Consider the following 288,358-nt stretch of genomic DNA (forward strand, 5'->3'; position numbering starts at 1 on the left):
ATTCTAAACTTGAAATGTTGAAGCGAACAGATTATGTTAACATGTAAAATTCTCTTCACATTAAAATAACACAGTTTTGTAATTATTTCTGCAACATATTATGCAACAAGAAGTAAACGGAACTTAAGGACAAATTACACTAAATAAAGCTTAGCAATGATAAGCAATAAAGTTATAATATAATATTCCACTGAGCTCCATACACTAAAATAGAAAACCCGAACAAACATTACGGCCTGGTCTAGATCGAAAAGGCATTGACTGTGCCGTATTTCGCATTTTTGTGAAAAGCTATGTAAACTGAAATGTTCGTTATCGATTGTAATGATTGTAAATGTCTAAAGTACAATAATTTGAATAATAAATGGGACAAGGAGACGTTTGTAGTACTATAAATTGTAAGAAAAATAGGTTAGAGTTATCCTTCTTCCGAAAAATCCAGGAAGGTGAGTTTATAGAATACAAAAATTATATTTTATGAAAATAATACATAAACCTTATGTATTTCATATTTCAATAGTGGAAGGAAGGTGTTAATTTTTTCAAAAGAACACGATATCGAAAGTACAATACATTTTATCGTCTGCTAGGGAAAGATTCTGTGATGAGGCGATAGTAGCGATCCTGGTGGTGAGCAACTATCTATGGATGCATTTTTCAACTGTCTATGTTTGCATATTTAGTAAGTATTGAACTTCGTGACTGTATATAGTAGACTGTGCTAGTACCATGGAATGTTAATAATTACAATACAATACAAGCATTGATGCAGTCTCGTTCCATTCAAAGACGGGAAGCGAAGTTTGAAGAAGGGATGCAATATTCAGTTTCTTATTGTTAGATTAACTTTAATTTTATTATCTTTTGTATTTTAATAGGGAGTTACAATTTAATAAAGTTTTATGATTTTCAGGTTTATATATAAATAATTTTTTTTTACATTTCCTTTGTCAATAATTTGATTTACTTCCTGAAATAAAGTTAAGCCCTAAGCAGCATATAATTTGCAGTCTTCGTGGTGTGACAGAGGCGCGTGTTAAAAATAATTCAAGTTGCTGACTTCAGGATTGTCTGCGCAAGACATGCATGACAAACACAGTAATATACCAAATTTAGAACCCAGTGTACAAGTCTTGATGGATGGTCATGAGTATTTGTAAATTTCCATGCATTTTCCAGCAGGAAAATGTAGATATATTATGTCAAGTAAATGTATGAATTATTATTTCTTAAAGGGCACGATCTAGATTACTATGTTAAACTGATGTCAGGTAAAATTAATGTCCATACAGTGCATGTCATTATTAGCTGGAGAGCATATTTAATGTATGAATATTTCAAGGAGAATAGCAATGGCAAAGGAACCTTTTAATATAAAAAGGAGCATCTTCTGCGGACCTCTGGAGAAATAACTAGAGCAGGCTCCGCCAGGTCGAGTCAAGTTCGCGAGAGGGCATACAGGCCTGCTTACGGCTTCCACTGCGGGCAGTACACTTGTACACTGCAGTCTATCAGTGGTGGAACCTATCGAGGTCGCTTGGGGGCACCGGTGCACTGCATTTTGCACCAGGAATATTTGTGCTAAAAACATGAACCTTAGCAATGTAATGGATGTTGTCGTGCGAACAATTAATTTCATAAGGTCTAAAGGACTTAATCACATGGAGTTCAGGGCACTACTTGATGATATTAACAGTGAGTATGGGGATTTACTCTTCCACACCGAGGTAAGGTGGTTAAGTCGAGGAAAAGTTCTGGAACGTTTTCTCCCACTTAGGAATGAAATTGCGTTATTTATGGATGTTCATGGGAAACTTGTTAGAAGCCTTGAAAGAATATATTAAGAATAATGCAACAATTGTGCGAAGACTTCGAACGTAGATATCAGGAAATTAAAGAACTTGAACAACAATTTCAGATATTTACAACACCTTTTTCAGTGAGTGTCCTGAAAATTCCTGCTGAACCACAATTAGAAATATTTGATTTAGAAAGCGATATTGAGCTAAAGGATAAGTATCAAAACAGAAAAGTATTAACCATTTCTATACTTGTTTTCCACGAGAAAGGTTTCCTAAACTGCACAATCTTGTGCATGTTCGGGACAACCTACGTATGCGAAACACTGTTTTCTTTAATGAAGTTTACAAAGTCACGTCACAGAAGCCAACTAAGTGATGAACACTGAAAGCATGTTTGCGATTGGCTGGTACTAAAACAAAAGCTCCACAAATTGAAAAGCTGCTTACTAACAAAAAACTGCAAAAATCGCCGCGGATCTCTGATACATAAGAAAAAGTACTAATATTACAGAATTGTATTTGAATAATAACGTTTGTACTGTTGTTTTATTTTGTTAATTGAATTTTATAGCAATGAGAAAGAGACAAACAGTGAACAGTTTTATTTCGTAGTGTGTTAATCTGTATAAAAGTGTATATTTTGTTTTGTTTCATTATTATGCAAACATGCAAAAATTTATTTCGTGTATAGTTAACTGTGCCAAATTATGTAGAGTAGTGTTTTGAGGATAGTGCAATTAACAGTGAAAGTATACTTCAATTAAAAACTGAAGTTAATTTATATTCTTATCACAAATTTGCTTCACATACAGTACAAGTTCTTAGCTCCGCCACTGTGGAAGCAGCTTCCCTTGCCCGCAGCCGTACGTCAGGGCTTGAGGGTTTGTACGCACGCCCGAGAGTGTAGTCACTTGACGCCCCCTGGACTAGAGACTAGTGAAATGCAAGTGAAGAGAAGCGATTAGAAACATTTTAAATATCGATATGGAGAAGGATGGAGCGTGTGAAATGGACAGACAGAATAAGAAATGAAGCTGTGTTGGAAAGAGTGGGTGAAGAAAGAATAATGCTCAAACTGACCAGAAGAGAAAAAAGAATTGGTTGGATCACAGACTGAGAAGAAACTGCGTACCGAAGGATGCACTGGAAGGAGTGGTGAACGGGACAAGAGTTCGGGGCAGAAGAAGATATCAGATGATAGACGACATTAAGATATATGGTTCATATGCGGAGACAGAAAATAGGAAAGACTGAAGAATGCTGGGTTTGCAGTGAAACACCTGCCCTTGGGCAGGACACTATGAATTAATGAATAAACAAAATACATAACTGAAGTTGGCAAGTTAATAAATTCTGTGGAAGAGAATAAAACTAAGGAAATGAGAATGATTTGATTTTTAGGATGAAGATAATGGTTTTACTTCTAAAAGTATAACATTAATTGCTATAAATACGAGTTACAAAATATGTGTGTATATTGTGCAATCAATAGATCACTCTTCTTTATATTTCTTGTGTTTTTGTATCATCATAATATTTTATATGAAACAAGTATCGACTATAATATTTTGTTATATTTAATCTCTATGGAAATAGAGGCTCGACCATGCCGAAAGGTAGTAATTATACACCTGGTAGCAGACCTTTAATGCATGTCATTAAAGTGCACCTACTCATTAAAGGTCAGGTCTTTCAGCCAATGACGACTCAGGTTACAACTGTTCAGCCAATGACAGGTCAGCTTTCTACCGTTATAAAACGGCAAGTATCGATTATTCTCGGATATGCAATCGAAAGAGAATTAGCGAAAAGTCACGGAGGCTGGAAATCCAATACTGTCGCAGAAGGTTATGTTCTGTTACTATAATAATTAGCGTTAATTGTAAATAATATTCAAATAAATTCAATTTGTCATCTCGTTTTTCAATGTCTAATTTAATTTCAATATTATCTCTGTAGGTTCTCATGGCCTAGCAAGGTCAATGTGGACATCTGTTCCTCGGAAAAAATCAATACTTTCGCGTCTGCGCACATCTCACAACATACGGGACATTGGTCAAGGTCAGTTACAAAGAAAATTAATAATATCAAGTTAGAAATATAGTCGAGCATAAAAAGTCGTATGAAACTCGCCTATAATGGTAATTAAGAAGCTCGTATGAAAATTACTTCTTAATTACCTTCATTATAGGCTCGTTGCATAATGTACTATTATATAAAAACCTATTATAATTATAGTTACTGTGATATTCACAGTTGGTTTACATTAAGAAAATGCAACTATTAAGAAAAAGCAGAATGACTGGATGTAAAACACGTTCATAAAACAGTTCATTTTCTCTCCTGAAAAATTTGGTTACCAGTAGTTTGATTCCTTTTGTTTTCATGATTCAATTGTATCAGCTTCTTTTGTTTCTGAGTGGAAGAGAATGCCTAATGGCCTTAACTTCGTCAGAAAAAAATAAATAGATATTATTATTATTATTATTATTATTATTATTATTATTATTATTATTATTATTATTATTATTATTATTATCAGCTTCTTGTCTATGCGGATGACGTGAATATGTTAGGAGAAAATATACAAACGATTAGGGAAAACACGGAAATTTTACTTGAAGCAAGTAAAGCGATCGGTTTGGAAGTAAATCCCGAAAAGACAAAGTATATGATTATGTCTCGTGACCAGAATATTGTACGAAATGGAAATATAAAAATTGGAGATTTATCCTTCGAAGAGGTGGAAAAATGCAAATATCTTGGAGCAACAGTAACAAATATAAATGACCCTCGGGAGGAAATTAAACGCAGAATAAATATGGGAAATGCCTGTTATTATTCGGTTGAGAAGCTCTTATCATCCAGTCTGCTGTCCAAAAATCTGAAAGTTAGAATTTATAAAACAGTTATATTACCGGTTCTTCTATATGGTTGTGAAACTTGGACTCTCACTCTGAGAGAGGAACATAGGTTAAGGGTGTTTGAGAATAAGGTGCTTAGGAAAATATTTGGGGCTAAGCGGGATGAAGTTACAGGAGAATGGAGAAAGTTACACAACACAGAACTGCACGCATTGTATTCTTCACCTGACATAATTAGGAACTTAAAATCCAGACGTTTGAGATGGGCAGGGCATGTAGCACGTATGGGCGAATCCAGAAATGCATATAGAGTGTTAGTTGGGAGACCAGAGGAAAAAAAGACCTTTAGGAAGGCCGAGACGTAGATGGGAAGATAATATTAAAATGGATTTGAGGGAGGTGGGGTATGATGATAGAGACTGGATTAATCTTGCACAGGATAGGGACCGCTGGCGGGCTTATGTGAGGGCGGCAATGAACCTTCGGGTTCCTTAAAAGCCATTTCTAAGTAAGTATTATTATTATTATTATTATTATTATTATTATTATTATTATTATTATTATTATTATTATTATTATTATTATGGAAATTGTGTGGTTTCCTTCTGTCAAAAAGGAAGTTTGAGAATGACAGAGCATCGAGTAAATTTTCACACACGTTAAAATCCGGATAATTGTTAGCTGCCTATGTAGTCACGTAGTCGCCGCTTTTGTGCTTGAAGCGCTAGCCCAATTCTCGCCCTAGTAGTGGTAGGCAAAGCAGACATTGCAGGTACTCCCGTTCCCCCTATCTTTTTACCAACACACTCCACCCCCTCTTATCTCATCTACCTGTGTTTATAATGAAGGTTATACACGTGTTACATACAACGCTTTATGCAATTCTAGCATTAAAATATGTAAAAAGAACTATTATAAACAATTAATAAAGAAATAACATCAGATTTGTAATGATGGGTAATTTCATATCATGGTCTATGAAGAAAGAGGTTGCTATGACGACAATGATGTATTAAATATTATAGCACGGCAAATCGTTTCGTAATGTTAACTGTATGGCACAACATTGTTATCTTTCTTTTGGAGTGTTGTCATGGGATAACATCTCCACCCTTGTCATATTATGTTATACTAGCCGTACCCGTGCGCTCCGCTGCACCCGTTAGAAATAAATATAAAGTAATTACATAATTAAAATAGGACATTTAATTCAGAGAACATTCGTGTTTGATAGAAGGATAAATCGTTTAATATGTTACTTAATTTAAATTGCATCCAAATATTAAAATGCGATCATTTTGGTCCAGAGACACTCATTTGGTGCAATGCCAATTCCTTTAACATGTTTCTTAATTTTTATTACATGCAACCATAGTTTAATGAAGATTGACATCATTTAGATTCAATGTGTATATTTTATTTTACTTGTTATAGGTTTCCATTGAATTATGGTAATAACTTAATTTTAACCTTGTTTTCTACGTATTCAGTAAATGGCGCTTGGCCCACTATGGTTCTGAACCCTTCAAATAATTTATATTATATTATATTATATTATATTATATTATATTATATTATATTATATTATATTATATTATATTATATTATATTATATTATATTATATTATATTATATCAGAAGTTACTGTAATAACATTATAGCATTATGTCCATCTAGAGAAACTACACTTTCCAATGGTGAAATAATAATTAATTATACAAATCGGTTAATTTAGCTTCCAATATTACTTTATACAAACACAGAAACATTCTCTGTATGCTATCTTTCATAGCTTTCGATTGTTGCTGTCCAAAGCCCCTTATAGACGAAGTCATTTGTTTTTTAATTCATTACACGTCCTTAGATGGCAGTTGTTTTAAATTTAAAACTCATTTATCTCATTAAATATCAGTCCTATCAAATTTTTCAAGGAATAAAACTTATCGAAAATTATTTTTAAAGAAACTTTTGTTATGTAACATTTTTCACAAAAATCAATAAGCGAGATATTTCGATTTATTTAATTCAGGCCCCCTTATAACCCCCCTTTTAAATAATGTATTTTGAATGGCATATAGCCTAAAATCTAAGTTACAATGAACATAATTTATATTCCAATTTTCATTGAAATTCGTTCAGCCATTATCGCGTGAAAAGGTAACAAACATACAGACAGACAGACATACAAACAAAAATTTCAAAAAAGCGATTTTCGGTTTCAGGGTGGTTAATTATATATGTTAGGACCAATTATTTTTGGAAAATCGAAAATTACCAGGCAAATTTCGGCTACAGATTTATTATTAGTATAGATTTACTTATTGTCTATTGTAGACAGATTGTAAATGTGGCATAAGTGGGGAAGAAAGAACTTCATGGCCCAAGTTATGCCGTCATGATAGAAGTTATGATGTTTTGGCTGGCATGAAAATATTATTATTCTTACGGTTCTGGTACATTAATGTGGCATATTATGCACGATTTTCACCAATGTTAAAGACAGTATAAAATGCTAGTATTGCATAAAACGTATTTTATACGACGACCTTCATTATATTTTAGTATTGTTATTTTGACTTCATACAAGTCTTATTTTTCAAACCAAAAGAGAGTCATTAGTCATGAACAATAATTCAAATATACAGTAAGTTACTGCTGTACATATTTTACATTAAAACATGTTTTGGAGTCCTGTGCTTATGATACATTGCTAGATTATAATTTCTAAAATTTTAAATATACTCTCCACTACTTATATGTGAAGAGGTCTTTGTCCAGTCGCTCATGGCAACCTAAACAATGACTTTAATGCAAGGGTGGATAAAATTTGATATTTTATTTACTTTCAGAAATGCATTTAAAATGTAAAACAATTACTAAACTAAACACACAATAAAACCAACTGGACCACAAGCAAGAGCCCTTATATTTTTTTAATTTTTCTCTAAGGTTTGCCAATTTGATTTCTTCATTAACGCTTTTCACGTTCGTACTTTCTCGCCACTCACAAAAAACTTATATTCTTTCTGATAAATAGATGCTGATTTCTGCGGAACTAACGTAGACACAACTGTTTTGGCGACATCAAGGACTTCATCCGGTAAAAAAACTTCCTTACACGATTTTTGCTTCCGAAGAACAAAAATTTTAAATTGATTTATTCTGTATCCAAGGCGACTGACATTGTTGCCTTTTTTTGTACATAATATTTAGTTGAACTAACCATGGACAACAGTTGGCTTTGAATCAATAACAAATGAGCCTAATATTTAATTTCAATTAAAATTATTTTCACAGAGATAAATTACTAAATTACTTTTCATATTAGTAGTGGAAAAAAATATTGTATGCAACACGAGACTTGATAGATTTTATTTATGAGTTAAAAGTTATTTCCTGAGGCAAAGGAGATAAACTTTCCACTCATGAATAAAATCTAAAGTCTCTTGTCACGTAATAGTAATATACGTTACAAGAACGGTATGTTGACGTTTTATGTTCGAGGAAAAGATTGAAAAAGCGAAACGTAGTTGAGCTTTTTTAATTTCCGAGAACATGAAAACAAACATACCGCTCGTGTATCGTACATTATTTTGTGCGAAGATCGTTTATTACATACCTGAAAGACGAATTTCTAATTAGTTGCAATGAAATCTCCATCTTGGTTTCTGTTTAATGACGGCAACTTTAGAAAACAAAAATATCTATACTCCAGCAGCCGTGATATACGTCTGTCTTTTTTCCCCCCAGTCTATAAATGCGAACTTAAAACAAACGGTAAGGTTATGTAATGATTTATTTTTCATTTTAATATTTTAACAATATTATTTATATAACATATTGCAGTAATAACATCGGCATCTGGAGTCTTGTTGATTTTTTCACGGCTTCCTTAATGTTACTTGTATCAGGAATACAATAGTTTTCGTGGAGTAGTAGACTTTACTTAATTTTTGCAAATATTTAAAAACAATAATTATTAACAGTGCAATTTAGGTGAAATTGCAGTGGTAAGTTTCCAATTTATAATTATTACTATGTTAAACGTCTCTAAAAATAATATGTTAAAAGCCTAAAGCAGTAAAATGAATGTCGCGCTTAAGCGGTAAGAAGAGGGAAATTGTTATGTGTGTTACGTTGGGAATACTGAATGTGGTATTTCACACTTACCGCGTATTGGTTCTGTGCGGAAAACAAGCAAATACGCACGATCTCGCACAAATTACTATTTTTTCATTTTCCTTAGCAGTATGATAACAATTTTTGTAACTGTCCTCATATATTCATCTATATACATTTTGTAATCCTTTTTTTTTTTTTTTTTTTTTTTTTAAGAAAATGCATAACATATTTCATCATTTAATTTATATGATCTCAAACACACATTGTTATTGTTTTCACATTACGAAAATATAGTTACATATTTATTTAGACTTTCTTGTATTAAATTCTGTCTTTTATTGGATTTTTTTTTTTTTTTTTTTTAACAATAATATACCCCCAAAATATATTCAGTGATCATATTATCAGTCAAACAACAACAATTATTGCACTGATAAAGAAAATGAAACCTTTCCTACATACTACAATTTTATGAATTGATATTTTTATTACATTAGTTCCATATAAATGTGTGGACATTGCTTTAACATTTTAATCCAATATTGTTTCCATACAAAGTGCTAATCGCTTCACAATAGCTGCCTGTGTTGTCTTGGGTTTATAATAAAAACTTGGCTTGAGTATAAAGTTTAAATCTATGTATGTTACAGGGATATGCGCGATGTCACTAATATCCTGAATTGTAGTTTCCCAATATTGTTTACTCCTCGGGCACTCAAGAAAGCGATGTTGAAGATTGTCCTCTTCTTGACAATAGGGGCAGAGTGATGTCCGGGCTAATTTGATATGGTATAATTTACTGTTAGTTGGAAAAATATCATTGACCACTCGAAACCATAGGTCTTGCTGTTTAAAGGTCAAAACACTGTTTCGTATATTCTTCCAGATCCGTTTCCAATTATACACAGGAAAACGGCACACAATTTTAGGAGCTGGCAAACTTCTATTCATATACTTATAAATATGTTTGGCCGTGACAGAATTTAGGATATTTTGTGGTATGTAACTGATTTCCTGTTTGAAAGTGCGTATTTGTGGTGCATGACTTGGCAGACCTCGTAAATCCGGTGGATTCTCTAACTTGGTTATGGAGACCCATTTAGAGAAGAATGTGAAGGAGAAGTCATCTCCCTGTCCTTGGACGTGAAGAAGATTCCGGTAGACGAACAGACTGAGTGCTTTAGTGTAAGGGTCAAAAACTCCTAAGCCTCCTTGACATTTTGCCAGGGTTAACTGATCTCTTGGTACTCGCAAGATCTGTCGGTTCCACAAAAACCACCCTGTAGCAGAACGCAATTTCTTACCAATTAGACTTGGAATGGGTAAAATTTGCGCCATATACCAAGCTTTCGACAGCGCATATGTATTGATATATTGCGCTCTCTTCACCAAGTCGGCGAATCGAAATTTTTGTGCAGACAAGACGCGACGAACAGCATTAGTGACCGAGTTCCAGTTATATCGTATTGTTTGACTCAGATCGTTGAAGAAAGTGACGCCTAGGATTTTAATGGACGAATAAATGCTGAGCCAACTAGGAAGTGGAATCTTGTCTTCTTTTCCGATGTACATAGCCTTCGTTTTCTTTTCGTTTAATTGAGCTCCCGTTTCTCGACTATACTGTTGTATACATTGATACATTCTTGGCAATATGGTAGCATCAACTGTAACTATAGTGACATCATCGGCATAAGCTCGAATAATAGTGTCTGTATTCATAGGGTAAATACAAGAAATATTCTGTAACAGAGGATCCAAAGTGAGAGCAAAGAGATGCATAGACAGAGGGCAACCTTGCCGCACTGATCTTTCCACAGGGAAGGCTTGTGTAAGATGTCCGTTTACTAACAGTTTTGAATTACTAACAGCCATTATATTGCGTAGGCAAGCTATAAAAGCTGGGTCTATGTTTAACTCCATCATTCGTTGTAGTAGATAATTATGACGTACTCTATCAAATGCATGGTCAAAATCAAGGGAAATAAGCATATGACTTTGTTTATTTTGTTTTGCGACACTAATGCTATCACGAATTGCACATGTAGCATTGAGAATATTTCGGCCAGCCACTAAACATTGCTGATGAGGTCCTATTATATGTGGAAAAATTGTACTCAAACGTGTCTTCATACACCTCATAAATATCTTGTAATCGCTGTTCAGGAGAGTAATGGGACGGTAGTCTAGAGCTGTCTTCGGGCAAGCAATCTTGGGTATAAGTACCATTATTCCCAAACAAATATCACTGGGAATAGCAGGTGATGTCATAAGGGCATTCATTATTTCTACCATTTCCCGCTCGATTATACTCCAAAACGCAATGTAGAACTCGACTGGAATTCCATCCGCTCCTGGTGACTTATTCAATGGACTAGCTTTAATAGCTGCCAATATATTTTGTGTTGTTAAAGGCGTTGTGAGTGTAGCTGATGGCGGGTTATTCTGACTGGCTTGTATATTGATACTTGGCGCAGCAACTGGTTCGGTACATAGATTCTTGTAATACTCGTACAAAACAGAACGTATTGATGGTTGTGCTGTGTGTATTACTCCATCAGCAGTAGTAATCATGTTAATATATTTTCTTTTCCCCCTCTTCGTCTCTCGAATGACATCATACATGGAAGTTGACTCCCCTGACATACTGTTGGACCGGGCTCGTATTTGTGTGCCTCTATCTCGATCATGTTGAATTTTGAGGATACTTGCTTTAACTTTTTTCAGTAAAGTGGTTAATCGAGGTTCTGTTGAAGACGATGCATATATGTCCCTCAGTAATCCATACAAATATTCTTCTTGTCCTTTTATTTCCTGTTGTCGAAGAATGCTATAGTATTTCATCCATTTTCCTAATTTTTGTTTCGTATTGACCCACCATTCTAAAATATTTGGATACCTCGACTTCTGGCGTTGATATATTCTCCACTTGTGTTCCAAATCCTCTTTGAAATCCTCTTCCTTCAATATGCTTGTGTTAAGCTTCCATATTCCTCTGCCAAATGGAGTGGGTAGACGTGGAATTCGTAGGGTTATTATATAACCACAATGATCAGAGAAAGCGACCGGGCATATGTCTGTACCTCGAAGATTGGACTTCAGGTTCTGTGTCATATATATTCTATCTAACCTTGAAGCGCAATTATGACTTTTATATGTGTAAAGGGAATTTCGGCGTGTCTGTAATTTCCATGAATCCAATAGTTTTAGACCATCGATTATATTTTGGAGTTCCGGGCAAGGATGATATTCTCCGGAAGTGTCGGAGGCGTGCAAAACACAGTTGAAATCTCCTCCTAATACTAATTGTTCATTTTTACGTGTTAAAAGCGGTGTTATATCAGTCGTAAAAAACTTCTGACGTTCACGTCGTTTCTGAGAGCCTGACGGGGCATACACATTCACAATATGGATATTATCTACTCGGAGTGCTATTCCCCTTCCATCGGGAAGTTTAATTACGTCTGTATATGGAATGTGATCTTGAATCACTATAGCTGTTCCTCTCTCATCGGGTAGAACGTTGGATTCTATATTATAACCAAATATGCTGTGAAGGTCCGAAGTCCCGACCTCCTGCAGTAAGCCAATCTGGATGTCCATATTGCGAAGACACTGTGATAATAACTTAATTTTACGGGGAGAGGAGATATTATTGACATTTAAGGTAAGAATATTAATGACATCCGTCATGAACGAGAAATATATATAGAAAGGGATTAAAGAAAGGAAAAATATGTTTAATAATCCAAAGGAGTGAGCTTTCTTAAACCAGAATGGATTGAAATGAGACATGATTAAATGTGTCAAACTGAATAAGCATTTATCTTAGGTATGTCAATATAATAACAAGTGGAAGATATTAATCTGTTACTCGCAGAGGAGGAAACCCCAACTTGCTGCCTTCATGCCTATATGGGTGTAACCTACCCGCTCTGTTGCCTCCTTTGCTTGTCTTCTGCGCGGCTATGTCCTTGTGTTGAGTAGCAGAAGTTGACCTGTGGCTGGTGTCGTCTGCGTCCATCATCTCATTCCATGTCTGGTCCGCTTCAAGTTGTGTAGGTATATGTGTACTAGATTGCTTCTCCAATGAAGATGATGTACTACCGCCTTGTAAGTCATTCTTAACAGTTGACGTGTTACTTGATGTCTTACGTTTGTTATCGCACACAGAAGTCAGCTCAGATTGAAGACGCGCGCCGTCTCCTGACTTTTGTTGATCGGAATCTACACGGGTTCCCTCAATTTCATCTGCAGAATCAGTTTCAGAATTCACCGGAAGAGGTGTCGTCCCCGGATTTTGCTCTGCCTCTTCATGGTCACGAGTACTATGTTCCCGATGTTGTTCAGTCGTTGACCCATTAACTCCGTCCCCTCTAGACTGCTTGTGTTTGTCAAATTGGTGTTCCGTCTCCATAATGTCCGATGGACGTGATGTGACGTCATCATTCTCATTAAGGTTATCGGAAGCTTCACTCTCCTTTTGTTGACTAGAATGACTTCTGGGTGCAACTGTTGATCTCGACGTCGATTCGGCATTTTTAAACAAATCACTCATAGTGAAGACAGTTCTAGGGGCAACAGTGACTTTCGCTTTTAAGTTTCTGTTAGGACATGTATTCCGCAGATGGGATAATCCGCCACAGATGAAGCATGATTGTTCCTGGCCTGGATACGTCACATACGCCTCGTATGTAGCTACTACAATGGTGGATGGGATCGGTTTATCAATGACTATATTAACTAGCCTTATTCCGGTATCTACATGAAATCGATATCGCGACGACCATTTTTCACTATCTATTTGTTTTACTTTCCCATAATTTTGGAAAACGTTATGTAATCGTTCATTGGGCACCTCGGGGGGGATATTTAACACTCTTACGACAGTACTTTCTTCTTCCGCTGGGGAAAGCGTAACGTCAACTCTGTCTCCACTCTGTAAGGTTAAGGTTGATGACCCTTCGTAACGTTGCAGGTAATTCTCATACACTGTAGACGTTTTAAATTTCAAATAAACAGCATGTTGTTTACTTACAAGTTGAATTGTTTGTAGATCGTCTTCTTGTACATTTAACTCGTCTGCTATCCATTGATGAATTTCCATAGCACTCGGACGTTGCTGATCCTTGTTAAATGTTGCTTTGATTGTATGCTGCCGAATAACTTTTGTTGCCATGTTAACTTATTATGCGTATATGAACACACACAGAAATAAACAACAAACACTCAATGTTAGCTGCTTGCCTGCTCAGACCCAACGCGCTGCTGGACACGTCCTACTGCGACGGCTGTCAGAGCTAGACTGTCCTTTCATTAACTCCTCACTTCAATGTGTGGAATAGTAATGACCAAGTGCTGTGATGTCAAAGCAAGCGCATTTTTCTATTTGACGTCGTGCGCGGACATCAAGCGCTAGGTAAGGAAGGAGGAATAACTAGCCTGTTGGACTAAGAAAACAGTGGTGCACAAAACTTCAAACAGAATATGAAATTTTATGTCGTTATTTTTATATGACTTCTTTCTGTTTGATATTATCTATATTTTCTGTAAAACAAAAGTACTATAGTCGCGACGCTGTTATTCCCGGCGTGACTCCTCCACTTTGCTTACATCTTAGGAAGTGAAGGCTCTATAAAGACAAGGTACGTAGTATCGTTCGCCATTTTTGCTCTTTCGTTGCCGAACTACCATATGAGGAATCTATTTGCCACACCGTTAAACATTATCATGTCGTAGCTCCTATGATAATAAATCAAACGCACTGTAATTCAGCAAATAATTGAGCGGCAAATAACGTCTTCGTGTGCTTTCTGCGAACGCCAACGAAAGAGCCAAAATGGCGGGCGATTATATTAAGTATTTATCGAGCCTTAAGAAATGAATAACGTCTTCCTCGGCGAATCACAAGACGCACACGTTTAAATGTAGCCGACCTGCAACGCGATTGGCTGCCGGAAATTAGAGCGACGGGACTTTACTAACACAAATTTCTTAATATTTCAGTTATGTTTTAAACGTTAATAACATAATAAAGAGTTAAGAAGGAAAATTCCATAGTAGTACAACTATACTGTACTAAGTGCATGAAACATATCATTCATTAAGAAAGTGAGTATTTTAAACGCACACATATTCTGTAAATTACTAAAGGTATTGTTATATTTACTACAGTCGAGCCATTCTTATTTCCGGCAGCAAATCACACGACAGCTTCTGGTCAGCTGACACGCTGCTTCACTGGCAGTGGTTGTCGTCAAGGTTACGCAGACGACATACCGCTTCCCGCTCACGGTGGATGTTACTGCGTTGTCAAGTCTACCCTTGTACTCTTAACGAAGTTTTAGCACATGTCTAATCTTATGCTACCTCCACACCAAGAGGGCTTGTTATTTGAAGGCCTCTTGCTCCACACTCTCGCCGAGTCGACCCGAGTGCCACTCGGCGAGGCACTCGGGGAGCACAAACCGTGTTGTTGCAAGCGATGTACCTCTCCACACTCTCGCCGAGCCGAGGCGTTCAGTTGTGACGTGTACACGATGGAAGCTACCGAAATTGCAGCTGCATCAGCTCTATGTGCTCTTAGTTATTACAACTATTGGTAACATATCACACCAAAAAAGTCGGAAGCCTCGGAAAAAAAGGATGGTGGATTAAGCTATACACAAAAATCCGACGAGATGAATTTGCTGATATTACATTATTTCTCATTTAGTGTAATGTAACTTGTCTATGAACATTTCCAACGTGGCAACGATTTTATTATTACACAATATATCGACTCTAATGTTATCACAATATCTTAATAGGAATTTATAAATGATTAATAAAAATATGACTATTCATTTGTTTGCCAAGTTAATTAAAGCCATTTAAAACTAAATATTAATTTCTATTGCAGAGACATGATAGAAAATATCTTTAACGAGGAATTTTTGTGAACCATCAGGAGAATTTGATAACTTCTGTATCGCCAATTATTTCGAGGAAAGACACAACTGAGAAAAGCGATACCAGACAAATTGCGGCTCGCCATATTGGCAGCTAGAATAATTGAAATATATTGAACAGACAGTCGCGGAAATTTGATAAGTGATGGTCCTCCAGCTTGGGGTTTGGGCGAAGCGACTAACAACCCATCACAGTAAAAAAGAGCTTGTTACAAAACCTCAATATAAAATTGATCTTTTGAAAAAGTGGAAAAATTCAAGTACATTGGAGCAACAGTAACAAATATAAGTGACACTCGAGGGGAAATTAAACGTAGAATAAATATGGGAAATTCCTGTTATTATTCGGTTGAGAAACTTTTATCATCCAGTTTGCTCCCGAAAATGCTGAAAGTTAGATTAAAAAAACAGTTACTATATTACCGATTGTTCTGTATGGTTGTGAAACTTGGACTCTCACTTTGAGAAACAGAGGTTAAGGGTCTTCGAGAATAAGGTGCTTAGTAAAATATTTGGGGCTAAGAGGGATGAAGTTACAGGAGAATGGAGAAAGTTAAACAACACAGAATTGCACGCATTCTATTCTTCATCTAACATAATTAGGAATACTAAATCCAGACGTTTGAGATGGGCAGGGCATGTAGCAAGTATGGATGAATCCAGAAAAGCATATAGAGTGTTAGTTGGAAGACCTGAGGGGAAAAGATCTTTGGGGAGGCAAAGGATTCCCTAAAAGTCATTTGTAAGTAAGTAATTAAGTGAGTACAAGAGTCTACACCAATGGTATTATCTAGAAATTAAAGGAGAGCCGAAAGTGGAAAATAGGAACTTGCCGAGAGCCACAATGCATTTTACAGTATTGAAGCTTAACAAAATGCGCGGATTTTTAATTATATAATTTGGTCTGTTAGTATTATTGCTATTATTATCATCAGCATCATCGTGATCATTATGTAATATGTATACTGTATATTACTGGTATTTTCAAGTTAAAGGGCGGACTCTGCTATCCTTATGCAACTCATACGATACGAGCAGGTTGATTTGATGTTTTATTTCACCTGTAATGTGTTTTGAATGAGTTTCGAAATTTAGAATATAAAGTGTCACATACAGCTAGAAAACACTCCTTAACAATCACCGAATCTATAAATAGCTTAATGTTTGCTACGTGACACGATCCTTTTGTTGTCAATTGATTTTTATGTACAGGGAATACATTACTTTCTGTACAGATATTACGGAATTTTTAACATGTTCAGTTTCTCTATCTCTGATTGAGAATCTTTTGAGTACCTGTTACAAAAATTTGAATGCACGCTATGTCTATTAAGATAAAAACATTTATAACCCAGTATTATATCAAGACATAGTAAGACATGAGACATGACACTGCTGTACCTTTTAAAAATGAAAACAAATACGCGTCGTTGTTGAACACCTTCACTGGCAGTAAGGATGCAGGGTAACCAGAGTTTTCTCCAGTTGCATATTATTACAGAAATTAAAAAGAAACGGTAAAAAATAGTAATAGCAGGCCTAATATTAGTTCAATAGTCGCGATAAATCACATTAAGTCGTATGCGACCCGCGGGCCGCGTAGTGAGAACCACTGGTCTACACTTTTTGTTATTGTATCTTGGGACGTGGTGACGCTCGGGTTCCTTTGACTCGGACACCAAAAACCGACACGGAGCGGAGCGCAGGCGAGTGCGAGTCTAGGCGAGGCGAGGCGAGCGCACCGTCCACACTCTCGCGCTCGCCAAGACTCGCCTAGACTCGGCGAGAGTGTGGAGCTAGCATTAAACATCGAACGAAAAATTATTTCCTACGATAAATAATTAGTAATATTTGAATACATAATATTATATATTATTGTTATTGTTGATCCTAGCATCCCAGGACACAGAAGACTTACCATGTTGTGCTATAATTGGTTTTTCCGACCATTTGAAGTAACGATTTTCGTAAATACAGAAACAATATTAGAAATTACTCAAATGGGAGAAAGCTGTAAAATATAATAAATAAACATTTTTTATGTGAATGAATAACTAAAACCACACAACCTGTAAATTAAGTAAAATATGTTAGTATTAAAAATTTTGTCATGATAAGTCATTGCTACATAAAAAAAATTACACGAAGAACCTTGCCTAACGGTATTGTTCAATTTAGAGGCGCTACGCCTAGATCGCTACAATCATTGTTAGTACCTGCCGCCGCCATAGTTCTCAGTTTTTCTTCTTTGCCGGATTGTCCGTACTTCTCTGTCGTTATTTGAGAAACCGTGAACTTGTTCACATCACACGCATCAGCTGTTCTTTGCACCACTTGCATTAAAGGCAATAAACTACTCTTATTTTACGTTCATTTTCGAAATAATCTCTAACGCTAAGAATCATTTCTCTGCTTTGCGAATTGATGGTCTTCCGACTCCTCTGCGGCATTATGATGCTGAAAACTCAGCGATAACACAGCACTAACAACAATACCGACTGATTGTTCGACAATCAGCTATTAGAACTGCGTCCGTTCACTATTGGCTTGACAGAGATTTAGCAACACCGCTATTGCCTACCTTCTTCGCGCCAAAAGTCGAGAAGGCGTGGCCACGCCGGAAATAAGAACGGCTCGACTGTAATTTACAGAATATATGTGCGTATAAAATATTAGCATTACTTAGTATTTAATAGGGAACGGATTTTTAGGTACCAGAATGATATTGCCCAAATAATAAGCACAAGTCGAGCATTTATGTTGTAGTTTATCATTTGTTCATAACTACTACCAACATTAACAACCCGAAAACCTGGTTCTAAGGAATTAATAACCTAAATATTAACTGGATTAAAATTTCAATTGAAACTAAAATGTAGTATGGTTCTATTTTCACATAATTATAATAGGCTAGTATTATGTGGAAAGCCCCAGTAGCATAAAACTTAAAATAAGAAGATAAAATCACGTTTGCTTCATATTCTTGTAGGTCCAAAACATATTAGAGTATTAAATAAAATGTTCAAAACTACTCTAAAGACTAAGAATTAAGTTATATCGTCTTATAGGCATAAAAGTATAATCAATATGAAATATTATATCTTACTTCCCTCAAAGCAACAAAAAGGTGTAAAAAAATTGTCAACACGCCTCCTCTTACATTTTGTTGCAGATTATGATTTAGTTTTATTGCTAAATTTTGCGTTGATTCCTTAGAAAATCGAAATATTCGCCTGAAATTATCGTCGTTATATAGTTATAGTCTCTCATCACTCTAATCCTTGGATTTAATACCGTAGAGACAAATTATCCAGCTGATCTACTCCTCCATCTTGTATACATGAAGTCGTGGTTTTAAACCTACCCCAGCCGTGGTCTCTGCTTCAGACCATGGTTTCGAGCCATGGCTGAGAAAAATGAAAAAGACCTCGTTTTATAAATCCAAACGTGGTTTAAAGCCATGGCCGTGGTTTAGACCCCGTTTTATAAATCGACCCTGTGTGTTCGATATAAGTGTACTGAAAATCAAGAACTGAATCGTAAAAGTGGCAATTTTTAAGTTGTTAGGTTTAAAGGTGGGAATACTGATCAATTTAAATGGGGTCGAAAGTTAAATTATAAGAGCGTCTACAAAAGGTATATCTGTAATGAATGTAATTGTGGCACCGGATACAAAAATTGTTAGGTCCACATTACATGGATGTAAATGTTGACATCAAATATATATCATATCATATCATATCATATCATATCATATCATATCATATCATATCATATCATATCATATATCATATCATATCATATCACAGGGGTCGTCAGCACAGAGCACGCTGGGGCTAGAGTCTCCTACCCGCGGAAAACGCAGTGCTCTCTACTGTTCTCCAACAAAGAGATCAACCGTGAAAGGAATGTGCTTACTATTGCGTCATCTATTGGAACGAAGTAGATAGATAATATTACCGTTATAACGTCAGTTTAAAAACCATGTACTCTCTTGCATATGTTATTTCCTGTATGGAGAGATTAAAAGACCAGGAGATTAACAGTGATCTAATTTTGTAACTAGGGTAGTATAAACATGTGTGTATCAATGTTATTGTTTGTGCTGTGAGAGCTAGCCAATACAGATACGAGTACCCACGTGTGTGACCTTATGACAACTTATGACATCAACATTCATTCACAGCATTACCCCGCTTCGTCTCATTCCCCAAAGACTTTCTCGTGGTTGGAGTACAGTATCTCTCCCTGTTGCGCGACGGTGCACACCGGACAGCACCGCGTACCCTTTGCACATTTCAGCGAGTGCTGACCACTGTCATATCATATATCATATCATATCATATCATATCATATCATATCATATCATATCATATCATATCATATCATATCATATCATATCATATATTATATATCATATATTATATATCATATCATATATTATATATCATATATCATATCATATATCATATCATATATTATATCATATCATATATATCATATCATATATTATATCATATCATATATCATATCATATAACATATCATATCATATATCATATCATATAACATATCATATATCATATCATATTATATCATATCATATCATATATCATATCATATATCATATCATATATTATATCATATCATATATCATATCATATAACATATCATATCATATATCATATCATATAACATATCATATATCATATCATATTATATCATATCATATCATATATCATATCATATATCATATCATATAACATATCATATCATATATCATATCATATCATATTATATCATATCATATCATATCATATCTGAATCCTCGTTTGAACTCATTTTAACAATATTTATTTCTCCTAGTACTGCTGTTCTTTTGTTATAAACAAAAACCTATCGTATTCAAAACTAATAAAACATAAACGAATCGCCTCTCGCAGGAATAAACTAATAATTAGACCGCGGAATTTCATGCTATTGCATTTTTTTTATTGATTTGGCACATTGGAAAAGTAATAATGAATCCCCGCCGATCATGGTTTTTACGTTCAAATGAAGCCAAGTTTATTTTCCATAAATGAATATTTTGAGGGTTTTCCCTTTTAAATGTATATGTATTTTTATTTTGCATATTTAAATACATCTATTGTATTAACATCGCTTCTTGTTTTGCCCGATTTATTATCTAATTTCAAAATTTCTCTGATAAAAATGAGAATAATTCCCAAGTTATATAACATTTATGTGAAAAAAGAACCTCCGGAAACGAGCTCTCTTATATGGCTGCTAACTTCATCATACAGAACAGCATCACCACGCTGAAAAACGTGGCTACTCTCTTGCAGCTGTGCAAAAGGTAAAATACTCACTGGAAACAGTTCCTGGATCACAAGGTAAAACAGTGGCTGCAAAATTTGAGCGTGTGTTAGAGCATGATCCTGGCTACAAAGAAATGCTCCATATTGCTGACATTCTCAGTGGAAAATGTGAAACAGACACTGATATTCGGAAGATTTCTGCTTACAAGTATGTACAGACCCAGAAAAAAAATTTGGGCCACCTGAATTTTCTAAGTTCCAGTTATAACGTACTGCGCATGCTTCATAAACCATTACTTCCTCCTAACTTCAAATAAATTTTGACCAAACGCATTGCTCATATGTGTCAGATATTCTGTGTAGCACGAAGTTATACATAAGGCAAAGTAAAAAATTGTGTTATAACAAAGTAAACAAAGGAGATTAAAGAACAAAATGGTAGTAGACTTATTAGAGATAAAAAAGAAAGAAAATGGAGTAAGAAAGATAGAAAGAGAGAAAAAATAACTAGTTCAGGATTTGATAGGTTAAAAGACGAAAATGCCGTTTGCAATTATTTTTGAATTCGAGTTTTTCGTCACTGAGTAATAGTCCACAAACATGCATTAGCTCTAGACTATTTATCATACTTACGTCAACAGCATCAATTTAATGCTTATGCCATACAATTTCGGCTGTAGTCAGTCATCTGTCTCCAATCTCCAGCACGTGTCACAGTCAACAAATATGATGCAATATAACTCACTCAAGTCTGTATATCTTCTTAATTCGAGGGAGAAATTGCACGCATACATAATCAGAATTTTGCAATATAAAATATTTATAATTTACTGTATCATTGAAATCTAAAATTATTATGCCCTGTTCATATCTATACTAATAATAAATCTGTAGCCAAAATTGTTCTGGTAATTTTCGATTTTCCAAAAATAATTGGTGTTAACATGTATGATTAACCATTCTGAAACCGAAAATCGCTTTTTTGAAATTTTTGTTTGTACAGTATTTCTGACTGTCTGAATGTTTGTTACCTTTTCACGCTGATATTAATGGCTGAACCGATTTATATGAAAATTTGAAAATAAATTAAGTTCGTTGTAACTTAGATTTTAGGCTATATGGTATTCAAAATACTTTATTTAAAAGGGGGGTTATAAGGGGGCTTGAATTATATAAATCGAAATATCTCCCTTATTATTAATTTTCTTGAAAAATGTTAAATAACAAAAGTTTCTTTAAAAATAATTTCCGATAAGTTTTATTCTATACAAAATTTTGATAGGACTGATATTTAATGAGATAAATGAGTTTCAAAATTACAATAACAACACCATCTAAGGTGCTGTACTGAAATAAAAAACATGACTTCGTCTATAAGGGGCCTTGGACAACAACAATCGATAGCTATTAAACATAGCCTACAGAGAATGTTTCTGTGTTTGTATGAAGTAATATGGGAAGCTAATTAATTGTTTAATTATTATTTCACCATTGGAAAGTGTAGTTTCTCTAGAATGGACATAATTCTACAATGTTATTACAGTAACTTCTGAAACATATAGCAAGTAATATAAAGTATACACATTAAAACTAAATGATATGTCAATCTTCATTAAACTATGGTTGCATGTAATAAAAATTAAGAAACATGTTAAAGGAATTATCATTGCACCAAATGATTTCTCTCTGGACCAAAATGACAGCATTGTAATTATTTAAATTTAAATTAAGTAACATATTAAACGATTTATTCTTCTATCAAACACGAATGTTCCCTGGATCAAACGTCCTATTTTAATTATGTAATTACTTTATATGTATTTCTAACAAGTGCAGCGGAGCGCACGGATACGGCTAGTAAGTTATAATTTTGTTTCAATTTATTTTTCTTCTTTTGTATATACAGTAAAATACAAAATTCTAGGGACCTTTGAAATGATTTGTTGTAGTGAAATTTCGTTATATCATTTTTTAAATCATGCCGGTTCATTTACCTCCGCTTACGCCATGAATCCTGCATATTTTGTGTATAGGTCTGGAATATATTGGATCTGTGAAGGAACCTTTAAAATTTCACCAAAAATAACTATGCAATTAATACAGTATAGGCCTACACTGCATGGTACAAGATTCATTTTTCCCAGTTGCTTTTGCTTTGACGAAAAGAAGGGATAAAGATACGTTTTTGGCGACGTATTTCGTGTTATCAAGTAAGAGGTTTCAGACAAGCTAGAGACAAGTCTCCATTCTGAGTAAATATCAACTGACTTCAAAATTTCTGCCATAGCTGCAGTGAATGATTCTTTCCATAACTCGCAAATTGCTGGATGTCTTTTTCATTTCTCACAGAGTATGTGCTGAAGGTTTGATGGCTCAGTTCATGGACGAAGAAAATGTTGAAATTCGGGCACAGTTTAATTCTATCATTGCCTCAGTCTGCACAGCAAGCTCTTGAGTTACTGAGAGAAGAAATTTGTGAAGACCTACAATTTGTGATGTTCTTGAAGTGAATTGTGTTCTTGGTAGACGTCATAGTAGGTGCTATAGAAGACCAATGTTCCCACCTAGCACATGGAATTGTTACAAACGAGTCCTTCTTCAACTTCCGCTTACAACCAATACGTGTAAGGCCTGGCACAATAGAATAAAAATGGTTGGCCGGCATCATTCTTCACTTTGCCATCTGGTAGAACACTTCCAGAATGGGACCTTGGAGATAACTCGCGATGTTGCAAGGCTTAAAAGTGGCCATTCACCCATGAAGAAAGCAAAAATACTCAGATCTCGACAAAAGGATCGAACGAGTCGTGGCAAGATGCCAGGAATACAGAGACGAGAACCTGCGGGCACTCGGGCACAATTTTGCTGGTGAATACCAGTGGCGTAGCGTCAATGTAAGCTAAAAAGCTAAGCTTCCCCAGTTAATAATAATTTCATAATAAACCTGCAGTTTATGAACAAAATTATTTATTAATTTTAATAGAATTTACATTTATGCGTTAAATATTGTGATGCGGCAGGTTAAGATGATTCGTGATGCAGTAGTGGACAAGAAGCCTGCACACACCAGCTTCCAAGTAGACTGGTTTCTTTCACTCATTCTTCTGTGTAACCCACCCCGCAGATTTCCATCCCTTTCTAACTAAACTACCCTGGTCGCAAGGCTCGCAAGAAGCTAGCTATGACATTGAAAATAATTTAGTATCCGAGTTATCCCTTTCGTGAGTTGTGTTCAGTTGAAGTGTTAGTGTGCATTGTGGCTGATATAATAAATAATGAGTGAAATAACAGTTTGTGACACCAATTTACTTCAATTTTAGGACAATTCTATTATCAAGACTGACTTACGAACAAAAGTGCGAGTTAATAAACAAATGACCGTGTCTATTTGTTAAGAGATACGTGTAAACCATGAAATCATATTTTACTACGTATAATTTGAGGTCATGCCTTATTGGTGTTACTTACGAGATTCCAACCAATCTTCGGACTACTGACTTGACATTGACTACTATTTATTTTAAGACTATATTTTTGTAATACGTTTTCTCATATGTACATGAAAAACAACTTGAGTTAGCTTCCCCTGCTCAAAATTTCATGCTACGCCACTGGTGAATACTGAACAACAGCATACAGCTTCATTTCTCCGTAACATAGTATCACAGCCACCGGCGTAGCTCTATCGGTTAAGACGCTTGCCTACCGATCCGGAGTTGCGCTCGGGTGCTGGTTCGATTCCCGCTTGGGCTGATTACCTGGTTGGGTTTATTCCGAGGTTTTCCCCAACCGTAAGGCAAATGTCAGGTAATTTGACGAATCCTTGGCCTCATCTCGCCAAATATCATCTCACTATCACCAATCTCATCGACGATAAATAACCTTGTAGTTGATACAGCGTCGTTAAATAACCAAATAAAAAAGACATTGTATTCAATATTCCACATATTCTATATTCACACTTACCTGTACCAAATATAAAATATTTTTCTCTACTCAAACCATCGTGTTATATTATTTTCGCGACTGATGACGAAATGTACTGCGTGGAATTTTCGCCCTTGTGACATAAAGTCTGCAGTGACAAAACACCCATGTGACGAAAAGTCTGTGACCAGAAGTCCGTGGTATGTGTGACTGTGACAAAAAGTCCGGTAATCCTCTTTTCGTCTTCTTACTTCCCTGTACAGACCCGGAAATACAATTTGGGCCACCTGAATTTTCCAAGTTCCAGTTATAACATAGTGCGCATCCTTAGTGCTTATAACTGGAAGTTGCGGCCCAAATTTTGTTTCTGGATCTGTACATATTTGCTGCTGAGTGCAGGTGGGATGACATCAGAGTTGGACATTTGTGAAGGTGATCCAATTCTTCACTACACAAAATACATTTCGGTGATGCATTTATGGAAATTCTATGCAGATATGTTGGTTTTCTTAATTAAAAACTAGTAATGAAATAGACTGCTATCAGAAAGATAATTATGGTGTATTGATGATGATGATGATGAGAATAATAATAATAATAATAATAATAATAATAATAATAATAATTCATTCAGTTTTCTATCCAATGCCAGATCTTTCACAGCAAACCCAGCATTCTTCCATCTGTCCTATTTTCTGCCTTCCTCATACAAGTCTCCGCATATGATCCATATTAATAATAATAATAATAATAATAATAATAATAATAATAATAATAATAATAATAATAATAAAAATATAAAGCATTATAATATAAAAATATTCCATGGTACATAGGTTGGATAAAAAGTAATGGCAACAGTTCGATATTTCTGACATGGCTTTATTCACAGGGGTACAACATTTACGTACCTTCTATATAGTCGCCCCCCTTATTTATTACCTTTTGCCAAATGTTTGGAAGGCGTCGTACACCATCAGCGCGTCTATCTTTGTTGATATTCCGTATTGACCGCCCTAAAGCACGGATAAGTTCATGTCTTGTATTGTACCGGGTCCCTCGCAGTGGTTCTTTCACTTTGGTGAAAAGATCGTAATCGCATGGATCATATCGGGTGAGTACGGTGGATGTTCCAGTAGTCCGCGTTTTCCGTCTGCCTTGGAGGTACAGCGTGGTGCAGTATTACCCCATCAATGTCATACGCCACAATGAACATCTCCTTCACAGCACTTGTGTAGGCCGCACTTTCTTTGGACGAGGAGAACCGGGATGCTTCCATTCATTTGACTGGCGTTTCAAGTTTGGTTCATACGAGCGAGTCCAGGTTTCGTCCATAGCGACGATTCGTCCAAGAAAGTCGTCACCTTCCCTTTGGTACCGGTGCAACAAGGCCTTCCCGGAACGCTTTAACCCATCGTGCAACTGTGCGATATGGCAACGCTGCATCGCCATATGCTTCACGCAGTCCCTGAAAACATTCTTGTGCACTATGACCTCGTGCCATTTCAATTTTGATCCAGGAACGTTGCTCTAGTTTTGTAAGGATGGTCTTAGGGCGCTCGCACTATCCCTATGAAAGTCAACGTTCTACACACTGCAGTAGATTGATGGAGTGCTTTCGCCGCTGGCTGCACTAACTCATCTAACAGTCCTTGTTCATGTCCACACAGCTGACAGCTCTCGAATTTTGCACCATCGTCACGTGACAGCAGTGTTGCCATTACTTTTTATCCAACCTATGTATATTGAATCTATCCGCTCCTCCCTCTCTCGGGAGGAAAATAGCTCTTTGTACAAATGCTCATACCTCAGGAATGGAAATCTCCATTGCCATATTCTTAGTGTACAGAAGTTCAACATCAATCTCTGATATGAAAAATTCTGTAGTGCCCGGGAAAAGTGGCACAAGTCAAAAATGTTACTTTTACAGGAGAAGGAAAAAAACTGTCTTCACACTAGTTTATGTCGATTTGATTTTCTTCTGTATGAATTATTGGAATAGGAGAAATACTTATGTCTCTTTTCTCAAGCGAGCAGATGTTCCTTAAGTTGTCAATAAATTAATAAAAAATGTTTGTGGAAACTGACTTATGCCACTTTTCCCAAGCATTGCAGAATTAATTATATAGATTTTCAGGTAGCCTACAGTAATCGGATAATGATTCAAACAGTTTCATTAATGCTAGACAATACAAAATAACACCAGTCATTGTTAAAGAAGGACAATAAATATACAGACTTTATCTTTTTTTTTTCAATATAATTTCTCCATGTTTTGTCCTTCTTAACCACCTCCATCAGCAAATACTGTCAACTTCTGGGCCTCAGCAGTGCCGTATATGGCTGCGGGGCTATGACAATCCCGGGCACCGGGTCCTCACTGGGGAGCTCCTTGCCCGGCGCGGGCAGCACCTCGAACTGGTGCAAGATCCCGGCGAAGAACAGGAACGTGCAGCTCCTTGCAAGCGCCTCGCCGAGGCAGCGTCTCTTACCTGCAACACAGAGTAGAGGCATGGATAAATATATAATAGGATGCGAAACTGCGGTCTGCACCATCTGGCGGCGGGGGGCTGAAATAAGATGATCAGCGCCCAACGTCGTAGGTGGTGAACATTAGAACTACGTGTTGGGTACATTACCCAGAGTTCCATTCGAGATATTGTTCGAGTAGACAAAATGGCAGACAGAAACTTATTAATAAGTGAACATAAAGTGATACTACTTGTGAGTATAAACAGTGATGTTTATGGACCTTGTAAAATAGTGTTGTTGAATGTATTGTAAAGTAATAGTAATATAATAAATTGAACTATCTAAGTAGTTCTTGCAGACTTTTCCATTGCGCTGTACAATAAAAACCCAAAGAATACAATCTCAATTATCTAATCTTTTGCTTTATTTTTTGTCTCTGGTTATATTTTAATTGTGTAGTGTAAAATAGATCGTCTCTTTTATCTTCCTGTTGGCTCCGGTAAGAATTTTCAGTAGAAGATGCTGTGAGAAATAAAAATGTAAATGTTTTATTTTAAATTGGGTTAGTTTTGAATATCGATGAGGGTGGGAGGGAATACTTTCTGCACAGTTTAACATTTTCGTCACCAGGTGCGCTGCTAAATGCATGGAGTAATTAGTTACTTCTTTCGCTACTTGGTGCGCTGCTAGATGTAATAACGCCCCTCCTCCCAACAGGTGGCAGCAAGAATAATATCTACAACAGCGCCTCTAGTATGTGTTACGGGAAACTTTCGCATCCTATTATATATTCATCCATGGTAGAGGCCTCATTGCTAGCAGGCCTGGCTACTTCACCGAAACGGCGAATCGCAAGCAAATCTCTGGGCTAGACATTATCCCCTGTATGATATAAAACATTGTTCTTATGCAAATATAGAAGGAACACTTTCATCTGTCTTTTGCTTTAAGATTCAAGACACACTTGGAGACCTAAAATATGGTGGTGCACAATATAGATTTCCTTGTAAAATATCAGTTTTAGATAACGCAGTATCAGTGGCGAATATTCACAGCATGCCCTGTTGTTTTTAAAAACATACTCTCTATAGTTCAAATTATTATTGTTATTACTATTTTATTTTTATTTACTTTTCTCGTTTTATTTTCCGCGCAAATGTTACATAGCCCTAAACTGTTGTACTTAATTTAAATCTAACCAGGTTAGACTGACTTACTTACTTACTGGCTTCTTTAAGGAACCTGGAGGTTCATTGCCGCCCTCACATAAGCCCGCCATCGGTCCCTATCCTCAGCAAGATCAATCCAGTCTCTACCATCATATTCCACCTCTCTCAAATCCATTTATATTATCTTCCCATCTACATCTCGGCCTCCCCAAAGATCTTTTTCCCTCCGGCCTCCCAACTAACACTCTATATGCATTTCTGGATTCGCCCATACGTGCTACATGCCCTGCCCATCTCAAACGTCTGGATTTAATGTTCCTAATTATGTCAGGTGAAGAATACAATGCGTGCAGTTCTGCGTTGTGTAACTTTCTCCATTCTCCTGTAACCTCATCCCTTTAAGCCCCAAATATTTTCCTAAGAACCTTATTCTCAAACACCCTTAATCTCTGTTCCTCTCTCAAAGTGAGAGTCCAAGTTTCACAGCTATACAGAACAACCGGTAATATAACTGTTTTATAAATTCTGACTTTCAGATTTTTTGACAGCAGACTGGATGACAAAAGCTTCTCAACCGAATAATAACAGGCATTTCCCATATTTATTCTGTGTTTAATTTCCTCCCGAGTGTCATTTATATTTGTTACTGTTGCTCCAAGATATTTGAACTTCTCCACCTCTTCGAAGAATGAATCTCCAATTTTTTAGTTCCATTTCGTACAATATACATACAATTATATGCTCTATGCAGCGTTCAACGAAGCCTCGGGATGTATTAGTGTTCACAGATCTCAGAAAAGCGCCGAGCAGAGAAAGGGTGTGTTAGGGTGAAATACCAGTCAGTTTGGGTGCCATAAAAACAGAGAGTAACGTTGCATTCTGTACAACAGTAGCGGACTGACAAAAATTTTTCTGCCAGCTTGAGCGTTTATTTTTATTTATTTATTTATTTATTTATTTTATTGGGTTATTTTACGACGCTGTATCAACATCTAGGTTATTTAGCGTCTGAATGAAATGAAGGTGATAATGCCGGTGAAATGAGTCCGGGGTCCAGCACCGAAAGTTACCTAGCATTTGCTCTTATTGGGTTGAGGAAAAACCCCGGAAAAAACCTCAACCAGGTAACTTGCCCCGACCGGGATTCGAACCCGGGCCACCTGGTTTCGCGGGCAGACGCGCTGACCGTTACTCCACAGGTGTGGACGCGTTTATTTTTTATGGTTATTTCGACAATGATACTTTTCATCACAACAGCAAAATCGACATTGTTATTCACCATTCGAAGATCCGTGCCTTTCATAATTTAGCTTTCAGTGTAGCATGATTTCGTGACACGTGAAGTGCTTAAGTTTCGTTCAATTCAGTGAGAAGATAAAGTTGTATTTTGATGTTTTATTTAATGTGAAACTTGGGAAGCTACGATAGATAGCGAAATCCGGTTGTGAATGCCAGCTATAATGGCTGGGGAGATCATCGTGCTGACCACACGATACCTCCATTCTGGTTGGATGATCGTCCATCTCTGCTTCGGAATGTGGGCGTGAGACCAGAGCCGGCTGGTCAGTCTAGGCCCTTCACGGGCTGTAACACCATGGATTATTATTATTATTATTATTATTATTATTATTATTATTATTATTATTATTATTATTATTATTATTTAATGTGAAAATGGGTGACTGTAACGAGGTGTGTTATTATGATTTTGATCAAGTTAAATTAAAACCTTTCCGACATACTTTGAGGAAGAGCAAATTATATTTTTTCGGGACAGACTAATGCCTATAATTCCACAGAATTATATTTTGGAAATTAATATTTGAGGAGAAAAATTCGCTCCGGCGCCGTGGATCGAACCCGGGTTCTTGGTTCTACGTGCCAAGCGCTCTGACCACTGAGCTACGCCGAATTCAATCCACAGCACCGGACCGAATACTCATCCTTCAACGTTTCCCGTAGCTCAGTGGTCAGAGCGCTTGGTACGTAGAACCAAGGACCCGGGTCCGATCCACGGCGCCGGAGCGAATTTTTCTCCTCAAATATTAATTGTCAATATCACAGATATTATTCTGTAGGAAAAATTAATAAAATAATTCTATAATATATTTTGGAAGTTAAAGAATAGAACCTTATTCTGTATAATAATAATAATAATAATAATAATAATAATAATAATAATAATAATAATAATAATAATAATAATAATAATACGAGGGAGAGTCAAAGAGAGTAATCTTAATAATTTTTTTATTAATCGAACATGTACAATAAGACTACAAACACTTCATCACTTTTCAACATAGCCCCAACTACGTTCAATGCAAGTGTTCCTGTTATACTATGTTAAAAGTGATGAAGTGTTTGTAGTTTTAATGTACATATTCATTTAATAAAACAGTTATTAAGGCTATTTTTACTCTCCCTCGTAATAATAATAATAATAATAATAATAATAATAATAATAATAATAATAATAATAATAATGTTTAATGTTATGTTTTATTTAACGATGCTCGCAACTGCAGAGGTTATATCAGCGTCGCCGGATGTGCCGGAATTTTGTCCGCAGGAGTTCTTTTACATGCCAGTAAATCTACTGACATGAGCCTGTCGCATTTAAGCACACTTAAATGCCATCGACCTGGCCCGGGATCGAACCCCAACCTTGGGCATAGAAGGCCAGCGCTATACCAACTCGCCAACCAGGTCGACTATAATAATAATAATAATAATAATAATAATAATAATAATAATAATAATAATAATAATAATGTTTAATGTTATGTTTTATTTAACGATGCTCGCAACTGCAGAGGTTATATCAGCGTCGCCGGATGTGCCGGAATTTTGTCCGCAGGAGTTCTTTTACATGCCAGTAAATCTACTGACATGAGCCTGTCGCATTTAAGCACACTTAAATGCCATCGACCTGGCCCGGGATCGAACCCCAACTTGGGCATAGAAGGCCAGCGCTATACCAACTCGCCAACCAGGTCGCCTATAATAATAATAATAATAATAATAATAATAATAATAATAATAATAATAATGTTTAATGTTATGTTTTATTTAACGATGCTCGCAACTGCAGAGGTAATATCAGCGTCGCCAGATGTGCCGGAATTTTGTCCGCAGGAGTTCTTTTACATGCCAGTAAATCTACTGACATGAGCCTGCCGCATTTAAGCACACTTAAATGCCATCAACCTGGCCCGGGATCGAACCACAACCTTGGGCATAGAAGCCCAGCGCTATACCAACTCGCCAACCAGGTCGACTATAACAATAATAATAATAATAATAATAATAATAATAATAATAATAATAACTGTTGTTGGCTGTTAGTGGTTGTTTTGTCACTCACCCAGACCAAAGGGCATAAGCCACTCGTCAACCACTACATCGCCCCTCTCATCCAAATGTCGTTCAGGCCGGAATACCTCAGGGTCGCCCCAGTGCTGTGTGTCGTGATGGACGGACCATAGGCTCAGCAGCACCGTCGTATTCTGTGACAGGGATAGTTTGTCAACTTTTGCCATGTATTGCAATTTCTTTGCATGACATGCATATTCAGGTTTTCACGATGAATGTAATCACTAGAACTAGAACCCGTTGTTTGGGCATTCATAATACTTAAAATAGGCAGGCAAAAAAGAACAATTAAAACATGAAAATGGGCACTGTAAAGGCTCATTCACAATTAAAATTAAACATAACGTAAGCGTTAACTTAAAAATGTAAACGTTACGGTAAAATCAAGAACATTCACGATGGGAACATAAACATAACCGCAAAGGTACTTGGTAACCATGGAAACATAACAACGACGCCATTTTCTCAATTCTGTCGCATACATCAGCGCTCCACGATTGTGTTCCGTTTGCAAATCATGTAAGCATAAGCATGAAAGTTTGTAGTTCGCAAACTCTGATGTTAACGTCTAACGGCAATGTTAATGTCAATGTTTATGTGAATCATTGTGAATGATCCCATTTGGTAACCTGGCCGCAAATTTCTGTGTTTATGTTACGGTTATGTTTAATTTTCATTGTGAATGGGCCTTAAATCTAGAAAAGGCACAATAAGCAAGTAAAAGAGACAATTAAAAACAAAACAGACATTGCAATTTTAAGAAAAGACATAATTAATTTATTTGATATTCATGCAACACACCTTGTTATCCGTTGCATGTTAGGTATCACAAGGTACATAATTATTTAGATTTTCTGACGTTAAAGTCTGTCTTCTGTTATATAGAATAGTTTTCATCATAGAAAAATTTGTTCTACTTCGAGTGGCGTGTCCACAGCTGTGGAGTAACGGTTAGCACGTCTGACCCTGAAACGAGCGGGCTCGGGTTCAAATCCTGGTTGGGATAAGTTATCTAGTTGAGATTCTTTCCGGGTCTTTCCCTCAACCCATTAAGAACAAATTCTCAGTGACGTTTGGGCTGGACCCTGCACTCATTTCGCTGGCACTGTTACCTCACTTAGACGCTAGACAACCACAGCAGTTGATAAAGCGTTGTAAAATAAACAAATAAAAGATCAACTGATGTACCTGGAGCATGTCAGAAGCAAGCTAGGGTAGATCGATTCTTATCCTCCACAGCTGTAGTATTACCTTTCATTCTTTGGCAGATTTTCACTAATCGCATTTGGGTGGGCGGGATATGATTTTATTTATTTATTTATTTATTTATTTATTTATTTATTTATTTATTTACTTATTTATTCCTTCGTTCGTTGGTTTATTTATTTGTTTTATTTATTTATTTGTTTATTTATTTGCTTACTTGCTTATTTGCTTATCTATTTATTTACCTATTTATGCGTCCATTTACTCATCCATGTATTCATCCATTTATTTATTTATTCATTTATTTACTTATTTATTTATTTCTTTTTATTTACTTGCTTATCTGTTTATCTATTTATTCATCCATTTATTTATTTATTTATTTATTTATTTACTTATTTATTTGTTTGTTTATTTACTTGCTTACTTGCTTATCTGTTTATCTATTTATTCATCCATTTATTTATTTATTTACTTACTTATTTATTTGTTTATTTATTTACTTGCTTACTTGCTTATATGTTTATCTATTTATTCATCCATTTATTTATTTATTTACTTATTTATTTGTTTATTTATTTACTTGCTTACTTGCTTATCTGTTTATCTATTTATTCATCCATTTATTTATTTAATTATTTATTTATTTATTTACTTATTTATTTGTTTATTTATTTACTTGCTTATCTGTTTATCTATTTATTCATCCATTTATTTATTTACTTATTTATTTGTTTATTTATTTACTTGCTTACTTGCTTATCTGTTTATCTATTTATTCATTTATTTATTTATTTGTTTATTTATTTACTTGCTTACTTGCTTATCTGTTTATCTATTTGTTCATCCATTTATTTATTTATTTATTTATTTATTTATTTACTTATTTATTCCTTCGTTCGTTGGTTTATTTATTTGTTTTATTTATTTATTTGTTTATTTATTTACTTGCTTATCTGTTTATCTATTTATTCATCCATTTATTTATTTACTTATTTATTTGTTTATTTATTTACTTGCTTACTTGCTTATCTGTTTATCTATTTATTCATTTATTTATTTATTTGTTTATTTATTTACTTGCTTACTTGCTTATCTGTTTATCTATTTGTTCATCCATTTATTTATTTATTTATTTATTTATTTATTTACTTATTTATTCCTTCGTTCGTTGGTTTATTTATTTGTTTTATTTATTTATTTGTTTATTTATTTGCTTACTTGCTTATTTGCTTATCTATTTATTTACCTATTTATGCGTCCATTTACTCATCCATGTATTCATCCATTTATTTATTTATTCATTTATTTACTTATTTATTTATTTCTTTTTATTTACTTGCTTATCTGTTTATCTATTTATTCATCCATTTATTTATTTATTTATTTATTTATTTACTTATTTATTTGTTTGTTTATTTACTTGCTTACTTGCTTATCTGTTTATCTATTTATTCATCCATTTATTTATTTATTTACTTACTTATTTATTTGTTTATTTATTTACTTGCTTACTTGCTTATATGTTTATCTATTTATTCATCCATTTATTTATTTATTTACTTATTTATTTGTTTATTTATTTACTTGCTTACTTGCTTATCTGTTTATCTATTTATTCATCCATTTATTTATTTAATTATTTATTTATTTATTTACTTATTTATTTGTTTATTTATTTACTTGCTTATCTGTTTATCTATTTATTCATCCATTTATTTATTTACTTATTTATTTGTTTATTTATTTACTTGCTTACTTGCTTATCTGTTTATCTATTTATTCATTTATTTATTTATTTGTTTATTTATTTACTTGCTTACTTGCTTATCTGTTTATCTATTTGTTCATCCATTTATTTATTTATTTATTTACTTATTTATTTGTTTATTTATTTACTTGCTTACTTGCTTATCTGTTTATCTATTTGTTCATCCATTTATTTATTTATTTATTTATTTACTTATTTATTTGTTTATTTATTTACTTGCTTACTTGCTTATCTGTTTAGCTATTCATTCATCCATTTATTGATTTATTTACTTATTTATTTATTTACTTATTTATTTGTTTATTTATTTACTTGCTTACTTGCTTATCTGTTTATCTACTTATTCATCCATTTATTTATTTATTTACTTATTTATTTGTTTATTTATTTACTTGCTTACTTGCTTATCTGTTTATCTATTTATTCATCCATTTATTTATTTACTTATTTATTTGTTTATTTATTTACTTGCTTACTTGCTTATCTGTTTATCTATTTGTTCATTCATTTATTCATTTATTTATTTATTTACTTATTTATTTGTTTATTTATTTACTTGCTTACTTGCTTATCTGTTTATCTATTTGTTCATCCATTTATTTATTTATTTACTTATGTATTTGTTTATTTATTTACTTGCTTACTTGCTTATCTGTTTATCTATTTGTTCATCCATTTATTTATTTATTTACTTATTTATTTGTTTATTTATTTACTTGCTTACTTGCTTATCTGTTTATCTATTTGTTCATCCATTTATTTATTTATTTACTTATTTATTTGTTTATTTATTTACTTGCTTACTTGCTTATCTGTTTATCTATTTATTCATCCATTTATTTATTTACTTATTTATTTGTTTATTTATTTACTTGCTTATCTGTTTATCTATTTATTCATCCATTTATTTATTTACTTATTTATTTGTTTATTTATTTACTTGCTTACTTGCTTATCTGTTTATCTATTTGTTCATCCATTTATTTATTTATTTATTTACTTATTTATTTGTTTATTTATTTACTTGCTTACTTGCTTATCTGTTTATCTATTTATCCATCCATTTATTTATTTACTTATTTATTTGTTTATTTATTTACTTGCTTATCTGTTTATCTATTTATTCATCCATTTATTTATTTACTTATTTATTTGTTTATTTATTTACTTGCTTACTTGCTTATCTGTTTATCTATTTATTCATCCATTTATTTATTTATTTACTTATTTATTTGTTTATTTATTTACTTGCTTACTTGCTTATCTGTTTATCTATTTATTCATCCATTTATTTATTTATTTACTTATTTATTTGTTTATTTATTTACTTGCTTACTTGCTTATCTGTTTATCTATTTGTTCATCCATTTATTTATTTATTTATCTATTTATTTATTTATCTATTTATTTATTTATTCTGGTAAAGTTAAGGCCATGGACCTTCTCTTCCACACTACCAGAAGTGAAATACACAGTGAAATAAGAGAAAAATAGAAAGGGGGAGGCTGAACTGAATTTTGGTAATTTATAAACTATAAAAGATATATAAATTATTTTTGGCATACTAGTTCTGGGCATTACTTGGTACATACATGCAAAATTGCAAAGCAGTGGTGTAAGTAATATCAGCATTATTAATTATTCTTAATAATTTTATGTTAATATTTTGATATCTATATAATTGCTATCTTGTGCTACAATTTCAAAAACTTCTTAATAATTGTTCTTCTCAATGTAGCTTATGGCATGGTGAAACAAAATTTCCATTTAATTTTCTCAAGCCCTAATTATGTTTTGAATTAAAAATTATTAAATTTAATCACTTCAAAATTTAAAAAAAAAAATTACGCATATTAGGGAATTAAACATTTTTAGACACAATCATACTTCACACTACACAAAGTTGAATGCTAATTACCAACTATTGAAATGCACTGAAACAGAAGAAAACATTTCAGAACAATATTTCAATAAATGTGGGAGTAGATAGATTTTGAAGAAGTGAATGTGTAGAAAAAATTTAACCGAGAAAACAGACACCAAAGTTTAAATGCATTCTACATACATCCTGAAACTCTATCAGTTGGACACATATGTACTATCTGAAACGGACTCTCTGTCTCAAGGTGCAAACAATCAGTTAGAAATTTGTTAGGAAAACCAGTAATTTTGAAATAAGGAGAGGAGAAACCTTGCAGAGAAAATAGGCGTGATCCATCGTGGCATTAAATAGGTAGTGTACGACTTCAAAAATGGCGGGAGAAACGTCTGTTAGAGGAGGAATATGAAAATAAAACTTGGTAAAATGATTCACAACAACATTTAGAATTCTGTAATGTAAAAATCTAAAAATCGTATTTTTAGGCCACATGTACTGTACCTATTTTTCAGTTCAAGCTCTCTCAATTAATATCACTCAATAAAAGAATTGTATTCCAATGGATACCATCCCATTGTGGAATCCTGGGAAACGAGAATGCGGATGCTTTAGCAAAGAAGGGCAGCACTGCTACTTACAGACCTGTTACTAAATCTACGTATTACTCTGTGAAGAGATTTATTAAATCTACATACTTAGACTTCAACAAACAAAATTTGATAACACAATCTCAAGGGAAAAAATGGAACTCTCTGCATCATAATCCACAGTTAATTCCCGATTTACCACGAAAATCGTCTGTAGCTGCGTTTAGATTGGCAACAGGCCATGATTGTTTGGGCAAACACCTGCATAGAATTGGAATATATCAATCCCCTAACTGCCCATTGTGCAACTCAAACCAAGAAATGGATTCTGAACACCTCAAAATCTGTGCTTCAGTGGCTGACCATGATAATATCTTTGAAAAATATTGGAGTGCAAGAGGTCAAATGACTTTATTGTCAAACTTCTGGCATTAGAAAACAACAACAACATTTTTCAGTTTAGTCGCCCTTAAGCGTACTTGTAATTCCTTTTGAAAAATAAAACAAGTCTTATAAGTTGTTACAACTGTGGGATAGTCAAGATTAAACTTGCACATAAGAAGGGTAGATTGCAGGCAGTAAAATGTTTGTCTTCAGTGCACAAGTAGAGCCCGGACGAGAAGTTATGGCACCGGCGCGAAGGACGCATTTTAGTTCGTTTGCTTGGACTCGCCCTCACACTCAACTGGAGGGGTGTTGGGTCAGTTGGTTACTAGCATTCCGAGTGTTCAGATCGCTCTGCTACTACCGTTATTGCTAATACTGAAAACATTGTCCTTCTGAGTGCCCTCATTATGGCATTGTCTAAGGTGTGAAATCATAGAGTAGTTCATAGTCAAGGACATGAAATAGCATACAATGTATGGAACTTCATGTCAGAAGAGGCTGTAAACGGAATACAAATTCCATTGAAAAGCGTGTGTGCAAGGGTACTGGCTGCCACTGGTATTTCAAAGCGAACCTTGGCAAGAATCAGGAAAGAAGGGAAAAATATTGAGGCAGGAACAGCAGATCTTTCTCCAGTCCGAAAAAATCACAACCCAAGAAGAAGATTGTTGCAGCTGCAGACAGTTTTGATGAGGAAGTCATAAGAAGACTCATTTATAATTTCTACGTTACGCATAAGCAGAGGCCGACTCTGCAATCGCTTCTTCCAAGAATGGATATCGGTTTATGATTATGTGAAGAAAGTAGAGAACAATTACATTGAAAGTGAGCACGTGATGGACAGTATTTTGGAGAACATTTCCATAAACTTAGGGATATCTGATTCCAGCACAGATCAGTCGTCTGATTCGGACGGAGAATAAGAATATAAAGATGGAATAGCGGGCGTAATTCCATTAGGTAACTTCGGACTCTTGAGTAGGAAAGTGGTGATACTAAGGTAAGACGAATGTTTTTGGAAAGAGATGAAACGGATATGCCTGCCGCTCTGAGCTTGAGAATCGTAACCCAAACAACCCCCACTCCTCTACCCTGCTGGCCGGCAATTTGAAACTTCGCGCATGTTGGTGCCATAACATCTCGTCTCGGCTTACCTTAGGGATGTCGTACCCGTAGAGCGTTGTGTTCTTGGTCACTCGTCGGGGCCCGATGATTGGCGTCACCAGGTACAGACGCTGCACCTCCAAGAGGACGGCCTCCACGTACGGCAGACTGCACACGAACGCATTGTTGCAATTTATTGAAAACGATTCGTACGAACTACGCATTTTTAACAAATTTACACAAAACTTACTACTGTGTAATACCGGGACATCACTTTATTTTTACTTGCATTTTTATTGTACCTGCAATTCTGAATGTGCTTGACTCCCACCCCTTTCACTAATGTTCTTGCTCCCGTCAGCCACACAAACTTACGGCCGCTGTTGCATTAGAAGTCTGCTAGCAGTGAAGTATACAGTACAGAGTATAGTGTGTTTCAGAAATATGGTTGCGTTTTCCATAGGAGGAAGAGCCTATATTATTGAAGCTTATTTCCAGGGGCAGGTATTTATGGAGATTAATTTTATCATTTGTGTTTTTTTAATATTGGTGTCGGCGGAAATTGTTGGAGATTGATTTGTACTCTTGTTGGATATTAATGGAAATTTTGGAAAATACAATTATTTCGAAATTGGAGTATTAACTCAGTATGAATATTAGTTTCCAAATAATTAACATTAAAGATTCATTGGATTCTGGTAAAGGTGCGGTATGGCCAATAGACAATATTTGTTGGATTGAGACTGTATTTAACACACATTCATTAAAAACGAAAAAAAAAAAAAAAAACTTGCAGCCCTCAAATTAATACTTTCAAATTATTAGTGAACTGTTGAATTCTCCATCTTTTGAGTTCACTAATGTAATCAGAACACCTGGAATACCATGTAATGTAGCCTACTTGGATATACAAATTCAAATGAAGAAATGTCCGAAAAAAGAACTCAGAATATGAAATTCGCTATGAAAAGACACAATAATAATAATTCACGAATGTTCATATTTCGCTATTAGAACTCTATTTCGCGATTTGTCGTGATTGTTTTGTCTGCATATTATTAATCAGAATCACTTAATTCGTAAAGATTAGTAAAAATCTATTGTATATCTATTATGTCGTGATTTTCGCGATCTCCGTAAATACCCGCCCCTGCTTATTTCGCACAGGTACGGTGTGTAGCGTGACTGAATAATTTTATCTGTGTGGACTGAGCAGAACTGAAGATTAGAATTACCGAAAGTACGGTAATATTCTGAATAAAGTAGCCAATATATTGTGACAGAGCTGGGATACGATCTCACGACCGGCAGAAGGATTACAAGGTCGGCCGTGGTTCGGCGCAATTTGCGCGCGCATCTGCTTCCTGTGGCATGTACTATGGCGTAGAGAGGAGAGAGTAGAGGAGAGAGAGCGACCGCGGCAGAGAGGAGAGAATTCGAGAGTGCCATCTCTGGACATCCTTGGAAATGTCTAGCATCGAACATTCTCGTAGCTATGGTTTGGTTTAAATTACGACACGCGAGTGAACTAGAGCAGTGTTGTTGTAATCGTTGGACAGCAAGCCAGCCAGTCTTGTGTAGCAGTGAAGCCAGCTTCGAGACCGGAGTTCGACTTGACTTGTGTCCGTAACTGTGGGAGCCGGAAGTCCTGAGTTTGAGTGCAGTGGACCGCAGTTGGGGGATCTGAGTTCGAAGTTCAGCGGATTGTCTCTGAAGGTCTGGGGTTCGAGATACTGTGAATTGAGTGACTGAGCTAGAAGAGCTAGCCAAGGCAAACGAACTGTGAACTGAGAACTGACAGTTCTGATTTGTAAATAGTGCTTTGTGAACATTAGTTAAGATTAACGGTTCACTGTTGTTCTCAACAATTCAAGTAAATTGTCATTGTCGTCTGTGGAGTGCAATAACGAATACTGTGTTATTGTCACTGCCATCGTGATCTAATACAGGCCGTAAGGCAGACCACGTGACTCGCTTAACAGCTGATCGCGAAAGGCGGTCTTTCAACCATATGAATTAGTTGCAGTGCATGAAGAATAACATATATTTCTCTGAAATGCAGTGTAATTGCGTCAGTAAAATTTTAAACAGTGATTGTGAGACACTTGTGACACAATTTACTTGCAATTTAAGGTATAATATTATTTCTGGTGTGAAAATTACGTTGTTGCAGGCAAGGTTCGTATATGTAATACCTGCCTTTATTTCGATTAAATGTTGCGCCCTTATGTGGTTAAGTGAAATTTTGGTCTTATAAACAATAGGCTAAATATGTGTAATAATATATACGTGAAAGTGAAACATTGACTGGCATGTGAAGTAAGTTGTGATTAGGCCTAAGTGCAGCGTTACCGATGTTACTCTTGTCTAATCCATTATTGCTAGTTTACCGTATTTGTCTTATTAAATTTAAATTATTGCGCCCTTTTTATTTGTGAATAACCTACATTATACGAGTAAATAATACGACGTTTGATAATATACACAATTTGAACTAAAAACGAGATACATATAGTATATTACGAAAAATTATACCCTATAGTTTTCATTACTGTTACAGTATCTAGAATTGTAATTAGTTGAAATAAAGCACTCATGCTTCATTACGAAATTCTTGCACATTCATTTATGCACGTTTCAACAATTTTCAGTTGCATCGCACGCATATTTTAATGTGTTGAAGTTATAGGTTATGTTTATTCTATCAGTACTTGCCTTATTTCCATATTCGCAATTGTGCATTATAATTAAGCATAACGCTACGTATAACTTATAAATGCAATTTGTCTACACTTCAATTGTATTTATTCGTTCCAGACGGTACTCCAGTCTGAAGTCTGATTAGTTTAATATGTTACTAGGGCTAAACTAGCGCTGAGGTAGTTCCCTTCGTATTCATACATCTTGCATATACAAATTAGTTCGGTTCGTTCAGGATCTTAATATGCCTTGCTTATAGGATCAAATGCATCTCCACAAAAAATAAATTCAACTGTTTTCAGTTCAGAAATTACCGGAACTATACCTCAGCGCTACTAAGTAATATAACGTATGTACATTTCATAGGAGGGACTGTGGCGAATTTTCTACCTATAAGTAAGGACGTAACCGTGTTCTGAAGTTTATCCTAAAAATATTTTCTTCGTTATTAAATCTCAAAACCGTTTTCGTTCTCAACTTAAGCCTAAAATGTTGACGCAAATAGCTTATGTTAACATGGTAAATTCTCTTCTCATAAAAATAACACAGTTTTATTTATTATTCCTGCCACATTATGCAACACACAAATGGAACTTATGCACATATTACATTGAATAAAAATTTAATTGTATTATGTATTTGTTCCCTACTATACTGGGTTGTAATGAATTGTATTTATCTAACCTACCAGATTAACACACAACTGTACATACACTAATTTCATAGGAGGGACTGTGGTAAATTTTGTACCTACAAGTAAGGAAGGTAGATGTGCTAAATTAAAATCACAATATAGATAATTCTTCTTTATTAAATCTCAAAATAGCTTCCATTCCAAACTTAAAATGTTGATGCAACCAGGTTATGTTACCATATAAAACTCCGTTCACATTAAAATAACACAGTTTTGTAATTATTTCTGCAACATATTATGCAATAAGAAGTGTGAAGGGGTCTTATACACACATTACACTAAATAAAATTGAGCGCCGACACGCTATAAAGTAATATATTTCACTCAGCTCCGTATACTCAAATAGAAAAGCCCGACTCATCGAGTGACGTCACACAACCTGCATTACGGCCTGGTCTAGATCACGATGGCAGTGGTTATTGTGTGGAGTGCAAATCCCATTGTTGACGAGAGCATTTAAACTAAATTGTAGAAAGTGATTATTATTATCGTAACACTAAAGTTACATTCTTGTTTTGTAATAAAGTTACAATGTAATGAATAAAACCGCCTGAAGAGTTGAGTTTGTGAAAAAAATGTTACTACTCTACTGTATTTTGATAAAATACCGTAAACGTAGTGATGAAACTGAAAATCCTAATATCGTATTTGCCTGTAACATAAATGGACACATTACTTTTCTCTCCTCCTATAGCTAGTAAAATGATTTGTTTACATATTGCACTAGTAACACCAAACTCCTGTAATGGAAGGGGGTAACAGTGTTTCCGAATATAGCCAGGTTAGTGTTAAAATTGTTGGTAAAAATAAAGTGATATCCCTGTATATTATCTATGACGCTTTCAAGTCTGAATGGAACAAAGAATCTTGGGATCACACTTTCTAATTAGTACGTACTTGGGTCTGTCGCTGAAGTCGGGCAGTCTGTCCCTGCCCACCACTGAGTCCAACTCCGCCTGCACACGGCGCTGGGCGTCGGGGTGCCGTAGCATCGTGGCGAACAGGAAATCCAGCGTCGTACTTGTGGTCAGTACGCCCGCGATGAAGAAGTCCATGCACACCATCACCAACTGATCCACTGAAATTAGGTTGCAGTGTTGTAGAATCCTCGGAAATAAACTTCTAATAGTACATTATGCAACGAGCCTATAATGATAGTAATTTAGACGCGAGTTTCATAATTTTCATACGAGCGTCTTAATTACCATTATAGTCAAGTTTCATACGACTTTTTATGCTCGACCATATTTATAACTTGAAATTATTCATAAGTATTCATGTTATTCTTATCTGACTGAGGAGCGGAACTGACCTCGTGCAATACCTCGTGAATTGTGAGATGTGCGCAGACGCGAAAGTATTGATTTTTTTCCGAGAAACAAATGTCGACATTGATATAATCTAGAGAGTCTAGTCTTTCGATTGCATATCCGAGAATAATCGATACTTGCGCTTTCATATTGCTACAATGGTATTTTCTGATTGGTGGAACACCTGAACTTTAATGAATAGGTATACTTTAATGAGGTCCATTAAAGGGCTGCTACCAGGTGTATAATTACTACATTTCGGCATGGTCGAGCATAATAAATAGTAATATACGTTACAAGAGCGGTATGTTGACGTTTTCATGTTCGAGGAAAAGATTGAAAAAGCGAAACGTAGTTGAGCTCTTTTAATTTCCGAGAACATGAAAACAAACATACCGCTCGTGTATCGTACATTATTTTGTGCGAAGATCGTTTATTACATACCTGAAAGACGAATTTCTAATTAGTTCCAATGAAATCTCCATCTTGGTTTCTGTTTAATGACGGCAACTTCGGAAAGCCAAAACATCTTTCTTCAACATTGTTGCTATAAAATGTTTTCTGTGTTTACTATACTCCAGCAGGCCGTGATATACGTCTGTCTTTTTTTTCCCCCAGTCTATAAATGGGAACTTAAAACAAACGGTAAGGTTATGTAATGATTTATTTTTCATTTTAATATTTTAACAATATTATTTATACAACATATTGCAGTAATAACATCGGCATCTGGAATCTTGTTGATTTTTTCACGGCTTCCTTAATGTTACTTGTCTCAGGAATGCAATAAGTTTCGTGGAGTAGTAGACTTTACTTAATTTTTGCAAATATTTAAAAACAATAATTAACATTGCAATTTAGGTGAAATTGCAGCGGTAAGTTTCCAATTTATAATTATTACTCTGTTAAACGTCTCTAAAAATAATATGTTAAGAGCCTAAAGCAGTAAAATGAATGTCGCGCTTAAGCGGTAAGAAGAGGGAAATTGTTATGTGTGTTATGTTGGGAATACTGAATGTGGTATTTCACACTTACCGCGTATTGGTTCTGTGCGGAAAACAAGCAAATACGCACGATCTCGCACAAAAAAACTTATCTAACTCGGGAATATATCAGAGTATAATCTTCAATAATTTCAGTAGTTGAGCTTTGATGTGTCATACGAAAAAGGAAGTTAATAAAATATTACAAAATTCACACAAATATTATCAATACAGAGCAACAGTTCTGACGAGAAACTCCTCCACATCATCAGGTCGAAACTCCCTTTGAAATTTGAGGTACAATGAATCAAAATCCATTTAGTCCAAACATAGGTAAACATAGGTAAAATGCTTTTTAGAAGAGAGTAATTCCTTCCTCCTTCCTATCAGAGATTGTCGGAAGCTGTCAAAATTGAAAAAGAAATTGAAAATTCATCCATTAAACAAGCAAACACTTCACTATTATTAAATGTATAACAAGATTTGTCAAATTATATTTTTATACCCCTACTGTTTGTGTGTAATCGGTCCGATACATTGACCGAAATTTCATGAGAAAGTTTCTTCTCCCACGAAGGTTCGAAACAGCGTTCATTCCGTATCTCTGGAACAAAACAAAACGCCTTACACCGCGCGGTGGTCAAACTGAACTCAGGAAGGTCTGATTCGTGGTTTATAATTAACTCCGACAATATTTCTATTACTGGATTTGAGGTAGGTGGGGTATGATGATAGAGACTGGATTAATCTTGCACAGGATAGGGACCGATGGCGGGCTTATGTGAGGGCGGCAATGAACCTTCGGGTTCCTTAAAAGCCATTTGTAAGTAAGTAATATTTCTATTACATTTCTTGCACCATGCTGATCACATGACAAATAGGTCCAGCTATTATTGAATTTTTAATGTTGGTTACCATTTTCATACCAATAAGAACGGAATGGGAAGATATATAGAGACGCTGACAATATTTCTTAAATAATAATATTATTAAACATTATTTAAATGTACTTGTCTTTAAAAGATGCAAACGATATTTGGATTTTTAAATAGGCTATACAGGGTGGAAGTGAAATAGTCTTGCAGATTTCCAGAGCGAATACGTGGGAAGTTCATTTTTTTTTTTTCAGAAAAAATGTTTTTCCCAAATGTTTAACACACTCTTATTCGGTAACTATTGCGAGTAGGATCGTGATTTTTGTCCATATCGATTGGAAATTTAATAAAGATTTATCCGTCTGGAATATTTCAATAGCATGCGCGGTTTTCGTGTAAATTTAATTTCAAAATCCTCTAAATTCAAGCCACTGCACATGCGAGCAAGTAGCAACGTCTTGGCAGAGAACAGCTCACCCGCCGAAATACACCGAGTTCATTGAACTCTTACATCTGTATCACGAGAAGAGTGTGTTAGCGGCGATGTTGCCGGACTACTGAAACTTCAAGCTTATTTTCTAATTAACCGTGCATTTAATCACATAACGTAATATAGGTTTTCTATTCATTTCAGTGTACCCTACCGTCCTTTTCAATCTGCAGGATTATTTCACTTCCACCCTGTATATCTGTAGTGCTCGGGAAAATTGGCACAAGTAAAAAATGTTAATTTTACAGAAGAAGGAAAAAACTGTCTTCACACTGGTTTATGTCGATTTGATTTTCTTCTGTATGAATTATTGTAAGGGAGAAATACTTATGTCTCTTTTCCCAAGTGAGCAGATGTTCCGTAAGTTGTCAATAAATTAATAAAAAATGGAAACTCACTTATGCAACTTTTCGCAAGCACTGCAGATATATAATTATCATGAAATATCTACAATATGCAATAAAGTAAATAGTATTTCTTTACTCAAAGCTAAATTTTCTTGGTGCGAGATTATTCGGTATGAATCCGTGTCAGAGTTGCAGAAATATTCACGTTTTGCAGGTGCATATCGGTCCCAACATCAGGAAAGGTAGGGACAAGATGGATAGCTTATCGATAACTGTTGTTAAACCGAGAAAACGTCGGGAACTCGGGAAGATCAAGAGTAGGTCTTTAGTGAGATTTCATAGGAACAGGACATGTACTATAAACTTACAGAAGTACGGTAATTACAAGGATCGACGCATTTCTTTCGTTCACTCCAAGTACTAAAGTCTGTGTGATGAATCTTGTCTCACTGTAAAAAGAGAGAGAAAGGAGGTATGTCTTACCTCGTCTGTGTTGTTATTGCGATGGGGGGAGTGAAGCGATGCCAGTGGCGGAAGGGACTAGTTGATACATTCTGTAGCGCAAAATAAAGTAACATAATATCTCTCTTCGTACTGTATAGTTCCTTCACTGAGCTTGTCTTTCAAGAAATTGAGTTCCGGTAGCCTGTACAATAACAAGATTTTGAAAGGAATCCTGAAAATTTACAACCCTCCTATAACCTCCACCCTCATTTGAAGGGACTTGGTTTTATTGCTACTGAGACAAGATAAACATTACCAGGTATAATAAATTGTAAAAATAGTAAGAAAGAACATCACTCTGAAATTTCTGATAACACAAATTGTGTCTAAAAGAAGAAGCACAAACAAATAGTGTTGTCTAGAAAATTAAATTATGGTTTATTTAAAGATGCTCGCAACTGCCGAGGTTATATCAGCGTCGCCGGTGTGCCGGAATTTTGTCCCGCAGGAATTCTTTTACATGCTAGTAAATCTACTGACATGGGCCTGTCGCATTTAAGCACACTTAAATGCTATCGACCTGGGCCGGGATCGAACCCGCAAACTCGAGCATAGAAAGCCAGCGCTATACTGACTACGCTACCCAGACTGACGTGTTGTCTAGATATTGCTACAACTTTTATTAAAGAAAATCTCTAAAAGAAATAATAATAATACCAAACAATAAGTTAATGAAATTCGTTAACGGTTAAGGGATAGTTTCGGGGGCGCCATCCTTCATTGGAAATAATTTAAACTTTGTTCAGGAATGCTTTCCGGCGACTATCATTCAATTTCTAGAGCTGCGATAATTGTATGCATCGCATATCCATGTCCTTTTAGGTGCAACAAGAAAGACGCAATGCTAAGGTGGACTTGGTCGACTTCAGCTACTCTACTTAACATGTTGTAGCCGTGACAACGCGCACTTTCACCGTCCCCCATCATTGGCGCTGTAGGCGTAAGGCCAGGAGTAATCTCCGAGAAGTCCACTTGACAGATATGGAGTGTCAGTCCACTCTACGGATATGAATGGAGTACCAGTTCAGATAATAAGTAAATTACGCGCAAGTTCAGGGTTACGTATGATTTTCCACTCTAAAATTCAACTTTTCATTTGGAATTGTTATTTTTCATACTGAAGTATTTCCATGACTAAGGAATAGCCACTCCGTGTATGGCATTCAACCTACCTGTGAAAGACGTCTTGCCTTTCCTGAGCTCCATCTCATGAAGAAATGCGTCGATCAGATCGTCAGTTTTATCCTGGCTGTATAGTTTCTGGTGCTCCTTGATTGTTGTCTGTAAAAAGTCAGAGTTTAAGACATAATCAGTGGTCAAACGAAACATGAGCTGCAAAGTATGACTTAAGACATTCACGCTGTTAAACTTTCTGCGTGGATTTAGGTTTTTGCACCATATCATAGTCTCAAATACAGGGGCGGCTCGTCCGTAAGAGCTGCGGAGCTGCAGCACTCCCTGCTTTGACAGGATAATAAAAATAATATTTATTTTAATTTGTAGAAGAATTGTTACAGCTTTTATTGGTAAATTGCTTTATATTTCATCTGGCCGGGAATGTGTACTATTATCTTATGCATAATCTTTTTGCGCGTCGACTGTATTGGAATTGACACTGCATTCAAAGTCGTCCTGGGATCTGCAGGGTGGTCAGCTCATAGAGAGTGTGTCTTGCTTGGTCAGGAGGTAGAGAGGTGAAGGGAAGTAGAGGGAAACTGCCGCTGTTTAAAACCCATATCTCGCTGCAGTGGCTTGCAGAGCCAGACCACAAGGGATCTTTCCTCTCCTCCCACACCGCTATTGAAATGCTGCGTCAAATGGATTCTCTATTCCCTTGAAACTTAATGACAAAATTTTTATTTTCTCTTCACATACTTATTGTTGTAGAATCTTATCGAGTTAATATAACGAAATTAATATTCTCTTTTGCCTTATTATTGCGTATATATCCAGCAGAACCTAATATTTGCCTTAACTCAAAATGATTGCACGATTAGAATCCTTTTGATATAGCACGTAAAATACAAAAGAGACTTCTTTTCCAGTTTTAGAAAATTATTGACCATCAGTATATCTGAGTGTTGCTTTGGTGTGACGTCTTAGTACCGTAACTTAATCAGTGCAAATTTGCAAGCATGAGTGTGTGTGAATTACAGAATATTAATTTTATTTTTCTCAACTTTCCCTCGCGGAGAAGATTGATGTAATGAAGTGAAATTATAGGGTCGTCCGTTACCCGACTTAGGCTAAATCTTACTCAAGCTTCATCCAGCCGAAATAGTGCATATATGTAAGGAAGTATAAGAATGAAATTTACGCTAAGCATTTGTGGTTACGTGGATGTGAACAAAAAAAAAATCTGTATTTTGTTTTCCTTGCCTCCTCTTCGGTAGTGATGCTGCATGGACTAGGAGTGGTGTGACATATTTAGGACATTTGCCCCTAAAAAGCAAAATGCACGAATCTTCGCAGCCTCACCTGAAAAATGTTGTTTCATTGGCTATGTTAGGTAAAACTAATATTGCTGTGCAATTAAGTGAAACGAACAGAACAAACATTCTCAAACATAATCAAGAAGTGAGAAAAAGTCGTGAAATTATTTTTTAAAAATATTGATTGTATCAAATTTTGTGGCCAATGTGAACTTCCCCTTAGGGGACATGATGAAAAAATGACTCGAAGAACTCTGGTGTATTTCGTGGGTTGCTACAGTTCGCGAGTAATCTAAATGAGCCTCTCAAAAATCATTTGGAACATGCCACTGTTTAAAGGTAATTCTAAGACAATTCAGAATGCTCTGATAGATTGCAATTTGAGTGTCTGCCGATCTGAAATTCAGACTGAAATCGATGGTATTAGTTTTTTTTAGCGATTAGCAAATGATGCCACAGACATCTCCCAACTAAGTCAGGAAGTTTTGGTTTTTCGATATGTAGTGCATTTATTTTTGTCCTATACTTATTAGTAATGGTATCAAGAAGTGAAATTTGTATGTACCAAAATCTACTGCAGCTCTCCCAATCCACAAGTTCACGAGCCGCCACTGCTCAAATAAAAGGTATGGTTGTGTGATACATCAAACACATGTTCGGTATTTTCCGGACGTCTGGTAAACCTGCACATGGAGTACCAGCATGAAAGTGGCGTTGTAACGTTTACAGGGTGATCCATTCCGACACTATGGCCCGTATGCACAGTCGCGTTTAAGACCGGTCTTGAGATTGTCTCGAGACAGCGACATAGAATTCATATGCATAGTCTAGTTTTCAAGACGGGCTTGAGATTTTCTTAGGATATCGTTGAGACTGGGCCAAGACTGCCAATGACCGGTCTTGGGATGATCTCAGGCAACTGTGAGGACAAAAATGGCGGCTATTTTACAGCTGATGACGATTTCGTCGAGTTTCTGAGGATTGGAAATTAAGATACCATTGAACATGAACCACGGTTGCCAAGAAAATATTTGATAAACAATGAAAATTCGTTAGATTTTTACTGTGATGAGCAGTTTTAAAAACGCTACAGATTCACAAATGACACCGTCGTCGTAAATGGTACCGTATTTATGTTACCGGTACTATTGCTGACTGAAGAATCAAGGACAGGTTGTGATCTTCCTATTACTGAAATTCGATAATAAATAACTATGTAAGAACAAAACTAAACGAAATTTAACTTACTTTCGTAACATTTGCTTCTTGGTTGTATGCATTGCATACGTCCTCCCAGGTTTTTTTTTCTTTTTGGATAAAGAAATTGTGTCTGTCCTTTTATCTTCTAATATTTTATGCTTACCCACTAAATCAATTAATAATAATTTCTCCTCTGCTGTATATAATTTGTGTTCGACCGACATTTTTTATGTTTACAATCGCACACAATGCTAATTTCCGGAGACTGATCACGTGATCAGCAATGACGACATAAATGTATGAAAACATTCTGTTTCAAAGCGAATATTCTCAGCACGGTCTGAGGATTGTCTCATGACCAAGACAGGATGGAGAAGGCGACTGTGAATACGAAAATTCAGACTGGTCTTGACCTGTTCTTGGTTTTGGGACAGTCTTGAGATTAGCTTGGCGTTGACAGTGCATACGGGCCTATTACTTCCTGACTGTTGGCAACCCTGACTTCGACAATCATCCCATAATAAGGAGGTTGGCAAAATGAGCCTCAGTCTTCGAGCCTTGTCAGAAAGTAAACAAAAATGTTTAGATAAGGAGTGGAGTATATAAAATTTGTGGCATCAGTTACCATGAAGATGTGTTTGAGGTCGGCGTTGATGCGTCGGATGAGGTTGTAGCCGCTCCACTCCGGGGCGAGGAAGCGCAGCCAGGGGCACAGGTCGAGGGTGCCGCCCGCCATGTCGAAGGCGGAGGAGCGCGCCTTGAAGGCGGAGAGCAGGCGGCGCAGCAGAGGGTCTTCGCGCGAGAACCCGGCGCCCGCCACCAGCACCCACAGCGCGCTGAGCACCCCGGGGGCGCAGGCCTCCCCCACGCGCGCCTCGCCGCCGTCCGCCAGCAGCTGGAGCAGGCCCCGCAGCTCCGCCGTCACCAGCGCCTCCATGGGGCCTCGCCCCAGCCCCAGCTGCTTCAAGTGCCGCAGTGCGAAGCTGCGCTGCTCGTGCCACAGCCCCCCGTCCGTGAAGGTGATGCCTGCAAGCAGCGCACAGGTCAACTTCTGGGGAAGTAGGATCTTTAAAATCAGACATATACCCGCCAGCAGCGACGATTGCACGCTAGGACTGTGTCTTGTACGTCGATCCTTTTTCAGCAGATGTACGAATAATGCGGTTAGCTCACAGATTTACAATGTGAAGTTAAATGAAAGCTAGATATAAGGACTTGACAAATGTTGAACTTTTCAAATCTTTACCAAAAAATAAATATCCGAAGTTTCGTTCTTTCGCTTGCTCTGTTGAAGCCATGTTCGCTACAACTTACGTTTGTGAAAAATTATTTTCAACAATGAAAATAGTAAAAACCAAATTTAGATTACGACTGACAGACAAATATTTTCGTGATCAACTACGACTGGCAGTAAGTGACATAATTCCTGATTTTGAAACTCTATCGCAGAGACATTGTGAAGACAGTTAATTTTAGGTTGTGATAATGTGTCCTATGTTTTCTTATTCATTTTTTTCTTCGTTACATGTACTAAGCATTAGTTTGTAACCTTATACTGTATAAAATTATATTTAAGTGCTTGACGTAAGGAAAATGAAAATCCATTCATAAGTCAGACAGTTGCTTCACTTCCCCTTCGGGTGTCCGCCTCCCTCCATAGGTGCTATGCACGTTGCAGGTTACACACAGTGGCTCGACGCACGATCACATATTCGCCACGGCTGGACTAATCTATCCACACATCATAATCTGTCTACAGGTCACGACACGACACTCTATTGTCAGTCCCTATCCACATAACTTCTGCGTATTCTTCGTCCGTTCTTGGAATTAATTTCCTACAGATGTTATGGCTGCCCTATCTTAAACGCTTTCAAGCCCAAAGTGAAACATCTTATTTTAGAAAGCACAGCGTCCCAGAATATACATTAAAATTCACAATTGTATCTACTTTATAAAGTAATCATATAATTTAATTTGCCATCTAGTTTAAGACGTTTAAGTAGGTATTTAATTTCGAAAATCTTCTGGCTTATGCATACTTACCTGTCGTCTCGCTTGACTTACCTTTCTTCCCACCATAATCTGAACACACGCTCTCGTCATGAAACAATACTAACAATACCATCCCATCGCACCTCCTCGTACTCATTCTCTTTCACAATAGCCCTGCCAAGACTCTGGAATTCGCTACCTGCTAGCATCAGGGACTGTCGAAATAAAATTGAATTCAAACGCAAACTTACTAGGCACTTGGTCAGTAATTGAGACTCGTTCAGACATGGTTTCTTGTAAATAGTTCTCTTAATCTATCACAAAATATTTCAATATCCGGTAATTTCATCACTATAGAATTTTGTTATTGTAGGTTTAATTTGTAATTCAGTAAATACAAAATATTCTTTGTTCTTAACTTCCATGATAAAATGTCTAGCTTTCATTAATCAGGTAATCTTGTCGTACTTTGATTTTTATTGTAATTGTAAATTTAATATTAATTGTAATTTTATTGTTCATATTATAGTTGTAATCCCCTGGTAGAGGGGCAGAGAAGGCCTGACGGCCTTATCTCTACCAGGTTAAATAAATAAATACTACTACCACTACTACTTTTTCTGTTTAGATCTTGTCTTAGGTATATCTTTAACTGTCTGTTGTACTAACATTATATTACCATGTATTTCCTTTTTATCCTCTGGTTGAGTGGAAGAGAAGGCCTCACGGCCTTAACTCTGCCAGAAAAAAATAAAGCATTACTATTATTTTTTCTTAATATATTTGTATTATATTTCTCTTCTTTGAAGAACAGCAGACCCTGAGCAGATGGCGAAAATACGTCGATTTCCGTTTAGTCCTTTCAAAGAATGTAAACAGGAACAGTAGCTACAGTTCTGATATAGTTCCTTTGGGTTGTCACTCACCTCTGCGTCCCCCCATGGCACGCAGGCGGATGAAAAAGGAGTCGGGGCGTCCGTCGAACTCCTCACGCGTGAGCACGTGGCGCACGAGGTCGTGGCCGAACACCACGACGGTGGGCGCGGACAGCCGGAGCCCCAGCACGGGCGTCTCGTGCCGCCCCGCCAGCGCGCCCAGCGCCGCGTGCAGGTGTCTGTGCTCACTACACGCCCGCCGCAGATCAGGGAAGCTGCCCACCAGCGGCAGCCATGGCGGACCTGTGCGAAGATAAAATGCTTACAAGGGAACTCGTGTCGAAACCTCCCCTCTAACTGCGCGCGCACATCTCCACAGCTGATACACAAATACAAAGCGTTTGTCAGGGAACAGATTCCGCTCGGTAAATGCCATCGGGTCCACACCTGTGGAGTAATGGTCAGCGCGTCTGGCTGCGAAACCAGGTGGCCCAGGTTCGAATCCCGGTCGGGGCAAGTTATCTGGTTGAGGTTTTTTCCGGGGTTTTCCCTCAAATCAATACGAGCAAATGCTGCTTAACTTTCGGTGCTGGACCCCGGACTCATTTCACCGGCATTATCACCTTCATATCATTCAGACGCTAAATAACCTAGATGTTGATACAGCGTCGTAAAATAACCAATAAAATAAAATAAATAATAAATGCCATCGGCCTTACTGGTGACAGACTACAGTACTAATCGCGATTAGCACTTATTACGATCAGGTCCGATCGCGATTACCGAAAATGTGGTGACACACTAGGTCCCGTCTGGTCAACAGCTGAATTACCATAGAGGAAACAATTTTCTCTATGTACATACGTATATGTTTGTTTCCCTCCTGGACAACACCTAGAGTTCATACTTTCTTTCCATGTTTGTTCATTGTTTCTTTCTTTTTTTTTTTTTTTTTGTGTTGTTTCTTGCTGCTTGATATGGGAATTTATTTGTTAAAATTGTTATATGCTTTACAATGTAAACTGATACAATTTATATCATTACTATTTATATTATTTTGAAAAGAGATTTTATAACTTATAAAATTTGTATCATCATGCCAAAAATTTATATTATTTTGTAATAAAACATATTTTATGCTCGACCATGCCGAAATGTAGTAATTATACACCTGGTAGCAGACCTTTAATATATATCATTAAAGTACACCTCCTCATTAAAGGTCAGGTCTTTCAGCCAATGACGACTCAGGTTACAACTGTTCAGCCAATGACAGGTCAGCTTTCTACCGTTATAAAACCGCAAGTATCGATTATTCTCGGATATGCAATCGAAAGAGAATTAGCGAAAAGTCACGGAGGCTGGAAATCCAATACTGTCGCAGAAGGTTATGTTCTGTTACTACAATAATTAGCGTTAATTGTAAATAATATTCAAATAAATTCAATTTGTCAGCTCGTTTTTCAATGTCTAATTTTATTTCAATGTTATCTCTGTAGATTCTTATGGTCTAGCAAGGTCAATGTGGACATCTGTTCCTCGGAAAAAATCAATACTTTCGCGTCTGCGCATATCTCACAACATACAGGATATTGCTCCAGGTCAGATACAATAAAATTAATAATATCAAATGCGCTCGTTTCATAAATATCCATACTCACTTCTTAATTACCTTCATTATAGGCTCGTTGCATAATGTACTATTATAGTTTACTGTGTAGGTATAAACTACACCTAGAATGACAATCAGAAGAGAGAGAGAAAAAAAAAGTAAAATTTAAGGAATTTCAATGCATATATAAATTTTATTCAAAACAGAAAATGCTAACTTATTTTCATAAACTTTCATTGTAACTATATTATGAGACCTCACTACAATTAAAATAATACTTTCCGTGAAAATACTTGAAATGAGTACTCACTTTAGCCTAAATGTCATAATAATTATTTACAATAGAAGTAAAACAAGTTAAGTTCCATCTTGTGAGGATGGCGAGCTCCCGGGCCGAATGTAGCATATCTGCGAGAAAAATAAAACTATTTTTAACACGTCGTGTGTCGTACTCTATCCATCGCACTTGTTTATTACGAACACACTGTACGCGATTAAAAAATGCGCATGCTTCTACGTAGCAATAAATATAACGTGCGAAGATTTTATTTGGACTGGATCATCATTGCGTATTTTTCATTTTAAATAAAGATCTATGATTATTTTACTAAAAATTATTATATTTAATGTACATCATTCCGGGATAAAATTAGTCGTAGATGCTGAATAGTTCCGACCAAAGCTTCGAAGAATCACTGTTCATACAGCGGCATAATCAAACCACTTGTATAATATGAGAACTGTACTGAATACTTTTAGCATTTCTATGAAAATGTCGAAATCCATTTTTTTTTTCAGAATCACAATACTATCTATTCATAGCCTACTTTGTGTAATAAGAAAGTAAACACTAATATTCAGCACTCCTAAGCGTCTGTATATTTCAAGTGTTGGTGTGAAGTCCAAGGAGTCTCACTGTTTGTCTTGTGTGACGTATTGCACGCAAAATTTGAATTTTGATTGATGCAGCGATTGTGAAGTGATAGTAGAGGAATTAAAGATATGCCAAGAAAATTATTACTAACAACGAATTTCATTGACTAAATTTCCACGTCCTGTCTCCAAAACCGCGTAATTACCTGCCCGTACAACACTAAAAATGGTTTTGGTGGTAGTGGTAGGCCTACTTAGATTAGTGATAATGACATGATGCTGGTGGCGGTAAGAATAGTAGTGTATAAAATATGCAATAGCAATAAAACATATTTAAGCTCACATCGCCTTAATCTGGCTTCATAGATCCAAGTTCTCCATATCTCGATTTCGCCTTCTTTCGATAAATTATTGTGGCTCAGGTTAAATGGGAGGAGAAAGTTACATTCCCTTTCTCTCTTACACCGAATTTTGCACACCTCTACTCCCTCTTACTTATCTGTCCGATTCCACAGCTTTTCTCGGTATCATAACTTAAATACTCGGTCACAATATGATAACACGCTAGAAATACCACTGCACACATCATCTTTTTATTCTTCGTCTTTCACTGTTGATACTTCTCGTCACTGAAATTCTCTGCCGCCTGAAGTCAAGGGCTGCCGAACTTTAATTTCCTTTAAATGTAAATTAGAAAAATATCTTATGGTGAGTTGCCAGACCTAACGCGTTGCAAATATTTAATGGAATGTGTTCCATTGTATTTATTTTTATTTATTTATTTATTTATTTATGTTTTTTTTGTTTCTTATTTTTATTATCTAAATCGTATTTATTTATTACTTAACGCCAATATGTATCCCACTATGTTGTCTTTTATTATTAATATATTTTTGTGTACATTTTATTCAATTGTCGGTTTCTGGTTTAATTATGTAAATCCTGCTTAATTGTAATCTAATACTAATATGTATACTAATGTCTTTATTTTTATTTTTACTGTGTACATTTTTTATTGAATTATTGGCTTCTGTTTGTATGTGATTCGTATTTGATTCTAACAACATTAATATGTACTATGTTTACTTTTACTTTATGAGGTAAATTTTTATGGAACTACCTCTTTTGATCTCATTATGTACCTAAATTGTATCAGTATGTAATTACTTAATTCCGATCCAGTTTTATGTTCAACTATGTAAGCAAGTTTTAATCCTGGTTGAATGTAAGAGAAGGCCTTACGGCCTTAACTCTGCCAGGTTAAAAAAGCCATTATTATTATTATTATTATTATTATTATTATTATTATTATTATTATTATTATTATCAAAATGTTCAGTAGAGCATCCTCTATTTCGTGTTTCATTTTTACATCTTTTTAACTGAATAATCCTGTATAAGACTATATAATGATGCAAGAATAGAGTATTTTGCCGTATATTGTGATTTGACATGCAAGTATGTATTTTCTTTGAACAATGCCCCTTACTGACATTCTGAAAACTTGGCAACTCTGGATAAGAAGCACATACTTTCAGTAATTCAAAGTCTTCAGAAAAAGTCATTTGCAATCTATAGAATTTCTGTAGAATACACTAGAAGACGCCGCATATTTTCTCACTACCACGAACAGGTTTTTATACAAAAAAATAAGTCACGTGCCCGCCGGCGATTCCTACGCCCCATGCTCTTACCTGGCGGGAAATTGCTCGGTCTGGAGTACTTCCTGAGGAGCAGAGCGGTTGAGAGCAGGATGACGGTCGTGACGAGCAGGATAGCCAGCATTTCGAAGTGAATCAGCTCACCAGATTCCTCGTCTAATCTTACGACTCACTGAACTTTGTTCTGAGGAGGTCAAAGGCGAACACTCTCCGCTCGTGCTTCTTTTGTCTTCAGCGTCACGCGGTTCCCTTCGTACGTAGCTTCAGGCCATTTCTGACTAACCGTACGTCCTACCTGAGCAATAGTTCCGTTTTCTTCCGTCTCATATACAAATTTAAGCATCTGATTACTACAGTCCCGATTTTGATCTAATTGCATATTTTTTCTTTAGTATGCATGTGTCTGAAAACTAAATATATTGGTGGATTAGGCTTTAATTTTAATACTACATATTTTTACATATTCCACATAATACTACATATTTTTAAGATAATTGCATATCTATACTAATAATAAATCTGTAGCCGAAATTTTTCTGGTAATTTTAGATTTTCCAAAAATAATTGGTCCTAACATATATAATTAATCACCCTGAAACCGAAAATCGCTTTTTTGAAATTTTTGTTTGTATGTCTGTCTGTCTGTCTGTCTGTATGTTTGTTACCTTTTCACGCGATAATGGCTGAACGGATTTCGATGAAAATTGGAATATAAATTAAGTTCGTTGTAACTTAGATTTTAGGCTATACGGCATTCAAAATACATTATTTAAAAGGGGGGTTATAAGGGAGCCTGAATTAAATAAATCGAAATATCTCGCTTATTATTGATTTTTGTGAAAAATGTTACATAACAAAAGTTTCTTTAAAAATAATTTCCGATAAGTTTTATTCCATGCAAAATTTTGATAGGACTGATATTTAATGACATACATGAGTTTTAAAATTAAAATAACTGCCATCTAAGGCCGTGTAATGAATTAAAAAACAAATGACTTCGTCTATAAGGGGCCTTGGACAGCAACAATCGAAAGCTATGAAAGATAGCCTACAGATAATGTTTCTGCGTTTTTATGAAGTAATATCGGAAGCTAAATTAACCGATTTGTATAATTAATTATTAATTCACCGTTGGAAAGTGTAGTTTCTCTAGATGGACAATGCTATAATGTTATTACAGTAATTTCTGAGTGAATCGAGGACAGGTAAGATTAAAATAGCTTCTTATGCACATGAAACGTGATAGGCTATTCTGTACATTCGTTTCCTGTATTTCCTAAAATAATTTTTATGACCAAATGAGTGGTCTCTGGATCAAAATGATCGCATTTTAATAATGCAAATACAATTTAAATTAAGTAACATAATAAACGATTTATCCTTATATCAAACACGAATGTTCCCTGGATCAAATGTTCTATTTTAATTATGTAAGTACTTTATATTTATTTCTAACAGGTGCAGCGGAGCGCACGGGTACGGCTAGTTTTTACATAAAATTAACATCAGCCAAATTGTCGTTTAATTGTCTTGTAAAGAAAATTAATAAATATTTCAGCATAAACTAAATCAATCAATCTTTTTAATGTATCCAGCTGTTTGCTGACAACATAAAGTCCACTATAGTCCACTGTAATCTATTCAGTTGTTGTTTTTCACGAGAAATGAGGGGTATTTTGATCGGTGTTCATTATAGATTCCTGTTGCTAGTAGCCAGAGGTGGGGTGTAGTCAATATATACTGCAGGGTTGTGTCTTCTGCAACTGGTACGGATGATTTTAATTTACTTCTTTTGTGGCTTATGGATGGACAGTATAGAAGAATGTGTTCCAGATCTTCATCATGATTATTACACCACAGACAAGTAGGATTATCAGAAATGTGAAATCGGTGTAGGTACAATTGAGTGACAATGTGACCTGTTCTGGCTCTTGTTAAAAAGTTTGAACATGTCTGGGCAAGTTTTTGTACATTTCCAGGTCATTTGGTTTCTTTTGTACAGACTGTAAAATTTTTCCTTTGTCAGAAGAGAGCTTATTGTTGATCCATAGGTTTGTAAAATGAGACTTTACTGAAGCAAAAGCATTGGATAGAGATATCACTTGAAGAGGTCTTGGTTGCAAATATGTTGCTTGTTTTGCAATATTATCGACTTTCTCGTTTCCAGGTATACCACAATGACTAGGTATAATTTTATATCCATTGAAATGTTATTTCCTTTTGGAGTTCTTTTAGTTTACTCAGTTGTTTCTGAATTGGAATAATTCTATGTGCATATAGGTTTTCAGCATAAACTAAAACGAAATTATAAAAATATTTATACAATTTTAAACTCAATGTCTGTACATAATGAGTGATACATATTTCAGCATTCAAGACAAGACAACCACTTACGTAGTCGTGAAAAAATTCGAAGCAGTCCTTGAAAGAAAAAGGGGTTACGTCAGTTTATTTACTGTTATCCAGATCTTCATAGGAAAAACATGGAACCCTCTAGAACAGTGGTTTCCAAACTTCTTTGATCGCGGATCCCTTTGGGTTCGAAAAAAAAGTTCACGGATCCTCAAATTAAATTAAATTAATTTAATTTAATCGCCAGATTAATACAGATATAAATTTAATATGCCTCCATATTTATATTCTGTACGTATTTAATATCGACAATATGTCTACAACTACATTAATTACCATACACAGCCATGAGTTCATAAACATGAGTAGTATTTATAAACTGCTTGTATTTCAATAATTACATACATAATAAATTATAAAATAAGTCCTGCATATGTAAATCTAAGAGCCAACATGATTCATTATATTTTCTTTTTTGGTGGATTCACCCGTTTTTAAGCACACGCGCGGGGTATTTCTTACCCGGTCTTGATATATACATGTGTAAACTTCTGCAGCCACAAGAAAACTAACTCAATCATACGTACAACAATGCACAAAGATCCGAAAGAAAGATATTGAAAACGCGGGATTAATTTAAATTGATGGATAGTGTTGCCAACAAATAAAATAACGCCTGGGTATTTTTTACCCCAGCTCATGTGCTTACGGGTTAAATTGGCAGCGCTGCTGTGTGATACATGACAAGGCGATCGACTGGTTTCTGAATTTGTATAACTGTCATTTTTATTGTCTTTTATTAGCCACCGATCCGTTGAGACGACACTGTATAATATGAAAATTAAAATAATTCATAATATTGAATTAATATTATTATTTTCGGAATCAAATACACGTGGTCATTAACACACAGTTTAACACGAACACCTCGCATAAGCCTGCTCATACTGAATGAATAAAAACTGACTTTACAATAATAAAAGCAAATACAGTACCTTACTATAATAATACAGAACAGCTAGCAGTTTTACATGCGAACGACGATGGTGCTGCTACCTACCTGCCGGGATGGAGATACTCGCGAAACAAGCTGTAATCAACTGCAATGTATATTGTTGCTGGGCTAGTTAATTTGTTAATAGTTATATGAATTAGCACTAGTGTTAAAATATCAGGGTGTATATGTGCTGTTTATAATTGTGACAATTGCAGCATTACAAATTGCTCCAAATCGTACTTTCGATTTCCGACAGTTCATAAAATGTAAGTCAACAACATTCTTTAGTAGGCCTAATTCCTTCGTCTTTGTGTTGATAGAAAAATACACATTAGTTTTTTTATTTAGACCTAATAAATAAATAGAAGTTAAAATGTATTGGATTTTAAGGTTTTATCAAATTAAGTTTTATTGTTGTCCACATGCCTTTACTAATATATTATTACAAGTATCAGATTACCATCAATTTTATCTTTGCAATTGTCAGCAATGCGTATATAAAACATTACTGTAAATTCATTCCTAATATACATAGGACCTATACATAATTATGTAGGTTGTGTTGTAAAATTAGGTATTTTATTTTATGTTTTATTATTATTGTGTTAAATTGTATTGTGTATTCTTATTGTATTGTGTATAAAATTGTATATGTGTTGTAAATTGTATTGTGTATTGTAGATTTTATTGTGTATTGCTTATCATTTTATTGTGTATTGTTAATATTGTATATACCACTGCCACCGGGTGCTTGCCCACTTGCAGTGTAAATAAATACATTCATACATACATACATACATACATACATACATACATACATACATACATACATACATACATACATACATACATACATACATATAAGATTGATTTTGTCTCGGTAAACCAAAGAAAAAATATGTAACAATTAATTACGGAAAGTAATATGAAGTATGCAATATTTCTCATAATATGCAGCTTTGATAGAAGATAATAATTTTACATTAAATATTATTCAACATTTCTTAAGTGTTTCATATATAATTCCACATTAGTAACTCACGTTTTAAATAATAGTCCGAATCTCGCTATGTTAATATTTGTATATGTGGACGTAATTCCATTCCTCTGTGCTAGATGTCAGGTCCGCGATTTTTCGCCACAGATCACTGTTTTTCGCACTCACGCCAATGCTGCTAGTATACAGCTGTCCGGTATTATTATAGTAAGGTATTTGATAAAAGCAGCAGAAACAGAACGCGTGCACAATGGATGAAATTCGTTTCTTTTTAAAAATACCTCTCAAAATTTATTTCTGACTAAATAACATTGTCAATCAAATTCATTTTACAATTAAGACAGCAAGTCTCCGAGTACATTTACAAAAACTTATTCTTACACTGTTAGCCTCGAGAGGAAAAATTACAAACATTCACACATACCAAGCAGATGAGAAGTGACTAACTAATAACTCGTCACTCTCGCCAAGCAGACAAAAATTTTCAATAGAATTGGCTGCCTTAACTGAAAAAAGTAATGTTTTTTACAACAGCTCGAAGGCCAGCTCACGCACGGGTGAGATCTGGTCATCTACCCTTGCCGATATACTAACTTTCACAAGTATAGCCGCGTAAGATAGTGTTGAAATGATACTCCAAGGGACGCAAATAATATATCTTACGAGCTGAATGAGAGCCTTTTGTTTGACCAGGTGATAAAATTTAATTTTTTTCCTAACCACACAACAAAGAGGAAAGATATGATTTCACACAAAATCTCGGTAAACTTTTATCATAGTTGTTTTCCGTGGCACAGTACTTAGAACTGCTGAAAATTGTAGAATTTTATTTCTCTGTACCTGGATATAATGCCAACATCCAAAGAGCATTTTCTTTGATGAATGCTTAGTGAATAGAAGAAAGGAACAGATTATCACTTAAACGCATTTCTGCAGGTAGAGGTATAATAGGTTATGATAAATGTAAATTTCAATTAATTTCGCAAAGTCATCTACAAACGAACAAAGTTCCTTTCTTCCGTTCACAGTTCTGAAAGTATGAGTGGTTCTGTGTTGGTTATATACAGACCTGAATGGGGTGATATTAAAGTAAATGGTAATAATGTAAATCCCATATGAAATAAGAAGGTGCTAGATAAGATAAAGTGTATTACTGAAGTGGCCAACCTCGTCCATATTAAATAAATAACTGACATTGATGTACAGTACTCTTGTGTATAGAATATGATATTTAAAGTTTCTTAGGAATTCATACATTTCCTCTTGTCGATCAAATTGACTTGTGAATCGTGTTCTGGTTTTTTTGTTTCTTCATTATGGCAATCCTAGTTCTAACCAAGTTTCTACTATTATTAGGATATGACATTCATAATGAGAAATAAGGTCAATTAGTCATTATTTTCATTTAACCCTCCCCCCTGGCATTCCACTGAATGATATGTAGCGTGAAAGTTCCTTTAAGCTTGAAATTTCCAAGATAGTAGTTTATTCTAATATTATACAGTAATTAAATACCAATCCTAGGGAGAACATCGATTTCAGTAACGACTTAATTATATCCCTTGTTTTGTTGTTGTTTAGTCAACTGTCCGAAGACAGGTCTAAACCTCACAAGTGATATCAACAAGGCATCACATATGAGGCAATTAAGCCAGGAGATAATGTGGTAAAAGGGCTAATTATATCCCTTAATTGTTATAATTTTTTACAAAATAATTCATTAGCTGTTTCTTTCCAGAATTCATCAAAATTGTTGAAGGATATATTTTCCACAATTGGATCCTAATTTTACACAATAGAATCAGAATCTAATTTATGAGATTTATATTTGAAACATTGTTCCTCTCCAATGACGTGTTGCTATGAGACTGTATTGCATTGTACAAGTATTGGAAACATAACTTTTCGGCATGGTATTACTACAGTCTAGTATATACAGTCACGAAGCTCAATACGTAGTAAATATGCATCCATAGATAGTTGCTAACCACTAGGATCGCTATCGCCTCATTACAGACAATGCGAAATAGTACCGGCACAGTCTATTGTTTCTAGCACCCTCACAACTCAAGCTTCGTGACTGTATATACTAGACTGTGGTATTATTGCCTTATGTGGAATTCTTCTGATTTTTATTGTCTATTGCAGGTAGACTACAACATCTTTGGAGATAGATGACATAGAATATGCTGACGAATGAACATTTTCATATCAATGTTTGGCCTCATAAAATGGTAATAATAATAATAATAATAATAATAATAATAATAATAATAATAATAATAATAATAATAATAGTTTTATTTTCCCTGGCAGAATTAAGGTCAACAGGCCTTCTCTTCCACTCGACCAGGATCAAATCACATACTGAAAAACACATACCGGTATACAAACAATAATAAACATAATAAAGTAAAAAAGAAAGATTGAATACATATACACAATCAGTATTAACTTTAAAATAATAATAATAATAATAATAATAATAATAATAATAATAATAATAATAATAATAATAATAATAATAATAATAATAATAATAAAGAGACTGAATACATAATCACAAACAGGAAAATATATTCTAGTATACAAATGGTAGGCTAGATTATGTTGTGTCACAATATGCCTGGAAATCAGGATACATTTTGTCATTAGAATTAGTATGGTTTTTCTTTTTTTGTTCGCAATACTTCATTTTGGTTAGTACGTACAATAATCATAATCCCTTTCGCACAGCATGTAAATTAATTTTTGCCAATTATTTAACCTTTCAAATGTTTACTGAATGTTCCTTAGGGAATAGAGTGCACAAGCAGTAGGAATTAATAAAATAATTAGCACAGCATTTTAACACGAAAGTCTGTATTTTTCGGCTTTTAGTGTTGCTTTCTAATTTGTTGGTTGCTACCCTCTCTCCAGCGTCACAACCACAACTATCCATCAATACGAAAACTGTAACACCACTGCCACCTGGCGAGTGAAATTGTAACTACTTACCCAAGTGGAAACATAACCTATTCAAATTCAATTTGTAAAATCATATTTTCGTAAAAGGCAAGGGTCCAAGAGACCTGGTACTTTTAATAAACACATCTAAAAAAAAAAAAGCTGTTGATGGCTTATAAAAGAGCGGATAAACTCCAGAATATGGATCTACAGCTTGTGTTGCTGGGAAGATTTAACATAATTTTTATGGTTTTCTTTTTAAATTGAAATATTCTGGAACTTTGGTTAGATTTTCCCCAACAAATTATACCGTATGATGACAAGGAATTAAAGTAAGCAAAATATGAAATTCTAAGTAGCGGTGTATCAATTTTCACGGATGATCTGAAGATGTAAATTACAAAGCATATCTGACAGAGTCTTTTTGAACGCCACTGTCCATTCATTTCATCACTAATATTATTTAGTGATGATAGTAATAATAAGCTCTGAATTTATACCATCCACTAATTAAGAGAGAATATAATATACTTATTTTTAAGAAATATATGACAATTTTAATTTGTGGGACATTTTACAAAATGGGACAATTAGGGCTATTTCTTGGGACTTATACGTTGGAAAGTTTGGCGACCCTGACTTTGTCATGGTTGCGGACGCTAATATTTTACCGGTTTTTGTACGCATGGCAAGCAATTGGGTTAATGAACATGGAAAGGGTATAGAATATATTGTTTGCTAATTACAACTTATAGCTCGAAACGATGAAATCGTGATATTTGTAATGAGTGCTTTCAGTTGATTCATGTTCTTCGCAGAAGCCTTACAATGATTTACTGTGTTCGTCATGGTCGTGTGTAAGTTTAATGGTAGCGAGATAAGATATTTTGTTGTTAGTGTTATCACATCCTTGGGCTTTGAACGGAAATTCCTAAGATTGTTTGGGGAAACTAACGCTGAAGTGGTTCTCTTCGTACTCTGCTAATGTCTTCCAGGTACGAATCTGTGACAGATTAGATTTGGTTAGTTCAGGCTTTTGTTTTGCCTTGCATATACGATCAATTGCATCTCCACAAAAAATCCCTTGTAAATTCAACACGGGTTGAAAGAGGTTGAAAAAAAAATGGTAGGAGTTGTTTAGGTGTACCTATCATCTGAGTCCCCTAGTTCGTTTCCCCCAATTCCACAGTGAGGGAATTCACTGGAAGTAGGGTTATCATCTGTCCGGCAAAAGGAGGACATGTCCTCTTTTTTAATCATTTTATCCTGTCCGGCAGGCATTTAAAAAAAATTGAATTGTCTGGGATTTCGCATTTCAACTAGAATTAATATTAAAATGTGCGATATTATGCATAGAATATCTAAACAAATGGTGAAAACCTATGAAAGAATTTAACTGCTTTCAATGGTTGAAACTGGAGCACATGCTATTGACATGCATTGAATTTTTACACTCTAAAAAGTCACTATTCATTATTCTAAGTCATTTTATCAATTTTATTCTGCATTGTACAAAAAATATGCCAATCAAGTTAATTTGAACAAAGATTTAAGTTTAGATAAACAATGGTGCAAATTCTTCAATTCCAGTAGTTCTGCGAGCACTGAAACTTTCTCAGAACTCTTAAAAATATGTGAATTCTATTTATTTATCCCAAGTCACAATGGAAGTGCTGAGAGAGTATTTTATCTGCTCAATGGACAAAAGAAAGAAATCGCATGCTAACGGAGACAGTCAGAGGTATCATCATGGTGAAATATAATTTCAAGGACATGTCCTGTGAACAGTTCCATAGTTATTTGTTACAAGATATAAGTTGGTCCCTTCAGGCTCTTGTGCACAAAGTGGGCTCCACGGATAAGTAGGGTACAGATGTAATACTGATCCAGCAACTAGTGAGAAAACTGACTAAGGTGAGCCATTGTTTTTATCTTTAATTTTGTTCATACCAATTTTTAAAAAGTTCTTTTTTCAGCAATGCCCTCTTATTTTAGATTCCATGTCCTACAGGATTTCTTCTCATGGTAACCTTAACTGGAAGTGTATATTCTCATTCATACTATCGTACTTTCAGGAGAAAGACAACTTCTTGAGAACTGCTTTTTTTTTTTTTTTTTTTTTTTTTTTTTTTTTTTTTTTTTGTAAAACATTTTAATCAAAATCTCATGCAACTTAAAAATGATAATAATAATAATAATAGAAAGCATACAAATGTGCGTGAAATACATATCAGTAGATTTTCTTCACAGTACAGTCTAAAAACAGTTAGAATAAAATTAAAAACTGAAATTACATTGCACTGACAAGGGAAGGGTTTTCGGCTCAAACAGGAATTTTTGGTTAAAAATTTGTACAGACGCTTACCTCATAATGGTGATGAAGACCGTAAAAGCATTCATTTGTGTAACTCTCTGTTTCGTTGGTATTGGTCAATACACTTTTTTAAAAATGTACATGAGGATTCTCTATAAAATGCATGAAACAGCATGGAGCAGGGCAATAAGCACAACACGCAGAAGCAACACCTGAACAATCTTCTGAAAAATCAAATGCCACCTGAATTACATTTTTGAAGTCCGAGACTTGTTCACGATTCACGTAACCAGCCAGGAACACTGAAGCATAGGACGGTATAATGGAGGAGACAACTGGTTATGAATAACAGAGTGCATTTTCATTACAAACACTCAATTTCCCAAGTTAAGTTCTGGATTCTCAGCAAGAGTCCTTATGTAATCTCTTATCCTCCGAGCATATATTTTGTATTGTCTAAGGAAACAGATATTCAGAGGCTGGATATATTTAGTTGTTTTAGGTGGAATGATCATACATTCCATGTCCTAGCCTTAGAATGATTCATTTATTAAGGTTGCGTCCTTGTGCGCATTTAATGACTCACACAACAGTATCTATACTTTTGATTACCTGCAATATTTTCAGACAGAACGTTGGAGAAAAATGTTCTTTAACGGGCTTTAGACATTTTACCACTCGCACTAGCTTCTAGGCTAGGCTAGGCTTATGGGTAAGGTGTCCCATCCCCTTAACTTGTGCACAAATTTCTCTCTTGTTATAGCAATAAGCCCCTTAGAAAGTAGCTTGGCTTCTTCAAAGGGAACCTTTAAAGACAGATTATTGCATAATTATAAACTTTTTCAACTACGGTATCTACGATATTATACATATAATCTTTTCGCTGTAAGAAAAATCCTAATGTAAACAATAGCACGTGACTGAAGTGAGGCTTCATTGGCCACTGTTTGGCGCCATAGATTCTCAGTACGTGTTCCCGCCTACTGTTGTACATTCTGTTTCATGTTAAACATTTCCCGTTACTCGTCAAGTAGGCCTAACCTCACTACTATGCAGTTGTTTGCTTAGGAAACGTTTATTTTATAATTACTGCAATTAAATTATCACATAACTTATTATATACCTTTGTTTTTCCGCTTTTGAGAGGGTTTCCACTCTTATGATTAATAACCACACACACCGAGGATACAGAAGCCATACTATGACAACTACGAGCTCAAGTGACGCCAGCTTGTTACAAGAACAGACTACCGCGGTGTTACTGTTGGTATTCATCCGCATTCATTGTATATAATAATATATAAAAATAGTTTTTATTTTACATAGCATTTTACATATGAGTGAAGTTATATGTTTCATCGTATTTAACAACTAGTATTCAATTTTTTATTTTCAAATAATACAAGATTATGGTTTCCAAATACGAACTATATTTTCCTGTGTCATGTGAGTGTTTCGACTAGGAGCCAATCACGGGTATGACAGCAACGTGCTTATGTTTATATTAGGATTTTTCTTACAGCAAAAACAGTATAGTTACAGTTTCAATGTAGCCTCCAGAATTCAATTTTATTATTTTAAAGCGTGTGTACTTCTTTGTGAAAAGAAATTCCTGACCCTCTAAGCCACGTGTTAATGCACTTATACACCGCACAGGAAAGTACCATTTTATACTATTTACACAATTAACACGAGTAAGATCGCCACCCCTCAAATTGTACAGTGCTCTAACAGACAAACCACACATTACGCAAACGAATGCTTTTGGGAGCTTTACAGAGATGTAAAGATGGGCCTGTATACAAATTTTGGATGCGAAATTCCTGTTCGAGCCGAAACCCTTCCCTTGTGAGTGGGAGATAGCCCCTCAAAATCCAACCTCTGTGGTCCTCGTCCTGAGGGGTGGGCAACGGCAAGTACGGGGTAGCCTGCTGGGATGGGTGAGACTCTCCAGTAGCTGTAAAGACCCAGCAGGAACCCAGAAAGCCGGCGAAAGAGGCTCTGGTCCTCCAGGATGGGGGTTGTGTGGCAGGCTGTCCTGCCCACGCAAAATTACCCAAGCCAAGGTGTTACGCTACCGTGCCGAGGGCTGGATGGCAGCAGGGTGTGCTGTCTTGCACGGTGCCTCCTGGATACCAGGCGCCCTCCAGGAGTATTTAGCCTTCCACTTACAAAGGGGGCGCTGTAAGTGGCGACTGTTTTTCCCCTACACTCGTGGGACCAAAATTTCAAGCTTACAAGAAAAACAAACCTCTTTGGGGGACTCTGTAAAAGAGCCCCTTTCTCAACTTCCACAGAGTGGCTCCTCTTCAGTGCCACCTGTTGAAAACTATGATGTGGACTCGAGTCTGGTGTCTGCTTCATCTTCTACACAGGGTGGCTCCTCTATGGAATCCCCTTCGTCGACTCCACAGGGTGAATCCTCTATGGAACCCCTTTCATCGACTCCACAGGGTGGATCCTCTATGGAACTCCCTTCGTCGACTCCACAGGGTGGATCCTCTATGGAACCCCCATCGTTGACTCCACAGGGTGGATCCGCTATAGAACCCCCTTCTACTTCACAGGGTGGATCCTCTATGGAACCCCCTTCGTCGACTCCACAGGATGGCTCCTCTATGGAACCCCCTAAATCATCTCCACAGGATGGCTCCACTGCATTGCCCCCTTCTCCCTCAACAACAGAGGCTGGGGCAACTGGGGACTCAAATGAAACTGAAGCCAAAACTGCAACTGATGGGGCTGCTACCGTGAGGCCTAAGAAACCGAACTTGAGTGGAGCTCAAAGGAAACGGAGGAAACGGGAGAGGAGGCAGAGAGAGGCAGAAGCTCTGGCTTTAGCTGCTAGAGAAGCAGCTGGCCTCCTCCCCACTGGAGAACTGGTTGGTAATGCAGAAATGACTCAGAAGAGGCAAGACGGCGACGCAACAGGCAGACAAAATCAATTATCACCAACATCTGACCATCCAAGTAAACGGCCACGTATCGAAGTGACGAGACCAAGCTGGCACACTAAACTGGATAATGAGCTCGAGCCTCTGCAAGTAGCTATATTTAAGGACAGCGGATGGTACGGCTTCACCCAGGAAGAACTCCTTGAATTTGTAGATGCGGTGGGGGAACTAATTTCTGCTACAGAGCATGGAAGCCCTCCACGGTTCGAGTCAACGAGATCTTATAAAAGATCTCTTGTGGTTACTGCAGCAGACGAACAGTCAAAGGAGTGGCTCGTTAAGCATCTCCCTCTGATTAAGCCTTGGCCTAATGTGACTCTGACTTTGGCCTCGCCACCTGAGAAGTTGCAGAACGCCAAGATATGGATCCCAGGAAAGAAGCACATGTCAAATGAGGACACTTTAATTGCCCTGAACAAACAGAACCCCGGCATCGAAGCATCCTCTTGGCGCATATTGGAAAGGAAGGAGGAGCGACATGGACTGCGATTAGTAATAGGATTGGATGCAAAATCAATATCTTTTTTGGAAACTATTAACTTTCAACCCTATATTAAAGCTATGAGAGCCACGGTGACTTTACAGGGTGTTCGTAAGAAAGAAGAGAAAGCCAACGCACCAGTCTTCATGCAGAATGAGCCCAACCTTCCTGCTGGATTCTCTGGACAAAGGAATTGGGATATGCCTATGCAAGGGAAACAGGTAAGCAATGTAATTCTGTGCATATATACCAATACTTCCTGAATGAAGCTTTCAACCCATTTACTTAGGCCTATTTATTTATTATCTGTATATTTATTTATCCATATATGGATTTTGAATTAAAGTTTATTATCTTGCAGATAAATTAATTTACATAATAAAAACAGAAAGTTATCTTTCCACGAATTGTATTTAACATCTGATGTGTAAGTCTAAATAATTCACTCAGTGGGATTTCTCTACAGTCTGATATACCTGTACTAACAATTAAGTATTCTTTATTGTCGTAAACTACTGATTGATTTTTAATGATATTGATATTCTAACAACAGAGATAATATTATATCGTACCTTTCAGTGGCAGCTTCTCAACGGGGTTGCACGTTTGTACACCCCCCAGTAATGTTCCTAATCTCCCGGGTTTGTTACTATTAAAAATATAATTTTATTTTACAATTTTCATTCATGACTGTCTGCAGCTGGCATCTTGTTTTGTACGTCTGCAGGAGCCTTCAAGCCTCTTGGTTTGCAAAGATGTTGAAAACCTAGGGAAGGTAGTTTATAGAGATGTTCGGTTGTGCAGGGACAGGGGGGTTAGAGACGTAGTCTACTGCTTTCCTCATTGAGAACGGTTTTTCGCACTCCCTGACATGGACACCAACGTCAGTCCAGAAGAAACTAAATTCACTGGGAAAGTATCTGTTTCAACTAGACATTTGTCCGAAGTAATAAGCATGAAAAATGTATTCATTCGGCTTGTGCAACGAACAGTCGCATAATTCGCATATTACTTTCTCAATCTACATGCACACAAACAGTATAATACATAAAGGAGCTTGTATTTTGCTTTAAAGTTCTAAGAGTTGTTATTCTGACAATAAGTGCTGCTATCTCCCGACAGCCTACGAAAGCTGCATTTGTATTTTAGGAACGAAAATGTTGCACTTGGTACTTGGTAGCATTCTGATGACGATTCTGTGCTCAAATGTTTTTCATGAGGGTAAATTGCAATAAAGAGAGCTCCGCTTACGACCTCTTCCACTTTTGGACTTTCTGTATAAATAGGTATGCTTGTATTTAGTCATTTTACTTATTAATTGCATATAAATTAGCTTTATATGTAGGCCCTATACGCCCTCAGGTATACACGGTTTTAAACTTTAAAGTAAAGTATGTTTAACTCCTCTTCGATATCCATTGTGCACCACCATATTTTCAAACCACCAGCCGCCACTGGTACCTTTTGCAAATGGCTTGGAAAATTAAACAGGGATGGTACATCGTCTTTCAAAATTCTCTTGCCATTACTTTCCCAAATATCTGTATCTTTAAAATGAGACCAACACAATTTTACATAATGTGAAGGCACAAATTTCTCTCTTATTATAGCAACAAGCCCCTTAGAAAGTAGCTCGGCTTCTTCAAAGGGAATCTTTAAAGACAGATTGTTGCATAATTATAAACTTTTTCAACTATAGTATCTAAGATATTATACATAGTTACAGTTTCAATGTAGCTTCCAGAATTCTATTTTATTATTTTAAAGCGTGTGTACTTCCTTGTGAAAAGAAATTCCTGACCCTCTAAGCCACGTGTTATTGCACTTATACACCGCACAGGAAAGCCCATTTTACACTATTTACACAATTAACACGAGTAAGATCACCATTTAATCAATTATTTACTTTCAACAGTGTTTTGTCTTTGAGAAAATCAAGACTTGCATGTCAATCACGATAAACAAGTAACTGAGAAATTTATCAGAAGTAAAATAATTCTTTGTGCCTTTGAATTTCAGATCTGTTTGTTGAATCTCTGTCACTGTGATGTTCACTTCTTTTGTAATCCATGAATGGTAGTCATAGACATTTACATATGGCGGATGAGTGGAAAAAATGCATTAACCCTTAAGTACTATGGACAGTTATTGCCATGTAACTACAATGGAGGGGTCTATTAGATCTCTGTTTATTTTATGTACTAGCCATACCCGTGCACTCTTCTGCACCCGTTAGAAATAAATATAAAGTAATTACATAATTAAAATAGGACGTTTGATCCAGGGAACATTCGTGTTTGATAGAAGGATAAATCGTTTAATATGTTACATAATTTAAATTCTGTTTAAATAATTAAAATGCGATCATTTTGGTTCAGAGAGCAATCATTTGGTGCAATGACAATTCCTTTAACATGTCTCCTATTTGTTATTACATGCAACCATAGTTTAATGAAGATCGACATATCATTTATTTTTAATGTGTAAACTTTATATTACTTGCTATATGTTTCCATTGAATTACGGTAATAACTTAATTTTAACCATTGTTTTCTACGTCTTCAGTAAATGGCACTTGGCCCACTATGGTCCTGAACCCTTCAAATAACTTAGTGATACAGCATATATAGTGGTATTTAATTATATTTCTTTCTTTCGAAAATGTAAGAATTCACGATCTCCTATGTACCATTGCCATGGAATGAATAAATATGTTTTTTTCTTCCTACTCATAAATTTTATATTTTGCACATAGGAGTTACTGCAGGGACAACAACGCTATTATCTGAGGTGGCAGTGAAAATGTATTATATTGTTATTTTAAAAGTCTTGTATATCCTTAAATATCAGTCCTATCAAAATTTTTCATAGAATAAAACTTATTGGAAATCATTTTTAAAGAAACTTTTGTTATGTAACATTTTTCACAGAAATCAATAATAGCGAGATATTTCGACTTATTTAATTCAGGCCCCCTTATAACCCCCTTTTTAAATAACGTATTTTGAATGCCATATGGCCTAAAATCTAAGTTACAACGAACTTAATTTATATTCCAATTTTCACCGAAATCCTTCAACCATTATCGCGTGAAAAGGTAACAAACATCCAGACAGACAGACATACAAACAAAAATTTCAAAAAAGTGATTTTCGGTTTCAGGATGGTTAATTATACATGTTAACACCAATTATTTTTAGAAAATCGAAAATTTCCAGAAACATTTTGGCTACAGATTTATTATTAGTATAGATTTATAAAATAATTTATTATGTACAACATCTGCAGCTTGCTGACCATTGAACACGACTACAGGATATTATAATACAGTATGTAAATTTGAAAAATTTAAATAGTCTAAACAAAACAGTTACAAGCAAAAGAAATAACAAATAAAATGCAGTAATGATTTGCTGCATTTCCCAACATTTTCATTTTCAAACTTATTAAACGATTGTCATGTTTTTATATTAAAATAATGAGAATTCAGAATATAATGCTAATATTTACTACATTTTAACATGTCAGCGAAATATGTTGTTCAATTATAATTCAATTTTCTGGAATGGAAAATGTTTACTGTATAAAAAAACATAGGCTATTTTTCACTCTGTAGTTTTTAAAAATATTAAAGAGCACAACACTTTTTATAACACTGCACTCCTTCGTAGATAGGACCACACAATCTTTGTGCAAACACCTCACACAAATTTTTCTGGCGCACTCCAAGCAAATAGGAACTCAACATCGAGAGCATGGTCGACCTGGTTGGCAAGTTGGTATAGCGCTGGCCTTCTATACCCAAGGTTGCGGGTTCGATCCCGGGCCAGGTCAATGGTATTTAAGTGTGCTTAAATGCGACAGGCCTCATGTCAGTAGATTTACTAGTATGTAAAAACTCCTGCGGGACAAAATTCCGGCACATCTGGCGACGCTGATATAACCTCTGCAGTGCGAACGTCGTTAAATAAAACATAACATCGAGAGCATGGATATTTGTTTTTTCTCTTCAAATGTGGAAACTACCACCACGTTTTCTAGAAGGTCCTGTTTTTCTGCCATGTTTACATGTAGAGATGACAGTTATACCACACAACAATCCGAAAAATTAAAATAAATGACGAAAAAATGTATGTGAAAAACACGCACACAACTAGTATAGTACGTCTGTGAGACCCCGTCAAACAAACTGAACTGAAATCACTTGAGAAGGTATTGAGATAATCTGCGCAGCCTTCTTGTGATGCAGGTCTCTGAAAGGTAGACAAAGCAATGGAGAAATTGGATTCAAGATAAGAGAAGGGGGAAAACAGGGAGCGGTCTAGTACTTAAGGGTTAATACCAATTTTTCACAGCATTCTCTCACATTTAAATTAATTTAGATTCTTAAATAAAAATTGACTTTCAGATATTTTTTTAAAAAGTTAACAACACTGTATGAAACACTATAAGAGAATCAGAAAGTAAAAATACACAAATGAGGATTTTAAGAAACTTTTTAAACTTTAAAAATCATTTTTCTCGTAAACAACTTTTATGGAGTTAACACACTTTTTCCACCTACCTACCATATGTCAGCCAGGAGAAAGCCTGAGAAGGAATATTGGCCTTCAAGTACAGGAAGATATGATGTAAATGCAGTATTAGTCACTCTAAAAACATGCTTACAAAGAAATGTACCTCTAATGTTTGTATTGTACACTCTTAGACAAAAAATGACCGGACTCTTGAAGCGTAAATTTGTCTAAGTTCCGTTCGGCTGTGCGCCTGATACACAAGACTTAAGATCAGAGTAGTAAGGACGAAACCAGCGAGATCCAAGAACATACTCTTATATTGGCAAACAACGATTTGAATTGTGTGTGTGTCTTAGCTCCGTGGTAAAACTCTGAATTCACACGCAGAAAACCCGGGTTCGTATCCACCTTCGTATATGTATTTGTTTCGTTTTATTTTTTCCCTAGCTAGAACCAAATGATACATTTATTAACGTGTACAGGAGTTTGGATTAGTTCAAAAATTAAACAAAAACATTAAGTAATATCGGAGACTTCTTCCTAATTACTTTTGAATTAAAATAGATGCTCAGTTCTTGGATCTTCTCCCTTCTCCATAAGGAGTATTGACCAGTTACTGTAATTTGTATTAGTAGTAGTAGTAGTAGTAGTAGCTATAATAATAATAATAATAATAATAATAATAATAATGCAACAACCAGAATAATAACAATAATAATATTCATAATATTACAAACACAATAATAATAATAATAATCATAATATTAACAGTATTGCAGAAACGAGATGAATAATGTTAAAGACAAAACCAATGTGTTCCAGATATTGGCTACACTCGTAAATAATGCCCTTACATATCTGCTTTGTAATAGCTCCATGGTAACAGTCTAGCTTCTTGTGTAGGCGATTCAAGGTCGTGTACCCCGTAGGATGCAGGCGGTTATAGATGCGGAGGGATTACATACACAGTATTGAATTATTTGTCTATTTTGATTTTTGTTTATTGGTCTCCGAGATGTATATCTTTATTTTGTTTAATACAAAAAAAAAAAGATGATGCTTGTTTATTCCTATCCGAGAAGGATTTCTTTTACTTAAGGTTTATTTTTGTTTATTTCTATCCGAGAAGATTTCGTTTAGTCTCTTTAAATACAAGATACAAGGGAAAGGATTGCTATTATGTATCTAACTTGCCCTTTGTAAAATTAACTTTCTGTTAAATATTTCACAATATTGGTTATTATCAGTATACAAGAAGTAAAAAATTAGAATTGAAAAAATAAAGTATAGACTGAGATTCGAACTCGAAACTTTTCGGATACAAGACCACAATGCTACCGACTACGCTATGCGAGAGAGACGATGACTCTTTAAGAAGCATGTTATATAATCATCATATAGTGGTGGCAGTGGAGTGTTGGAAACATTTACGACAGAAGAAATTCGTCCGCGTGTGTATCATGCTCTGACGAATGCACCCGAAGTCTTCCGAATCGGACATAGAATCTGGAGCCCGGTCATTTTTTTTGTCTAAGAGTGTACAGTAGTGGCAAAAAAAACCGAACCGACCCTTGCAGCTGATTTCAGAGCCTTGTTCACTCTAGAGCACGATAGACGGGTAACTAAGACTTTCGTGGTTCGAATCCTGCCTATGAAGGAAACTTTTTTGTTTCTTATTCAAATTTATTCCCAATACTTTTCAATTACTGGTAAAATTCATATTCTGGGAATAATAAGTTAATTAAGTAGTAAAATATCGGAAATTTTACAGTGGAAACAAAAAAATCTGAATATAAACTAACTCTGACGTCACCACCTGTGCTTTGGATTTGGTCCTAAAGTTTCAGAGTTAATTTATACTCAGTTTTTCCTCCCCCCCCCTCCCCCTCCTGTAAAATTTACTTTTTGTTGTTTAGCAGGTTTACTCTCTAAGCCGACGAAATACATTTTATCTGTGATTTCTTCTTTAGTATTAATACAATAATCATTATATTTACAGTTACAACAAGCATAGAACTGTTGTGCATCCATTATTAGAACTGTGATGAAATCTTACATTTGATCATATATACACTCAGGGACAAAAAAAAAACCGGACACTTTTATATTTGCTTGTATTTTGTTGCCAATTATTTCAAAATGAAATAAAACCCATTTAAACAAAATAATGTTCCATTTAGCACCTTATACGACAACTTTTGAAAAAAAAAAATCTCTGATGAGAAAATTTGCAAAAAATTACAAAGGGCGTATAAATATGGCATCGTTTGGTCTGTTTTTTTCATTTTATGGTGCCTTAAACATTAAAAACTCTCTTTAGTAACGGGTATTACCCCCCCTCTAGCTTGAATAACTGCATCCATACGTCTTGGCATGCTCTCCATTTGGTTAGCAATGTCTTCTTGAGGAATAAGTTCCCATTCTTCGCCAAGTGCTCGCCTCAACTCTTGTAATGATTCTGGTCTCGGTCGTCTATTCTTAACATGCCGTCCCGGCATGCCCCACACGTGTTCAGTTGGGTTCATGTCTGGTCTCCTTGCTGGCCATGGAAGAACATGGATTCCCACTTCTTGGAGATAATCTCCGACCGCATGGGCAATATGCGGCCGTGCATTATCATGCATTAAAACAAAATTATCGCCTACAAATTGGCCAAATGGCACAACATGATCAGCCAAACATTCATTTATATACCTATCAGCTGTTAGTCTTCCATTTTCAACAAAAACCAACTCTGTACGAGCATCCTTACACACTCCTGCCCAAACCATCACTCCACCACCTCCATACGGCACATTTTCGGAAATGCAACACTGTGAAAATCGTTCTCCCCTCCTTCTCCAAACTCTTTCACGTCCATCAGGTGAGCACAGATTGAAACAGGACTCATCGGTGAACAGGACACAGCTCCACTGTCCATTTCTCCAATCCCTGTGATCATTTGCAAAACGCAGTCGTTCAATTTGATGCATCCCGAGAAGTCTGGGACCAGTTGCAGGTCTACTTGATATCAGTCTACTTGCTTTCAACCTCCTTCTAACTGTTTTGGCCGAAATTGGGCGTCCATGCATGTTAACAAATTGCTGGGCTACACTAGTAGCTGGCAGGTTGCGCTCCCTAAGAACTCTCAACACCATATACCTGTCTTCATTTGGATTTGTAGCTCTTGGACGACCCGAACCTGGTCTTCTGGTATATTCTAGGGTCTCTCTATACCGTTTTATGGCATCATGGGTTGTGCTTCTAGCCATATTCATAACATTTGCAATGAAACGTACACTGCGTCCATCATCGTAAAGGGCTCCAGCTCGAGCCACATCTTCAGGTCGCATCTTGTTTTAAGACAAATGTTACAACCCCACTTAAACTCAGAAAATGTAAAAATAAAGAAATAATGAATGATAACGATAATGAAGCACAAAATGGTTGAGACAAAATGTTATAGCTGAGACTCCGAAAGCTAAATTGGAATATTTGGTTGTAATGGCTTGTTTATAAAACAAAAAACAATCAACAATGTATACACGTCTCCATAACAACAGGTGGCTACCATAATATTGTATGAGAAGATAATGTTTTGCAAAATACCAGCAAATATTAAAGTGTCCGGTTTTTTTTGTCCCTGAGTGTATTTGATAAAAAATTTTATCACATTCTGTGACACAGAAATTTGATAGTGTAATATAGGCCTAAGTGGTGGTAGAAATGGAATGCAAAGAATCTATTTAGTGTAGCATTATCTAAAGCAAATCCACCTCATACTCATTGTAATCGATACCTAAATATGGGATAGCTTAGTTTTTATCGCATTGCTTTTCAGAACTATCAGGACTACGGTGGATATTGGCAGCAGTTCCCTTTCTACTGAATAAAAGCCAGAAGAGAGATGCTGTCCACCAAAACAAAGGAATACAAAATGTTATCAACACATGCAAGGATAATTGCTACACTTCAAAGCAGAAACACATCAAATTTGCTGTACAAAAGTGTGAAACGGTGAAGATTCTCATTGCTGACTCTCATCATCTTCTTTCATCAGTCACCAAGAAGGATTATATCACTCCAGAAATTGGCTGCATAGAAGACACAGCTCTCCATCGGTGAAGTAACAGGTAAATGTTATTTCCTTACTGAATATTAAACAAGATATAACACAGTTCTGGAAATTGTTTTTGGGAGAGTCTGTCAAATAATATGAAGTTTGTACAAAATAATAAAACAGGAATGTAAAGAAGTTATGTAAACATGTTACCAAATCTAACAATTTTAGCATATTTTTATATATCAGTATATGAAAGCTATAAAATAAAGAAAGGGAACCCACTGGCATTGAGATTAAGGCATTGCACTGCAAGTCAGAAGGTCGTGGGTTTGATTCCCAGTGGGGTTATAGATCTAATCTTTCCAGCTGCACTATGGTCCTCGGGTTCATTCAGTTTAACAGAAATTAGTACCATCAGTGGCGGTTCCTCGGAGGAGGGAAGGGAGGAACGTCCTCCTCACATTTTTCTTCTTTTGAAAGTAAATACCAAATGAAATATATGCCTTGAAATTCGAGGAAGATTCGATAATTTTTAAGTTCACAGCTATAAGAAAACCTCGGTTGATCGAGTTTTAAACCACACACGCTCATGTGCTGCTAGAAAACTGTGAGAAGGATGCGAGATTGTTTGTGTAGAGGACAGTCAATCCATTCCTCCTTTACTGCAGTTAACACACATAGACAACAGCGCACTAGCGGCCAGAGAAAGAAGCAGAGTTTTAAAGCAAGTAAATGAACGGAGAGGGAGGAGATCCTCCTCTGAATCAGCGCATGGGCGGGAAATAGAAACCGACTAGTCGTGCAGCAAGCTCGCTACCGCTGCCACCTAACGATGCTGCATTCAACCAGACTATAACAAGTCATCTAGGAGGAGACACAATAAAAATAGTTTTAACGTAAAGCTATGAAAGACATCATATAAACTTTTTTTTAAAATTATAAATCAAAATATATTCATTGCACTTTATATAAGCTATGTTCATGGTTTGAAACTTTCGAGGATATCTGAAAGTTGAAATTGGATTTATATAAAACAAGGAGGAAGTAGTTCTGAGTTAGTATTGCAGATCTTTTTCCATGAAATTTACTTCCATTCATTGTCTACTAGACAGGACAACAGCCAAGTTGTCAGTTTTGTACAAATATATTTGAAATTGAAGGTACTGCAAGCTACATTATTTTTAACATAAAAAAATTAATCGGCCATCGGCAGCTTTGAACAATAATGTTAGTATGATTTTACAAGAACTGATATTCTTCAAAAGCATTTAATACTGAACTTGTAAAATGTACATGTGGCAACACAGACCACGTGGGTGGGTGCAGTGTTCTCGCTTTCCTAACAGATTATTTCTCATTCCCATTTCCGTAAAACGATTCCGGTTACGTGTTAGTAGCTGGCCTCTTCCAACACGTGTGATGCTGTAGTGTGCGTGAAAAATGCTGCAAGGTTGTGAATTTCTTTGTAATTGTTATTTTGTGCAATTATTCAACAATGAATGGAAGTGAAAACATATTATATTTTGGACAATTTAGGAAACTCAGTTTACAAAAACAGATTATTGCTATACAAAAGGGAAGGCCAACCCTGACACTACCTGGTCTTACATGTATGCATATAAGCTAATTTGTAGCATGTTTCTCTCAAGAAGGTGTCATTTTGGGCTGTTAACTTCTTTCCTCCTCTTAAGAAATATGCAGGAGCCGCCACTGAGTACCATGGATATTTTCTTGGGAGTAAAGATGGCAAGCACATTGGACTGACATCCTTACTGTTACTAATGCTGATTGTCTCTAAAAGTGGAAGCCTTAACCTCCTGCTACGGGATAATTTTGCCTTCATAATATGAAAAAATAGAAATACTACATGCTTTCGGCTGTATCAATTAAATGGGCTTTACGCATTCTGAAGGATTTTGCATGGATGAATTTCAACAATTAAAAAATTAGAATAATATATTTAAGATACATTAAAATTGCAGAGAACATGATCAATATGAATTCAACATGTTTCATCACCTCCCAAGACATTTCTCCAGAGACTGGGCTGGTGATAGATGAAATGGTTGTGTTGCTGTAATCAAGGGTTTTGTGTAGCAGTTGTTTGATAGCTTGCTGTTGTACTTAAAATCACTCACATGAAATAATTTTTACACCATTTAGGGCCACTTTCATCAAACAGTTGTGTTAACATTCATTCATGGATTTCAGTTTCACCAGAGATTTCCAGTTGGATGTTAACTAAAATTTTTTAATTCTCGCGAAAATTGGAAATAGTGTGAATCAGGGAAGCCATGTCAGAACCTAATCTTTTCTGAATGCATTTCACCTGCTTTACTAGTATTTGTAGAGAAAGCCTGTGTAATATTACAATCTCTTTGACAATTATTATTTGTTATTGAAAATGAAGTGCAAAAGTGATGGTGTGAAGAGAAATAAAAGACCCAATTTTACTGAAATAGAAAAATCTTCGATAAATAAATAAGAAGAAAGTTTGGAGTGCAAGAAAACAGATGGTATGAAAATCAAAGCCAAAGATGATGAATGGGTGCAGATTGCTAATGTATTTGATTGCAATGGGGAGGTTATTGCAAGACCTAACCAACTTAAAATTTTGCGGTCACTCTTTGGTTGATAGAAATGTTATATACTGTATTTCATCTCATTCTCACTGTAACATTAGAAATGTAATACATGTAGCATGGGAGAGAGAGGCATATTTCCTTTGTGTATTGTAAATTCTCGCGAATTTCGTCTCCTTTCTTCCTGATAGCTGTTTTCTAGAGTCTATATCTCGGTAAAAATTCGTCCTGGGGTAGTTTTTGGAAATAATTAATCATACAACTCTCTTCCAATGACGTACAGCATAAAGTCAGACAACAATTCTGCATCTACAGTGTAATTTACACCAGCCATATTTCAGATTTTGACACAGGAAATTCTCTTGTTAACTTAAACAGTTCAACAAAATTGTTAATTTTAACAACTCTTTATGAAACAGTTTTTGTGTATTGTTAAATCATTATAAGAATTTGTTAAATTTTAACATGTTGATGAAACCAACCCTAAATGCAGTAATGTCTGACATGCTGAGAAAAATTATTTTGTATTCTACCAGTTACCTTACAATTATTTGTACGAGACCTGCAGACAGATCATATTAAACTGAACTGCAGAATACTAGGACCCCAGGAACTAATTTAATTTTAAAAAAATCTATTTTTCTTTTTTGTTTTAAAAAATCGAGAAAAGTCTAATTTATATGCATATTTGCGTGGTTATTTTTTCATTTTTGAGCGTTTAGATGTTAAAAAAAACTTGGGATTTAAATATGGCGGCTTTTCAGCTCCACGTCCCCTCCGACAAAGAGTAAGAGATATCCTCTTTGCTGTGGTTATATATGTGCGGAGGAGTGTTTGGTAAATTTTATGTTGCAAATTGGCTCTCCTGCAAGCTTCCAGGGTTGCAACTGCATCAACTGGAAACCGTGTGCATGTGTTTTGGCGGAGTTACACAAGTTCTTTGTTTATAGTGGCTTTGGTTGTGAAAATTTGTGTTTAGCGTTTACATAAAGTTATGTTTCTCTCATAAAATGTGTAAATAATGTGCCGTAATCGTGCCTTGTGCTAAAAAGTTCAACGGATCATTATCACATACGAAATTCGAGTGTGAAGCAACCTAATCTTTTTTTCGGAAAGTGACTAAATACCGAGTGCATCTAGAATAAAGTTAGTTTCATGTAAATCTCAGGACGATGAGGATTCTATGAATAATGCAGCTTAGGAGGCATGCCTGTTTTATTTCCTTACCACTAGAAGACACTTTTACTGCCTGCAGTGGTGCTATCCATCTTGTGGTTTGCAAGATATCACAAAAGAACCTCTTGGAGAAGTCACTCATTATTACCATTAAATTTATTGTTTAATCCAGTGGCAGAAAGATTACTATGCTTTAATTCTTTTTGCTGTCACTTCAGCATTGTCCTTAGTGCATCATAGGAGGCAAACTATATAGCACTACATGATGATGGTCAGTGGAGCAATGTTGGAATGCTGGTAGGGGAAACGAGTAATCCACGAAAATCTACCGCCAAGCACTGTCTTTGCCCATCACTAACTTCACTGGATTCGGGATTTGAACCTGGATTACCAGTGTGAAAAGCCGATGCTCAAGCCATTCTGTTAACAGTGATCCCTGTTACGACTAATTGTATAGTTTTGTTTCAAACGTTTTACCATGAAGTCTTGTCTCTTTTAAGATTTTCTGGGTCCAAACACGTGCCTCCTACGCTTATGTTTATTAGCCTATATTTACAATCTCTAAACATATTCTGTCAAAATTATGCACTTTAGGACAACTAAGAAATTTGACAGCTTGAAAATTCTCTGCGAACCTTTTTTGTACTTGTTGGACACACTTAATAAGTGATAAACATAAACGCTCTCAGTTATATTATAAATCGGGAAACATTTGTTCAAATCACATGACCATAAAAGAAATCCTCACTTGATTGACCTACCTTGCCTAGCAGGAAACTTAATGTCCTTCCATAGGCATATTGTCTTACGTTTGGCCTTGATGTAGCAAGTGTCTTCAGTATGAAGAAAACCTGTAATATATGTGTGGAACTGCCACTTAGAGTAAGGAAATAAAACAAAGGCACTGTATTAATCATATTAGTTCGGGATGTTTACATTCACAGTTTTTTTAATGAATTGCAAGAAATTAGCGTAGAGACGAGATAAAGCAAGATGCTGTATAACAATTTATCCAGTTACATCTTACTAATAAAAACTCTTATACACACGTTTAACTGTCTTATACTTACATAATGAATAGCTCGTTTATAAGTCGTGTAAATTCCTGACTAATAATCACTATATACGTCGTGTATAACAGTACAACTATTACACAGCTACGTCATAGTTTCGTTATTCCTTACGAAAGGTAATAGAATATCTGAGGTTCTCAATTACATCCGATAGTATGTGCTAGTGTGCCGCGCTAAGTATCGATAGTACAACTGGGCCTGTTCAATTACCACACTATATTTTGATCAAAGGATACAGCTACAACAATATAATTCTAATTATTCTGTGCTCTTTTGTTTGTTCTTCTGTGGTTACAAGGTAACCATCATCATAAAATGACAATCGATACGAACAGCTGTTAGAAGGTTGGCCATTTTGTTCTCTATATACAACTCTTAAACAAGGGGTTTCATGTATATAACTACTGCAAAGCAATTCCCATTGTATAGTTACAGGCTGTTTATACATTCATCGCTTATGCATGGTTTATTAGTAACGTTTTCTGTCCCAACTCTGCTTACGTAAGACCATTAGGCAATTGGACAAGAACTTGTTTAACTATTATAAGTTGCCATGAATTTGTCAACTGTCTTTTTAAAGCATACCTGTTCTTGGTGCGAGATGGAAGTGGTACTGGATGTTCTACTTGGGGTTGACAATATAGCAATAACTAAGGAATTTCTTTCTTTTATTTTGGCATATTACAATGCTACAGTGAAGATAAGTTATGATTTTTCATACAGTTTAGGGTAAAGAAATCACACAGAAGCAGCATTGTGCAGATTTAATGTAAATATTTAACGTACATCAGAATCACTTCACAACCAAGTTTTGAAATATCCTTGTGAAAATTAGCTTTCTTGAAATTAATTTGTATTGACAGATTCACTCACCAATAAAAACATAATTCTGTTTTTTTCTGGCTAAATACTCGTAATGTTGGATTTTTTAAGAAAGTAGATTGAAACTTCGATATCCTCCCTCCACCACATCTGGAATTGATGTCTCATTTGTGTTCCGTTATTTCATGATGGAATGAAAGTGTGAGATGGAATAACTCTACAGATATTATATATGCGGCACATATAAGTATTAATTATTCTGTGAAAACATTACTTACAGTATATATTTGTTTCTATGTTTCTCGAAGTAATGTTTATGTATTATGTAAATTTGCATGTACGTAAACAATGATGCACAATGTGGCCAACACAAAAAATTATCTTTGTTCACAATCTATGCTATAATCACATCGGTTCGAAGTGATTTGTTAAGGAATGAGACAAATTTAGAAACATGATAATGAATTATTCTTGCACAAAAGCAAATGCTCCCTGGACCAAATGATCGTGTTTTAATTATTTATATACAGTAGCAGTATTAAGAAAAATGCTAAAGAAATTATCCTTCAACGAGAATTATATTTTAATTATTTAAATACAATTAAGAAACATGTTAAAACGAATTGTTCTTGCACAAAAAATGGATACTCCCTGTGCCAAATGATTGTTATTTTATTATTTAATTACTTCATAGATTTATGAGGTTACTATGACTGCGATATCAATTGTTAATTTTTTTTTTTTTGTTTTGTTTACAACAGCAGGCCATGACTGACTGAGTATAGAAGGACTCGCACTCAGAGAGATAGATGTTGGGATTTGAGATGCCCCACAAGCCAGGAGCCAACGCCATGCTAAAGATGTTGCTTAGCTAATTATCCAGCATGAAATGTTATGTACTATATGGAACTGTAATCTATTAAATATACAACTTTCACAGTGGTCACATTGTGTCTCTAAATGGTGTGTTACAATTTTGAGGTTATTTTAATGATTTGAGAATTTTTTATCTCCTGTGTATGGTATGGCAGGATATCGAAGTTTCACCGAAAGTAGAGCTTAAGATAAAATCCCAGTAATTTGAATCATAGTAAACTGAAATTCTGGATACTCCGAATAAGAAAGACGGAAAAGACAATTAAGCTGAATTCTTATTTATTTTTATTATTATTATTATTTTTTATTTTTTTTTTTTTTTGAGTGAAATTTAATAGTTGCAGCTACATTTTTACAATTTTATACCCCATTACCTACTTAATATTTTCACAGTTTTACAATTTTACGCCTGATTAGCGCCTTTTGATGTGTAGTAATTTATTGTGAGGAGACTAATATCTCGCTAGTATTTCATTAACATGCTGTCAGTTGATCTTACCTTGCTGTGATGATTAGCATGGGGAAATGACTTTTTCCAAGACTGTAGCTCATGTGGTTTGATCAAAGCTTGTGTTGGCATGGAAAGTGATAGCAAAAGCTTATACCTTCATGAGAAAATTGTATCTGAAACTGCAAATTTTGTATTGTTACTTGTATTAAAACTTTTGATGATAGTGTTGACTTATTTTTCAAATTTAAGTTTAATAATTCAAAATTTACTACCGCAAAACCTTGAATACACTAATGGCGGCTGATTGACTGAGGCAAGTGAGGCTGGGCCTCAGTTATTTATTTATTTAACCTGGTAGAGATAAGGCCATCAGGCTTTCTCTTCCCCTCTACCAGGGGATTACAACTACAATATTAAGAATACAATTACAATTATAATTACAATTAATATTAAATTTACAAATACAATAAAAATCAAAGTGCTAAAAGATTAACTGATTAATAAAGCTACACAGTTTATTGTAAAAGTTAAGAAGAGAGAAGCATTTCTTTTATTGATTAAGTAAAAATGAAACCTACTCTACGCAGTAAGGAAATGCTTAATAAGCTTGCTTTTGAACGCTACTAAATTCCGACAGTCTCTGATGCCACTGGGTAGGATATTCCACAAGTGCGAGAGCGAGATTGCGTATGATGATGAATACGATGATGTCTTATGTGTTGGTATGGCTAGTATGCGGCTATTTTGCGTACGAGTGAAGAGATTATGATATGATGACAGGTAACTGAAACGGGAGGCAAGATAGGTAGGTGTAGAAGTGTGAAGAACTTGGAAAAGGAGAACGAAAGAATGAAAATTTCTACGTTCGTTAAGCTGTAGCCAGTTTAGAGTTTGGAAGGATGGGGTAATGTAGTCAGCGCGACGGACATCGCAGACGAAGCGAACACAAGAATTATGAACATGTTGTAATTTTTGCGACTGGTTGACATTGAGGTCAGTCAGTAGAAAATCACAATAATCGAAGTAGGGCATTACTAGTGTTTCCACTAGTATTTTCTTGAGTGATAGCGGAAGGAATTTTCGAATGCTGTTTAAGGAATGTAGTATGGAAAGCACTTTTTGGTAATATGGGTTACTTGGTTATTCCAGTTTAAATGCGTATCAAAGTTCCAAGGTTTTTAACACAGGAAGCAAAAGGGATTATTGTGTCATTTAACTTGACTGGAAGAGCAGGAGTAATATTGCATAATAGACGTTGATGTCCCAATAGGATTGCTTGTGATTTTCTTGCATTGAGAGTCAAACCAAACTTTCTAGCCCATGCAGATATAGATTCGAGGTACCGTTAAGATTTTGTATTGCGTCATTGAGTGAGTCAGGGGTTGTATGGATATAGATTTGCAAATCGTCTGCGTAGAGGTGATGCTTACAGTGCTGTAGAGTCGAGGGGATGTCATTTACGTAAATAGTGTATAGTAGTGGTGATAGAACAGATCCCTGTGGGATTCCAGAATCAATGATACGCCATGAGGAAGTTCGACTTCCAATGCAAACTTACTGCTGATGTTCGCTGAGATAAGAGGAGAACCAAGAAACTGTGCTTTCTGATAGTTGGAGTGATCGTAATTTTCTTGTCAATAAGTCGATATTTACAGTGTCAAACGCTTTACTGAAGTCTAGTAGTGTCAGTATTGTAACTTTACGTTCGTCCATAGCTTTTATTTGGGTTTTTTAAAATCAAATTTCTTGTTTTAGTCGGATATAACATAAGATATTAGTTATTTGAATGAAGCATGTAGTCTTATAGAAGTATTAGGAAACTTAGTGATGTACATAAATCTGTCGTGCAGGAAAATTTGTTTCTGAGGCCTAAAATGTTCTGGCTGGATCTGGCTTCTGAATTTAGCATGTTTCTGCTGGTTTTGAGGCTGCACTTAGAAAGCTACAACTGAGCCACATTTCTCGTGGCTTAGCACAGACCATTCCAACACAGCGTTTGAGGGCAGATCGTCTCTGTCGCTGAGGCTGTGATGATGTACGAATGCATATGATCATCAACTCTTCCCCTCGTCTGTTCGATGATATTCTTCAGGCAATGCTGGATTATGCATTTCATCAGTCATTCATTCATCCATATGGTTTACTGTCGTTTGTGCTTAACTGTTGTGAACATGAATGAAGAGAAGTATGTGGACAGTCGATTCAGGATTTAAGGGGAGAGGATGGTATTTCTTGGTGAAAAATGAGTAAATTCTTTAAAATACTCTGTGATACGTGTGGAATGCATAGTATAACATTTTGTGGGTATTTGTGCCCTTATTGGCTGTTGAGTCGCCATTTTTAAACTTCCTGCGTTATGGATTTTTAAATCACTCACCCACTTTTATTGTTTCCGGTAAATTAAATTTAAAAAAAAATTTTGTTTCTTTAAAATACCCTTTGATATGTGTGGAATGCATAGCATAACATTTTGTGGGTATTTGTGCCCTTATCGGATGTTGAGACGTCATTTTTAAATTTCCTGCGCTATGGATTTTTAAATCACGCGCTCGCTTTTATCGGTTTCCAGTAACTTTTTTTTTTTTTTTTTGCCAGACAAAAATGGATATAATTTCTGAACTATTAAAGATACATGCATGAAATTTAGAACACACATTCTTTAGACTATTAGGAAACTTTTCTCTGTAACAGAATTTTGTTAATTGATTTCATTTTAAAAATACGTCCGTTTGTTTGCAAGAAAGGAAATCAGAAAATTATTATTCAATTTAATTGTTTATTTTACAAACGTAGGGACTAACACAAAAATTCTGTTACAAACAGTTTGTAGAACATGCTTTTGCAAATACATTGCAAAAAACTGTTTGAATCTATCTTTAAAAACGGTTTAGATATATCGGTTTTAGTACAATCCTGCATTGGTTTTTTTTTTCTTTCAAAATTTGGGCCCCCAAATATATATATATATATATATATATATATATATATATATATATATATATATATTTTTTTTTTCAAAATATTTTTATTTGGTTGAGTTGCCACAGCTATGAGCTCTCTACATACAAAAAATTAATATTTTACATCAAAAAGGAAAAAAAGTTTTAAAAAATACCATCCTCTCCCCTTAACCCCTCTTGGGAAGGCCTGAATCTTGTCTAATCTGACGACAACAATGTTCAATATGCCATATCAATGTACGGGCAAGAACCTACAACATTAAGCGTCACTTTGAAGTTAAACATTCTGATACCCACACTCATATTATCGGCAAAGAGAGGAAGGCATTAATAGCGAAACTAAAGGCCGAATTGCAGTCTTCTTATGACGAGGTAAATATCATTTCAACTAATTAATTACTCTTGAAGGCAATATAATTAAATTAATGGTTATACTAAGTTTATTCTGAACAGTTGTCAATAATGTATGAGAATTATTATAATAGTAATATGCGTTACAAGAGCGGTATGTTGACATTTTCATGTTCGAGGAAAAGATTTTAAAAGCGAAACGTAGTTGAGCTTTTCTAATTTCCGAGAACATGAAAACAAACATACCGCTCGTGTATCGTACATTATTTTGTGCGAAGATCGTTTATTACATACCTGAAAGATGAATTTCTAATTAGTTGCAATGACATCTCCATGTTGGTTTCTGTTTAATGACGGCAACTTCGGAAAACCAAAATATCTTTCTTCAACATTGTTGCTATAAAATGTTTTCTGTGTTTACTATACTCCAGCAGGCCGTGATATACGTCTGTCTTTTTTTTCCCTCCAGTCTATAAATGCGAACTTAAACGGTAAGGTTATGTAATGATTTATTTTTCATTTTAATATTTTAACAATATTATTTATATAACATATTGCAATAATAACATCGGCATCTGGAATCTTGTTGATTTTTTCACGGCTTCCTTAATGTTACTTGTATCAGGAATGCAATAAGTTTCGTGGAGTAGTAGACTTTACTTAATATTTGCAAATATTTAAAAACAATAATTAACATTGCAATTTAGGTGAAATTGCAGTGGTAAGTTTCCAATTTATAATTATTACTATGTTAAACGTCTCTAAAAATAATATGTTAAAAGCCTAAAGCAGTAAAATGAATGTCGAGCTTAAGCGGTAAGAAGAGGGAAATTGTTATGTGTGTTACGTTGGGAATACTGAATGTTGTATTTCACACTTACGCGTATTGGTTCTGTGCGGAAAACAAGCAAATACGCACGATCTCGCACAAAAACATTTAAAAGCCATAATGGATGTCCGATAAGCTATAAAATTAATAAAGTGAATATAAGGGTCCGTCTTTGCTTATCTATTTAGGAACAAAATAACTAAAAGTTATTTGTACAGTAGTGGCAAAAAAACCGGACCGACTCTTGTAGCTGATTTCAGAGCCTTGTTCACTCCAGAGCACGATAGACTGGTAACTAAGACTTTCGTGGTTCGAATCCTGCTTAAAAAGGAAACTTTTTTGTTCAAATTTATTGCCAATACTTTTCATTTGCAGTGATATTTTACTACTTAATTAACTTATTATTCTCAGAACATGAATTTTACCAGCAATCGAAAAGTTATGGAATGCGCGCTGGTTCGAGTTCTCCCGAGAGAAGAAATTTTCTCATGAAATTTCGACAATGTATGGGACCAGTGCCCACCCAGCATCGTGATCTACTCTGGAAGCTACGATAGGTAGCGAAATCCGGTTGTGAAAGCCAGCTATAACGGCTGGAGGGGATCATTGTGCTAACGACATGATACCTCCATTCTGGTTGGATGATCGTCCACCTCTGCTTCGGCATGTTAACGTGAGGGCAGCAGGCGGCTGGTCGGTCTGGGCCCTTCTAAGGCTGTGGCGCCACGGATTATTATTTCTTTAAAATGCCTTATAAATATTGTAGGTAAATTTGAATTATGCATATCCATTTTCTAAACTATCTGTGTTTATTTTTATTTATAAAAAATGTTTTTGAATTTTGTACGTTTTGAGGCCTGAAGAATATACAAATGAAAAAAAAAAAATTAACTCGGTACAACCTTTATAAATGAAAAACACAGTTTTTAAAATACGTATTCCTTTTTTAACTCATTGCCCAAGAGTTTCTTCATAAAATTAAAAATACAAGCAGTGTTCCGTACTTTTTACTCATCTTTGTATGTTTTAAGGCTCGTCGCCACTATTAAACATTTAACAACATGTTAAATGTTAAATTGTTTACCGTTAACATCCCAACATGTTGAATGAACATGTTAATGCTAATTTCATTTAACACTTTGTCCACACTGTTAAACATGTTAAACTTGACTTTCTTTGCGTAGATAGTGTCTTATTTTCAAACCTTGTACAATGGACTCAGATGATGATTTGGCTTTTGTAATTGCCTCTATTGCTTGTTACAAGGCCTTGAAAAGGAAGAAAATGAGAATGTGGGTGCGGCAATATCTTAGTAAAAGACACTATGCAGAAGACATTCTAAACGAGCTTAAAGTTGAAGATCGATTTGTATTCAAAAACTTGCTGAGAATGTCAGAATACGATTTTAATATAGTACTGCAAAAATACTTCCTTTACATCAAAGAAAGACACAATTTAAGAGCAGCGATTTCATCTCAGTTTAATAAATTACAGCGCGAATGATTGACTATTATAGAACCTAGGACATGATAGATGTTAAAGGAGCGGGTAATATCGTATAATTATTCTTTCCGAAGTTTTACGAACGTTAACATACATCACCAAATACGACCGTTACTGACGTCAACATAGCATTAATGTAGCGTACGACGAGAGTGCGAAAACTCTCTATTGTGTTCTCGAGAACAATTAAATAATTCCAGTTCTCTAAAACAGTCGGCCTTCTTTGTTTTGTCTCTGTATTCTTTTGCAGACATCCCACAAACAAGGCCTTTCCATCAGTGCAATAATTTTATTCTAACGTATTTTCTTTAATCCATTCCATTACTTCGAACAACTTACAGCCAACATCAAGGACCAAATTGAATGATAGTATAAAAATGATCAAAATACGCGCCACAAAATCTGAAGTTAGTTGTTGCTATGGAAACTACGAACTTTACCGAACTGTATCGACCCTGTACGAGCAAATGAATTGACTTGACATGTTTTCCGTTGCTACTGGAAAACACGCCATGTTAAAAGTGTTAACTTCAACATACTCAGTCAAGATGTTATGTCAATTGAGACTTGAAATGCCCATATACATTTTAAATTCAACATGTTATATTTAACATTTTGTTGTTAAGTTAATAGTGGAGACGAGCCTTTACGTCTTTAGAATGTATTCGTTTGTTTGTCGCGTGCTAGTACCTGCGTAAGTAAGAGAGAATATACGTTAGAACTTCCCTCTTGGAGTAGCCTTGATTCTCGTCTCTTGGATTGTTCACAGCGGCGCTGGGTTCCGTATAGTCCGAGCAGCGCTCTGTCCTTGATGTTCAGTTGCAGTGGATGCGTCGTGGTATCGTGTCCAGCGCGTATTTTGTTTCTGCTGCATACTCAATACCTCAACTCCGTAACAAATGAGTGTCAGAAGCAAAAGAAAATACGTTTCTATTGAAACTAAACTCGATGCTATAAGGAGGTTGGATCACGGAGAGACAATAAAGCAAGTAGCAGTGGAATTAGGAGTAGGTGTTGTGACGGTGGGCGACTGGCGCCGAAACAGAGCGAAAATTGAAAAATGGTGCTCGGAAAAATGGAACTCGCGAAAAACTATGAAGAAAGCGGAATACGAAAGAACCAGTGAAGCACTGTTCACGTGGTTCTCGGATCAGAGGAAGCAAGGGAACACGATCACGGGATCCATACTCCACGAGAAGGCACTCGAATTCCATAGGGAACTTAAAGATGGCGACGGCGAATTTACTGCTAGTGTGGGCTGGTTGGACCGGTGGAAAAAGCGGTATGGGGTGCGACAGAGAAGTATGAGTTTGACTCTGTAAGTAAACGACAGCGAGAAGTGTGCTACAGCTGTGGTTAGGGTATAGTCTTTTGCCCTTACTACAGTTATACAACTGGTTTTGATTTACCAATTCTCCATTTTGACTCAAACATTAGAGTTTCTAACTAAAAAGTAAAAGGACTTGAGGGAAATGAAATCTCTGTGAGTGTATCTACAGATACAGGAATTAAAATAAATACAGTTTTCTGCAAGATTTAATATAATGAACGTAGCATTAAAACAGTGGTATAGTATTAATAGGGCAAGTAAAGAACTATGCAAATCTAGTCTTTCAGGTAAAGCTCCCTGTAAAGCAGATCGATACCCGGCCCCGGAACAATTTTTCTCTTGAAATTATTCAAATCTGCTTTACAGGGAGCTTTACCTGAAAGACTAGATTTGCATAATATATACGTCACTGTGTACGTTAACAGAAAACCACAATTCCAAGTCACACAGAGATTGTGTGCACTCGATGTGGATCTCTGGCGTTTCGTCAGCCCACGCGAGTTGTGTGGATATAAAAGGGAAAAATTGAGACGGTGTCGGGTGGAGTTCCCGGGAAGCTCAGTTGGCAGAGCCCTGGTACGTTCAACCAGAGGTCCCGGGATCGATACCCAGCCCCGGAACAATTTTTCTCTTGAAATTATTTAAATTATTCAAGTAAAGAACTATTTACATAATCACATAGAAATATCTATAGTCCCGTCCTTCTAATTTCCGGCAGCCAATCGCGTTGCAGGTCGGCTACATTTAAACGTGTGCGTCTTGTGATTCGCTGATGAAGACGTTATTCATTTCTTAAGGCTCGATAAATACTTAAGGGGAGTTGGTCGTTATCACATGCAAAGTAATGGTAAAAATAGCCTATTTTCAAGCAGTCATAAATTTAATGCCATTTATCAGAGCTCTTTCATTTTTTTAGTGATACATGTATACACATTAAGCTTTAAATTAAAAAAAAGAATGGTTACTGTAGAGTAAATCTTTACCCTTAAAATAATTTTTTATTTTAAACATACTTATTTTTATAAAATCACTACATGCCTGAGATCAGGTGTACTCTATTCAATTATTATAGCATATATTGAATTGAAATTTTAGCCACTTACTGCTAATAGATATTAAAACACACCCGACCAAAATTATTAATATATCAGCAATATTATGAGCATAGAGCTTATACCAATCTTCATCGTCAATTTTTTTTTTTTATTTATTGACAGTGATGATTGGTAGAAGCCTATGCTCATAATATTGCAGATATATTAATAATTATAGTAGGGTAAGTTTCAGTATCTATTAGCTGTAAGTGGCTAAAATTTCAATTCAATGTGCGCTATGATGAGTGAATAAAGTGTACCTAATCATAGGCATGTAGTGAATTTATAAAAAAAATCATTTTTAAATTCGAAAATCAATTTAAGGATAAAGACTTACTCTAGATTAACCATTCTTCTTTATTTTAAAGCTTAATGTGTATATCAGTAAAAAAATGAAAGTTCTCTGATAAATAGTATTACATTTATGACTGCTTGAGTATAGGCTACTTTTTAACATTATTTTGCATGCGATAACGACCAACTCCCCTTAATATAATCGCCCGCCATTTTCGCTCTTTCGTTGGCGTTCGCAGAAAGCACACGAAGACGTTATTTGCTGAATTACAGTGTGTTTGATTTATTATCATAGGAGTACGACATGATAATGTTTAACGGTGTGGCAAATAGATTCCTCGTATGGTAGCTCGGCAACGAAAGAACAAAAATGACGAACGATACTACCTACCTAGACTTTATATAGCCTTCACTTCCTAAGACGTAAGCAAAGAGGAGGAGTCACGCCGGGAATAACAGCGTCGCGACGACTATAGTAAATGTTATTTTGATGATGTTCGGGTAAAGGGAGATAGGTAATAAAAACCGAGTTTTGAGATAAATTAAAGTTAAATATGGGACTCTTATTGCAAATCATTTTCTACACAAATAAAACAGATCAAATACTAGCATTCTTTTGTTTTTTGCACACTCACTTGTAGAATTTAACTTGGGTGTTCGTCTGGGGAACAAAACTCCATTTGCATAAAAAATGACAACCCCCTTTACCCGAGCACAATCGATTTATCCAGCTGTATATGAGTAATGGCAAGCTTGTATTAACTTTCTACAGTTACTCATATATTGTGCACGCGTCTGTTTCGCATTCATGTCGAATCACAACTGAGTAAGGTTATTTTATAATATTTTGCAAACCCTCTTCCCCGCAATGGATTATAATAAACTCTACCAATTATGTTAAGTAGGTCAGAAGAGAGCATACCAAGGGAAAAATCTTGAAAACGATACGACCAGTACGACGGATATGACGTCGAACACCGCCTTTAACGTTCCATGAACCTCCGCGAACCAATATACCCAGATAACACGATAAAATTTTGTGTTCAGAATAGGATAAAAAGGCCTTATATACCCAAAAAAATTAGCTACAGCTTAATGAATTTCACATTGTAAGCTGACGTATGTAACTTCAAGAAAACTCACATGAACTAGCTATTCGTATATTGTAAAAATTTCTAACACGGTATTACTTTTCTACTTAATAAGATCTATTTCATTAGCGAATAAATAGCTTATTATTTGTTCGTAATTAGGTTTTAGTTGTTCGGGTCTTCTAACTTAATACCTCAAGGGTGAAACCAAATCATTCCCCTCACCCCATTTTTACACATCCTAGAAGATTGTAGTGATTTTGTGTTGCCAATTTTGTTTCGAATTTCGCCACTGACAAAAATACAACTGCGAGTTACTTTCAAACAGTTATTTCGACGCCATCGTTTGCCTTTGAAAGTGGCGACAACCTTCATGAAACTAAAGTTACTAGCGAGTGTTATTTGAAATTTGAACGTTAATTAATATGAATAAATAATACAGTAACAATTTTATTAATAAATAAACAGTAAAAATTGTAAGGTGATATTTGGTTTTTGAAGTTGTCAGACAAAATACATTTTTAGTTTAGGTCTCTTGAATCATAAACTGTTTTATTCTCGACCATGCCGAAATGTAGTAATTATACACCTGGTAGTAGCCCTTTAATGCACCTCATTAAAGTACACCTATTCATTATAGTTCAGTTGTTCAGCCAATGAGAAATCACCATTGTACCATTATAAAACAGCAAGTATCGATTATTTTCGGATATGCAATCGAAAGACAATTAGCGAAAAGTCACGGAGGCTGGAAATCCAATACTGTCGCAGAAGGTTATGTTCTGTTACTATAATATTTAGCGTTAATTGTAAATAAATTCAATTTGTCATCTCGTTTTTCAATTCTAAATCAATTTCCAGGTTATGTCAAACTAATTTTCATGTTATTATCTAGATTATATTAAGGTCAATGACATTCGTGCCTCGAAAAAAATCAATACTTTCGCGTCTGCGCACATCTCACAATTCAGGTCAGTTCCGCTCCTCACATAACCATAACATGAATACTTATGAATAATTTCAAGTTAGAAATATGGTCGAGCATAAAAAGTCGTATGAAACTTGCCTATAATGGTAATTAAGACGCTCGTATGAAAATTATGAAACTCGCGCTCGTTTCATAAACAAACATACTCGCTTCTTAATTACTACCATTATAGGCTCGTTGCATAATGTACTATTATCACACAAATCCATTTCATGTTGCTAGACAGAATACATTTTAGTATTATGCCAGTCATAAATAAAGTATTATTTCCGTACACAGCATTGTAATTTTATTTGCTTTGGTGATATCTGGTAACAGTTGGCAACATTGAAAAGAGGACCTATTAGCATTTTAGGAACTGTTACGTGAACGCCATTATACAGTGAATCTTCGCTATCCGCGTATTCCATGTTCGCGCTTGCTATCTGTGCTGCAGGATACAGACAGTATAACCCGGTTTTTGTCATTCACGAGCAGCTGGATGCGATTCACTGCCATGCTGAGCAAGCAAAAAAAATCCTAGACGCCTACCGCACGACGTCGTGTTAACACGTGTGATTGCCTAGAGTCTTTTAATTCACGTTTTTCAAGTTTTGTGCCTTTTTATTGTTGCATTCATAATGGCATCCAGGCGTGGTGCAATTGAAAATGTGTTCGCAAGCGTGCCGAAACGGAAGAAGAATGTGATGAGCCTCAGTGATAAAGTTCGTGTGTTGGATAAACTTCGCTCTGGCATGTCTGCAGCTTCCGTCGGCCGTGAATTCGGTGTGAATGAATCCACTATTCGTTCGATCCGCTTTAGGGAAGAAAATATTCGTAGAGCCGTGCGTGAATCGGCACCAGAAAGTACAAAAGTTACGTCCGTGGTTCGTGATGAGGCAATGGAAAAAATGGAAAAACGTTTAAGTTCGTGGATCAGTGAGATGGCGAGAGATCACAAAAATGTTGGCACCACTGCTATACGTCTTAAAGCCAAGCAGATCTATGTACATACCACAAACGGGCAACAAAATGTGAAAGCTTTTTCGGCTAGTACTGGGTGGCTTGCTGGATTCAAAAACAGATACCGAATTAAGAACGTTTATAAGCGTTCCGGTAAGGATAAGGAAGCCATTACTCACCATGAAAGGTAATATTCAGTTTCATGAAATGTTCTCTAGTTCGTAATTTTAAATGTTCTGTGTAATTTTTTTCCAAGGATTTTGAAATAATGTGTGTGTGTGCGTGCGTGAGCATATGAAAAATTGAATGAGCTTGACCATGAGTAAAAATGTGAGTACTGGAACACCAGCAATTTTAATTGCTGTCAGAGACGAATTTGAAACTCTAAAGCGCACGTTGCATTTTTCCTGAAGTAATCACACATGCTAAATTTTATTGAAGATTTTAAATGATTGATACTCATGTTTACTAGGTATTTTATAAACAAAGATTATTTGTCCATTAAGGTGCAGCTACACGGTTAGACTTTTCTTTCAACTTTACGCATGCAAGAGTGAACGAAACGCATTCAATTGTGCGTACCTTTTTCCACTAAAAATGAGAATGCATGTAGCAATTGAAACCTATCCATCGCCGGTGGTTATGTTGTGCGTTATTTCGTTCAACAGTAGCATGTTGTGAACAGCTGATTGTTCTAGGTGGCCGTGAGTAAATTGAAAATTGTTTTGTTTGACGATTGTGCACATTTTAAGCCCAAAATGGCGGCAAGTACGATTAGCTTTATTGAAGATTATCGCAAATACTCGTACGAGTGCCTGTGGAGTGTTCGACCACAATTTTGAGAATCAAGTAGGTCTATGTATTGGATTGATATAATATATACACGTAAGTGAAGATGAATTAGTAGCAAAATAACTAGTTAGATATAGAATAGACTTTGTGGGAGTACAGGAGGTTAGGTTAGATGGGAATGGCATAACACAAATAGGAGATTATTTGTTGTATTATGGGAAATGAAACGATAATCACGAATTAGGAACAGGATTCTTTGTGCATAAAATCCAGACGTTTGAGATGGGCAGGGCATGTAGCACGTATGGGCGAATCCAGAAATGCATATAGTGTGTTAGTTGGGAGGTCGGAGGGAAAAAGACCTTTAGGGAGGCCGAGACGTAGATGGGAAGATGATATTAAAATGGATTTGAGGGAGGTGGGATATGATGATAGAGACTGGATTAATCTTGCTCAGGATAGGGACCAATGGCGGACTTATGTGAGGGCGGCAATGAACCTCCGGGTTCCTTAAAAGCCAGTAAGTAAGTAAGTGAAGATGATATTCAATACGGCGCACCATGTAGAGACAAAATCTGCATGCATCTTAATTGCATACGGACGCGCAGAAAAATTGAACCTTAGATGTAGCTTTAGTTATTGAATCAGTGCATTAAAATTTGACACCATTGGTAGGCCTATAGTGAGGAAAAATAAAATTCTTGACCCCTTTTATTTCTGTAAAAAAGTTTAAGCTGTTTTATTTATGCATGCCATTACTTTTGATTTTGAAGCAGGAATTTTAGCATTAAAATTACTTGCTACCTCACCAAATGTGAAATATTGCTCTTGTCTTACTCCTTGATTTATTCCCACAGTTCCTTTGCTGATATTATATTTTACTCCCTCCCCCCCCCCCCCCCCATACATAAGCTATGAATGTTTCTAACTAAATGTTGAAGGACACCTTTTACAATTTTCCATAAATTGCCATACACTCTATTGACGCTTTTTCATAGTCATGCGAAGATAATTATCTTCGTTTTTCTATGAATTGAAATTTTGTAAATACACAATACGTTCCCGGCCTACTTTCTGTAAATCCATTCAGAGTCTCTATTATAATAATAGTATATAAAATACATATCTCAGGAACTTAATCCCGTTTTCCCGCAGAGTCGTATTTCCGTATTCACAGTTTTTTCTTGCGAAAAGCGAGGTTTGGCTCTAATGTATTTTGTCTTCTTTCCCCCTCCAAATAATCCTAATTAGAGACTTGAAAAAGTTGTAAACTAATTGACTTTTGTAGACATTCTCTCATGTGTAACAAAGATGGATTTAATATAGTGACTGTTGATCCCTTTAAGAAAGAGGCACGCGAAATCGTTGCTGGTCTCCCTCGGGCCAGGAAGATTGATATTACGGGATCATTCCACCAAAAACATGACATCAGATGTCACATACGAAGTTGTTGGTTGGCGTCTTTACTATGTTTGGGCCCGTAACACACTGGAAGAGATTCTCGTTCGAGGCAAAAACCTCGCGCGAGTTTCTCGCTGGAATCGGTAGCTCAGCGAATTTTCTTGACACATTTATCAAAGATGTTTGACATTTATACTCTTTATGACGATTGAATGTAGAAAGAGATATCACAGGTGGCGATGAATTGTATTGTTTTTATTTGAAAATGAGGAAAGATGGCTGATAATTGCAGTCAGAAACTTATCGAACTTGTACGATCACCCGTAGGCCTATTTATATGATACACGGGATGAAAACTATAAAGACACGAAACTTAAAGAAAAAATCTGGAGATAAATATCAGATTATCTGAAGATAAATAGGGCTATATTTTATTTCGATGAGATTTAGCCCAGATTTTCCCACCGTCCTTTTTTAAGGACAGTTGCAGTGCCTTCGGATATTATGTCATTGTTGGTGTTAGGGACATTTTATAAGTTGTGCGATAATGTTGGTAGTATTTGTTAGCTTTAGAAAATATACGTTCCTTGTTTCAGTTTATTTCAACATCATTTAACCGATTTTTGAGAGTAACTAATGTGCTACTGCATTTTTATCACAAAAAAATTTTTGGGCTTATCTGGGTTAATAGTATTAAGTAAACATTTGAAATAATATATCTATATGTCTTAACAGTTTACATAATTTTAATCAGAACATAGCAAAGAATCCTCTATCATATCATGAATGGCCAAAAACTGGTCAATTCAACCTGGAATAACGCCTAAACGTATCATCATTCAAATCGAAACCAGTGTCTAAAATTCGCCCTTATTTTCGTAAGATACTACAATGTGATTTTCAAATATTTCTGGCTTTAATTTTAGGCCTATTTTTTCTTTTCATTAACAAAATATGTTAATGTAACTCTATTTCTCATCATCTGAATACTCAGATTGAACATAGCGTTCGTTGTCGTACTTACAGGTTATATATTTAAGTACGACAATATATGTAAATACATAACCTATAATATTTCCCCCAACGAGTCATTACTATAATCAGAAAAATGCTTTCTGCATGAAGGCAGTGCATAGATGATCATCGCAACATATTTCTCGCTAGCGAAAACTCTTCAAGTGTGTTACGGACCTTACGTCTGACAGTGATGGACAAGACCGAGGCATAGAAGAGAGCTTGTTTTCGTTTTTAGTTTGTTCTGAGTGTGAACAGGAAGTTAGAGCATATTAGGCCTATTCCGACAAGCGAAGCAACTGCAGTGAACTTCGGTCCCTCTTATCTCATCAGTCTGTGCTTAGCAGTGAGTGGAGTGGTTGAACGTGCACCTTCGTGCAAGAGGACGAAGCAGGTATAATACGTTGCCTTATTCGATAGTTTTAAGTTTTGTTATGAGATCATCCAAATCAGTTCATGTTCCGTCCGTTACCAAATGTTTGAATTTATTTACTAAAGCCATGTTATTACAAACTATCGAATGAAAGAAAATATTATCTTCTAATATTCCATAATGATCACCATGAACCTTCAAAACAATATTTGTAATAGTGGTAACAGACGGTACATATGGGAGCAGACGGGACAAGAATAATTGTCCCGTCCGTTACTTCCTCATAATCATGAAGCCCATACCGTGAATTCATTATTATTATTATTATTATTATTATTATTATTATTATTATTATTATTATTATTATTGGTGAATTTTTATTACTGTACTGCCAGTATAGGAAATTAAAAACTTCTTCATCTATCCCTTGTGCCTTGCAGCGTCTGGTAAATTAAAAACAAACACTGAAAATACCTTAGTTTTGTAGTGGGGAGTAGTAAAAACTCGATGTGATCACTGGGAGAGCTGTGGTACCATCCGACCCGCCCTAAATAGGTTCCTTATTTATATAGGAAAATCGTCGTACTTGAAGGAAGAAGGCGGCCATATTCCGTCGTTATGACGTTATTTGAGGTGGAGTGGGAGAATGATTGCAGTGTCGCCAACTGTGGTAACCATTCATATTATCTGCAGTGTCGCCAACTGTGGTAACCATTCATATTATCTTTCACACCTAATCTAACCTAACTTAACGTGCTACACACCTATTGCAACATTCCTAACGTTTAGCACACTTATTGTAACATTCCTCACAGTTTAATTTCGTTTGCCGATATTGGCATCCCTGCTACGCCTCTGCTGGAACTCAAGAGTCATCTAGTGGAAGTGAAGTGAAACTGCGACTGTTAATTACGGTTCCGAAGTTGTTTCTGTGTTATCTGCAGGCTTCGAGACTTTGGACCCGATACAATAAGTTTACTGTGCATGCACTATAGGTTGTTGACTCGCTGCAGGTAGATAGAGATGTGTTGAGGTAACGACGTTGCTATTTAGAATAGAGTACGGTAGTATGGGGAAACGCACACACATGGACATTCTGAAAGTAAATATACATTACACAATGACAATGTCAAAAGAATGTGAAAAGCATTTATTCTCCTGTCTTTTATAAGCACTTGTGTTTAATTATACACAGTGTTAATGGTGGAAATAAGCAAGTAGCAATTTAAATTTCTTCCTTTATCCTATTGGTCGTCTTTAGGAAGTGCAGTTACAGTATCGAATTGCAATGTACTACAAGATACATTTTCAGTGTCTCAAACATAAATATTTTTCGGTTATCTGCCAAACACAGTTTGTACTGTTAAAAGATGCGCTCTCCGTCGCATGACTTTATAGGAGCAAAACGAAAAAACCTAACATCATTGCAGTCTCTAAGAGAGAGTCCTTCATTCTCGGATGACTCTATGTCCACTAATTTGCTGTCGAAAAAACCTAACATCATTGCAGTCTCTAAGAGAGAGTCCTTCATTCTCGGATGACTCTATGTCCACTAATTTGCTGTTTATATTACACAATGCTCCATATCCGTTATTTTTACATAAAATTGATTTCAACTTCTGTTTTACACGTTCAGTAACCGGTGTACTTGATGTCTCATTAATTCTCTGCGTCATTTTCTAAATTAATTTGAGGTCTTCCGGCATCTCTTGCTCTGACTTTTCTAACCGTGTAATAGTTTCAGACACAGTTTGAAAATGAGTTTATATGAAAACCAAATCATTCATCAGAACCTTCAAATCCAGAGCGTTTTCCTTTGCGTATTTGTTGGCATCCATTCTACAGTATCCCCACCCACTGTACGCTTTACCACTATATTCAGTGCGCCGTAATGCAGATTTCCCACTGAACTGCTCTATCGGGTCCGAAGTCTCGAAGCCTGGTTATCTGCAAGAATTATTGTGTCATCGTAGAGATAATTGCATTTATATTGTACAATAAAAATTGAAATGTGTCGTGGCTGAGATAAAAGTGTTCTAAATTGATTTCCAGCGCCACAATCCCAGTGATAAACGTGGGAATATTCGTTAGGAGTCCGTTGGAAGTGGCAGTAGAGTAATAAAAATTGACATTATTATTAGTCATCTATACAAGCATATAGTTAAAGTGTGTATTGCAGGTTAATAGTACTTTAACAACATGGCAAAGATGTCTCCGGCCGAGAAAATGAAGCGGTATAGAGAACGCCTGAAACAGTCGGGGAATTATAGAGCTGCTCAAATTAAGGACGCAATAAGGAAGAAACATGCACGGGCTCTGAAGAAGAAAACTATGACACCGAACGAAATTAGAAAGAAAAGAAAATATGAACGTGAACTGAAACGTGTCTACCGGAAGAAATTGAATAGCCTGAGTAATGCAGTAAGCACAACCTCGCGTCCAAGTGAAGAACCAACTTGTTCAAGGTATTCTGTTCCTAATACTATATTTTTTAGGGCTAAAGCTGTCCATTGTGCTCTCCGTAATCTGTCCCAAAGTCTCTTAAGGGCCGTATTCATAACGAGTCTTTGGATGAAGACTTACCAAAGTCGACTTTCGTAGTAAAGTTTAACTTCGTTAAAAGTCCTATTCGTAGACAATACTTCTGAGACTTTGACTTCGACTCGGTAAGTCGAGATTTGACGATCTTGTTCTGATGTTGGCAATTGCAATCACTGGCTTTTAAACGAATTAAATTAATAGATAGTTGAAATAGAGTAGGCATTGCCAAAATCAAAGCCATCTTTTAAGTCGCAAATCAATGAAACGATTGAACATCGGTACATGTTAAGAGATTGTTAGCTTTATATAAGAATCATTTTTATTTCATCCTAAATTAATTTTATTCTGAAGTTTGAAAGGCATGTTGGTCCGACAAGTTAACAAGTTTAAAGAAACAAATATCAAAAGTCCTTCAATAACTGTCTATTCAAAAATACAAAATATTACATAGGTTACATGAACATACTACTAGGTTCAAAAAGTTCCCGGAATTTGCTAGTATCATAGAAACAACGTACCTTAAACACTATTCTACAGCACTCCCTTCAAAATAGTTGCCTTCCGCAACAACACACTTTTGCCAACGCGTGTAGAGTTCCTGGAAGCAGGCCTGGAAGCCATTTCGTGAAACCCGTCTTAGTGCTCTCGTCGCGTTTGCGATAACCTCTTCAGCATTGAATCTCCGTCCTTTCAGATGACTTTTCAGACGGGGAAACAGAAAGTAATCAGGTGGTGAGAGATCAGGAGAGTATGGTGGGTGATCCAAAGCAGTTATGTTACGCACACGCTGAGCGATTGCTTCATTTGTTACAGTTGTTGGTCGGTCGCTGCGTACGTCATCTTTGATGCTATCGCGGCCACCAGAAAAGCGTTTATGCCAGGCATACACTTCAGTTTTTTTCATTGCTGCTTCGCCATATGCTTCTTCCAACAATCTTAATGTCTCTGCAGGAGTTTTGTGTAACAAAACACAGAACTTGATGTTTGTACGTTGCTCTGTGGACATAATTCCAAATGCGACGAACAAACAAAACATAATGATAAACAATTGCCTACAACTCAAAACCAACAATCGCCATTATCAACAAACTTTAAGGAAATGACATCATGAATGTTACCAACAAAACAAATGTATAATATACCTTGTTATATATTAATACGAAAAATGGTAGTAAAATTCCGGGAACTTTTTGAACCTAGTAATATTCTGACTAGCGCTTTCGCTATTATAATAGCATCTTCAGGTCAGACTTGCGTGATATTAAGCTTTTCATATAAAGACATAGATGGACAAGTAACGTCGAAATGTGTTAAGGTACATGACGTGAAGATATAAAAATACAATGGTAAGAAAAGTAAAATTTGACTTATGAACAGTCTAATATATATATATATATATATATATATATATATATATATATATATATATATATATGACAGTAAAACCTTCATGAGGTCTCAAAAATTAATACATAAAAGTATTTGACATGTGTGCAGCTTATAGATCAAAATTTGTTTAAAAAATTGAGGTCTGCAAGATATATATTCAGCGTAAAATAGAGACACAGACAGTTAAAAGAATAACAAATTAAAATATTGTTTTGCATCAGTCATCACGACGTGGCAGCACATTGTAAAATCTGCAAAAATCAATAATAAATTTTAGTGAAGGGACCTGTATAGAACCAGGAAGAGAAATGAAGTGACGATAAACTACTTACAAGGTCTTTGGTCTTGGCGTTCTTACCATTGTATTTTTATATCTTCACGTCATGTACCTTAACACATTTCGACGTTACTTGTCCATCTATGTCTTTATATGAAAAGCTTAATATCACGCAAGTCTGACCTGAAGATGCTATTATAATAGCGAAAGCGCTAGTCAGAATATGTTCATGTAACCTATGTAATATTTTGTATTTTTGAATAGACGGTTATTGAAGGACTTTTGATATTTGTTTCTTTATTCTGAAGGATTGGAAGATAAGAAGATGCCACCAATGAGAGACTATGAAAGAGACATATTATCCTGCTGACATTTGGCAGAGTTACTCCCTGCATGTCTGTAGAAACTACTTAAAAGTTATCTGAAATCAATATGCAGAAAACATTATTATGACGACCACAGGATTATAAATTAACTTCATATCCAACTGTATAACCTATCCTCTATAGAATTAAATAGTCAAAATCAATATTAAACCGTCAATCCTTACTTGTGGCATAAAATCGCGATAAAATAAGAAATTTTATTAGTGGTGGAACAGGTAATTCTTTCTGATTATTATTCATCAATGAATGTTGAAACATGGCGAGGATATATAATACGATCTGTTTATCAAATCTGTATCTTCATTTGAATTTATTATCTATATCTAGGCCTAATAATATGCTAAGGAACACGAGCAGCTTTAATAATCTCCTAGATGTCCTCAATATCAACAATTTCCCTAATGTCAGCCATTTTCCTTATGTCCACGAACGAAAGTCAAACTCGAAGTCTAGATTTTCGGCGACTTCGAAGTAAAGTCACGATTGAAGTTTACTGTCATCAAAGTGTCGACTGTGAATAGGAAAATGACGACTTTATACTTTCCAAAGCCAACTTTGGTCTAAAGTCTCGTCTATGAATACGACCCTAAGTAACTCATTTTCTTTTTAGTTTAATAAATAGCTAAAATTCGTTTCAGCTTTCCAAAACGAAATTTTGTTCCCTATTTGGTGTCAGGAAGAGAAGAACTGAAAAGATTACAACTCATATTGCAACAAATTCCCTCCAACGGGAAACACAATAATAGAATCAATGTCATTTGAGAAAATATTAAGCAGCATGTTGACACTCAAACCAGCTTTCCACGAAGGTCTTCACACATTACAGCAGGAATAAAAGCAGCAGGTAGTATTTGTTTTCATTATTAAACGTAACACAAAATCAGGAAAGTATGAAGTATGCTTCAGGAAGAGGGCTAGGAAAAGATGCTTATTGAATATTATGATTATCATCATAGATATATGAAGCAGCGGAACAAGATGACAGCTTCAAAACACTTGGGGTCCACTGTAAGTGGTAACAAAAGCTGATGCCAGGAAGTCAAAAAGGATGATAGCAATGACAAAGGAAGCTTTTAACAGAAAAATGAGCATTTTCTGCAAACTTCTGGAAAAGGAAGAGACTGGTGAAGTGCTTTGTGTGGAGTGTGGCATTGTATGGTGCATAAACATGGACATTATGACGAATTGAAGAAAAACGGCTAGAAGAATTTTGAAATGTGGATATGAAGTAGAATGGAGGTTGTGAAATGGATAGACAGAATTAGAAATGAAACAGCTAGAAAGAATAATGCTGAAACTGATCCGGAGGAATTGGTTGGATCACTGGCTGAGAAGAAACTGCCTACTGAAGAATGCACTGGAAGGAATGGTGAACGACAGAAAGGTTCGGAGCAAAAGAAGATATCAAATATATGGATCATATGCGGAGATTATTTTGAATATTACGAACGAAACGCTTGAGAAAGTATGTGCTATCTTCGTGATATTCATTTTTGTCCGTATTTTAATCATATTTCAGTATGTTTTCGAATATAAATTTAATTGAAATGTTACACATTTCTGTATATTGGCAGCATTTGTGTGTCTGATATTGCTCAGGTTCATTGTTGACTCGCAGTTACTACGGAGTGACTATTAAAAAGAAAGTCTGTGATGTATCTTGTCTCACTGTGAAAAGAGAGAGAAAGGAGATTCAGTATGTCTTCGTCTGTATTGTTATGGCGATGGGAGAGTGGAGCGGTGCCGTCCATCCGTCCAGGGGGGATGGGAGTAGTTGATACATTCTGTAGCGCTAAATAAAATTACAAAATCTCTCTCTTCATACTGTACTGTGTAGTTCCGTCACTGAGCTTGTCTTTCAAGAAATTGAGTTCCGGTAGCCTGTACAATAACAAGGTTTTGAAAGGAATCCTGAAAATTTACAACCCTCCTATAATCTCCACCCTCATTTGAAGGGACTTGAGTTTGTTGCTACTGAGACAAGATACACCTTACCAGGTATACGAAAGAATTTCATACCGGCAGGGTTGCCAGATTGGTCATTTTTTCTCAAATTGGGCGCACTGTTTCCGACAGGTGACTTTTTTGGCTACGTTTTGGGCGAATTGGGCTATTTTGATTAATGTTGCAAAGTTAATAGATTTTATGAAATTGCTATTAAATCCTATAACCGCTAGCTAAACTTAACATTCTTCATTATTTTTAATATATACAAAACATTCCGTATTCTAATGAACTGCTATTAATAGAAAAGATCAACAAAGTGCGATAACATTGTGCAACAGATTGTACTCCTACAGACGTCGTTCACGGCCACGGAGATGTAATGGTTTGCCAAAGCATCTTTATGAATGTGTTGTTTAGGCGTTATTAATATACAGGAGCTGGATTTTGATATAATATAATCTTTTATTGATATATCATCGACATTGATAACTTGCACATAAAACCTGATCGTGGCCCCCAGATTATAGAAATGCATATTTATTAGGTCCCTTTTTATATATATATTTTTTCATTTTCATGTCTATTGCGTAATTATTTTATCATTTTCATGCATACACATGTCGCCCTGGGTGGCACAGTCGGTAGAGTGCTGGTCTTTTGTGCCCAAGGTTGCGCGTTCGATCCTAGAGCAGATCGAATGACATTTAAGTGTGCTTAAATGCGACAGGTTCATGTCAGTAGATTTACTGTCATGTAAAAGAACTGCGGGACAAAATTCCAGCACATCGGCGACGATATATTATAATCTCGGTAGTTGCGAGCGTCGTTAAATAAATAATAATAATAATAATTATTATTATTATTATTATTATTATTATTATTATTATTAGCCGTACCCGTGCGCTCCGCTGCACCCGTTAGAAATAAATATAAAGTAATTATATAATTAAAATAGGACATTTGATCCAGGGAACATTCGTGTTTGATAGAAGGACAAATCGTTTATGATGTTACTTAATTTAAATTTAATTAATGAATTAAAATGCGATCATTTTGATCCAGAGACCATTCATTTAGTCATAAAAATTAGTTTAGGAAATACAGGAAACGAATATACAGAATAGCCTATCAAGTTTTCTGTGCATAAGAATCTATTTTAATCTTACCTGTCCTCGATTCACTCAGAAGTTACTGTGATAACATTATAGCATTATGTCCATCTAGAGAAACTACACTTTCCAATAGTGAATTAATAATTAATTATACAAATCGGTTAATTTAGCTTCCGATATTACTTCATAAAAACGCAGAAACATTATCTGTAGGCTATCTTTCATAGCTTTCGATTGTTGCTGTCCAAGGCTCCTTATAGACGAAGTCATTTGTTTTTTAATTCATTACACGGCCTTAGATGGCAGTTATTTTAATTTTAAAACTCATTTATCTCATTAAATATCAGTCCTATCAAACTTTTTCAAAGAATAAAACTTATCGGAAATGATTTTTAAAGAAATCTTTGTTATGTAACATTTTTCATAAAAATCAATAATAAGCAAGATATTTCGATTTATTTAATTCAGGCCCCCTTATAACCCTCCTTTTAAATAATGTATTTTTAATGCCATATAGCCTATAATCTAAGTTACAACGGACTTAATTTATATTCAAATTTTCATCGAAATCGGTTCAGCCATTATCGCGTGAAAAGGTAACAAACATACAGACAGACATACAAACAAAAATTTCAAAAAAGCGATTTTCGGTTTCAGGGTGGTTAATTATATATGTTAGGACCAATTATTTTTGGAAAATCGAAAATTACCAGAAAAATTTTGGCTACAGATTTATTATTAGTATAGATTATTATTATTATTATTATTATTATTATTATTATTATTATTATTATTATTATTATTATTATGTAGGCTATATACATTGATGATGTTAATATTTTAATATTATCGGAACTATCAATAAGGATTAAGTACTTAGACATAACAAATTTTATTCATTTATTGAATTGAAAGGTAAGAATAACTTTGTACACCCTTCACCCGTATTCTTGGAAAACCAGCATTCGTATAAGAGCTTATTTGGGAAGGGTTGCTTGGTGTGGAAGGGATAGCTTTTGTCACCGAGCAGGTTTTTTTTATACATAAAAGGAACACTTACTACTCTGGTTGTAAGTGCTTCTGTGCTAATGTAAGCCCTTCTGAGTATAACGTTCATTTCGTGTATGCCTCGAATGCTAAAGATAGTCATATAAAGGTACTCGTGTCATACAAATTGTTTCTGAATTTAGCGATGATATTTTTCTACTGTTCTCCAACCAGGAGATCAACCGTGAAAGGAATGTGCTTACTTTTGAGACATATATTGGAACGAAGTAGATATATAATATTATCGTTATAACGTCTGTTTAAAAACCATGCGCTCACCTACATTTATTTCCTGTATGGAGAGATTAAAAGACCAGGAGATTAACAGTGATCTAATTTTGTAACTAGGGTAGTATAAACATGTGTGTATCAATGTTATTGTTTGTGCTGTGACAGCGAGCCAATAGAGATATGAGTACCCACGTGTGTGATCTTATGGCATCTTATGACATCAACATTCATTCACAGCATTATAGTCGGAGGCACCGATTTTGGCAGATGACCTCAATGACATTTCCAGTAGGCGAGCCAATGTTTTGTGAGAACTGCAAGAATGAATTGCGATAAGGCTATCTGTCGTTTATATGTTCACACTCGCCTCTCGTATCGTGATCATTAGACTAATTAATAAACACACCACAGCACAGTCCGATTCATGGGAGTGCCGTAAATGACTTTCGTTCGCCTCTTGCATTTTCTAAATTAAGAGGAGAAGAGCATTGCATAACCAGAACCAAGAAATTATTGCAAATGTTCATTACTTCATGTAGCGACAGGCGAAAAATAAATTTGAGTTGTGTCGAATTGTCTTCATTAATAACAAACATTCATGAAGTACGAGAGTTGCGGAAGCGACAGGAATCGACACGTTGGATAATAAGGAAATACGTAATTCGATAATCTACGAGATTCGATCCGGTACTGTGGATTGAGTCTCGGCATAGCTCAGTCGTTAGAGATCCTAGTGTGTGTAACTGGGAGTCAAGAGTTCGATACCCGGCCACGGAGCGAGTTTTTCTCAATTAATAACCTGTGGTAATTCGATAAACCAAGCAAAAACCTCATGTTCCAAAAGTATTAATGGAAGCAGATGAATATGAGAGCTTAATTTAATGATTTAAATCACGCGTAGTATGTGTTTACAAGGAATGATAATAGGTCACGAGAAAAGCCGTCGATTCGTTTCTTGTGTTTTTCAGTCTGAGCCTGATAGTTGTCGAGCTTGATGGATGAATTTTTTATACCGTAATAATTCGTACACCTGCCGCATCCGCTGTTCACCGATTTAAATCTTTATTTATTAAGACGCTCCCATTATCAACTACGTAACGCAGATTACTGCAGTTGTATAAAAGTGGTTATATGTGCATTGTTTTTGGAGATGACTGTCCATCCGAGTCCACTAGGATAATCAGGAATGTATGTTTACTCTTATGTCTCACCCATTCCAACTGCGACGAAGATAACAACCGACCTTGCAGCTAAGAGTAACTCGCTCTGGAGTTCTGATTAATAAAATCCATCTGCCTAAATCGATGGCGTCAACTATACTCCCTTTCGTCTCATCCGGCAGAGACTTTCTCGTGGTTGGAGCACAGTACTGGGTGTTCATTTCAAAATGTGTCATGACGTCACTGTTGTTGGGTCACCGATTTGAAGCGAGTTTCAGCTTATATGTTAGAGAAGTTGCCTATTATTTAAGGCGTTCTTCAATCTGAACTTGAGAACGTGTACGGTATAACTTGAACGTCGTAGCAACAGATGGCGGTCTGTACGGTCTGTGTGCTACTATAACCTCTTTCGAACTGTGTTTTGCGCCTGCAAGTCGTACGCAGGGTTTTTGTTATCGTCGGTTGCGTACGGTAACATTCCACAACACAAATCAAATGCTCCGTGTCCATGTTGACCGTCGAAGTTAATGTCAACAAATACGTAAGTAATCGTCTTAACCCTCTCCCCATATCCCGACAGTACGTATTTCCAAACAGTTCACATTCCTGCCACTACCGGCGTTACCGTACGTATCGGCACGTACTCTTCAGAATGAACGCCGTATTTGCTAGCCAACTTCTCTGACTCTTAGATTATACACCTGAGCTGCGGAAGTGTAGGAAGATTGAATTCTCTAGGCTCATCAGCTAGCCACATGAAGGCATACAGCGAGCCAAGACACATTTTGAACTGAACACCCAGTATATTGGTCAAATTGTTTTCTGCAAAATAGCCTATGTGAAGTGAAAGTGGCAGCAAAGTAAAAATTATCTTTCAACCAGGGACCGTTTCAGGGATAGTGCCCTCGTACTACCTAGATAAATTAAAATACAAATTTTAAATTATCTATATTTTACGCACACCAATATATTTTCTTAAAATGGGAGATTTCGAAGAAGGTAATTGAGAAGGAATTTATGAACATTTTTGTACCACGCTCCTAGTGTCGCCAGTCCGCGCCGCCTGGCCCACCCGTCCACGTAATCGTACGAACATAGCCTCTGCCTTTCTCAGTGTTGCCAACTCGATTCGTAAAAACCCCGCTAAGGTACAGAGCAGAAACCGTTAAATTGCTGTATTGTCAATGTAAAATAAGATTATTTTACCGCTGTGAGTATTGAAAAAAGACTGTTAAATCCCTATATGAGCAATAGAAATGTCATACGTTTTACTCGCTAAACTAACATTGAAAAACGTTAGATCTAGCGGGAAAGCCGTTGGATTGGCAGGGCTTTCGTGCCTGAACTCACGGGCCCAGAATGGACATGTGCAGAAGAGATTTCAGTCTCGCGAGGGTGTAAAGAGCAGGGGGAAGACACCAATCCGTGCCAATTAGTTCCTAATACGAATCAAGAAGGCAGTACAATGAAATCTAAGGGTACCAACATGAATCGATGTTTTACAATATAATATATCCAATTAATATCTTAAGTTTTAAAACCTACTAGAAACAAATTGTTATTGAAATATAATGTATATATTTGTTATTACAGTTTAATGTTCAAAATGAACACGACAATGTACTTCGTTACATAGAAAGGTTCGGTGTAGTGCATTTTTTAATTTAGAACATAAACAGTTCCTATTAATTTAAAAGAACAGTCAGAAGTGCAGTATACTATTAAGATTAAGGTGTGCAGTGCTGACGTATATGCATAATGAATAAAGTAAGTGTTTTAGTAGAAAAACGATTTTATTCGTTATCATATGAAGAGAAACTAAAAGTGAAAAATTTGGGGAGACCAACGCCTGATTTACAAATAAGTCTGGAATTAAAGAGTGCTAAAGTGTCTCGCGTTAGAAAGTTCAATCGAAATATTTACACAAAAAACGAATGGATTTGCGGGTGCGACGTAAAAAATGCGTTCTTCTGTTTTCCTTGTGTGCTTTTTGGTGGTGATTTCAGTTGGACCAAGAGAGGTGTGGTGGATTTAGGTCACATTTGGGAGAAAATGAAGACTCATGAAAAATCTAAGATGCACATGAACAATGTAATGAACTTGGCGGTTCTGGGCAATACGAATTTCAGATCTAAGCCGAGCTCACAACGTAAGAAAACAATTGCTAAGCGCAAGGCACGAGTGGACAAAAACAGGTATGTGCTAAATTTAATCATAAACTGTTTACGTTTTTATGGAATGCTGGAGTTGACATTTAGGGGGCACGACGAATCGGAAAATTTCAATAATAAGGACGTGTTCCGAGAATTTGTACGCAAAACCTAATTTGTAAGTTCACGCCTGATCCATTTTTTGTTAGGTTGGACTTTTCCAAACGATCTTCGGCTCCAGGAAATTAAGTGAACGAACTTGCCAGACCAATGTTTGCCTGTAAGATATATATTTTTTAACATTTCAAATAGCATTTTTGTGGTTTTTGCGCATTTGTACATTTTAGTACTGGTATTTTTATTTCAAACTAGCCGTACCAGTGCGCTCCGCTGCACCCGTTAGAAATATAAAGTAATTACATAATTAAAATAGGACATTTGGTCCAGGGAACATTCGTGCTTGATAGAAGGATAAATCGTTTATTATATTACTTAATTTAAATTGCATTAAAACATTAAAATGCGATCATTTTGATCCAGAGACCACTCATTTGGCCATAAAAATTTTTTAGGAAATACAGGAAACGAATGTCTATAAAGTTTTCTGTGCATAAGAAGCTATTTTAATCTTACCTGTCCTCGATTCACTCAGAAGTTACTGTAATAACATTATAGCATTATGTCCATCTAGAGAAACTACACTTTCCAATGGTGAATTAATAATTAATTATACAAATCGGTTAATTTAGCTTCCGATATTACTTCATACAAACACAGAAACATTCTCTGTAAGCTACCGTATGTTTCATAGCTTTCGATTGTTGTTGTCCAAGACCCTTTATAGACGAAGTCATTTGTTTTTTATTTCATTACACCACCTTAGATGGCGTTGTTATTGTAATTTTGAAACTCATTTATCTCATTAAATATCAGTCCTATCAAAATTTTGCATGGAATAAAACTTATCGGAAATTATTTTTAAAGTAACGTTTGTTATGTAATATTTTTCATGAAAATTAATAATAAGGGAGATATTTCGATTTATTTGATTCAAGCCCCCTTATAACCCCTCTTTTAAATAAAATATTTTGAATGCCATATAGCCTAAATTCTAAGTTACAACGAACTTAATTTATATTACAATTTTCATATAAATCGGTTCAGCCATTATCGCGTGAAAAGGTAACAAACATCCAGACAGACAGACAGACATACAAACATAAATGTCAAAAAAGCGATTTTCGGTTTCAGGGCGGTTAATTATATTGGAAGATCGAAAATTACCAGAAAAATTTCGGCTACAGATTTATTATTAGTATAGATATACAAAAATATCGGTACTACAAAAAATTCACTTTTTAGGCAAAACATAGTTTTTAGGCATTTGTAGGACTTTATGGTTTATTTAGGCGTTTTAGGTTCTATAGAATTTTAATAGGGGCCTGAATAATTAGTCTGGAATGTAGCAAACAAAGTAGGTATGTTATGGAATTAGAAATACGTTCCCTAGTAGTAACGCACAAACAATTTCACAATGCATTCTGAATGAAGTAGAAGCACTGTTTGGAGGAAATACAAACTGGCATACAGAAAATAATTCGTGACAAATATCCATATGCGAACTACTATACATTGTTATATGCACTTCAGGCGAACCTTGTGATGTGTAAAACAGCATCAATAATATCGCCAGGCTTGCATTTTTTTTTTTCAAACTTGTCCGGAATATGCATTTTTTTCTAATTCCTCCCACAAAGAACAAACGTTCTAGACGAAATTGTGGAAATAAGACTACCTAGGGCGTAGGCCATCACAAACGAGTTAGAATTTTCAGTCTCGCGGAGTTTACATACAGTATACTCTTTCAATATAGGTCTGAATTGATTGATGTTATGGAAAAAATCGCAGAAAGTGAAGAAATAACATCAGAAACTAGTATTAATCAAGCTTGTTCATATCGCTACTTCTTGAACGAACCGAATTTTATCTTCTGGTTGACATTTTTTCACCGGATTATGGCCCATGTCAAAATTATTTTCTCGGGCTTCAGTATTTGCTTGAATGACGGCAAGCGTCTCCTCTGTGAATACCCTCTTCTGTGGTTCTCTCTTTTTGTTTAATATCGATCCTGTTTCACTCCATTTTCTGAAACAACATGGTTACGTTAGTATTAAATTGTAACAAAACTAACATAATTCAGTTTAAATCCTGTCCAAATTCAACGTCGCAAATTTCTAGCGCAATAATTAATAATAGATCCCTATTAGAAACAACAACTAAATTTCTTGGCTTAAAAATCGATTATGTGTTAAATTGGAAAAATCATATTAAAGAAATTACCCCCAAACTAAATTCAGCTTGTTTTGCTATTAGATATATGCAAAAGATAGTAAATATCAATACCTTAAAAACAATATACTTTGCATACTTCCACTCGGTAATGAGTTTTGGAATAATATTCTGGGGAAATTCCACAGATAGTAACAATATATTTCTATTACAAAAAAGAGTAATTAGAATAATAGTAGGTGCTAATTCTAGGGAATCGTGTAGGGCTATTTAAAAAAAAACTACAAATAATGCCCATGGGTTGTCAGTATATCTTTTCATTAATAAACTTCCTCGTATGTAATCGTGAAAACTTTGTAACTAATTCAACAGTTCATTGCATAAATACACGTCAAAAAATGACTTTCATACTCCATCGGCAAGTCTATAGTGCTATCAAAAAGGAGTGCGTTATATGGCAGTAAAAATTTTTAATAGCCTCCTTATCGATATAAAAAATGAAACTCAAAACATAAAATTATTTAGGGCCAAATTAAAGAAGTACCTAATTTCTCACGCCTTCTATTCTGTAGATGAATTCATGACATTCAATAACACTTCATGAAATTTGATATTAAAACTTTGTGTTGTACCAGTAGACTATATTGTAAATCTCGTCTGTATATATTTCATCTAGACTGTGACTATAAATTAAGACTTTATAATAGTATTAAGTTTTTTGACTTGTTCCATATTCTAGCTGTAAAGCAATGTATGAATACCATGGAATGTTAATAAATACAATACAATACAATATGTATTGTCTCGAAGCCATTGCAGCGTCACGGAACTGACGTAGAAACTTGCGAACGGTACTGTCATATGATTTCTTCTTTAGGAGAAATATCTCAACTAGAAATATCCGTTGTGCAGTACTATACGTCACCATACTGATAGCGAATACAACACAAATAACAGTAACAAGTGTAGTAATGTACCACTATGTAATAACGTACACTCAACTAAACATTTCTACGCTTCCCGTTGTCCGCGCACTCCATCCCCATCACTCGGGAATTTTAGGCCTACCGTAATGAAACTGAACGACCGCCAGCGCTGCTACAGCTTGCCGGTGAGTCGAGCAATGGATTGCGGGTAATCTGTCCCCGACGTTTCCTGCATATTGCGGTAACTTTTCGCTGCTTGAAGATAGGTTCTTGCACAGGATTTTTAAAAGGAGGTCTGAATGGGAGTATATGTCTGGTATTGTGTATCACATTGTAATGTTTCACTATCTCGTTAATTAAACCCCCAAAATCTTTCCGCGTGTGTATGGTCTTGTTTCAAAACAGTTTATGAAAATAATAGTTACAAAATACCGTACCGTACAATGACACTTTTAGCAGCGCGGTTTTCATTTTCCCGTCGCCCGCCGCTAGGAGCTTATCTGCGGCCAAGTGGCCACCCGTTCTGCCGGCACTGAAACATTTAGGCCCAGTTTCTTCAACCTTTGTTAAAATGCACATAACATAGCGTTAATTAACTGTAAGTTAAAAGTATGAATTGCTGTTAAAAATATTGCGTTTCTTCAACTTTACATTTCACATCTTAACATTCTGTTTGTTAACTCTCTGTTAGGACCAGAGATTCTAGAGTTTAACCATAACCTATAACCAAGTATAGGCTCAATTCTGTTTTCTGAACTCTGACAATAATTTTGATTCTCGCTTGTTTCTGTAATTTGACTCAGAAAGGATAGAAGTCTCTGTATTCTCTCAGGTTTGATTTCTGCTTCTATCTGTCGTTTGTATCACAGTATAATGGAGCGGCGTATTGGTATTGCTGTTGTGAAATGGAAAACACTGAAACAAAAAGAAACCGTGGGACTAATTTCACTTTGTTCGAGAGAAGCCTTCTGCTGGAAATTATTTCGCAGTATAAACCAATTAATGAGAATAAACAAACAAACGGATCTAAGTTGAAAGCGAAAAGTGAGGCGTGGCAGAAAATAGCCTATACCTTTGTATGGACTTTCGTCAAAATCACAGAAATCACCCCTCTGTTTATGTACTCATGGATATCATTTTCTAAATAATAATCAAGACATAAAAGTTCAACATCTAACGCACCAGCCATATTGGATACTTCTATGCTAACAGAGAGTTAAATGATTTAATTGCATGAAATTTGGCAGTTAAATTAACATGGGTTTTAACAGCCTGTTAGTACTAACAGTAGTTGAAGAAATGCTTTAACTGTTAAGTTTACAGTTAAAATGAAATAACACACTGTTATAATTTAACAAAGGTTGATGAAATCGGGCCTTAGTATAGGAATTTGTACTCAGCTCACCATAGGTGTTGAAAATGTCCCCCATCAACTGCTACACACTGTTGACACCTTCTTATGAAGTTGTTAATTACTTTAAGAAGTTCTGCTTCACTGATTGATTCGATTTCAGCTCTTATGTAGTCTCTTAAGCTCATTTATTGTATGCGGTTTTTTTTTTTTTGCATAAACCTTATGTTTAAGTGCCCCTCATAGATATAAATCGCATGGTGTTATGTCTGGACTTCGTGGGGCCCTCAAATATTTACTGATAATTCTTCTCCCGAAAATTCGACGCACTTCTCTCATGGATTCTTCCGATAGTATGATCAGTGGCGGAGTCTTGTTGGAAATATACTGAGGAACGTTCTCCATAAGTCAGTTCATCTAAAAATGAGTCAAGGATCTCATTCGCATAACGCTCGCTGGTTTTCAAGTCATTTTATTGGGAGTTTCCTGCCATTTTGTAGGTTTTTTTTTTTTTTTTTTTTTTTTAAGTCATCAAAGTTCGGGACTATATGCTGTATGTGAATCAAAGGAAGAACAATTGTTTGTATGCATCTGAAGTCTGATTAGTGTAATATATACCTAATCGGCGATGTATGTAATGGAGTTGTACTTTTAGTAGTAGTGGTGGTAACGGTGTATAAGCATTTAAAATTATTAAATTCTAGAAGTGAATTCTCTTGATTTGGAACATGTTTTTAAAGAAAATATTTTTTTTTTGTTAGAGCCTATTTTCAATTCTTTAGAGACCATTTCCTACACTTTTAAACCTATTTTAGGCACCTAAAATTACATTTTAACGACCTAAAAATCCGTACCTTAATTATGACAAATGGAAAATGAAAGACATAAAAATACCTAACCATCTGGAAGGAGGAGGATGTATTTAAATTTACGTTTTATGCATACTTCTAGTACTATTTCTTTGAACACTCGAATTCAGTAAAGCATTTCTGTTATACCGAAATTAATTCCAATAGAATGCTAGTAGTAATTGTATAAGTGTAGGCTTATGTACACATTCGTTAATTTCTAAATAGTAACCTTAACTACCCTATTTATATCATACACACCTGCCAGCTCGCTAATAAACGCAACAGACTTGTTAGGTCCGTATAACACACTTGAAGAGTTTTCGCTAGCGAGAAATGTGTTGCGAGAAAGAGGCGAAGAGCCTTCCTCCACACACTTGGAGTTCTCGCTATCACAGATCACACCTCGCTATGATAAAATCTATGCACTGCTTTCATGCAGAAAGCACTTTTCTGATTATAGTAATCACTCGTTGGGGGAAATATTATGATTTATGTATTTACGTATATTGTCGCACTTAAATATATAACCTGTAAGTATATAAATATATAACCTGTAAATATATTGTCGTACTTTACAAATTACGTACAAACGCTATGTTGAATTTGATGAGGAAATGGAGTTACTTGAACATATTTTGTTAATGAAAAGAAAAAGTAGGCCTAAAATTAAAGCCAGAAATATCTGAAAATCACATTGTATTTTACGAAAATAAGGGCGAGTTTTGGACACTGGTTTCGATTTGAATGATGATACGTTTAGGCGTTATTTCAGGTTGAATGGACCACAGTTTTTTGCCATTCATGATATGATAGAGGATTCTTTGCTATGTTCTGATTAAAATTATGTAAACTATTAAGACATATAGATACATTAATTCAAATGTTTAATTAATACTATTAAATCTCATCAAAATAAAATACAGCCCTATTTATTTTCAGATAATCTGATATTTGTCTCCAGATTTCTTCTTTAAGTTTCGTGTTTTTATAGTTTTCATCCCGTGTCTCATATAAATAGGCCTACGGGTGACATCGTACAAGTTCGATAAGTTTCTGACTGCAATTATCAGCCATCTTTCCTCATTTTCAAATAAAAACAATACAATTCATCGCCACCTGTGATATCTTTTTCTACATTCAATCGTCATAAAGAGTATAAATAAATTAATGTCAAACATCTTTGATAAATGTGTCAAGAAAATTCGCTGTGTTACCGATTCCAGCGAGAAACTCGCGCGAGGTTTTTGCCTCGAGCGAGAATCTCTTCCAGTGTGTGGACGTCCATTTGAATCCATGTTATCAATTTTTTAATTTTCTCGCAACACATTTCTCACTGGCGAAAACTCTGCAAGTGTGTTACGGGCCTAAAGCGTGCAAAATATAAATCGGGCTATTTTCGCAACAAAGTCCTGTCTCAATCTGGCAACCCTGCATACCGGTATTACTGAGCGTCGCACGCGGTGTTATTGATTTTACGCGGAGCTTCAGTATCCAACCGTGCACCCGAATCAGAGTGGCCGACATTGAACTTGGATTAGTTAGAATTTATAAAATAGTTACTGTACATATATTACCGGTTGTTCTATATGATTGTGAAACTTGGACTCTCACTTTGAGAGAGGAACAAGTTAAGGGTGTTTAAGAATAAAGTGCTTAGGAAAATATTTGGGGCTAAGAGGGATGAAGTTACAGGAGAATGGAGAAAGTTACACAACACAGAACTGCACGCATTGTATTCTTCACCTGACATAATTAGGAACATTGAATCCAGACGTTTGAGATGGGCAGGGCATCTAGCACGTATGGGCGAATCCAGAAATGCATATAGAGTGTTAGTTGGGAGGCCGGAGGGAAAGAGACCTTTGGGTAGATCGAGACGTAGATGGGAGGTTAATATTAAAATGGATTTGAGGGAGGTGGAATATGATTGTAGAGACTGGATTAATCTTGCTCAAGATAGGAACCCGATGGTGGGCTTATGTGAGGGCGGCAGTGAACCTCCGGGTTTCTTAAAAACCATAAGTAAGTGTAATGAATATTAAAGTAATAATTTATAAATAAAAACAAAATGTATAATTTCATAGATAGTATTCATTAACAATATATTGTTAGAAGAAGGCATCACCTTAAAGAATCTTGCACTGCTGGCAAGAAAATGATTTTCCCATTATAAGTCATCCCTGGGAATTCCAGGAGCGACTGTCTTGTTGATTATTTGATAAATCGAGAAGTTTGAAACAGTTGCTTGTAATTTGAATTTGAAATATTCATTCATTCAGTGTTCTGCCAAGGATAGGTCTTTCATTGCAAACTCAGTATTCTCCAGTCTTTCCTATTTTCTGCCTTCCTCTTTGTCTCCGCATATGATCCATATACTTAATGTCGTCTATCACCTGATTTCTTCTGCCCCGAACTCTTCTCCCGTTCACCATTGCTTCCAGTGCATCCTTCAGGAGGCAGTTTCTTCTCACTGTCAGTCAGTGACCCAACCAATTTCTTTTCCTCTTCCTCATCAATTTTGATTGTTGTTAATTTGATACCATAGACAGCACAGACATAAAGGAGTATGCATTGTTGAGTTCGTGGCCTCTCTTGTTATACTATTAAAAATTTTAAAACTGAAATTAAAAATAATATGTATAAATAGGCACTTTAGACTAGTGGTTCCCAACCTTTTTGATTGACGACACATTTTACAGAATGCCCACGATATCGTGACACACTTATTTGTTTTATTATTATTATTATTATTATTATTATTATTATTATTATTATTATTATTATTATTATTATTATAAAAACCAGTGCTTTTCTTATGGAGAAAAAGGTGGTGGAACTGCGTGTAGAATATTTCATAGCGGTCGGTGAGATGATTACTGTTCACTGTACTGGAATTTTGTCGTTTTTAACCTCTTTTTCGTCCAACTAAGACTTTCAAGGTATAAGCGGAATTCTAAGAAAAATTATATTAAAACATAGTTATTCACACACATTTCGGTTCCGTGATGAAATAGGTATGCAACGAAAAGGTGCCGGAACGCCGAATGATTACTTTCTAAATATTTTTTTAGTTTATTTCGCACCATCGACTGATTTCACAAAACATTTCCGCATATTATAAGACACTTGAATTTTGTTTATATTCATCTCCACGCCACATAACGCATTGCAAGTATTTATCACTATATTTACGAAACGCAGTACGTTTTGTGAAACCTGAAGGGAATTTTCGCTCACATTATTTGAATTAGCAGTTTTGTCATCTAACCCAAAACTTGATTCAGATTGTCTTTTTTCGAATTAAAAATTTGTCCAGATAAAATCTAAATAAAGCACTTTTAATAAAATAGTCGCAATATCACTCGCCCTCACGTATAGGTAGGTCTATACTGAAATTGACTATTATGTTCTGACGATTCTGAACTCTTATGTCTTACCACAGTCTAGTATATACAATCACGAAGCTTGAGTTGTGAGGATGCTAGGAACAATAGACTGTGCTGCTACTATTTCGCATTGTCTGTAATGAGGCGATATTAGCGATCCTAGTGATTAGCAACTATCTGTGGATGCATATTTACTACGTATTGAGCTTCGTGACTGTATATACTAGACTATGGTTTTACTAAGTGGCAAGAGTAAACTAAATACTACGCATTGTTGCAGTGTTCACTTTTATTCGAATTATCGCCAGACAGAAAAATTAAGCTGACCATTGTTGCAGGTTTCATTGGTAAAGTTTGTTTCAAAATAAAATATACCATATCAAAGGCGTCATTTAAAATTTAAAAAATGCTTTGTAGAGAGACTTTCTGGAGGGCATAAAATTTGTTTTTCAGTTCCAAAATTTCGCTACACACCGGCTGGGGAACCCCTGCTTTAGACACTAAAACCATGAAATAGTCACAGAAGACCCAAATATGCATTTTAGGATGCTATAAAACTGTTCCAGCGTTCATGATTTTTCATGAAAGTTGCATATTTTAAAGTTTTAAAATAAATGCTTAATGAACAAAATAAGCAATTACTCTAAAATTCGAGGCCTGAATATCACACAAGAAATGGGATTTTTTGTATCACCATTCATTCATCGTAGAAGTTGCATGTGTCCACCATTTTGTGGACACAAATAAGCTTCTCTTCGATGCCGTATACTGGAGCTCTGAGTTCGTATTCTGGAATATCTGATAAAATGTGTGCGATGGAGTCCTTCAACTCACCAAAATTATAGGTTTACTTAAGAACGCTCTTTCTTTCGAAAGCTTAACAACCAGTAATCTGATACTGTATTAATATCTGACGATCTTGCAGGCCAAGTTACAGGAAAGTGCGTATGATAACACGACAACCAGAATAATCAGAAACAAACTCGTTATGCTGATGAAAAAATTCAACTTGTATAATAAGCCAATGCCAGCACTGAGTCATTTCGCACACAGTACCCTCAAACATCCTCAAGCGTAGTTTCATTTCGTCCCACTCTCTGTAACGAATTATGGCTAAATGGCAACACTGCAGAGTGCAGACGTGCCGAATCGACTACAGACTACAAATCGATACGTAACTAGTTAGTGCAGTGTTCAGTGCATATGCGGACGGCTATAGACTACAAGTGTGTTTTTAAGTTTTAGTATAATGGACTTTGAAATAATTAAAAGTAATCGGGGACAGGACATGATAGTTTACGAAGGGAATAAATATAAGAAATTTAGAAATCAAAAATCTTTTATTGTATGGCGTTGTTTCAAGGATATGTGCTATGCTACTCTGAAAACAGATAACGACAAAAAAACATTACTGGAGACAGAGAAAAGTATAAATCATTTCCATAAAAATATAAGTCCAGATTTAATCGAAAAACAAAAAATTCGTGCTGGTTTAAAAAGAAAAGCGTGCGAAGATTTATACTGCAAACCTGTAAAGTTAATTAGGAACGTAATTAATGAAATTCAAAATACCGGTACTGAATTGACATTTTCATCTGTTAATCCATTTAGACAGTCCGTGTACAGGGAACGTCGAAAGATTATTCCTCCCGTTCAATCTTCTGTCGAAGACGCGTTAGAATATGCGTCTCAGGATTTGCTGGTTACATCAAATAGAAAACTTAGGTAAGTAAACCCGTTCTCACTAGCAGTCATTTCGGCACACAGTACCTCGAACACCCTCAAGCGTTAGTTTCATTAAATATAGAAAGTACGTATTAGCAATTAAAGTTACCTCTTAGTCTGAAAAACGCTATATCGGCACTTCATTTTCATAAGCGGTGATGAAGGAAATAAACTTATTTTTCGTATTCATATCAATATCATTCGTGTTGCTTTGTACGTGATCTTTCTCAAGGTTTTATATTTATCGCTACCAAGTAACGCCATCAATATGTAGGCCTACGCTAAAAATCTTCACAACTGAACATAGTGCAACCCACGCGTTGTGTTTCTTACACCAATGTATCCATTTGCGTTCACCTGTGAAAATAGTGATCCACGAAGAAATAACACACAACACATCATGTCATCCTCTCTTTTATCGTAGTTATCCACTTGAATTGAAGTCTGTAACCTAGAATCAACGGAACAGATGTATTCTAGAGGCCACCCCCAGCACCATAGTGCACAAAAAAAAAAAGCGGAAGTAACAGTTGATTAGCGTTTTTATCTTATCTAGTTTCTATGGTTTTCTGTAAACCACAAAAATTATTTTTTTAAGTTTTTTTATAATCTACTTAAAGCTATATTATGTTTAAAAAATTGATAAAAAAAGTCAACCTGAAAAGTTTCTTCCTTAAAAGTATTTTTACGAGTGTTTTTAAGACGAGTATTAAATTTTCCCTGGACCAAAAATACAATATGGATTACAACGAAAATTATCGGTTAATTTAGACATTTGCAATATAATAATGTGCTCAACCAATCAGGAGGTTGGCTTCTATAATAATACATCAGACAAACTTCACCATTGTGCATTATTTTTTTCGGGAAGTTACCACGGTCTTCAGTCTAGATCATTTTTTTGTACACCTGCGTTATAATAGTTATTTACGATATGAGTTTGATAATAACCAGTCCAGTATTGTGTTATAAAGTTATGATATCGTACAATGTTTTATCCACTTTGATAAAAAATCAATTTTTTAAATTAAAGTAATTGTATTATTTTTATTAGTGTTGATGTCTTTTGTAGAGAGGCGATTGTATTATTATTATTATTATTATTATTATTATTATTATTATTATTATTATTATTATTATTATTATTATTATTTTCTTCCTGCGAGAGGCGATTCGTTTATGTTTGTTTTATTAGTTTTGAGCACGATAGGTTTTTGTTTAACTAAACCTAGAGATACACATGGAGGATTTGTAACTTTCTTCTTATCTTCTGAGAGGTGGAAAAAAAATATAATATAGATTTTGATATGAGTATTGGAAAGTAGTACAGTGGGACGTCGATAATCCGAACGTCAATCATCCGATACGTCAAATATCCGAACTCATATTTTCTCTGATTATATTCTTTTTTTTTTTTAATTAAGTACCGTGCGCACTCTACAGTACGTATTTATTTTCCTCTGTAACATATTGAGAAAGATCCCAACTGACATGATTAACCGTGATGAGATACTAACGAGATATTGTACTGTACACTATATTACAAGAGTCTTCTCGGAAATTTCTTGTGCACATTGTTTTTGTCAATCATCTCGCTTCAAGGAACTTTGACAAATTACCGACTGTAAATGCTTAAGAACTATCTCACTCCGAATGCTTATTGTTTGCAGAAATAAAGGTACGGTCACACGTCGCTACTTTTGCAGCGCTGCAGTACAAAAAACTGCGCAACTCTCGCACTGCGACGTGTGAAAAACGGTGCAACCCGAAAAGTAGCGGCTGCCGAACCTGCTGCCCGCTACTTTTCCATGCTGCGCGCAGCTTAGAAGTAGCGACGTGTGAACAGGATTCTCAGGGTTGCAGCCGCAGCATTTTTGATATCGGTTTTGTTGAAACTTTTGCTGCGGTTGTGACCAGTGTTGCCACCCAAATGTGCCAATGATACTTCTATTGTTTGGATGTATTTTAATGTTAGATGTGATGAAAATAAAGTATGTGTAACAGTTATTAAATGCACAACACAGTCTGAGCATATTTGCTGACGATATAATTCGCTTTTTTAATTTTCTATAGCGTAGTTTCAAACAGGAGGGTTGCCAACATTGATTACGTAAATATGCTGTTGGTTATCATTTAAGTACCGGTATATAGGGATTTTTAAAAGTTTTATAATAAAAATAATGCTAATTTCTGAATACTAGTTAGGACAGAAAAGCAAATAATAGATAAGTAAATGCTCATTCACAATGAAAATTAAACATAACGTAAACATTAACATAAGCACATAAACATATGCCACAAACTTAAGTAGCCAAGGCCCATTCACAATGAAAATTAAACATAACGTAAACATAACACGTGTGTGGAAACAAACATACCGAATCAACAAAACTACAGAATCTATTACATAAAAATGGAGAATTGCACAATAACTGACGATGTAGCTATTCAATTTATGTTTCTAATAACTACAATGGCATCAGTATATGGCTTTCAATACTTGAAATCAAAGAAACGGAGATGTAAAATAATCAACTTTTCGTCATATGATTCCATGTTGCGCGCCTAGCTATCATCACGGCCAATAGATCAAAATATTGCCTGTAGGCAAAGCCCATGAGATGTTAAACAAAAAGTGAAAACACGCTTTCCGCTTGTGTACTGTTTCCAAATCGCATGAACATAAGTATGAAAGTTTGGAGTTTGCAAACTTTCATGTTAACGTCTTATGATTAAGATTAAGTTTATGCTTATGTAATTCATTGTGAATGCTTTCATTAAATAACATGGACACAAGGTTTTATGCTTACGTTATGTTTGTGTTTAATTTTCATTGTGAATGGGCCTTAAGCTTTCGCATGAATTTATTAATAATGCGAACATAACCACAAAATGTATATTGAGAAGTCAACACGGAGATGGAAACCTGCAGCATGACTGCGGCTGCAAAAGTAGCGCCTTGTGTGTGAACAGACTCGCAACCTTGAGTTGCAACTTTTGCTGCACTCTGGTTGCGCAGCACGAAAAGTAGCGTACAGCGTGCTACTTTTGGCTTACGTGTGAACACGACACGCAACTTTTGCAGCTGCAGTACAAAAGTTGCGCAGCAAAAGTAGCTACGTGTGACCGTACCTTAACCTAACTCTTTTTCACTGCCTTTTAGTGCAAGGAATCTAACGGTATATTGACATGCGGTAGCCTAATGTTGCTGAATAAACACGAACAGTTGAATTGTCAGTTTGAATAAGCTTGTTCAAGTGGTGGATTGTGTCGTCTTCTGTGTTAAAGTGCTTAGATTGTGTTTTTCGATCGCTCTGTTACGAACAGTTTCATTTTCAGTTTGTAGAGATTTGTTCAAGAAGTGGGTTGTGTCGTGTTCTATGCTAAAGTGATTGGATTGTGTTTTCGATCGTTCTATACACACCAGAGGCATGGCATCTTCTAATACACAACGAAAACGTATTGTGTTAACTATAGATACAAAATTAAAACTCTTAAGCCGTCTAGAAAAGGGAGAAAGTGCGTCTTCCCTGGCACGTGAATACAGCATAGGGAAATCCACTATCTCTGATATAAAACGAAATAAAGACAGCATTTTACAATTTGCGGCTAAGCTCAACTCAGAAGATGGTTCGAAGAAAAGAAAAACTATGAGGGATGCAAATGATTCAATTCTTGAACAGGCAGTTTACACGTGGTTTGTACAAAGGCGTGCGAAAAGAGATCCGATATCAGGTCCATTGTTATGCGAAAAGGCATTAGAACTAAATAAGAAACTAGGTGGCTCCTCTGATTTCAAAGCCAGTACAGGCTGGTTAAAAAATTTCAAATCGCGGCATGGAATAAGGGAGTTGCAGATTGAAGGCGAATGTTTATCCAGTGATGCCACATTTGTCAACCAAATGAAACAAAAATTTCAAGATATGGTGAAAAGTGAGAGGTATTCGAGAGATGATCTCTATAATCAAGCAATAAGGTACGTATTATATTGTGTCTTTGTTGTCATTAGTATGTATAGTACATATTTTGTATGTGTAGTACAGTATTTTAACAGTACATTATCATAAAGAATCTTTATACATATTTTATGTTCCGTTATCCGAACTATACCTGGTCCCAATTCGGATAACCGACGTCCCACTGTACTTTTGTTTTTTTTTTTTTTTTTGTCATACAATAGCCGATAATTCTGAAGATGATTTACTAGTTTTTCTTCGTTCATATTATTAAATCGTAATTTCTGTGTAGGTCTACGTACTATTTCAGAAATATCTTTCAATAAATTAAGCAGCCATAAATGGATATAGCTTTTTTTTTTTTTTTTTTTTTTTTTTACACGAAGGCTTCACGAGAACATACGATCATACCCGAAACGAAGAGATCCGTTCCGGGAGTGAGCTCTATTCGATTCTGTTCGATTCGACGCGCGGCTTTCTGGTTTCTTCCATTTAAATACATTGTGAAGAGAAATTCTGTTCGATTCGATTCCACTAAGTGAAAGCGAGTCTTAACGTGTGGCATAAATAGTTGAACTTCCGTACAACGAAAACCAATATAACGATAAACTCTGTTGCAACGATAAATTTTATCGACTCGGCGTATTTCCTACATTTTAAATATGTTTTATCCATCATTACAAAGATGGTTTAATTTTAGAGTAACCCTGACGGAACGATAAAACATTTTATTTCTTTTTTTTTATTTACTTTGTTTCATTTTGTATCGTCCTATTGAAGATGTTTTCCCAACAAATGATAATAATAATAATAATAATAATAATAATAATAATAATAATAATAATAATAATAATCATCAACCACATGGTTTAAGCCTTGTTTGGCTCGTTCAGGTCTCATGAAGCCATCTTTTCCTGGGTCTACCTATGTTTCGTTTATCAGTTGGTCTGTAGTCTAATATTAATTTAGGAATACGGTCATGAGTCATTCTTTCAACGTGTTGCTTCCATTTATTCCTATATTCTGCGAGTTTTTCAATTAAATTGAATATATTCAGTTCTAGTCTGATGTCTTCATTGCGTTTCTTGTCTAAGAGCGTATAACCTGTTGTACTCCTCAAAAATCTCATTTCTATAACCTCGATTCTTTTTTCTTCGGATTTAGTAAGAGTCCAGAATTCAGAGCAGTATAGCAACATAGGGACTGCCGTAACTTTATAAAATTTTAATTTTGTTTCTTTTCTAGTGTATTTTAAAGTTCGTTTTATTACCCCACAGAAATAATTAAATTTGTTTATTCTATTTGTAAAATCTTTTTTTTTCTTGCATATGAGATATTGCAGCCCAGATAATTAAAAGTATTAATTTGTTCTATCTGGTCTTCCATTCAACACGATTTTGGCTCTAATTGTTTCTAATCCTCTAAAGGCTAACACTTTTGTTTTGGTAGTCGATATAGTTAAGCTATTTTCTTTGCTAATTTTGATATAATAATAATAATAATAATAATAATAATAATAATAATAATAATAATAATAATAATAGGAAAAAGCGCACAATGTGCAAAAAGCATAGTTATGGCACTCGTCACTGCAGAACTGTATTAATGTGTCTCTTGCACAATGACGTATCAGTCGTATTCCATCTCACAAAGAGACAAATTTTTCTGTTATATTTTCGTGTACCCTCTTTCATACTTTTATCACAGTCTAATATATACATTCACGAAGCTTGAGTTGTGAGGGTCCTAGGAACAATAGACTGTGTCGGTACTATTTCGCATTGTCTGTAATGAGGCGATATTAGCGATCCTAGTGGCTAGCAACTATCTATGGATGCATATTTACTACATATTGACCTTCGTGACTGTATATACTAGACTGTGCTTTTATACCGATCTTGGCATTCTGTGTAAGGAGTGTTACAATAGAATTGTACCTGTTTCAAGGGCGCGTCACCCTTAACCCTGGTTTCTGCCACTGGCTCCTTTCACAGTCGAGTGTTAGTTGTTAATGATGGCTGGTGTAACACGAAAACAGATCAGTTTGGAGACTAAATTAGCTGTGTTTAGTGACTTAGACAGGGGATTGAAGCAGGCTGACGTGGCTAGAAAGTATGGGTTTGCACAGTCAACTCTCGCGACGTTCATAAAGAGACGCAAGGAAATAGAGGAGAGTGTCGCAAGTGGTAAAATTAATCCTGGACGTAAGCGATTAAAAACTGCGGCAACAGAAGACGTGGACATCGCTACCTTGAAATGGTTTAAAGAGATGAGGACGCTTAACATCCCCTTAACAGGCCCTAATGTGTGTAAAAAAGCGCTTAGTTTTGCCAGTGTACTTGGTGTTCCGAACTTCAAAGCAAGCAGCGGTTGGCTGCAACGTTTTAAAGACAGACATGGGATTACTTTCATTAAAGTCGTAGCTGGAGAAGAAAGAGAAAAGTCTACTAGGATAACCAAATTGTGAGTAAATGTTTCTTCATAGTATGTAATGTTGTTTTATACTTATTTCTATTCAGGGGCGTATTTAGGCCTAGGCAGACTGGGCCGGTATGGCATAGTTGCGCCCCGCGGTCAATTGGGAGACCTATACTTGTTTTTTTGAAAGATGGGACATGACAGTTTAGCGGCGGAACTTGGAAGTACAGTGCTATGTTGCCAATATGGACTACCACGCTGCCAGCTGATGGAAGGTATCAATTGACGTTACGATGGCTGACGTTAAAACATTCATTGACAATTGACGCAAAGGTAAGAAAACAACACAAAAATCGACAGAGAATCAAAGACGAAACGTACCAATGCTAACACTGTGTGCACAATAAATGTCGCCAGAGAGCTATTAAGCACTCACCATGTGGGAACGGTAAGTTTGGCAACTCAACCGTTGTTACCATAGCAACAGGCCTACCACGCTATGTGACATTCAGTTGTTTTTCCGATAGCAACGCTCCTATCATGTCCCATCTTTAAAAAAAACAAGTATAGGCATGACATAATTGCGCCCCGAAGAAATCAGGTAGCAGAATGGACATGGCATAGTTGCGCCCCGAAGAAATCAGGTAGCAGAATGGATATGGCATAGTTGCGCCCCGATAGGCATAGTACACACGATTGTCATAAAATAAATACGGTAAATTACTTAAAAATATTACAGTGATAACTGCATTGAAATCAGGTAGGCCTAGCATATGATCAATTTTTCTATTTAAAATAAAACTTTTTTATGGATCACACACAATAAATGAACTGCATTTTTTGTTTCTACATCGATATCTTAGCCCTACGGTACAGGTTTTCGAAAATTGAAACTTAGAACCATTGTGAATTATTAACTCTTTACCCTTTTCACTAAACTTAACATTCATTTTAAATTAACCTCACTATACGCCACAGACGGTGTGATAATCACTAATAAAATGTCAAGACAGCTAAGGCCCCATATTCCAACGGCTCACTTATTTGAATAATTATGTCAGTTAATAAAGAACTGCCAACTTCATGGTGTTCATTTTAACGGTAGACTATTGATAATCACTGCATAAACAGTAGAAAAACAGTTAATAAAGTACTGCCAACTCATGGTGTTCATCTTAACAGTAGACTATTGATAATCACTGCATAAACAGTAGAAAAACAGTAAATAAAGTACTGCCAACTCATGGTGTTCATCTTAACAGTAGACTATTGATAATCACTGCATAAACAGTATAAAACGGTTAATAAAGTACTGCCAACTCATGGTGTTCATCTTAACAGTAGACTATTGATAATCACTGCATAAACAGTAGAAAAACAGTAAATAAAGTACTGCCAACTTCATGGTGTTCATTTTAACAGTAGGCTATTGATAACCACTGCATAAACAGTAGAAAAACAGTTAATAAAGTACTGCCAACTTCATTGTGTTCATTTTAATAAATATTAAATCGAATAAGAAATCAATAAGGTTGGTTGATTACGAGACTCGAGTTTCCGTAGTGTCTTTTTCTCTACCTATTTCATCGGGGCGCAACTATGCCATGCCCCTTTCTCTACCTGATGGGAACGGGGCGCAACTGTGCCCACAAAACAGCAACCCTTTTTTATCTGCTGCATCTTATCTGACCGTGGGGCGCAACTATGCCCTGCCCGACTGGGCAGCTCCCTAGGGCGGCAGATTTGATGGGGCGGCTTTTAAGATATTGCTATTACTGTTAATTTTATACATTTTTTTTTTAAATTTTATTCATAACTATTTAAAAGAGTACATGAACTTCACTGTTGCCAACATATCGCCGTACAATCTCGCTAACTTTTCAACAAAAAGTAGCTAAATCTCTCCAAAGTTTGTTAAAATATTCCCAGAAATTTCGCTAAAAATTAATAATAAATATTACTAAATAAAAAAAGAAAAACATACATATGCGGAGAAAAATATCATTTCTTCATTGTCACCCACTTCTGCGGAGTCTGGTTGTATTGTTGACGGCTGTGATGTTGAGGTGGAAGGTGTGGAAATAGCTGATTATGAATACTCTGCACTTGATCCAATCATTGACACTACACTTTCTGGCAAATTGTAAGTGTGGAAATTTTCACCTAAGCGTTTTCAGACCACAATTTTTTTTTTTTTTGTAAAACCTAACACTTTTTAAACATATATTTAAATATATTAAAACCAGTAAAAAAAATCTAGTCTCATTTGCTTCACAAGAACTGTCTGCACAAAATTACAAAACTCAATTGCCTTGGGTCGTTTCGGAATGGACAATCTCCACGTTGCGGGGAAGAACCAAGATTACATTAGCTGGAGCTCGCGACTCGCCACGTGTCAATCAAAGTTGCCACCGTTTATGGGTGTTGGAGCTGTAGTATTGAGAGAGAGACTTAACCCGTGAGAATCATTGAACCAGCGTCTTTCACAAATATATGAGATCAGGGCTTTCACATATGAATCATTAGACGACTCTGTCATACACCCATGCCTCTTCTAAAACTAAGAAGTGCATGACTTCAGTTGAATGTTTTAACTTTAAAAATGACAGAAAAAAATTGAAGAATATAAAAATCAGCAGGAAAGTCGCTAATCGTATTTTAAAAAATTTGTCGCCGAGACTGATTCAAAATTCCCTAGATTTAACGACTTATCGCTAAATATGGCAACACTGATGAACTTAAACCCAGAATGAAATGATATGAATAACATTGCCAACAATCAGTTCAAATTTAATCAACGGTCTGCCAACGGGAAAAGGACAGTTTTTCAATAATAGCGCCACAATGCGATCATAGCACTTTTTTCAATGTTATGCCCTCTCACGTAATAACCAAAGCTCGGATCTTGGGGACTTGTGTGTCGTGTGCTTGAGTAAGGTTACAGGCATAACGTACACAAAGCTCACGCTGCAAGTGCTCAGGGACAGTCGTTTGTACTAAGAAAGTGGTCACATCGAATGGCAAGAAGACGAAAGAATAAACTGTGTCACGTCGAAGCCAATGACATTAAGAGAATTACAGGTAAACGGTCTGTTTGAGGAAATAGAAAATACGTGTTGTTCGAATGGGTGTTATGGAAGTTTGAAAATGCATTTCTTAAATTTTAGGTACAGAATTTCGTGGAGGAATTCTGAGGAGATACATTATTTTCTTCTAATGCAGAGTTTATATCTTGTAAGTTGTACCACACATAAACTAGAGCTGGAAACGGGCATTCATTGAAAGACATTGCAGTCCTTTAAATTGATGGAGAATTTGTCCATAGCCATGGATCAAGTCTTAGAGGGACCTTCCCTAGTAGTGATACACTAATTGAAAACTATTTGCGAGAAAAATTTAGGATATACTTATCTTTCTCAGATACGAGATCTGCTGAAAATCGAACAGGAAACAGTGACAGTGAAATATTCAGTATTTTATTTAGGCCCAAGACTTTATAATAAAATTTCAAACCATTTTCCAAATTTGAAATTTTTTAAAATTGAAACTTTTAAAAAAGAATTTTGTAAAATTATCCATGATATATAATAGTAACAAATGTACTTTTTTTACCTTTTATTTCTATCGACTATATTCATGTTTTTATCGAATATCACTGGCTTCTGTCGGATTGTCAATTTATATTAAATGTGTATTTTTCTCTCGTTTTCCCTTTCTTCTTTATTCTTGCTCTTGTGTTGTACTTATTGGTTTGAATTAAGTTAATTACTGTATTTAGTAAACTGTCCTTGTAAATTTTATGTTATATTATTCACTAAGACCACACCGTACACGAGCCTGACTCTTACGGTAGTGGCTAGAAACATTTTTATTTTATAAATGCAATTTGTACTCACTAGGTAGCTAGTTAAATTAATAAAATAAAAAAATTAAAGTTTGCTCCCGTCACTTCATGTGACGTGGAAATAAGTTTCCTTCGTTTCAAATCATGTTTAACTAACAGACGAAGAATTTATGGGTTCGAAAATCTTCGAATGCATGTAGTCATACACTGTAATGAAATGTACAGAGCAGAACTGTAAATTTGATGTATTTTGCATGTTTATTTATATATATGCTATAAAATTAGATGTTTCAACCTATCATAATATTATCATTATGTTGTTCCAGCCAGGAACCACTTTTTTAGCAGACCTGACTGTACCTCCGTGCTAGAAGCGGGAGTTTGTTGACATTGAATTCCGGTCGCTTAGCCACGTTCAAAGACACAAGTCCCCAACTTCCGAGCTTTGGTAATAACATTAAAGAACTTACTTGTATTATATTACGATACGTTAGGAAGGCAAATCTCGTTGCTCGCTATCATAAGTTTTGTGATGAGAGACGTCGCTATCTGTCATAAGAGTGGCCAGTATTAAGACTCAATAATGCCCATTCAGAATTGAATTCAAAGAAAATACCGCCAGCCATTGTAGCAGTATCGTTATTAAAAGCGTTAGTAGGCTATCTTACCGTTCCATTGTCGAAGTCGGAATCATTTTGTTCCCTCATTGCGTTCTTTATTGACTAGACGTTCTGTTATTTGCAGATATATTGTGCAAGTGATCTTTTCGTCGAAACTGTTGGCAACACTGTGAGAGGAATTCGTTTGTGCGGACCCCGATACCGCGGACCGTGACACTGGCGTCAGACTGGTTTGACGAGAGTCGGCGAGTCATGCGCAGTTCAGTTTAGCAACGGCTTCCGTCTGGACTCTGCGATATTGACTATACGAGCGCGTGAAATTTTTACGTGTTGTGGATTGTCGTTTTTTTTAACTCGAAATATGACATGAGATGCAACAAATTTGAGAATCAGGGTATTATAGTAGTGTGTTGTGTTTAATAGATCAGTGTATAATAAATTGGATCGGGATTCAGTTTTTAATATACAGTATACGTACTTTGTTGTTACTGCTATACAAAATGGTTGTGGAGTAGGTTTTCTCCGAGTATATTATGTATCCCCCAGCATTCTCATTTTACCTTTGTTTCTTTATCTCGTATCACATCTGATTAGTGTGCTCTGTGCTGTTTGAAAGAGACGTTAAAAACGAAACATACCGGCCAAGTAACGTGCGAGTTAAAAATAAAGAAGCCATTGTGAGTGAGCAGTTTATGTATAAAAATATGTCTGTGTCGCAGAAGAGGAAACGAACGTCTCTCAGCATTAGTGATAAGTTGAAGATCATACAGCACTTGGAAGCAGGGGTGCCCGTGTCCAAGATCTGCATGCAGTTCAACGTCGCGAAGCAGACAGTGTCCGATATAAAAAAATGCAAAGACAAGGTGAAGCAGTTCGCAGAGGCACTGGCCTCCACACCCAGTATGGCTCATCGTAAGAACATGAAGCTGCCGAAGGACAAGGACTTGGAGGACGCTGTGTACAGATGGTATGTTCAGCAGAGAGGAGTTGGCGCCGAAGTTCGCGGTGTAGAACTCCAGGTAGCTGCAGAGGGATTCGCGAGACAGATGGGTGTTAGAGACTTCACTGCCAGTAGCGGCTGGTTGTGGCGATTTCGTAGGCGCCATAATGTGTCAAATATAGATGTGGGGTAAGCTTTAGTATTGCTGTGACTCATGAGTAGGGAACGGATTTCTATGTGCAAAAAAGAGAGATTTAGGACTTTCAGGAGTTTATATAAAATTAATAATTCTAATTTCAGTAAATATTCCATTTTAGGTGGAATTTACGAGGGCCGTCCAGAAAGTAAGTTTCCCTGGGATCATTTACAGAAAAAAAAAACGCAATTTCATGGAAAAATTTATTGGAACATACAGCAATTATTGTTTGGCTACTTTTCAACATATTCCTCACCGGCATTGAGACATTTGTCATACCGCGGGATCAACTTTTGTATCCCTGTGTCGTATGTACAAAGAACTGGTGCTGGCAATGAGTACTACTGAACTGACGTCTCAAATTCGATCAGTAAAGGCTCATTCACAATGAAAATTAAACATAGCGTAAGCGTTAACTTAAGAATATAAACGTTACGGTAAAATCAAGATCATTCACGATGGGAACATAAACATAACAGCAAACATATTTGGTAACCATGGAAACATAACAACGACGTCATTTCCTCATATTCTGTCGTATACTTCAGCGCTCCACGATTGTATTCTGTTTTCAAATCACGTAAGCATAAGCATGAAAGTTTGGAGTTTGCAAACTTTTATGTTAACGTCTTACGGTAATGTTTATGTCAATGCTTATGTGAATCATTGTGAATGATCCGATTTGGTAGCCTGGGCGCAAACATCTGTGTTTATGTTACGGTTATGTTCAATTTTCATTGTGAATGGGCCTTATCATTCACAATGAAAATTAAACATAACGTAAGCGTTAACTTAAGAATATAAACGCTACGGTAAAATCAAGAAGTCATACCATCATTCACGATGGGAACATAAACATAACCGCAAACATACTTGGTAACCATGGAAACATAACAACAACGCCATTTCCTCATATCCTATCGTATACTTTAGCGCTCCACGATTGTGTTTTGTTTGCAAATCACGTAAGCATAAGCATGAAAGTTTGGAGTTTGCAAACTTTCATGTTAACGTCTTACGGTAATGTTTATGGCAATGCTTATGTGAATGATCCCATTTGGTAGCCTGGGCGCAAACTTCTGTAGCCCAAGAGAGACTAATTGGTAATTATTCAGTTTCATTTCGCATAGGGAGTGCATGGACGCAAAAACTAATATTTGTAAGCTCTCGCCTAACCTGAACAATCTAAAGGCCCATTCACAATGAAAATTAAACATAACCGTAAAAACACAGAAGTTTGCGCCCAGGTTACCAAATAATGGGGTCATTCACAATGATTCATATCATTGCAAACTCCAAACTTTCAATCTTATGCTTACGTGATTTGCAAACAGTACACAATCGTGGAGCGCTGAAGTATACGACAGAATATGAGGAAATGACGTTATGTTTCCTTGGTTACCAAGTATCTTTGCGGTTATGTTTATGTTCCCATCATGAATGTTCTTGATTTTACCGTAACGTTTACATTGTAAAGTTAACGGTTACGTTATGTTTAATTTTCATTGTGAATGAGCCTCTTATGCTAGGATGGACTTTTCCAAACGAACTTCAGTTCTAGGAAATTAGGTAAAATCTTCTTCCCTCCCCTTCTAAGACCAAAATGGAACTAACATGCCAGACCAGTATTTGTGTGTAAGAGAATTGTTTTCTGTTTTAAATAACATGCTTGTAGACTTTTTTTTTTTTTTTTTGCATTTGTAGTATACTCAAAATACTAAAACGGCGCTTTTCAAGCATAAGCATAGTTTTTAGATTTTTATAGGAGTTTAATATGGTCCCTTGAGGCATTTTAGGTCCTGTAGAAATTTAATAGGGGGATAATAGTGTACATGAAATGTAGAGATATCTGAATAACATACGTGTAGGCCGTAACAAACAAAATAGATACGGAACTAGAAATCCGTGCCCTACTCATAAGTTGTAATAACCTTGGTATACCTTTTCTTTTGTTGTTAATCCTATGTTAAGTTATTCTGCTATTACTACAATAGCACACTTCCATATAGAATTTCAAAAGAAATAGGGTCTGTTTTTAGCCTCATTAACGACCTTTGTTGTCTGCGGTCGTCTTTGAGCATTACATGGGGTCACCTAGAGTTCCCAACCGTCCAGGATTCCTCGGAATTGACCAGGAATTGTATGCTGTGTTCCCGGAGGAATTTTTTACTTTACCGAGACGGCAAAAATCTCGAAATTGAATAATTTCCTATTAGTAATACTTTTTGAGCATGAGTGATATGGAGAGAAATAATTGTTGAGCCAAGTACATCTCCTCTTTTGTAATAGCTTTACAATAGGCCTATATTTCGATTGTCGGACATTTGGTACAATTCATGTCGTCCAATAGCAGTAATGGTCTACCGACATTTGGTACAATCCATATGAAGACATTATTACAAAAATAACTCTTGTCAAAATTGCTATTTTTCAGGAAAACGATAAAAAATAAAAGACTAACACGTCAGCTATTTCCGTTCAACCGGTGTTTTATCCTTATGTGTATTGGACTTGACATGGGGCGTTTTTGGAGTCTATAAAAATTTAAAGTAGTAGCAAATGTGTCCTTAATTCAATTTAATTAAAATGACTAGGGACGTTTTTGTAATAATGTCGTCATATGGTCCAATGTTTAAAAAAATCCAGGATATTTGGTACAATGGTTATATTTGATACACTCCATTTGTTCTGATGTTAGAAAAGGTCCAGGATATTTGCTTCAATGGTTATATTTGATAAAATTCACATAGTCCATTGTTGAAAAAGATCCAGGATATACGGTTTAATGTTTTTTCTTACAAATATATATTGTTATATATGTACTCATTGTTGCATGATTGTAAATCGGCAACAAACACAAATATGAATTTGCAGTTTTATTGAGTGTCACAACGAAATTTTAAGTCATAAATAACATGAACAAATAATTTTTTTTCACAGAAAGAGAAGCCAATGTTACATCATAATGGGCATTGTTGGACCAAATGAGTTATATCAAATATACTGTACCGACCATATTTATTGTATCAGATATCTCTGGGCGCTTTAAAGTTGGACCATATACAATGTACAAATGTCTTTTAATGCTGTCTTTCAAATTGGTTGAATTGTCAATGTCTATCTTGTCTTTGTGAAAACTCTAACCACATGAAATGACTTAGAAATCTTAGTTAATGACTTCACCTCAGTAGATACTCTCAATGAAGATGTAGTAAGCAAAATGTATTTTTTTTTCAACTTCATTGTAATAATTAATTTTTAATGTTTTTTTAATCCGAAGAAATATAACCTTTCGTTCTGCAAAGGAATTTTTCAGTATTACATTTGTTCAGATCAAATTTCTGCACATTCAAAGGTCAAAACTAAAATTATTTTAATGATTTATCATCATAATAATATACTACTCTCTTAAATTTACTGGTCGTATTGGGAATTAAATCAATGACTTTCCCAAAACACGCCATGAAATGTTTCATATAAAACAATTTTTATCTCGAAAAGAAAGCAAAAACGAGCAAAATTCTGTCAAACTTTTTTGTTTGAAATATCTCGAATAACCCCCTGAAATCAATGACATTACTTATCCTGTATATATTTAGTGAACAGTTTTTTTTTTGTATGTGATAAGTAAGACACTTTACTTTATATACAGGAAAATCCATGGAAACAATCTAATATATTGAAATATTATGTATTTTTTTTTAAGTTCAAGAGGGGGGGTGTTCAAACCCTGTAATCCCTCCCCTTTTCGTACGCCTCTATACTGAACATTGTGCGCTATGGCAGAATCTCGTTGAACATATGCATTTTGCCTCTCATATCTGGCAACAAATCAAAACCTATTGCGATTATTGTGTACTGCTTCTCTCTCAATTTACTACATTAAAAAAAGTGACAAAGGATTTAAGAAAATCCCAATGATTGATGAAACGTCTATAAGTTACTCTAATTAAAGTAATAAAATATAATATCTGTTTTTAACGCCGTACTGTAGTTTATTTTGATGTCCATGTATATAGAGTGAACCGTGAGTAATGCCATTCATTTCAGGAGGTTACTCTTTGAGATATTTCAAGCAAAAAAGTTTAGTGTAATTTTGCTTGTTTTTGCTTCCTTTTCGAAATGAAAATTGTTTTAGCCTATATGAAACATTTCATAGCGTGTTTTGGGAAAGCCATTGATTTAATTCCCAATATGCTCAGTAAATTTAATAGAGCATTATATTATGATAATGAATGATTGAAAGAATTTTAGTTTTGTCCTTGAAATGTGCTGAAATATGATCCGAACAAATGTAACATATAAAATTCTTAAATCTTTGCTGCAGTCGATCACAGAAATCGATCTTATTTCGAGATAGTAAAAGTGAGTGTATAACTTATAATATCCATAGAGGAGAAATATTGGCGTTACCAAATGATTGACAAATTGACTGAAACAAAAGTAACAAACTCTGACTGAAACAAAAGTAACAAACTCGGTTTTTTAATAACGCCGAATAAAATTTTGGTTCATATTTCGTAGTTTTTGCGATAGAGGGGGTACATTTCGTGGTTATTGGCATACGTATATGCACAATGATCCTAATTTCGCGTTATTCGCGATTGTATTATACTTAAATTTTCTATTTTATGTATTGGAAGGATAAATGCAACAAAGAAAGTAATTGCAGAAAATTTCGCGCGTCTCGTTATTATACCAAGAAATACAATGTCTAATTTATTCTCCTTATCAGGTTAACATCAACAGTTGGTAGCGTTGTTTTGTTTCCTCGTTTATTTTTCGAATGTATGGGTCGGGTTTGCAGAAGTTCGATATACACGAAGCGTGCGCACAGCGCTCTGTATTGTTCGTTTATGTCTGCATGGCGACGGCGGGCGTCGATTTTTCTAAAGTCTGGGAGATCCTGCGACGTCCAGGGGCCTGCGCGATGTGGATAAAAACGAGATCCATATTGTATCTCACAATTTCACCATCAATCTCACTCTCAGTTGGATTAAAAGTGTCTCAGATGTTTTCTTAGATCGAGATGGAAATCATATAGAATTCCGCTAACGAGATACATCTCAATCGAAAGGTGAATAAAGTTTAACTGGATCTCGTGAAACAGGAATTGATCCTGAAAATTTATGAGTTACCTCAGTAGGTGACACAGCAGAGTGAGGTTAGAAAAGAAGGATGGCAGAGTTCATATTGGTTGAGATGAGAAGAAAATTGTACAATATTCAGAAGGATTCCCTTGTTGAAAACTATAAAGAAATTGCACCGATTTGAAGTAGGGCCTGCAGAATGAGCAGTGGCTCTCAGAGCATTTTAAGGCATGATTCACGAAAGAGGTGGGACTATCCTCAACGTTAAACAAAAAATGAGAATTTTCTTATGGTATGTGGGGAACTTTTGTGCTCGAGGTTGCGGGTTCGATCCCGGACCAGGTTGATAGCATTTAAGCAGTGGCGGCTCGTGATAAAATATTATGTGTGTTCACAATTTTATGTTCCAAAATCGAAGAGAATTTGAAATCGTACGTTTTTACCTAATATGAAATGTCATGATTCCAATGTTTCACTGTCGAAAAAACTGTATATAAATTCAAAACAACATATAATAATAATAATAATAATAATAATAATAATAATAATAATAATAATAATAATAATGATGATGAAACCTAGTCTTTTTATTTCCAATTTTTCCAGGAAAGCCAGTTTAACCAGTTCTTTACTCTTCAAAATTACTTGAACAGAGTTCATTGTTTACGTTTGTTAAAAATTAATGCATAAAACAATTTACAAAAGCGTGTATTCAGTAATATACTGTATTTTGATTCACAACAGACTGATAACTATAGCCTATACCAGTACTGTAATCCCATTCGCATAGATTGATTACTATAAATACATGCCAGTAATATTATTCTTAAATAATATATACCACCGTACAGATATTTAAATTCATACCATCATCACATTCAGCCAGCACGCCTTTGAAAGCCAAACTATGCTATTATGCTAACACTGAAGTATAGTAATTCACAAACTATACTCTCATAGCAGCACTGTACACACATCCACATAAAGTAAACGTTCCGACAGTGAGATGCTGACACCTGCAGGCTACAATACAGACTTATTAAATTTTCTCCTCGAGATATAGCACGTAAACGATAGGCATAGATGCACCTGACATCTGTAGGATAGATTCACTCTTCACTTAATGCTTTGTGCTCTTGACGAGTCATAAGCGGCCAGTGAAAGACAATTTTCTCCCGCGCATGCGTGAAATTTCTGTAACCTTCTTGAAAAGAGAACGGCTTGTACGTGAACGGATGTTGCCAAGTTTACATAAGAAGTTTATGCAAGATGCGGGAAGTTTAAAATAATCGATCCTGATATTATACATCCCCACTACGCCAATACGGTATTAAATAATAAAACTAGCCGTGCATTAATGGAAACAAGGTGTTCACATGCTCTTGTGCTCTTATTAACGCACCGCTACTGCATTTAAGTGTGTTTAAATGCGACAGGCTCATGTCAGTAGATTTACTGGCATGTAAAAGAACTCCTGCGGGACAAAATTCCGGCACACCGGCGACGTTGATATAACCTCTGCAGTTGCAAGCGTCGTTAAATAAACCATAATTTAATTTTTAATAAGAAAACTAAGAAAGAATAATTTATCCCTCTGGCATGTTTCAATAGTGTCGACAGTTTTCGTGTAAATTTAATTTAAAAAACCTCCAAATTCAAGCCACTGCACGATGCGAGTTGGTTGAAACATAGCGCCAGAGAACAGCTCATCTAGCGAAACACACAGTGTGTGTTACGGCGATGTTGCCTGACTGCTGAAACTTCAAACTTAATTTTCTATTAACCATGCATTTAATCACAAAACATAATATAGGTTTTCTATTTATTTAAATGTACCCTATCGTCCCTTTCAGTGAGGAAGGTTATTTCACTTCCACCCTGCTTAAAGAATTTTAATCTTCATTTATAGCTTTGAAGGATATTAGTTTAAGTTAACTTATTTACGTGGCGTGGAGATGAATATAAACAAAATCCGAGCGTCTTAAGGTACGGTCACATGTCACTACTTTTGCAGCGCTGCAGTACAAAAAACTGCGCAACTCTCGTACTGCGACGTGTGAACAACGGTGCAACCCGAAAAGTAGCGCTGCCGAACCTGCTGCCCGCTACTTTTCCATGCTGCGCGCAACTTAAAAGTAGCGACGTGTGAACAGGGTTCTCAGGGTTGCAGCCGCAGCATTTTTGATATCGGTTTTGTTGCGGTTGCAACCAGTGTTACCACCCAAATGTGCCAATAATACTTTTATTGTTTGGATATATTTCAATGTTAAATGTGATGAAAATAAATTATTTGTAACAGTTATTAAATATACAACACAGTCTGAGCATAATTGCTGACGATATAATTCATTTTTAAATTTTCCGTAGCGTACTTCCAAACAGGAGGGTTGCCAACATTGATTACGTGAATATAGTGTTGGTTATCATTTAAGTACCGGTATATAGGCGTTTTTAAAAGCTTTATAGTAAAAATAATGCCAATTTCTGAATACTAGTTAGGACAGAAAAGCAAATAATAGATAAGTAAGCTTTCGCATGAGTTTATTAATAATGCGAACATAACCACAAAATGTATATTGAGAAGTCAACACGGAGATGTAAACCCGCAGCATGACTGCGGCTGCAAAAGTAGCGCCTTGTGTGTGAACAGACTCGCAACCTCCAGTTGCAACTTCTGCAGCACTCGGGTTGCGCAGCACGAAAAGTAGCGTGCAGCTCGCTACTTTTGGCTTACGTGTGAACACGACACGCAACTTTTGCAGCTGCAGTACAAAAGTTGCGCTGCAAAAAGTAGCGATGTGTGACCGTACCTTTATATGCGGAAATGTTTTGTGAAATCAGTCGATGGTGCGGAATAAACTAAAAAGATATTTAGAAAGTAATCATTTGGCGTTTCGGCACCTTTCTGTTGCATTTTTCATCATAGAACCGAAATGTTTGTGAATAACTATGTTTTAATATAATTTTTCTTTGAATTCCGCATAGACCTTGAAAGTCCTAGTTGGCGAAAAGGAGGTTAAAAACGACAAAATTCCCGTGGAGTGAACAGTAATCATCTCATCGTCAGCTATAAAATGTTCTACACAGAGTTCCACCACCTTTTTCTCGAGAAGAAAGGCACTGGTTTTTATTGTTTTTATTATTATTATTATTATTATTATTATTATTATTATTATTATTATTATTATTAATGATAAAAACAAATGAGTGCGTCGCGATATCGTGGGCGTTCTGTAAAGTGTGTCGTCAGTCGAAAAAGGTTGGGAACCACTGGGTTAGTTTATATTAGGTTAGTAATTACGTCAATAACATGGGTTCCTAGTTTTCAACGAGTTCACATTAAAGAATTGATACTGTTGTTCAACTTGTTTTGTGGTCATTTTGGCAAGTTTTTGTATTTTGTTTTACATATAAAATGAGGTGATTCTATTAAAATATACATAATACTGTTATAAGAGTACTACTGTTGAATATGTGGGTTGATAGGTGGAAATTATTTATTTATTTAACCTGGTAGAGATAAGGCCATCAGGCCTTCTCTTCCCCTCTACCAGGGGATTAAAACTACAATATTAAAAATACAATTACAATTATAATTACAATTAATATTAAATTTACAGATACAATAAAAATCAAAGTACTAAAAGATTAACTGATTAATAAAAGCTAGAGAGTTTATTGTGAAAGTTAAGAAGAGAGAAGCATTTCTTTTATTGATAAGTACAAATTAAACCTACTCTACGCAGTAAGAAAATGCTTAATAAGCTTGCTTTTGAACGCTACTAAATTCCGACAGTCTCTGATGTCACTGGATACGGTATTCCACAAGCGCGAGAGCGAGATTGTGTATGATGATGAATACGATGATGTCTTATGTGTTGGTATGGCTAGTATGCGGCTATTTTGCGTGCGTGTGAAGAGATTATGATATGATGACAGGTAACTGAAACGGGAGGCTAGGTAGGTAGGTGTAGAGGTGTGAAGGACTTGGAAAAGGAGAACAAGAGAATGAAAATTTCTACGTTCGTTAAGCCGTGGCCAGTTTAGAGTTTGGAAGGATGGAGTAATGTGGTCAGCGCGACGGACATCGCAGACGAAGCGAACACAAGAATTATGGACACGTTGTAATTTTTGCGACTCGACATTAAGGTCAGTCAGTAGAAAATCACAATAATCGAAGTGGGGCATTACTACTGTTTCTACTAGTATTTTCTTGAGTGATAGCGGAAGGAATTTTCGAATGCTATTTAAGGAATGTAGTATGGAAAGCACTTTTTTGGTAGTATGGGTTTAATTAATGCAATAAAATTGTGAGTAACATTTGTGTCCCTAATTTTTAGTTACGAAAGTTGGCAAGCCTAGGCGGGGGGAGGGTTTACGTTGCGCACAAGTTTAAGATTTTAACCTTTCAAATAGTCACATAGCGCACACGGTCGTTTTGAACGTTACGGTCGCACAGTCACGTAGCGCACAAAGTTATTTTAAACATTGCGGTCGTATAGTCACTGCGCACCACCAGATAGTATAACGATCGCATTATTCGTCCTCTTAAGTTCATCGATCCAGTCGCGTATAAGTCACCAAAGCAGGAGCAGCGAGTGTGGCATTCGTCAGTGGTTCATCGCCATGTTGTCAATGTTAAGTAGGAGAGGTCATAAGTTATTGGTACGCGAAGGTTTTAAATTTCGATATACAAGATTCACTGGAAAAGGAAAACAGTGGAGGTGTACTGTAAAGATCTGTAACGCACGTATGTTTACTGACGAACGCGATGAGTTCTTAGAAGTAGTGGGGGAACATAACCATGAAAATTGTGAACATTTGCCTAGACAGTTTTTATCTAACAGTGTCAAACGCAAGGCCATGGATGATATCTCTGAAAGACCTTCAAAGTTGGTACGAAGCGAAATTGTTAATGTTCCTGATGAAATTTCCGATCAGCTGACAAAAGACGATCTGGTTAATGCACGAAAAGCAGTGGGCAGAGCTAGGAGAAGAATTCTTCCACCGCCACCAAAAACTAGAAATATAGGACTACGCCGTCTGCCTCCTGTCTACAACACAAACCGGTCGTCGAACAGAAGGTGAGTCAGAACTCAGTGGTGTGTGTGATGCTGTCGCTACTTTCTACTGCTTACGTAACGGATACAAGCTGGTGTAATAGCGCCTGAGTATGTATTTAAGAAAACTGAAGAGTATGAAGCTCGAAATGTACACAACACTCGTGCAACTTAAACTTCCAAACACCACGCCACTTTGAACGAAATAACAAAAATGTAATTAAGTATTCTAAAATAAACAACGGTTCGACTCTAAATAGTATTCTCAAGAAAATTTAATTGCATTAAACTCTCATTCAACCACGTAACTACGCACAAAACATTGCAATCGGCTTCATTCCACCGATCTGAGTAACAATTGTGCATCATGGGAAAATAGCGGCCATATTCATGCGCCCAGGGTTGCCAGATACAGGAATTGGAACCGTCGTACCAACATATGAAAATTGTCGTACATTTCTCAGCTTCCTAATATATATAAGTCTAGTCCACCGCTGTATAGTAATGGTTAGCATGTCTGACTGTGAAACAAGTAGGCCGGGGTTCAAATCCTGGTTGAGATAGGTTTGTTTTCGGGGTTTTCCCTCAACCCATTAAGAGCAAATGCTGGGTAACTTTCGGTGCTGGAGTCATTTCACTGGCTTTATCACCTTCATGTCATTGACGCCAGATAAGCATCGCAGTTCATAAAGAATCTTAAAATAAACCTATATTTATATAGGTTAAGTCTACCAGTAAACTTTAGTTCTAATTAAGAATACCATTAATTATTGTTCACATCCACAATCCACAATGACATTGAACATTGAAACAAATCACTACCCATTTCTTCACCATCAATACCGTCATCGCCGTAAAACGAGCACTATGCCGCTTGGTTAGATACAGCTTTGTTATATTTAAAGTCCGCAGAAATTTGATCTTTGGCGACAGATATTTTAGTATAAATGATAAAAGACTTCCATTGTCAAACAAACAAGGAAGTTAATAAAATTAAACCTATATTACTTGATGCAGTAGAAGATATCAGATGATTAAAGATTTATGAATCATATGACGAGACAAAGAGGAAGGCAGAAAATAGAAAAGACTGGAGAATGCTGGGTTTGCAGTGAAAGACGTGCCCCTGGGCAAAACACTTAATGTTTAGTGAATATTATACACTATAAAAAACTCAAAGCTAACATTTTTGTCAATCCACACACCACTCGCAGATGAATGAAACGTTATTTTTTCAATCAGAGTCCCGTGTTAAACCACTCTTTTACAACACAAATGATTCAGTTACCTCATTTACCATGAATTAAGGTATAGAATAATTGCAAGTTACTCAGAATGAAAAATTGGTTATTTTTGGATCATCAGCTGTTATTTTTCAGACGTCAGTACAAAGGACTCGTCATTATTATTGCTACTATTGTTACAGGTTTTTATGCTACCTGTCAAACAAACCTTAATTTAAGAACTTAATATTGATGTTGCTGAGCCTTCAGAGCGCATATTACTAGGGCTAGAAATTTAAGGTGCTGCACCTTAATTTTTTTCTATTAAAATATCCATATTGGCTTATCTTACAAAGAGGACATGGAATAAATACCCCTAACCGTGTTTTCGTTGCAGCGTTTTTTCGATGACAGCACCTTTTTGCACTTCTTCCCCCTTTGTTTGGCTCCTTTGCCGCATTTTATTTCTGTAATAGTAATTAACCAAGGAAAACCAAACGTGTGCGGCCTGACCTTGTTAAATACGCCATTCAGGCATCTTAATCTTCTATTCTACTTTTTATTTCTTTTATGCTCGACCATGCCGAAATGTAGTAATTATACACCTGGTAGCACCCCTTTAATGGACTTCATTAAAGTACACCTATTCATTAAAGTTCAGGTGTTCCACCAATCAGAAAACACCATTGTAGCAATATGAAAGCGCAAGTATCGATTATTCTCGGATATGCAATCGAAAGACAACTAGCGAAACGTCACGGAGGCTGGAAATCCAATACTGTCGCAGAAGGTTATGTTCTGCTGCTATAATAATTAGCGTTAATTGTAAATAATATTCAAATAAATTCAATTTGTCATCTCGTTTTTCAATGTCTAAATCAATGTCAAGATTATATAAAGATTAATGTTCATTTTACTCTCTAGATTATATCAAGGTCAATGACATTTGTTCCTCGGAAAAAAAATCAATACTTTCGCGTCTGCGCACATCTTACAATTTACGAGATATTGCACAAGGTGAGTTCCGCTCCCCAGTCAGATAAGAATAACATGGATACTTATGAATAATTTAAAGTTATAAATATGGTCAAGCCGTATGAAACTTTCCTATAATGGTAATTAAGACGCTCGCATGAAAATTATGAAATTCGCTTGCGCTCGTTTCATAACCATATTCGCGTCTTAATTACTACCATTATAGGCTCGTTGCAAAATGTACTATTAATAAATGGATTTTCTGCTTTCTGAATGTTTTTATTAGGATTTACTGTTTTAGTGTGATGTCACTTTACCTTAGCCTCAGTGCAGCCCTATTTAGCAAAAGGTTTCAAATTACACTGGTGGCCATAATTCTGGAAACTTTTTGTTTTTGTATTGAATTATTATAACATCTGAATTGATTCACAGATTTATACAAACGAAAATGTTACTCGTGACATCCGTTAATTATGGGAAGATCTAAATATTCATTTCAGATTTCATTATCATTTCACATTATTTACTGTATTAATTATTATTACTCGACAAATCTCTCTCACATCTCTTGGACTTACTTTAGGTTTTCTATCAGTCCTAGGTGTTGTTTTACAAGATTTTATGGATTTGTACTTCTGCCATACCTTTTGGATGCCAGACATTATAGCACCATTACCAAGTTTTCTTGCAATATCCTTGAATGTATAGCCTTCTATTCGAAGTGTGACTGCCCTAGAACGTTTCCAATCCTTTCGTGGAGCCATTGAGATAAAATGATCAATAAAGTTTGTTGTAAAGCAATCAGGTGTTCACCTAACGAAATCTTAAGTCAGACTAATGATGGAAACGCACTAATAATGCCCATATTTTATCCCAACAGTGCTCAACAATGCTTCTACTGATCAACAATAATCTTAAAATCAACGATGGACCAGTTTTTATTACAGTAAATAATGAGAAATTATAATGAAATCTAAAATTAATATTTAGATCTTAAACGACAAGAACATAATTTTCCAAATAATAATGAGTATTTATAGTTAAAATATTCATGATTTAATATGATACCTTTATTACAACCCCAAAATTAACGGATCAGTCAAGAATAACATTTTCAATTGTATAAATCCGTGAATCAATACAAATGTTATAATAATTCAGTACAAAAAAAGCTTCCAGAATTATGGCCACCAGTGTAGTTTGCGCCTCAATGAACTCCCGTTAGGCAAACGTCCACAAATTAGTTTGCACTTCAACGCACCACCGCTAAGGCGAAAGCCGTTGAATAGAAAGAAAAGGAGGGCGAAATCAAACTGACCAATCAGAAATCAGTATCGTTGATTGTTGGATGCTGAAATTTGAGAACGAATTTAAACTGTTTTCATTCTTCAGTTCAGAATATCCTTTGGCTAGTGCGTGGTGTCTTCTTCGTCATTCTCCTTTGTTGCCAGCATTCAGCATGTCGAAACAGAAAGTGAGCGCCGAGAAAATGAAAAATATTGTTAAACTGTTTAGTGCAGATAGTATTCGGAGTGACGGATCTGTTCTGAGGTGCAGTGTTTGTGATATTTTAATAACAATTGATGAAAAACACCAACGTAATCGTGTTAAGCAACATATACATACTGCAAAACACACGAGGAATAAGAAACTGCACTGCAAAAAAGATGGAGTGCGACAACAGTTCTTTGAAGAGGCACAGGCTACTTCAAATTCAAGAAATAAAAATGAATTTTTTACTGAAACAGCAAAGACATTTGTGGCGTGTGGTATTCCTCTTTCCAAGCTTAACAAGCCTATTATGAAAACGTACTTGCAGAAATATAGTGGGAAGTCTGTTCCAGATGAGAGCACCTTAAGAAAATCATATCTTCAGCCTCTTCGTGAAGAAAAATTAAAACAGATCAGGCAAGTATAGTCCGACCATCGGATCTGTGCCCCCGTAAGATATGCGAACTGAACCTTAATTCCTTTTCAGCCTCGGCAATTCATTTCTCTCCCTGTATTCCTATTTCTCTCTTTTATATCCCTCTCTCTTTCTCTCCCCCACTACTCACAATTTTGAGCCTTCTTGCGGGACAGTTTATTTGCACTTGCAGTCCAGTGTTGTCAACTCAACATGAATACTGTAGCACGGAGTGGTGAAAGAAATATTATTAAGCAAGTAATAGCATTTTGCATAAGTCAATCAGCGTCATTAGACCTACTTAAATTAAATTATGAATAAGTAATAATTAACCTTACATTATTATAAGCAATATTCAAGAGACATGACACTATTTGACGGAAGTTTGGCAACATCCCTATTCGGCAAGTTTCGTGGCCTGCTGTTTGACGTAGTGGGAGAGAAACGGGTGGAATGGGGTGAGTAGAGGCGTTAACTTTTCCAAGAACGACGACAGCGCTGAAGGGGCATAGATCCGATGGTCAGACTTTAGTAGCTGATAATCCAATATATGAGCCGTTGAGATCAGAAGTGGTATAAATCAAAAATGGGTAATGAGGGTTAAAGTAAGCATTCTGCTGTAAAATACATCGCAAAGTAGTAATTAATATTCAATTTATTTAAACTATTAGTAGTCAGTGGATAGCACGACGGACATATTGGATAAATTTCAGAACACGGATTCGTCCTTTCCCTCTTACTTCAAAATTCCAACCTTGTGCACGCAAAATAAATTATTGGCAATGAAAAGTGCCTTTTCGTAAGCATGATGATGCGCATACGACAAACGCAAATCTGCTCTTTTTAGTATTTTAAGATATATATGTCAGTGAGAAATCCGTATACTGAAATTTTTCCTTTTTACCAAACTTTGCGCGTAAAATTCCTAGCTTTGTAGGCTATATTACGAAAATTTGTAACTGTAACCCGTTGTTACGTCACACAGAACAGTTTCATGTATACTCCATTATTATTATTATTATTATTATTATTATTATTATTTTTTTTTATTTTTTTATTTTTATTTTTATTTATTTTTTTTTTTTTTCATGGAGTGCAGTTTCATAGGAAGGACTTTGCCGACAGACCTTCTACTGCCCCCTACTAATTGGTTGTCATAAATAAATGTCTTCCTTACTGTGTCTTCTCTTGTTAGTAACCAATCACAACCCTCGTTCAGAAGAATTGACAGGTACCCGTCAAATTCACGTGGAGGCAGAGTTGCCGCATCTTTTCCGAATTCCAAGGATCCCGTCAGTTTCACTGCATAATTTCGAGGGTCATCAGGATTGTGGCAACTGTGCAATGTTGGGTCGAGGGGACAGGATGGAATTGTCAGAGTTGTTTGTGTAGGAAGTCATAAATCTGTAAGTGGGTGTTCAAAGGAGCCACCGAACTGCACTCCTTGAAATAAAATAACTTTGATTTTGTAACAGTGAATAATCCTGCATGCGTACATTTAAAATTTGGTTTCCTTTTAAACAGTGTGTAATTTTATTATCTGAATGACGTACCCAATAATAATTTCAGTGGTTTCTGCCAGATTTTATACTCACAAAAATATTTTCCGGCTATAATGCAGCTGCCAGATGAAACGAAAGTAGGGCATTTTATCTGGAAAAGTAGGATTTTCCACAGAAAACACGGCATAATAATGAAACACATGACGTAACGCTAATTGTCAATATTTTGTATAATAAGGTAAATTTTTAGATTTAGTGTACAATAAAATTGATATGAAATTGTTAATAAATCAAATAAAATTAACTGTTTAAGGCTACATATCATAAAAAAGCTTATACCTTGTTGAATTTTCAGTTTGTTATCACTATTTCTATTCTATGACCCATTTTATCTGAACAAGGAATGTTGTCGCCCAGTAAAACTTGTGAAATTCACACCAGATATCTTAAATTAAATTTTACCAACATAGCCTAATTCCTCTTGTAGACGCCAGACATATCTTTGGTCCACTAAGAGTTAACGAACTAGAAAAAGCAGGGCAGTTTCTGATTTTCTACTAATGCTTGGCCGGACGCAAGACTCACCTACAGTAGAAACAGGACGTGTCCGATGAAATACGGACGTCGGGTAATCCTAGGCTTCAAGGCATGGTATTTTTTTAATTGGTTATTCTACGATGCTATTATTATGTAGTGTCTCAGTAAGATGAAAGTGATATCACAGTCTACTATATACAGTCACGAAGCTTGAGTTTTGAGGGTGCTAGAAACAATAGACTGTGACGGTATTATTTTGCATTGCCTGTAATGAGGCGATATTAGCGATCCTAGTGGTGAGCAACTATCTAATGTTTGCATATTTACTACGTATTGAGCTTCGCGACTGTATATACTAGACTGTGGTGATATTGTCAGCGAATTACTCTTAATAAAAATCTGCCAGATTCACCAGGAAATTGGCTGACTTGGCAACACTGCTCCGACCTGTCGTTTCGCTCATGCTCGGAATCGTTCGATATCCTCCGGTTACAGGCATGGGAGTGGAGACTCCTCTCCTCTCCGGCCGCCATTTATTACGCCAGTGATTATTTCGCTTCTCGACCATATTCGGAACCGTTCGGGAAGTTTCGGTTGCCAGCAGCTGCTGTGACCAGCTGATTGGGCATAGTGAAATAAAGTTTTGCAGTAATATCTATCAATGTACGACGATGTTATCACGAACGTTGAGTTTTTAATCTACAGAGAGGACTGTATGAATGCCAATTGTTTCCTGGTAATGTGATAAGTTTTTCATATTGAATCAGTGCTTTTTCTTCTATTGTCATTTTGATGCTGTTAATATTAGTGAGGAATCTCATAGAATCTATTGGAGTCGTTTTGATTCCACCAGTAACGAGCCTGAGAGCTTGGTTTTGAAAGTAACATAATTCAATTTAAATCATGTCCAAATTCAACGTCGCAAATTTCTAGCGCAATAATTAACAATAGATCCCTATTAGAAACAACAACAACCAAATTTCTTGGCTTAAAAATCGATAATGTGTTAAATTGGAAAAATCATATTAAAGAAATTACCCCCAAACTAAATTCAGCTTGTTTTGCTATTAGATCTATGCAAAAGATAGTAAATATCAATGCCTTAAAAACAATATACTTTGCATACTTCCACTCGGTAATGAGTTTTGGAATAATATTCTGGGGAAATTCCACAGATAGTCACAGTATATTCCTATTACAAAAAAGAGCAATTAGAATATTGGTAGGTGCCAAATCTAGGGAATCTTGTAGGACTATTTTAAAAAAACTACAAATAATGTCCATGGCTTGTCAGTATATCTTTTCATTAATAATCTTCCTCGTATGTAATCGTGAAAACTTTGTAACTAATTGAACAGTTCATAGCATGAATACACGTCAAAAAAATGACTTTCATACTCCATCGGCAAGTCTATCGTGCTATCAAAAAGGAGTGCGTTATATGGCAGTAAAAATTTTTAATAGCCTCCCTATCGATATAAAAAATGAAACTCAAAACAAAATTATTTAGGGCCAAATTAAAGAAGTACCTAATTTCTCACGCCTTCTATTCTGTAGGTGAATTCATGACATTCAATAACACTTCATGAAATTGATGCTAAAAGTATATGTTGTATTAGAAGACTATATTGTAAATCTCGTCTGTATATATTTCATCTAGACTGTGACTATAAATTAAGACTTTATAATAGTATTAAGTTTTTTGACTTGTTCCATATTCTAGCTGTAAGCATGTATGAATACTATGGAATGTTAATAAATACAATACAATACAATACAATAAAATGTATAGTAGTCGAACGTGCAGCTCATTACAACCGTTTCATTATAACTTAAGACGTAACAAATTACGGTAACTAGCAAGGGACCGCCGATCTTTTACAAGGTTAGTGGGTTAGTTGGGGGGTGATTTGTAAGTGACGTGAGGCCGAGGATTTTAAATCATTGAAATCTTTTCACATATTCCTCTTGTCACATACCTTGGTAAAAAAAAAAAAAAAAGAAAAAAAAAAGAAAAAAAGAAAAACAGGCGGTCCCTTGCTAGTTACCCAAATTAAGTTTAAATAAGCACACTTAGAATATTGCTACAACTTCACATTCTAGCCTAGAAAATGTCAGATTTAGTAAATGCTGTAAATAAATAGGTATCTGGTATGTTAATATTTCATATGAAATGATACGTTTCACTATTAATTCAGTATTAAACGCAGACTTTTAATATGAATTAAAAGGAAAAATTTTGAAGGGTTAGTGCTTTCTGCTAATTAGCCAAATGAATAATACTGATCCTATTTTGAAGAAAGCTAGGCCTATATATAAATGAATGAAATAATATACTGTAGGCCTATATAAATGTAAATATAAATTTATTTATCATATTTTAAAATTCAAGTATAGAAATAATAATTATTATTATTATTAATACTTGTACCAAAAAAAGCTGAAGCCTTTGTCTTCTTCATTTAACTACAGAGTGATAAAATAAAAACACCGTAAAACATTTACTATTGAACTTTATTTGTTGAAACTTTGTGCATACAACATTGAAAGATGGCAGATTCCTCAGAGCTCAACATGACCCCCATTGCGCATCCATCCAATCCAATCCGTGCCCGTTGTAATATAAGAGGGGTGGTTTGTTGAAAAGCTTGAGTAATTTTTAGTCTCAGATCATCAATGCTTCTGGGTTTCTGTGAATAGACAATGTCTTTAACAAAACCCTACACGAAGAAGTCAGGAGGGAAGATCTGGGAAGTTTGGGGTCCAAGCCAAGAGATAGCTGCTTTTCGTACTTGGTTTCGTCTGGGACCTGCTGCATTTTTTTTTTAAACACAGAACCTGTTTCTACAAATGTTCGTTACCACAACATTATGGAATCGTATTTAGGTACATTATGTACTTCATGCTCACGTCGAAATTCCCTTTGACTATTTTAACACTCTCAAATTTAGCATACCAAAGAACACATTATGCCCGCTGTTGATTTGTAGTAGCCATTTAAATCATCTACGATTTTCATTTGTCCTTTCAGATTATGCATTGTTGATTGTCATATATGGAAACTCCCATATTTTAATCGTAATATAACCAGCAAGAAAATTTTCCTACTATCATAATAGCTTTATAATAATAAATTAATATTATCCATACCCAAACGGATCAGACTGTATTTTATAGTCCAGCTTAACGAGTAAACAGTTTTAATTGTCATTGTGCATTCATAAGTCAGAAAGGTTAAAAGGGCTGTATACGTATTTCAGAATATACCCGTTGAAATAGAAACTTGTATACAGTGATGTATTTCTAAACAAAAAAATGTATTGCTTTGTGATTTCGATAGTGCCGGTAGTAGTTGTCTTCGTCATCGCCTCGGCTTCATCATCACCACTACCACCATTTCCGCAGGAATACTTATGGAAAATACATGGCTTTGAACCTACTTAGGCCTATAGAGGTTACTAGTATGCGGAGGAGACATCACTATGAAATTGTTTAAATATGGATAAAATATGACTTCTTGTAAATGCAAAATTTGATGATACTAATACTATTTGACTGCCGGTAGTAGTTGTCTTCGTCATCGCCTCGGCTTCATCATCACCACTACCACCATTTCCGCAGGAATACTTATGGAAAATACATGGCTTTGAACCTACTTAGGCCTATAGAGGTTACTATGTATGCGGAGGAGACATCACTATGAAATTGTTTAAATATGGATAAAATATGACTTCTTGTAAATGCAAAATTTGATGATAGTAATACCATTTGACTGCCAATTAAAGTCTTAATAATATATAATTTAAAGAGGCCCTATAGTACCTAATAATGTTAATAATGTCCAGCAATTATATTATATTATATCATAAAAGTGTCCTGGCGCCGCCAGGCCTGCTTGTATAGTACCGAAATCATAAGTTTTGTTTCACCAGAAAATCGGCATAGTTGCATATAGTAAAAGATAATAACAGTATCTACATCATTGCCAATAGTGTAGTAATTCATATGAGTATACAAAGCGACTCATTTTTGCACGCGTGAAAGGTTTTTAAGCGAGTCGTCAGGCGAGTTTAAAAAACATACAAGTGCAGTAATGACTCGCTTTATTTTGTTGTATGCAAGGTTTTTTCACTACCAAGTATTTTGAATAAACGTTAGATCTGACTGTTTCAGTTCCTGTGGCATTTACAAATAAAGAATTATGAATAAAATTAACGACAATTACGTTGCTAAGGTATCATTTAATGCTTTTATGATGACTATTCCGGTCTGGCGACGCAGTGGCTTGGGAGAGTCCAATCTTCGTTACAAGGGGTGTTCGTTTTAGTCTTTCTCCAGCCGCGTTAGCGATCACGTTGGAAGCGAAACAGTGTGGGAATACACTCGCGCTAAGAACATACTACACCAGTTCATTTGTGTTTACGGCAGTTGTGCGCTTATCTTTGTCAGTTAATTCGTTTAATTTAATTATTGAAATGTTCCAGTGCTTCTTTTTTGTTTAGTAGTGTTTAGGGTGTAGTTTATCTAGCTTGCGGTTTTTTGTGTTTATGAAAACAACTGAATTTTCCTTTCACCAGACACATAAATCATGAACTATCTCCATATTATATTAGCAGGCCTTATTTTTAAAAATAACATCATCACTCGCCATTGTTGGAAGAAATAGCCTACGAAATAAGTCTGAGGAGATATTTCTTATACTTATATCTTCAATTATGAGTGAGTTGAGTGAAAATAGTGACACGTCAGACATTCTGGACAATGTAATGGAATCGGCGGAAAGTTTTAGCCTACAGCTTCTTCCAAAAAAATCAAGAAACCAATATGAGAAAGAGTACGAAACATTTGTGAAATGGCGGAAGGTAAAGAAAATATTTAACATATCGGAGCCAGTTGTTCTTGCGTATCTAGGGGAACCATCAAGAAACTACAAGTCGTCAACTTTGTGGTCGAAATATTCAATGTTAAAATCAACATTGGCTGTAAAGGAGAAGGTAGATATAAGTATTTACCGTAAAGTGAAAGCTTTTCTTAAAAGAAAAAGTGCTGGGTATAAAGCGGAGAAAGCAGAAGTCTTTACAAGAGATGAAGTTACTAACTTTTTGGTTAGTGCTCCTGACGAGAAGTTTTTACTGATGAAAGTGGTCATGATAATGGGGTTGTCGGGAGCCTGCCGTCGGGATGAACTTTCTAGAATGACTGTTAATGACGTTGAGGATAGAGAGTCTTTCATAATTGTCAGTATTCCTGACTCTAAAACTAAAAGACAGAAAACATTCACAATACGTAACAGCAGTGAACACAGATTTAATCCAGCTGAGATTTGCCGCAAATACATGTCACTTCGCCCAGAAGGGGTACAAACCCCGAGATTCTTTCTCCAATATAGAAATGGAAAATGCAGCGTTCAAGTAGTCGGTGTAAATACATTTTCTAAAATACCGAGTTTCATTGCCTCGTTTCTTGGACTACCAAACACCGGGAGGTACACTGGTCGTAGCTTCAGGTCGAGATACTCCTCTTCTCTTTTAGTTGGTCCTGGGACTGACATCTTGAAGCTCAAAAATCACGGAGGATGGAGATCAACAGTTACAGAAGGGTATGTAGAAGAGTGTATTGAAACAGTGGAAAGTGCGAAGAGTATTTTTGGTAACTGTTACACTTTTACTATGTCATACTGCTTTTGGCCAATAAAACGGTACGAAAGGACGTCTTTCAACCAATTATGGCTGCTTATCGCTACAATTTTATCACTTCCCTAGCATTTGTTTCTTTGTTTGCCAACATTTCAAACTGCAAATTCTTAACGGTACTATAAAACATACGTTTGCGATCGTCATTTGTTTACTGCATAGACAGTCAACTGGAAATGGCGGCTCTGTTCAAACGTTTTGGTGAGGCTAATATTAGTGAAATAGAATTTCAGTAAGTCAATTAATATTTTATGTATTAAAGTATTTTATTTCTTCTAATCTTTATATACTTTCTTCTAATCGTGTAATAGTCAATTAAATCCCATTCGAGTTTTGATTTTCTCTAGATAAATCAAAACGTCTAGTGAGATTACTATTGACTATTTCGTTTATATGACGTCATTCCATTTTCGACCAATGAAGTGTAATGAAATTTTGAATTGTAACCAATCACAGTCATACATCGCGGTAATTTTTGAAACTCGATTTATCACAATTTATCACATGGTCGTTCTTTTGTTTAGTCAGTGTCGTCAACTGTTTCCCCGTAAATCGATGACCATGAATCCATTAATGTAACGATGAAGTACTAATTAAAGTGTGAAATCCTACTTCCACATCTACATCTTCATCTTCTAATTTCATGTCCATTGAATTTAAAGAAAATAACACTCCTTCATTCAGATTTGATAACTGCGTTTTCAGCAATTGTTCATTTAATGTATTAATGAAGTTATTTGTAATCATATTATAAAATGTTTAAATTAAATTATGATTTCAGCAGATAATAAAAATACATTTCTGTTATAATAGCAAAAGACAACCGCGGTACATGTAATTAACATTGTTAAACCTGTATTTCGCTTTTCTCAATTGGCATTACTGAATAACATCCAGTTTCTTTATTGCAGTAATCGATATTCATCTATTTCATGATGTCTGAATAGGTTAAGTATTCATAAAGATACAATTTTTTACATTTTGTGAGCGAATTTTAGGGATATATTATTTACATTTTTATTTTATTCACGAAATAGCCCTAATAAATGTCACTCTAAGTCTGAGATTACTATAGAATAGATAAAAAGTTAGTTCAACATTTTCAGATTTCATGAAGGATCATGGTGTGGCGTAAACCTAACCAGCAACTTTTGACTGATAAATGTTTTTCTGGCGTTATGGCGAAATTTATATTTGTGGACTTCAATATACATCAAGGAGTGTATTTTATTTAGCACATTAAACCATACGTACCAGTGCTTGTTTCCTTGCATTATACCGTAACTGCTATTTTATTTTAATATGTTTGTTTCTTACCTTTTTAATCGTTTTCTTTCTTTTGTTTTTATGTTTTCCTTGTCTTTGATTTTATTTCCTCTTTATTTTTATTTACTTATTTTTTTTCCATTTGCGTTTCATGTTTCTTTATGTCTTTTTCTTGTTTTTATTTACAGCTGATTCTTGTCTTCTTTATATTTATTTATTTTATGTCTTGTCTTTTCTCTCCTTTTTATTTCTATATTTGCATTTTTTCTTTGTATTTTCATTCTCTCCACATTTTCCATTTTCCTTTGTGGTCTCGTTAGTTCCTTTTTCTCTTCTCTCTGTGTTTTTCATTGTAGGCATATATATTTTCTTTTCGTTTTTGTTTACTGTTTTTTGTGTTTTCATTAATATATAGTTTATCTTTTTAGTCTTTTTGTACAGTATTATTATTTTTATCTTTCTTTCCCACTACTGCTGTTTTATAGTATTATAATTTAATTGACTTAGAATAATTTTATGGTGCAGACCATTCTGCATTGTTAATAGCACCCTCTGTTTCGAAGATATATTTCGCTGATGTAACCGTTCTCCAAGGGAGTATAAGAATCTGTTGAATTTCAACCAATCTGAGCTAAGATCATCATCATCCTTCACGATTTAGTCTTCTGTAGACCTGTTTCGGCCCCATCTAGTAGTCTTCTAAAAGGTCTTCCTGGTCGACGATGTCCTCTAGGTTTATACTGCATCATAATTTTTGGGATTCTTGAATTTTCCATTCTTCTTGCATGATTTAGCCAATTGAATTTGTATCCCCTGTTTTTTTCTTCTACTGACTCTACTTCTAATTGTTTTAAAATTTCTTCATTCCTTTTTCGGTCTAAAAGAGTATATCCTGTTATCCTCCTGAAAAAATTTCATTTCCGTTGCTTTGATTCTGTTCATGTCTTTTTTCTTTAATGTCCAAATCTCGCTTCCATATAAAAGGGAGGGTAATGCTAGTGTATTTATATTTTTATTCTTGTAGATTTTTGTACTAATTTAGCTTTTAATGTATTGTCTGTTATTCCTAGAATTTGTGTAAATTTGGTAATTTTCTTGTTCACATCTTTTTCATTTTGATAAGATATTTCACAACCCTGATAATTGAAATTTTGTACTTGTTAGAGGCATTGGTTATTGTGTATTATCTTACTTCTGACTGGGTCTTGTCCTAAAAATGCCATTACTTTTGATTTTTGTGCTGAAATTTCCATCCCAAAATCTTTTAATATGTTATTTAATGTATATAATCCTCTTTGTAAATTATCCTCTGAATTGACTTGATCATCGGCATAGAGTAAGGTATTTAATGTTAGAGCACTGGTTATTTTGATTCCTGATGTGTATATTTGGTTCCATTTTAAAATAATTTCATTTAGCCTATATAAATATTAAATAAAGTTGGTGATAGTGGACAACCTTGTCGAACTCCATTATTAACTAATTTTCTTTGGGATATACAGTTATTTATTTTGACACTTATTTTGCTGTCTGTGTAGATTTCTATTATATTTTGTAATAGCAAATTTGGAATATTTTTATCTTGTAATATGTCGAATAAAAGGTCTCTTCGGACTTTATCAAAAGCTTTCACAAAATCAATAAAAGCTATATGGGTTTCTAAATTAAATTCTCTTCTTTTTTCTAACAATAGTTTGATATAAATATCTTATAACATGTGTTGAGGGTACTAATTCCTCTATAGTTCAGAGCTAAGATAAAGGTCGATAATGTCATGATAGCAGTAATATCGTGATGCTGTGTTTGGATGTCTATCACGGAATTACCAAGCAGGATAGAATCGCGTTTGACCGAGGCCCTCGTGATTAACAAGCCAGAACATGAGATGACTAAGCGTTGGATTACGTCATACGCCGGGGCCCATGCATATGCATTCCTTAAGCCTCGTTCACATTTTTCAAGTAACTTGAATTCAAGTCACGTGATTTCAAGTACCTGAATTCAAGTCGCCGTTCAGACATATTCAAGTTATCTTGTTTTCAAGTAGGATAAAATGGCGTCCATGGATGTTGTGCAATTAGGAATTTCTGTAGTAGCAAGTCTCCGTGCCAGGGAAATGATAAAAATATTGAAGAAATGGAAAACGCGTTGTTCAGTATGGGTTAGGAATTAGATTAATAAGAGAAATACACGGCCACTGATTATTACAAATAGAAAAAGTGAAATCTTCAAGCAGATTTAATAATTCTTATCGCAAATGTAATAAAACATAAGCGAGTCTGATTTACCATAATTTAAAATGATTATCTTGAAGCTGTTACAGTTCCCCCACAAAAATCTATCAACCACATTGAACCATGCCAGTTTCGGCGGTAAATAACATCCCTTCAAGCAACGCTCTTCTTTTCTTAATCCCTCATATCTTCCTCACTTCTTTTCTATCTACAGTTTAATAGTTTTGTATTATTTTTCATAGGCTATCTCATCTGTGTCCACGTTAAAATCTTTGCTGTTCAGTTCTTCAATGAACTCTTTCTTTCTTTGCAGCTTCCTTTGCATTTCTATTACGAAACTTTGCGGTTAATATAATCCGCAGGCCTTCGTGAATTTTATACAACTTCAGAAACTCAAATATTTGGTCACTATTTCACTTACTGCTGTTTGCTATTATTTTTACGTTCCCAGTAGAACTGAAAATCAATCAGCTGTTAATTTAACTCTCTTAAAACAGCTGCTAATTTAAATTCCCGCTCTTTTCTCCTTGAATACAAGTTATCAAGTGACGTTCACACTTTTCAAGTTAAGTAAAAAGTAGAAAGGGATCCAACTTCACTTGAAACTTGAATTCAAGCCGTTAATTGATTTCAAGTCAACTTGAAACATAGTTCACACTTTTCAAGTTCGTCTTTCAAATAACTTGAATTCTAGTTACTTGAAAAGTGTGAACGAGGCTTTAGATAACGCACTGCGTTGGGAATCAGTTCAAGCGTGTGGTTAGTTGCTAATTGAGAGGCAATAAGAAGTTTAGATAGGCTATCTCCGAAAGATCCGCACAAGAGAAAACAGTGGCTACGTGCAATTCACAGGGATAATTATGAACCAGGGAGCTCTGCCGTGGTATGTATTATTCTGAGCAACATATATTGAGAGAAGACACTGCAACGCAGAGTGATGGAAGTATTCTTGTGATGCCCAGGAAAATTCCTAAACTTGCTGAAGATGCATGCCCATCAACATTTTCCAACCTACCATTTTTTATATCCTCAGAACCGGCACCCAAACGTAAAGATCCAGGTAGTGGCTCTTTAGTGAGCATAATGGCGTCGCAGAAGAACGCACATGTGAGTGTACAGGCTTCATGGAACAATCAAAACTGTAGTAAAACCGGGTGAGTAAACATAAAAATTTGTGTCTATCGATATATTAGCATAGTACATCTTTAATATGCAGTATACAAACATACTCTGATGATTTGATACAAGTGTAAGATCGTTTCAATTTTTTAGAGTACACGCGGTTTTTGTAGTGTGATAAATATGGCGGAGGGAGGCTTACGAATTATGCCTTCTTTCTTACAGTTCCGTTCCGTCTTCTGCTAGCAACGACGGCAATAGAAAGGCTAACAAAAGACGAACGTACAGTGTTGCCAACCTACAAAATGCTGTGGAAAAGGTGTTGAATGATAATTGGACTGTGTACAAGGCAGCGAAGGAGTGTGGAGTACCCTGGAGTACACTGAAGGATCATATTAGTCGTTACGTTAGAAATGCTGATGGAGATTACGGACCATTTGAAGTTCCTAAACTCGGGCGTCCCTTCGTGTTGCCAAAATTAATAGAACTGAGGTTAGTGCAGTATATAGTTGGACGGCGTTCTGCATCAACCAGCTAGGCGCCACTTTTTTTTTTAATTGAGATTTTGATACCATCTGTCGTACTGGAGGATAAACTAAGTGTACTCACACTTTTGGCACCTTTCCTTTTTACATAACCTTATTATTAAAGAAAAATGTAAGCACCATTGCTCGAATCTGAGATTCCAAGTTTAGCATCAATAATTTTTTATAAATGCTAAACTTAGTTCTGCATCAAGTAGCGGTATGTTCCTGGCGCGTATATTGTTGATACATATCTGACATACTTTCAATATCCGGCATTGTGGAGTTCGTCACTTGGATGTCGTCGTTTAGAAGATCATCAATCCATTGCTAATTTTATAAGACAAGTAGAGTCCGGGAACTTAGCCACTATTCTTTGAAGTTGAGTGAGTACGAAGTTTGTGCAATGACCAAGGAGCTAGGTTGTAAACAGACTATTCCGCATCAAGGACAACAGCCACAGTATCACATAAAAGAATGATTTGAAGAATATGACTGTGTTGTGTATTACAAAAGAATAAACATAGTCTCTGCTGTGAACTTTTAACTTAAAATGTTACTTTTTCACAGGCACTACTCTTAATGAAATGTATAAGCCTATATATTACAACCATTTTTTATGTAAAATTTTAGCTTCAAATGTTACTGTATCAGAAGGCACTACTCTTAACATGTTTAAGCCTATGTTACAACAGTGGCGGTGCATCAATAAGAGCACAAGAGCACGTGAACACCTTGTTGTCATTAATGCACGACTAGTTTTATTATTTAATACCGTATTGGCGTAGTGGGGATGTATAATATCAGGATCGAGTATTTTAAACTTCCCGCATCTTGCATAAACTTATGTAAACTTGGCAACATCCGTTCACGTACAAGCCGTTCACTTTTCAAGAAGGTTACAGAAATTTCACGCATGCGCGGGAGAAAATTGTCTTTCGCAGGCCGCTTATGACTCGTCAAGAGCACAAAGCATTAAGTGAACAGTGAATCTATCCTACAGATGTAAGGTGCATCGATGTCTATCGTTTACGTGCTGTATCTCGAGGCGGAAATGTAATTAGTCTGTATTGTAGCCTGCAGGTGTCAGCATCTCACTGTCGGAACGTTTACTTTATGTGGATGTGGGTACAGTGGTGCTACGAGAGTGTAGTTTGTGAATTACTATACTTCAGTGTCGGCATATAGCATAGTTTGGCTTTCAAAGACGTGCTGGCTGAATGTGATGGTGGTATGAATTTAAATGTCTGTATGGTGGTGTCTATTATTTAAGAATAATATTTACTGGCATGTATTTATAGTAATCAATCTATGCGAATGGGATTACAGTACTGGTATAGGCTATAGTGTATCAGTATGTTGTGAATCAAAATATATTACTGAACACACGCTTTTGTTAATTGTTTTATGCATTAATTTTTAACAAACGTAAACAATGAACTCTATTCAAGTAATTTTGAAGAGTAAAGAACTGGGTAAACTGGCTTACCAGGAAAAATTGGAAATAAAAAGACTGGGTTTCATTATTATTATTATTATTATTATTATTATTATTATTATTATTATTATTATTATATGTTGTTTTGAATTTGTATACAGTTTTTTCGACAGTAAAACATTGGAATCATGACATTTCATATTAGGCTAAAAACGTACAATTTCAAATTTTCTTCGATTTTGGAACACAAAATTGTGAACACACATAATATTTTATCACGAGCCGCCACTGTGTTACAATAATCTTTGATGATGTAAAATTGTAGCTTAAAATGTTTTTGTTTCATATGTACATGCATTGTTTAAGCCCATATTACAATAACCTTTGTTGCATAATTTTAACTTAAAACACCGGTATAACAACACAGGTACTGCCCTCAATTATATATTACGTGTTGTATTTTTGAGCAGGGTGTCCCTGAAGGCTATGTGACGTAATGTATACCCCGTGAAACTTATAGTCACTGCAATGTTTTTAATAGATTATTTTACAACGCTGTATCAACATCTCAGGTTATTTGGCGTCTGAATGAAATAAAGGTGATAATGCCGGTGAAATGAGTCCGGGGCCCAGCACCGATAGTTACCCAGCATTTTCTCATATTGGATTGAAGGAAAAACCTCAACCAGGTAACTTGCCCCGACCAGAATTCGAGCCCGGGCCACCTGGTTTCGCGGTCTGACGCGCTAACCGTTACTCCACAGGTGTGGACATTCCAATGTTGTTGGGCTAAGAAAACTATATTTATAAGGATTGAAGTGCGGTCACCCGAGTACAAATTTCTGAACTAATAATGACAAGCAGAGAGCAAAAAATTATGGAGGTATTAATTAAGAATCGCCGTGAAACTGAAGAGGAAACTTCAGGTCATTATAGCTCGATTCAACGTTAATGGCCCCTGTCCTTGGTTGTTTGGCTAGTGAGCGAGCTGTGTTGCGTCATAAGAAAGAAATTTAATCACAAATGTGCATAGGAAGGGAAGAGGAAGAATGAAAATAATGTCTGTGCTCGTAGCTGAGGGACACTCATGTCAAGAAAATATGTCATCATGACATTGTTTAGTCAACAGACGTAGTGGTTATAGGTCTCGCAAGCACGGAATACCGACGGAAGGAATGCGAATGAAACACTGCGATAAGGAAAGGTAACGAGATAACTTGAATGATATTCAAGAGTACAGTCGGAAAAGAAATGACATCTATAGAATCAGTCTTGCGTTGTGATAGTTACATTACGACTTTAGTTTATTCCATTGCATATGAACAAACATATGTTGCGCGTTTAATTAGCTTCGAATTTTTCTCTTGCTATGTTCTTTATTTCCAAAGCGATGTCCTCATTTGTTCATCTTCTTGGAAGAGACAGTACTTCCATAGGCCGCATCTCTCCCCCTTCGACGTGCCTTCATACACACGTCAAAACAGACAGCAACGCCACCATTGTTTTTCGGTAATCGTTCCTTGCGCGAGCTATAGTAATGGGACGTGTGGAAGAATATTGTGTTTTAAGACGGAGTGTACCGCGACATGATAAGAAGGAAGTGTTAGGTGTTATGACTGCGCGGCCTGACCTGAGTGACCCAGGCGCCAGTTATGAATAACTCGCACATAGTATATCTACTTACTTTTTGCAGGGGCCAAAATCCCTGAATCAAGCTGTACAAGTATGTATAACTGTGCAATATTACGTATAAATTGACTTTTTCCGTTGCGTGAGGCATGGAATACAGAACAAGGCCCTATTTTGTTTGCTAGGAAGGCAGAGTAAGATGGGAAATATGAACTGTGACCTGCAGTATTAATATCTTATCGTAATTATTAATGCGATCAGTGTTGATTGTTAGGAACGCTCTAGGATAACGTAATACTCTAGAATTGTTTATTTTTACTTCGATAGTTTAATTTGACAGCTTTAATAATTCATCTATTGTTTCTCAGTAGGGAGCGGATTTTTATGTGCTAAAAATTTTAATATATTTATTTTTTATGTGCTAAAAAGTACGAACATATTTGCTAAAAGTCGACCTGGTTGGCGAGTTGGTATAGCGCTGGCCTTCTATGCCCAAGGTTGCGGGTTCGATCCCGGGCCAGGTCGATGGCATTTAAGTGTGCTTAAATGCGACAGGCTCATGTCAGTAGATTTACTGGCATGTAAAAGAATTCCTGCGGGACAAAATTCCAGCACATCCTGCGACGCTCATATAACCTCTGCAGTTGCGAGCGTCGTTAAATAAAACATAACATTTATTTGCTAAAAATAAGAAAATATTTTTTTTTAATAATTATGACGAAAATACCTTACTTAGCTTGAAAAAAATATATATTACTAGGTACTCACCAACCACACTTGAGTGCTAGTAGTTGTCCGAGAATTGCAGTGAACAACAAAGGTCATCTCCAAATTCTCCATCACAAATGCATACCGATTATCTCTGAACAACGACTTAAACACCGCAATTTCACCTACAGGCACATCCTCCAATACTTGAGCAACTTTACACATTCTTTTATATCCCCTGTTTTTCCCAAACACGTTCTGGAATTTGTCCCTTAGTAATTGTGCTTCTGACCCTGGTAGCGAGTCTAGTTTAATTTCCACGGCACGCACCTCCCTGTTTCAGACAACAGGTTTTTGGATGTTTCGAGTTTTTTATGTTGTCACACAAAAAACTTAGATTTGCTAATAGGAAAGCCAAATCGTTTTTTAAACAACCATCTTTCAATATATCTTAAAGGATATCGGTTGACGAAGCCCGATAACAGGGAATCACAACAAGATATATTGCCTTACTTGATAGACATGAGGAGAGGCGAGAGATTTGTTTAAATTAAATAATGTTCACACCCGAGCTCTTATCTGTTGTGTTTCACAAACAAAGCGTGGAATGAAATCATCTTCAGCAACAATTAACATTCCTAATTATGTGTTGCAAGATCTCTCCTTCTTGTCCATGTTAATTTATTCTCTAATAATAACACTGATATGCTGCCTAGCAGTTCTCAGAACTTGGGGCGATACTATTACAAAAATGGACACACCACACAGCGCTTAGAAACACGAAGCAACCAAGAATTCTTAAAAAAGATAACGCACTTCTGAGTGATATAATTGATTTAGTTTTAAAGTATTTAAAAGTTCTTGCAAAAAATTATTTAAGTAAAAAAATTCCAAGATTTATGTGTTTATAATAGATTTCCTGAAAATATATATTTACATGATTTCTTTGTGAAAATATGTGTTTTTATGTGAAATAAAATTCGGGTTTTAAACTTGAAACTTCATGTTCGGAATTTTTAACTTTGTTAATTGTGTTTTATCACACGCAAAATAGTACATTATGCAACGAGCCTATAATGAAGGTAATTAAGAAGTGAGTACGGATATTTATGAAACGAGCGCAAGCGAGTTTCATAATTTTCATACGAGCTTCTTAATTACCATTATAGGCGAGTTTCATACGACATTTTATGCTCGACCATATTTCTAACTTGATATTATTAATTTTATTGTATCTGACCTGGAGCAATGTCCCGTATGTTGTGAGATGTGCGCAGACGCGAAAGTATTGATTTTTTCCGAGGAACATGTCCACATTGACCTTGCTAGGCCATAAGAACCTACAGAGATAACACTAAAATTAAATTAGACATTGAAAAACGAGATGACAAATTGAATTTATTTGAATATTATTTACAATTAACGCTAATTATTATAGTAACAGAACATAACCTTCTGCGACAGTATTGGATTTCCAGCCTCCGTGACTTTTCGCTAATTCTCTTTCGATTGCATATCCGAGAATAATCGATACTTGCGATTTTATAACGGTAGAAATCTGACCTGTCATTGGCTGAACAGTTGTAACTTGAGTCGTCATTGGCTGAAAGACCTGACCTTTAATGAGTAGGTGTACTTTAATGACTTGCATTATAGGTCTGCTACCAGGTGTATAATTACTACATTTCGGCATGGTCGAGCATAAAGAATATTTAATTACATAGGAATCCGCTCCTTATTTCTCAGACACTGAACTGTTTCATAACTACCTAATAATAGTCCATCATATCTGCATTTCTCTTGAATAATCTGACAATTCTAAAGGGGATCACAACACAAAAATCGAGTTACTTTTGTTTTGAAGTCCAGGACGATAGAAGACTATGACTACTGTATAATTGTTTTTATTTTCCTACGGGTTGAGAAGTTACGCAAGGATTTAGCTGAAGGTGTGACGTCATGTTGCTCCCGCACGCTATTCCCTCTCCCAGCCAGCCATGATAATAATTATAGAAGCTTGTATCATGCAGTCAGCATTGCTGCATGGCGCTGTGCAGTTGCTTGTTCTCGCATTATTCTATGTTAATTTCAATAAGAGTTTTATAATTAAAATGCCTTGTTGCAGTGCTTACGGTTGTGCCAATTCAAGTAAAAAGAAGGAAGAAAACAAAAAGCTAGGTACATCTTTCCACAAATTTCCTGATAGATCGACATCGCCTAAAAGGTTTAAAATCTGGACAGAGTTCTGCAAGAGAAAACAGTTTACACCCTCATCTAGTGCTGTGTTATGTTCCTCACATTTTAGCGAAAAAGATTTTGAGGTGTCTCAACTGTTAAAAAAGCAGTTAATGAAAGATGAAACGTTTAAGGGTCCCAGACTAAAACCAGGGGCAATTCCTACTGAAAAAACAGGAGTAATTGCTGGTTCATCTTCTTCAAAACAGTCGCGTGTTGACAGATATCAAATGAAGAAAACGAAACAGCTGGTTCGAGACATAATGGCAGCGCATGAAACCAGTAGTAGTATTCCGGAAGAAACTATAATAGAAATGACACATGAACACAACACACATCATTGTAGTATAGAAATACAGTGTGAAATTGGTACTGAGGTGTTCAGAAATCATTTGTGTCGCTTCCAGGAACAACACTGATATGCATGTAAGTTAACATATTAATACTTACTTACTTACTTACTTACTTACTGGCTTTTAAGGAACCCGGAGGTTCATTGCCGCCCTCACATAAGCCCGCCATAAGTCCCTATTCTGAGCAAGATCAATCCAGTCTCTGTCATCATATCCCACCTCCCTCAAATCCATTTTAATATTATCTTCCCATTTACGTCTCGGCCTCCCCAAAGGTCTTTTTTCCCCTCAGGCCTCCCAACTAACACTCTGTATGCATTTCTGGATTCGCCCATACGTGCTACATGCCCTGCCCATCTCAAACGTCTGGATTTAATGTTCCTAATTATGTCAGGTGAAGAATACAATGCGTACAGTTCTGTGTTGTGTAACTTTCTCCATTCCCCTGTAACTTCATCCCTCTTAGCCCCAAATATTTTCCTAAGCACCTTATTCTCAAACACCCTTAACCTATATTCCTCTCTCAAAGTGAGAGTCCAAGTTTCACAACCATAAAGAACAACCGGTAATATAACTGTTTTATAAATTCTAACTTTCAGATTTTTTGACAGCAGACTGGATGATAAAAGCTTCTCAACCGAATAATAGCAGGCATTTCCCATATTTATTCTGTGTTTAATTTCCTCCCGAGTATCATTTATATTTGTTACTGTTGCTCAGGTATTTTAATTTTTCCACTTCTTCAAAGGATAAATTTCAAATTTTTTATATTTCCATTTCGTACAATATTCTCGTTACGAGACATAATCATATACTTTGTCTTTTCGGGATTTACTTCCACACCTATCTCTTTACTTGCTTCAAGTAGAATTCCCGTGTTTTCCCTGATCGTTTGTGGATTTTCTCCTAACATATTCAAGTCATCAGCATAGACAAGCAGCTGATGTAACCCATTCAATTTCCAAACTCTCTCTGTTATCCTGGACTTTCCTAATGGCATACTCTACACATTAATACACTACTATTTCACTTAATATTATGAAAGTGTGTTATGTCAATTAGAATCTTTTGAAACCAATATAATTTCCACTAGTTTCTGGAAAAACGCGTCTTATAGAATTCACGGCACAAGTGGATGTTGTTTTGCTTTACTTTTGTCTTTATGGCGAAATTATGCCTTGTCATATGTAAAATTTCTCTGTCCAAAATTAATTTATTGAAAGAAAGACATAATGTCATACAAGAATATGTAGGCCTATGAGTTTTAAGTGTTTTAACATTTTTCACTTACACGCAGCAAACACATTCTTCATCTGTAGACATTTCCCTGCAGTGATCGCATTTGCACCATGATTGTGTGCCTGATATGCCAGTTATAATAACACTGTCTAATTCACTATCAAAATTGTCAGAATCACATTTTTCCGGCTCAAACTGCTAAGTTTTATGTCATAGAAAGCCATTTCATATTATGTGTTTGAACTGTCAATTCTCTGCGTAGTAATGTGCTTTCATGTCAAGGCAATGAGCGAAGGAGCATTGTGACGTCACAGACTTGTTTTCCTTGTATAGCGCACGCCCCGTTTCACTAATTGACCTCGCACTTGACTAGAAGAGCATTGTACTTCATAATACATCATAATTTACTCCCAACTAAATTTGGACTTTTGTGTTGTGATCCCCTTCAAGATTTCTTAATAAATTTTATGCTCGACCATGCCGAAATGTAGTAATTATACACCTGGTAGCATACCTTTAATGCATGTCATTAAAGTACACCTACTCATTAAAGGTCAGGTCTTTCAGCCAATGACGACTCAGGTTACAACTGTTCAGCCAATGACAGGTCAGATTTCTACCGTTATAAAATCGCAAGTATCGATTATTCTCGGATATGCAATCGAATGAGAATTAGCGAAAAGTCACGGAGGCTGAAAATCCAATACTGTCGCAGAAGGTTATGTTCTGTTACTATAATAATTAGCGTTAATTGTAAATAATATTCAAATAAATTCAATTTGTCATCTCGTTTTTCAATGTCTAATTTAATTTCAATGTTATCTCTGTAGGTTCTTATGGTCTAGCAAGGTCAATGTGGACATCTGTTCCTCGGAAAAAAATCAATACTTTGGCGTCTGCGCACATCTCACAACATACGGGACATTGCTCCAGGTCAGATACAATAAAATTAATAATATCAAGTTAGAAATATGGTCGAGCATAAAAAGTCGTATGAAACTCGCCTATAATGAAGGTAATTAAGAAGCTCGTATGAAAATTATGAAACTCGCTTGCGCTCGTTTCATAAATATCCATACTCACTTCTTAATTACCATCATTATAGGCTCGTTGCATAATGTACTATATACGTTCTGAAACGATAATTACAAAAAGTCATATGTAGTAGTCTACACAAATTTTGTTTATACATTTTCTTCGAAACTGATACGTGCAAATAACATTTAATTTCTCATTATCTTTTAATTCAGCATGCCATAAGGAGTACTGTAATGTACTTGTATATTATTAACCCTTAAATTCACAATGTATCCTATAGCATACAAGTCCACACCTGTGGAGTAACGGTCAGCGCGTCTGGCCGCGAAACCAGGTGGCCCGGGTTCGAATCCCGATTGGGGCAAGTTACCTGGTTGAGGTTTTTTCCGGGGTTTTCCCTCAACCCAATATGAGCAAATGCTGGGTAACTTTCGGTGCTGGACCCCGGACTCATTTCACCGGCATTATCACCTTCATTTCATTCAGACGCTAAATAACCTAGATGTTGATACAAGCGTCGTAAAATAACCCAATAAAATAAAAATAGGCTATATGCTATAATTTGAATAGAACAATGGAAAAAAAATTGGTAGGAAAATTACATTTAACCAAAATTTCACAGTACTATCATAGTCTAGTATATAGTCACGAAGCTCAATACGTAGTAAATATGCATCCACAGATAGTTGCTGACCACTAGGATTGCTAATATCGCCTCATTACAGACAATTCGAAATAGTACCGGCACAGTCTATTGTTTCTAGCACCCTCACAACTCAAGCTTTGTGACTGTATATAGTAGACTGTGGTGCTATAATATTGTACAACATATAAAGTTATGGACATTGCGATAGTTGTTTTTTTTTTTTTTTGCAGTCCGACACGGTTTAATAAACTAGTGTGAGAAATGAAGTTTTTGCCAATTTAAGGGTTAAATTAATTAGTGCCCAAAAGGATTTTGGAGTATAGCTTACAATGTATGTTCTCCGCCTCTAAACAGCAAAAGAACTCTTACCCTCATTCCATATTATAAGGTCGTTTTTAGCTTTATGTACACGCTGCTTTGATAAGCCATGTGTCATCACTAAGGAGCGGATTCCTATGTAATTAAATATTATTTTTGCGTGTGATAAAACACAATTAACAAAGTTAAAAATTCTGAACATGAAGTTTCTAGTTTAAAACCCGAATTTTATTTCACATAAAAACACATATTTTCACAAAAAAATTATGTAAATACATATTTTCATGTAATCTATTATAAACACATAAATCCTGGAGTTTTTTTACTTAAACAATTTTTACAAGAATTTTTAAACATTTTAAAACTAAATCAATTATGTCACTCAGAAGTACGTTATCTTTTTAAGAATTCTTGGTTGCTTCGTGTTTCTAAGCGCTGTGTGGTGTACCCGTGATCCATTTTCGTAATAGTATCGCCTCAAGCTCTGAGAACTGCTAGGCAGTATATCAGTGTTATTATTAGAGAATAAATTAACGTGGACAAGGAGGAGAGATCTTGCAACACATAATTAGTAATGTTTATTGTTGCTGAAGATGATTTCATTCCACGCTTTGTTTGTGAAACACTACAGATAAGAGCTCGGGCATGAACATTATTAAATTTAAACAAATCTCTCGCCTCTCGCGTCAGTCGATATCCTTCAAGATATACTGAAAGATGGTTGTTTAAAAAACGATTTGGCTTTCCTATTACCAAATCTAAGCTTTTTGTCAGACACCATAAAAAACTCGAAACATCCAAAAACCTATTTTCTGAAACAAGGAGGTGCGTGCCGTGAAAATTAAACTAGACTCGCTACCAGGTTCAGAAGTACAAGTACAAAGGGACAAATTCACAATGTGTTTGGGAAAAACAGTGGATATAAAAAAATTTGTAAAGTTGCTCAAGTATTGGAGGGTTTGCCTCTAGCTGAAATTGACGGTGTTTGTGATTGTGACATTCCTCTCTTTAAATATTCACGTCTGACGTCCTGTGATATGGAAAGATCGTTTTCACAGTAAAAGTCGTTGTTCAGAGATAATCGGCATGCATTTGTGATGGAGAATTTGGAGATGACCTTTGTTGTTCACTGCAATTCTCGGCCAACTACTAGCACTCAAGTGTGGTGGATGAGTACCTAGTAACATTTTTTTTAAGCTAAGTAAGGTATTTTTGTCATATTTAAAAGAAATATTTTTTTTTTATTTTTAGCAAATATTTTCGTACTTTTTAGCACATAAAAATCCACTCCCTTGTCATCACTGATACTGAATATTATAAACGTGCCAGCACCTAATAGCGCTGTCGAGGTCAGTGTGAGAGAGAGAGACATAGTACTACTGGGTGTTCATTTCAAAGTGTGTCATGACGTCACTGTTGTTGGGTCACCGATTTGAAGCGAGTTTCAGCTTATATGTCAGAGAAGTTGCCTATTATTTAAGACGTTCTTCAATCTGAACTTGAGAACGTGTACGGTATAACTTGAACGTCGTAGCAACAGATGGCGGTCTGTACGGTCTGTGTGCTACCATAACCTCTTTCGAACTGTGTTTTGCGCCGGCAAGTCGTACGCAGGGTATTTGTTATCATCGGTTGCTATTAAATAGGAAAGCCAAATCGTTTTTAAGCAACCATCTTTCAGTATATATTGAAGGATATCGATTGACCAAGCCCGTTAACAACAAGACATTGCCTTATTTGATGGACACATGGCGGAAAGGGTGGGACTGCGCATGCTGGTGCGATAGCGGCCGAGGCGTGTGACGTCATCTTTACTGCAGACAGCGATCGCAGCTCATTGCGTTGAGTACAGTTTCTTTAATAAACCTAACTAGACATTAATTACAATACATAATGAGTCATTGTGCAGTGTACGGTTGCAGTAATCATTATAGGAAAACCAGAGGCAGTAATATTAAATATTTTTCATTCCCGAAAGATAAAAATCTTCATGAAAAATGGGAGAATTGTTGCAAACGCCAAGACCATCTACCAAAATCACGTAAGTTCATATTCTTTATGTCTTGATATTGATAGAATAGTATGTTTCAATATAATTGTGAGTTGGTTCAGCTAACAGATACTAAGTTATAGACTGAAACAAATCATAAATATATTGAAACTTCTTAATTTATCGGATTCATAACAATGTCAATAAAGGATATTAAGGCCGTGTCTCAAAGCTACATTTTCAGCTGAAGTGAACTAGATTGTTGACTAAATAGCCGGATGTGACGTCAGAAATTATGATCCAAAGCTACATAGTGCATAGCAATCAAGTCCGTAGTAGCTAGTAAACGAAAATGCTTGCTTGATTGTTGACTTGTTCACTAAACAAACATGGATACCTCATCAGCAATTGGATTTATGAAATCTGAAGATGCTTTGGAAGTGAAATAATGTAAATATAATGTAGAATAACACGTTAACTTTGAACACTGACATTGTTAGTACCTTCTGTACAAGTGTACAATGTTTTAAACATTATTGTAATATATTAAGTCCTTATCTTTTCAACATAATTCGTAATTGAACTGCATTAGGATACTGCCTTTTTAATTTAGTGCTGCACCGTGATGTCGTGGTTTTTAGAAAAATAGTCTATAAAGAAGGCCATGTTTCAAGCATACATGTCCAAAGCTCCCTAGTGTGTAGTTTACAAGTCATCTAGTTGCTAGTCACTAGTGTGTAGTATGGACTTGAGCTTTGAGACACGGCCTAAGTTTCCAGTATAGCCTAAAACCATACTATGCTCATTTATAAGAACTGACGCTAAATGTAACACTCGATTATTATAATATCTATGTCTTTTCAGCACGTATATGCTCACAGCATTTTAAAGATGATGACTTTCATAAAACAATGCAGCAGAGACTGCTAGGCTATTCACCAGTTCGTGCACGGAAACTTAAACCTGATGCTATACCTACAATAAATATACCTGGCGGCAAACATTCAGCAAATGCGCCAACTAGAATGGAGCGACAAAATAAGAGAGTAAGGCGGAATATTGTGAGAGAGATTCTACAAGCCTCGATAAATGAGACACCAGAACCCGATGAGTAAGTATTTAACAATGGACTTTCAAATTGAGTTACTGAGGCAGAATAAAAGCGTGTGTATTTCTAGAGCTTATTACAATGAAAATATTTTTGTAAGATTTGTTATTTATAAGAATGCACATAATTTGCCAGTTAGAAGGCAGTGGTTTTCAAGTTGTGGCCACAGTTAGCGATTTAGGTGGAAGTAACAGAAAATTGTGGCGTGATTTGAAAATTTCTACCAAACTAAATTGCAGTTTTCCTAATCCAAATGATTCAACTCGAGAAATATTTGTTTTTTTCAAACGCTCCACATTTATTGAAATTACACAGGAATCACTTTCTAGATCATGGCTTCAACTTGAACGGATTGAACATTTCATTAGAACCAATTCATGAACTTTTACGTGCATCCTCGTCCTCTGATACAAAATTAGCTTATAGTCGGAGGCACCGATTTTGGCAGATGACCTCGATGACATTTCCAGTAGGCGAGCCAATATTGTTTATGTAAGCTGCGAGAGCGAGATGCGATAACATTCTGAGTCGTTCATATTTTCATAACAGCAGCTCATATCAATTATCCTTATTATGAAACACACCACGGTACAGTCCTACTCAAAGAATATCTTTAATAAATGTAAATGACTTTCATTCGCAATGATTTTACAATACATCTCTTACATTTTCTAAATTAAATTGATTCTTAATTAAAAGGAAAAAAGCATTGCATTGCGCATATATATATATATATATATATATATATATATATATATATATATATATAATCCTACCCTTACCAAATCAATATACAAGATCTGTCCAGTAATAATCTAGGGATCGTCCATTGGTGGTGCGACAATTCAAGTTCATAAAATTACGATTCTTCTTAAGAATCAAAATATAATTTGGTTAATTGGGTAAAATTGCATTCTGCGGAAGGTTAGATTTATATGAGTATAATAAATAGGATTGTAATGCATATTACAAGGGCAATAATTTCTTCACACGCACATTGTGAATAGAACAGAGAAGAAAGCATTTTAAAACATTCGAAATCGTACAAAATATCGGAGAAACCAATTTTCCCTCCACAAATTGCACCAATTGAAAAATATAATTACCATTCACAATAAATACTGTATTTTATGGATTCTAAAAAGTTGTTTATTAATCTAGAGGTATTGGCTGATGACTATATTAAATTCCAGCACAACATTCATTCAAAATATGTAGAAATTACACTTTGGATTTTACTAAATGTATAGGCCTACTATCAAAAGGTGTTACATACCCCCTTAAATACTGTACATGTGTTACCTGTGCGATATCCGATGTTTAATTTTTTTAATATAATTCATAGTACTGAAACTGCCATATTGAATTCGCACAAATTGTATTATTCGTAATTTTCGTCTCGAAAACCCCTAAGATATCTAATTTAATTTTTCACCCATTTTTGTCCCACTCCACCACTTTAGGGACAAAGTCGGACTAAATAATACCTTATTCGTATTCTGTGATCGCAAAGATCCCCAGATATCTACTTTCATCGAGATCGGATGACATGAGATTTCTCACTCCCTTCTGCCTTTTCATCAGTACCTTAGGATATGGTATTTAAAAAATCTAAGAATGTTTAACCAATATTGTAGAGAGTAACCTTCATTTTAAATTTTACGTCTCTAGTTAAATATAGGTTAGGGAATTTTTAAAATCGTCGTCTCCTCTCTGCTCGGAAGAAAAAAAAAACGAAGTTATTTCAAGGGAGTAGCCTACATGACATTGAATTTTTTTACTTTCCTTATACATTTTAGAAAACAATTCTGAGAGATGAGATGAATAGTCTAACCCAATTGTATGAGTGAATCTTTATTTTAAATTTAAAGGCTGCACGTCTGCTGGTTAAAAAAAAAAATAAATCGGTATAATTATTTTGATCATTACTGCCTCCCATTTTCCATCCCTTAATGTTCGTATTTCGTAAAACTCAGTCTTATCTATTGACTAAGGATTAACATATTTCCATATACATATATATAACAGATTATATTTCCATTTCGTACAATATTCTGGTCACGAGACATAATCATATACTTTGTCTTTTCGGGATTTACTACCAAACCTATCGCTTTATTTGCTTCAAGTAAAATTTCCGTGTTTTCCCTAACCGTTTGTGGAGTTTTTCCTAACATATTCACGTCATCCGCATAGACAAAAAGCTGATGTAACCCGTTCAATTCCAAACCCTGCCTGTTATCCTGAACTTTCCTAATGGCATATTCTAGAGCGAAGTTAAAAAGTAAAGGTGATAGTGCATCTCCTTGCTTTAGCCCGCAGTGAATTCGAAAAGCATCAGATAGAAACTGGCCTATACGACTCTGTTGTAAGTTTCATTGAGACACATTTTAATTAACCCTTCAGTACTCGCGTGGATTACAATAGTAATCCACTGATATTTAATCCTGTATTACGTCACCGCCTGCAGCACTGCGTAGCTGAGCGTCAATGCAATTTCTCGTCACAGTCTAAGTGAGGCATTACTGGTGTTTAGACGTATTTGTCGCAACGCTTTGGAAAGTTATACGGAGTTTTATCAAGTTATACGCAGTTTTTCCGAGTGGATTACCATTGTAATCCACGCGAGTACTGACGTCAGTTTCTTACTCAGGTAAGTGAAATAGTTTTTATATGGTTATGAGTGATGCAATGCAGGAACTTTATGAAAAAAGTGTGTGATATTGTTCCATCCTCTTTGTAGTTGGCTCCAATGGGCACGGAAAATACAAGCAATATTTGCAAGTGGCTAGATGAAGATCTGGATGTTGGCATTGAAAATGAAAGTGATGATGAAAGCAACAAAGAAGATCTTTTGAATGAAGTTCACGATTCTAATTCAGAACAAGACAATGAGGAGGAGGAGGATGATTATGGTGATGGTGATGAAAGACTAATGTCTATAAATGATGGAAACTGCTATACGGGAAGAGACAACACTACAATTTGGCAGGAAGAACCAGTATCTCTACGAGGGAGAAGAAGAGCACAAAATATAGTGATTCATTTACCGGGCCCTAAAAGAGCTGCAAAAAATGCGCGGACACACACAGAGTGTTTTGACTGCTTTATTGATCAGACAATAATCAATGTAATAGTAAGGTGTACTAATATTTATATTGAAAAAGTGAAGCGTAATTACGGACGTGACAGAGATTGCAAATTAACAAATGACGTTGAAATTCGAGCACTCTTAGGTATTTTGTATCTTGCTGGTGCTTTGAAATCGGGAAGACTGAACGTAAGAGAACTATGGGATGAAAATGGCACAGGTATAGAGTCAATTTACCTGACTATGACCTACAATATATTCCAATTTTTGTTACGATGTCTACGCTTTGATAACATTCATGACAGGCAGGAAAGGAAAGAAATTGATAAACTGGCTGCTGTACGTGAAGTGTTCGAGTTATTTGTTCAGAATTCACAAAGGTGCTACATTCCAAGCGAATATGTAACTATAGACGAGCAGTTGGTTGCATTCAGAGGACGATGTCCCATGAAAGTGTATATACCTACTAAACCAGCAAAATATGGGATCAAAATTTTTGCTATGGTGGATGTGAAAACATATTACACTCATAACTTGGAAATTTATGCTGGTATTCAACCAGATGGTCCATTTCACCAAAGTAACAGTGCACATGCAGTGGTGAAGAGGCTGGTTCATCCCATCAAAGGAACAGGAAGAAATGTGACCACCGATAACTGGTTCACGAGCATACCTCTGTGTTTAGATCTTCTAGAAAATGACAAAATTACACTTGTAGGAACCTTGAAAAAAAACAAAAGAGAAATCCCTCCTCATTTCACAACTACTCAAGACAGGGAAGTTAACAGTACATTGTTTGGATTCAATGAAAACTGCACAATTATTTCGTATGTACCGAAGAAAAACAAAACAGTGTTAGCATTATCAACCATGCATTATGATAAGGCAATGGATGAGGAAACAGGAGGAAGCCAGAAGCCTGAAATAATATCTTTTTATAATAGAACTAAATGTGCTGTGGATGTCCTGGACCAGTTATGCTCAGCCTATGATGTAAGCAGAAATTCACGCCGCTGGCCTCTGACTATTTTCTTTGACTTACTGAACATAGCAGGTGTCAATGCTCTTGTTGTTTATTCTGCAAACAAACAAAAAATTCTACGGAAAAACTTCCTAAAAACCCTTGCTCTGGACCTAATGAAGCCACTAATTTCCGAGCGTATCACCCAACAGACAATTCCAAGAGAAATAAAGAGAAGAGGAGAGCAACTGTTAGGCATTCCACAAACAGGTCAAGAAGAAGGAACACGGCCAGAAGGTATTGGTAGGTGCTACATGTGTGGTAGAACAAGAAACAAGAGCACAAGACAATCTTGTTTCCAGTGCTTGAAGAGAATTTGTCCTACTCATTCAGATGTAATTTGTTTGAACTGTGTAGAAGAAATGCATAGGCCTACTCAGATAATTGAATCAGATGTAGATTAGACTCACGTGTGTAAAGTGTGAAATGCAAACATAAACATGAAAGTGCATCAATATCCTTCTTACAATACACAAAAACATCTGTAAAATATTACAAGTGAAGTGAGAATGATTGTTACATCCCTGAATTTTTTCATTGCTACACCCCTGAGTGAGGTATTCGGTTATCAAATATGACGTAAGTAAGGTCAGCAGTAGTGAACTTGCGTTTCCCGTGGGAGAGATTAAGAGAGATCAAGAGTTCAGATGACCTTCAAACATCGAGTGAGCAACAATGCTAGATAACCTACATAATTATGATGATAGTGAACTAACTCATAACTATGATGCAACAATAAATTATGACTCAAAGACACGACCAGTGTTGAAATATTATGCAAACATGTCACTTGAATGCAATTTGTGTACTATCCATTTCATTATTAATATTTATATTTAATACGTTCCGTTATGCGTACCATATCTATTCTTATTACTGTAATAACTGAAAACAATATATTTCTTAACATTTAAATCTAATTCCAATGTTTAAACCTTGTCTGTAAACAAAAACAAATGTGGATTACCATTGTAATCCAGGTGAGTACTGGCGTTACGGAATTTAACGCGAGTAACGAAGGGTTAATCGAACAAGTTTCTTGGGAATACCAAAGACACATATAGACTAATGTAATATTTGTTTAGTTTTTGGAGGTGACTGTCCAGAGTGCACAAATGCTCGGGCGTGCATGTTTACTCATATGTCCTACCCATTCCACTGCGACAGAGATAACAGCCGATCTTGCAGCGGTGAGGACTCGCTCACCAGTTCACATAAAGAAAATCCATCTGCCAAAATCCCTGGCGCGACCTATACAAGTTAACTCCGTTACACTTAAGTGTCCGTGCTACCCAAAGACAAAAAGTTAGTTTGGCAGCACAATTATTTTCCAACAGAGTTGCAAAGGCTTTGAAATGGTGTGGTGAAAACGAGCTGTTGAGATCAAATGAATGGAAAGAAACTTCAAAGGCAATAAAATTAACTAATGATTGGTTTGATTTTATTTAATACCGTTTCTAAATTCGGTACCCACCGTGGGCTGCATAGTTACGGAATAAACCTTCAAGATCAGAATATTATACTCTCAGAAATGAATGACTTCATGACCACAGTTAAAGTAGGAGAAGCAAACAGGAAATTACCTTATCAGGAGGGGATTCTAATAAATAATAAATCATTAACATTGTTGTATGAGGCAATGAGGTACAAGTACAGAATTGAATACATCATCACAAGAAAACTTAACCAAGATCTGGTAGAAAACTTTTTTTCGGAAATTAGAAGCATGGGTAGAACAAACGATCATCCCTCTGCTTTAGGTTTTAAACATAGACTGAAGTGGTACATACTAGGTCGAAATCCATTATCTCAGTTTTGTGAGAACAAAAACACCTCCGATTTGCTTTCGGAAGAAGAGGCATTAATAGTGGGTCCTAGTACAAGCCAATCAGAAGTCAATGATAATCTGCAGAAAGAACTATGTCCAACGGCAGAATTTCTTAAAGGCATTCTGAAACCGGTTAAATTTACCAACATCGAGATCCTGAAGAAAATATAGGCCTCCCAGAAAAAATATATGAAATCTCTGCAAGACAGCGGATATCCCAGGAAGGATTAAAATATATTGCAGGACATGCTGCATCAAAACATATGGAGCAATACCCGAATCTTGGAATTCCCACAAAATTTCAACTTCTGCTAATCAAAAAGACTGAATTACTACAGTGTCCCGTGGAAACTTAATTCTCCCTTCTAAGGATCTGCAATTGGTTGCCATGCTTGTTGACAGTATATTCTCAGATGTGCACGGAGATTCTGTTTCTCATTAGAAATTTGTAATAAAAAAGACTGTAAATTTGGTTAATTCTGCCATGAAAAACGAAGAAGAAATCAGTTCTCCTCTTCCGCCAGAAGTAATTACGACATTGGTTAGAACAAGAACATTTATTAGAATTAAAGAAATTAATAAAATAATAAAAATGTCTGGAATTTCAAAGAGAAATATTATAAAGAAAATGAAAAAGATTGCATAAGAATAAGTATTTACTTAACAGAGTGGGATTTATAATGGTGAAATTATATTATGTCGTGTGTGGAATAATAAGGTAAATAATGTAGTAGACTATATTATGTCTCCAATAGCCTGAATATATAAAAATATTTGTTTACTATAATGACAAATTATTCCAAGAAATTCATATACATATGTTAATGAAGGTTCAAAAGTATTTGAATTCATGTACAAAATAATGTATGTTATAAATGACTGTATAGATCTAAGTATGTATATATTTATTACACATTGTATTGCAATTATTATAAAACCACGTGTATATTACAGAAGGCAATATTATTAATGACCCACTGCCATATCACATTGTTTCTTGAAACTTGAGTTTAATATGTAATAGATCATAATTTTATTACGTTATCATTTCAAGGTAGTTCCTATTGTACTTGAATTCATGTGTAATATAATTTGTGTGATATATGGGCCTAATTTTGTGCATATTTGTAGCATAATGCATTATAATTATTATAAAAGTACGTGTATATTACAGAAGGCAATTATTAACGTTGCACTACCATATTACATTATTTCTTGACTCTTGAATTTAATTTATTGTTCACTATTTTATAATGTTATCACTTCAAGGTAGACCCTATTATAGCCTATACTGTCAATATTTACTGAATACACAAACAATGAGTTTTATTTATTCATTTAAATCTATGGACGCAGATCTAACCATCAACAATCTGTCATGTTGACTGTCATTCGAGTGCGGCCTGCAGTGAAGGTGACGTCATGCGCAGACTGAACGAAAACACGCACAGCTTGTCCCACACCTCTACTATGTTTCCACCATGGATGGACATAAGAGAGGCGAGAGATTTGTTTAAATTAAATAATGTTCATACCCGAGCTCTTATCTGTCGTGTTTCACAAATAGAGCGTGGAATGAAATAATCTTCAGCAACAACAAACATTCCTAATTATGTGTTGCAAGATCTCTCCTCCTTGTCCATGTTAATTTATTCTCTAATAATAACACTGATATGCTGCCTAGCAGTTCTCAGAACTTGTGGCGATACTATTACGGATACACCACACAGCGCTTAAAAACACGAAGCAACCAAGAATTCTTAAAAAGATAACGTACTTCTGAGTGATATAATTGATTTAGTTTTAAAATATTTAAAAGTTCTTGTAAAAAAATTATTTAAGTAAAAAAACTCCAAGATTTATGTGTTTATAATAGATTTCCTGAAAATATGTATTTACATAATTTTTTTGTGAAAGTATGTTTTTATGTGAAATAAAATTCAGGTTTTAAACTTGAAACATCATGTGCGGAATTTTTAACTTTGAAAGAATATTTAATTACATAGGAATCCGCTCCTTAATGTTGACTTACATTTTCTTGACATGAGTGTCCCACAACTTCGAGCATAGATAATATTTTCATTCTTCCTCTTTCCTCTTCCCCTTCTGTGCACATTTGTGATTAAATTTCTTTCTTATGACGCAACACACAGCTCGCTCACTAGCCAACAAACAAGGACAGGGGCCATTAACGTTGAATCGAACTGTACCAAGTAACGTCACACGGGATGTACGGATAAATTTCGTTCTTCATTATCACCATTGATTAATCAGTCATCTGCCATCGGCTTCTATGGTAACCTCAGATTGATGACAATTAATTAATTGATTAAATGGCGATCTTACTCGTGTTAATTGTGTAAGCATGTGCGGCTTACAGCTGTTTTGGTGTTACTTGACACCATCCTCAGAGCCTACTAGATCTCGGCGTCATCTTGAAATTCGCTGCCTGTTGTGTGGGTGCGTTCGATTGTTGAAATGTGGTGTCAAATAGTGTGTGTGTTCTGAAATTGATCTGTGTGTTGAGGATTTGATCAGGGTGTGTTTTAGTGTGTCTATTATATTCCATATTTTTCTAGTGTGTTGAGTTTTTTGTTTTTGGATTGTATGTGTAGGATTTCCATGTCTGTATTTATGTTATTGTATGTGTTCGGCATATGTAGATGTATTGTGTCCTCTGGTTATTGTTTTAATGTGTTCTTTGTATCGAGTTTGGAATGATCTGCCTGTCTGTCCAATGTACAAACTGTCGCAACTATTGCATGTGAGTTTGTATACGCCTGTGTGGTCGTATTTATTTGTGTGTTGAGATGTCTTTGTAGTGTGTTTTCTGTTCTGTATGCTATGTTGTATTTCTGTTTTCTGAATAAGGATGCGATCTTGTGTGTGTTTTTGTTTTCGTATATTAGTATGGTGTATTTCTTGTGTTTGTGTTGTGCTTTGTGTGTTTTTGTGTTTGTTGAGTTTTTGTTTGGTCTTCCTTATGATGTTGCCTATTATGTTTGGGTTGTAACCATTTTCTTGTGCTATGTATTTGATTGTGTTCACTTCTTCATTGTAGTGTTGTTGGCTCATGGCTATGTTGAGTAATCTGTGTCCTGAATGCAACGTGTTGTGTACAGGGTTGAGAAAAACCCGGGTATTTAAAAAAAAGACCCAACCCAGTGGGTTTTACTGGGTTTTTATGGGTTTCTTTGGGTTTTATTGGGTTTTTCTCTAATGGGTATTAAATAGTTCAATTTCTTGACTAAGTGATTCAGAACACCAACATATTCTAAGAACTACTTTCATGAGCAAAAACTGGTAAATTAAATAAGCAAAGATTGGTAAATTATTATTAAATATTCTTAAGTTGGCAGCCTGCCCTTCCACTATCTTGCTAATACGTTAGATCCACGATTCAGAGGGGCAAGAATAACTGCAGATCAAGAGGAAAGTGCAGAAAATTGGCTCACAGAGATTCATTCAGAGTGGGTGACAAGTGTTATGTCTTTTAGGATTGCTGATTCTGATTATTTTCCTGCTACTATGTTTTCTGACACAGTTGTACAACAGTTCAGTCCAAAAAATGGTGGAAAATAATGGAATTGAAAACAACTAAAAAGGGGAACTTGCCAACAGGATTTATTAGCTTTGTGAAAAGTTTAATTTCTTGCCCTGCCAGCACTGCATCCATTGAGAGAATCTTCTCCACCTATGGGCTTGTTTGGTCAAAGTTAAGGAATAAGTTAGGAGAGGAAAAAGCTGAGAAATTAGTGAAGATCTACAGATTTCTGCATGTTAAGGAGGACTGAATTGTGATGTAGTTAATATTAATACCATTCTACAATAAAACACCGTGTTGATGAAAGTAATTTTTTCTTTATAATGAAACATTACCTAATTAATAACTTCTGCTGACAAATTGTTATAGTAAATAAATACGATGCACCTTTTTGTAATATTTTGTATATTGATTAAATTACGAGAAATAAATATATGGGTTTTTTTGGGTTTTGTGTCGGGTTTTATTGAAGGGGGGTTTTTTTTTTAAAAAAACCCATATGGTTTTTTTGGGTCGGGTTAAATTACAACAACCCTGGTTGTGTATGTGTGTGGTGGTGATGGTTGGTTTTTTGTATATTTTGACGCCGAGATGTAGTAGGCTCTGAGGATGGTGTGAAGAAGCACCGAAACAGCTATAAGCCGCACATGCTTACACAATTAACACGAGTAAGATCGCCATTTAATCAATTATTTATATTCAAGTGTTAAAAGTAGTGTACGAAAGATTCAACATGGACAATTAATTGCTATAATGTTGATGAAAGTAGTAGTTTAGAAGTTTTAAGTTCAAAAGTTAAAGTGAGACAATAGCGTTTTTTCGAATGCTGAGTGTGGCACGACTGTCGATATCGATGTTTGTGTCCTCGCTTAGCGTTGCAACGCGTCACATTCTACGTCGGCCGGCCATTGCGCAGTCATGAAGAAGCATCGCAAACAGATCACCTTGGAAACGAAACTGCATATTATCCAGCGTTCTGAGGCGGGACAAAGCGGTGCAGAAATCGCTAGAGCTTTGGATTTGCCCCCAACGACCGTGAGAACCATCTTGAGGGACACTGACAAGATCAAGCAGTTCTGCCATGTCATCATGCCACTGGGGGCCTTGCGCCTCAGCCGCAATAGAAATACAGTCCTGGTGGACATGGAGCGCAAGCTGACGTTGTGGCTGGATGGACAGATTGCTACGCACAAGCCCGTCAGCTTGGCCGGGATTCAGGAACAAGCTCGCCGCATCTACGCTGATTTAACAAAAGACGTCGAGTCCCCCGAACCTTTCAGTGCCAGTAGAGGATGGTTCGATAGGTATAAGAAACGTTTCAGATTAAATATTTGGTGAGTAGAATAGTAATGCGTTAATGTTGGGAGTTTTTTTTTTGTGCTGATAATTAAATTGTGTGACAGTTGACAGTAGAGATGGGTAAAAAAAGCTGGAACAGTTTATTTGAAACCGTTTCACAATTGAAACTGTTTCGTATGGAAACAGTTTCGTGATATAACCTGTTCCAAAGAGTGTTACACTGCTCCACTTTTAACTTCAACGTTCCACATGGTTCTAACAGATAAACAGTTCAGTTTCTAAACAGTTTTCCTCTTCTTTGTTGTCTGCAAAGACCATGTGTAGCGCTATCATTGACCTCCAATCGAAAGTAGATACTGTTCTCCAACCAGGAGATTAACCGTGAAAGGAATGTGCTTACTATTGCTCATCTATTGGAGCGAAGTAGATAGATAATATTATCGTTATAACGTCAGATTAAAAACCATGCGCTCTCCTGCTTATGTATGGAGAGATTAAAAGACCAGGAGATTAACAGTGATCTAATTTTGTAACTAGGGTAGTATAAACATGTGTGTGTCAATGTTATTGTTTGTGCTGTGAGAGCTAGCCAATAGAGAAACGAGTACCCACGTGTGTGACCTTATGACATCAACATTCATTCACAGCATCACCCCCTCCCCCCCTGCGTTTCATTCCGGAAAGACTTTCTCGTGGTTGGAGCACAGTATAATATCCATGTCCTACACGGCCTTCGTGAAACAGTAGCCTATGTAGGATCACGCAATTTAATTGTACGAATCAAATTCCCGAATAAATCTCCTAATTATTAGCTGTCCATTGATGAAGACTATGTTCATGGTGCCCTGACATAGTGTTTTATTAATATACCGCGAAAAATATCATCGGCTAATGTAATCGTTATTAAACACTCCTAGGGTTATATGCGTTATTTTTACTAAAATCGATTTATTTTGAATTGTAGTTATTTATTGTACCCTTAACATTAACCTACGAAAACTATCTTTCTTTGTCATAATACACTGAACAGCAGATCTAAGACGATTCAAGGGCTTTGAAACATGTTTCCGAAGCAGATGAGAGGTTGAAACAGTATCATGAGACAGTTACAGTCGAAACTATATCTTAAAAAGAACAGTTTATCCCGTCTCTAGTTGACAGTGTTGCCTAAACTGCTGTGTCTCCACTGAAGATAATCTAGTAGACATTTCAATCATGCTACAATGCTGCCTTCATCTTCCATCTGAAACGTGAGTCTGGAATTCATTTGAATACCACTAAACATTCAGCAATTAGTAATGTGCCTCTGAGGCAGTGATTTTGTGACTAAATATGTCTCAGCTAAGTTAAAAAATTTTGTGAAACAAGTAGTCTTTAATGTTCCAAGATTGAAATTATTTTGCATGCTATAACGTACCGCACAAGACAATTAGCACTACAACAGTGAAACTTTTATCACATTTAAAATTTGTGTCAAGATTAATCCACAACAGTTGGTTCCATATCTAATCACTCAGACATCCAAGGACGAAAAAAGAGAATGGAAGAAAGTGTTTAACTTGCATGTTGTACCTATAAAACATAATACAGATTCTTAAACCATAGGTTGAAGTACGGTAGTTGTGTGTATGCCCTGATTCCTTCCTTAATTAAGGGAATGTAATGCGATGACGCATGCGTAATGCACACGGTATGTACTGTTCGATAACACAAATGAGTGTATCAGCTGGGTCGAAAAAGATTGCGTACTGACTTCGAGTTACGTAAAATCCGACTTGCGTAAATGATTTAAAAGTAAAAATGTATAATTTGATACAAAATAATACCTACTGGAGATTATACGAAGCCTACATTAGTTACTTCAAGTGGAAAATAGTGCCTTGATCTCGCGTAGGAATACGTGTTGTATTAAGTGACAAAATCTTATGCGCCATTTTGTGTTCATTGTTTGCAAAGAGAAAGTTGGTACAGTTATATGCTGAAGTAAATTTTATACCGTGCATTTATTTTAAGTACTTCTAATTACCGAATCTATTACAATGTCTTTAATACCCTCCAGTGCTGCTATGCCTCCAAAGAGGCGGCGAGTGATTGATTTGCAGACAAAGATTAATATAATTGAATATTACGAGGCAGGACAATCCCTGACTTCAATTGCACGTGCCTATGGAATGGCTGTGTCTACTATAAATTCTATCGTGAAGGACAGCGCGCGTATTAAAGACCATGTGAAAAGTTCCTCATCGTTACGGTCAGCGGTTATTACAAGACAGAGATCCGGTTTGATATACGAGATGGAGAGGAAACTGATGATCTGGATGGCAGAACAGTTGGAGTTATCCTTGCCTCTCACTCTTCTGTCTATCCGACAGAAGGCGCGAAGTCTTTTTGAGTGTTTAAAAATAGAGAAAGGAGACTCACAAAGCACTTTCAGTGCCAGTCTCGGGTGGTTCAATAGATTTAAAGCACGCTCCAATTTTCATTACAGCAAAATGTGTGGTGAATCTATTGAAGGAAAGAGACTTGGATTTCTACAGACACACATTCCAAGGTTGTAAATTCAACAGTGTGTTTTTTATGTTACAAAGTGAAGTTAACTTTGAGGGACTTATGACCTATAACCAAATACCTTACTATAATAATACCGGACAGCTGTATACTAGCAGCATTGGCGTGAATGCGAAAAATCGCGGACTTGACATCTAGCGCAGAGGGATGGAATTATGTCCACATATACAAATATTAACATAGCGAGATTCGGACTATTGTTCAAAACGTGAGTTACTAATGTGGAATTATATATGAAACACTTAAGAAATGTTGAATAATATTTAATGTAAAATTATCTTATATCAAAGCTGCATATTATGAGCAATATTGCGTACTTCATATTATTTTCCGTAATTAATTGTTACATATTTTTTTCTTTGGTTTACCGAGACAAAATCAATCTGATATTAGGAATGAATTTACAGTAATGTTTTATATACGCATTGCTGACAACTGCAAAGATAAAATTGATAGTAATCTGATGCTTGTAATAATTAGTAAAGGCATGTGGACAACAATAAAACTTAATTTGATAAAACCTTAAAATCCAATACATTTTAACTTCTATTTATTTATTAGGTCTAAATAAAAAAAAATAATTTGTATTTTTCTATCAACACAAAGACGAAGGAATTAGGCCTACTAAAGAATGTTGTTGACTTACGTTTTATGAACGGTCGGAAATCGAAAGTACGATTTGGAGCAATTTGTAATGCTGCAATTGTCACAATTATAAACAGCACATATACACCCTGACATTTTTGCACTAGTACTAATTCATAAAACTATTAACAAATTAACTAGCCCAGCAACAATATACATTGCAGTTGATTACAGCTTGTTTCGCGAGTATCTCCATCCCGGCAGGTAGATAGCAGCACCATCGTCGTTCGTACGTAAAACTGCTAGCTGTCCGGTATTATTATAGTAAGGTATTTGCTATAACTACCGATTACAAGATATATCGTCGTTCCTGCAATAACTGCTATGTGCAAAATATATATCTATTTTTTCAGTAGGAAGGAAAAACACATTTATTCATCCTATGACCGTACATAGGATACTGTGAATTCTTAAATTTTCGAAACAAAGAAATATAATTACATATAGGAGATTTTATTATTTGCTATATCACTTTTTTAAGTTATTTAATAGAGCAAAAATCTGAAAATCGATAAATATGTCACATAATAGTTATTGCAGGAACAATGACGATATACCCGTACATAGAGACATTGGATGGTATTAACAGCGAATAGAGATTATAAAGAATGGACACTGAGCGAATTTTCCTGTGTTTTGTTTCTCTGTGCGCCGGCGTTTAGTTCTACTTTCAAGCGCTAGAGATTAGTGTAATCGAGCATACGCTAAGATAATAATTGAGTATAGAGTTGAGACACAGGATCCAAACATCGCCTACCTTATTGCATAATCCAGTAACGCTTTGCTTCCAATAAATTCAAGTTAACAGCTTTTCCTTATTTCTCAGTGACGAATTAGTTGTAATAATATTTTTTTTTAATATTTCAGATATAATAAATTATATTATAAAATAATATAATATATTATAAAATTAAGTATCAAATTCGTTTAATATTTGTATATAATATAATATAGGTATATGGTTTTACTTCTCATAAGAGTTTTGTTTTTCCATTTTCAGTGCTATCAAATCATTATATATTTTAATTGTTGTTGGGGTCAACGTCTCAACTGTCATTATAAAGGACCTCTAGAGTCTAGACATTACAGTTAATGACGTATTTATTTTATGGATCCAATTTATTTTATTTGAGTACATAATGTAGCTAGATGTATTAATTATATGTGTTATATTTCCGCTGTGTCGACTGCTAGCTGGCTTGAAGGTCATTGAAGTCAGTCCGGCTACATCGAAGGTACCGACGCGAAGTGTCCATACTTAATTACCTATACGCTGGTTTAATAAAAACGAAGACCTTACTTTGCTCAACTTCCTCATGAGCAAAACGAGCTTGCTCTTTTTTTTTGTGTGTGTGTGTGTGTGTGTGTGTGTGTGAGTGAGTGAGGAAGCTCTGAAATGTCGTATTAATAAAAACTATCAGAGCTTGTTCTTACGTGCCAGAGTTGCTCTCACAGAGTTTGCTTCACTTCGCGTGGGAGTTCGTATCAGTAGAGTCGTCAGTCGAGGTCAGTCCAGCCACAACAAGCGACACCGCCACGTGTATTTCGATCGAGAAAGGATTAGTGATTGAGCTATGAGTGATACAGAGGAAGACGTTGGGAAAAAGGGAGAAGATTTATCTTTGTTTATGGATATCATTAAAAACTTTCCAGTTATATTTAACAAGTCAATGTTGCCGGAATCGAGGCAAAAGAAATCTGCAGCATTTGCAGATATCAGAGAGAAGTATGAAAAAGGGTTTGGGGTGCCAATAACCGAGGCACAATTAATTAAAAAAGTGTCCAATATGAAAACCAGACTTAAAAAGAAGACAGATCTCAAGAAGGCAGGCAACAGAACCATAAAGTTGAATGACTGGGAAACCAAGTTGTACGAACTGATGGAGGGCGAAATCAATCCTGTTATCAACAGGGTGGAAGGTAAACAAAAACATTATTTTTATTTAGAATAATGTAATAATAATAAGTTAGTATTGACTAATAACAAATATGATAATTATCACATTCCTTTTTATTTACTATTTCTGTTTAGAACTTTTATCATTTTTCTGCTTAGTTGTAAAATAGTGTAGGCCAGCGTTTCTCAAAATTTTTTGAAGTGGGGACCACTTTTTTAAGTCAGAACAGTTCTGCGGACCACCTTACTCTTGTTCCCTTCGAAGGCAAATTTATCATTTTTGTAGCATATTTTAATATCAGTATATTTACATTTTAAAACAATTAATTTATTAAAATTAATTTAATTGATTCAATTTTATATTAGTATTAACTAATTAAGTTAATGTTAATAGAAAAAATTAATTTTCGTTTTTCAATAAATCATGGCTATTAGAGTTTGGATAATCTTTAACTTATTAACTAAACAAATTAATGTTGGTACTCACATTAATGAGATGGATAAGCCTTCCGATTTTTGCACAGTTCTACATTTGGATGTATGCTGGTAAGTTTAAGTCGGAGATCGTCACATACATCGAGTCGATTTCGGTACTTTGTTTTTATTAGAGTGTGTGATGAAAACCCTTTCTCACGCAGATACTGAGTTATAATCTGTAAAGCACCATTGTACAGTTCACTATATTCTCTTCATTTGTGATAAGGTCCAGAAATTAACCATACCTTCCGCTTGGAATTTTATTTTAAGTCCGGTCTCATTCGAAGGTTCAATTAACTCACTCAATGAAAGTTTGTTATTTTTAGTATCGCAATGAAAGGGATCACGAACCCATGAAAATTCGTCATATTTACTTGGAAAATAAGTTTCAAATTGTGACCTCAGAGTTTCTAAATGCCAACATATGTCAAATAACGAAATAATTTTCAAACAAAAAAGACTAGCGTTGGAAATAGTGAAAAAAAATCCTCTGTTTTACGAAACTGACCCACAAACCAAGTTTCTTCTCAAACACTATTTTCTCATGCATATTGAGAACAGTCAAAGAATTACCTTGTAGGGAGAGAGATTTAGTTCGTTTAGTTATGAGAATACATCTGGAAGATATGCCAATGTACTGTCTTCCTCCGACTAGTTTAGCGCTGGGATCTGAGGTATTCTTGCCATCGGTGCGGGGGGGGGGGAGGGTTGCAGGTAGATTCTTTTGTTGCTACAGCCAAGCCGAGCCGAGCGGAGTGGGAAGTATTAATCGTCCAAAAATATGCAGTCTTCAGTTTGTAGTAGTGTGTGAATATTTCATATACATATTGTTTACCTAGGCCTATATAGTTTTGTTATTAATATATTAAATATATTGTTGCAATTTTTGCTCAAACATCTCCCTGATGTTAGCTATGTTAATATTATATGAATTACTCATATTAAATATTTCACCGTTACAAGTCATTTTTAAGGAAACATGCTTTGGAAAAGTTTTTGGTTTTATTCTATTGGAATTTTAGAATATGTGTGATTGGTATCGTGAAAAACAGATTCCTATAATGTCATGCGAAAATCATTTGTTGGTGATATCTTAAAATACAAATCAAGTAGCTGTACTTCTCAAGTGAACTCAGCAGTACAGTATATGTAAATTGATTACTTTACACATTTAATTCAATTCTACTAATCACTAAATTTTATAGTATGATTCTTCTTTTCATTTGTATTATTGTAGTTTTATTATGATTTTTCTTTTTATTTATTTTATTGTATTTGTATTTCTGGTGGTGTGATGGCCTTAACTTCACCAGAATGAATAAATAAATAAATAAAATTTTCTACAATATTTTCCTTCTCTGAACACGTAAGTACGAATGGTTGTAGTATCTCTATCTCGCCAAAAATACTGTGAATTTTATTAGTAACAACAATGTAATTTATTCGTCACAACAATAATTCTTTTCTACAATTCGCCTTAAACGCTCTCGTCAACAATTGGATTTTCACTCAACACAGTATTCGTTATAGCACTCCACCGACGACAATGACAATTTACTTGGACTAGTACGAGCAACAATGAACTGTTAATCTTAACTAATATTTACAAAGCACTATTTACAAATCAGAACCATCAGCTCTCAGTTCACAGTTCTTCTAGCTCAGTCACTAGAGTTCACAGTATCTCGAACCACAGACCTTCAGAGACAGTCCACTGTACTCGAACTCAGGTCCCTCCAACTGCGGTCCACTGCACTCGAACTCAGGTCCCTCCAACTGCGGTCCACTGCACTCGAACTCAGGCCTTCGGATGCTGATACAGTTGCGGACGCACACTCGAGTCGAACTCTGGTACACAAGACTGGCTTGCTTGCTCTCGCTTACTCACTGACTGAATAACTGAAAACTGCTGTCGTTCCTTCGCGACCGTAATTTATAACCACAGCGACGTAGCCTCGAAAGTTCGAATTCGCGAGTCTTCCACTTCGACGGATTTCTCGGCCTCTCTAGGCAAGCAGAAGATGCGCGCGCAAAGTCCCTCTCCACTCTCCCGCCGCGTAGGCCCTTTCCCCTTACTCTCCGCCGCGCGCCGTCCCTCCGTGCTCCGCGCGATCTGCTTTCTTGCGGGACGCTGGTCGTGAGTTCGAATCTCACGTCGCTGTCACAATACGTTAGAAAACTAATAGGCATACTGCTCTCGTAAATTGGGCGAATGTTTTCAGTATGATTGTACTTCCTTCCAGACTGCCGCTGTCACTGTTCTCTCCCACTCCAGTACCGCGCTAGATTAGTCAGAACCGCATTCCTCTCGGCACTAAACTCCTCAGAGGATGACAGTACTTAGCCACATGTCATCAGCTGATGTGCAGGGAAAAGATGGCGAGAAACACCACGTTCATAGTGCTTTAAATCCCTCTTTTGTTGCTGTGAGTAGAGTGGGAAGTCGGTATACAGGTTGGGTAATAAATTTCATAAAATGTCAGTATTGAGAGGAAAAGTGAAAGGTGATTGCCATGTGTCATTTCCAAACTCTGAGATTTTCAGTTATAGTGTGATACGCAATTCGTTTGAATTTTATTTTTTCTTCTGTCTTTTTTGAAGGACCATAAGGGCAGAACTCGGGGAGCACAGGTGGTCCGCGCGGACCATAGTTTGAGAAACGCTGGTGTATGCTTCTTAAATTGTAGAGGTCTTACCGACTTGGCAACTCCATCCCCATTCTTAAGTTTCCTGCTGACTTTTATTCTAGGAGGCGTTCGCTGTGGTGTGGTGATTTCTGACGATTGGTTAGGTGACGAAGATGAACCAGAAACCTCTGCTTCTGTATGCACGAATACGCCGGTGCCTCCACCCCCACCCTGCCGGAGAAGTAGCCCAGCAATACTACACCAAAAAGAGACTGAGGAAACTCGACGCCTATCCTTAACAGATTTGCAGAGGCTGGTGCTCGTGGAACAATTGGCGGCATTAAAGGATCAGAGGGCGTATTATAAAGAAAAGCGCGAAAGACTGTCTGGCAACTATCAAAACACATCTGATAACGCACAGAATATTGATAATACTCCTTTATTTGAAAGTTACACACAAATGTAATTATCTGTTCAAGTGTTTCGTTCAGCTTCATTTCTACTTTAAATTACTGTTACAAAAATAGACATTCTTTTTATGTTTTACAGAATTTTTCATCATTATTAGGGAGCGGATTTTTATGTGCTAAAAAATTTAAATATATTTATTTTTTATGTGCTGAAAAGTACGAAAAGATTTGCTAAAAATAAAAAAAAATACATTTTTTTTAATATGACAAAAATACCTTACTGAGCTTGGAAAAAAAAAAAATGTTACTAGGTACTCACAATCACATTTGAGTGCTAGTAGTTGGCCGAGAATTGCAGTGAACAACAAAGGTCATCTCACAAATGCATGCCGATTATCTCTGAATAACGTCATTTTCACCTACAGGCACATCCTCCAATACTTGAGCAACTTTACACATTTTTTTATATCCACTGTTTTTCCCAAACACATTCTGGAATTTGTCCCTTAATAATTGTACTTCTGAACCTGGTAGCGAGTCTAGTTTAATTTCTACGGCACGCACCTCCCTGTTTCAGACAACAGATTTTTGGATGTTTCGAGTTTTTTTATGGTGTCACACAAAAAGCTTAGATTTGCTAATAGGAAAGCAAAAGGTTTTTAAACAACCATCTTTCATTATATCTTGAAGGATATCGATTGACGAAGCCCGATAACAGGGAATCACAACAAGATATATTGCCTTACTTGATAGACGTGAGCGGGAGGCGAGAGATTCGTTTAAAATAAATAATGTTCATACCCGAGCTCTTATCTGTTGTGTTTCACAAACAAGGCGAGGAATGAAATCATCTTCAGCAACAATAAACATTCCTAATTATGTGTTGCAAGATCTCTCCTCCTTTTCCATGTTAATTTATTCTCTAATAATAACACTGATATGCTGCCTAGCAGTTCTCAAAACTTGAGGCGATACTATTGTGAAAATAGATCACGGATACACCACACAGCGCTTAGAAACACGAAGCAACCAAGAATTCCTAAAAAAAGATAACTTATTTCTGAGTGATATAATTGATTTAGTTTTAAAATATTTAAAAATTCTTGTAAAAAATTATTTAAGTAAAACAACTCCAAGATTTATGTGTTTATAATAGATTTCCTGAAAATATGTATTTACATAATTTTTTTTGTGAAAATATGTTTTTATGTGAAATAAAATTCGAGTTTTAAACTTGAAACTTCATGTTCGGAATTTTTAACTTTGTTAATAGTGTTTTATCACACGCAAAAAGAATATTTAATTACATAGGAATCCGCTTCTTAATCATTATATTATGAAGTGTGTTCTGTACATTTCTTATTCCTTATATCGGTCCAAATTCGATTTTTATTAGACAAAACATGTTCACAGTCATATTAATTACCCTAAATAAAAGTGCCAACACTTAATGACTACAATTATTAGAATAAAAACTGAGGTATGAAAAGTCTGAACTGTCTAACACTTCCGAAACATTTTCTATTTTTTTTTAAGTCTCCTGTCTCTAACCATATAGGTCTAAGCATATCCAAAAGGGTTAAGTTATATCGCTTTTCTTAATAGTTAATGTCACACAGAAACTTTATAATATTGAACTGTTCGCAAAGTACATTCAGCTCACAAGAAACATTTTTGTTTATGACTCGGAAATCGATGAATTTGTATCGGCAACATCATTTCGTTTTTAAACACAGGCTACATTTTAATTTTTTTCTACCTCTCATTAGAACGAAAAACACAGGTCAAAGGATCTCGCCAACAAGACAAAAGGTTGGGGGTTGACGCGATCGTAACAAGCAAATTACACCTTTCCCACCTTCAAAATATTGCTTTTGAGCTTATTGTACACTGTACAGTATATGAATATGAATATTGCTGAATCATCTGATACCGGAGGAAACATGACTTGGACAATTTAGATGGTTTAGAATTTCCAAACCTCAGTCACAATTATTCCTTCCTTGTTTTTAAATAATGACGTCTAATTTAAAGGTTTGGTTGACAACTAACAAATGCGTGTGTATTTATTTAAAAAAATGTGGAAAATAATGGATACTATAAAATTCAAGTGTTGTGTAATAAATTACCTCTAGTGTGTGAGTGAGAATGGAAACTACATGTATTACTTTCATGGTTTATGCGGCATTTTTATATTATGGCAGATAAGTCTTAGAATGTTGATATTTTCGTGGTGTTAATTAGTTGTGGAATATTCATGACGGGATATAATTTTAAAAGAAAAGGAATTTTTCGTTCCTCCCCCCCCCCTTTTTTTTTCATTGGCATTAGGCAATTAAGCTGCTGATATTTGTTGAGGTAATTAGCAAGGGATCGCCGGTCCTTTACAAGGTATGTGACAAGGTTAGTGGGTTAGTTGGGATGTCTAAGTGACGTGAAGCAGAGGATCTTAAATCATTGAAATCATTTCACATATTTCTCGGCCTCATATCACTTAGATATCCCCTCAACTAACCCACTAACCTTGTCACATACCTTAAAAAAGACCGACAGTCCCTTGCTAATTACCAGTAATTTAGATTTTACAGTGTAATGTAATTGCAGTATTTTCTAGTGACATACAACCCGTATTTGAAGGAGAAAATACTACAGTGGAGCACTGACGTAGGCTATAGTGCCTTAAATAATATAAACTTCATAAAAAAATCCCTTGTAAATGCGACATAATTTAACGCACAAAATCATCTGAATTTCCCATGCGCTAGTTTTGTCAATCATACGACATTTTGAACTGTCACGCGTTTTTCAACGTGATATTCCTGAATAAATATGGATGTAAAATTATATGTAGCTGTTAGTGATATTTGAGATACTATTTTTTACTTTTTTATACAGTCATGAACACGAGATAGTAATCATGTTATGTAATAATTTGGCTTATATTGTGGACAGCGAAGTAAATTGCGGAAGTGACGTCATTGGTAACATGTTACGGCCAATGAAGTAGATTGAGGAAATGACGTCAATGGTCGGGCTTTAACGTCAATATCTAACTACATTGGGAAATAACGTTAATTCCAAGTACCTAAGGAGAGAGACTACAGTGCAGAAATTGTGACTTTCATTAGTACTTTTTAGCGCAATATTGTAAGCACGTGTTTATAATGGTTTTTGTCGCGTTGTGAGTCATACGTGAAGGTGATTGTGGTGTATGTATCTGGCAGTTAGCAATAGCAATAATGAATATTACAGAAAGTGATATGCGTAGAAAATTTGACGAAGCACTGTTCATCACAATACAAAGTAAACGGGCAGATAACAAAGCTTACCTTAGTCAAGATGAGTACAATGAACATTTAAATCTTGTGAAACAATCTAAGAAAACTTTGCAAACTTCAGGAGCTAAAAGAACAATGAAGAATTATAGAATGGTACGAAAATATGAAGTCTTAAAAATCAATGGAAGAGAACGACTTATAAGACCTGTGGAATATACCACTGGAAATGTACTATATTATGTAACAAATGATGAATTGTTTGATATTCTTCATACAACACATTCGTCAATAGGTCATGGAGGAAGAAACAAAATGGTGAATGAGCTCAAGAAAAAGTATTACAACATCACCAAAGAAGCTATCATGATTTATTTACGTCTTTGTGTGCACTGCCAGAAAAAATCAAGAAACGAAATGCATAGGTATACATTTTGAGGTTATAAATGATATTGAACTTGTTTCCTTCATTTATCAACATTGTTAAATTAGAACTGGCCATTAACGTTATTACCCCGAAAATGTGTAATAATGTTATGTTTTCATCTGAAGTTTCCATCTGTCAAAAGATTTTTGGTAACTGACGTTACTGGCTAGTAATAGGCTATTAGAAAATAATGTTAATGACATGGCAGTAACATTATTGCCCATTAAGCAATTGACTGTAAGATAGACCTATATTATGCTTAAAAGGCCTATATAAAACTATTATGTACGGTATTATAACATTTGGGTAACTTCTGATCCAATTTGTATTCGTATTATCAAATATGTTGTTTCTTTGTTCTGTGGTTTGTGTGATAATTACGTATTGTTTGTTTACAGGTCTCACGAGGAAAGAATTGTGACTGGAGCTCAACAGAAACAAAGTCTACAAGAATACGAGGACAGGTCATCCAAGTAAGTGTGGATTTATCGCATATATTAACTAAGAATTGTACAATTTATGCTATTTTTAATTGATGTTTTTTTTTAACAATATGAAGTAAGTGGAACTAGTTCATTACCACTGGTTACTTAACCTCTTCCCTTACTATATATTTTACCAGTTTTGTGAAAAAAAGTGTCATTTTTTTATTTTCGTAAAGAGGTCATTTAATATTGCAGAATCACTGTACATCACTAATTTTCTTACATACTTAAAAAAGCACTATGAAATAGACAATGGGACTCAAACGAGTTAACTCGGGTTAATACATTTTGACACATGTTAGCAACTCGAGTTAACTCGGGTTAATCAGGGAAGTGGTTAAGTAGACTTTTCTGAACTGTTGTGACTTTTCTGAACTATTCTGCTAGTATCACAGTCTTGTATATACAGTCACGAAGCTTGAGTTTTGAGGGTGATAGGAACAATTGACTGTGCCGGTACTATTTCGCATTGCCTATAATGAGACAATTGTAGCGATGCTAGTAGTTAGCAACTATGTATGGATACATATTTACTAGGTATTAAGCTTCGTGACTGTATATACTAGACTGTGGTTGTACATATTTCTCTTCTGAAGCTGTGAATGTGTAGAAGGCAGAATTTAAAACTCGCAATTACAGGTTGGTGACAAGCAGAGTCGAATTTTAACTTTTTAGAGAAAAAGCCTTTTACCGTACTGCTTGGTACTTCCTCATTGAAACACATGGTTGATTAACGTATTATAAATCTATGGTGTAGAACTCCTTGTTTTTGCTTCCCTTTTGAAAGAATATATGAAATACAGTTGAACTGAGTTATAGCACCCTCGAAAGGACTAAAGAAATGATGTAATAAGCTAGTGTCGCCTTAAGAAAAAAAACAATAATAGAATTACATATTTTATATACTAAAATAACTTGATATGTAATTTGTTGTTGTTGTTTTCTAATGCCAGACATTTGACAATAAAGTCATTTGACCTCTTGCACTCCAATATTTTTCAAAGATATTGCCATGGTTAGCCACTGAAGCACAGATTTTGAGATGTTCCGAATCCATTTCTTGGTTTGAGTTGCACAATGGGCAGTTAGAGGACTGATATATTCCAATTCTATGCAGGTGTTTGGCCAAACAATCATGGCCTGTTGCCAATCTAAATGCAGCTACAGACGATTTGCGTGGTAAATCAGGAATTAACTGTGGATTTTGATGCAGAGAGTTCCATTTTTTCCCTTGAGATTGTGTTATCAAATTTTGTTTGTTAAAGTCTAAGTATGTAGATTTGATAAATTTCTTCACAGAGTAAAACGTAGATTTAGTAACAGGTCTGTAAGTAGCAGTGCTGCCCTTCTTTAATAAAGCATCCGCATTCTCGTTTCCCAGGATTCCACAATGGGATGGTATCCATTGGAATACAATTCTTTTATTGAGTGATATTAATTGAGAGAGCATTTTAGTTATTTCTGTTGTTTGAGATGAAGGTGTGTGTTTAGAGACTATTGATAGAATAGCTGCTTTGCAGTCTGACAATATAACTGCATTCTTAAATTTATTGATGTGGCATAGAAGATTCCTGAGACTTTCACTTATTGCAACGATTTCTCCATCAAAACTTGTTGTTCAGTTATACCACCAGCATTCCATTGTAAGATGTTTAATTGATTCTGTACCGTTAAAGTAGTCCCCGCCCGGAGATCTGATTGGGGGACTATTTTACCTCCGGATAATTTTATCTTAATGGTACTCATTTCATAAAGGTAAAGGTAAAGGTATCCCCGTAACATGCCATGAAGGCACTTGGGGGGCATGGAGGTAGAGCCCCATGCTTTCCATGACCTAGGCACTAGAAACTCATTTCATATTGGAGTGAAAATGGCAAGTTGTAGCCGATTTAAGTGAACACCATATTTTAACGTTTCGGTGGCTACTTCATTCACACACAACCCCCAGAATGTCTGGAGGACCACACCTGCTGTTGGTCGACGGGTCCATTGGACCTAGCTGGGAGATCTTGTTGATCACCAGCTTTCCCTCCTTAAGCCACTGGAGGACGATTTTAGTGCCATAGCAGGTCAGCACTAGGAACAGAAAAGTAGAAAGAGGAGGAAGGAAAGGGAAATGAACCCCTAGGCCTCGAATGCTCTAATGCCATCGGGGTCGAAGAAAGTAAGAGTTCAGTCAGAGGACTGGATAGGAAAGGGTAAAGAGGGCATTAGATATTGAATGGAGGAAAATTATACCAAATTCAGTCATTAACTCATCAAGCTGACCAGTGCTAATTGATGAGTAGCCCCCTTCCTTTAGTTCAGCTCGTAAAATTATGCTTATTAACAGCTGCACCACAGGAAGGTAGGGATGGGACATTGGGTATTTGTCCAGGTTGGTTCCTTAAGGCCTTCAATGGGAAGGATTAATGGCTCTCCCCCCTGCATCCGACAGATACCCTTGTGATTATCAATTCTTCCTTAACCAAATCAAAATCACTGTGGATGTCAGCTTTATTTTTCCCCGCCCTCGATTTGCTTATAACATTAACTTTATTTACAGCAGTTAAATTTTTCTTTTTCTTTGCAATTTTCTTCATTGTACCACATTTAAAACCTATTTGTAAACTGAATGTCTGGATTACAGTATGGTACACAACTTGACCTGCCAATGTTATAAATGTTATTGGCATGACAGAAGAAAGAAGTTTGTGCTATGATTTTTGGCTTGCTAGACTGTAGAATTTATTTTATTTTGCAGTTTATATGAAGACCAACAGCAAATTCCAGAACTACTAGAAGTAGAATCTAAACCGTTGTTGGAAATACCATTGATTACACTCACACATACACAAGAGGATGACTTTGAAAATAGGTAATAATTTTTATTTGTGTAAACGTGCGAAAATTGTTACATAAATGGATACATTTATTTTGACAATTGGAGAGGTGTAACTCTTATGCCCGTGTGCACCATTCTCGGTTAAAATTTGACCATGGTTAAGTCGGCACTTGACCATCATCAATGCCAATTTGCAGAGTATCAATCTCGATCAAAGTTAAACAAGCGAGTTGATGATGATCAAATTTGATCACGGGTGTGGGACCGATTATCTTGAATTGAACATGGTCAAGTCGAGAAAAGCAAAATGGCAGCACGATTTGACGTACTAATGGAATTGAGGATGAAATGATGTATCTCGAACACGCAAATCACTGCAAAAATAACAGAATTGGTGTTATTGTAGAAAGAGTAAGTTTGTAGATGAATAATACAATTTTTTTTTCTCAAAATAGACTAATGTTTTATATATCTGCTTTGGAAGATCGGGAGTTTACTTGAGGACAAAATATTATTAGGCCTAACTGTCCAATTTTGTAAACATAATAATAAAGTCGTTATTCTATGCCGGTAATAATATAGTAAAACTAAATGACCATTTTGTAGAATGCGAGATTATCACTTATTAGCTATAGATTTGCTGTTTGAAACTATTAGGACCTACAGGACGTTTTGGACAATTAGGCTATTTACGCTTTAATTAAGAGAAATTACACGGATACCTTCCTTTCCCTCCTACTCCAAAACTCCAACCTTGTGAACACAAAATAAATGGATAAATTTCAGAACAAGGATACTTTCCTTTCCTTCTTACTCCAAAATTCCAACCTTGTGCACACAAAATAAATTGGCACTAAAAACTCCCTTTTCGTACCGGTATGCATGATGATGCGTATTCGACATACACAGACGAATTTCTTTTCTTTTTTTTAATAATTGTTAGCGAGGTATCCGTATACTGAAATTTTCCCAAATAAATTATTGGCACTGAAATGTGTCTTTTCGTAAGCAAGATGATGAGCATTCGACAAACACATACAAATCTGCTCTTTTTAGTAGCCTATTTCAAAATAATTGTCAGTGAGGTATCCATATACTGAAATTTTCCCAATTATTATCAATAATATGAAATAACCACTGTATAAATTACAAATTATGTGGAATTATGTAAACACGTATAACTCATGTTGAATTGTAACTTTAAATCCAAGAGGTAGCCTGCTTTTCTCGTAGAGAACTTCCGTCAGTACTTTTATTCTCTAATATGGATGGAGAATTGCTGACGAGTTCTAAAAGAATTCCCACTTCGAACTGTGAGAAGTTCGGTGCTCTTTTCTTTTTTTCTTCCATGATTATTGAAACTTGTTATTTGAAAACTGCGAGGATGTTTGAAACAGTCCAACAAACAAAAACGAAGCGATAATTGACAGAGTGTGTTTGTTCGCTGTTTTATATTCAGTAACTTAGCGCTCAGATGATTCTTCTCAAGCAAATGTACTGTCAGCTGACGGTACTGAGTTGATCAAGGGAAAATGTCGGTGCACCGCATCTGTAACTTGATCATTGTCAAGAATTAACCATGTTTCCGTGGTTGCTGATAAACGGGCTAGATGATCGAGAATGGTGCACACGGCCATTAAGGATACACATAGGAGGACGATGTTGAAGGAAAGGAGTACCAGTGTGAATAGAATTTTGTTACTGTTCCTGAATTAATGCACTCCTTAAACCATTTGCTGCTTATGTTTAAGCTGTTTAATGAAGAATCGGCAGATAAGGTCATTTCAAACAAAAAATGATTTTAATTTCAGGATTACAAGTGAGGTGCAGTCTTCTGGAATGGCACCACAAACTTCTGAATTTAGACTACCAGAAACAATAACACTGCAGAGGGTGACAAGAAAATCGGATAATATAAGGTAATGTTGCTCACTAAAAAGAATTTTAATTTTGGACACAAACTGTAGTTAAAAAGAACATCTAATGTAGAAGAGTGTGAAATCTAAAGACATTGGTGTGCAGCAATGTAAAGCAAGGTATTTGGAAGAGAATGAGAGTTTGATAATGGAGTGATTATGTTCTCCTATCTCTTATTGATTATTTATTGAGTTGTGCTCAGGCACGGTTTCGATTCCTGCCTGGGCTGATTACCTGGTTGGTTTTTTTCCCCTGACTGTACAGCAAATCTCAGATCATGTATGGGGAATCCTCAGCCTCATCTTGCCAAATAGCATCTCGCTATCACCAATTCCATCGACATTAAATAACCTAGTACTTGATACAGCGTCGTTAAATAACCAACTAAAAAAATTATTTAATTATTTATATTGGCGGAGTTAAGGTCATAATTACCTGTGGCTGTATTTATGTTTACAAATAATGATTGACCTCTTACCTCATTTATAAACTCTTATGGCCAGTTTGTCCAAGTAATGTTTAATTTTGCTTAACGAATGTTAAATTACCAGTCTGTTTATTTTTAACGCTTTGTTAATGTATTTTCCATTTGTTCAACATAATGTTTTTTAAGATAACCAACACTTAACTATAACGTCTGTTAGCACTATTTTAACTACTCAATAGCAGTTGGTAATGATTCTACACATGTAAGACAATTTTTGATTGGCTAAAATTAATCTTTAAATTCTATATTATAGAGTGAGTCATGAAACTTGCATAAAATGACAACCTGTTATAGTAGGCCACGCTCCATAAACAAAAAGTTGACAAATGAAAGTTGTAGTGACATGCTGAATAATAATTACAAAGTAAGGTTATATTTCCTCATTGCTATTATGGATACGAAATACGAAAGAAATAAAATAACACTGATGTATTTAAACAGTCCAAAGTATTTTTTAAATGTTATATTACCAGTCATATGCTAAACATTCCCTGCAGAGAGACACAAAATATTAATTTCTCAACTTCTGTTCGAACAGCTGTGGAGACATCGGCCATATTTAACTAACTGTTAAACGAGTTAACTAACCGAAATCCTACATTTAAAATTAACAAACTGTTAACAATCTGTTAAACCAAACTGGTGTTGAAAACATACAATTTTATTAATTAACAAACTGTTTAGAGTTTAACAGTCGTTAAATTTTCTAACTATACTTGGAAAAACCGGCCAGTAATATCTTAAATTGATCTGTTAATATAATAATATTTACAAGGAATAAATATTTTGTAAATGAGATAAAAACCACATCCATTATTGTTGAAGCCAGAAATCTTATTTTGATTTCAGGATTACAGGTGATGTGCAGTCTTCTGGAATGGCACCACAAACTTCTGAATTTAGACCACCAGAAACATTACCAATGCCGAGGTTGGCAAGAAAATTGGATAGTATAAGGTAATTCCACCCACTGAGGGCAGAATTCATTTGGGAGCAAAGACCACAGATATATAGAACCCTTGATATAGATAAGTATGGTATTTTCTAAACAAGGCTTTTGGATGAGAATATGAGTTTGATAATAAAATGATAGTTTTTTTATTACTACTGTAAATGCTATTCAACAAATTTTTCAAGTGAAAAATAACTCAAGTTTGAAATGCCACAATACCAACTCAGTCTGTAACTTATAAATAATTAGTGGAAACAAATTTTGTACGGGAAGTGGAATTCTCGTCACCGTAACTCCCGTCATTGTACCACCTAGTCACTGCAATTTTTTCACCTGGTGTTTTGGTCACCCATTATTTTGATCACCAGTACACATTTTGTTAAAAATAATAATTTATTTTGGCAAGTAAAATATCCATAGGTACACTGTATAAAATGTTATGTGATTAATATTTCAAAATTGGCACACTGCATAAAATGTTACATGATTTATATTTCAAAATTGCCACCCAAATTGTGTCTGATGGCTCTGAGATACATAAGAACATCACCATCTTCTTTATAATCAGGGTATTGTTCTGTGATCGTGACAAGAACGCCAGTGACTAAAATGTAATCAGTGGCCAGAATGCCTGTGACTAAAATGTTGTTGTTTTCTAATGCCCGGCTTTTGACAATAAAGTCATTTGATCTCTTGCACTCCAATATTTTTCAAAGATACGAGGGGGATCCAGGAAATAACGACCTTTTTTTGTAATAATTAAAAAAATAATAATATTTATTTGAAAAAACAAAGTCTGTTACATAACTGAAGCTTCCTTTACTTCTCTACATAATCACCACCTACATTTAAACATTTGTCGTATCTGTTCACTAGCTTTAGAATTCCTGTGTTATACTCCTCTGCCGCCAGTTCATTAAGTCAGGTGTTCACTGTCTTCTTCAACTCTTCATCACTTCCAAAACGATCCCAAAAGGCAGTAGCCATGACTTTTTGTGTTGAGAGAGTCTGTTTGAATTTTCTCGGTTTCTTGGGTGATGAGGGATGATGCCACTGACGTGATTGGCGCTTGGTCTCTGGAGTGTTGTGAGACACCCAGGTCTCATCACCAGTCACAATTTGATCAAGAAAGGCGCCTCCATCTGTGTGATATCGCATCAAGAATGTCAATGCTGAGGCCATTCTCTGAGTTTTGTGTTGGTCACTCAGTTGCCGTGGAACCCATCGTGCACAGATTTTATGGTAGCCAAGATATTGCGACACAATTTCACCAAGCAAAGAACGAGAAATGTCAGGAAAGGCAATATGCAATTCGTCGAGTGATGTGCGCCTGTCTTGCAAGATTCTGTCGTTCACTTTAATCTTCAGGTCTTCTGTGATGAGTGATGGGCGTCCAGGTCGAGTTTCATCGTGGACATTTGTTCGCCCATTGTTGAACATTTCACTCCATTTTCTCACATTTCTTTCATTCATTACAGTATCACCATACACTTCTTTCAGTTGCCGGTAAATTTCTGCAGGTTTCAAATGTCGGGCATTCAAAAATCGAATCACACTCCTCACCTCACAGTCGGCGGGATTATCAATCACGTCGTTCATTTTGAAGTAACACAAAATGCACAATGGCGACTTGTTGCAACCAGTACTCACAACATTATGAGAACACATGTTAAGGAAGCCAGTTGACCTTCAAACAAGGAAGGGGAGTCAGCTGCGCGGCGGGTATGCGCAAACGGTCGTTATTTCCTGGATCCCCCTCGTATTATCATAGTCAGCCACTGAAGCACAGATTTTGAGGTGTTCCGAATCCATTTCTTGGTTTTAGTTGCACAATGGGCAGTTAGGGGATGGTGACTAAAATGTAATCAGTGATAAGAAGGTATAATGACATCTCCAGTGACGAGAATTCCCTAGATCCATTTTGTACTTAGCACACCATTAGCTAACAACAAGAGTGTCCATTAATCATTCTGCAGTTCATCTTTAATGCATCAAGGGCAACACTAAAGCAGTAACAAAAAGAATACAGCTTTGACGTCTCACTTCTATATGGGAATGCTTGAGTGAATGATGCAGAATCAAATATCCAGCATCAGAGAAAAAATTTTCTACTCAATAAAAAGAAACTGAGAAAACTGGACGAGATGGGTGTCTATTAGAAGCTGATTGAAGGAAGTTAGTTTTAGAGTTAAATACCTTTTATCACGACTAAGAGTGGCAATGAAGTTTAGTCGAAGCACTGGTGGACATTTCAAATTTTTTTAGGGAGGAGGAAGGGAAAGATTAGTTCCACCAATAGCAGAATGGTAGTGTGAAATCTGCTATGCTTACGACTATCTCTCTCTGTTGAATGGAGAACAGATTGAAGTTAAGGTGAGCAGTAAAGTACATCCCATTTTACAAAATGTGTCCAGTGAAATCATGTGATGTGAAGAGGGCTTTTTCAGCACTTAAATTCATGTTAAATGACAGAAGATTAATGGCCGGTTTTTCCAAGTATTGTTAGAAAATTTAACGACTGTTAAACTCTAAACAGTTTGTTAATTAATAAAATTGTATGTTTTCAACACCAGTTTGGTTTAACAGATTGTTCACAGTTTGTTAATTTTAAATGTAGGATTTCGGGCAGTTAACTCGTTTAACAGTTAGTTAAATATGGCCGATGTCTCCACAGCTGTTCGAACAGAAGTTGCGAAATTAATATTTTGTGTCTCTCTGCAGGGAATGTTTAGCATATGACTGGTAATGTAACATTTAAAAAATACTTTGGACTGTTTGAATACATCAGTGTTATTTTATTTCTTTCGTATTTCGTATCCATAATAGCAATGAGGAAATATAACCTTATTTAGTAATTATTATTCAGCATGTCACTACAACTTTCATTTGTCAACTTTTTGTTTATGGAGCGTGGCCTACTATAACAGGTTGTCATTTTATGCAAGTTTCATGACTCATTCTATAATATAGAATTTAAAGATTAATTTTAGCCAATCAAAAATTGTCTTACATGTGTAGAATCATTACCAACTGCTGTTGAGTAGTTAAAATAGTGCTAACAGACGTTATAGTTAAGTGATAGTTATCTTAAACAAAATTATGTTGAACAAATAGAAAATACATTAACAAAACGTTAAAAATAAACAGACTGTTAATTTAACATTCATTAAGCAAAATTAAACATTACTTGGACAAACTGGCCATGAGACTCTCAGAAGAGAATTTGGAGAAGACATCTGTATCACAATGCCAATCTTACAATGAAAGTAGTTTTGTTAATTGATTTCCTGGCTCAGACATTGATCGATGCATGATGCAACAAGAAATATCCCATTTGTGCCACAGGTTATTTTGTTTATGCAATGTGGCAAAATTGCTTTACAATAACCTTGCTCTAGATAGATAGAATTAATACTTTAATAACAATAATATTTTATACAATGTAATATGTTTACCATTTAATAGTATTAAAATATTTACACAGTACTGTGAAATGTCAAGAATTCATCTACAGAATAGAAAGTGTGAGAGATTAAGTAATTTTTTAGTTTTACCTTAAATAATGCTATGATTCTTAATGTCTTCAGGAAGACTATTGAACATTTTTATCGCCATGTAATGTACTCCCCTTTGATAGCATGATAAATTTGATGATGGCGTATGAAAATCATTCCTTCTGCTGGTATTTATACTATGTATGGCTGAATAAGTTGGAAAATTTTCTTTATTACATAAGAGGAAATTTATTATAGAGTATATGTATTGATTTGTTAAGGTTAGAATCTCTAATTTTTTTTAAAATAATCTACATTAAATGAATGTAGTGTAGCAAGTTTTTAACAACATATACAGAATGTAAAAAGAAAGTTACAAGCCTCGGTGGTAGGTAGATGAGTACCATGTGATCATATTTTGTTAAATAAACCCATGTCCAGAAACACTTTGTTTACATGCTAGCATCTCTGAAATGTGAAGGAAGACATAGGCAGTACGAATCACAAAAACTAGGAAAAAAGTTGAAAAGGCAATTGAAATACTGTAAGTTGTTGTTGTTGTTGTTTTCTAATGCCAGGCGTTTGACAATAAAGTCATTTGACCTCTTGCACTCCAATATTTTTCAAAGATATTATCATGATCAGCCACTGAAGCACAGATTTTGAGGTGTTCCGAATCCATTTCTTGGTTTGAGTTGCATAATGGGCAGTTAGGGGACTGATATATTCCAATTCTATGCAGGTGTTTAGCCAAACAATCATGGCCTGTTGCCAATCTAAATGCAGCTACAGACAATTTTCGTGGTAAATCGGGAATTAACTGTGGATTTTGATGCAGAGAGTTCCATTTTTTCCCTTGGGATTGTGTTATCAAATTTTGTTTGTTGAAGTCTTAAGTATGTAGATCCCAGGTGGTGACAGGATTTTTTCTCGTTGCCAAACTTTCAAAACGGCCCCGAGGTTCACTCAGCCTCCTATAAAATTGAGTACCGGGTTTTTCCGGGGGGTAAAAGGCGGCCAGAGCGTGGTGCCGACCACACCACCTCATTCTAGTGCCGAGGTCATGGAAAGCATGGGGCTCTACCTCCATGCCCCCCAAGTGCCTTCATGGCATGTTACGGGGATACCTTTTACCTTTTACATGATTCTCTAGCCTTTGCTCCAACTATTATTCTAATGGCTCTTTTTTGTAATAAGAATATATTTTTACTATCTGCAGAATTTCCCCAAAATATTATTCCGTAGGACATAATGGAATGAAAATAGGCAAAATATATTGTCTTTAAGATACTGCTGTTTAGAAATTGTTGTAACGACCTAATTGCGAAGCATGCTGAGCTAAGTTTGGGGTTATTTATTTGATATGATTTTTCCAGTTTATTGTATTATTAATATGCAAACCAAGAAATTTGGTTGTTGATGTTTCTAGTAGAGGTATATTGTTGATAGTTGTGTCCAATGTTTCAGAGATTAAATTTGAAGTGGTTTTAAATTGAATTATGTTAGTTTTATTAATGTTTAATGCTAGTTTATTGGTTGTAAACCAGTCATAAATTTTAAGGAGAATTATTTCTGTTTTATATTTGAATGTGGCAAAGTTCTTGTCTGTAATTATGATACTTGTGTCATCTGCAAATAGTATAGGATAACCTATTCCTTTTATTCTGTTTTCGTAATGGGTATGGTTAGACTAACTTCTCAAAGTAAAAACTAACTGTATGGTAAATATTCTGCCCCTTTGCAGGCAAGTCACCACTTCAGAGCCTGGTCCATCAACTCAGAATCCTTCAGTGACCGTTGTTTGTGCACCAGAACTCTCCACAATGAGGAGTTCATCTCCGCCATCAGAAACTTCTGAAGACCCTCTAGCACTATTATCAGACCCCACATATGAGCCCAGGACGGTTAGACCTAGGAGGTTCCAAAATGCTTCGAAGTCAGTCTCCATTACCCTTGGACCTAAGCCTCTTTCATCCAGGAATGAAGTTACCGTTGAGTACTTCGGTGGAGGTTCTGAAACAAACGTGAATGCCACAGAAGAATATGAGGAACAGCAGCAAGATGGAAGGTAAGATTGAAGGGAAAATTGTCACTGCCTTTGAAGCAATGTAACGAATAAAATTTGATTGGATTTTATTTTTAACAGGAGATCTTTTACGATGTAAGAGTAATGGAACGGAGAAAAATTCTCTCCGGCGCCATGTGCTGAGGTGCACTCGTTATGAGTGACAAGTTGGCTGGGATCCGACGGAATAAGCTGCCCTCTGCTCTACGTCATAGATGTCTATGAACGTAGGACCGAAGTCCACACATGTGCTGAGGTGCACTCGTTATGAGTGACTAGTTGGCCGGGATCCGACGGAATAAGCGCCGTCTTAAATCACTAAGTGATTTATGCATATCATATATATTATTTTATATCATATATATTATTTTAATGTACCGAAGTACATATGATATTTCTCCGTTTCATTACTCTCACATCGTATGATGATGCAGAATATCTGCAGAGGGTGGCCACTAGAGGGAACCCAAGAGTTGGAGCTTAATCTGAGACGATTCTGTCCGATGTCGGGGTGGTATCCGGTGTGGCTTAGTGGATAAAGCATCAGCACGTAGAGCTGAAAACCCGGGTTCAAATCCCGGCGCCGGAGAGAATTTTTCTCCGTTCCATTACTCTTACATCGTATGATGACGCAGAATATCTGCATGGAAATATCATATGTACTTCGGTACATTATAATAATATATAGGAGATCTTTTGTTTAAAATTACGTTTTCATTTCACCAGTAATAAAGCTCAGATAAAGGCCATAGTATAGTTCATTGTTTTATTACGATTTTTTTGCTATATTTAGTGCCTTGTCTAGTTCTTGACTTTCTTTATTGAAGAGGAAACCTCTATTGCTCTTGAAGATCGGCATTTTCCTACAAGAGGAAATTCTCTCTTGGTTAAATTGGAATGGAGCTATGCCATGCTAATGACAAATTATTGAAGTTCTGCTGAATGCAGGGTTACAGCCTTTTATGTAACAATGTCGATTTAAGGGGAGAGGATGGTATTTTTTTTTAAACTTTTTTCCTATTTGGTGTAAAATATTAATTTTTTGCACGTAGAGAGCTCATAGCTGTGGCAACTCAACCAAATAAAAGTATTTTGAAAAAAAAAAATATTTGGGGGCCCAAATTTAAAAAAAATGTACCCAATGCAGATTTTACTAAAAGCAACATATCTAAACCGTTTTTAAAGATAGATTCAAACAATTTTTTGCAATGTATTTGCAAAAGCATGTTTCACAAACTGTCTGTAACAGAATTTTGATATTAGTCCCTACGTTTGTAAAATAAACAATTAAAATTTAGTAACAATTTTCTGATTTCCTTTCCTGCAAACAAACGGACGTATTTTTAAAATGAAATCAATTAACAAAATTCTGTTACAGAGAAAAGTTTCCTAATAGTCTAAAGAATGTGTGTTCTAAATTTCATGCATCTATCTTTAATAGTTCAGAAATTATATCCATTTTTTTTCTGGCAATGTAGCAAAAAAAAATTAAGTTGCTGGAAACCGATAAAAGCGGGTGTGTGATTTAAAAATCCATAGCGCAGGAAGTTTAAAAATGACGTCTCAACATCTGATAAGGGCACAAATACCCACAAAATGTTATGCAATGCATTCCACACACATCAAAGGGTATTTTAAAGAAAAAAAAAAAAATTTTTTTTTTTTTTTTTTTGAAAATTTAATTTACCGGAAACAACAATAAAAGTGGGCGAGTGATTTAAAAATCCATAACACAGGAAGTTTAATAATGGCGACTCAACATCCAATAAGGGCACAAATACCCACGAAATGTTATGCTGTGCATTCCACACATCACAGAGTATTCTAAAGAATTTTTCACCAAAGAATACCATCCTCTCCCCTTAAGCTACAGTTTGGCTATGACGATCTTCGTTGAACGAACATCGCCGACGATTGAAAGTGCCAGCGGTCATCGTCAGAGAGTGGTTTCTTTACCGGCGAACTTGGTAGGTGGATAGTAAAGTGTTTTTTTATAGTTGACCATGTCTGATCAGCTGGATGAAAATATGATAACGTTATAATATAAGTTCTGCCTTGAAAAACAAGTATGGATCTTTAAAGTAGTTAATGTCATGTTTAGAAATAGATATACAGAGGGGTGTTTTTTAATTCATTGATATTAAGACATCTTGAAAATGAACCCACCAATTTTAAGGATTATTTCAGACTTTCTCGCGAACAATTTCATTTTGTTTTAAGTTCAATTGAAAAGATATTGTAAAATTACCCACAAAATTTATTCACAAACCAATAAGCCCAGCTGAAAGATAAGCATAACATTAAGGTAAAAACCAATGATATAAAAACTTTATTTTTCTTTTTACAATGTTATTTTTTTCATTTAGGAGCATTTATTTAGGAAATAATGTTACAAATAAAGAATAATAATGTGAGGAGAAGGTTGTTGCACTTCTCTCCTTTGCTCGGAATTCCACTTCACTTTCTATTTCACACTGAAACTTTTGCTTCAGTAGCTAAATCTGCCGCATCGTGTGTGTCCTTCAATTATGAATCACTTTACTCAATTGTATTAACAGTTCTGGTTGTTGCAAAATATAGATTTGTTATTGTTTACTCATGTCGAACAAGGATTTGTGTTTACTTAATTAATATCTCGTCTTCATTAGTGGAGAAATTGCAGAAAGATTTCTGTTTTACCGCCATTATAGTTTGTATGATGTATAAATCACATGTTATTATATGATTTAATCCATGACCTACTGTAATTTTACAGTTGGTTTCTCGGCGATGATCGCCAGGTTTTTGCCTCCAAGGCGAACGCTGACGATGTTCGTCGAGCCCAGCGACATTCGTTGACGTTCATCGCCGTAAAGAAACCATGCACATTCAAATCAATGGGACAGAATCCCAGCGAAGATCACTGTAGCCAAACCGTAGCTTTAAAGTGAAATAGTAAAAATAACTTAAAATGACTTTATTAGAGGCTACAGGAAATATTGTGATTCTGTAACTAAATTGCAATGAGAAAATGGAATACTTTCTTGATTAGTGTAAAAACTTTGGCATTGTAGACAATTTAATGTCTTATTGTTCATAAAATTCTACAAAGTACAGTAGAACTCCAATTATCCAGACTAATTGAGACTGAAGTGAAAAATTACTCTAAAAATGTGTTATACTGGACACATAGTATTGCATGTTAAAAAAAAAATTATAAATATATTACACACGAGGACATATTCATATTGCTGTACAGAATAGAACTTCACTATGCATGTCCTGTACTCTAAATAAAATATTTGCAGTCTTTTGGAGTAAAGAAAAAGTATTTTCTGTCACTGAATAAATAATTTCCTGAAAATCGATTCAGCATGTATTTGATATTCTGATAATTGCATTTCTACTGCACACACTTGTACAAATAGTACTGATTTAATTTCAAGGATTGTGAAACCATAATACTTTTTGCAGGAACATTGAGAAAGTCTTGCTGCAACTCCGTGCAGAGAAGCTGTTGCTTGAGATGGAGAAACTGAAACAAGAGCGACTCAAGATGGAAGCTGAAAAACGCAACATCAAGCTACGCAATGAAATCCTTTCTTTACGCATACACCTTGCAAAACCTCAGGACACGATTTCGTCATCTGACCATCCCACAACGACTAGAACCACGCGAGAAAGTTCATCAAATTTGACTACGTCTGTGTCAGTGCAGCGTGAACCATCACAGAACGCTGCTAGTTCTGCTACCACGAAGCATTTACCTCTACAAGAAGAGAGTCTACGAATATCTTGTATGCCCCAGCATAAGAGTTCCCAGTGTCAGAGTTCATCACCTGATGCTACCTCTGCAAAGTGTCAAACATATGAACATGCTGCCCATCCTGCAACCGGTGGAAAAGAACGGACATCAAAAAAGAGTAACGAAACGAGACAATTTTCCTCAGGAAGAGCGAAAGAGGGTAACTACAAAGCAAGCAGCATGCCTGTGAAAAGCTCAGATGAAGAGTTGACTAGGAAAACAAGAATTGACTGCAGTGAAAGTGAGCAAGTTTCATTGCCAACACCTTATTTGAAAGAGGAGGGAGAGGAACATTTCACTACGGAACAGGCATTATTCTACAGTGCAGTTCATGGTGAACGTGATGTTGAAAGAGATGCTACAAGACATTCTACTTTGCTTGTGGGGTCACTAGATAGGAGTGAACTTTCAGATTCTAGCATACATGAAAGTGATAGTATATTAGAAGTTGAAAGTATGTGTAGATCTAGAGACTTGGGTTGTGGTAGGGAAGAGACGCAGAGAGGTGGTGGATTCCCAATTAGTAAAGGTGAATCACTTGTGGGTCAAAGTGATATTAATACAGATACAGTGAGAACTGAGCAACGAAAGAAGAGTCATGGATCATTTCAGCAGATGAGTCCTGTTATAGGTAGTAGAGAAAAAGTTGGAGAAGTTGGTAGTTTCCATTTTCATGATGTGTACAGCAAAAAGAGTGAAAGCAAGAGGCTTTTTGAAAGTGCAGATTCATGTGCTTTGAATGAAGAAGGTACCGTTGTGAAGAAAAAGAGAGTAGAAAGCATTGGAAGGGTACAGAGCTCTGGAGTGGAGTGACACTTCAATTGCAGATGCAATATCTTCATTGTGTTGATGACATTTTTGTGGCTTTGATGATCTCACAGTAGTTGGTCCTCATGTAAACAAAAAGGAAGGGACTTACAGTATTGACACAAATACTTGTTTGTTTACTTTGTGCATTCACATAAGAAATGTTGCCACTAAATAGTTACATTTTCAGATGTAACAATATTTTCAAGTCAAGGATTTTAAGTTTCATTTGCATAATCATTGGATTTTTCAGGATAATAACATGATGACATGTTACTCCCTAGGTACATGAGACCATCTTCCCCAACTCATGTTCTCAAGTGACAGTCAAGCCACAGTGTAAGAAGAATCAGTAGGGACAACTCTTGTCGGCACCTTTGATGTTGTTGGTACTAAATTCAAGCTCAGTAAGGTCTAGTTCTCAATGAATCCAACTATGTTGCTAGTATCAAACCACTATCATAATATTAGTAAAATATTTATTTATTTATTTTATTGGTCAGTAATACGAATAATCTTGTATGTACATTATCTATCATTAATATTATGTCACTGGGAAGTCAAAATACTTGCATCCATTGTTGATGTTCATGTTCGCACTTCACCGCAACGGACGCCGTGATGTATTATGTTGTACTTGGATCAATTTTACCAACATAAGCCTGAAACAGTGACTTGAACGTTAGTGTCAATTAGTGAATATTTTCATGATGATTGCATACGGAAGTAATTATTATTATGGTTATATTGCCATTCCTTTGCCTCATGTCTTTAAAATTATTAAAAGATGAGTAATGAATGTTTTCAGTTAATATTAAATTAATGCCAGTCCTGTCGTAGATGGAGATCCATCTGGTGGAGGTTCCAGATAATACACCCGGTTTCGTGACGTGCGCACTCAGAATTTGTTCCTATGAAATGGCTTAGGTGTCTTTACTGTTTGTTCTCTATACTGTGGTCAAGCATTGCCTGGCTTAAGGCTTCTACACAGAAAATTTAGTAAGAAGAATGGAATGTAACTTGCCTTGCAACTTAATTTTGTCACAAGGATGCGTGTGTGTTTCAGTTCATGATGTTTTGTTGATGTTAAACATTCGGTAGGCACTCTTCTCGAAACACCAATTCAGCATTATCTTATGAGCATAAAATAGAAGCATTTAAGCTGCATGTACATGGTTCAATTTTCCATGTGCAAATGCATGCATTCTCTAAACAATATTGAAAGAATCAAGTTTAAAAGACCCTTTCAATTAAGATGCATGCAGATTTTGTGTCTACGTGATGCGCTGTTTTGAATGTCATCTTCACTACATATATATTAATTAATATTAAATATTAATCTTGCAGTCATTGCGTGAATATGTAAAGTTGAGAGAAAAGTTGAACCTTGTAGAGGCACCTTTAGGGAAGTCCGTGCTAAAATTAAAAACATACTCAAAATCAAAAGATACATGAATGAGTTTGTCTTCTTTGGGGAGAGTGAACAAACATACAAGCTATCAGTAATCATTTTCGAAACATAATTAGCAAGTTAAATTTAATTACGAATTGTCTTTATGCTATACAACAGTTTGTATGAAGAAGCTTGAGTTACCGGTAAGGTAATTTGTAACATTACGAGAGAGAGTTTCCAGACACGTTAATGAAATTATTCAGTAATATCGAAACAGCTATAGTGAGCCATAGTATTGCATACAAGTTTGGTATTCTTGGAAGAAAATGAATTAAAAAGCGAACTTCAAGTGTGCGACAGACGTGGACAAATTATTAGACTAAATTAATGATATGTGCAACGAAACTGTATTTATCGGTAGAAATAATGAACAAAAATGTATTTTGCACGGAAATAATGAACAGAAAATTTAGTCTTGAGCTTACTAATACTTTGTGAACATTCTCTTATTATTTATTAACACACTGATTTTGTCATGGATGCTGGAAACCAAAGTTGACACTTTCTTTGAATATCAGCATCATTTAGCCAGATATTAGAGTGCTTAAATGAGTCCATGTAAGGTTGTAAGCCTCTTTTTGTTCACTTTCTTCTTCAGTATAGATCACAGATTTTCAGTCCACATCTGTGGAGTAACGGTCAGCGCGTCTGGCTGCGAAACCAGGTGGCCCGGGTTCGATTCCCGGTCGGGGCAAGTTACTTGGTTGAGGTTTTTTCCGGGGTTTTCCCTCAACCCAATAAGAGTAAATGCTGGGTAACTTTCGGTGCTGGACCCCGGACTCATTTCACCGGCATTATCACCTTCATCTAATTCAGACGCTAAATAACCTAAGCAGTTGATAAAGCGTCGTAAAATAACCTACTAAAATAAAAAAAAAAAAAAAATCACAGATTTTCAATTTCGTTCATGTCCGGTCTTCTTGCAGGCCATGGGAGAATATCTTCTGCAGTATATAATTAAAACGCCAGTAGTACCAACATAGCCAGAAAAAATATACTTAACCATTGGAAAAATGTACCACAAGATGTAAACAATCACATTTACAACAATAGAGACTCTGTGAATTATACAGATAGTTGATATGACGAATTATATTATGTTTCCAAGAAAACGTTTTAGTCTAATAATTTGTCCACGTCTGTATTTGAGACCAAACATTCAGGATGGTTTCTGGCATGGTATAGTTCTTGATACTAATTATAGATGAATTGCATGATTCTTTTGAAGGAACAGTAAGTTATTGACCAGGTCATCAAACGTGTCTATTTCCTGAATTCACAGACGATGTTTTTGAAATCATTTTACAGATACGAGCAAAATACAGAGTAGGCCTAAGTAGTAAAATTAATTATACTGTATACATACAAGGGGTGACTGTTTATAATTGTGCAAAATCCCCACTCGCCCTAAATACTCTCCTTTCTTACATAGCAAGAAATCATCATGCAAACATCATAATGCAAAAGTTTCGAACATTTGTAACACTACCACTCTATGCAGAAGATGTTTCACAAGGCGACTTAAATTGCATAATTCTTGTACATATTGTAAAGTAAATCGCCACGTTTACACAGAATAGAGCAAAAGGGAACTATCCCCTCATGAAACCCTCTTAACACCCTGTAACATTTTGTGGACAGTGGGTCTATCTGTTGCTATCTTTATATTGCTTTCGTTTGCTCATTTAATCTACAAGAGGAAGCACTTACATATCCCAGTCAGTCACTTAGAGTTTGTTGGTTTGTTTTCAATGGCCACCTTTCGGATCATTTAACCCATTTTGTTTCATGCTTCCCAAATCACTTGAAAGCATTGCAGATGAATTCTCAACCCATTTGTTTGTGTCAGGAACAGCTTTGTGAGATGCACTTTAGCAGAATTTGTAATTCTGATAACTACTAATAAAATAACGGTGATAAAGCAATACTGTTCTTTAGGTGTACCAGTTTATCTAATCCTTTCTAAGTGCTCCCAAATGTTTGTGATTTCTTATCTGAAGAGATTGATTGAATCCACATGTTATTATTTTGAAGTTGTATATATAGCTTGCAGCTAGTTTGTAATTTGGAAATGATTTCTTAGTAGCCTTACTACATGGCAGTAATAGCTAGTACCGAGGTCTTTATGAAGAAGTAATTTTCGACTAGTAGATAAGGTTTCTCTAAATGCTATTCACGTGTTGTAATGGGTGTGACTTTTGAGTTGGATTAGTTTCAGGGTGGAGACTAGAGATATTACTTCAAACTTTTCATCTGTTTCTGGTACTGTGACATCAAATGTATAAAAGAAAAGTTGTTAAACTAGGTGGCTGGATATCTCATTTGACAGAATAACTGGCTACAGAGTGGAAGGTCCTGGATGGTTACAGGATTTTTCTCATTTCGAGTCCTCATGGGGGAAGAAATTTTCTCATGAAATTTCGGCCAGTGTATGGGACCGGTGCCCACCCAGCATCGTGATGCACTTGGGGAGCTACGATAGGTAGCGAAATCTGGTTGCGAATACCAGCTATAACGGCTGGGGGGATCATCGTGCTAACCACACGATACCTCCATTCTGGTTGGATGATCGTCCACCTCTGCTTCGGCATGTGGGCGTGAGGCCAGCAGCCGGCTGGTCGGTCTAGGCCCTTCACGGGCTGTAGCGCCACGGATTTATTATTTTATTTTTTTACCAGAACTTTCAGAATGGTCCTGGGATCCATTCAGGCATTATTATTATTATTATTATTATTATTATTATTATTATTATTATTATTATTATTATTATTATTACTGTCCACACCTGTGGAGTAATGGTTAGTGCGTCTGGCCGTGAAACCAGGTGGCCCGGGTTCGATTCCCAGTTGGGGCAAGTTACCTAGTTGAGGTTTTTTCCTGGGTTTTCCCTCAACCCAATATGAACAAATGCTGAAGTCTCTAATCATACCCCTCTTTTTGAGACAATATACAGTCGGTTTTTCCGATCTCTGAAAGAAAGTTTTTTTTTATTTTATTGGGTTATTTTACGACGCTGTATCAACATCTAGGTTATTTAGCGTCTGAATGATATGAAGGTGATAATGCCGGTGAAATGAGTTCGGGGTCCAGAACCGAAAGTTACCCAGCATTTGCTCGTATTGGGTTGAGGGAAAACCCCGGAAAAAACCTCAACCAGGTAACTTGCCCCAACTGGGATTCGAACCCGGGCCACCTGGTTTCTCAGCCAGATGCACTGACCATTACTCCACAGGTGTCTGAAAGCAAGTAGACGGTCCTTCTGAAATAAGTTATTTTAAGTTTGCTCCAATCACTTCAGTAGAAGTAGAAAGATCGTTTTTCCTTTTTCCACCATGAAAAACGTTCTCTCTGACAGGTGGCTCACTATGACAGTTGACAACTTAAAAAGCATCTTGTTGTGACATGTAACCATGGAAAGTGAGTACAGTATGGGATATTTTATTACGTACATGTCTATTTTTTTTTTTTTGTCTGTTTCCATGAATAGTAAATGCCTATTTCACTGCCTATTTTTATTATTTTTAGTGCTTATATGCTGCCTATTTTAACTAAAATAAATGCCTAAACATCCGGGCTCTAGTTATAACCTAACAGGGAAGAACTTCGGTCTCTAAAAGTGACTACAATGCAATACATTCAGGCAGTTGAAATAGATTTTTTAAGAAGAGCAACAAGAATTTCAGGGAAAAAAAAAATGAGAAACCCAATTATACATACGAGAAAAGATAATATTTCAGGACACAATTTTAGATTACATCAAAACACAGCAGTTAAAATGGTATGGCCACGTTCAGCAGATGGAGCAAGAACAACTGCCAAAATGTAAATTGAACTGGAAACGTGGAGGAAGATGATGTTGGAAAGACCTAAAAGTATCCTGGAGTCAAGGTATTTATGATGCCATGAAGGAGGGACAGCTGCTGTTTGGAGATTGGATAGATAGAAGGCTATGGCTACTGAGAATTAGGAGATGTCATTGACATTAGATAACCAATATACTGTATATTACTACTACTACTACTACTTGCTGGGTAACTTTCAGACTCATTTCGCCATCATTAATTCACATATCATCATTCATAAAAATTTATTTATTTAATCTGACAGGATATAGTCTCCCAGAATGGTGGTACAGATAGCAATGTGAGAGTAAGAATAGAGAAGGCAAGATATGCCTTTGGGCTGCTAAAGCCTATATGGAAGAGTACTGCCTATACAATAAATACTAAACTGAGAATTTTTAACACAAATGTCAAATCTGTGCTTTTATATGGCTGTGAAACCTGGAAAATAACTAAAACTATTATCAATCAACTACAAGTTTTTATTAATAGATGTTTGAGAAACATATTAAAAATATTTTGGCCGGTCCAGATATCCAACGAAAACCTATGGTTAAAAACTAAACAAAAACCAGTTGAATTTGAAATTCGGCATAGGAAGTGGGGATGGCTGGGACATACACTTCGCCGACCTCCAGATGACCCCGCCAGGAAGGCATTGGATTGGAATCCGCAGGGCAGCAGAGGAATTGGCAGACCCAAGATAACATGGAAACGAACTGTTCTCACAGAAGCAAAAACGATGGGGAAGACATGGAGTGAGATTAAGGCGTTGGCCAGGAATAGAGTCAGATGGAGAAGCTTTCTGAGAGCCCAATGTTCCACCTAGGAATGATGGGAATATTGATTGATTGAATCTGACAGGATTAAGGCCATAAGGCCTTCTCTTCCAACCTACCAGATAGCACATATAAATACAAAAAAGAAATACAAACACTGATGAAAATAATACAAATTAAGTTAAAGCCCTATAGAGGGTCAACAGAGTCAAAAGAACGCTATAGAGCTCTCATCGAGCTAATACAAGAAAAAAAAAGAAAGAAAACAGAGATAGCAATGATGATAGTGATAACTGATGATGATGATAATAATAATAATAATAATAATAAATACATTACATCTTAATTGTCAATTTTACAACAGCATAGTTACAATATTTACTATATGTCATGGGTTAAGGCGAAGTTGCGCAACCTGACAATGTTCAACAAGCAATTCCCTGAACTAGAATGTGATTTTTTAATCTAAATTTGAATTTTGATATTGTCCGACAGTCTCTGACATGGTCAGGGAGAGAGTTCCAGAGGCGTGGAATAGATATGCTGAAAGATGATGAGTAGAAGGATGTTCTGTGCAGAGGAATAGAGAGAAGGTACCTGTTCCGGGTTCGAGGTAGTGAAAGGTAAACAAAACGAGATGCTAGGTAAGAGGGTGTGGAGGTGTGGATGATTTTAAATAGTAATAAGAGAGAGTTGAAGAAGAGTTGAAGAATCTTCTTTCTTTAAGTAGACTCGAAGACAACAATTTTAGTGATAGTGTTACATGATCGAATTTTCTAATGTTACAAACGAAATGAACGCAGATATTATGAACACGCTGTAGTCTATGGGCAAGATCAGTATTCATACCATAGCTCAGGTTCAGTAAGTTCATGGTGTGATGTGCCGTACTTGTACAAGAGCACAGCCATTCAGCTACCCAATCACAGAATAGGAGTGGTAAGCACAAAAGCCTCAGGCTGCAGTGTAAGCCTTCGAGTCCCCTCCATACAAAAAAGAGAGAGAGACTGGTAAACAGTGAGAGCTGAGTCCTAATAGTCAGTTTGGTTTAGAATTTGTTAGTGAGTTGATGTGTTACTTAGTTCTGTGTTAGGAGAATTGTTGGGATGCCAAAGGGGAACCAGAGCTCTTGGAGAAAATCCCTGTATTATCTGGACCACAGGCTTGCTCAACATTAGTCATAAATTAGAGTACACCAGGGACCGAACCTGGATCCAATTATGAGTCCAGTACTCTAGCCATTGGACTGCGTGACGCTATCTGCTAAAAAATATTTGATGATAATAATATAATAGAATGTAATAATAAATAGGTGAAAAGGGTTGGTATGTTATAGTGTGCATATCATGTACTGTATCAAGTTTCTTTCATTATTTCTGAAAATATATTGTGTACGAAAAATAGTGCCTTAGTGATAGTTAATATCAAGAATGACAACTATTTATTTTGATATAATAATTGAAACACAGAAATTGGGAAATGGCATCCATTATTCATAAAATAATATCGTCTTTAAAAAACAGTTTTGTCGCACAGATACTTTAGAAGTCCGAGAAAGGAGGCAGTGCACATGAACAGAGGACGTGCGACCTGGTTAGTTGAGATAAAATTAGTTTTGTTTCGTTGTATGTCTGATCATGCGCACTACCTTATTTCTGGAACTTTAACTGTGCGACAAAATGCTTTTCTAAAATTTTACGACCAGGAACGAATCAAGAATAATATGGGCCCTTGGCGAAAGTAATAATTGGACCCTTTGAGTAAAAAATAAGAAAAACAATAATAGCAATAATTTAATTTTAAGAATAACTCGCTAAAGGAGGCATAACAATATGCCTGTCGATTTTGATGAAACGATATTATAGGTAAATTTGATTTAGCGACTACCATTGAGAAACTTTTAGTTAGCAATGATTGGCTGCATTGATTTGTTTAGATTCAGCCTCACGCAGGTTGCTTTCGCGGAAAGCGCTATACTGGAGAATTAGCACGGTCAATTTGAACCGTGCCGTTACGTTTACCACCAAATTTAAGTAAATACACAATGTCACCAACATAAGAACATGACGTTGGTGTGTGGCGTAGTTGGCGGGAGAAATTTTTTCTCTCTCTGACTACCTCCTTCGTTCTGAACATTATTGAGAGATAGCACCACTGTTAGCGACAATGTGTATTTGCGTAAATATTGCGAGTAAATTATGACGAGTGCCTTAGATGAGAGGCTCGGGACAGAAACAGTTTTGCTGTAGCGCATGCGCGGACCTCTCATGCAGTGGGAGCGTGATCCTTACTTGAATTTATTTTTGCGTGTACTTGCAGATTAAATGATTGAGATCCCTTCTTGCTCCGGTTACAGGCCTTGCATTTACGAAGGTTGTGTTATGTTAGGTTAGCTTCGGTTAGGTTAGCTTAGGTTAGGTTAGGTTAGCTTAGGTTAGGTTAGATTAGCTTTGGTTAGGTTAGATTAGTTTTGGTTAGGTTAGGTTAGGTTAGCTTTGGTTAAGTTAGGTTAGCTTTGGTTAGGTTAGCTTGATTTGATTCGTCCATGTAGTAGTTAAAATTATATAATATGACTGTTTTTGATTCGTAATATTGTTAAAAAATAATAGGCCTGTAATGAAAGCTGTGAATAATTTCATGGTCCTTAATTTTTTTTTCGTAAAAGGCTAGGTATTTTTCTATAGGCCACAAATAAAACAGCAACGCCGTCATAATTACGTACTTTACGCTTTGGCGAACATTAACCGGAAATTTACTTTCCGTCATTTTAATTGTATTCCGTGAAAAACACCTTTTTTCCTGTTAATTTCCTTGTGATAACCTAGTTTATTATCTTATTACATCTTCATTTTCTTTTAATGCATTCAAAAAACCGCCGTTGTACTACATAAAACCTTGAACTTGACTAATGGAGTGAATTATTTAAGAATATAGTCGCGAATTTGACTACCACCATTTCGATTATATTTTGTTTGACACGGCTCGGTACGGCCCGGTGACTAGTGGCCAGCGAGTAGAGTCGACTATCGATATTGGTCTGCCGTGCGTATTATCCAGTTGTTCCGCGGAAAGTTTGTGGTGTATGTGTGCTGATACCTACAATTTTGAGATGTTGAGAGGATATCCGTAAAGAAATATGTATTGTGTAATTTGTTTAGTATTTACGTTGTATGTTTTGTTTATTGCCGTGTGATTTATGTTGTTATTTAAGCCATAAGAAGAGAAGCCATAATTTAACTCTTGGGTCATTCCGTACAACATTTTTAATTTTTGTCAGCTAAGAAACGCATGTCAGTGTTATCATTTAAATTTCATGAAGGTATCAGCCGAACTGTGGTAGTTATTGAATATAAAGATAAGGGTTGTTTGCGTTTAAGATTGAAAGTTGGATCACTGGCTGAGAAGAAACTGCCTACTGAAGGACGCACTGGAAGGAATGGTGAAAGGAAGAGTTCGGGCAGAAAGCGACATCAGGTGATTGGCGAAAGCTGAGTTTGAAGTGAAAGACCTGCCCTTAGGCAGAACACTGAATGAATGAAGGTTGAAAGTTGCATGCCACGCGATGCAACGGACTGAAGGCAAGGTCATGGATAGTGATGTGTGTGTATGTGTGTCCTTAATTTATTATCTACTGTAAACAGGAAATCGCGCGTCTTTGCAGCTGGAGGATGCTAGAAGATTGATTGTACAATCTTTAGCTACAGTTTTAATGGATGTTGTGTTGTATTGAAATGCTTCAAAATGTCTAAAACTTTGAGAAGGTGTAATACTTTATGGTGTTGCAATCCTTTCGGTCTTCGGAATCATGGTAATCAAATAGGAGAGAGAAAAGTGACGGAAGGAATGCGAAAAAAATTACATACTTTAGTTGTGGGTGACACGATTTGCAGTCGCTGTCGAGTTAAGGTAATTAAGATTACTAATGTGGAAGAAACTGAACCAGATTATGATGGAAAAAAATCAAGTGAAGAGGAAGCAAAAACATCATGTTTGTTCCGGTGAGTTATTTATATTTTATAACTTGAGTTCCTTTTCAGGTATCGAGATGAAACTTTTACAGTTTAAAGCAAGGTTGGCCAACTTAATACCTCTCAGGAGTCAAATTTAATTTAGGCAACTTCATCAGGGGCAAGATCATGTTTTATGTTTAGTTTTATCCATGCGGAAAGAAAAATATGTTATAATGCTTATACTTTAATAAACAAAAGTCAGATGACTGGAAATTTGTCATTACTCACCACAAAACAGTTACAGGAAAAATTCTTCCTCCTTGAGCAGAAATAAGCATAAAAATCTTATGTAATGGAGTAAAGTGAGAGCCCAAGTTTCACAACCATATGTTGTTGTTTTCTAATGCCAGGCGTTTGACAATAAAGTCATTTGACCTCTTGAACTCCAATATTTTTCAAAGATATTATCATGACCAGCCAATGAAGCACAGATTTTGAGGTGTTCCGAATCCATTTCTTGGTTTGAGTTGCACAATGGGCAGTTAGGGGACTGATATATTCCAATTCTATGCATGTGTTCAGCCAAACAATCATGGCCTGTTGTCAATCTAAATGCAGCTACAGACGATTTTCGTGGTAAATCGGGAATTAACTATGGATTTTAATGCAGAGAGTTCCATTTTTTTCCTTAGGATTGTGTTATCAAATTTTTGTTTGTTGAAGTCTAAGTATGTAGATTTAATAAATTTCTTCACAGAGTAATACGTAGATTTAGTAACAGGTCTGTAAGTAGCAGTGCTGCCCTTCTTTGCTAAAGCATCCGCATTCTCGTTTCCCAGGATTCCACAATGGGATGGTATCTATTGGAATACAATTCTTTTATTGAGTGATATTAACTAAGAGAGCATTTTAGTTATTTCTGCTGTTTGAGATGAAGGTGTGTGTTTAGTGACTATTGATAGAATAGCTGCTTTGGAGTCTGACAATATAACTGCATTCCTAAATTTATTGATGTGGCATAGAAGATTCCTGAGACATTCACTTATTGCAATGATTTCACCATCAAAACTTATTGTTCCATATCCAAGTGATCTATAAAGTGAGAAGAGACAGCACTTAACACCTGCACCGGCACCTTGTTCTCTAGAGATCAAGGATCCGTCGGTGTATAAATGAAGCCAGTTTTGTGGAGAAAGAACCGGTAATATAATTGTAGTTTTTATAGTGCTTCCTTAAGTAATTGGAATACTTGTACACAAACTGTTTAATGATAAGAGTGTAGTTTCTGAATATATTAGAAACCAATGGTTTAAAATCCATTTATAATTGTGAGGAATATGTCATAACACGGCAAATGTCAAAGTAATCTATGGCGAATCCTCGGCATCATCTCGCTAAATAAAACTTCGGTGTCACCAATTCCATCGCCACTAAATAACATAGTATTAGATATAACGTCATTAAATAGCCAATTAAAAATAAACAGTACTTTAAGACATATTAAGCACTGTAATTTGTGGTCTTTATTCAATGTAAAAAAAAATCCTTTACAAAAGCCATGATATTAAAAAATATTAAATACCTCATCCCGCGAGTCAGCTTTCAGGGAGCGATTACTATTATTTTGGTGTTATAAATAAAAAAAAAATGTGATGATTACTAGGCGCTCTTGCTGTTTAGTCAACTGTCCGAAGACAGGTCTGAACCTCACAAGTGATACCAAAAAGACACCACTTATGAGGCATGTAAGTCAGGAGATAATGGGGTAGGATGGCCAGTTCCTTTCCCCCTTCATTACATACATCGCTGACTAGCTACATATTACACTAATCAGACTTATTATTGTTCTTCCTCTGACACATACCGTCAAGTGAGATGTACTGCATGATTATTGGTGTACATATCAGCCAGAACCTCAATCAGAGGTATAAAATAAATTTACCTATATAAATAATAATACGGTAGTAGTAGTAATCGTAATAATAATAATAATGATGATGATAATCGTAAACGAAGGCAGTGACTTGACACTTTTGCTGAGTAATGTGACTAAATTAAATCACTAACTAGTATAAAGTGAGTACTCAGGTACGAAGTTAAATATATCGCCGCTACCCCTTTCGGTTCACCATTTTATGAAAATGTAAGTGCATATATGAATATGGCTGAGGTAGTTCTGGTGATTTCAGAAGTGAAAATCGTTGAATTAATAAGGGATAAGGGATTTTTTTTTTTGTGAAGATGCAATTGATCGTATATGCAAGGCATAACAAAAGCCTAAACTAATCAAACCTAATCTATCACAGATGCATATATGCAAGGTGTATAAGCGAAGTATGAAGAGAACTATCAACTATCCCACTGCTAGTTTAACCTGAATATGAAACAGGATATCAATATAAATTTAATTATTAGTATCAACTAAAGTCATGCACAACTGATTACGAAAAATACGAGTAGAAATTATTATATGTCTATTGAACACCTGACGTTGTAGTCAGTATGCAAAGCTCTACCAACTCACGGAGTGCCTCAGTGTTCGATTTAACGAATATTCGAGTTGTTTCTCACTGTTTGCGGTTGGACGGCAAATGCAGACCACATTGAGCCATGCAGGAGTTCCAAGGGCCCTTACAAAGATGCTATTATCATCGTGTAGGCCTGCCATTTAATTTATAATTCTTCCTCTCTCACTACATTCAATCATTCATCTTCCATCGACTCACTGATTGATTCATTGACTGATTCATTGATTGGTTCATTTGTTCATTAATTGATTCATTGGTTCATTCATTCATCCAGGTATTACAGTTGAGTATCGCCAAGAGCAACAACATATATCATGAAAGTACAAGCATTAGAATTTGAGAGCACTTTTCCTTTTGTTAATAACATTCTATCTTCTTAAAAAAAGATTTATCAATGAAATAACAATGCATTTGCTTAAAGTAATTAAAAGGCATTATACAAAGTGTATCAAAAGATGTGGGAAAGCTTTGGGGAACTGATAGAGGATCTGATAATAAGCAGAAAAGTTCATTTAAACATATGGTCAATTTCGCTTAGTTTTTTAGTTACCGGTACAGTCATTGTTTGCGGTGTACATAATATCTGTGATGATAAAGCTAATTTACAAGTTCCCCCCCCCCCCATATTAGGCTCATCATTTATCTGGACGCACCTCAGCCTAGGATTATTGTGCTACCTATGTTTAACTTAATACCAATTCAACAGCCCTGTTTCCTTGATTTAAGGTGTAGGTTACAGTCCAGATATAGAACTCGGTTCAAAATCTTTTGGTTCTAGAGATTCTTTCCCAAAGATAAAGTATCTTCTGCGAGCCAATGCATCGCAGGAGCAAATGATGTGCTGGGTTGTTTCATTCTCCTTCCCGCAGAATCTAAATAGGTTACCTTGAAGCATAACTCATATATTATTAAGATCCTTTTTCACAGGAGCATGATCTGTGAGAAAAACTGTAATTGCTCTTAGCTGAAATCTATTACACTCAAGTCATCTTGCATGCTTTACGGAGTTGACATTGTTGATGAAGAAATGGTGATTGATTTGAATGCTAAATGTCATTGTGGATGTCAATTATAAATAAATAATATTCTTGATTGAATAAAAAAAAATAGATGCTGATTTGTTTGAAAGATGAATGTCATTGCGGATGTGAACAATAATTAGTAATATTCATAATTTGAACTAAAATATGCTGATAGAATTATATATAGGCCTATGAACTACTTTTTTTAAGTGTTATAAAAATACTCGCAGTAAAGGTGAGAAATGTACGACAAATTATTTTATGCTGAAGTACGACATTATTCATAAGTTGGTACGACGGTTGCATTTCCTTTATCTGGCAACCCTGCACATCAGTCTGTCTGTCGACGCATCGGCACCGAGATACACTGTTTATTAATTAGAAATATTCATTCAGTAGCCAACAGTATTTGTCAGTCACCAACGGTAGTAGCTACTACTAAATCTTATTACTAAATAACATGTTTAAAGACAACATAGATTCATGGACGTCAGAAGATTTTCTTCATAACCAACAAAAAAATCGTTTCAGTGGAGCACTTACTATATCCAGTCAATAACATAACATTTTGTAAAGGTCTTAAAATTCACATTGGTAATTGTAAAATGAAATTGTGAAACTCATAAATGTTGGACAGAACATGTGCAAATAAATCACAAGTGAAGTGAAGTTTGCATTCCACCATCAGTCCTTACATACAATTTCAACATCTTAGTTACAGTGATTATTATAGGCCTAATAGTTATAGGCTACTTTATATTTTCAATAATATAATTGTCCTTTCCTGGCGATCGTGATTTTGTAAATTACTGTCATCGACGCGGAAATCCGTGAAAATCAACGCAGTGAATACAGTATCATTAATAGTTATTTACGATGTGAGTATCGTAACGTGTCATACAATACGAGATTGGAAAGTTGGCGTTTTATCCACTTCGATAAAAAATAATTTTTTAATAAAAGTAATTGTATTGTTTTCTTTAGTTTTGTATGTCTTTTTTTTTGGCGAGGAGATTGTATTATTAGTTTTTTCCTGCGAGAGGCGAATCGCCTATGTTTGTTTGTTTTATTAGTTTTGAACACGATAGGTTTTTGTTTATAACTGATCAGCAGTACTAGGAGAAATAAACAAACATTGTTAAAATGAGTTCAAACGAAGATTCAGATGGTGAATGTTTAGTACCATCGAAATCCCGGGTAAGATATGAAATGGCGTATAAAAAATTTGAAGATTGGTGTTCCAAGAAAAATGTAGAAAGTGTGTCGGAGAAGGTAATGCTGGCATACTTTAGTGAGAAAGCTGCATGCGAAAAGCCAAGTTCATTGTGGACGCACTATTCGATGGTACGGAGTACATTATTTTTTAAGAAGAAGGTGGACATAAGTAAATACATGCAGTTGCACGCATTTTTGAAACGAAAAGGTGAAGGCTACCAGGCTAAGAAATCTAGTATATTTTCAAAAGAGGATATTCAGAGATTCCTACTGGAAGCAGATGACAATCGTTATTTGATGATGAAAATAACATTAATTATTGGTATTTTTGGAGCCTGTCGTCGAGAGGAGCTGAAAAATTTAACACTACACGACATTGACGATAGAAAAAGTTTCATAGCAATTACATTATCTAAATCAAAAACCAAAGGTCTTAGGCAATTTGTCATCACGAAGGGAAGTATTTCAGGATACGACTGTTTGGAGAATGTTCGAAAATATTTCCATCTTCGCCCACCAACTACAACACATGATCGTTTCTTTGTGTATTACAAAGATGGCAAGTGTACAACGCAACCTGTGGGTATAAACAGTTTTGGGGCAATTCCAAAATTGATAGCAACATATCTTGGTTTGTCAAATCCTGGAAGCTACACGGGACATTGCTTTCGAAGGTCTTCAGCTTCGTTGCTCGCAGACGCTGGTGCAGATATCCAGACTTTGATGAGGAGACATGGAAGATGGAAATCCAGTTCCTTAGCAGAAGGGTATGTGGAAAAATCTGTCGAAAATAAAAAAAATAATAGTTATTAAAATAATGGGGGAGAAAGTACTAATATTTCGACTATTCAATCTTCTGTAACATCGTCATCAGCAGGAATTAATATAACAAATTGTGAACATAGTATTGTTGTTAGTGTTTATAATAAAATCAATTACATTTTATTTAATTTAATGTGTGTTTCACATTACGCAACCAATTAAGTAATAGCAGTATCATTATGTAACTAGTTGCGTAATGAATGTGTTTGCAACATTTTTATTAGTGATGTAAAGTCCACATTACATAATCAAAGTGGATAAAAAGTATTACATCACAAAAGAAGCTATCATGATTTATTTACGTCTTTGTGTGCACTGCCAAAAAAAAAAATACACAGGAATATTTTGAGATGATAAAGGATTGGTAATTGACTTTACTGGCTAGTAAACATCGATTTATACACGTGCAGATCGCGACAGGATCTTGCTCGGACTTGATTAATAAAAACTTAACCTTCGTATCTGCAAGATGTGTAACCAGAGCACGAAGGGGACTGCTTGATTTGATCTGGAATGTACACGCGAAAATAAATTCACGTAAGGATCTCGCTGCCACTGCATGTGAGGTCAGCGCATATGCCAGAGCCAAACGGTTTCTGTCCTGTCATAAAGATCAAACACAATCGGCTGATTTCCATAAGTACGTAAATATAATAAATCTAAACTACGATTGTTTTCTACTCACTTTTTCTAAGTGTTTCCACATTAGAAAATAATAATCAAAGGTTTTAAAATATTATTTTCATAAAAAACCAAAACCAGTACTTATAGATAATTACCAATATGAGAAAATAATATTAATGACATGGCAGTAATGTTATTGCCCATTAAGCAATTGACTGTAACACACAAATGCTTAATAGGCGTAATGTAATTATAACATTTGGGTAACCAATTGCAAAATGGTACTCATATTATCAATTATGTTGTTTCTTTGTTATGTGGTCTGTGTGATAATTATGTATTGATGTTTATTTTCAGATTTCACCAGAAAAAACTTATTCTAGCTGGAGCTCAACAGAAACAACATCTACAAGGATACGAAGACAGGTCATCCAAGTAAGTGTGGGTTTATCGTTATATATTGACTAAGAATCGTACAATTTGTGTTTCTTTTTTTCTTTTTTTTTTTTTTTTAAGACAATGTGAAGTAAGTAAAACTACAGTAGAGTATCGATTATCCGAAACAATTGGGAACGGGCGGTGTTTGGATAACTTATTTTTCGGATAACTGATCATTTACGAAAACAAATTGTACCGGTGTCATAGGAGCAGTATGAAACAAAGAAACACTGTTATTAAACACAAAACTGAATAATTTCGGGGGAAAAATTGTTCCGGGGCCAGGTATCGAACCTGGGACCTTTGGTTTAACGTACCAATGCTCTACCTGGCCCCAGAACAATTTTTCCCCCGAAATTATTCAAATCAACTTTACAGGGAGATATACCTGAGAGCTTGATTTGCATAATACACGTCACTGTTCGTTAACAGAAAACCACAATTTAAGACACACAGAGTTGGTGTGCACTCAACGTTGGTTGCTTGACGGTTGTCAGCCCACTTTGAGGTCTGTGGATATACAGGGAAAAATTGGATCGGTGTCTGGTAGCGTTCCTGGGTAGCTCAGTTGCTAGAGCGTTGGTACGTTAAACCAGAGGTCCCGGGTTCGATACCTGGCCCCAGAACAATTTTTCCCCCGAAATTATTCAAATCAACTTTACAGGGAGTTATACCTGAGAGCTTGATTTGCTAAACACAAAACTGTACATATATATTTTGTATCACACGTCTTACAAATAAAACAGAGAACTGACTAGCCTAGTTTGACGAGTTAAAAATGGCCATTAAAGTAGGCCTGCAGTTTAGGAAAAGGAGTCCAAATTTTTTTTTTTTTGCTTCAGAGCTGAGTCTCCTTTTTTTGCAGCCAAATCTTGCAAACAGTGCTAGAGGAACTTCTACATGGCGTGTGCGCGCAAATTTTAATTTGCTAACTGGAACGCTTCCGGTTAACCGATGTTTCGGTTGATCGGTATTCGGATAATCGGTGCTCTAAAGTAGTTCATTAGCATTCCACCAATTACAGTCACTTAAGTAGACTTTTCTGAACTGTTCTGATATTGTCAAAGCCTGCAATTACAGGTTGGTGTCTATCAGAATCGAATTTTAACTTGTTCGAGAAAGCCTTTAAATACGTACTGCTTGGTGAAAACCCGTTTGTTTACAACAGTTATGTTTCTTTATAATTTTCTTCATTGTACCACATTTAACACCTGTTTGTAAACTGAATATATGTGGTTACAACCTGAACTGAATGTCTGTATTTATATAGTATGGTACACAACTTGACCCGCTACTATTTTTAAATGGTTGTTGGCACGACAGAAAAAAGATTTGATCTATCCCACACTCCACTTTTCTTGGAATTTCAGTTCTTGGCCTGTAAAATGCTTTTGTCAGAGTAACACAATGCTGATCACTATCTGTGAATTTCTCTCAGTGACAGTCTCTGTTTAATATGTTATTGTTTTTTAATGCCAGGCATTTGACAATAAAGTCATTTGATCTCTCGCACTCCAATATTTTTCAAAGATATTATTATGGTTAGCCATTGATGTACAGATTTTGAGATGTTCTGAATCCATTTCTTGATTTGAGTTGCACAAGGGGCAGTTAGGGGACTGATATATACCAATTCTATGCAGATGCTTGGCCAAACAATCATGGCCTGTTGCCAATCTAAATGCAGCTACAGACGATTTGCGTGGTAAATCAGGAATTAACTGTGGATTTTGATGCAGAGAGTTCCGTTTTTTCCCTTGAGATTGTGTTATCAAATTTTGTTTGTTAAAGTCTAAGTATGTAGATTTGATAAATTTCTTCACAGAGTAAAACGTAGATTTAGTAACAGGTCTGTAAGTAGCAGTGCTGCCCTTCTTTAATAAAGCATCCGCATTCTCGTTTCCCAGGATTCCACAATGGGATGGTATCCATTGGAATACAATTATTTCATTGAGTGTTATTAGTTGAGAGAGCATTTTATTTATTTCTGCTTTTTGAGATGAAGGTGTGTGTCTAGAGACTATTGATAGAATAGCTGCATTGGAGTCTGACAGTATAACTGCATTTTTAAATTTATTGCTGTGGCATAGAAGATTCCTGAGACTTATTTAATGATTTCTCCATCAAAACTTGTTGTTCCATATCCAAGAGATCTATAAAGTGAGAAGAGACAGCACGTAACACCTGCACCGGCACTTTGTTCCCTGGAGATCAAGGATCCATCGGTGTATAAATGAAGCCAATTTTGTGGAGGGTACCTAATATTAATTGTCTCTAAAGACAATTGTTTAATTATTTCAATTTTTACTTCTGATTTCAGTATTTCTTGTGTTAAATTTAGATTATACTCTATATTTAATAGAGTTAACGGGTTTGGTTTAATTTTAATATAAAGCCACCTTCATTTCTCAGAATTCTAGTTCTTGGCCTTTAAAATCCTACTTTGGTACTAAGTACGTAAAGTGGTAGCTTTAGAGACATATACATCGTGAGGCAAGACCTGGCATGTCAGATGCGAGAGGGGAAGGACGGTCAGAACCAACAAAAAAGGTTTTATGGATATTTAATTCTTCTGAAAGTAAAGGTTACAAATGCCTAACGTATTGATGACTGTTCAAATGGCGAAGTAAATAATTTTATTTAATATTTACAAAATCCTTTTCCTTTTGGTATAGTTATCTAATTCGTTGACGAATGCCTTGCTTGGGTTTGGGATATGAGAAATGACATCATGACAAACACTGCTTGAGCAGGGGCAAGCCTGCATATACTGCATGCTTGGTCAGTAAGAGGATTCAAAACCGATTAGAGAGCTTGATAAGCGAGTCTTGATAGAGTGTAACCAGTGTTTGGTATGGCTGTAATACCTAAAACCATTCTGTTTCAGGATATTAGTAGTGAATTGTCTGAAGGAGAATTTCTTGAGCTTCAGTACATCTGTCTTTTTATGGTGTTGTAGTAGGTCAAATTTTATATATACTTTGTATTATTTTTAAGGATTTTTCCTTGTTTCAGAGCTGTTCTTCCATAGTTTAAGTGTAGTTTGTTTTTTTCCTGCACGAACCGACTGTTTTCAATGTCTCAGTTAAATTTGTGCTATGATTTCTTGCTTGTTAGACTGTAGAATTGATTTTTTTTTTTTTTTTTGCAGTTTATATGAAGACCAGCAGCAAATTCCAGAAGTACTGGAAGTAGAATCTAAACCGTTGTTAGAAGTACCATTGATTACACTCACACATACACAAGAGGATGACTTTGAAAATAGGTAATAATTTTTATTTGTGTAAACGTGCAAAAACTGTTACATAGATGGATACATTTATTTTGACGGTTGGAGAGGTGTAACTCTCAAGAATACACATAGGACTGTCGGACATTGTCTAGTTTCAAAAATAAATTAAAATTGTTAAAATTGCACTTTTTCAATTAGATTCCTTTCAGTTATAAGCCCTTTTCTCTGCCATAGTTTTGTAAAAATATAGGCTATATATTTCTTTTTCCTTCCTTTCCCTTTTTTGTTCTCTTTATCAGCCGATGAATTTATTATTATCATAGCCTTTTTATCGTGAATTTTATTTAATTTTCATATTTCTTTTCTTTTTTTATTATTATTTTATTACATTCCATTTTGATATAATTCTTCCTTACGCTTTTCCATATTAACCATTTGTACTAAATGAGTTGCTTTCATTATATTCCAATGTATTTTACTTTTTTTTTTCTATTATGGTATTATTTTCATGTTGTTTAGTGTCGATGTTATTATGCTATTATTATTATTATTATTATTATTATTATTATTATTATTATTATTATTATTATTATTTTTGTAATATGTTAGTAGTATGTTCTTTAACTTTTTGTTAAATTTTAACTGCTTGTATACTTTGTGACCTGGTAGAGTGTAAGAGAAGGCCCTATGGCCTTAACTCTGCCAGTATAAATAAAGAATTATTATTATTATTATTATTATTATTATTATTATTATTATTATTATTATTATTATTATGACGATGATGTTGAAGAAAAGGATTACCTGTGTGAATAGAATTTTGTTACTGTTCCTGAATTCGTGCACTCATTAAACCATTTGCTGCTCATGTTTTGGCAGATGATGTCATGTCAAACAAAAAATGATTTTTAATTTCAGGATTACAGGTGAGGTGCAGTCTTATGGAATTGCACCACAAACTTCTGAATTTAGACTAGCAGAAACAGTAACAATGCAGAGGGTGGCAAGAAACTCGGATAGTATGAGGTAATGTTGCTAATTAAAAAGAGATTTAATTTGGAACAGAAACTGTAGAAGAACCTGGAATTCTCTAAATTCATTGGTGTGAAGCAGCGTAAAACGAGGCATTTGGCAGCAAATGACAGTTTGATAATGAAGAGATTGTGTTCTAGTATTGTTTATTTATTTAATTATTTATATTGACAGAATTAAGATCATAAGGCCTTCTCTTACACTGTATTTATGTTTACAAATATTGATTGACGCCTTACCACATTTGAAAACTGTAATATTTTAAATTGAGCTGCTGATATAACAATATTTACAATGAATAGAAATTTTTTAATGAGACTATTACACTCTTACTACGTCATACTACTTTTGACCAATAAAACGGTACGAAAGGACGTATTTCAACCAATCATGGCTGCTTATCGCACAATTTTATCGCGTTCCTAGCATTTGTTTAATTTTATCGCGTCCCTAGCATTTGTTTAATTTTATCGCGTCCCTAGCATTTGTTTCTTTGTTTGCCAACATTTGAAACTGCGCTGGTCTGGATGTCAAAAATATATAAAATTACAAACCACTCCAGTCGATGCACAGCAGTTTCAAATATGACTCGCATTGGCATTCAAGAACAAGAATTAATAAAAATCACTGATCATACCTATGCATCTTCTGAAATCCGATTTACAAATAAATGAAGAGCACCATTCAGAAATCCTGAATAAGTTGAATACACCATGTAGGCCTAAATCAACGAGTTCCACTTCTATTATGCACACGTCCAATATAACATCAATTGAACCACCAACCACATTCAAATTTGAAAATTGTACATTCAATAATTATTCCTTTTAAAATTATTCATTCGGAAATTCTGAATAAGTTGAATACACCATGTAGGCCTAAATCAACGAGTTCCACTTCTATTACGCACACGTCCAATATAACATCAATTGAACCACCAACCACATTCAAATTTGAAAATTGTACATTCAATAATTATTCCTTTTAAAATTATTCATGTTTATTTTTTATGTCATCGTCGTTAATTAAAACTTTTCTAACACTTGTGTATATTAGTTAGGTTATGTTATAGCTTCTGCTCTGAGAGGATAAAAAGAACTTCTGCTATATGATATTATGGATAGTCACTTATCAGAGATTGTTTAATATTAAGATTTATTGAATAGTAATCATATAAAGACTGCCATCTAGCATGCATCTAGCGTAATATTTGTAAAGTTGAGATGGTACAATAATACATTTGAAGACAGTTGTATTTTCGTAAGTCAATATTTTATTGTATTGGAGTACTTCGTTACTTCTAATCTTTATATACTTTCTTCTAATCGTGTAATAGTCAATTAAATCCCACTCGAGTTTTGATTTTCTCTAGATAAATCAAAACGTCTAGTGAGATTACTGTTGATAAAACTACATGCATTATTATTATTTTAATTTCAGGATTACAGGTGATATGCAGTCTTCTGGGATGGCGCCACAAACTTCTGAATTTAGACCACAAATATTACCAATGCTGAGGCTGGCAAGAAAATTGGATAGTATAAGGTAATTCCACTCACAGTACAGATTTCATTTGGGAGCAAAGACCACAGATATACAGAACACGTGAAATACATAAGTATGGTATTTTCTAAACTCACTGGTGTGCGTTAGTGTAAAGCAAGGCTTTTGGATGTGAATATGAGTGATGATATTATGATAGCTTTTTATTACCAGTGCCAATACTGTTCAACAAATTTTTCTTTTCTCTCTGTAATGCAATGAATAAATGTTTATATAAATTTCTAAATTATAGACATCAGCTCAAAGAATTTGAGTGACCACAAGGGTCCTGAATACATAAACATGTACAATATAATGTGATGTGATACATTAAAGAAAAAAGAAAGTTAATTGTTGAAGGCAAATAATATAAGTGGATTAATTGAAATAGAGATGATATAATATTTAAAGGGAATCCTTGATAATATTTATAAGAATAGACATTACGTAATCAAAAGGAATGTGAAGTTCCTTGAGATAATTCCATGTGAATTTAGTAATCGAACCTCTACTGCCAAACAGCAAACCAATGACAGACCATTGTTTAAGAGGGATGTTGTACTTTTGAGAAAGATACGGCAGACAAGGTTCATATATAGACTGCTTCTCAATATCAACTTCGGTGGCCTGATTTAGGTTTCTTTCGAAACGGATAGTAGGGACAAGAACAAGAGCCCGTTTTAAGCATCCGTTGATAGCAATAATGTCTGCCCGTCTAAAAGAACCATCTGATGATACACAATGTACTTCCTCATGAATCTCCCAATTTAAAGTTTTTAACGATGTCTCCAAAGCATGTCGTACACGGTGATGTCTAGCATTGATCAGCAGCTCGCCTTTAGGGCATTGTCCAAGTGTTTCAAGCTCGCTACAGTCTGGATGACGGCAGCGGGTTGTGCTTAGAGTTCTGCCTGGTATTGTGCGAACCGCTGAAATATTGCTTGACATTTTTAAAGCATTGGTCCATTCTGAGGAAGATAGGCCCTTTCGATTGCTTACCCATGAGTTAGCCTTGGGGAGATCACTTGATTACACAACTTTTAGCACTATGTCACTATGAGTTCTGATGATAGCCCTCAGGCTGAAACTAGTCAACAAGGTAACCTAGTTAATTAACACGTGAAAGCATATATATAATTTATATTCCGAAAATAAATGCTTGTTGCAAAAAAAAAAAAAAAAAGTAGAAAATAACTCAGGTCTCAAATGCCACAGTGCCAAGTAAATCTGTAACCTATAAATTGAAGGAAACAATTCGTGAAACAAGTTTTGTGCTTAGTACACCATTAGCTGATCAGCAAGAGTGACCATTAATCATTCTGCAGTTCTATGCAGTTCATCTTTCATAGTGCATCCAGGGCAATAAGATACTTAGTGAATGTTGCAGAGTGAAATATCCAGCATTGGAGAAAAAATCATCTACTCAATAAAAAGAAAAGAAAACTGAACGAGCTAGCTGTCTATTAGAAGATAATTGGAGAAAGTTAGTATTAGAGTTAAATACCTTACTTACTGGCTTTTAAGGAACCCGGAGGTTCATTGCCGCCCTCACATAAGCCCATCATTGGTCCCTATCCTGAGCAAGATGAATCCATTCTCTATCATCATATCCCACCACCCTCAAATCCATTTTAATATTATCTTCCCATCTACGTCTTGGCCTCCCTAAAGGTCTTTTTCCCTCTGGCCTCCCAGCTAACACTCTATATGCATTTCTGGATTCGCCCATACGTGCTACATGCCCTGCCCATCTCAAATGTCTGGATTTAATGTTCCTAATTATGTCAGGTGAAGAATACAATGCGTGCAGTTCTGTGTCGTGTAACTTTCTCCATTCTCCTGTAACTTCATCCCTCTTAGCCCCAAATATCTTCCTAAGCACCTTATTCTCAAACACCCTTAACCTATGTTCCTCTCTCAATGTGAGAGTCCAAGTTTCACAGCCATAAAGAACAACCGGTAATATGACTGTTTTATAAATTCTAACTTTCAGATTTTTTGACAGCAGACTGGATGATAAAAGCTTCTCAACCGAATAATAACAGGCATTTCCCATATTTATTCTGTGTTTAATTTCCTCCCGAGTATCATTTATATTTGTTACTGTTGCTCCAAGATATTTGAACTTCTCCACCTTTTCAAAAGATAAATTTCCAATTTTTATATTTCCATTTCGTACAATATTCTTGCCACGAGACATAATCATATACTTTGTCTTTTCAGGATTTACTTCCAAACCTATCTCTTTACTTGCTTCCAGTAAAATTCCTGTGTTTTCCCTAATCGTTTGTGGATTTTCTCCTAACATATTCACGTCATCCGCATAGACAAGCAGCTGATGTAACCTGTTCAATTCCAAACCTTCTCTGTTATCCTGGACTTTCCTAATTTCATACTCTAGAGCAAAGTTAAAAAGTAAAGGTGATAGTGCATCTCCTTGCTTTAGCCTACAGTGAATTGGAAACTGACCTATACGAACTCTGCTGTACGTTTCACTGAGACACATTTTAATTAATCGAACTAGTTTCTTGGGAATACCAAATTCAGTAAGAATGTCATATAAAACTTCTCTCTTAACAGAGTACCTTACATCACAAAAGAGAAAGTACACTATGGTAGTACTCAACATCTTTAGAAGATGTGAGACATGTATCCAAAGAGGATTATCACTTGGAGATTTTGTTATAACTTAGGTATGGCATATTTGCTGGCAGACTGAACAATTTTTGAGGTGACAGTCCACTTCTGTAGCTTAGTGCTGACAACAAAGTTTAGATGAACCACTGGTGGCGCTTTTCAGAATTCATGTTAAATGACAGAAGATGGAGAGTCTCGGAAAAGAATATGAAAAAGACATTTATAACACAGTTTTATTTAAAATAAAATGCCAGTCTTATAATGAAAGTAGTTCTGTTGATTGATTTCTCTGCCCAGACAATGATGGATGCATGATGCAACAATAAATATCGTTCCCCAATTGTGTCACACCTTATTTTATTTTTGCGATGTGGCAAAATTGCTTTACAATAACCTTGCTTTGTTTTCGTAATGGCCTAGGTCATATATGTAACAGATAGATCGGCCTTATAGGCTTTGACGTTAACAACTTTTGTCAGGTTTAGTACACTGCCATCTAGTTGTTACATAAGGAGTCACGTCATAATTCTCATTTGAATTGCATTAGCGACTGTACTGCCATCTTGTGTTCGTTTACAGCAGACGGGTGGTGATCCTGGCGGTTGTTCTCTTCAAAGTGCTGCCGATTTTAACATTGCAATGAGTTATCTGTTACATATATGATGTAGGGTAATGGGTATGGTTAGACTAACTTCTCAAAGTAAAAACTAACTGTATGGTAAATATTCTGCCCCTTTGCAGGCAAGTCACCACTTCAGAGCCTGGTCCATCAACTCAGAATCCTTCAGTGACCGTTGTTTGTGCACCAGAACTCTCCACAATGAAGAGTTCATCTCAGCCATCAGAAATATCTGAAGACCCTCTAGCACTATTATCAGACCCCACATACGAGCCCAGTACAGTTAGACCTAGGAGGTTCCAAAATGCTTCGAAGTCAGTCTCCCTCACCCTTGGACCTAAGCCTCTTTCAACCAGGAATGAAGTTACCGTTGAGTACTTCGGTGGAGGTTCTGAAACAAACGTGAATGCCACAGAAGAATACGAGGAACAGCAGCAAGACGGACGGTAAGATTGAAGGGAAAATTATCACTGCATTTGAAGCAATGTCATGAATAAAATTTGATTGGATTTTATTTTTGACAGGAGATCTTTTGTTTAAAATTACGTGTCTTTTCTTCACTAGCAATAAAGCTCAGATATGGGCCATGTTATAGTTCATTGTTATATCATAGTTTAATATATATAGTTGCGAAGCTTGGGATGATTTTTTGCATTTCTCGTGATAGTTGCTAGCCGCTTGGAACGCTGTGAGTACTAGGAACACTAGACTGTGTCACTGCCATCGCGATCTAATACAGGCTGTAAGGCAAACCATGTAACTTGCTTAACTCGGATCATAAAGGGTGGCTTTTGAATCATATAAATTAGTTGGAATGCATAAAGAATAACATATATTTCTCTAAAATGTAGTGTAATTGCAATAATAAAATTTAAAACAATGATTATGAGACACTTCAGACATAATTCACTTGCGAGTTAAGGTGAAATATTATTTTTGGCGTGAAAATTACGTTGTTCGTATGTGTAATACCTCCCTTTATTTGAATTAAATATTGCGAAATTCTTGTACATTCATTTATGCACGATTCGATAATTTTCAGTTGCACCGCATTGATATTTAGATATGTTGAAATTATAGGTTATGTTTACTGTACCGTTACTTCAATATTCGCATTTATACATTATAATTTATCATAATGTCATGTATGATATGCCGCACATTCAATTTGTCTGTATTTTAATACTACAATTGAGTACATACTGAATTATTGTATTTATCTACTTCCTAAGAGATGAAGTAACACAATTGTACGTACACTAATTTCATAGGAGTGGTATGGTAAATTTTCTATCTACAATTAAGGAAGGTAGAGATGCTAAACTAAAATCACAACATAAATTCTTTTTTATTAAACCTCAAAATAGCTTCCATTCTAAACCTAAAATGTTGATGGGAATAGATTATGTTAACATGTAAAATTCTCTTCACAATAAAATAACATAGTTTTGTAATTATTTCTGAAACAAATTATGCAACAAGAAGTAAACGGAACTTATGGACACATTACACTAAATAAAACTTAGTAATGATACACAATAAAGTTATAATATAATATTTCACTGACTTCCATACATTGAAATAGAAAACCCGAACATACATTATCGTCTGCTCAGGAAAGTGTTCGTGCTGAGGCGATAGTAGTGATCCTGGTGTTCAACAACTATCTATGTTTGCATATTTATTAAGTATTGAGCTTCGCAACTGTATATACTAAACTGTGGTTATATTACGATTTTCTTGATTTATTTGGAGCCTTGTGTAGTTCTTGACTTTCTTTATTGAAGAAGAAACCTAGATTGGTACTTTCTCATTGCTGCTAGTATATTCAGACATTCAATTTGGAAATTTTTGGGGAAATTTAACCTAGTCATATCTCATTTTCACAAAATTATGGTATGTATAGTAAGACTAGATCCCTACTGCCTCTTAACCTGCAGTTTGCTGCTTTGTTAGTAGGTTAGGGGACATTTTATAACTTACAGAGCATGGCCAATAGAGCAAACGTAGCATGCAAAATAGACATTGCTGTGTAGTAAATGTGGAAGATCATTGAAAACTGGCCATTCAACTCGAGAAGTCTGCATTTTTCATGTAAATGAACCCTTTTAGACGGCTTTCACACCAAAGTTGTATGTCCCGTGCGGCATGGATGCAGGCTGCAAGCTACTTTTTTTTTAAATCTGCACTGAAGTAGCATGGTAGTAGCACAGCTTGCCAAATGCGACTTGCTACTTACCACATAAATCTGGACTTAATTTGTGTCACACTTCTCGGGATCATGCCTGCGCTTTAGTGTTAAATACAATGAGAAAATGAAACACTTTCTTGTCTACTTAGATATTGTAGACAACATATTAATGTCTTATTGTTCATAAGAGAGTACAAAGTACAGTAGAACTCCAATTATCCAGACTAATTGAGACTGAAGTGAAAAATCACTCTAAAAATGTGTTATACTGGAAGTACAGTATTGCATGTTTTATAAGAACAAAAGTTACAAATATTTAAACACGAAAAAGTATTTTTAAAATACTGTACAAAGAATTAAACATTAAGAGGAAATCTTCATGTTGCACTACAGAACAGAACATCACTGTGCATGTGATGTACTCTAAAACGAAATATTTGCAGTCTTTTGGAGTAAAGATAAGTATTTTCTGTCACTGAATAAATAATAATTTCTAAATTTCCTGAAAATAGATCCATATATTTGGTGTTTTGGTAATTGCATTTCTACTGTACACACTTGTACAAATAGTACTGACTAACTCAAAATTTTCTCGGGCTTTCAGCCAGGTCATAAGTTGGTGATCCACCAACATTTCGAGAATGTTCATCTTCCTCATCTTCAGGGTTAAATGATAACTAAGGGTACCCTGCTCCTTAATTTATAGTGCCAGAGGGACTAGTCAGCCGAGGAGCTGTGCGCTGATTGGCTCTTATTAGTGTGGACTGTGGCATGACCGCGGCCGACGTGTCGTCTTGTTTTGTGCTGTTCGGCTGATTGACTGCAGGGCTCACGATGGGCTCAGCGGGTGAGTTCTTATGTGTCCTCCACTGATGACGGCCTGTCGTCTGGGCGTTGAGAAATATAATAGCTGGTGTCCATGCTGCGCTTAGTTGGAGACCCGAGTCCCGATTCAGGTTACCACGTTCCGCTGCTATGGCCAGGGTTTCCTTTACTCTTCTATCCCAGTAGCCCGAACACTTTGCCAGGACCTTGGTGTTATTAAAATTGCTAATTGCTGCTATGGCCAGGGTTTCCTTTACTCTTCTATCCCAGTAGCCTGAACACTTTGCCAGGACCTTGGTGTTATTAAAATTGCTAATTGCTGGAATAGAAGAGTTAAGGAAACCCTGGCCATAGCGGCGGAATGTGGTAACCTGAATCGGGACTCAGGTCTCCAACTAAGCGCGGTGTGGGCACCGGCTATTATATTTCTCAACGCCCTGACGACGGGCAGTTATCAGCGGAGGACACATAAGAACTCCTCCGCCGAGCCCATCATGAGATCCGCGGTCAATCAGCCAAACAGCACAAAACAAGACGACATGTCGGCCGCGGTCCGCACTAATAAGAGCCAATCAGCGCACAGCTCCTCGGCTGACTACTCCCTCTGGCTCTATAAATGAAGGAGCTGGGTACCTTATCATTTAACCCTGAAGATGAGGAAGGTGAACATCCTCGAAACGTCGGTGGATCACCAACTTATGACCTGGTTGGAAGCCCGAGAAAATTTTGAATTATCACGTCGCCAGGAAAGCTTCAGTAGTACTGACTAAATTTCAAAGATTGTGAAACCATAATACTTTTTACAGGAATATTGAAAAAGTCTTGCTGCAACTCCGTGCAGAGAAGCTGTTGCTTGAGATGGAGAAACTGAAACAAGAGCGACTCAAGATGGAAGCTGAAAAACGCAACATCAAGCTACGCAATGAAATCCTTTCTTTACGCATACAACTTGCAAAACCTGAGGAGACGATTTCGTCATCTGACCATCCCACGACTAGAGTAACGCGAGGAAGTTCATCAAATTTGACTATGTCTGTGTCAGTGCATCGTGAACCATCACAGAACGCTTCCACGAAGCATGTACCTCTGCAAGAAGAGGGTCTACGAATATTGTGTGTGCCGCAGCAAAGCTCCATTTCTAATATTAAGAGTTCCCAGTGTCAGAATTCATCACCTGATGTTACCTCTGCAAAGTGTCAAACATATGAACATGCTGCCCATCCTGCAACCGGTGGAAAAGAACGGACAACAAAAAAGAGTAACGAAACAAGACGATTGTCCTCAGAAAGAGCAAAAGAGGATAACTACAAAGCAAGCAGCATGCCTGTGAAAAGCTCAGATGAAGAGTTGACTAGGAAAACAAGAATTGACTGCAGTAAAAGTGAGCAAGTTTCATTGTCAACACCTTATTTGAAAGAAGAGGGGGAGGAACATTTCACTACGGAACAGGCATTATTCTACAGTGCAGTTCATGGTGAACGTGATCTTGAAAGAGATGCTACAAGACATTCTACTTTGCTTGTGGGGTCACTAGATAGGAGTGGACTTTCAGATTCTAGCATACATGAAAGTGATAGTCTATTAGAAGTTGAAAGTATGTGTAGGTCTAGAGACTTGGGGTGTGGTAGGGAAGAGACACGGAGAGGTGGTGGATTTCCTATTAGCAAAAGTGAATCACTTGTGAGTCAAAGTGATACTAATACAGATACAATGAGAACTGAGCAACGAAATCAGAGTCATGGATCATTTCAGCATATGAGTCCCGTTATAGGTAGTAGAGGAAAAGTTGGAGAAGTTGGTAGTTTCCATTTACATGATGTGTACAGCAAAAAGAGTGAAAGCAAGAGGCTTTTTGAAAGTGCAGATTCATGTGCTTTGAATGAAGAAGGTGCTGTTGTGAAGAAAAAGAGAGTAGAAAGCATTGGAAAGGTACAGAGTTCTGGAGTGGAGTGACACTTCAATTGCAGATGCAATATCCTCATTGTGTTGATGACATTTTTGTGGTTTTGATGATCTCACAGTAGTTGGTCCGCATGTAAACAAAAAGGAAGGGACTTACAGTATTGACACAAACAAATACGTGTTTGTTTCCTTTGTGTATTCACATAAGAAAAGTTGCCACTAAATAGCCACATGTTCAGATGTAAAAATATTTCCATAATATTGAAGACTTTTCAAAATAAAAAACGAGAATGACCTTGCATAATCATTGGATTTTTCAGGATAATGTCACTCCTAGGTACAGTAAAACCCCGATAAGATGCTGTTCAAGGGACTGGATGTAAAACTTGTATTAACCAGGACTGCGTATTAGGCGGGTATACGAATTTTGACTTATATACAGTATCTATTAGCATTTTTCTTTATTGAAATACATGATTCATGAAAGGTAATATAATATTACTCGATTATGTAATTACTGTACTATACATCAAAGACATTTACAATATGTACTGTACTTAATTCTTTCGGAAAAAAAATTATTTATAGTTGTTTGCCGTGTGCGTGTTCTCCAAGTCCTCGTGTTTACCACACTTCAGTTTCCTGCGATTATATCCTTCTGACGACATCGCAACTGTAGTGATTGAGTCGCGATTTTTTATTATCATTCTTAATATTGATGATGGGATTCCTAATGAATCAGAGAGTTGTTTCTGAGTAAGAGTACTGTTCTCATCATACTTTCGTAAGATTTCCAATTTTTCCGACACAGAAAGCGCTCTTCGTTTAACACTCACTGAAATCACATTCACAGACACTTCAATACACTAAAGGACAACAAACTGCACAGCAAAAATTTCCAGAATTTTATTACGGCCGAGTGAGGAATGTTGTTTGAGAGAGAGGGTTAGCAAGAGGGTGAGGTATTGTAACTGTATGTAAGCTTTAAGCGTGCAGGTAAGGAGTCGAATAAGAGAGCATAACAAGAGGGTGGGGTATACTAAGGTATGAAGTATGAAGGTTTAAATGCACAGATGAAGGGGGTCGAATACCAATACTTTTCAGGTTAATGGCACCAGTAAGTTCAATGACCAAGATGTTTCATTGCTGAAAATTACATCGAAAATATTCCACAAAAACAGCGTATTATGCGGGACTTGATCGCAACAAATGGGGTATTTTATAAAGGTGTTATATATGAAATGTGCAGGGACCGGACAAAAAAGGCGTATTACACGGGATAGCGTAATAAGCGGGCACATCTTATCGAGGTTTTACTGTACATGATACCATCCTCCCCAACTCATTTCTCAAGTGACAGTCAAGTATTGCCTGACTAAAGGCTTCTATACAGAAAACTTAGTGAGAAGAAGGGAGTGTAACTTGCTTTGCAACTCAGTTTTGTCACAAGGATGCATGTGCATTTGAATTCATGGTATTTTGTTGATGTAATAAATTTGGTAGGCGCTCTTCTTAAAACCCCATTTGAACATTATCTTATGAGCATAAAAGAGAAGCTGTTATAATTAAAAATATACTCAAAATCAAAAGACGCTGTTGGGGAGAGTAAAGAAAGATAGAAGCTCAATTAAATTCGCATTATTAGCAATCATTTTCGAAACATAATTAGCAAGTTAAATTTAATTACGATTTATATTTATAAGACCTAGGATCTTGCATATCTATCGTACAAAACACAAGTTCTATAAAAGAAAATCATCATAATCTTTATTAGCCATTAAACAATACAATTATAATAATAGGCTTTGTCAGTACTGGATTACATCAAACATAAAATCATTGTGTTAAGAAACTCTTCTATGCTATAAAACCTATAATCAATTAGAAGTCTTGGCAGAATTACTAAAATTAATAACTTCTTTTAAATGTTTTGGTAATTTGTTATAAAATTTAACAACTAAAATAAAACTATCAAGTGTTTTTAGCTAATCTGTAAGCAAGAATTGCCAAGTTAATTCCAGTCCATGTATTATAATTACGTACATCTTCTGTTCATTGTTAATAAAGAAGGAAAATACTTATGTGAAAACTAAGGAACTATATACACTAATTCACAGGAAAGAATATGCTTCGCTTAAGAACACTAAACAAACAGTAATTATTTTATCTAATTCAGAACAGTCACTTTATCTGGTCAAGACAAATTAAGCATTTGAACCAGACCGCCATTTTTCTCGGAAATCGAAACTACTGCCATCTGGAGAAGTGTGGCTTCTTTAGTTATTACTTCTATGAATAGATGGCGGAGATAATAGTCAGCGTTGCCAATAGTACATAAATATACCCGCATTATAGAGTTCAATATTTCATTCCTCTGCTGATTGTAAAACAATACTGGCTCTAGCTGGAAACCGCTGATATTGCCATTATGAGAATAATTTATGCTTAATTTACATAATTTTCACTTTTTTTAATTGCTCCGATAATGGTGTACATAAATGTGTGAATTTCTCTCTTTAACAGAGTATGTGTATATTATTCCAAAACGTCTTTGATTATTCCTGATCACTATCCCTGATCGGGGACATTACAGAGTCCGTGGGACATTATTAATAATCATGACACCTGTTGAGAAATAGCGGAACTATGTGTTTGTCAACTTGTATCGATATTCTTCGATAGGCATTGCTAGTGTAAGGACGTGTTTTTAGACGTTGACGTTACTTCTATCGAGTAAGTTACTGAAGAAAACTTGGTATAAACTATTATTGTGTTGTGTTCTTTAGTGCTTCTTTTCTGTATAAACTTCAATTATTTGTGATTATATAACTAAGTTTGTGTTGGCAGAATATTAGACCAATACCATTACATGTGGACATCTGATAGGGGGTTGTCACATCATGGCCAATTCGACTCAACGTGTGAATATGGAACACGAATCAACTACACAGTCTTCTGATTCTCTCGACGGCACAGCTTCTACACCCGTACGAGTTTACAGACAGCCAGAGGAAAACCTAAGCATCATTGAAAGTCAACCAGGAGTGTTCACTATCGTGACTGTGGGTAAAACATCACCAACAACAACAATAACAAACAGCTACAAAACTGTAAGTACAAATATCACATCAACAGTGACACCGACAATAAAAAAAAAATTGAGCTTCTCTTCAAAGAGAAGACCTAAGCAAACATAAATCACAAAGAAACAAAAATTAAACTAAAAACGAACATTGACAGTCAAGTAGGGTTAAGTAATTCTTTCTTTCCTTTCGAACAAGAAATGGACCAAAAACAAATTTATGAACACATAAATGACAACAATAAGCAAAACACGACTAAAATAATTAAAATGGAGCGCGCTTCCGTGCAGGAGCGGCATTTCTCTAAGGTTAGAGCCCAGTTTAGGTGTGTATTAATAAAAAAAAAAGTCATATAAACATCCGTCCTATTCTCAATATGTTTGCATAAGAATTTAACACCAAAGTTTTTGTAAGCAGATTTTTAAATATAATTTTGCATTGAATAAGAACTGTTACTTCCTGCCAATTTACATTTTCAACTCCTTAAGGACTCCTAATGCACCCAATACTAAACATTATTTTAAAATACAAACTATTAATATTATTACAACTTAATCATCAGCTATCTTTTGGACTCACCACGTTGTTAGTGTCTCAATTATGGCACCACGTTAGTTAAAGGTAAATCGATATCCTTGGTCACAAATACATCAACCATATGTTTTAGACATCTGTTTATATAAAAGCAAAACTGTTTCAACCGATCAGCAGTGTCATGCAGAGTTGGCTTATGATCATATTCCAGTACTAATTACAAGAAACAAAATGTTCACGAAATATGAAATAAAAAATGTAATAACAAAGACGACAAATTGGGATGACTATACAAAACAACTTCATAAGTCAATACTTCCGTATTTTTTAACCATCGGATATAGATACCGCACTACAATTATTTACCGACATTTACCGACATGATTATCGCAACCTACAATTTTGTTACTACTACATCACCGATACTTCCATCATTCAATGAATTTCCAGATCTAAAACCACTCCTTATAGCCAAAGCTAAAGCAAGAAAAAGGTGGCAGGAATTCCGGGATCCACAAAGCCAAGAGAGCATTTTACAGATATTAAAGGGCCATACAAAGAAAACATCAAATATACAGAATAAACACCTTCGCCCCCCCCAAAAAAAAAATGTAATAGAAAACTCTCCACCAACTAAAAAATATTTCTGAAAGTTAACAGAGATATTAGACAAATCAAATATCTCAAATAACACACCCGTACAAAATACCAACCACCAGATGATATATGATTCTCAAAAACAAGCTGAAATTCTTGCATGTTCAACATTGTTTTAAATCATATGAAGAAGCATTCCAACCAAAATTCACAAAAGAAGTCGCACAAATTGTGAAGACTATACTACAACATTCTCCAAGATATACTATACCTGTCACCACTCCACGAGAAATACAAAACATAATCCATACAATGCCACTCCAGAAAGCAGCAGGTCCAGACAACATTCCCCCACAAGCAATTGCCTTGACACTCCATAATACATCTGACGAAGATATACAGTGCCTGTTTCGAATTCATTTATTTACCACAAACATGGAAAGAAGCCATTATTATTGCAATCTACAAACTAGGAAAGGACCCAACACTTCCTACAAGCTACAGACCAATAAGCTTACTTTACCTCCTAGGAAAGATGGTGGGTACTGTCATCCTCTGAGGAGTTTAGGGCTGAGAGGAATGCAGTTCCGACTAGTCTAGCGCGGTACTGGAGTGGGAGGGAACAGTGACAGCGGCAGTCTGGAAGGAAGTACAATCATACTGAAAACATTCGCCCAATTTACGAGAGCAGTATGCCTAATAATTTTCTAACGTATTTTTGGCGAGATAGAGATACTACCATTCGTACTTACGTGTTCAGAGAAGGAAAGTATTGTAGAACATTTTATTTATTTATTTAGTCTATTATTTATTTATTCCGGTGAAGTTAAGGCCTTCACACCATCAGAAATACAAATACAATAAAATAAATAAACATAAAAATCATAATAAAACTACAGTAATATAAATGAAAAGAAGAATCATACTATAAAATTTAGTGATTAGTAGAACTGAATTAAATTTGTAAAGTAATCAATTTAAAAATAATAATATTATTAAACTGCCCCCCATTGAGGGTAGCCCTTACGGACACAGTATATCCTCAAAAAAAATTATACATATGTAAACATAGATATTAAGTTTTAAAAAAGGGAAACAAAGAAAAGGGCGTGAAAAATTACAATTGCTATTAATGTGGCACCATGTGTTTAATTGGGATTTGGCAGGATTTTTTTTAGCACAATTATCACAATGTCATCCCTCAGAGATATTGACAGAGCAAACTGCCGTCGAAATTCTTCGAAAAAGCTGGTATAGTCCCTTGAGCACCTATGAGCAAGCTGAATACTTCAACGTGAATTAAGGCATATTTCAGCTTGAAATAGTTGACTGTAGGCTCATAGATGGACTTCTTCTCAAGGTGAACTTCGGCTGACTGATGACATTCCCGGGTAGCTCAGTGGGAGAGCGTTGGTACGTTTAACCAAAGGTCCCGGGTTCGATACCCGGCCCCGGAACAATTTTTCCCTCGAAATTATTCAAATTAACTTTACAGGGAGTTATTCCTGAAAGCTTAATTTGCATAATACACGTCACTGTACGTAACAGAAAACCACAATTTAAAGTCACACAGAGTTAGTGTGCACTCAAATGTTGGTTGCTTGACGGTTGTCAGCACACTTTGAGGTCTGTGGATATAGAGGGAAAAATTGGATCGGTGTCGGGTAGAGTTCCCGGGTAGCTCAGTGGGAGAGCGTTGGTACGTTTAACCAAAGGTCCCGGGTTCGATACCCGGCCCCGGAACAATTTTTCCCTCGAAATTATTCAAATTATTGAAATTATTCGATGACATTCTACTTCAAAACGTATCGTGGGGTCCACAATGATGCCCTGTTTAGTGTCAGCATTGTACGCTAAAATATCTACTCGTCTTGTTGACCCATTTTCCACAGCATGTTTCCTTAAAAATGACTTGTAACGGTGAAATATTTAATATGAGTTATTCATATAATATTAACATAGCTAACATCAGGGAGATGTTTGAGCAAAAATTTCAACAATATATTTAATATATTTAATATATTTGTAACAAAATCACATAGGCCTAGGTAAACAATATATATATGAAATATTCACACACTACTACAAACTGAAGATTGCATATTTTTGGACGATTAATATTTCCCACTCCACTCGGCTCGGCTCGGCTTGGCTGTAGCAACAAAAAAATCTACCTGCAATCCCCCCGCACCGATGGCAAGAATACCTCAGGTCCCAGCACTAAACTCGTCGGAAGAAGACAGTACTTTATGCGTTTTTCGTTCAACATGTAAAGAGCAGCTGGTTGTTTTAGGTGGCCGTGAATAACTGAAAATTGTTTTGATTGGTAATGGCGGACCTTTTAAGCTGAAGATGGCTGCAAATGCGATTAGCTTTATTGAAGATTATTGCAAATATGAGTGCCTATAGAGTGTTCAACCAGAATTTTGAGAATCAAGTAGGCCTAAGTATTGGATTGATATTTAATATTTATTAAGATGTGAAGATGATGTTCAACACGGCACACCTTGTACACACCATCTGCATGCATCTTAATTCAACGTTCGTTTTCAACTTGATTCTTTCAGTATTTTCCCCAGATTGCATGCGTAAATGCATGAAAAATTGAACCTTGTAGATGCACCTTAAGAGACCTGGAAATTATTTAAACAGGCATATTAAACGTGCGGCTCCTGAAAGGATCATCCTGACTGTCTGCGCATGCGCCGAATGCACGGACTTGGTTAATAAAAACCTAAACTAACTAAACCTAACCTTCGTATATGCAAGATGTGTATCCGAGCACCTATCCCGTAGTTAGAAAGTTAGCTTACATGTTCATAAAATCGTGCGTTAGATATACCTGATTCCACTAATGATAATATGCGATAACGTGTTCGTGTAAGTGTCGCTTCGTAAGTTATTCTATGAATAGATGGCGAAGGTAACAGTCAGTGTCGCCAATAGTACATAAATATACCCGTATTATAAAATTCAGAATTTCACCCCCCTCTGGTCATTGTAAAAAAACGCTAAATTTAGGGGATGTTAAACTAATAATACCTCATAAGGGGGCACAACAATACATTGTCAAGTTTCATGACACGATATTATAGGTAAATTTGATTTAGCGACTTACAATTTAGAAACTTTTAGTTAGCAGTAATTGGCCACATTGATTTGCTTTGCTTCACGCAGGCTTCTTTCGCGGAAAATTTGTGGTGTTTGGGCTGTTGATAAGTACAACATTTCAGATATTGTGTTGTGTGATTTGATGAGTATTGTACGTTGTATGTTTTGTTTATTGTGTGATTTACAGTTATTTATGTCGTGAAGAGAGGCAACATAATTTAACTCGTGTGTCATACGATTTATGTTAGGTTATGGTCGTTACTGCTAGTGCAAATTGGAAAGCTTGGATGTAAGAATTTACGTAAATAATTGACATTTAATTGGTAAAATAAATTCTGTAGCTAATAATTACTATAATGGCTGGGCAGGCTTTAACACTCAGTGATATAGTGAGAGAAGATAATGAAATCATTACTTCTTGCGGAGAAATTAAAGTGGCAAGACGAACTCTGACATTCAGTGAAAAACTTCGTATTGTGGCTGAAGCAGATAAAATAGGAAATAGAGCAGCTGCTTCGAAGTGTGGTGTTAGCGAATCCTGTGTGCGTAGTTGGAGACGAATGAAAGACAGTTTAAAAAGTGGACGTAGCAATCAATGTACATTCCGAGGACAGAAGGAAAAATATCCTGAACTAGAAAAAGCTCTAGTACAATATATTCATGCTACCACAGCGCGTGGGAATGCAGTTTCAACAGCAATGTGTCAAATGAAGGCGAAACAACTTGCGAGTGATCTCGAAACGGACGGTGGATGCAAGTTCAGCAGGGGTTGGCTGGAGAGGTTCATGAGGCGTAATGGACTCTTTGTTCAAAAAAGGAAAATTTATCTTCCCGGCGATGGGTTGGTTAGACACTCGGAAAGGTAGGTTGTATTTTTTCGTGAAGAAGCTTACACATATGTTGCGAAGATTTCATACTATCTCTAGTTAGGTAATGTTAAGTAGGATTAACTAAGCTTAGGTTATTGCGTAGCGTACTACCAAGCAATTTTATTTGTATTCTCAGTAAAAGTTATGAAGACATGGGTTCGCTATAAATTATGAAAAATATTTCTATATCACACGCTTTTGTGGGGTAACATGTAGAAAAGAGTTTCCCAGTTAAGAGCAGAAATTTTAATGCACTGATAGGTACCTACAAGAGGAGAATCGGAATATGCAAACCTAATTTTTAATTCTAAATAGCTGCAATATAAATGTATGTTAATAAGGCTTCATTTTCTTGTGAATTATTTCTCTACCCCCCTCAGCTCCTTACACGATCCCCCCCCTCCCACACCAGGAGATTGTGACCCATACTTTGGGAACCACTGTTTTAGAGCTCCATATTTTATCTACTAAGTCCCTGTTATTTGAAAAATAGTTGTGAACTGATACAAACAAATTTTAAGGTTACTGTTTGCAGTCTACGGTGGTTTACAAGAACTTTTTACATAATAAAACAATTTTTATATTCCTATTTTGTCTACATTGCTGTAAAATATGACATTAGGTAAGTCCAGGATAAGAGAAAGGGTTTGGAATTGAACGGGTTATATCAGCTTCTTGTTTATGTGGATGACATGAGTATGTTAGGAGAAAATCCACAAACTATTAGGGAAAAAACAGGAATTTTACTAGAAGCGAGTAAAGAGATAAGTTTGGAAGTAGAAGTAAATCCCGAAAAGACAAAGTATATGATTATGTCTCGTGACCAGAACATAGTAGGCTAAGCCTAGATACGAAATGGAAATATAAAAATTGAAAATTTATCATTTGAAAGTAATGGTTAGCGCGTCTGGCCGCGAAATCAGGTGGCCGGGTTCGATTCCCGGTTGGGTCAAGTTATCTGGTTGAAGCTTTTTCCAAGGTTTTCCCTCAACCCAATATGAGCAAGTGCTGGACCCCGGACTCATTTCATCGGCATTATCACCTTCATCTCATTCAGACGCTAAATAACCTAAGATGTTGATTAAAGCATCATAAAATAACCTACTAAAATAAAAAAATCTTTCAAAGGGTGGAAAAATTCAAATATCTTGGATCAACAGTAACAAATATAAATGACACTCGGAAGAAAATTAAATGCAGAATAAATATGGGAAATGCCTTTCATTATTCGGTTGAGTAGCTTTCGTCATCCAGCTGAAAGTTAGAATTTATAAAAGAGTTATATTACCGGTTGTTCTGTATGGTTGTGAAACTTTGACTCTCACTTTGAGAGAGAAACAGAGGTTAAGGGTGCTTGAGAATAAGGTTCTTAGGAACCCGAATCACGTACCCTAAGTGAAGTAGGTAGGCATTAGATACACACACACACACACACACACACACACATTGTTTTAACATTTTCTATCAATTTCGAGAGGAATTGTTTAAAAATTCAATTGTTGTAAATCGTTTAACACTCATACTATTTAACGATTTTTATTATAATTGCTAACTATTTGTTATGACGTAAAACAATTTTTTCAAAATGCATGCATAGTGTTCGACTCCACCATCCCTGTCTGGCTCCAGATTGGTTGATGGTAGTTCTTCAATATTACTGGTCTGGTATACTCTGGACTGTGTATTTTTTCAGGAACTCCTTAAAGCATGGGTTGTTTACTTTGCAGAATGTTATATCTGCAGCAATAAGGGCTCAACAAAGGTCCTGGTAAAAGTCACTCTTCTTATTCAGTTGCATATGTGATAGAAACATCTGTTTCTCCTTGCTTTTTAACTTATTGTTGGGTTTGTGTTTTTCTGTCGAAATGTGTTGTTGCACTAGAAATCGTTGAGAACTGGACACTGTTTTTGGCAGACATTACAGAAAATTACTTTACCATCTGTTGATAGTTGTTCATTCGGAAAATTACTTGCATAAGATGACTTAGGCCTATCATCTGGTGGCATTTTAACTGCTTAACACACTAAATGAACAAATATATAAGCCACACTGAAGACTCATACACGACTGTTGACGGTTCGTGAGCTACTAAGCAGAACCTGTTACGTCTCATGATAAAGCTAAGCTCTTACACCTGAACACCCATCTTTCAATGGTAAAAGGACTTTGACCTCCTTACAGTGGTTTCGAACACTTCTTTTTACTTGACGAGGCGACCTACATGCAGTGATCACATATGAAGGGTACACGGGAATAACGATCAAGGTCCATTTTAGACAGTTTCGAGAAAAACGAATTTTAAAGTTTAAGCACTTAATAGTTATGTGTGTGTTTAATAGAAATTGACGTAGTGGAATGTCAAGAACGATGATTTCTTATTACTAGCTAGACCACATGATAGTGCTTCCTTTCCACTATAAGATAGCATTATTAACTCAATTTCGATTTTTGATGGACCTTGATCGTTTTTCCTGTGTACCCGTCATATAAGAAATCCTTTTGTCATAGTGGGTTTAGCGACAAGGCCAAAGCCAGCAAGAAAGAAAAGAATGTGCATATAGCAGAACTTACTTTCCACATTTCATAGAAATACTAGAATATCCAGCTTTAAAATGCTGATTCTGGTAAATTAAATGTTGTTGTTGTTTTCTAATGCCAGGCATTTGACAGTAAAGTCATTTGACCTCTTGTGCTCCAATATTTTTCAAAGATATTGTCATGGTTAGCCACTGACGCACAAATTTTGAGATGTTCTGAATCCATTTCTTGATTGAAAATGGCAAGTTGTAGCCGATTTAAGTGAACACCATATTTTAATGTTTTGGTGGCTACTTCATTCGCACACAACCCCCAGAATGTCTGGAGGACCATACCTGCTGTTGGTCGACGGGTCCATTGTTGATCACCAGCTTTCCCTCCTTAAGCCACTGGAGGACGATTTTAGTGCCATAGCAGGTCAGCACTAGGAACAGAAAAGTAGGAAGGGTAGGAAGGAAAGTGAAATGAACCCCTAGGCCTTGAATGCTCTAATACTGTCGGGGTCGAAGAAAGTAAGAGTTCAGTCAGAAGACTGGATAGGAAAGGGTAAAGAGAGAATTAGATATTGAATAGAGAAAAATTATTTAGGAACATTAAATCCAGACGTTTGAGATGGGCAGGGCATGTAGCACGTATGGGCGAATCCAGAAATGCATATAGAGTGTTAGTTGGGAGGCCGGAGGGAAAAAGACCTTTAGGGAGGCCGAGATGTAGATGGGAAGATAATATTAAAATGGATTTGAGGGAGGTGGGATATGATGATAGAGAATGGATTAATTTTGCTCAGGATAGGGACCAATGGCGGGCTTATGTGAGGGCGGCAATGAACCTCCGGGTTTCTTAAAAGCCAGTAAGTACCTTAAAAGCCAGTAAGTAAGTGTAGAGAAAAATTATACCAAATTCGGTCATTAACTCATCAAGCTGACCAGTGCTAATTGATGAGTAGCCCCTCCCTTTAGTTCAGCTTGTAAAATTATGCCTACTAACAGCTGCACCATGGGAAGGTAGGGATGGGACATTGGGTATTTGTCCAGATTGGTTCCTTAAAGCCTTCAATGGGAAGGATTAATGGCTCTCCCTCTGTATTCGGCAAATACCGTTTTGTAGCCGTAAATTAAATGTTAAATTATTTTCTGACAACAATAACTTTGAAACCATAAAATATGGAAAATATTTAAAATCAAATCTTAAATTATGTAAAGATTTGTGAGTTTTCCTGAAATAAGTTATGTAAAAATATGTACTATACTCGGAAATGTGGACAAATATGGAAAATAAAATATGCCTTAAATCACTCCAAATATCCTAATTCATAAACATATGACAAAATTTAAACTGTAGCTAATGAAAGAAAAAACAGGTATGTAATTACATAGAAATCCTAGTCTGATGATGAAGAGGAGGAAGAGATGATAATGGTGGCAGAAATAAAAATTACGATGTTGATTAAAGTAGCCTATGATCAAAGATATTCAGGTGTTCCATTAATGAGGTTTGTTTATTCTGAGACTATGATATGAGATGAATGTGCAGTGATTTTATTTTGTTTGTGACAGAACATGTTCACTTGTAAACCAAATCATGACGACTCAAAGCGCAAGAGTTGGAAGGTGGCCGATATGGAACATGCAATAATAGAAGTACGGAGGAAGTCTATGGGATTTAAAAAAGCTTCAAAGGCATTCAATGTGCCGCGTAGCACCCTGTTCCGACTGGCATCGCAGACAAACAAATCACCAGCAGAAGCAGCGATAACCAAGTTAGGCAGGCGTCCTGTATATCCACCACACTTACGAAAAAGGTCAGTCCATTACTTCTAAACCTTCATACACAAAAGTACAAATGCATGTAAGGCGAGAAGATTAGTTGCTCAATTTCCATAGTTAAGATGGTTTCAGAAATAGAGATTGTATTTCTGTAAATTTTTAGTCGTGTAAAAAAAGTAAACGTTTCCCCTTTAGATCTCATGAAGATGCATGGGGGCATGGAAGTAGATCTCCATGCTTTCATGACCGCAGTACTGGAATGAGGTATGTGGTGAGAATCATGCTCTGACCATCTTTTTGCCCCGAGAAAAATCCAGTGCTCAATCTGATAGGCTGAGTGAACGTGGGAATGTTTTGGAAGTTTGGCAATGAGGAAAATCTCACCATCACTTAGGATTGAATCCAGGACCTTTCAGTCTATAGCCAGTTGCTCTACCAACTGAGCTAGCCTGCCACCAATTACAGAAAAAATGTAATGTATGATAATTTTTGACTATTTATACAGGGTATTCTGAAAAGGACGTTCCAATATTTAGAGAGGGGGTAGTATGCATCAAAACAAGAAATAAAAGTCCTACAAATATGGATCCCAAAATTAATATCTTCTGAAAAATGAGCAAATGTTTACCATCACTGTAAGAACAACATATCTTCATTGTGAGCTCTTTGGCAAAAGGAAACCGAATCAACTGTTTGTCACTACGTATTATCACAGTCTATTATATACAGTCACGAAGCTCAATACGTAGTAAATATGCATCCATAGATAGTTGCTAACCACTAGGATCGCTACTATCGCCTCATTGCAGACAATGCGAAATAGTACCTGCACAGTCTATTTTTTCTAGTACCCTCATAAACTCAAGCTTCGTGACTGTATATACTAGACTATGGTATTATTATAATTTTAAAAATACTAATATAATTGATAAAAAATACATAATTTTGGTCTATAATAATGAGATTGTACATGTTCAACTGCTGAATGCAAAAGTCAAAGACACCATCATCTAATCAATTCAACAACAAAGAAAGTAATTAAACTGGAGAAATGCCGAATGATGATAATTTTATTAGTAATGCAGTACTTGTTTATTATATACAAACAGAAATTTCAAAATCAGGTTCACTCCACTGCGTATAGAGAAAAGAATAAAGTGTCAGTAGGTTGTCATTCTGAGCAGACACCTACCTCAATTGAATGATGTGTAGGGTTAAGTTCAGTTCGCGGACTAGATAGGCCTATATGTTAAGAAGGATATGAGCTGAAAGTTGTGTTGTTGAGAGAAACAGGAATTTCTCATTTCTTTAGAAATTTAAATGCATGAAATGTCCATGATAATGAGTGTCATATACCAATTCCTAAGTGCTTCAACACTATTATCGTCTTTAATTCCTCTCGATGATTAGAATGCAAGATATTTATCTTTTTCCCCATACCTTCACGATTTGCATTTGAGTTCATTTTCTTGAACACGTCCAACAGTGTGTCAAGTGCTATATTCCATTTATTTTTGTTCACATATGACATCGGATTAGTTCTATGACTGAGATAGCATCCCGTGTAATTCACTGAAGTGTTACATGGTCGTAATGCATTCGTTGAATAGGTACTTCACCTAGGAGGTGTTAGCACAAGTGTCATTGTCCATGGCTGCTCCTTAAAATACTGACGGAAATACTGATGATCACCTCTATATAGTCAGTATAACTGTCAATATCCCACCATTCAACAGGAAATCCAGATGTCCTTCAGTATCTACCATCATTTCAGTCCACACAAAATCAATATTATTGTCAGTATTTGTTAAGGGGAGGCAGAGGTGAAATTTTGAACAAAACTGGAGAAAATTTGGTTTTTTCCATTTTTATTATCTTTATACACTATATTTTCATATTCCGATGTTAGTTTTTGATTTTGTTCCCTTTAAAGTATGAAATTAAAACCAAGATAACTATTACTATATTATTCCCATAATAAACTAATACTTATCATTATTTATATACCTTCTCTGAACATATAAATAAAAAAAAAAAAAATATTGAAAATTTCTTACAATATGGTGCATGGAACATTTTATATCAAAGGCTATAAAGTTTTATAAAATTATTAATATTTATAGAACTATTGTACTTAGAAAGTTGAAACTTGGTATGTTCATTACTAATAACATACTTAGCATCCATGATCAATTTCAAACAAATCGGATAAATTTTGTGGATTTTGAAATATATATACATTTTTTTAATTGGGTTATTTACGACGCTGTATCAACATCTAGGTTATTTAGCGTCTGAATGATATGAAGGTGATAATGCCGGTGAAATGAGTCTGGGGTCCAGCACCGAAAGTTACCCAGCAATTTTGAAATATTCACCTTTGCCTCCCCTTAATTGTTTGTTAAACATGTAGGGTGCTGTTCATATACATTTTGCTAGCCCGGGCTACGAGCGTGCTAAACAGGATTCATATCATATTATATCGCTGACACTGGTTTATGAATACGAAAAACCTTAGTTCGCTGATCATCCACCGAAAGCCCACGCTAAGAATGTCTATGAATACGGCCCCGTAGGGTCTGCATTATGAAAACAAATCCTTCACATTACTGAAATAATTGAAATTATGTTCTCACTGTCCCTATACAGAGCCGTGAGTAGTATATGAGGGGTTCACAACCAGAGAGGACCAAGTCCGTCTGGAATAGTTCTGAGAAATTGAGTCTTATTAAAGTTCCTGGCTCACTCTTAGCAACCTTCATCTTTCATAGGAAATGCTGCCCTCTGTGGAGTAACAGATGTGTTATGGACTTTTATTTGTTGTGGCAATGAATAAAGCTAAGATTTCTTCATCCGAAATTGTATTAATCCACAAACTGACCACTGGTGGACTTGGTCCACTCTGGTTGTGAGCCCCTCATATGTTTACGGTTTTAGCGTACACATTTAACAATCCGCATTAAAGCATCATTTGTTTCTCCTTATGTCGCCCTCCTTTCTCTGTGCGTAGACAGTTTCGGAGATATTTTGCGTCCACTGTAATTTTGAGTGGACACTACCCCATGAAGTCCCCAAGTCTCACCCCCCCTCCTCCCACCCACGTTGGTGCCGCCACTCGGAACAATAATTTCCGGTTGAAGTACAGTGGAACTTTTAATATGTCGTTAAGTTTTGTAATCGAATGCATATTTAGGCCTAGTATATTCTTTTATAAATAGGAATTCCGGCAGATTTATATGGCTACAAACGGAGTCTGTGTAACTCACTTAGGCTCTAGTTGTGCACATAGCGATCGATAAAAGAAATTATACATTTTGAAAATTGTTTCATTTCTCGGGAAATGGAAATCACACTTGAAAAATTCTTTCAGTTACACTGCTCTTTAAAGTGCAACTTTTCACGTACGAAAGGGGCCGTGGTTGCCTGTCGAAGTCGGATCTGGTTGTTGACACTTCGATCGTGACGTCATAAAGTCGCATCGCTTCGGGTCGTGTCGGTTGCCACGCATTTAAGGCAGACATGGGCAGACACGACCAGATGTATTCTCACAATCCCCATTTAGTCATGGATTGTGAGAAACTTGTGAATTTTGTATTTGAACGTAAAGCGTTGTGGGATCATAGACACAAACTTTATTACAACCGAGAGTTGAAGAGAAAGCTGTGGCTTGAAGTGGCAGAAGTAATGGGTTGTAACTGTAAGTATGCTCCGTACCTAACCTCACTTATAAAATAGAACGCTTGAGCCTTTTGCGGAGTTATTTTTACATTCAATTTAAGTTGAATTCTGTTTTAATAACATCGTTCGGTGATGCCTGTGTATTGTACGATAACATTAAAGCCAGAAAAGTCTGAAATGCAATGTTGGCAAACCAGCAACTCTGAAATTCACATAAATTATAACAACCGTCCTCTAAAGTATATTATTCTTTGAAATTAATATATTTATGGTTTACATTACAAATACTACGTAGTACTGGAACGATGCCCCATGTGACGTCATAAGTTTAAAAAAATTGAACATTCGTTTTCTTACACTAAAGTCTAATTAAAAGTGAGCGCACATACATAATCGCTATTTATTGAAAGTAAGTTTGCACCAATAGATAGAAGTCGTTGACATAAGGGTCAAGGGAACCGAAAAAGCTGTAAACGCAGTGTTTCTGGAATTACGCTAAATATAGGCCGAACCGTAAGTAACGTTAATTTCAGGGGGATTATTGTTTGAGATACTTCGAACAAAAAAGTTTAATACAATTTTGTTCGTTTTTTTCCTTTCTTTTCGAGACAAAAATTGTTTTTTAATTAAATATTTCATAGCATGTTTTAGGAAAGTCATTGATTTAATGCCCAATATGTTCATTCAATTTAAGAGAGCAGTGCATTATGATGATAAATGGTTGAAAGAATTTTATTTTCGTCCTTAAAATGTCCAGAAATTTGATCTGAGCAAATGTAGTTTTCTGTTCTCGAAAGGAATTTTAAAATGCTACATTTGTTTGGATCAAATTTCTATACATTTAAAGGACAAAACTAAAATTCTTGCAATCATTTATTATCATAATACACTGCCCTCTTAAATTGATTGAGCATGTTGGGAACTGAATCAATGGCTTTCCCAAAACACGCTATGAAATTCATATAAAACAATTTGTTTCTCGAAAAGGAAGCAAAAATGAGGCAAAATTGTCTTTAACGTTTTTGTTCGGAATATCTCAAGGAATAACCCCCTTACATTAATGACATTACTTAGGTTCTTTCTGTATATATTTCGCTAATAATTTTTAGTTTGACATCATTGACAAATAGGTATTTGAATACGTTTACCGTATTGAAAGTTTCATGAAAACGGGGATCCAAAACGATCTGAGCCTCAAGGTCGATAGGCCTACATCTAAAAAGTGGGATCGGATCATTTTTAATACGGATTGAGTTGCATGAAAAGCGATTAATATTCAAAACGATCTCATTACACTAAATGCATGAACGATCTTCATTTGTTTGATGTGCCATCCGTTTTACCAAGAGCAAGCACAATTATGTATGTTGAAAAAGTATTATAATAATATTTTGTATTTTCCTAAAAGCCATTATTACCATTCTTCATTGATAGCCAGAATATTAAGTTTTCATGTGTCTCATTAAGAAAATTCAACATTATTTTTAGCTAATGCCTACAGGGTGACCAACATGCTAACATGTCGATGATATGTTAACCAACATATCTACTTTCGAAACTTCAGCTTTCGTATTCAAATCGTTTTCAATACATACCGAAAATTGCATGAAAACAGGGATCGGGGAGATCGTTTTTAGTATGGTAAATGTATTCAAATCGGTTTAAATGCTCCATGAAAACGTAGTAACTGTTATTATTTTAAGGAACGAATAACGCCTTCACAGAACAGTCAAAATCCCAGAACTTTCGTGGATTTTCACATACTTTTGCAACTTTGCTGAAATATGAATAGGCTAGGGCTACTGGTACTTTCAGTTTTGTTTTCTAAGTTAGGAATAGCATAGGCTTTGTCTACAACAAGTAGGTATTTTGTTGAATGAAAAGATATGCAATAACAGAACAACTAGGAATTAAAAATAATAATGAGATTTTGGTGTCATCTGAGGCAAATACTTGAAACTATCTTAAAAGTACCTGGAGACATGTTTTCTTGTTTGTTACTCTCAACTTTGAATTTTAGTTCTTGCTGACTTGTTTTTTCTCAATTTTGTATTCTACAACAGACCAGCACATAGTTTGTTATGTAGAATTTACATCATATTTATTATAGGCCCTAATGGTAAACAATGGGCTGTTTGCTTTGAATTTATTTTCGTCCATGCTCTTGAGCCATTTGCATATGAACAACATTAATATTATGCAAATTTAGTCTTTCAGGTGAAGCTTCCTGTAAAGCAGATTTGAATAATCTCAAGGGGAAAATTGTTCCTGGGCTGGGTATCGATCCCGGGACCTCTGGTTGAACGTACCAGCGCTCTCCCAACTGAGCTACCCGGGAACTCCACCCGACATCGTCTCAACTTTTCCCTTTATATCCACACAACTCGCGTGGGCTGACGGAATGCCAGAGACCCACATCGACTGCACACAAACTCTGTGTGACTTGGAATTGTGGTTTTCTGTTAACGTACACAGTGACGTATGTATTATGCAAATCTAGTCTTTCAGGTGAAGCTTCTCTGGCATTTCGTCAGCCCACGCGAGTTGTGTGGATATAAAGGGAAAAGTTGAGACGGTGTCGGGTGGAGTTCCCGGGTAGCTCAGTTCGGAGAGTGCTGGTACGTTCAACCAGAGGTCCCGGGATCGATACCCGGCCCCGGAACAATTTTTCCCTTGAAATTATTCAACATTAATATTATGCTTTGTAATTAATTCCATCTAAGACCTTAATATCTCTAAAAAGTGATTTTACTGGTTGGTCTGTTGTTGTATAACTCTGTCCATAGGCCTATGTACTCCTATTGACTATGCTTCTCCCATACACACGAAAAAAAAGGAAAGAAAAAAAGTATTAGGTCAACTGAAGTAGTCTATTTCCCAGGACTCCATTCTGGAAAGAAAAAGTACAGTAAAACCCCGATTATCCATCACCCTATTAACTGATTGGTGGATAATAATAATAATAATAATAATAATAATAATAATAATAATCACTCGCTGCAAAATCGTGTCAAAGAGACTGATCTTCGTGTGCACCACATAGCATGATATCTATCACAACTCTTCAGGTATAGTTCGCAAATGCAGTCTTCTGCCGGCAGGTGGAAAGTCTTTGTCCTACATAGTTTGTGATGGAATCCATGGACAGCGAAGCGGGTCATCATGTGTCTCAGCTCGTAGCCTGCGGCCATCCATTCTCTTGTAGTCATCGCGTCTGTGGTGTAGAAGTCGCTCCAGATTTGCAGTCTTTTTTCTTCTAGTTCTGTCACTGTCTCTACGTATGCCTGTGTGGATGGTAGCTGTAGCTGCAGTCGCAGTTCCTCTAAGTAGAATGGCTCCCTTGCCAGCTTATACGTATTTCGATATGCACAGGACTCTTTTGAGGTACTTTGCCTTTACTGCTTCGATTGCCGTGAGGTTGCTTCTATTCAGGTGTTCCCATATGAGTGTTAGGCCATATGTAACTCTTGGTGAGAGATTATCCGACTGTCTTTCTCTAGCTTTTTGTCCTACAGAAATATATGGAGTATGCTACTGTTCATTATATTAGCAACTTAGCCTATTTTTCTAGAGAGGGCTATTACAAGACTGTACCCTTACACAGTATGGTCTACTGTTCAAGTTGTCGTACTGTATAACTTCTATATAAAATGTCTTCCATGAGTATCAAAAGCAATCGTGTTGTGCAAAGTAGGCTATAAAAAGCGCAAATAACTGAGTGGTTTTGGGAAACGAGAAACTGTGGCTCATCTCAGAATACGGTACGAGATTGGAGTCACAACCATGTGCAATTTACTAATAATAAGGATGGTGTATGTAAAGTATCTAGGCTAAATCTACAATATGAGACCTCCACTATTCCTATCTTTCCACAGATAGCCATTACAAGAAATTTTCTTGTCCCCTAAAATCCCATTGTTAACAACCAGACTTATATCAGTGAATTTCTGATCCACTACCTAGCGTGTTCAATACAAGACCACAGAGGAAACTACGAAATTGTAAGCATTATTCACTAACAGTCTTACTAATAAACCGTGTATTAGTTTTTATACGAGACTTACGCAGAGTTGAGACAGAAAACGTTACTAATAAACCGTGAATAAGCTATGGACATATAAACAGGCTGTAACTATACAATGGGAATTGCTTTGCAGTAGTTATATACATGAAACCCCTTGTTTAAGCGTTGTATATAGGGAAAAAATGGCCGCCCCTTTAACAGCTGTTTGTATCGACTGTCATTTTATGATGTTTACCTTGTAACCACAGAAGAACAAACCAAAGATTATAGAATTATTAGAATAATATTGCTGTAGCTTGTACTCTTTGACCAAAATGTAGTGTGGTAATCGATTAGAGCCAGTTGTACTATCGATATTTAACACGCCACACTAGAGCGCTCTACCGGATGCAGTAGAGAACCTCAGATATTCTATTACCTTTCGTAACGAAGTAATGACGAAACTATGACGTAGCTGTGTAACAATTATACTGTTATACACGACGTATGTAGTGATTATTAGTAAGGAATTTACACACGACTTATAAACGAGCTACTCATTGTATAAGTATAAGACAGTTAAACGTCTGTATATAGAGTTTTTATTAGCAAGACCGTAAATTTATGAAAATCTTTTATGGTATGGATTATCCGATTTTTTTCGATTAACCGGATAATAGAGGTTCTACTGTAAAAAGTTAAACAGTATTTTCGAGCAAACTATCATATATACTTGACTGTTGGTATAACCTTGTGCATTTTTCTAAAATTATCAGTAGGCTATTTCAAAGAAAGTATGGCATATTTCTGCGGAACTGGCTGGTCTTGAAGCTTTTCTGGCTTAAAGTTGTCAAACATGCATAAGCCGAAATTATTTAGTGAGTGCTATGACGGTACATTTATTTTTGGAAAGTACACTAATGTAATATTACGCCTATAAATTTACTTTTAATTAAAAACTTAGTTTGCTTATTTTACGATATTTCAGACCATGTTGCAAAACAGAAGTGGACCATTTTGAGGGATGTGTTTAGAAAAGAATTGAAGAAGGAACTCAAGGGTACATCAAGAAGTATTGACGGAGAATTAATTCCGTATAAATCCAAATGGGTTTATTTTCCAAATATGCTCTTCTTGAAAGAGGTTATGCAAGTAGCAGAAAGTGCACACGGTGTTCCAGAAGCTGATGACGAAGATGAATGGTTCCCAAATATGTTGTTAATTAAAGGTGAAGAAGTCGATGATTTAGAACAAAGGCAAAATATCTCCGATATGGAGTCGTCTCAGTTTTCTGTGGTCACTGATGCTGAGAGTCACTCAGGAATTGTGTGCCAAGAACCTTGGCAGTCAGCAGGTATCAGTGCTTCGGAACAGACTATGAAGACATTGGAAGTGACTCCTGAAAATTCACACGTAACAAGAAAGAGGACATATGATTACTCGGTGAAAAGTGAATTACTGAATGAAGAAAAGCAAATGATGACCAATAATGAAGAAACTGCAGTAGATGATGATTATCATTTCCTAATGAGTTTACTTCCATTCCTGAAAAGGACTCCAGAATCTCAAAAGCTTAAATTACGCATGCGCATTATGCAAGTGCTGCAGGAAAGTGAGTTCTAATGTAAGAAAATGGAAGGTAATGACTGTAGTATAATGAATTCAGACTTGGTAAGACTGGGGCTTATCCCACAAGATATGGGGTAAAATTTACAATGAAGTTTGTTAGTTATTAGGTTCATTCTTACAGCAAGTTTGTGATGGTTTGAGAACTGTTTGCAAACTGTCCCAGCCTCACCTAATGCACATGATTTCAGCTGTACAAATGCATTTTCAAACTAGTTGGAACCACTGCTGTCTAGATAAGTGTTTGAACTTACGACAACAGAATAAGTAAATTAAAATATTGTGATACTTCTAGTGCTGTTGATCGATCAAAATACTGTATTTAATCAATTAACTATTTGAATTTAAAATCGAGTTTTGATCGAGTTGAAAAAATGTTTTAATATACTGTAATACACAGTTATTGTTAAATTTAACTTGTGTTCGGTGATAAGCATAAGTATTAAATGTTGTATATCTGTATATATTGTATCGTTATATTACAAAACAACTATTTTAATTACTTACTAATATATTATGAGGCTTATAATTTATTGTGTCAATTTCTCCGGGAATTTTTGAGACAAACATAAATAAAAAGTATGAAGATTCGCCTAGTTAATACTGCTTCATCCATGATTTTAAACATATGAGTACATTCACATGCGCAGAATTAAGTGCCTGCTCTACATTTAGTAACAATGTTTCCTGCATCATTAAACACGAAAAAACTTTTTTTCTGTCAAGCACTTCTCCATGATCGTTAATTTAAATCCAAAACGTTTCACCGAGTTTACTTATCAAATTCTCATATGACATAATGGAGTTTACACTTTTCACAAACCACAGAAAACTGATCTTTTTCTTTATCAAACTAAACACACAACCTTCATATACAAACTCAGTACAGAAAATGCAAGTGCAAAATGTACAGCGATTGAAACAAGACTGGCCCCTATTGTAATCGAATTACCAGATTTTAGAAAGAGAAGAAGATAGTTACACTCTCACTTGCACACAGTGTAGACATGGCTATTTTATAAGGGATGAGAGGGACGAATCCCAGAAAAGTATGTATTTCATATGCTAGGAAGATGAGCTGACAAGGTGGAAGTTTTCTTGGAAAACCATAAAACTTAATAAGGGTTTTGCATTGTGTTTCAACTTTGAATAGAGGTAGACTATGTCACTACCCTCACATCTCCATCTCTTTCTGAAGTGTTTGTGCGAATATTTTCCATACGCTATCCGGTTTACAGTTAGAAAATAACAGTACTATTGTGCTTTTAAGTAAGCATTTTCCGAGAGAGAAATATTGTCAGAATTTTTAGTATGAGTTTGTATTAACAAAATAATAATTAATATCAACTACAACCGATTAATTTTAATCGACTCGATTATTCGATTAAATATTTTTGATTGATTAATCGACTAAATAACACAAGACTAGATACTTCACATTATTGAGAGAGATTCTCTGTTACATGGTGGGTTACATGGAAATAATAAATTCGCTGTTATTGTACCTATGGACTCATTCCCACTGGATATATATTCCATATCGTTATCACTAGAAATGTTTGAATCCGAAATCAGAAAGAATAAAATTACAGATCTGAATTAGCATAACTTCTATTTAAAACACTTCTGGAAAATAATTTTATTACAATTATTAATCTGGAAACGACTTCAGAATAATACCACATAAGTTCTTATCCTATGTTGTTACATCATCATTGAATTATTTATTTTTAGTGCAAGCGACCTCTCTTTTTTTGCATTTATTTATTTATCTACCCTCGTACATCAATAAAAAACGTTTTAAAATTATCTTCAATTTGCACAATCTTGCTACATAAGTACTTATGCAGTATTCTGAAGTATAGCGTTAATCTTTATCAAGAGCATACTCATCATAATCACAAACTGTGGATTTTGTTTTAAAAGTTAACCAAAATAGAAACATTAACTTCTTCTATGCTATATATTATAAAGTAAATACAATTAGCTTGACAAGACATATCCAGAGAATCAAATGTTAAGCTGTTGAATAAAAAATAATAGTAGGCTATGCTATAAATTATGCAGTAAAAATTTAGAATAGTATGCGTGCTTATATCTAGTATTCTTCCTGCAAAATGGCAATTATACGAAGACAACAGTACTAAACTACAATTGATTGTAGATATTTAAGACACACTCGTATAGGTTATGTTGTAAATAACATGCAGAAAACAATGGCAAAACTTTCTTAATGCACATGTGTCATCTATGATTAGAGATTGGTTTGCATTTGATTCACAAATCAATTCCTACTGTTCTAATATTATTTTTGTAAGACAGGTTTAATTCACATACCAGCCACTGTCTTTATTACATTCTTACATACCTTCATTCATTCTCCAACTCAACAATTATTTATGTTCCTTCCGTTTAAACTTCAAACATTAGAAACACTTGTTAAGTGAACCTGTTGAAATAAATGTGTGTGTGTGTGTCTAATGCTTATCCACTTCACTTGCATGATTCAGGTTCCATATATTCCGGATTGATGGCAGGACTGTGACCCATTTTCAATTTGTACACCACTTCATCGGACCACACTGTACATGATGTGTATCTGTAAAGAGCTCTGTGTAGTATAGGAGGAATGTATGTGTATGTGTAAGTGTAGTGTAGGGAATGGGTGAGGATGATGATAAGGCGACGAAGGGAGAAGGGGAAACCTGGTGCCGGCACATAGCCTACTCTTGTCGAATAGCATCAAGAGGACTGCCAGGCTTAATGTCCCCATCTGACAGACTAATCACTATTAACAGGAATCGAACCTGGGTCAGCTAGTCTAGAGGCAGACGTGCTACCACAGAGCTAACTCGGCAGATGTTGGAATAAATGTTGTGTATGATGTAATGTGATGTTAGTGATATTGCCTATGCACTGTGAGTTACGACAAATTAATCCATTTTGCCCTTTTGATGCTGTATTAAACTGTAATAAGTGACTTGAGGTCAGGGACTGTGATAAGGTTAGAGTGGGTTAGATGTCGGGATAGATAAGTGACAGGGGAACGACTCTGAGAAGATTAGAGTTATTTATTATTGCTTTCTGCTCAGTTTGAGAGTTTTTACATATTCCCCAAGCCAAATGAAGGAGTTTTGAATAAATTTTGTCGAGAAAACACACCGTCATTTAAAGTAAATTTATTATCCTTACAAACACCATGCATTAAGAAAGTCCCCTTCGGTGTGATCGTAGCCTAAAGGTAAGCGTTCACTACATTGTATCGCACTTATCGGACGAATCGCACAGATCGGAAAAAGACAATCTTTGCTGTAATTGTTATGTAACCACGTTCACTACATCGTATCGCACGCATCGCCTCTTGGCAAATCCATCCACGTTTCTCGGATGAGCAACTTTTCCTATGCGTGCGATCATGGCCTCCTTTAATAAGTCAGTTTTAATTGGTCAACTGTTACTATTATGTTGTGCCATGTTCAGTGTCGTGCCAAAATGGCAGACGGAAAACTTATTTCGCTTGTAGAAAATTGCAAAGAACTATATAATTTGAGGTGTTCCCATTACAGTAATCAAGTCATTTCTTACATATATATTATGTAACCAATATTTCTTTCGTTTCTTCCTGTTCAATTGAGACGCATGAAGCAATTACAAATTCTTATTCGCTAACAGTCATAATTAATAGACCTAACCTCAACTCCTCTGTTTTCAGCAATGTCAATATCTTACGACGTCATGTTTTAAACAGCTGATAGGGGAATCCGATGAGGTGATGAGATGGAGCCGTTATAGTGAACGCGCTGCACTTAAAATATCCGTTGCGTGCGATTCGTACGAGGAGTGCGATACGATGTAGTGAACGCTTACCTTAAGAAGTGATTCTATTCTCTAGAGAAACTATATAATATCTAACTTCGATGACAATGAGTTACCACTTTAGGTGGAATGGAGGATATTACCCCGTGTTTTTAAATTAAAATCAGCTGCATCATTTTTCTGAAATGGAAACATGATGAATCTCCCATTCCAGTGCAGAATCCGATATGATATCTTCGATTGTCAGTTATGTGAAGGCCCTGATGAGGGGTAAAGGCAAGAAAAAGAAACAATTTGTGGTGAAGTTATTAGTGCATTTAGATTTAGGTTTGAAGCAAAAAACATTGACGGTACAATATTTTGCATAACACGGTGACACCTGGATCTCCATAAAACATACTGTATCAGTGAATTGAGTGGAACAACAACAAGGGAGATGGAGTTTAAAATCGAATTGGGATGCCAAAGTTGGAATTATATCTTTTCAGCATATTCATGTGATACAGTGCACACTGATCATAATGCATGCTTGCTCATCAATTTTAGTTGCTTATGGTTATGTTACTTATAACCAGTGCTTTTATTCCGGAGAAAAAGGTGTTGGACTCTGTGTAGAATGTATTAGTGGACAGGGAAATGATTCCTGTCCATTGCACGTGAATTTTGTGTTTTTAACCTCCTTTTTGTCCAACTTTAAGACTTTCAAGGCTTAAACTGAGTTCAAGAAAAAAACATAATTACCGGTATTAACACATTTTTCTGTTCTGTAGTGAAAAATACAACAAAAGGTGCCAGAATGCTGTTCCAGCAGAAAAAAGCACTGCTTATAATACTTATATTTATTAGAGTCCGGATGTAATATTAACCTCCAAATATGTACATAAATGTGTAATAAAAATAGTTAAAATATATAATATCACAATTTACTATGTAGTATCAAAATTTGTAATGTTATAATAAAAGTCCTTTGTGCAGACACTTGTATTTCCCTATTTCGACTATGCTGACATTTTACTGACTGACCTCTCCAGCGACAACAAAACGAAACTTCAATGTGCTCATAATTTGTGTCTACGTTTTGTAAGCAATGTTTGTAAATGTGATCATATTACCCCATCCCTGGAAGCAATAGGTTGGCTTAAACTAGATAAGAAAAGAAATTTACATTCACTTCTCTTTCTCTTCGAAATCTTGAACTCTTCTATTCCTTCGTACCTGTTGTCTCGCTTCACTTACCTTTCTTCCCACCATAATCTGAACACACGCTCTCGTCATGAAACAATACTAAGAATACCATCCCATCGCACCTCCTCATACTCATCCTCTTTCACAATAGCCCTGCCAAGACTCTGGAATTCGCTACCTGCTAGCATCAGGGACTGTCGAAATAAAATTGAATTCAAACACAAACTTGCTAGGCACTTGGTCAGTAATTGATTTCTTGTAAATAGTTTCCTTAGTCTATCACAAAATGTTTCAATATCCAGTAATTTCATCACTCATCATTTCATCTACGTTTAATTTGTAATTCAGTAAATATAAAATATTCTTTGTTTTTCTATGATAAATTATATAGCTTTAATTAGTCAGGTAATCTTTTCGTACTTAGATTTTTATTGTAATTGTAATTGTAAATTTAATACTAATTGTAATTTTATTTGTAATTGTAAATTTAATACTAATTGTAATTTTATTTGTAATTGTAAATTTAATACTAATTGTAATTTTATTCTTCATATTATAGTTGGAATCTCCTGGTAGAGGGGCAGAGAAGGCCTGACGGCCTTATCTCTACCAGGTTAAATAAATACTAAATACTAATACTAAAATAATGTGTTATCCATTTTTCCTAGTTTTTTTTATTATAAAGAGAAATGTGCCTCTTAAAACATACTAATTGAACTGAGAATATTGAGATTAATATATTTTTACTAATAATTAATAAAGTAACAAACAATCTGAATTTGCAGCATTGGTTGTTGTGTGTGTGTTTGTTTGGCAATTTCCTTGAAGAAATGGAGTATATAAAGTTTTTCTCTGAGCACATTACCAGTGTGAAGCAGAGCAAGACTGATGATGGGGCTGCCATCTATTCAGCTATCAGTCATGGCAATCATTAGTATTAGTCCCAAAACGAGAGTTGGCTCTTCTGCTAAAGTTATATAATAACTTCTCTGTTGAGGGCTTCGCCCATGTTACCCCAGGTTTGGGTCCTTAATATTATCCTTAAGGAGAGGTGCCAATTCCGCCACCCCAAAAATTCTCTTCAGTGCCTTCACTGCCGTTGTTGTCTTTGTAACCCTGGACAAGGGTAAAGCATTATACCCCACGATACTGGGTCCTTAGCAGAACTTAGCCACTGACTTGTAAATGATGTGTCTGCTAAATACTGCCAAAGTGGAATTCAGAGATGACTCTGGTTCTCTTAGGTCAATTAATGTTATTACTATTATAAATTAACGATTGCTTTGATTAATGATATATTGAGGAAATTTTACGCTTATGTATATATTTTAAAAGTGTGTGTACGTGCGTGTGATATCAGGGGTTATACAAGGTCTCTGTATAGTTTCTTGTAAACAAATGTTAATGTCATTTTAATTAAGGCTCATTCACAATGAAAATTAAACATAACCATAAATAAACACAGAAGTTTGCGTGCAGGCTACCAAATGGGATCATTCACAATGATTCATATAAGCATTGACATAAACATTACCGTAAGACGTTAACATGAAAGTTCGCAAACTCCAAACTTTCATGCTTATGCTTACGTGATTTGCAAACAGAACACAATCGTGGAGCGCTGAAGTATATGACAGAATATGAGGAAATGGCGTCGTTGTTATGTTTCCATTGTTACCAAGTATGTTTGCAGTTATGTTTATGTTCCCATCGTGAATGATGGTATTACTTCTTGATTTTAACGTTAAGTTAACGCTTACATTATGTTTAATTTTCATTGTGAATGAGTCTTTACTGTTTAACATTCTTTGTCTTTGGCAAGCTCACCAAGTTGAAGTTTTATTTAAAAATAACATCCACGGGTCGTTAAGCCTCGTTCACATTTTTCAAGTAATTTGATTAGAGAAACTTGAAAAGTGTGAACTATGTTCCAAGTTGACTTGAAATCAAGTAGCAGTTGAATTCAAGTTTCAAGTGAAGTTGAATCCCTTTCTACATTTTACTTGACTTGAAAGGACACTTGAAACAACTTGAAGAGTGTGGACGTCACTTGATAACTTGAATTCACGGAAAATAGCGCGGGAATTTAAATTAACTGCAGTTTTAAACGCGTTAAATTAACAGCCGATTGTTTTTTCTGTTGTGCTGGGAAAGTAAAAATATTAGGAAACAATCGTAATAATGACCAAATATTTTGGTTTCTGGAGTTGTATAAAACAAAAGCCTGTGGATTGTCGAAACTGCAAAGTATCGTGACAATTGCAAAGGAAGCTACCAAGGAAGAGTTCTTTGAGGAATTAAACAGCAGAGACTTTAACGTGGACACAGATGAGGCACGAAAGACAATTTAAAACCATTAAAGAGTAGATAGAGAAGCAGTGAGGAATATAGGAGAGATTTGTTGCTTGAAGGAATATTTATTAGCCGAAACTGGCATGATTCAATGTGGCTGACAGCTTTATTGGAAACTGTTAAGGCCCATTCACTATGAAAATTAAACATAGCCGTATCATAAACACAGAAGTTTGCGGACAGGTTACCAAATCGGATCATTCACAATGATTCACATAAACACTGACCTTCCATTGCCATTAGACGTTAACATGAAAGTTTGCAAACTCCAGACTTTCATGTTTATGCTTACGTGATTTGCAAACAGTACACAATCGTGGAGCGCTGAAGTATACGAGATAATGAGGAAATGACATCGTTATGTTTCTATGGTTACCAAGTATCTTTGCGGTTATGTTTTATGTTCCCATAACAGCTTCAAGAAAATCATTTTCAATTATGGTAAATTAGACCTGCTTAGTTTATTACATTTACATAAAAAATTATTAAATCTTTGCTTGAAGATTTCACTTATTCTATTTGTTATCTTCAGTGGTAATGTATTTCTCTTAATAATCCTATTTCTAACTCATACTGAACAATACTTCTTTCATTTCTTCAATATCTTTATCAGTTCCCTGGCATGGAGGCTTGCTTCTACAGAAATTCCTATTTGCACAACTTCCACAGACTATATTTTATCCTACTTGAAAACAAAATAACTTTAATGTGTCTGAACTGCAACTTGAATTCAAGTTGAAATCACGTGACTTGAATTCCTGATCTCTCATCCGCCGCTAGATGTCAGTCAATTACACCTCTATTGACACGCAATTTACATTGGTTGGAATTAGGGTATTAATTGAGATATTTGTTTAGATAAAATGGGAAAAGCTCGTGAAAAGTGTTTTTATGTGTACAGTGAATTCTTTTGTTAATATTAGGTAATATAATTGTGATATATAAAAAGTGAAACAGGAAGATAATGCATCACTTTACTTTAGCAACCTAATCCGTATCATAGCGTGATATGACATTTGGGTGTACTGTTGCTGAATATGGGCAACCGGTAGACATCAATTCGTTACTTGTTAACATGTACAGCATGCCCAAATAACTGATCTTAATCGTATTGTAGGCCTACTTTATTTACATACAAAGTATCTTATTGTTTTCAGGTTATGTCGTTGATATTGTAATCTACACTTCGATTCATAATGGTTTACTGTTGCGTACCCTTTTGTAAAAGTGGAGATAAAAATGGAACTAATATCACTTTCCATCAATTTCCATCAGATATTGACTTGCGTGGGAAATGGATTAAATCAGTATCACGGCAAGCCCAGAACAAAAGTAGTTTGTGGCAGCCTTCAAAAAGATCTGTAGTGTGCAGTTCACATTTTGACATAACTTGTTTTAGTATTTCCACTAAAAACAGGCGACTCCTTCCAAATTCCGTCCCGACCATTTTCCAAGCTTGTCCGTCATATGTTCAAGGACACGACAGAAGGTAAGCTTATACAAAGTATTAATTTGAACAGCAAGTTTATTATAACACAATTTTTCCACAGAAATCGCACTCAAAATGATATATCTCGGTAATAACCATTCAAATTCTTTATTTCAAGCTATGTCGTGCAGTTTCAGTAATTTAATAACTAACTTAGACCATTGAAAACAATGTTAGCCAGCCAGCATCTTATTTCTTTGATGAATAGACATGGAGATCAAGCGATTTGCTTTTGACTCCGAAAATTGAATTGTATTCGTTGATGTAAAGCAGTGTTTGCGAATTTATCACTGATCCAATCCAATGATAATTTATATTTTGGCCATTGATGATTCTATTGGGTTTGCATTTCTCTGGATGTTATACTAATTTATTCCTGTATTTAATCTTTTTGTCTTTCAAAATTATTCTGTAGTGCTTTTATTCTGGATCTTTATGGTCATCCTCATTGAGGACAGATTATTTTGTTAAGAATAGTTGGTGGTAGAATAGCTGGATATCCACGGACTCAGGAATAGTGCATAATCGCCTGTCATCTAGCGGCGCATTTGCAACTACGTCAATGGAGCCAATTCTGAGATCGATTATCGCTGTATGGCAGCTTGATATAAGCAAAGGTTGGACAGAACGTCAACAAGTGAGGTGAGTTTGCAGTCCACCGTCGTTAGATTATTTCACCACAGTTATAGTGATTCTTATAAAAGTTATACTTTATATTTTCAATAATATAGATATCCATGCCATTTTGTAGCGATTGATTTTGTAGATTAGCTACTGTCATCGACGCTAAAATCGGTGAAAGTCCAACATCGTGGATAGAGCGGGATTAAATAAATTAACAAGAAGTGTAAGAGACATTTGACGACAAAAATGGAAACTGTGATAAGTCAGAAAGGACGTAGTATGCTCATTGTAGATGGATACAAATTTAGGCTTCATAAGACACTAGCGAATGGACTGCAACGATGGTGCTGTAGTGTTAACTCGTGTAAGTGTTTTTTGAAAATTGATGGTAGCAATGGTGTTATTGAAAAAACGACAAATCACAATCACGAAAAACTTAGTGAGAAAGTTCTGCATCGTCAGAAGATTAGTAATTTTGTTAAACGAAAAGCAATTGAAGATATGTGTACAAAACCTACAAAATTGATTCACAGGGAACTTAGTGCTGGTGATATAGAAACTATTGATAAGTCTGACATTAAACTTATTAGGAGGAATATACGAAATGCTCGGTCATCAGTGCAACCACATTTGCCTAAAATGTTGGAAGTGTGTCATAACATTAGGTAGGCCTTCTGATTTGCAAACGAAACAAGTTTTAAAGGTATTCGTAATATTTTTCTTTCATCCGCTATTATTTGAATATTAGTTTGTAGAATTGGCTAAACTAGCGCTGAGGTAGTTCCCTTCGTACTCTGCTTTTACACCTTGCATAAGCCTATACGAATCTGCGACAGGTTAGGTTTGGTTAGCATAGGCTTTTGTAGTCTTCGGTAATTAGGCCTATTTACTTCTTTGCCAAATTTATAGAATTAATTTTGTTTTTCAAAATCCCCAATTTTAGCGGTTGTACAACATGTTGAAAAATAAAATGAAAGCGGAAAACATGAAACACATAGGTAATTAATTTTATCTCTGCCGAATTGAATAGGAACGGCCAAACGCTGAGGTGTGTGACTAGGTTAGGGGGTTAGTTGATGGAATAATACCTCGGCCGCTTGGCCGTTTCTATATAAATTAGGCAGAGAAATAAACAAATACCGTTGTTTTGCATAATACGATTAACTGCATCGAAAGAAAAAAAAAACATTCATCTTCCGAAATCACCAGAACTACCTCAATGCTAGTTTCACCGTGAAAACTGTACAGCTTTATTCAGTGTTAATGACCCCTCTCCTTGTTTGTTGGCTAGTGAGTGAGCTGTGTTTTCCGTCATAAGAAAGAAATTTAATCAGAAATGTGGACAGGAGGGAAAGAGGAAAGAGGAAGAATGAAAATATGCTCTAGAGAAGAAAGGGCAACCATCCTATTGGGGCTGATACAATTGAAGGCATGACGTCATACCTAAATATATATTATTTTAATGTACCGAAGTACATATGTTATTTCCATGCAGATATTCTGCGTCATCATATGTCCTAAGTTCATAGACATCTATGACGTAGTGCAGAGGGCGGCCACTAGAGGGAACCCAAGAGTTGGAACTTAAACTGAGACGATTCTGTCCGACACCGGGATGGGTATCCAGTGTGACTTAGTGGATAAAGCATCAGCACGTAGAGCTGAAAACCTGGGTTCAAATCTCGGTGCCGGAGAGAATTTTTGTCCGTTCCATTACTCTTTCATCATGTCATACCTAAAGATGAACAGCCATCAGATTTACCTTACAACATGCCAGTCCCATGTCCGGGGGATGTTCTAATGTCTAAAAATTCTTATGCAGGAAATGAATATGTGAACGCGTGGCAGTGATTCACTATTGAGAAATTGCCAATATCTGAATGCCGTGTAGTCGAACTTGACCCATTGCTTGTATTGCATTGTATTAAAAATTTTCTTTTATTTATTGCAGGAAAAGGAAGCTAAAGCTGTCAGATGGTACCAGTACACAGGCTGCAAGAAAAGAAGATGAAGATGAGAATCCTGTGGTTACAGTTGCTCATGCTTCAGACTCATCACCCACCATGAGTCCCGATGCAGTGGAAGATCCACTGGCTGTAACAGGCATGCAGCTTCAGACAGAAGTGAGTGCCGTAGATTCGGCCACTGTTGCTGGTGATCTACACCCTTCAGTGATGGATGATTCTGATGTCCTGATTGAGTACTTTGGTGATCCCACTCATGATCATCATTTGGATGAACCTGCTGCTCAAGTGTTTATGGATCCAGACACAAAGTATGTATGGGATGCATTATTTAGTGTAGGTTTGAGAAATAAGTTGTATGAAATGATACTTACTGGCTTTTAAGGAACCCGGAGGTTCATTGGCGCCCTCACATAAGCCTGCCATTGGTCCCTATCCTGAGCAAGATTAATCCATTCTCTATCATCATATCCCACCTCCCTCAAATCCATTTTAATATTATCTTCCCATCTACGTCTCGGCCTCTCTAAAGATCTTTTTCTCTCTGGCCTCCCAACTAACACTCTATATGCATTTCTGGATTTGCCCATACTTGCTACATGCCCTGCCCATCTCAAACGTCTGGATTTAATGTTCCTAATTATGTCAGGTGAAGAATACAATACGTGCAGTTCTGTGTTGTGAAACTTTCTCCATTCTCCTGTAACTTCATCCCTCTTAGCCCCAAATATTTACCTAAGCACTTTATTCTCAAACACCCTTAACCTATGTTCCTCTCTCAAAGTGAGAGTCCAAGTTACACAACCATAAAGAACAACCGGTAATATAATTGTTTTATAAATTCTAACTTTCAGATTTAATAAAAAGATTTATTAAATCTACATACTTAGACTTCAACAAACAAAATTTGATAACACAATCACAAGGGAGAAAATGGAACTCTCTGCATCATAATCCACAGTGAATTCCCGATTTATCACGAAAAATCGTCTGTAGCTGCATTTAGATTGGCAACAGGCCATGATTGTTTGGCCAAACACCTGCATAGAATTGGAATATATCAGTCCCCTAACTGCCCATTATGCAACTCAAACCAAGAAATGGATTCGGAACACCTCAAAATCTGTGCTTCAGTGGCCGACCATGATAATATCTTTGAAAAATATTGGAGTGCAAGAGGTCAAATGACTTTATTGTCAAATGCCTGGCATTAAAAAACAACAACTTTCAGATTTTTTGACAGCAGACTGGATGACAAAAGCTTCTCAACCGAATAATAACAGGCATTTCCCATATTTATTCTGTGTTTAATTTCCTCACGAGTATCATTTATATTTGTTACTGTTGCTCCCAGGTAGGCCTATTTGAATTCTTCCACCTCTTCATAAGATAAATTTCCAATTTTTATATTTCCATTTCGTATAATATTCCCGTCACGAGTCATAATCATATACTTTGTCTTTTCGGGATTTACTTCCAAACCTATCTCTTTACTTGCTTCCAGTAAAATTCCCGTGTTTTCCCTAATCGATTGTGGATTTTCTCCTAACATATTCACGTCATCCGCATAGACAAGCAGCTGATGTAACCCGTTCAATTCCAAACCCTCTCTGTTATCCTGGACTTTCCTAATGGCATACTCTAGAGCAAAGTTAAAAAGTAAAGATGATAGTGCATCTCCTTGCTTTAGCCCACAGTGAATTGGAAACACATCTGACAGAAACTGAACATAGTTTAGCTACATTTGAAATTTCAGGAAGAAAACCTTGAGTTCAGAGGATAATTTCCACTTAGGGTCACCCTTGTTAGATTAAATACTGGGAACTGGCATATATATTTATATTATAATAAATAACGATCAAATCCTCCCCGCCCAATGGCACCAGGTTGTCGTACGACATTTCTGTCTTCTCTCCTGGCAATGGCTTATTTGTAATCCCCGTCTGAGGTTGGGGCGCCTGGAAGGCGGAGAGGAATTTTTAGATTTGTTAAAGTTTGTGATGGCTGCAATATGCCAACTACACTAACAGAGAATGTTTGTTCTTGTCCTGTTTAGAAGTATTGCTGAGACTCTGTTGCATCTCCAGGCTGAGAAACTTCTTCATGAAATGGACAGATTGAAACTTCATCGAGAGAAGATGGAAGCAGAGAAACGTAACATCAAGTTGCGTACAGAAATCCTGGCACTACGAAAACAATTATCTGTTAAAGATCAGATTTGTCAGCTGTCATCTCAACCCTCACGATCTTCTGAATCAGATTCTGTTGCAGCATCTGGCGAAGATCCTGTTTCTGGAGTATCCGTGTATGATGAACAGGTAATTATTCTTCAGAAACCACTTGACTCTGTTCAGCTTACTCCGGATATTAAGGGAAGTGCAGGAATGTCAAGTGTTACTCTTAATTTACATAAGGATAAACCATTGAAAGGTGGGAAGAGAGTAACGGTTAAACTTTTACAGCCATCCGGGATAATACAACAAGGACAACGTGTTGAACTGTCGGAAACTAGTAATAAAAGTGTAGGCCACATAATAGCTCAGAATTGCGGAGTTTCGTTACAAGGTGGTGATATAGAAGGATTAGACAGACACATTGTTCCCGTAAAGAGAAAGGTGACATTGTTACAGGGAAGAACTAGTGTTGGACAGTGCAACACACTATCATCTGAAACAAGGAACGTTCAAGAAAACACAGGAACTTGCAAAAATCTATCTTGGTATGAGAACAGTTCTCAAATATTGAACTCCCATTGTGATTCAGAGAACAGAAATGTTAGACGTTCTGTAGGAGATGATATAAGTGAAAGTGCAAATGAAAACTCGTTGAATGCACAGTTTAATCCAAATGAATGTGATACCAGCCCTAGAAGTGTGTTGGACACAGGCCAGGATATTTGTCTGTCCAAAAGAATGAAAACAGAATATTACAGGTATTCAGAGAGTGAACCCAGTTGATTAGTGTAACACATACAGTGAGAGACAAAAGTCACTTGAACCCATTGTGGGTTTTCTGGGAATCAGGATCTTTCATCTTGTGTATGGTCATGACCATCCAGAAAGTTTGGTTCTCTACGTGTGCATTGACTGCTCCATTTACAGTAAGTTTTCTGGGGGGATCCGTCTCTTTCATTCTGTAATATTCGGCTCACAGGTTGTCTGCTGGGCCAAGTAGTGGAGCAATCTTTGAGGGCTTAAGGCTGGTTCACAATAAACCGGAAACGAAAATCGGAACGAAAACGAAAATCGGAACGAAAACGAAAATGGTAAAATTGTTGAAATGTGTACATTTAAATGTGAGCATTCACAATTAACAAAAAGCTTGCCGGAGCCCGGGATCGGGAACGGAGAGTTGGCCATGTTTCAACTTTGGCGTTCACGTTTCTGGTCACAGCCCACTAGATTCATTCTATTGCCATCTAAAAGCTATTTTGTCGTCGTATATTTTGTAGCAAGAAGACCGTGTCATAACCTATGCATTATTTTGTTCTGTGCTATGCATCATGGAGCAAGTTTTATTTGATGAGATTCTAATATTGAGTGTTGCGGAAAATCCTCACGTTTACGATAAGCGGCGCGCCTCGTATAAAGATGAGAAAATAAAGGAGAATACGTGGCTTTCAATAGCTGCGTCTTTGAACACGATCGTAAGTGAATCATATTTTATTACTGTATTGGTTGTATTACACACTACATATTCATGCTTCAATTCAATAACTACTGATGTGTTCATTTTTATTCTATTGCAAATGTTTCTTTTCTAATTATTTTACGTTATGGTAGACTTAAAATAGGTTGTGATAATAAAGATGCATGGGCATATTTATAGTACCGTACCTAATGAAATGTTTCAGTTGAAATTTCGAAGTTGGTTAACCTGTGTTTATGTTGGCTGCCTTGTACTCATGAGAGAACACCATTGGTCAATTATACACAAATAACATCAGAATGCGTAATATCGACTTTACATATCGTTATTGACATACATATCGATATGCATAGTCGTCTACGTTTTCGGTTTATTGTGAATAAAAAATTTTCATATTCACGTCCTCTGCTTCTCGTTTTCATTCTGGTTCTCGTTCCCAGTTTATTGTGAACCAGCCTTTACTGTAACTTTTATTATGGAGTTGGCTTGACGATTTTGACTGGTGGCTGACTTAAGTTGGCCACATTGTTTGGCCTTGAGTTTCGTGAAAATTGCCTTACGTTTATTTAATAGACTGTCCGTAATTAATGGGAATATCACAATGCCGGTGATGAAGCTCTTGTACAGCTTATTGTGATGTCCTGCAGTGGTCTCCACAAAATGATAAAAGCTCTATACATTTTCTGGTGTCATCATTATTACTGGATAGTAATATTTTATGTGAAAAGAATAATAACCAATTAACCCCTTTGGCAAGTAGCTTTTTTTTTTCCGTTGTTGGTAACTCTATAGCATCTATTAGATGCTTTATGGTTGTACTAACAGATGGAGTTACTTGTCAACAATGTGACGCTGAAACATGTGTTCAGGTTACTGCCCGGCGACAGTCCTGATGTATGTTATATTTTGATGATTGGTTAATTAATATTAACCCGGCACACTCACAATCGGCGGCCAGGTAGCTTAGTTGGTAGAGCAGCTGGCTACGGGCTGGAAGGTCCGGGGTTCGATCCCAGGTGGTGACAGGATTTTTCTTGTTGTCAAACTTTCAGAACGGCCCCGAGGTTCACTCAGCCTCCTACAAAATTGAGTACCGGGTCTTTCCTGGGGGTAAAAGGCGGTCAGAGGGTGGTGCCGACTACACCACCTCATTCTAGTGTCGCGGTCATGGAAAGCATGGGGCTCTACCTCCATGCCCCCCCAAGTGCCTTCATGGCATGTGACGGGGATAACTTTACCTTTTTACACTCACAATCACTCACATTCATACAAATTTCCAGACTCTGGACACCCAGGTAATTTTTCTTCTTCAAGAAAAATTCACCGGGAGCCGAGCCCGGGAATCGAACCCAGGACCTCCAGATCTGCAAGCCAGCATGCTGACCAACAGACCACAGAGGCAGTCAAAGTAGCTTTTGTATCATACATATTTTAATTTTTAGTCTATTACCTATTGAATACTCATGTCATTTTTATGACTACTGTAATTTTCTGTGTTGTGATATTCCAGGTATTGTTAAAAGAAAAACAGGGGAAATATTACTTACCTAGGTACAAGAGTATTACTTTGTCGACAAATGTGCCTTCCAGATTTTTTTATTTTAACCACTTGAAAATGATGTAGAGTCATAACCCTTGTAATTGAAATACAGGGTATTCTTTATAAGGTGGAATGAGTTAAAGAGACACTTTGGAATCCTTAAACATGAGATGCCTGAGTATAAACCTGCCCTGATATCAACTACCGGTATATAATTGCTTAAAAAAGCTGAGAATTGGATGATTGGATTTAGTGTTTTTTCCTGGTTTAAAATGGTTTGTTTCTCAAAGTGTGTGAATTGGTATTGTTATAACATAGTATCAAAGTGTCTCCTATAATGTTGGCAGGGCTTCTTGTAGTTTCATCTTTGCTCTTTTATTTCTTCTTGATCCGTGGTAAAAATATTAATTCTGTTTTGCTAATATTCTTCTCAATATGACCAAAACACTGGTCATGAGGCAAAAAATTGTGGTCTGGTACTGGAATGTGGTGAACAGTGCTTTCAGATCTGCCTATCTGTGTACAAGCAGAGAGGAACTGCACCAAGACATTGGCACAGCACTTGGCTGAAAGAAGATATAGAGTCTTTATAGGTGGATCTAGCATCGGGTGCTTGCCGACTTGCAGTGTAAATAAATACATACATACATTATGAAAGTAATGTTAAAAAAAGACATCATTGGAACTTGTATTTAATGTACACTTAATCATAAATGTAGAAATGAGATGTTTTATGTTTTACTGAATAAATACAAAAGTTATACATTCAAACTTGTTGACTGTAAAACTCATTGGCAGGCACTTTAGGCAAGAGCATGTTGTGTTGAGAGTCAAAACAGTGTCTGTAAATTTATTACTTGCAGCTTTTTGTGACTTTCATTTCATATATGTGTAAAACTTCTGGTAGTGTGGAAGAGAAGGCCTCATGGCCTTAACTCTACCAGAATAAATAAATTGTTAAAATCGTTAAAACCTTCCAGCTTTGTGGAATCTGCCCATTAATTTGGTTTTGTAGCATATCACACATCTTGAATGTGTTGGTATGGAACCATCTCAATGAATAATTAAAGTTAGTTTGAAAATGTCTATGATTTATTCATTCATAGTTTCACTGCAAACCCAGCATTCTCCAACCTTTCTACTTTCTTCTTAATCTCTGCTTACCAACCATGTATATTAATGTTGTCTATCATCTGATATCTTTTTTTTGCCCCAAACTTTTTTCCATTCACCATTCCTTCCAGTGGATCCTTAAATAGACAGTTTCGTCTCACCCAGTGACCCAGCCAATTCCTTTTCCTGATCAGTTTCAGTATCATTCTTTCTTCATCCACTCTTTCTAACACAGCTTCAGTTCGTATTCTGTGTCATCTATTTCACATGCTAAATTCATCCCCATATCCACATTTCAAATGCTTCTGTTCACTTTGTCGTAATGTCCAAGTTTCTGCCTCATACAATGCCACACAAAGCACTTTACTAGTTGCTGGGTAACTTTCGGTGTTGGACCCCTTACTCATTTCACCGACATTATCACCATCTCATTCAGACGCTAAATAACCTCAGATGTTGATAAAGCGTCGTAAAATAACCTAATAAATAAATAAATAAATAAATAAATAAACTTCACTAGTCTCTTCCTTAGGTTTTTTTTTTTTTTTTTTTCCCAGAGGTCCAAAGGTTTGTTTTTTAAGCACGGGGTAGCGAAGTATGCACAATGAGTTCATCTATTGTGTAGCCTCGGGTAGGCTAGGTAAAAAAAAATACAATGATCCCCTATTATATTACTTCCTTCTCGTGCCCATAAACCCCCCCCCCCTGGAAACCCCATTTTTTAATTTTCCCCACCCACGTTTTTGCTCTATTTAATACTGCTACATACAATACCTCCACCATAATCTATATATCATATCTATAATACACTAGCATCTATTTATTAATTTAATTTTTGTCTTACCTGGATGGAACTGGAACCTACAAAGTCAAGATGGATGACGTAGCGCTTTAACCAACTGAGCCAAACTGTCACTCAGTGGAATCGCGTTAAAATGCTGTACGTCTTATGTTTACTTACTTACTGGCTTTTAAGGAACCCGGAGGTTCATTGCTGCCCTCACATAAGCCCGCCATTGGGCCCTATCCTGAGCAAGATTAATCCAATCTCTACCATCATATCCCACCTCCCTCAAATCCATTTTAATATTATCTTCCCATCTACGGCTCTGCCTCCCCAAATGTCTTTTTCCCGCCAGCCTCCCAACTAACACTCTAGATGCATTTCTGGATTCGTCCATACGTGCTACATGCCCTGCCCATCTCAAATGTCTGGATTTAATGTTCCTAATTATGTCAGGTGAAGAATACAATGTGTGCAGCACTGTGTTGTGTAACTTTCTCCATTCTCCTGTAACTTCATCCCTTTTAGCCCCAAATATTTTCCTAAGAACCTTATTCTCAAACACCCTTAATCGTCTTATGTTTACTGAAATGAAATAATTAAAACCATTTTCACCTCGCATGCTGTCGGAGATTAGTGGCATTGTTAAGTTGACGAGGCGCCTTTTAGAATATTGTTTCCTTTTATAATATGTTTACAGTGTTATGTTATTAGTAGATTTTTTAGACCAATTTTTAAAATCGTGCCACTGTCCATTGTTGACGATGTCGTCGCAAGATGCTTCGAATTCTCTTATTCTCTATGTTATAAGATAGCAAAATACATAATTATTGTCCGCAGTTCGTTTGATTCTTCGCATTTTTATTGCGATTTTACTGCTCTGCTAATGTTAACTGTTAATAATAATATTAATGGGATAATGATAAAACACTGCAAATATGAAAAACAGTATTGAAAAGCTGAGAGAATTTGTCTGAATTTAAAGATGAATTAAAAGTTAGTGTATTGTACTCGCCAAACTTGGACGTTCCCAGCTCAGAGAAAAGGAGTCGAAGTGATGTCAACATGCTCTCGATGTTTATGTTATGCAGTTGGCTGCGTCCTGTAACAGCATTGCCAAACAGACGGTCTCAACCCAAGTAGAGAGGTCAGATTATCTTGCCACAAGAGACAACTACTAACTTCTCTTTGACTATAATTATATGTGTACAAAACCGCCTTTGCTTATCATAAAATAAATAAATTTTCACTAACGTTTTCGATACTTGTGTATCATCTTCAGATGTGAAATGTTAGATTAATATGATGAAAACCTTACCTATTAGATGAAACTTAATGTGGTAATTTTCGGGTCATATTAGTGTGATTGCTTGGACTTAACTTAGGTTGATCTATGATATACATGCTATGTTAGGTTAAATCACTGGGAGTCATATGATATGATCTAAAATATAAAATAAAACTGTTTAAGAAATGTAACCACTATTAGCGTAGTTATTGAAATGTGAACACTTTGTATAAACACTTTAAAAGTTTAAATCACTTTGAACATGTGTTGGCTGTATTTGCCGATTTAAATCACTGCAAGTCATGTGATATGATCTAAAATATATAAAAAATTAAAACTGTTTAAGAATTGTAACCACTATTAGCGTAGTCATTGAAATGTGAACACTTTGTAAAATCACTTTGAAAAATTATAATCACGTTGAACATATGTTGGCTGTATTTGCCGATTTAAAGTTCGTTGAATAGGGCAGTTTCTGTTGATCTTGATGTTTGACGTTGAACTAAAGCACAGTGTCGTTTTGTCACTAACATGTTTATATTTTGTTAAAATGCGTGTTGTTAAGACGTGCTGG

General features: G+C 35.7%; 6 protein-coding genes and 1 non-coding gene across 30 annotated transcripts; 5 read left to right on the forward strand and 2 right to left on the reverse strand.

Annotated features, from left to right (window-relative positions):
• Positions 1 to 27,138: 27,138 nt before the first annotated feature.
• Positions 27,139 to 170,688, reverse strand: LOC138713173 (methyl farnesoate epoxidase-like). 2 transcript variants are annotated; one of them, XM_069845045.1, is made up of 8 exons: positions 170,551 to 170,688; positions 53,389 to 53,640; positions 51,093 to 51,493; positions 48,008 to 48,116; positions 43,224 to 43,404; positions 38,983 to 39,100; positions 31,991 to 32,132; positions 27,139 to 27,474 (listed from the first exon to the last, which is right to left on the reverse strand). In XM_069845045.1, exons 1-8 carry the CDS (start codon positions 170,570 to 170,572, stop codon positions 27,293 to 27,295), a joined length of 1,407 nt encoding a protein of 468 aa, XP_069701146.1. In that variant the 5' UTR covers positions 170,573 to 170,688; the 3' UTR covers positions 27,139 to 27,292. The 2 variants fall into 2 exon arrangements, with proteins under 2 accessions (XP_069701146.1, XP_069701145.1); XM_069845044.1 differs by lacking the exon at positions 170,551 to 170,688 and adding an exon at positions 57,517 to 57,723.
• On the reverse strand, positions 30,463 to 30,535 carry TRNAT-CGU (transfer RNA threonine (anticodon CGU)). The gene has a single exon. It is a non-coding gene; the product is annotated as a tRNA-Thr (tRNA).
• On the forward strand, positions 65,486 to 86,286 carry LOC138713611 (uncharacterized). The gene is made up of 4 exons (XM_069845835.1): positions 65,486 to 65,494; positions 68,922 to 70,745; positions 78,862 to 79,153; positions 85,498 to 86,286. Exons 1-3 carry the CDS (start codon positions 65,486 to 65,488, stop codon positions 78,907 to 78,909), a joined length of 1,881 nt encoding a protein of 626 aa, XP_069701936.1. The 3' UTR covers positions 78,910 to 79,153; positions 85,498 to 86,286.
• LOC138713170 (uncharacterized) lies at positions 92,407 to 218,900 on the forward strand. 21 transcript variants are annotated; one of them, XM_069845029.1, is made up of 9 exons: positions 135,739 to 135,760; positions 162,287 to 162,407; positions 162,598 to 162,864; positions 199,106 to 199,180; positions 201,936 to 202,049; positions 203,828 to 203,935; positions 205,270 to 205,377; positions 210,611 to 210,934; positions 214,385 to 218,900. In XM_069845029.1, the coding sequence occupies exons 1-9, from the start codon at positions 135,754 to 135,756 to the stop codon at positions 215,526 to 215,528; spliced, it is 2,268 nt and encodes a 755-aa protein (XP_069701130.1). In that variant the 5' UTR covers positions 135,739 to 135,753; the 3' UTR covers positions 215,529 to 218,900. The 21 variants fall into 21 exon arrangements, with proteins under 21 accessions (XP_069701127.1, XP_069701121.1, XP_069701135.1 ...); XM_069845031.1 differs by lacking the exon at positions 135,739 to 135,760 and adding an exon at positions 157,543 to 157,659; XM_069845034.1 differs by lacking the exons at positions 135,739 to 135,760; positions 162,287 to 162,407; positions 162,598 to 162,864 and adding exons at positions 97,611 to 97,632; positions 175,355 to 175,601.
• A 5,762-nt stretch (positions 218,901 to 224,662) lies between these two features.
• Positions 224,663 to 246,479, forward strand: LOC138713171 (uncharacterized). 3 transcript variants are annotated; one of them, XM_069845041.1, is made up of 8 exons: positions 224,665 to 224,764; positions 224,974 to 225,594; positions 232,115 to 232,192; positions 235,347 to 235,460; positions 236,346 to 236,453; positions 237,900 to 238,004; positions 241,380 to 241,703; positions 245,080 to 246,479. In XM_069845041.1, the coding sequence occupies exons 2-8, from the start codon at positions 225,338 to 225,340 to the stop codon at positions 246,224 to 246,226; spliced, it is 2,133 nt and encodes a 710-aa protein (XP_069701142.1). In that variant the 5' UTR covers positions 224,665 to 224,764; positions 224,974 to 225,337; the 3' UTR covers positions 246,227 to 246,479. The 3 variants fall into 3 exon arrangements, with proteins under 3 accessions (XP_069701140.1, XP_069701142.1, XP_069701139.1); XM_069845039.1 differs by having other exon boundaries at positions 224,663 to 225,594; XM_069845038.1 differs by lacking the exons at positions 224,665 to 224,764; positions 224,974 to 225,594 and adding an exon at positions 229,986 to 231,078.
• Positions 246,480 to 252,453: 5,974 nt separating this feature from the next.
• On the forward strand, positions 252,454 to 285,685 carry LOC138713175 (uncharacterized). The gene is made up of 3 exons (XM_069845050.1): positions 252,454 to 254,362; positions 279,399 to 279,722; positions 281,468 to 285,685. Exons 1-3 carry the CDS (start codon positions 253,857 to 253,859, stop codon positions 282,366 to 282,368), a joined length of 1,731 nt encoding a protein of 576 aa, XP_069701151.1. The 5' UTR covers positions 252,454 to 253,856; the 3' UTR covers positions 282,369 to 285,685.
• On the forward strand, positions 262,074 to 272,773 carry LOC138713176 (uncharacterized). Its single transcript, XM_069845051.1, has 2 exons — positions 262,074 to 262,371; positions 267,344 to 272,773. Exons 1-2 carry the CDS (start codon positions 262,194 to 262,196, stop codon positions 267,976 to 267,978), a joined length of 813 nt encoding a protein of 270 aa, XP_069701152.1. The 5' UTR covers positions 262,074 to 262,193; the 3' UTR covers positions 267,979 to 272,773.
• Positions 285,686 to 288,358: the final 2,673 nt, after the last annotated feature.

The sequence above is a fragment of the Periplaneta americana genome, chromosome 14 (assembly GCF_040183065.1).
Source record: "Periplaneta americana isolate PAMFEO1 chromosome 14, P.americana_PAMFEO1_priV1, whole genome shotgun sequence".
Classification (NCBI taxonomy): Eukaryota; Metazoa; Arthropoda; class Insecta; order Blattodea; family Blattidae; genus Periplaneta; species Periplaneta americana.

Coding starts and splice junctions, on each gene's coding strand:
- LOC138713175 (XM_069845050.1), top strand. CDS start 253,857: ATGGCTGGGCAGGCTTTAACACTCAGTGATATAGTGAGAGAAGATAAT. Junction 254,363..279,398: donor TTGGTTAGACACTCGGAAAG/GTAGGTTGTATT, acceptor TATTTATTGCAG/GAAAAGGAAGCTAAAGCTGT. Junction 279,723..281,467: donor TTTATGGATCCAGACACAAA/GTATGTATGGGA, acceptor TGTCCTGTTTAG/AAGTATTGCTGAGACTCTGT.
- LOC138713170 (XM_069845015.1), top strand. CDS start 156,776: ATGAGTGAGTTGAGTGAAAATAGTGACACGTCAGACATTCTGGACAAT. Junction 199,181..201,935: donor TACGAGGACAGGTCATCCAA/GTAAGTGTGGAT, acceptor TTTATTTTGCAG/TTTATATGAAGACCAACAGC. Junction 210,935..214,384: donor GAACAGCAGCAAGATGGAAG/GTAAGATTGAAG, acceptor TACTTTTTGCAG/GAACATTGAGAAAGTCTTGC.
- LOC138713611 (XM_069845835.1), top strand. Junction 70,746..78,861: donor TGCCTATGCAAGGGAAACAG/GTAAGCAATGTA, acceptor ATTGCTTTTCAG/AACTATCAGGACTACGGTGG.
- LOC138713176 (XM_069845051.1), top strand. CDS start 262,194: ATGGGCAGACACGACCAGATGTATTCTCACAATCCCCATTTAGTCATG. Junction 262,372..267,343: donor AGAAGTAATGGGTTGTAACT/GTAAGTATGCTC, acceptor ACGATATTTCAG/ACCATGTTGCAAAACAGAAG.
- LOC138713173 (XM_069845044.1), bottom strand. CDS start 57,607: ATGCTGGCTATCCTGCTCGTCACGACCGTCATCCTGCTCTCAACCGCT. Junction 39,101..43,223: donor GACTTCAGCGACAGACCCAA/GTACGTACTAAT, acceptor GTTCGTGTGCAG/TCTGCCGTACGTGGAGGCCG. Junction 32,133..38,982: donor ACGGGTACGACATCCCTAAG/GTAAGCCGAGAC, acceptor TCCCTGTCACAG/AATACGACGGTGCTGCTGAG.
- LOC138713171 (XM_069845038.1), top strand. CDS start 230,240: ATGAGTTCAAACGAAGATTCAGATGGTGAATGTTTAGTACCATCGAAA. Junction 232,193..235,346: donor TACGAAGACAGGTCATCCAA/GTAAGTGTGGGT, acceptor TTTTTTTTGCAG/TTTATATGAAGACCAGCAGC. Junction 241,704..245,079: donor GAACAGCAGCAAGACGGACG/GTAAGATTGAAG, acceptor TACTTTTTACAG/GAATATTGAAAAAGTCTTGC.